Source organism: Melozone crissalis, unplaced genomic scaffold (genome assembly GCF_028551555.1).
Source record: "Melozone crissalis strain CALT ecotype California unplaced genomic scaffold, PUWL_Pcris_2 ptg000054l_1, whole genome shotgun sequence".
NCBI lineage: Eukaryota > Metazoa > Chordata > Aves > Passeriformes > Passerellidae > Melozone > Melozone crissalis.
Window position 1 is genome coordinate 89,783 of NW_026535832.1, and position 233,464 is coordinate 323,246.

The 233,464-nt window shown below is 57.0% G+C and overlaps 18 protein-coding genes across 21 annotated transcripts; 8 read left to right on the forward strand and 10 right to left on the reverse strand.

The window, feature by feature from the left end:
- Window positions 1-236: 236 nt before the first annotated feature.
- NRTN (neurturin) lies at window positions 237-11,023 on the reverse strand. The gene is made up of 3 exons (XM_054286639.1): window positions 11,013-11,023; window positions 1,943-2,196; window positions 237-685 (listed from the first exon to the last, which is right to left on the reverse strand). The coding sequence occupies exons 2-3, from the start codon at window positions 2,169-2,171 to the stop codon at window positions 237-239; spliced, it is 678 nt and encodes a 225-aa protein (XP_054142614.1). The 5' UTR covers window positions 2,172-2,196; window positions 11,013-11,023.
- A 39,212-nt stretch (window positions 11,024-50,235) lies between these two features.
- On the forward strand, window positions 50,236-57,134 carry DUS3L (dihydrouridine synthase 3 like). Its single transcript, XM_054286621.1, has 14 exons — window positions 50,236-50,280; window positions 50,555-50,837; window positions 51,333-51,801; window positions 52,066-52,148; window positions 52,510-52,551; window positions 52,625-52,777; window positions 52,868-52,984; window positions 53,276-53,341; window positions 53,428-53,538; window positions 54,448-54,544; window positions 55,930-56,005; window positions 56,317-56,505; window positions 56,588-56,716; window positions 56,980-57,134. Exons 1-14 carry the CDS (start codon window positions 50,237-50,239, stop codon window positions 57,050-57,052), a joined length of 1,932 nt encoding a protein of 643 aa, XP_054142596.1. The 5' UTR covers window position 50,236; the 3' UTR covers window positions 57,053-57,134.
- An 823-nt stretch (window positions 57,135-57,957) lies between these two features.
- Window positions 57,958-61,842, forward strand: MPV17L2 (MPV17 mitochondrial inner membrane protein like 2). The gene is made up of 6 exons (XM_054286643.1): window positions 57,958-58,018; window positions 58,557-58,725; window positions 59,244-59,414; window positions 60,710-60,786; window positions 60,884-61,012; window positions 61,774-61,842. Exons 2-6 carry the CDS (start codon window positions 58,569-58,571, stop codon window positions 61,828-61,830), a joined length of 591 nt encoding a protein of 196 aa, XP_054142618.1. The 5' UTR covers window positions 57,958-58,018; window positions 58,557-58,568; the 3' UTR covers window positions 61,831-61,842.
- Window positions 61,843-64,436: 2,594 nt separating this feature from the next.
- RAB3A (RAB3A, member RAS oncogene family) lies at window positions 64,437-67,695 on the reverse strand. Its single transcript, XM_054286583.1, has 5 exons — window positions 67,615-67,695; window positions 66,015-66,242; window positions 65,237-65,355; window positions 65,027-65,151; window positions 64,437-64,660 (listed from the first exon to the last, which is right to left on the reverse strand). The coding sequence occupies exons 2-5, from the start codon at window positions 66,240-66,242 to the stop codon at window positions 64,470-64,472; spliced, it is 663 nt and encodes a 220-aa protein (XP_054142558.1). The 5' UTR covers window positions 67,615-67,695; the 3' UTR covers window positions 64,437-64,469.
- Window positions 67,696-69,895: 2,200 nt separating this feature from the next.
- PDE4C (phosphodiesterase 4C) lies at window positions 69,896-75,710 on the reverse strand. Its single transcript, XM_054286559.1, has 15 exons — window positions 75,652-75,710; window positions 74,700-74,888; window positions 74,586-74,622; window positions 74,419-74,483; window positions 74,269-74,318; window positions 73,568-73,680; window positions 73,370-73,463; window positions 72,778-72,956; window positions 72,584-72,682; window positions 71,953-72,117; window positions 71,772-71,871; window positions 71,535-71,689; window positions 71,331-71,453; window positions 70,975-71,157; window positions 69,896-70,596 (listed from the first exon to the last, which is right to left on the reverse strand). The coding sequence occupies exons 1-15, from the start codon at window positions 75,696-75,698 to the stop codon at window positions 70,099-70,101; spliced, it is 2,097 nt and encodes a 698-aa protein (XP_054142534.1). The 5' UTR covers window positions 75,699-75,710; the 3' UTR covers window positions 69,896-70,098.
- An 8,838-nt stretch (window positions 75,711-84,548) lies between these two features.
- Window positions 84,549-85,630, reverse strand: JUND (JunD proto-oncogene, AP-1 transcription factor subunit). Its single transcript, XM_054286560.1, has one exon. The coding sequence runs from the start codon at window positions 85,540-85,542 to the stop codon at window positions 84,598-84,600; it is 945 nt and encodes a 314-aa protein (XP_054142535.1). The 5' UTR covers window positions 85,543-85,630; the 3' UTR covers window positions 84,549-84,597.
- A 4,459-nt stretch (window positions 85,631-90,089) lies between these two features.
- On the reverse strand, window positions 90,090-99,139 carry LSM4 (LSM4 homolog, U6 small nuclear RNA and mRNA degradation associated). The gene is made up of 5 exons (XM_054286642.1): window positions 99,064-99,139; window positions 98,823-98,864; window positions 98,618-98,716; window positions 94,084-94,267; window positions 90,090-90,857 (listed from the first exon to the last, which is right to left on the reverse strand). The coding sequence occupies exons 1-5, from the start codon at window positions 99,064-99,066 to the stop codon at window positions 90,769-90,771; spliced, it is 417 nt and encodes a 138-aa protein (XP_054142617.1). The 5' UTR covers window positions 99,067-99,139; the 3' UTR covers window positions 90,090-90,768.
- Window positions 99,140-99,259: 120 nt separating this feature from the next.
- Window positions 99,260-110,617, forward strand: PGPEP1 (pyroglutamyl-peptidase I). Of its 2 annotated transcripts, none has more exons than XM_054286631.1 (5): window positions 99,260-99,374; window positions 102,244-102,296; window positions 107,975-108,091; window positions 109,061-109,293; window positions 110,313-110,617. In XM_054286631.1, the coding sequence occupies exons 4-5, from the start codon at window positions 109,088-109,090 to the stop codon at window positions 110,503-110,505; spliced, it is 399 nt and encodes a 132-aa protein (XP_054142606.1). In that variant the 5' UTR covers window positions 99,260-99,374; window positions 102,244-102,296; window positions 107,975-108,091; window positions 109,061-109,087; the 3' UTR covers window positions 110,506-110,617. The 2 variants fall into 2 exon arrangements, with proteins under 2 accessions (XP_054142606.1, XP_054142605.1); XM_054286630.1 differs by lacking the exon at window positions 99,260-99,374 and adding an exon at window positions 99,657-99,713.
- A 12,271-nt stretch (window positions 110,618-122,888) lies between these two features.
- Window positions 122,889-124,645, forward strand: GDF15 (growth differentiation factor 15). Its single transcript, XM_054286585.1, has 2 exons — window positions 122,889-123,195; window positions 123,852-124,645. The coding sequence occupies exons 1-2, from the start codon at window positions 122,889-122,891 to the stop codon at window positions 124,643-124,645; spliced, it is 1,101 nt and encodes a 366-aa protein (XP_054142560.1).
- A 2,220-nt stretch (window positions 124,646-126,865) lies between these two features.
- Window positions 126,866-129,907, reverse strand: LRRC25 (leucine rich repeat containing 25). Its single transcript, XM_054286586.1, has 4 exons — window positions 129,889-129,907; window positions 128,394-128,525; window positions 127,494-128,334; window positions 126,866-126,986 (listed from the first exon to the last, which is right to left on the reverse strand). Exons 1-4 carry the CDS (start codon window positions 129,905-129,907, stop codon window positions 126,866-126,868), a joined length of 1,113 nt encoding a protein of 370 aa, XP_054142561.1.
- A 181-nt stretch (window positions 129,908-130,088) lies between these two features.
- Window positions 130,089-141,489, forward strand: SSBP4 (single stranded DNA binding protein 4). The gene is made up of 17 exons (XM_054286576.1): window positions 130,089-130,180; window positions 131,618-131,690; window positions 131,801-131,862; window positions 132,604-132,688; window positions 134,988-135,077; window positions 135,599-135,658; window positions 135,770-135,839; window positions 135,947-136,017; window positions 137,290-137,357; window positions 137,452-137,497; window positions 137,616-137,651; window positions 137,757-137,811; window positions 138,294-138,364; window positions 138,479-138,557; window positions 139,253-139,281; window positions 140,878-140,979; window positions 141,345-141,489. The coding sequence occupies exons 1-17, from the start codon at window positions 130,125-130,127 to the stop codon at window positions 141,372-141,374; spliced, it is 1,083 nt and encodes a 360-aa protein (XP_054142551.1). The 5' UTR covers window positions 130,089-130,124; the 3' UTR covers window positions 141,375-141,489.
- Window positions 141,490-144,289: 2,800 nt separating this feature from the next.
- Window positions 144,290-149,363, reverse strand: ISYNA1 (inositol-3-phosphate synthase 1; the record flags this gene model as incomplete). Its single annotated transcript, XM_054286587.1, has 11 exons — window positions 144,290-144,494; window positions 145,147-145,364; window positions 145,973-146,086; window positions 146,164-146,328; window positions 146,403-146,618; window positions 146,794-146,943; window positions 147,024-147,217; window positions 147,291-147,420; window positions 148,002-148,163; window positions 148,252-148,376; window positions 149,186-149,363. Coding segments are annotated over 11 exons (1,857 nt in total), but the record flags the coding sequence as incomplete, so codon positions are not given.
- Window positions 149,364-155,404: 6,041 nt separating this feature from the next.
- Window positions 155,405-208,720, reverse strand: ELL (elongation factor for RNA polymerase II). 2 transcript variants are annotated; one of them, XM_054286571.1, is made up of 12 exons: window positions 208,554-208,720; window positions 182,532-182,579; window positions 177,653-177,774; window positions 177,213-177,376; window positions 174,171-174,424; window positions 171,089-171,213; window positions 167,087-167,183; window positions 163,942-164,440; window positions 161,368-161,434; window positions 158,460-158,631; window positions 157,586-157,630; window positions 155,405-156,611 (listed from the first exon to the last, which is right to left on the reverse strand). In XM_054286571.1, exons 1-12 carry the CDS (start codon window positions 208,686-208,688, stop codon window positions 156,507-156,509), a joined length of 1,833 nt encoding a protein of 610 aa, XP_054142546.1. In that variant the 5' UTR covers window positions 208,689-208,720; the 3' UTR covers window positions 155,405-156,506. The 2 variants fall into 2 exon arrangements, with proteins under 2 accessions (XP_054142546.1, XP_054142545.1); XM_054286570.1 differs by having other exon boundaries at window positions 163,942-164,443.
- A 1,309-nt stretch (window positions 208,721-210,029) lies between these two features.
- On the reverse strand, window positions 210,030-216,341 carry FKBP8 (FKBP prolyl isomerase 8). Its single transcript, XM_054286575.1, has 8 exons — window positions 215,928-216,341; window positions 215,545-215,714; window positions 215,197-215,285; window positions 213,943-214,160; window positions 213,698-213,870; window positions 213,538-213,615; window positions 211,034-211,171; window positions 210,030-210,298 (listed from the first exon to the last, which is right to left on the reverse strand). The coding sequence occupies exons 1-8, from the start codon at window positions 216,190-216,192 to the stop codon at window positions 210,212-210,214; spliced, it is 1,218 nt and encodes a 405-aa protein (XP_054142550.1). The 5' UTR covers window positions 216,193-216,341; the 3' UTR covers window positions 210,030-210,211.
- Window positions 216,342-216,705: 364 nt separating this feature from the next.
- KXD1 (KxDL motif containing 1) lies at window positions 216,706-219,180 on the forward strand. The gene is made up of 5 exons (XM_054286579.1): window positions 216,706-216,903; window positions 217,180-217,280; window positions 217,363-217,515; window positions 217,866-217,912; window positions 218,814-219,180. Exons 2-5 carry the CDS (start codon window positions 217,186-217,188, stop codon window positions 219,044-219,046), a joined length of 528 nt encoding a protein of 175 aa, XP_054142554.1. The 5' UTR covers window positions 216,706-216,903; window positions 217,180-217,185; the 3' UTR covers window positions 219,047-219,180.
- An 868-nt stretch (window positions 219,181-220,048) lies between these two features.
- UBA52 (ubiquitin A-52 residue ribosomal protein fusion product 1) lies at window positions 220,049-221,218 on the forward strand. Of its 2 annotated transcripts, none has more exons than XM_054286581.1 (5): window positions 220,049-220,140; window positions 220,488-220,606; window positions 220,699-220,785; window positions 220,876-220,978; window positions 221,078-221,218. In XM_054286581.1, the coding sequence occupies exons 2-5, from the start codon at window positions 220,504-220,506 to the stop codon at window positions 221,169-221,171; spliced, it is 387 nt and encodes a 128-aa protein (XP_054142556.1). In that variant the 5' UTR covers window positions 220,049-220,140; window positions 220,488-220,503; the 3' UTR covers window positions 221,172-221,218. The 2 variants fall into 2 exon arrangements, with proteins under 2 accessions (XP_054142556.1, XP_054142557.1); XM_054286582.1 differs by having other exon boundaries at window positions 220,075-220,149.
- A 640-nt stretch (window positions 221,219-221,858) lies between these two features.
- Window positions 221,859-224,392, forward strand: REX1BD (required for excision 1-B domain containing). Its single transcript, XM_054286580.1, has 5 exons — window positions 221,859-221,869; window positions 222,660-222,742; window positions 223,162-223,366; window positions 223,447-223,535; window positions 223,884-224,392. Exons 1-5 carry the CDS (start codon window positions 221,867-221,869, stop codon window positions 223,954-223,956), a joined length of 453 nt encoding a protein of 150 aa, XP_054142555.1. The 5' UTR covers window positions 221,859-221,866; the 3' UTR covers window positions 223,957-224,392.
- Window positions 224,393-224,851: 459 nt separating this feature from the next.
- On the reverse strand, window positions 224,852-233,158 carry CRLF1 (cytokine receptor like factor 1). Its single transcript, XM_054286588.1, has 8 exons — window positions 233,077-233,158; window positions 228,190-228,468; window positions 226,766-226,895; window positions 226,306-226,475; window positions 225,947-226,104; window positions 225,708-225,876; window positions 225,284-225,473; window positions 224,852-225,167 (listed from the first exon to the last, which is right to left on the reverse strand). Exons 1-8 carry the CDS (start codon window positions 233,156-233,158, stop codon window positions 224,852-224,854), a joined length of 1,494 nt encoding a protein of 497 aa, XP_054142563.1.
- Between the last annotated feature and the right edge of the window lie 306 nt (window positions 233,159-233,464).

Here is a 233,464-nt window from a genome sequence, read left to right on the forward strand (position 1 = left end):
CACCTGTGACACGCAGTGCAGCCCATGGGCATGTCGCACACCCACTGTCACCTCAGCAGGCACCTCTGGGCCACCACAGAGGGGACAACAGCCTTGAGCCACCGCCATCTCTCCAGCCACCCTGCCACAGCGGCGGCCACGTCTCTAGTCCGGTGACGGTGACACCGAGGGACACGCCAGCGGCTCAGTCTCTCCTCCTCTGGCCGCCCCGGCCTCCATCGCAGCCGTCCCCCGTGTCACACGCAGCCGCACTCCTTGGCCGACAGCTCGTTGACGGTGTAGTAGCGGTTGTAGGCGTCCAGGAAGGAGACGTCGTCGTCGTAGGCCAGCGGCCTGCAGCAGGGCCGCGCGCGGATCTTCTCCTTCCGGATCTTTCTGCGGCTCCTCATGCTCTTGAGGGAGAGGTCGTAGCTGCGCACGGCGGCCTCGCAGGTGCCGCTGCAGTAGCGGAACAGCACGGTCTCGTCCGACTCGTAGCCCAGGCCCAGCTCGCTGACGCTGACCTCGAGCTCGCGCAGCTCGCAGGGTTTGTGGCGGGCGCGGGCGCGCTTGCGGCGGCCGCCGGCGCGGGGGAACAGTGGCAGCTCGTGCCCGCCCGAGTTCACGGCCTGGCGGTAGCGCTCCACCAGCGCCGACAGCAGCTGGCGCATCTCGCCCTCCGTGTAGCTCTCCAGCAAGGCGCTGTCTGCAGGAGGAGGGGACACGGTTAGAGGGTGGCCCTGTGGAGGGTGAGGGGGGTGAGGGTGGCCTGAGGGGGGAGATCCTCCATGGTGAGGATCTGGGGGTCATGGAGGGGCCTTGGGGTGGGTGGATAATGTCAGAATGGAGATTCCCTGGGGTGGGTGCATAACCTCAAAATGGAGATTCCCTCAGGATGGAGATTCCCTGGGGCGGGTGGATGACCTCAGGATGGAGATTGCCTGGGGTAGGTGGATAACCTCAGGATGGACGTGCCTTGGGGTGGGTGGATACCCCCCAGGATGGAGACTCCTTGGAGTTGGTAAATCCCTCCAGGAAAAAGGTTCCTTGGGGTTCGTGACTCCCAGGATTGAGATTCCCATGGTGTGTTAACATCCACCTGTATGGAGGCCACCTGAGATGGGATATCCTCCATGGCTCAGAACCTCAGGATCCTCCAGGATGGAGGTGCCTTAAGGTGGATGGATGATCCCCAGGATGGAAACTCCCTGAGGTGGGAGGACATCCCCAGAATGAAAATCCCCTGGAGTGGGTTCCCTAGGATGGAGGTCCCTTGGGGCAGGTGGATTTGGGGAGAAGCCCTATTTGCACTGTTCCACTGTGGTCTGGGACCCCCAAGAGCCCTTGAGACCCCAGGGCCAGCACCAACACACAAACTGTGCCCAGCACTGCTGGCAAAACCCCCATCCCTCTGTCCCAGCCCTAAATCCAGGGTTATTCCAGCTCAGCTCTGCAGGAGGCACAGGAAAGGCAGAGGAAAGCGTGATCTGACAGCTTGTCATCGATTTCCAGATTTCCACCCAAAAACAAAAGCAGTTCCTCTGGTTTGGAATCAAAACAAACACGTGGGGATTTCCAGCCCTCAGGGAGCGCCGAGGGGTGAGCAGGAGGAGCTGCTGCCGTGCCCTCATCTTCAGCTCCTGTTTGACATTTTCCATTTGTAAAAAATAGCACGGAACATTAAAAAAAATTACCAAAAAAAGGGAACCATTTGGAAGGGAATAAAAGCAGCTTCTTTTCTTTGCAGGAACTGAGCTGTTTGAGTTCCCCTCTGTGGAGAGCTGCTGTGCTCACACCACTTTGGTGCCCAGCGCCTCCTGCTCGCCCCAAATTCTTGTTTAAATGCTCCTAAAGGGGATGTTGGGATGCAGGAGAGGGCAGGGAGTGACCCCAGAGGGATTTGAGGGATCTGTGGGGCCGGGATGGGGGGACAGTGACCCCGGGCTGGAGGAGCAGAGCTTACACTGGGCCAGCAGAGAGCCGTGGCGTTGAAGCGCCCGTGGGGATCTCCGCAGCGAGGAGGAGGAGGAGGAGGAAGAAGAGGAGGAAGAGGAGGAATCCCGTGAGGAAGACGGCGAGGAAGGCAAGGGGCTGAGTTCCCGGCTTCCGCTGAACATGTCTCTACAAACTAAAATGGATAACATGGAACTGAGGAGCATCGATGCAATGGCTGCAAACTTCCATACCTTCATCTTAGAGCAAGTCAGAACATTGAAACTCTGCAAAACAGGCAAAACAAACATCCTTAATGTGTGCCCCCAGCCCCCAGAGCCCCTCACCTCCCTCCCTCCCTCACGTCAGGATGGGGGATCCTTCCCCTGGGACCCCCTTGGCTCCAGCTCCTCCCTTCCCAACACCAGCACGGTGCTGAGATGGGAAACTGAGGCACGAGGGGCCTGGGCTGGGAGAATGGCCATGGAAAAGGTGCCTTGGGGACAAGGTGGCAATGGGGACGAGGTGGTACCAATGGGGACGAGGTGGCACCAATGGGGATGGGGTGGCACCAGCGGGGATGAGGTGGCACCAATAGGGATGAAGTGGCACCAATAGGGATGAGGTGGCACCAATAGGGCCAAGGTGGCGCCAATGGGGACAATGGGGATGACACAACCTCCATCGCCAGGGGGGCTCAGCCCCCTTTGTCCTGCTGTGGGCCAGAGCAGGGCTGTGACACTCGATCCCCCCACCTGAGAAAGTGCCTCTGGCTTCTTGCAGCCCCATAAAACTTTAGGAGAGCGGTTCCAGCCTCGCTGCACGTCCCATAAAACAGCAGCCTCCCATTCCGGCAATCCTGGCCCCCACCCACTCGCCTGTGACCTTTCGAAAGACTCAAATCCCGGCTCCAAAGTGCAAAACAATAACAACAAAGTTATTCCAGGCTTTGCTGTTGGTTTCTTTTTGCTCTAAAAAGCCCCAGAGCAGCCCCGTCCAACCTGGCCTTGGACACTTCCAGGGATGACGGCGTTTCCACTTGTTTTTCCTGATAAATCAAAATCCAGCAGACGTTTTTTGCCCACAAAAAAGAGAGCATTTGGGTTTCTCTGGTGCCCCTCACTTTTCACACTCTCACTTTTCCCCATCCCTCTCGTTTTTCAACCCCACTCCCAGTTTTTCCAGCAGACTCTTGGGATTTGTTCCCAATATCTTAATGCCCACAGAGGGAGAAAAGTGAATTTATTATTTTTTTTTCCCTAAATCCTCCTTGCTGAAGGGTTGAAAGAAGGAGATGCCAAAACTTTCAGTGCTGATGCTTCAAAGCAGAGGACCCAAAAGACATTATATTCTAAGTGTGCCATAAATTTTCCGTCGATTCATGTTTCCGGGCATTGATTCATTATTTTCCAGAGCCCAGCCTCAAGAATGGATGGAGCCACGGTGTGGCCGAAGGATTTTTGGCAACACAAAGCGCTTGGAAAGACAGAGGCCTTGATGGGACATCAGAGAGAGCTTCCACCTGCCACACACTGTTTATTTGAGTGCCTTACATGGGAGCCAAGCTGCTTTGAAATCCCGGCTCCTCATGACTCATCCCGCAGGAATTAAACAATTTCCATGGGCAGCAGCTCCAGAGGCTGCTCCTCCAGCAGCAGCTCCGGCTCAACGCCTGGTCCTGCTCACAGGATGGGGCTGGGCTGTCCCGGAGACGATGAGGGTGGTGGAGAGACAGACTGTTCCCAAGACAGCCTCAGATCTTCCCCAAAATTGCCTCAGATTTTCCCCAAAAACTCCCCCAGACCATAGGAAAAACTCCCTCAGACTTTCCCCAAAATCTTCTTCAGATTGTCCCTAAAGTTCTTCAGATTTTACCCCAAAACTTCCTCAGACTGTCCCTAAAACTCCTCCAGATTTTCCCCAAAACTTCTTCAGATGTTACCCCAAAACTTCCTCAGATTGTCCTCAAAACTCCTCCAGATTTTCCCCAAAACTTCTTCTGATTTTCCCCAAAAAACTTCCTCATACTGTCCCTAAACTCCTTCAGATTTTCCCCCAAACTTCTTCAGATTTTACCCCAAGAACTTCCTCACATTGTCCCCAAAATTCCTTCTGATTTTCCCCAAAACTTCTTCAGCCCATTCCAAAATTGCATCAGACCTTCCCCAAAACTTACCACAATCTCCCAAAGTACTTTCTTGGGGGTTGAACTGTGAGGGCTGGAGCCTGCAGCGCCCCTGGATCAAACTGGTCTCAAAATGCCAAAACTGACCCCAAAACTGGAGCATTGAAAGGGGGAAAAGCCCCAAACCCTGATCTGGGGTGGACCTGTTGAATTTTCTTGCTCTTTTGACAGCAATTGGGTGCACAAAGGAGGGGAAATGTCCCTGTCCCCATCTCCAGCTCTGCTCTCAGCTCATCCCTGCTCCTCCTCCTCCTCCCCTGCAGCTCTCCCCAGTCCCCCCGAGCAGAGCCAGAGCGCAGTGTGGGACACATGGTTCTGCTTTGCCTCGGTGAAACCCAGCCCAGCAGCTCCAGAGCTCTGCCCCAGCTCCCCCCAGAGCCCCCCAAAGGGCCGACCACAAAGCAGGCACAGCCCCAGCCCTGGGATGCAGCCCTGCTGCTCTGGGGAAGGGCTGGGGGAGCCCAGGGAGGGAAATGGGGTGGGGGAGAGGGAAATGGGGAGGGGGAGAGGGAAATGGGGAGGGTGGAGAGGGAAATGGGGTGGGGGAGAGGGAAATGGAGGGGTGGAGAGGGAAATGGGAGGGTGGAGAGGAAAATGGGATGCTGGAGAGGGAAATGGGATGCTGGAGAGGAAAGGGAGATGGTGGAGAAGGAGGTGGGATGGTGGAGAGGAAAATGGGATGAGGGAGAGGAAAATGGGATGGAAGAGAGGGAGATGGGAGGGTGGAGAAGGAGGTGGGGTGGGGGAGAGGAAAATGGGGTGGAGGAGAGGGAAATAGGATGGGGGAGAGTGAAGTGGGATGGAGGAGAGGGAAATGGGACGGAGAAGAGTGAAGTGGGATGGTGCAGAGGAAAATGGAAGGGTGGATAGGGAGATGGGACAGAGGAGAGGGAGATAGGGTGGAGGAGAAGGAGATGGGATGGTGGATAAGGAGTGGGATGGTGCAGAAGGAGTGGGATGGTGCAGAAGGTGGGGTGGCGGATGGTGTGGGGCAGGAGCACCTCCAGCACTCCCAGAGCCCCAGGCTGAGCAGCCAAGCCCTCGTTCATTCCCACGCTGCCATGACATTTACGTTCGGGCTGAATTACGGCGGGTTTGGTTTACGTCTCTCCAAACAGCTGCAGAGCAACAAACCCACCCTCGACACGGTGGGAATAATAAGGAAGAGCCTCCCCTGCCGAGCCTGTGGGATGGGGATGGATGGGCCAGGGCACCCCGTGGTGCTGGGAGCGGTGCCGGGGTGGTGGCCACGCCAAGTCGTGGTTGGAGGAGGAAGCCTGGGGAGCTTCCACCCAACAGAGCAGCTCTTGCTGTGGCCACATCCACATTCCCACCATTCCGTGGAGTCACGGAGTCCCAGACTGGTCTGGGTTGTGTAAGGGACCTTAAAGCCCATCCAGTGGCACCCCTGCTATGGGTAGGGACACCTTCCACACCTTCCACACCTTCCTCACCTTCCTCACCTTCCTCACCTTCCTCACCTTCCTCACCTTCCACACTTTCCACTCTCCCAGGCTGTTCCAAGTCCCACCCAACCCAGTTTGTAATTTTCCCTCATTTTGGATTTGACAGAGCCAAACCAGCTCAAAGGAGGAGGCACCAGGACAAGGCAGGGATCTGGGGACACTGCCCCATCCATTTCCACATCCCAGACACCAAAGGGCATCACCTTTGCATGGGACCCCCAGAGCCCCCCATCCCAAATTCCCAAATCCCAACAGTTCCTGTTGGAACAGAACAAATCCTGCCAGAGAGGGGTCTGGAAGCTCTTCCAGGACGGAACGGAGCACAGAGGAGGAAAATCCCAAATCGTGCCAGGGCCAAGGGGCACCTTGAGCCATCCCTGCATGGCATCCTGTGCCCGAGCCCAGCCGGTTTGCACGGGGAGAAGCCAAATCCCCCGGGATGGAAATCCCGGCAGGAACACAGCTCTGATGGCCCCAAAACAGAGACCCCGCGGCCACGACCCCCCTGTGTCTCCCCACCCCCAGGAGCTGCCCCCAGACCCATTTTGGGGCTGGATTCGTGCAGGGAATCCCCGGGGCAGGGGTCTCACCGCGTCCCGCGGGGTCCCCGCTCCCTCCATCCGCGCCGGCGCTGGGAGCCGCCGGCCCGCGGGGATGGATCCATGCCCTGGGAAGCTGCGGAGCCGCCTTTGATTCCTTCCCCGGAGGTCTCGCGTGGGCTTTCATGTCATTAATTAGCGGGATCCGCAGAGCGGGGCCGAGCGCGGGGGTTTCCACCCCTGCCGGGACCAGTTCAGTCCCAGTTCAGCCCCAGTTCAGCCCCAGTTCAGCCCCAGTTCAGCCCAGGCTGGGCTCGGCCCGTCCCTGCAAGGGCAGATAATGATGCTGCACGCCCCGGCTTCCCGCGGCTCCCCCCCGTGCCGCCGCAGGCTGGGAATGCAGCTGCAATATAAATCAGCAGCGAATACAAGCGGGGTTTGATGCAGCGCAGCCCCTGCAGTGTCACCCAGCCCGGCCCGGGGACACCTGGGGGTGTCTGTGCAGGGCCCGGGGGGACACCTGGCCGGGATGTGCCCCCCGACACCGCCCAGCCCCGACACACATCATCAAACCCCGCACATTTCGGGGAGATTTCTTCGCTTTCCAGCTAAAATGCAGCCAAAGCGTTTAAAAGTCATTGTGGGGAGGGCACGGGTGGTGTGCTTCCAGTTTGTGCTCCCAGTTTGTGCTCCCAGTTTGTGTTCCCAGTTTGTGCTCCCAATTGGTGTTCCCAGTTTCTATTCCAGTTTGTGTTCCAGTTTGCGTTCCCATTTTGCGCTGCTCCCACTTTGCGCTCCCAGTTTGTGCTGCTCCCTGTTTGCGTTCCCAGTTTGCGCTCCCAGTTTGTGTTCCCGGCCCAGTGTTCCCATTTTGTGTTCCCAGTTTGTGCTGCTCCCAGCCCAGTGTTCCCAGTTTGTGCTCCCATTTTGCGCTCCCAGTTTGTGCTCCCATTTTGCGCTCCCAGTTTGTGTTCCCAGTTTGTGCTGCTCCCACGTTCCCAGTTTCTGTTCCAGTTTGTGCTCCCAGCCCAGTGTTCCCAATTTGTGTTCCCAGTTTGCGCTCCCAGTTTGCGCTCCCAGCCCAGTGTCCCCATTGACCCTTCGAGGTGTCGCAGCCCTGCCAAGGTCACCGCGGCTGCAGCAAAACCCAGACCCCTCCCTAAGCCGATTCCGTCAGGTCTAAGCAGCAGCAAGAGCCGCCCTTCTCGGGAAGAGGTGAGTAATTAGAGATTAATTACTGATAAAATCCTTCAGGGCATTGCCCGAGGGCTGCAGCCGGAGCAGAGCCTGGTTCCAGGTGAATAACACCGAAACCGAGCGGGGATGTCTGCAGGAAAACTCCCCGCAGACAGATCCCCGCTGCTGAAGGGTAGAGAAAATCAAATTACATCGCTTGAAATCCCACCAAAACCAGCATGGTTTATGTGGCCACGGAGGAAATCAGGGATAACACCGGCCAAGGACCCCCCAGCCGCTGCTGGGCGCCTTTGGGTGCTGCTGTGCCAATCTTTGCACGCCTGGTGCTGCTTCTCCAGCCCGAATTTCCCCTCTCGTGCCAAAACCTGGACTCTAAATGTCAATTATTTTTGGATGAGGAGCGACGCCCCCCCCCTCCCCGGAATTAATAAACCTCCCGATGCCAAAAAGGGGCGGTTTGTCAGAGGAAACTAATTACTGTGGCTTGTTTGAACAATCCCAGTGCCTCGGGAAAGAGGGTTAAAAGCTTAAATTTTGGCAGCGAGACGGAGCCCAGGCCCCAGATGTGCTTTGCTCTGGGCCCGTTTCGACACCGCTGGTATCTGAGAGCTGCCACGGCTGCGCTGGGGGCAAAAATCTCCTTTTTTTCCAGGAAAGGAAAAGCCCTCGGTGGGATCAGGGAGGGAGGAATAGGCCACAGGCAGGAGGGGTCACCTCCACAGCACAGCTTGGCTGGTTTGTAGGGTTTCCTCCATTGAGGATTCCCCAAATCCCTTGGAGGGTCATGGTGCCTCAGGGTGCCTCAGTTTCCCCCTTGGAAAAACACCTTGAAGGTGTTGATTCCTGATTTTCTCAGGGTTCTACCTAGGAAATATCCAGGTATTAATTCCTGATTTTCCAGAGGTTCCACCTGGGAAATATCGAGGTATTGATTCCTGATTTTCCCGGCGTTCCACCTGGTAAATATCCAGGTATTCATTCCTGATTTTCCTGGGGTTCCACCTAGGAAATATCCAGATATGAATTCCTGATTTTCCTGGAGTTCCAACAGGGAAATATCCAGGTATTGATTCCTGATTTTCCCAGGGTTCCAACAGGGAAATATCCAGGTATTAATTCCTGATTTTCCCGCGGTTTCACCTAGTAAATATCCAGGTATTAATTCCTGATTTTCTCAGGATTCCAACAGGGAAATATCCAGGTATTGATTCCTGATTTTCCCAGGGTCCCACCTCTGCCTTTTCCTCAGGTGCGCCGAGGCATTGTGCGTCACAATCCCTCCAGCTCCCACCTGAACAATTCCCATTCTCATCCCTGGGGAATCAGACCCAGCACTCCTGCGGGATGCAGGGCTGGGATGAGGGAGCGGCATCCCCTCGGGATCCGCATCCATCCCCCCGGGATCCGCATCCATCCCCTCGGGATCCGCATCCATCCCCTCGGGATCCGCATCCATCCCCCCGGGATCCGCATCCATCCCCTCGGGATCCGCATCCATCCCCTCGGGATCCGCACCCACAGCATCCCCAGCGGCCCCCCGAGCAGGCAGCCCCGGTGATGCCGATGCCCAGCCGGGATTTCCCCCCGTTCTCCCCTCTCTTCTCCCGCATTCCCGGCCGCACAGATTCCCCCCGGCTCCTCCCGGGGATTAGAGCGCTTTGCCGAGGGCACCGAGCCCCGAGCGGGGTTTGCAAATCCAATTTGCGCTAAAGCCTCGCGGCGAGGTTTGGCCCGGGATCCCGTCAGGATTTACTGTCCGACCCCGGCCAACACATTGAAGCACTTAGAGCTGCTGCAGAGGAGGAATTCCGGCCGGGCCGGCAGCGGCGGCGAGCTGGGAACGCAGATTGCAGCCAGGGGGAATGCAAAGCTGCGAGATGCTCGGGGGTGTTGCGAAAATTAACCCGCAAACACCAGAGGTTTATGTCCGAAAAGGAGACAGAGGAGTCCTTTCACTTTATTCTAATAAAGGGAGAGGCCATGGGGCATTCTGCTGGGGTGTCTCAAATTTTTGGAGGATGCAGCCTCCCTTTTTATCCCAATTTCTGCATTTCCCTTCTCTCTTCCCAATTTCTGAGGTACTTGTGAGGTTCAGACTTCCCAAAACACCTGATACAAGTAATTCCCCTCTAATGCATAACCCTACCTTTTCATTTTTAATTCTTACTGAATTTAGGGGGTTTTCCCCATTTCTGAGGTACTTGAGAGGCACAGACTCCCCAATACACCTGATACCAGAGATTCCCCTCTACTGTATAACCCTCCCTTTGTTTCTTCCATCTTTCAATGTCTAATTTCATTTACCAGCAAACCCCAAAGTTTACTTGTAAAAGCAAATATCTTTTTCCATTCATCAATCAGTGGAATCCTTCCCATTGTCTCTTTTATCTCCCAGCGCTGGTTTTATCTCACAGCTTGTCTGTAAAGACAAATCCACCATTCCTCCCAGGGGAAATGGGGCTGGAGGCGATGGGGAGAGATGGAGGGTCCCCAAAGGGCAGGAGGTTGGGTCAGGTGGATCTTGGCACGAGGAGATGGTGACAGCAGGGACAGGGACACGAGCCGGAGCTCTCCTGTCCCTGCAGGGAAAACCTGCTGGGATCCCTGAATTTTTAAGGTTTTCCAAGCTTTCTGATGTTTGCATTCTTGTAACAAACTTCCTCGCACACTTTATGTAAATAACTCATTGTTCTGCATTCTTTTATGGAGGAGGAGAAATTTGATGGGCTGTTGGTTTGCCCAGTGGCATTGCAGAGGTGGCACTGTCACCCTCCAACCCACTGTCGCTTTGGGAAATCCATAAATGTTGGAGTCAGCAAAAGAAAGGTCTCTTTTTTACCTTAGAAAGGGCTGTGAGTTCACATCGTGTTGTTTTGCGTCCTAAGGAAATCCCAAGGGATTTGGGATGCAGATGCATCTCGGTGCAGGAATGGGCAGGGAAAGGAGTGGGGTCAACATCTCCTGTGCCAAGGCCAATAGCGGCACTCAGGGACGAGAGGTTTTCCACTGGGAAGAGCCACACGGTTTCCTAAAAAGCAGAATTTCCCCTCTGCTCCCACCCTGGATATCGGTGTGGTAGGAGAGCTGTGGCCTCTCTGCCCTTCCCACCCCTCCTGGCCTCTCCCATGGCTCCAGATTGGGATCGTTGCTCCTGCTGCCATAAAAGCACCGATTACAACTGGAACACAGCCACCAAATCCTGCCCACACTGCCACGGGCAGCCAGGGGCGGGGCAGGTGACACAGACAGGGACAATCTGCACCTTTCCCTGCCCCTTTTCCTGACCCTTTCCCACCTTTGCCAGCGCACAGGCTGGTCAGAGCAACGAGAAATTCAGGAAGGTGCTGCTGGGAGGTGATGGCGCGGCCAAAGGACTCCAGCAAAACGTGGACTGGGGCAATTCCCTGTCCCTGCCCGTGGGAATGGGGCTGGCAGCTGCTCCTGCTGCTGCTCCCGTGCTGGTGGGCAGGGACAGAAAACTGAAGTTTCAGAAATTCAAAGATTGGCTGCCCAGAGCAGCTGGGGCTGCCCCATCCATGGAAGTGCCCAAGGGTTTGGAACAGCCTGGGAGAGTGGGATCCCTGCCCGAGGTCCTTTCCTGCCCAAACCATTCCATGACTCCATGTCCTGCTCCTGGAGACAGGAGGGGATCAGACCACCCTGTCCTCCCCATCCCTCCTCTGTCAGGGAGATCCCACCATGCTGAGCATGGACGCTTTGCCATGCTCAGAGTGTTCCCACCACCCAAATCCTGCCTGATCCTTCCAGCCTCTCCTTTCCCTCCCTAAACTCCTCCAGGACACCAAACAGGAGGGGTTTTGCCCCGGTTCAGGGTGATGCTGTCAGTGCCCAGCTCAGCTGAGCTCTGCTCCTCCCTCATCCTCCCCCAGCGCTGGCACCGTCCCTTCCCAGACCGCTCCGAGGAGCTGCTAAGCCTCAAAAATGTGCTTTTAATGAGCCAACACCACTTAATGAAGAGAGCAGCTGCCCTGTTAAAGCAGGGGCCAGCCCTTCCTCCGGGGAGGACGGCATGGGTGTTCCCAGCCGGGACATTCACATTGAAGGTGCTGTGGGTTCACACCCGAGGCTTGGGCTGGCCTTGGTGCCCCCTGTGCTGCACGAGGACGCGGCCTTGGGAAGGCAGCAGAGAGGGAAAAACCCAAGGAAAACCAGAAAAAGCCACCCCAGAACCTCTCTGGGAGCGTTCCCTGCCTGCGCCTCCCAGCACAGCTTGGGGAACACAATCACTGGGACGGAACCTGCAGGGATTTGGGGTTTTGGTTTGCAGACCCTGCTCTGCTCCAGGGCAGCAGGACTGGGGGGGTCTATCCTGTGCCACGGTGCCCTCAGCCTCCAGGTGCCACCAGCAAATCCCACAGCCCTGGCGGGAGTGACAACAGCAGCAGTAAACACACCCCGGGCTCCCAGGCAGCTCCTTGAGCCAAAACCAACATTTCTAAAGGCAAAAAGGCCCCCACAAGCCATGGGCTTGGGCAGTTCTGCATTGCTGCCATCACCAGCAAGGCCCAGACACGGCAACCATGGAGCAAAGTTGGTTTTCTCGCTGGGAAAGACCAGGGCTGGGTTTACAACCAGCTCCAAACCAGGCCAGGATTTAATTAAGGGACTCCCCAAAGGCTGGAGCCACAAAGGCAGGACCCTGCTCCTGAATCAGCCCCATCCTCAGGAGAGCTCCAGGATGGGTTCATCACCCTGCCCAAGCACCACTGCAACAAAAGCTGCTGAGACAGAGCAAAATGCAATAAAAGGAAAGCAAAATGCAGCTCTTGCTTTGGATTATTGCAGCTGGGGAGCGATGCCGCAGGAGCAGCTTCCCCTCCTGGGACACCCCCGACCCTCAGAGCTGCCCTGCCTCCCTCCCCTGCTCCTGGAGCTGCTCAAAGGGAGCCTCTGCTGCGGGAAATCAAATGAGATGTGGTTCCATGCAGATGGAAACAGCCCAGGGAGCAGCACTGATGTGAGTGGCATCGCCTGCGAGGCTCTGAGCGACGGCGGGAGGAGGAAACGCTTTTTGGAGAGCACCACGGTGGCAAAGGGATTGTTTCAATTTAGCTCTGGGATGCTGGGCTGCAAAGTGAGCCAGCTTTGGGTTTTGTGAGGGAGAGGAGATGGGGATGGAGCTGTTTGTGGTGTTGCCCTTCCCACGGCTCCGCTCCAACGCTGCAGCACGCCTGGCACAGCCAGGAGGGAGCTGCTCGTCCTCTTCCCCAAATTTCACAGGGAAATGTACTCCAGACTGGCCAAATCCCAGAGAAATCAGAGTTGGGTGGGATTCCTCCAGTCCAAGCCATTGATGGTGGGGCTGGAGTAGGTGGCTCACCTTGACCAGGAGACTGGGCCACCCCATGGTTGAGCTCTGGGGATGGCAAGGGATGCCAGTGAAACAAACCCACACCAGTGAAAAAATCCCACACCAGTACAAAAAACCTACACCAGTAAAATAATCCCACACCAGTGAAACAAACCCACAGCAGTGAAAAAATCCCACACCAGTAAAACTAACCCATACCAGTAAAATAAACCCACACCAGTGAAACAAACCCCACACTATAAAAAAAAAACCCCACATCAGTAAACAAACCCACACCAGTAAAAAAACCCCAGACCAGTAAAACTAACCCATACCAGTGAAAAAATCCCACACCAGTAAAACTAACCCACACCAGCAAAATAACCCCACCTCAGTAAAACTAACCCACACCAGTAAAACTAACCCATACCAGTAAAACTAACCCACACCAGTGAAACAAACTCACACCAGTAAAACAAGCCCACACCAGTAAAATAACCCCCACCCCAGTGAAACAAACCCCACACCAGTAAAGCCCTCACCAATCTGGTCCTACCTCACCTCCCGATGGGAACCCACCCAGGGTCTCCTCCCCTCCCCTCAGCATCTCCCTCTCCCTGCTGGGTGCCCTGAGCTGCCCCATGGGCAGGGTGGCATCGAGAGGCGGTGCCAGCTCTCTGTGCCCCCCAAAGGCACCCCTGGGAGGTCATGGCCTGGCTCAGCACGGCAGGGTGGCGAGAGAACAGGGCTCTGAATGGCACCCCCCATGTGCTGCATGGGGACAGCCAAGGTGACACCTGCTCTGGCCACACTGGGCTGTGTTTAGGGCTCATGGCCTCAAAAAGGGGATGTTCCCAACCTTACATCCATCTCTGCAGACCCCCAAAGGTGCAAACCAACCCCACAGCTCATCCTGGAGCCCCCACACCCCGCACAGCCCAAGGGCGCTGCAGGAGGGAGGTGCCCGAGCCCGATGTGACTCATGGCAGTGCCATGGGAGGGCACCCAGTGCCACCAGCGCCGGGCCCAGCACCCGGCACGGGCACCAGGGCTGCCCACCCCCGTCCCTGCGTGTCCCCCGGGCTGTGCCACAGCAAACCAGAGCAGCTCCTTTTATTTCCAGCCCGTCCACGAGGCCTGGAAGGCGCCGGGCTCTGCCCTTGCTGCGGCTCTGCCCGGTGCCCATCCTGCCGGGATGTGCCACAGCTCCCGTGCCCCTTCCTGCGGGCCAGAGCCGGCTCTCAACGCCCAGCCCTGCTTGAAAACCCGGGCTGCAGGGACAGGAGCGTCCAATCCTCCCCCAGCCCCGGAGCTGCAGGGACGGAGGCGCAGGACGAGCCCGGGACCGGCGGTGACACCGAGGGCGTTCACACCGGGGCACGGAGCAGAGCCGGGTGCAGCCCTGCAGCCTCCGCAGCGGGCGGATTTGGGTCGGAACCAAAGGGGAAAGGGCAAATCCGAGCGCTCACACACCCCAAAATTCGGCACAGAGCCGCCCCTTCCCTGCTCGGTGTCTCTGCCCTGCGCCTAAAGCCAGGAGCACCACGAGCACCAGAGGATGAATTCGGGATCCAGCGGGATCCTGCCTTTGGATCCGGGATCTCAGCACATCCAGGACTCCCACGGCGCCTGCAGCAGGCACCAGCCCCTTCTCCCGCCGGGATAAACCGTGCCCGTCACCCAGCGCGGATCGCGGATCGGCTCCCGGAGCGAGGATGGGATTTAAATCAGCGCTGGCTACAAGCTACCATATATGTGCAATAAAGACACCCGAGGTCTGCCTTGTTTTGTTAAAGCCTTCGGAGAGACGGCGGCGAGAGGGGGAAATTCCGTCCCTGGAGGATGGGGGGGATTCACCCCCAGCCCCAGCCGGGCTCCGGGCACGGTCAGCGCTGCGGCGCGGCCGGGCCGGGGGAAGGTGACGATGCCGGCTGGAGATCCTTCCGTTCCTTAAACTAATATTTAGACAGGACCCATCTCCTCCCTCCCGCGCTGCCGGAGCCGTCCCGCGCCGTGTTTGTGTTCCTGCGTGGCGGGACGGGCTCCAAGAATGCAGCAAAGTCCCGCGGCGGCCGCACAGCACAGGCGGCCCCGACCCCGGCGCGGCGCTCGGTGCCCCCGCTCCCCCATCCCCGGGGCAGCCCCGAGGCTCCGGTTCTGCCCCGTTCGGCCGCGGCAGCATCCGACCCGCGGGGGCTCGGCGAGGAATAAACAGCGGGGAAGCCCCGGGGTTGAGACCGGGGGAAGGAGGCTTCACCGGGACCCCCGGAGCCGCCCCGGTGCGGCGGGGCAGGAGCGTCCCTGGCCGGGCAGGTGCCCGGGGCCGGCGCTGCCGAGCCGGGGCCGCCCGCGGCGCTTACCTGGCCGCCGGTGCCGGTGCCGGTGCGCAGCGCTCAGCGGCCGCTCCGTGCCGGGCCCGGGGCACGCGTGGGGCCGGGGGTCGCCATGGACGAGCGGCGCGGGGCTGGCGCGGGGCTGGCGCGGGTCTGGCTCGGCTGGAGCGCGGCGGGGGGGCTCGGCCAGCGCCTCCTCCCGCGCCGGGGGGCGGGTTTGGAGCCGGCCGGTTCCCCCGCCCCGCCCGCTCCCGAGCCGGGCTGCGCTCGCTGCCGCCGCCGGTGCCGGTGTCCGACTCGCCCCGGTGCCTCCCGGTGCCTCCCGGTGCCGCTGCCGCCCGCGCCCCGCAGCCACACGAGTCCGCGGCTCCCCCGGAGGAGGCACCGGCTGCTTCTCGCAGCGGAGCCAACGGGGCCGCCCCGCCCCGCCCCGGTCCCTCCCGGTGCCGCCCCGGTCCCTCCCGGTGCCGGTCCCGCCCCGCCCGGGCTCCGCCAGGCGCGCCGACCCTGCCCCGGTGCTGCCAGCCCCGAGCCCCGGTTCTGCCCACGGCATCGCCCCGATTCGCCACCCTCACACCCCTCGGCGCTGCCGCTGCACCCGGTGCCCGCAGCGGGCAGGGACCGGACCGGGCCCGGTGCCCAAACCTCCCCTCGCTGCGGCACCGAACGCCCTCGGCCATGGGCGCATCCCTCCCTCGTTAATTGGGGGCATTTCGGAGCCGGTCTGGGCAGGGCACGGCGGGGCCGTCAGCAGCTTTCGGGCACAGTCACCGCTGGGTTTCCATCGGGGCTTTCCCCACCCAGGAGCGGGGCAGGATCGCGGCAGGATCGGGGCACGATCCCCGCTTGGCACGGGACAGGCTGGAGGTCGGTGCCAGCCGGGCCAGGCTGCTGAGTGCCTGGGAGACGAGCAGTGATTTTGTACTTTCTGTGTGAGCCCCAAATGGCCTGGTTGGGTTGATGAAATCATTTCCAGCCTAAGCTGGAAAAGCCCTCTCAGCTCATCAGGTCCAGCCGTTCCTCCACCCCTGTCCCCAGGGGCCTCTCCTGCACATCCCCGACATCCCTCCGTGGTGACTCCACCATGGACAACCCTTCCAGTGAGGAAATGGCCTTTGAGGCCCCTTCCCACCCAACCTCCCGAGCCAAACCGTTCCAGGATTCCATGAGAAGTGCTGAGGAGAGGCAGGAGACCAGGAGGTTCCTCGAGCTGCTGATCCTGCAGCATCTCCCGCGGTTTTGCCTCCTCTCCTCGCTCTCCCACCTGGAAATCAGGGATGTGAGCGCTGGAGAGACCCCAAAAAAGGCAAATCCAGCTGTGAGAGGGGCGCAGGTGCCCCTTGGAGTGCAGGGCCAGCCCTGCTCGGGCGCATTTCCAGAGGCTGCTCCTGGCACGGGGATGCTCAGGGAGCCAATGGCTGCAGGGAACAGAGGGATCAGAGTTTGGAGATGAGAGACTTAACGCTCCCTCGGTGCCTGGCTCCCTCCTTCTCCCATCTCCCCGCTGTTTGTTTTTGCAAGTATTAATACGCTGGGACTGTTTCCTTTAGCACATGTCGGGGCTGCAGGGGTTCAGCGAGGGCTCTGGGATCTGGGTGACCTTGGCCCATCGGGACACCTTCCCAGGAGAGCTCCAAGGAGCCACGGCTGCTCCAGGCCTGGCAGGAGCCAGAGACCCCCGGCCTGGGCTGCAGGGAGCTGCTGGTGGCATGGGCAGCTGTGGCTCTGCTCTCTGGCCTCACCTGGACGCGTCCAGCTGTTCTGGGACAGCACCGCAGGACCCCCATCCTGCTCCACACCCCTCGGGAGGCGGCGGCTGTCCTGCCAAAACCCCCAGTAGCCGCTAAACAAACAACTTAATGCAAAGCAGCCCCGGCGGAGAAGGAGCGAACGTGCCCAAGGAAGCGCCGGAGCCATTACGGAGCCTCAGCGGAGGCAGCACAGCCTGGTACAATTTGCGACTTTTGTTTTAATTAACGTTTTGCTAATGACGTGCGTAACACGGCTGGTGGTAGGCAGCTTCCATCCATCCATCCATCCATCCATCCATCCATCCATCCATCCATCCATCCATCCCCTGGGGTTCGCTCGGAGTGTCAGCCTGCCTGCTGCTCACGGTGGGATTGTCCTGGCTCCTGTGGGATCTGGGGAATATTCCACTATTCCATGATCCCCACACCTCACCCTGCTGTCTCTAACGGGGTTGGTACCCAAATCACACAATCCAGAGTGTAACTGGGAGCCTCTGGCCGGTGCAGGAGGTTTGGGAGCCTCTCCTGTTTGGCTTGGCTGCCTCTCCTTGACCAGCCGAGCCTCCCTTGATCCGCTGGGATTGAGAGCGTCTCCAGGCTGATCCTGGACATTCCCCTTGGCTCTCCCCGTGTTTGCTGCTCTCAGATGCTGTGCAGGGACATCTCGGGAAGGTTCCTCGTGTGGCATCGTGAAAAAGCCCCAAGGAACCCCAAGGAACCCCAAGGAACCCCAAGAATCCCTGAGTTCCCACATCCCTACGTGCTGCAGGATGGTGGCACCCAAGGCGAGGGGTTTGGACACAGGATCCAGAGGGGATGCTGTGAACCACTGGAATGGGTCCAGAGGGGATGTTGTGAACCACTGGAATGGAGTGGGAAATTGGAAGCAGGCAGAAAAGCCGTGGTACAGAATTGTCACACACCAAACCCACGAGGAACAAGTGCCTGTAAACACCGAGGGGGGAAATCTAAGCAATTAAGTCATTTGAAATGTCAAATAGCCCGTGGACCCCACATTTGGACATGACGGATGAACAAAAACACAGACATTAAAAATTCCTGAAAACTAACAAAGGAACTGTGATTAATTTCCCTCTGTTCCAGGGCAATCGCATTATGTACACACAAAGGAGTCATAAAAATTCCAGCATGACGGAACCAAATCCTTCCAGAGCTCCACAGATAAAACACAACCACGCTGGAGGGAGCTGGGGTGGCCCAGGGAAGGAGCTGGGGTGGCTCCCACACTTTTATCCCTTTGGATGAAAGGCCTTTCCCAAAGGATGCAGCCAAGAGGTGGCACCTGCTGAAAGTGCTGCTGGACACGGGACAAATCCTCCTTGGTGACAGCAGCAGGTCCCTGCAAGGAGCCACACTTTGGATGAGCTGGGCTTTGTGAAATCCCAAGGAATTTGGGGTGCAGATGCATCTCGGCGCAGGAACGGGCAGGGAAAGGAGTGGGGTCAAGATCTCCTGTGCCAAGGCCAATTTCAAACCCCTGTTGGGTCCCAAGTGCCGGAACTGAGCGTTTAGGAAAGAGAGAAAATGAAGGGATAAAGTCAAATCCTTGCAGCCCGAGAGGCAGGCGGCTTCCTTCAGTTGAGAGGGAGATATTCCAAACCAAAACCACAAAGCAAATATCATTAGAGGAGGCCGCAGCGCTGCTCGGTGACTTGTTCATCGGCTTTTTGTGGGATGTTTTTCATCAAATCCGGCTGTGGAGTCTGCAAAGTTAATTAAGGAGGGGGCTGAGCGGTGCCAGGGGCTGAGGGGGGTTTAGGGCTGTGAATGAGGAGAAAAATCCCCTTGGAGCAGCAGAACCCAAGCCCAGCTCTGCAGGGACAGGCAGCGAGCTGGGATGGGGTCCCAGCATCCCAACATCCATCCCAGCACGGCCGGGATCGCTGCATCCCGAGCAATCCGATCCCAAATTCATCCCTGCTGGAAATGCAGCTCACCATTCACTCCCAATCCCATCCCTGCTGGAAATGCAGCTCATCATTCACTCCCTGCCCTCTGCTCGGCAGCCCCGAGCCCTGACCCGGCCGTGGGGACTCATTCCCGCATCCTAATGGGCCGTGAGACGCCCGGGACACCCGGAGCCCTGGCCGGGAAAAGCTGGACAGTAAAAGAAAAATAAAATAAATATGTGGGGATTGCGGTGAAATGGTGCGAGATAGAGAAACAGCAAAGAGAGGCGTGAGACAGGGCAAGGCCTTGTGTCCCCAGGGCTGTGTTGTGTGTCCCCAAGCGGTCCCCGTGCCTCCAAGGGTCTGCCGTGTGTCACCAGGCCTTGCTATGTGTCTCCAGGCTGTCCCCATGTACCCCATGGCACTGCCACGTGTCCCCAAGGCATTGCCATCTGTCCCCATGACTCTGCCGTGTGTCCCCAGGGCATTGCTGTGTGTCCCCAGGCTGTCCCCATGTCCCCATGGCACTGCCATGTGTCCCCAGGGCTCTGCTCTGCGTCCCCAGGGCATTGCTGTGTGTCCCCAGGGCTCTGCCATGTGTCCCCAGGCTGTGCCCATGTCCCCATGTCTCTGCCATGTATCCCCAGGGCACTGCTGTGTGTCCCCAGGGCAATGCCATGTGTCCCCAGGCTGTCCCCGTGTCCCCAGGGCTCTGCCATGTGTCCCCAAGGCACTGCCATGTGTCCCCAGGGCAATGCCATGTGTCCCCAGGCTGTCCCCGTGTCCCCATGGCTCTGCCATGTGTCCCCAAGGCACTGTCATGTGTCCTCAGGACATTGCTGTGTGTCCCCAGGCTGTCCCCAAGGCTCTGCCGTGTGTCCCCAAGGCTCTGCCGTGTGTCCCCAAGGCTCTGCCATGTGTCCCCTCGCTGTCCCCGTGTCCCCGCTGACCTGGCAGGTGACAGCAGCAGCCCTGCCTCGCTCTGTCCCCGTTCCCAGCCCCGATTTCCCCGCCAGGACAGGCGTGCCGGGCCGGGCCGGGCCGGGCCAGAGCCATGGCAACCCTTACACACAGCGTCAACACAAACCAGCTCAGAATGACTCTCCTTGGAGGCTCTGGGCCATAAAAGAGGTTTTAACATATTTTCGGTGGATGCTGAAGAGGAGCTGAGGGGAGACCCTGCTCCAGCCCAGGGCAGAGATATCCGGGCCAGCACAAATCCATGGATGTCCCGTTCCTGCCCTTGAGCTGCCTCATCCCCTCAGCAGGACCTTGGATCCAGCCTGGGTAGGTGGCACAGGGACACCTCGGATTAATCCTATTTTTTGTTCGGCGTACCTCTTGAAAAAATAATTTTATTTTCAACCCAAATCCAGCAATATCCAAAAAACTTCTTCTCTCTCTCTCTTTTTTTTTTTTTCCTTTGATAATGGAAAAATTCAGCTCGGAGGCAGCTTCCAGAGCTGGATGGGAAATTCTCCTGTGAGGAACAATCCTCCACCTTCCTCGCAGCAAAGACAACCCTCCCGCCTCGCCTCTCAGCAGGGACTCAATTACACAGATGAGGCTGACCCAGCTGAAAGGAGAGCTTGACACAAAATTGGGAACCTGCCAAAAAAAAAAATCCCTAATTGAAAGTGGTTCCTGCAGTGGGGTCTGAGCACGGCGACCCCTCCTCTGTCACTGTGAGTTACGAGCACTCTCCATCCCATTTTTATGATTCCCTTTTCCTCCAGCCCTGGGCACGCTCTGGGATGCAGGAGAGCCGTGGCTCTGCCTTTCTCCAGACCCTTCTCTTTCCTTGGAGTCACTCTCTGGATTTTGAACAGATTAAAAGTTCAAGCTCCAATAAACCGAGTCCCCCAAAAGCAAAGTTTAGGCAGGGGAACAGATGGGATTTCCAGGATCGTGGTGTCCTGCACCTTCCCCGTGTGTCCCTGCCCTGATGGGATCTTTGGGAGGGTGGGGACACGGAGATTTTGGGGGTACAAAAGCCACGGGGGGCTCAGAGAGGTGAGGCAGGCACAGAAGTGCTGCCACATCTCATTTCTCCCTCTGTCGCCGAGCTCGGCCATCGGGCAGCCCCCAAAATGAAAACTGGGGGATTTTCACCAGGGCTCTGCTCCAGAACTGTCGCAGCCCCTGTGCAGCATCCTGCCCTCACTATTGGGCAGCTCCCAAAATGAAAATTGGGGAATTTTCCCCAGGGATGTGCCCCGGAGCTGCCACAGCCCCTGTGCCACATCCTGCCCTCACCATCACCAGTCCCCAAAATGAAAATCACGGGGATTTTGCCCAGGACCATGCTCTGGAGCTCTCACAGCCTCTGTGCCACATCCTGCCCTCCCCACTGCCATCCCCGAAAATGAAAATTGGGGGATTTTACCCAGGGCCATGCTCTGGAGCTGTCACAGCCCCTGCCCACTGCTGGGGCATCTCCTCAGCTCCTTTCACACTTCCCCGGGCGCTCAGGTCCCGCACCAGATGTTCCCCACCAGCAGCAGATCCGAGGACGTTTCACACCGGATTTCAGCAGCCGAATTTCCTTTATTTTCTGCGGCCAGCGATGCTGGTTCCTGGAGCAGGGTCTGGCTGGGGAAGGGGTGAGCGCTGCTGCTCCAGGAGTGGGATGCACGGGATGCAGAGCAGAGCCTGCCTTCCTCAGGCCTTTCCCAAAATAACTGCCTCTGTTATGGGCCTGTCTGACCCCCAGCACCCCAAACTCCTCCCGGTGCCCATCCTGGCAGGGCTGGGGTGCTCAGGGGGCGCCGGAGCTCTCTGGATTCCACAGCAATGTCCCAGCTGCACCTGGGCTCCTTTTGGGACCGGAGCAATCCTTGTTCTGCCTCCCCCAGGATCTGCTCTTCCAGCCTCATCCCCGTGCTGCAAGAGGGACAGGATGGATCTGAGACCCGCAGGCACATCCAGGGGGGAAGAATTTGATGGATCTGAGACCCACAGGCACACCCAGGGGAGCAGAATTTCAGGGAATATCCTGGGGATTGGTGCCATTGCTCCAGGCAAGCCCAGCCCAGGAGCTCTGCTCTCTCCTCCCTCTCCATCACATTCCAGGCAGGTAAAATCCCTCCAAAATCTGCGCTCTGAGCGGGGCTATCCCTCATTGTGGAGCCATCCCGTGGAGCTCCAGCTGAAGGTTTGCAGCTGGATCTGCCAGCCCAGCCCGGCTTCCGACGGCTGCCAGCGCCGGGAGAGCCGCTGGGGCCCCACTTCAAAGCTTCACAAAACTCTGCCACGGAAATGGGGATGCCTGGAGCTTCCAGATGCCCGGCAGGGCTGCAGATAAAACGTTTGGGTCGTTTGGCTGGCTGGGGGTGCGAGGGAAGCGTGGAAATGATGGGAACAGATGGGAGCATCAGGCCGCGCACGGGGGCAGGTTCTGCACCAAGGGGTGGGAAGGAGCTGGAGAGAAGGACCTGGAGCATCAGGACAGGGGAATGAGGGACATCTTCCACCGTCCCAGGGTGCTCCAAGCCCTTCCAACAGCTCCTTTCCCACATCCAATCCCAGCGGAGCCTCCTTTGGATGCTGCTGCCCTCGGGGGCACAGCAACGGGCAGCTCCCCTCCAACAGAAAGGCAAAACACAACGGAATCCCTCAAATCCCTCTCGGGAGCTCAGCCAAGGCCACCTGCCCGCAGGGCAGCGGCAGCAGGAGCTGTTATCTCTGTTATCTCCCTGCTGAATGCGCCTCTGTTCCCGGCGCTGCCTCCCCTGGGGCCGGCATTGCCAAACATTCCCTGGGCTGGCACTGCCAAACCTCAAACATTCCCTGGGCTGGCACTGAAAACATTCCCTGGGCTGGCACTGCCAACCCTCAAACATTCCCTGGGCTGGCACAGCCAAACATTCCCTGGGATGGCACCAGGAGCCAACCCCGGGATTTTGGAGAGGGTCAGCAGGACACTGGGAATGGGATGCACACACCAGGAATGGGGTGCACACATTGGGAATGGGGTGCAGCACATCAGGAATGGGGTGCACACTCTGGGAATGGGGTGCAGAACAGTGGGAATGGGGTACAGCACACTGGGAATGAGGTGCAGAACAATGGGAATGGGGTGCACACACTGGGAATGGGGTGCACACGCTGGGAATGGGGTGCACACACTGGGAATGGGGTGCAGAACACCGGGAATGGGGTGCACACACCAGGAATGGGGTGCAGCACATCAGGAATGGGGTGCACACACTGGGAATGCTGGGCAGGGACAGGTGAGCATCCCAAGGGTCACCTTTGGAGGGGATTCACCCTCTGGACACGACCATTTTAATCCTTTTAATTTGCATTAAAAAGGATCCTCCCCAACAGGGAAAGTGGGTTTTTTTTCCATATTTATACCTCAAAAAAAGAGGGATTTAAGATCCAGCCTTTTCTGCCCCGCTGTTCTGGCATCCACCTCCCTCTCCTGCCCGAGCCCTGCGCACCAACTCCCCAGCCAATAAATCCTCCTCCTCATTAAACATCGCGGGTCCCAATTAATTAAATGAGCACAACAACCACAGTCCCTTCAGCAATTAGAGAAGTGGCTGAGTAATTAGATGGAATGTTAATTCAATTTCCAGGAGGGGAGGGGGGGGGGGGGGAGAAGAAAAAGAAAGAAAGGGAAAGGAGAAGGAGCAAATGAGATTACGTTTGATGAGAGGGGAATCAAAAGTCACTTAATCACGGGGCAATTAAAGTTCTCCAAATGATACAGCTGGAGAACGAACTCTGGAAGGACGGGAGCGCACCGGTGTGTGCTGGGAATGATCCTCGGCCAGGTGAAGCAGCAGCTGAGCCCGTGTGTGGATGGATTTGTGCAGCACCCAGCCTGGCCTGGCCTGGCCTTTTCCCTTCCTTGGGAATGAGCAGAAGGATTTTGCCTCAGCAGCAGCAGCTCCATCCTGCCTGCACCTCCTGATAATGCTCTTATCAGCGTCCCTCAGCCCAGCAGGAGGGGCAGAGAGGGGAGCCCAGCAGCTCAGAGCCTGGCACAGCAGGGCACGGGGGGGGCACTCGGCAGTGCCAGGCCGGCAGCAGCACATCTGCACTCCCCTGCAGGGCTGTGTGCTCTCTGAGGGGTTGTTTTACACCCATTTCTGGTTTAAATGGGGCTTTCCAGGTGTCTGAGCACCAACAGGTACCAGGCTTCATGCAGGAAGCCCCCCTTAATGGGATGGCCTGAGCCCACCCAAGGGGTTGCTGTGAGATGAGGAAAATCCCCTTTGGGGCAGAAAACAGGGCCAGGGGGGAATTTCCATTTCATCCCAAATTCCTCCACTCTGGGGAGAATTTCCTCTTCATCCCCAATCCTTCCACATTGAAGGAAATTTCCTCTTCATCCCAAATCCCTCTACACTGGGAAGAATTTCCTTTTCATCCCCAATCTCTCCACACTGGGGAGAATTTCCATTTAATCCCCGATCCCTCCACATTGAAGGAAATTTCTTGTTCATTCCCAATCCCTCCACACTGGGAAGAATTTCCTCTTCATCCCCAATCCTTCCACACTGGCGGAATTTCCATTTCATCCCTGACCCCTCCACAGTGTGAGGAATTTCTTGTTCATCCCCAATCCCTCTACACTGGAAGGAATTTCCTCTTCATCCTCAATCCCTCCACAGTGTGAGGAATTTTCTCTTCATCCCAAATCCCTCCACACTGGGGAGAATTTTCATTTCATCCCAATCCCTCCTCACTGGGAGGAATTTCCATTTCATCCCTGACCCCTCTACATTGGAGGAAATTTCCATTTCTCCCCAGTCCCTCCACACTGGGAGGAATTTCTTCTTCATCCCTGACCCCTCCACATTGGAGGAAATTTCCATTTTTTCCCCAACCCCTCCACAGTGGGGAGAATTTCCTCTTCAGCCCCTGACCCCTCTTTCCTCTTCATCCCCAACCCCTTCACACTGGTCTGAATTTCCATTTCATCCCCAACCCCTCCACTCTGAGAGGACCCCCAGCCCCAAACCTGCCATCCCCCCCACAATCCGATGCCACCACTGGTTCCAGACCCCCCCAGCCCCTTCCCCTTCCCAGCCCAGGGCGGGACCCCCATTCCCAGCCCCTCTCCGTGCCCAGCAGTGGGTGCCAGGCTCCGGGGCACGGCGCATCCCGCTGGCCTTACCCCAGCCCGCAGATAAAGGCAGGTTTTGTTGGGATTAATTAGCGCTGGCGTGGCAGAGCTGCCGCCTGCCAAGGCCTGACAGGCAGCTTAATTAATCCTCTCCCCGCTGTCACTGCGGGGAGGAGCAGGAAAAGCCGCTGGGGAAGGGATGCAGGGAGGGCTCTGCTACCCCGGTGATGTTTTTCCCCTTTTCCCCCCTTTTCTGACATCAAATCTGCTCCGGAGCTGCAAAGCTTCAAAGGTGGGAATGAATTCATGGAGCTGCAGGACCCAACCCCTGCAGGGTCCTGGCAGGGGTTTGGGGAGGGTGAGATGAGGAGCTGGTGCCCCTGCAGCATTTGGGGGAGCAGCAGAAGCTTTGCCAGCGCCGCAAACCCGAATTCATTGCGGCTGAGGGGTGTGAAATGAAGCAGAGCAGGAGCCTGGTGCTAGCAAAAAAAAAAAAACCAAAAAAAACCCCCCGAAGAATTCCGCTCCCCACAACACAATTAAAATGGCTTTTAATTAGGATGTGCTGCCCTCTCAGCGATCCCGGAGAGGGGGGATAAAACATCCTGAATTCCCACCAAAGAGCTGGGTTGGAATGGCTTAAAGCTGGGAGGGGAGAGCACTGGGCTGTCCGTGGGGACAGTGAGGTGTTCCCAGGTGTTCCCAGGTGTTCCCAGCCGTTCCCAGGTGTTTCCAGCTGTTCCCAGGTGCTCCCAGGTGTTCCCAGCCGGGGCCAGGGCACGGGCAGGGCTGGCAGCTCCCGTGCCCTGCGTGCCAGAGGGGACAGGTGAGCAGGAAGGATTGCTGGCTCTGCAGGCTCGGGCTTGCTCAGGGAGAAAAGAGCAGCAGCAGAGCTGGGGCTGAGCCCGGAGAGGCCCAGGGGAGCACAGGAGGTCAGGGAAACAAAGCTGGGATGGAGGGAGGGAGGGAGGGAGAGAAACTGGGAATCAAATGGAGAACGGGCTGGGGTTTCAGCCTGGAAAGGAGCGAGGAGGAGGAGGAGGATGGAGCCCTTCCCACCCCTCCCAGCTCCACAAATCCCAGCCAGAGCCCTGTCCCTGCCCCTGCAGGTGTCCTGTCCCCACAGCCAGGTCCAGAATCCCCCTGGATTCGGGGGATTGCAGCAAGGCTGGCTCTGGAAAAGGGAGTTCCAGGCACTCCCAAAATCTGCCCGTGCTGGGTGCTGCCCGAATGTAAAGCTCAGCAATAAACCCAGGGATGAGGAACACGAGCAGACACGATGGCAGGGATGAGGAGGATTAATTAACGTGAGGTGGATGAGTGGATAAGCTGGGGATCTCCTGCGTGAGGCCTGGGTGGCCTCCGGGCTGGGCTGCTCCTGCCTGGGCAGGGCACAGGTCAGGGGGCACAGGGGGCACAGGTGAGGGGGCACAAGGGGCACAGGGGGCACAGGTGAGGGGGCACAGGTGAGGGGGCACAGGGGGCACAGGTGAGGGGGCACAGGTGAGGGGGCACAGGGGGGCACAGGTGAGGGGGCACAGGGGGCACAGGTGAGGGGGCACAGGGGGGCACAGGGGGCACAGGTGAGGGGGCACAGGGGGCACAGGGGGGCACAGGTGAGGGGGCACAGGGGGCACAGGGGGGCACAGGTGAGGGGGCACAGGTGAGGGGGCACAGGGGGCACAGGGCACAGGTGAGGGGGCACAGGGGGGCACAGGTGAGGGGGCACAGGGGGCACAGGGGGGCACAGGGCACAGGTGAGGGGGCACAGGGGGCACAGGTGAGGGGGCACAGGGGGCACAGGTGAGGGGGCACAGGGGGCACAGGGGGCACAGGTGAGGGGGCACAGGGGGGCACAGGGGGGCACAGGGCACAGGTGAGGGGCCAGGCTGGCCTGGATCCCTGCCCTGCACATCCAGCTGTGGGATCAGCCCCAGAGCACCAGGGAGGAGGAGATCCATGGGGTGAGGAGATCCATGGGAGCTCCGTAGGAACAATTAAATCAATTAAAATAATGAGGAGGTCAGGATGGAGCCCCAGGGAGGAGGTGAACCCTGGGATCAGGAGCTCCATGGGATGAGGAACTCCATGGGATGAAGAACTCCATGGGATGAGGATCTCCATGAGATGAGGAGCTCAGGGTGCAATCCCAAGGAGGAGGTGAACCATGGGATGAGGAACTCCATGGGAGCTCCGTGGGAGCAATTAATGAATTAAAATAATGATGGAACCCCAAGGAAGAGGTGAACCATGGGATGAGGAGCTCCATGTGAACAATTAATGAATCAAAATAATGAGGAGCACAAGGATGGAAGCCCAAGGAAGAGGTGAACCATGGGAGCAGGAGCTCCATGGATGAGGAGATCCAAACACCCCAAAAAACGACCAGATATTATTTTTTCCCACTGCAAACCTGCATACAATACCCATAAAGATCCCGACTCCCTTTTCCCAGTGTGTCCCAGGGTAAAATCCAACATTTCCCAAGGCTGTTCCTCAAATCCCACCCAAAAATCCCACCCCAAAAAAGGAGCAAAGCGGATTTTTTCCTACTGCAAATCTGTGCAGAATACCCACAGAGATCCCAACTCCCTTTTCCCAATGTATCCCGGGGTAAAATCCAACATTTCCCGAGCCTGTTCCCTAAATCACATCCCAAAATCACATCCCAAAAAACGACCAGAGATTCTTTTTTTCCTACTGCAAAGCTGTGCAGAATTCCCATAAAGATCCCAACTCCCTTTTCCCAATGTGTCCCGGGGTAAAATCCAACATTTCCCAGCCTGTCCCATGTCCGGGTTGCACAATGCCCGAGCGCCCCGGCCCCGCGTTGTTTATTTGCTTAGCAGCAATTAGAGAGGAGTAATTACAATCGGCACAAAGGATGTGCCGCGCTTGGGCGCCCCTGCTCCGCCAGCCACGGGCCAAGAAAAACCTCGGGAAAGGAGGGGAGAAATTGGGAGGGCAGAAATGCGACCTGAAACCGGGGGGTGGAAAACGGGAGAGAAAATACCAAAAAAATAGAGAGAAAACCCAAAAAATAAAAGAGAGAAAACCCAAAAATAAAAAAGAGAGAAAACCCAGAAAAAGGAGAGAAAACTCACCCCCCCCCAAAAAAAAGAGAGAGAAAACCCCCAAAAAAGAGAGAAAACCCAAAAAAAGGAGAAAAAAACCCAAAACAAAAAGGAGAGAAAACCCAAAATAAGAGAGAAAACCCCCCCAAAAAGAAAACAAAAAAAAGAGAGAAATCCCCCCCCCCAAAAAAAGAGAAAACACAAAAAAGGAGAGAAAAACTAAAAAAAAAAAAAAAAAAAAGGAGAGAAAAACCCAAAAAAAGGAGAGAAAACCCCTTAGAAAGAGAGAAAACCCAAAAAAAAAGAAAAAGAGAAACCCCCCCAAAAAAGGAGAGAAAACACCAAAAAAAAAATAAAACCCAAAAAAAAAAAAAAAAAAAAAAAAGAGACATAAAGAGAGAAACCGGCCGGGGCTGGGGATTCGGGAACGCTGCCGTGTTTACAGCCGATGCCAAGGAGACGAGACGGGCACACCGCGCCCGTTAATTGGCAATTAAGAGCGGGCAGCACCTGGGTTGGCACAGGCGGGAATTTCGCGATTTCTCCTTGCTGCCTCCAATCCGGACGTGTTGGTGCGGGACCGGGATGTGCCAAAAAACCAAAAATCCCAACCCTGCGTGCTGGGCAGGGTCAGGACTCGCTCTGGTTAAAATTCAGGTTAAAATTCGGCCCAGAGATACCAGAGCATCCCCAAATCCCCAAATTCCCGCAGCAGAGGCTTGGCCGCGCTCCCGAGAAATCAAAGCAAAGGCTCCAAGTATTAGGTTGGTTTTCTAAACAATTCCCCTCTGAGCTTTTAAATAAGACCCAGGTTTTGGAGTAAGAGCAGCTGAAGGGAGAAAAAAAAAAAAATCACTTTTAGTCCATAAAATAAGTGGGATGAAAATATTTACATTTTCTTGCGCGGTGTTTTCAAGGCTTGGTTTAAAAAAAAAGGGGAAAAAAGGTTTTCATTTGGGAAAGCAGCTTCTCTGCCATTTCAGGGGGGAGAAAATCAAAACAAAAATCCATTGACCCTATCCAAAATTCAGTAGGTGAAATGAGGCCAGGAGCTAAAATAAAATTTGTTTTAAAATCAGGAGCTGTGAGAAACATCTGGGGGGAAAAGCAGCTGTACCTGCTGGAGGTTTTTCACCGCACACCCTCATCCCAGGCAGTTCTTGCCTTTAAAATGAAAAACTAATCTGATTTTTCATCTTTCTTATTTTTGGCAGATCTACGAAAGTCAGGAGCACATGGATTAATTACTACTTGGGCTAAATAATAATAATGGTAATAATAATAGTAATAATAGTAATAGTAATAGAGATTAGTAATAATAGTAATAATAGTAATAATAATAATAATAGTAATAGTAATTAGAATAGAATAGAATTTAATAGAATTTAATATAATATAATTGAATATAAAATATAATAATTACATTAATATAATAATAATAATAATAATAATAATAATAATAATAATAATGGGGAAGACTAAACCTCTCTTTAATCCTCTCCCTTCTTCCTTTCCCTCAGCACTCTCAAATTAAGTGTTTCCTTATTTTATTGCAAATTCTTCCAGGGATCCTGGGCACAAACTGGGGGCTGGAAAAGCCCCCCCAGAGCAGCTCAGCTCCATCCTGTGCTGCCAAACCTTCCGTCACCCCTGCACCCCAGCATCTCCTGGGTTTTTCCCCTTTCGGCGATCAGGGTTTGCTGTTCCCAGGGTGTATTTTGGGCTGTAAATAGGACGGGGGAGGCAGGAAGAGCTGCTCTCCGGGGAGAGGATGTCTGTGAGTGCCTGCCGGCCTCAGGAGAACGCTTGTCTGGGCTTCCCGGCTGCTCGGGGTCTGTTCTGCATCCCCCGAGGTGCTGACAGGCTGCGGGACAGCGCTGAGCAAGGGGAGGGGGGGATTGGGGAGAATTGGGGAATCAGGGAATGGGATGGGATGCAGGGACCTTAAATCCCACCCAGGGCCACGGCAGATGGGCTTTAAGGTCCCTTCCGAGCCAAACCATGCTGGATTCTGGCATCCCATAACTCCTGGACTCCTCACTTTGGGGATTTCTGTGGCCCTACCTGCAGCAGCAGGGAGCCCTTCCTTTCCTGGGAATGGAATTCCTTTCCTGGGAATTTAATTCCTTTCCTGGGAATTTGATCCCTGGATCAGCCACTGTGACGGTGCTCACAAGCGTCTTAGGATGAGGGAAGAGATGAGGATCTGACTCCATGTTTCAGAAGGCTTGATTTATTATTTTATGATATATATTACATTAAAACTATACTAAAAGAGTAGAAGAAAAGGTTTTATCAGAAGGCTGGCTAAGAATAGAAAAAGAAGGAATGATAACAAAGGTTTGTGGCTCAGACTCTCTGTCCGAGCCAGCTGACTGTGATTGGCCATTAATTAGAAACAACCGCATGAGACCAATCCCAGATGCACCTGTTGCGTTCCACAGCAGCAGATAATCAATGTTACACTTTGTTCCTGAGGCCTCTCATCTTCTCAGGAGGAAAAATCCTACGGAAAGGATTTTTCATGAAAAGAAGTCTGAGACATGCCACAGCCATGCAGGGTTAATGAATTAAAATAACGGGATTTTAAATTAAAATCTGCCCGGCTCGGAGACAGCATCTCCATCCCATGCAGGGTTTAGGAATTAAAATGACAGGATTTTAAATTAAAATAACGGGATTTTAAGTTAAAATCTGCCCCGCTCAGAGGCAGCAGCTCCATGCCCAGGTGTGCACAGACCTGGGGTGCCACCCTGGGCTGTCCAGGCAGGGGGACACCCCAGGACATCCCCACCGCAGTGTCCCTCCCTCGCTGTCCCCTCCGGGGCTCGGATCCCTGCCTCGGGCCGGCAGCCAGGGCTCGTCTCCGTCTCCGGAGGATGCGTTTGCAGACAGTTTACAGAATCTGCCTTCCTGCTCTGAAATGGCTGCGCTGCTTTTGTTCCCCGTCACCTGCCAGGGAGCTGGGAGGGACCCGGTGTCCCCGTGTGACCCTGGGGGACCCAAACCTGTGATGGCGCTCACAGGGGTCTGAGGGTGAGAGAGGAGGATCTGACTCCATGTTTCAGAGGGCTTGATTTATTATTTTACGATATATGTTATATTAAAACTATACTAAAAGAATAGAAGAAAGGATTTCATCAGAAGGCTGGCTGAGAATAGAATAGGAAAGAATCATAACAAAGGTTTGTGGCTCAGACTCTCTGTCTGAGCCAGCTGTGATTGGCCATTAATTAGAAACAACCACATGAGACCAATCCCAGATGCACCTGTTGCATTCCACAGCAGCAGATAATCAATGTTTGCATTTTGTTCCTGAGGCCTCTCATCTTCTCAGGAGGAAAAATCCTAAGGAAAGGATTTTTTATAAATGATGTCTGTGACACAAACCCATGGGACCAAACCGCCCAAAGCCCTGGTTTGTGGTGGGGGACACACAAAGGAGACACAAACAGGGACAACAAACAGAGGGTCCCATCTGAGGCTGCTGTGACACCCTGGGATGGTGCCCAGGAACCACACTGTGCTCCATTTTAAACCCTAAAAACTCCTCTTTGGGCCAAGCTGTAGGGTCTGCTCTGACCCTTGGGCCTGTCTGCAGGCAGAGGGTGTAGTTCCATCAAAAGGGGATGGAACAGCAGCCACACCATTGTTTTCCAGTTGTTCAGTAACTGAGGGATCTCAAAGCTTGCTTTCATTTCAATCTCACTTATAATTTCCATATTCTCAAACTCTTTTGCAGACCATCACATTTATAAGGCTTTCCTGTTTCACCTTCCCCGGCGCTGGGACAGCACTGGTGGCTCTGTGACCGAGGGGACACCAACTGTGGGACCTCCCTCCTCACGCCCAGCAGCAGCTGAGCCACCAAGGGTTAAGCGGGGCCTAAACCCAAGGACAGAGCTTTGGGACAAAAGCCATGGAGGCCCTGGGATGGCAGGGACGTGTGGGAAGGGGCCTGAGCATCAAAGGAGGAGCCCAGGCCGCCCCCGGGCACGGAGCTGCATCCTGCCCCTTTGTTCTGCACGGGCACTGGGTGCCAGCCACCAGAGCCTGTGCTGTGCCCGCTTCCTCCCCTGGCACGCAGCGGGCACCCCGGGCCAATTGCGGCTGTGCAAACAGCGAGGGAGGAGGATTAATGGAGCTGAGAACAGGGAGGCAGCCCTTCTTGGGAATCTGGGGGTGCTGCAGGGCTCTGCTGGGGTCAGGGGGTGCAGCAGCCCCAGAGGTGCCTCAGCCTGGCTCCCTCTGATCGCGGCTGGTGATGAGAGTTTGGGGTTAAAGGGGTTTTCAGGCTGGCAAAGGAACTGGGACGTGGGGAAGCTTTTGGTTTGATTTATCCTGGGGAAGAGGGCACTGAGGGGAGAGCTCGTGGAAATCTGCAGTTCCTGGGGATGGGGAAAGGCAGCTCAGATCTGCTCCCTGACAGAGGGACAGCACCCAGGGAAGGTCTCATGGCAACCCACAACCTCCTGATGATGAGAAGGGAGAGACAGCTCCAATCTCTGCTCCCTGTGAGCGGGAACAGCACCCAGGGAAGATCTCATGGCAATCTGCAAATTCCTGACGATGGAAAGGGGAGAGGCGGCTCCAAACTCTGCTCCCCGTCACAGGACAGTGCCCAGGAAGGGCTGGAGCTGCTCTGGCAGGCTCAGCTCAGATCTCAGGAGAGGCTGTTCCCCTGAGGGTGCTGGGCACTGCCCAAGTTCCCCAGGGAATGGAAACATTGCATACTCTCATTTCTCCAGGACAATGCTGTGGGACAGGGTGGGTTCTTGGGGTGCAGGATTTGGATCCGTGATCCCTGTGGGTCCTTTCCAGCTCAGGGCATTTCTGTGCCCTCCCTGGTGCCACCCTGGCAGTGCTGCTGCCCTTCCCACCCACACAGAGCCCCGAGTGCTGCCCCAGCCCAGGTTCTGTGTCTGAGCCGCAGCTCCTGAGGGACACAAGGGGTTAAAAGCACCCCCTCCCTGCCCTGAGCCCTGTGCAGAAGGGAGCAGCCCTGCCAAGAGCTTATCTGAGGCTCTTTGTGAACAAAGTGAGCCCTGGAAGGTGCCGAGGCTCGGGGACAGGGACAGGGATGCCAGCCAAGCTCTGCCTCTGGCCAGAGGAGAAATTTCCATCTCAGAGAGGAGCCACCCCTCTGAGATAACCCTGCTGTTCCCCACGGCCTGCGGGCACCAGGGAGTTTTATTATTTGTATTCCCTGGGAGCTGTGGCTGCACAGATGGAAACCTTGGCTATAAAACCCTCCTGAGGCAGGTGTCCATCCCCCAGCCCTGCCTTTCTGCTGCACCTCCTAAACTGGGACAGAAAACAATAAAAACCCTTTTCCCCAGTGTTTAACCCTGCAGGGCACAGTGTACAGCTCCCAGAGAAACCAGGGATCACCAGACAGACACAGGGAGCTCTTCAGCCCTTAAAACCTCTGGAAAATAATACTGCAATAAGCTGTAGGTCTGCGATGGTGTTCACAGGGGTTTTCAGATGAGGGAAGAGATAAGAATCTGACTCTATGTTTCAGAAGGCTTGGTTTATTATTTTATTATATATATTATTTTATTATTTTATATATATATATTTATATATATAAATATATATATCATTAATTCAAGCCTTCAGAAGGCTTGATTTGTTATTTTGTTATATAAATTATTTTATTATTTATATATATTGTTTATATATAAATAATAAATATATAAATATTTATTTTATATTTATACACATTAAAACTATACTAAAAGAATAGGAGAAAAGGTTTCATCAGAAGGCTGGCTAAGAATAGAATAGAATAGCAAAGAATGATAACAAAGGTTTGCAGCTTGGCTCTCTGTCTGACCCAGCTGACTGTGATTGGCCATTAATTACAAACATCTAAGATGGGTTAATCAAAGATCTCCTTGTTGCATTCCACAGCAGCAGATAACCATTGTTTACATTTTTGTTCCTGAGGCCTCTCAGCTTCTCAGGAAGAAAAACCCCTAAGAAAAGGATTTTTCATAAAAGATATCTGTGACATGGGTCTGTCTAATGAAAATGTGGGAAAATCTCCGAGCAGCCAGGGTTTCACAGAGGCCCCAGCTCGAACTTTCTGCTCCCCAAATCCTCCTGAGATTGGGAATCCAGAGCGACTCCAGCCCAGCACTCTTTCCATCCCAAGGCCCAGCCAGGCCAGATAAAAATCAGCTGGGGCCCAGCACGGGCCCATCCACAGCTCTGTGTTTATTTTTAATAGGGTGGCTCAAAACTGAGCGGCTTCTGAGGGATACACGAGGTTGTGGGCCCCAGCAGTTCCTGGAAATTTAATCCCCAGACCCTTCTCTGGAGCTACTGTGCAGCAGCAGCTCCCTGAGCCCTCAGCCAGAGCCCTCTGTGTGCAGCTGGGACCCAGCCCCAGCATTTGCGGCCTCGGCAGCTGCAAAACCTCCTCATGAGGTTCCTGATCCAGCTGAAAGCAGAGCTGGGCTCTGCCAGCCCCAGCAGACGCCAAACAGCAAACCAAGGGCAGGACCAGGCCGCACGCTGGGGCTTCACCCACCAGAGCTGCTCTGGGCAGGATCAGGATCACCACAAAGCTTGTGGTGGTAACAAACCACTGAGGTTGGGCGTTGTTACCCAGCCAAAATTCCTGCTTTGTGGAATTCCAGGCTGGTTTGGGCTCCAAGGGACCTTAAAGTTCATCCAGTTCCTCCTGAGTCACGGGCAGGGACGGGTCCCACTGTCACAGGTGGCTCCAGCCTGGCCTTGGGCACTGCCAGGGAATTCCAGCTGCTCTGGGAATTCCATCCCAGCCCCTCCCCACCCTCCCAATTTTATTTTGAGTTTTAAAAAAATGTAATTAAATTGGTGTTTGTGAGTTGCTGCAGGCTGGGGATTCCATCCCAAAATCCCATCCATCCCTGCCCTCTAGCAGTGGGAGCCATTTCCTCTTGTCCAGTGTCCCTTTCGTTAGCTCTGCATTCCCTGACCAGCTCTTCTGCCTTTTCCCTTCTCCAGGAGCCACTGGGATCCAAAAAATCCAACAGAAACCACTGGGATCCAACAGACCCAACAGAAACCACTGGGATCCAACAGATCCAACAGAAACCACTGGGATCCAAGAGATCCAACAGAAACCACTGGGATCCAACAGAAACCACTGGGATCCAAGAGATCCAACAGAAACCACTGAGATCCAACAGAAACCACTGGGATCCAAGAGATCCAACAGAAACCACTGAGATCCAACAGAAACCACTGGGATCCAAGAGATCCAACAGAGCCGCTGGGATCCAACAGAAACCACTGAGATCCATCAGAAGTCACTGGGATCCCACAAACCCACACCTCAGCAGGTTCCTGGAGCCAGAGCAGCCCAGCCCTCACCTGAGCAGCCAGGTGAGCTGCAGACAGCCCCTCCTGCAGAACTCTGATTTCCCAGCAGGATCTTCCATCCGTTCCCCAGGAGCAGAGCAGATCTGCCTTGAATTTAAACGCAATTTAAATCGTCCCAGCCCCACAAACCACAGTTGGAACTCTGCAGTGACAGCCAGCCTGGTTTGGATGATGAATCCCCGAATGTTCCCCAGCCCAGAACATTCCCCAGGGCAGAGGGATCCATGAGAGGGAAGCTCTGGGGCTGTTTCTCATTTAGAGGCAGGCCTGGAAGGGGCTCCTCACTCTGATCCTTTCCCAGGGCAGCAGCTGAGATCCTCAGCAGGTGGAACCAGGCTGGAAGAGCCCTGGGAGATCATCAAGCCCAACCATTAAGTGCCAAATTCAGACTTTTTTAAACACTTCCAGAAATGGGGACTCCAAAGCTTTTCCCTGAAGGAATTTTCCCAATATGCAATCTATCTCTCCAGGGAAAATATAATAACCTCCTAATAACCCTCCTAATAACCCTCCCAAAATCCTCCTAATAACCCTCCCAAAATCCTCCTAATAACCCTCCTAAAATCCTCCTAATAGCCCCCCTAACAGATCAATGTTTTTCCCACTCCTGCCCATCAGCCAGGAGGAATCCTTCCCCAAATCTGGGGTGAAATGGAGGAATTGTGTTGGATTTTCAGGAAAAAGGCAACGGGAATGCACCAAGGGAAGCAGAGAGCTCAGAGACCCTGCAATTGCCAAACCCAACCAGCACCCAGGAAAACACCTCTGGGCTGGCTGGAAAACAGCTCTGATGGCTTTGTTACCCTCTGAATTACCTTTTGGATCAGATTATCCATTAAATAATTCCTCCTGCTGGGCTGGGGCTCTGCACAAAATGTGTTTTTCTCCCATGAACTGAAGCAAGAGCAAGGGGGAAATCTCTCAGTGGCTGGAGGTGTTCCTGAGGTGCTCAGAGCCTCATTTAGGGCGTTCTCATCATGATCCCTACTGGAAAATGGAATTTTGGAGCTTCCCAACAGGGACTGGGGCTGGGGGCTGTCACCCTGCAGCTCTCACAAGCGACATCGTTTTATTTCCTTTATTTCCAAACAGCTCTCACAAGTGACATCATTTGATTTCCTTTATTTCCAAAGCCACCCCCATCCCCACCCTGCAGCAGCTCACAAACACCAATTTAATTAAATTCTTTTTTTTTTTATTCAAAATATAAGTCAGAGCTCATATCTGGCACGAAATGCTCCAAAGAGAATGTGCAGATCCCAGCCCTGAGCAATGGAATAGGAGTTAATTTCCTTTTAGCCTCCACACACATGTTCATATGTACATAAAATGTAAATATACAGATGTAGTCACACATATTCCTATTCAGAGAGAGCACGAGAGCTTCCCCAAACCTGCTCAGGCTCCTTGGATGTCCAAAAGGCACCAGGACAGCAGGAATTCATGGGAAAAGAAAAAAAATCTCACTTCAGCAATATTAATTATTCATTTTAATTAATACATTATATTACTATAACAAATATTAATTATTTATTTTAATTAATATATTAAAATTAAAAAAAAAACTCACTTCAAGGAGCTCCAAAGGGAAGCCCCTGGTGTTTGCCAGCCCCTCTGGAGAGAAGGGGCGAGGACATCAATCCTCATCCCAATTAGTGCTGGGAACAACGTCCTAAGTGCATTTACTTCTGGTGGGGAGCAGCATCTCCCGAGTTAGGGGCTGTTTCCTCGGCCATAAATCTGTCAGCACCGCCCTCCCTGCGCTGGCTTTTCCTGAGCCCTGCTCCACAGGGCTCTCTGCAAGGCCAGACTCGGTTAATCCCAGCACAGTTTGGGTTTTCCCTTGCTGCAGGCAGGGCTGGGGCAGATTTCAGCCTCAAATCCCAGAAACCCCAAACACCCCAGAAACACCAGAAACACCAGAAATCCCACAAATTCCACAAATCCCAGAAATCCCAGAAACCCCAAACACCCCAGAAATCCCAGAAACACCAGAAACCCCAGAAATCCCAGAAACACCAAACACCCCAGAAACCCCAAACACCCCAGAAATCCCAGAAACCCCAGAAATCCCACAAATCCCAGAAACCCCAGAAACCCCAGAAATCCCCATTTCCAGCAGTCAGGAACACATTCTGTGCCTCATCTTCTTCCTCTGTAAGACACAACCATAACTCTGTCCCAGTTTGTGATGGAAAATCTCTTTAGCTGCCCCCATGAATTGTAATGCCAATCCCTAAACCTGCGCTCCAAAGTGCTCACACCTCCTCTTAGGGTCAGGAAAAAAACTCCAAAACCTCACCCCAAAATGCCAAGAACTTAGAAAAGAACCCCCTGGGAGAGGCAGTTTGTTATTTCCTCTTTGACTGGTTGGTTCTGCAGGCAGTGCAGCCATTTATGGCAGACCAGGGACAGGTGGGGCTTTTATCACCCCAAAATAATTGGGGTCAGCAGAGCTGCCACGGGAAACGCTGCCTCCATCACCTCTCCTGGCTGGCAGCAGTGAAAAAATGTGATTTACTGCAGCAGCAGAGGTTTGTGGCTAATCCTCTCTGTAATCCCTCACTCCAGGGAGCTGCAGGATCCATGGATGGGGAGCTGGCTCCACCTGAACCTCGGGAATTGCTCGAGAGCAGCAGGATCTGTGATATATGTTATACAGTTTGTGACAAAGGGAATAAAACCACATCTTGTGCACCCAGCCAGTGTCCTGAGGGCCACCAAACCCTCCTGGGGGCCACCAAACCCTGGCAGGGCCACCAAACCCTCCTGGGGATCATCCATCCCTACCGGGGCCACCAAACCCTGCCAATGCCACCAAGCTACGTGATAAAGAAAGGAGATTCAAACACCAGGAGGACACCATCTCCAGGGATGGATATTTCAGGGGATTTTTCCTCTGACAGGACCCCAGCAGGAGGTATTTGAGAGGTATCATCAGAAGTTCATGCCAGGAAGTTTTCACCTGACAAGATTTTAGGAATTATTCACTGGTTCCAAAAGATAAAACTAAGATAATATGCAAATATATGCTAAAGAAGGGCCCCCTTCCAGAGCACAAAGGACTGTATAAAATGACATTTTGGAGACCCACAGGGACTTTGGTGTAATAGAAGCCAAATCCTGAGTGTCCCCAACCCTGATTGCCTGGCTCAGAGTCGAATCGCTTGTGGCTTTTTCCAAATCAATACTTGGATAATTGAATAAATTCCCTTAATTATTGAATTGGAGTATTCATTTATAACAGATTGATCCTCCAGGGATGTGGATGAAGCTCCTGCAGGGTCCCAGCTGGGTTCTCTGAGGAAGGGTGGATGCAGAGCTGGGCTCAGCACCTCTGGCTTTCCTCCCTGCCAGATGTGGAAGGGAACCAGCCCAGCCACGCCGTGCCACGTCCCTGAGAAAAGCCAGGACGTCATAAAACCGAGAACTAATTGCCCCCAGATGGCTCATTAAGGCCACGAGAACATTCTTGCAGGGTCAGGAAAGCGCTTGTGGAAAGCACCAGGAGGTCAGGCTGCCAAACCTGCCCCGGGGCCACAGCCTGGTGACACCTGAGAAAATGGTGACATTCAGAAAATGGGCCCTGCAGGCAGGGGCAGCAGCTCTGGTTGCTCCCTAGAATTGATTCATTTTCATAGAAAATCACAGAATTTATCGATAGCTTGGCACATTCCTGCTGGCTTTTGCAGTGCTGGATTCCAGAGGTCCAAAAATCCCAGTATCATTCCAACAGCTTCAAATCTCTGCTGTCACCAAATCCAGGCCTGTGGCATTTTCTGGGTTCCCCAGATGGAGGAGGAATTGAGAATCTGACTCCATGTTCTTAGAAGGTTGATTTATTATTTTGTGATATTCTATTCTATTCTATTCTATTCTATTCTATTCTGGAATACTGCACTAAACTACACTAGAAATACAGAAAGGATACAGACAGAAGGCTAAAAGATATTAATGAAAAACTCATGATTCCTTCCAGAGTCCCAACACAGCCTGACCTGATTGGTCATTAAGTCAAAACAATTCACATGAAACCAATCAAACACTCACCTGCTGGCAAACAATCTCCAAAGCAGGAAAACACAGGAGAAGCAAATCAGAGAATTATTGTTTTATTTCCTCTGAGGCTTCGCAGCTTCCCAGGAGAGAAATCCTGGCAAAGGGGATTTTTCAGAAAATGGGACAGTGACACGGGCCTCTCAATATCCCTGACCCCATGATATTAGGCAGGTTCAGTCCCCCCAAATATTGCTGCTAAACCACCAGCTTCAAATCCCTGCTGTCCCCAAATTCAGGCCTCTCAATACCCCCACCCCATAATATTAGGAAGGTTTCAGTCCCCCCAAATATTCCTGCTAAACCAACAGCTTCAAATCCCTTTTATCCCCAGATCCAGCCCTCTCAATATCCCCACCCCACGATATTAGGCAGGTTTCAGTCCCCAAAATATTGCTCCAACCCAGAGGCTGCTGTCACCCCACAGTGACATCCCAGGGGACAACAGCCCCAGGTCCTGCCCGGCCACAGGAAACCTTGGAGCTGCTCCTGGAGCTGCTGCTCCATCTGCAACTCATCCAGAGCCAGAAGGGAGCAGGGAGATAAGGAGGCTCTGAGCTCTCATGGAAAACTCTGACAAGCAGAGCTATTTTCAGCTGGCCTGGCTCACTGCTCCTCTGGAGGACAGGAGAAGGGACAGAGCTGTCCCTGCAGTGGGCCCCGGGAATGTCCCCAGTGTGGAACAGGACCCTGAGCTGCAATGACCAGAGGGAAGGATTGAATTGGGAATTGAAGAGGGAAGGATTTCAAACGATGCCGTGTCCTGGGCTCCATGTGCAGAATAATTTCAGTGCAGATGCTCCGCCTGGGGAAGGGGAGGAGGAGGAGGACTGAGCCACGGGCAGGAAAAGTGCAGCAGTGAGGGGATTTCAGCTCAGGAAAGTGAAACTCTGGGTGCTCCTCTGCAGGGCCTGAGCTCACCCTGCCCACACTCTGTTCTCATCCAGGCCTGTGGGTCTGTCCCCACAGCGCCAGGGGACACAATCTGCTCTGTCTCAGCCCCGAGCTTCCCAAATCTCATCCCACATCCTCATCCTACTGATTTTCTGCTCACTCTTTCATCCCATTTGCCCCCCAACTCTTCCAGTCCCCACTGGTGTCACAAAACGCAGCTTGAAAATTCAGCTCAGCGAAAACAACCACGAGAAAATTCCACCAAAAGCCGGCCCCACCCTGGTCCAGGAGCTGCTGGAGGGGAACAGGGCTGGGATGCAGCCAGCCCTTGCTCCTCACCACGCCCCTGGCGAGATGGGAATCGGGGCATTTGTGCTGCTGGCCTATTTTGGGAAGAGCCGAAGGGAAGCCGTGCCCGAGGCTGATATGGAGAAAAGCTGCTGGCATTGACCTGGTGCCAGGGAGATAAAGGCCAGGAGGTGCCAGGCAGCACCTCCACAGCTCCCAGAGCAGGTGGGAACCCTCTGAGCCCACACCAGGAATAGCCAGGGCGCTGTGCAGGTGACAGGGGCATTCCTGAAGGGCTCGGGGCGCTCTGAGAGAGGCTGGCTCCAGAAAAAGGGATTTGGAGGGATGAGGAAGAGGAGGGTTTGTGGCTGAGGCACTGCAGTGTCTGGGAGCAGGATTGCTGGGGACAGGGACTGGGATTCGTCCTGGATGCTCTGGAAGCAGGGAAAGGGCACAGGGAGCCAAGGCGGCTCAGGAGGGAAATAAGAAAGAGAATAAGCAAAGGGCCCAAGGCTTTGTGAACTGTAAACACTGAGATGGAGGAGCTTTGTATTCAAAATAAGCAAAGGCAAATTAAAGGAGGGAATTAGGGGAAGGGAGAGACAGAAGTGAGGAGAGAGAGAGAACGAGCAGAGATCTGTGCCCAGCGCCAGGTGAAGAGAAAATTCTTCCGAGGTTTTTACTGGGAAGGGGAATGTAATATAATATAAATATGGATTTGTTCAGGCCCTTTTTTATCAGCCTTTCCAGCCTCTTAGCGTTTTGGGGAGGGTTGAGATGGGATTTGGAGAAATTATTATATTATATTATATTATATTATTATATTATATTATATTATATTATATTATATATCATATCATATAATATCATATGTATTATATAATGTATAATATATAATATATAATATGTTATATATAATATGTTATATATAATATGTTATACATTATACGTTATACGTTATACGTTATATATAATATATATAATATATTATATATATTATATATATTATATTTATAATATTATATATTATATATTATATATTATATATCATATATTATATCAGCCTTCTGAAACATAGAGTCAGGATTCTCATCTCTTCCCTCGTCGGGGTTGCCTGCAAATCCCACAGGGAGAAGTTTCCAGGCTGTTCACCCCGGCTCCCATCCCAAACACCATCTCCATGCTGAGCCCTCCGGCAGTGCCCAGCACATCCCACAGCTCCCAGCGCCCCTCAGAGCACCCAGAGGCTCCTCTGGAGGCACCAACAACCCTTGGGAAAGTTCCACCCAAGCCAGATATGGATCAGCACCAGGGCAAGGAGCTGCGTCAGGACCAGGACGAGCAGGGAGCCAAGTGTCAGATGCCTCCGCGTGTGCTTCGCTTTCACCCAGCCCAACAGGTTCCAGGAGGTCCTGACTCATTGCTGAGTGCCCGAGCTGCCATTCCTTCCCCGCAGGCTGGCCCACCCCACCTCTCATCCCCGCTGGGTGCATCCATCCCTGATGGATCTCCATTGATCCACCCCAGCTCCGCGGTTTCTGCCTCCCTTCATCGGGCCTGCACCTCTCCTAATCCCATCTCAGCCCCCCCAGAGCTCTGAGATAAGAGGCAGGCTGGAAAGGCTGATAAAAACGGGACTGAACAAATCCATTAATGCTGCTTCTGTGCCAGGAATTACAAATCCCAGCCCTCGGTAATTAGGGCTCTGCCAGCCACAGCCAAGGGAGGGAAAGTCAGGCTCGCTGAAATGTACCCTGAGAAAAACAAAAACAATACCTGGACAACCAGGATATTTTGGAGAATTTTCCAGGTGTGGCACTGAGGGGCTGTTTGGTGGCACAAAGCGCTCAAATCAACGCAAGCACAGCCTAAACCAGTATGACCAGTGGCTATCCTGCCCATTCCCTGTGTCCTGTCCCTCCATCCTTGTCCCCAATCCCTCTCCAGCTCTCCTGGAGCCCCTCCAGGCCCTGAGCTCTCCCTGGAGCCCAAATCTCTCATTTAAAACCCCAAACCAACCCAGGAAACCTCAAATCCCATTTAAAAAAAAATCAAATCCAGGACATTTTGTCAAGGTACTAAATCAGAGAGGGAGGAACAACGGGCCAGGATAACTGGGACACGTTTTGCTGGTGACCCCTGGAAAAAGCTTCACTCGTGTAAATGGAGATTAATGGACATTTCAAAATTGCCTTAGCTTAACCCCTCCCCTCCGTGTTTTCCTTGGGATGGGACCTAAGGGATGCATAAACAATGTAAAAACTAACAAATGCTAATAAAATAAATAAATCGAGACGCTCGTCCAACCAACACCCTCCCTGGAACAGATTCAGATTCTATTTCAACTGACATCTCCTAAAAAACAAAGCCTTCCTCAGGAAAAATAAACCCTGGCCACTTCAGAGAAAAACAGGGCAAGAAGGGCCCAGGATCTCCCATTTTCTGGGAGGCAGAGGCAGGAAACCAGGTCAGGAGCAGAGCCCCGAGCACAACATCACTCACTACCTGGTTTTCCCCAAAATCTGGGGGTTTTTCTGCTTTTTGAGCAGATTTTTTTTGGACTCCTGATGTTTTTGCTGGGATTTTCCAGCCCACCCTGCAGCCAGCCCCAGCCCTGGGTCCTTCTCCCTCCTGGAAGTGCTGACAAGGTGCTCAGTCTTCCCAAAGGCTCGTTAGGAAATGGCCCTAATTAAGTTTGATGGATGGGGACTGGGGATTATTCCTAATCTCCCTGCAGCAGCCAGGGCAGAGCAGAGGGGATATTTCACACAAGAATTCAGCTGCAAAGGCTGCGACTGCACAGAGCCAGAACCTGCTCCCAAGGTTTCAAATCCCCAGAATGAGGAGAGCAGGGTTTGGATCCCATGGATAGCCCCTCCCTGGAGTCAGCTTTGCTATAAAATGATTTGTTGGATTAAAATAATTTGGTTTGTAAAGGTACGTAACAAGCCACAATCAAAAAGCTGAGTTCAAAATTTAAAATCCAGTGAATGTTAAGGATTTTCCTCCTCAAAAAAATAAGATGAAGATTTGTTTTCCTGTATTTCCTTCTCTGATGTGGGAGGGAATATTCCACACAGGAGGTTATTTGAACATCCAACCCTTCCTTGAGCATTTTAGTCTTTGCATGTGGGCTGCAAAATAATGGAAGAAATCAACAGAGAAAACACATAAACCAGAAAAATCTCAATTCTCAGGCTGAGTTCAAGCTGAAATCAAACAATTTCTCCAAGGTTTCTGTACATGGATCTGCCTCGATGGGCTGGAGATGACCCAGCAGGAGAAATTTGGATTTTGGTGTCACAGCACAAGAGAGTGGCTGGGGAAATTCACAGGCAGACCCCAGGACACACCACGCTCAAGCAACACCTGGGAAAGAAATGTTCCTGACCTGGGAAAGGGGAAATAAACAATTAAAGCAATTAGGGTGAGCCAGATCGACCGGTTCTCTGCAAGCACAGAGGGTTGCATCAGTGCAGAGGGGAGAGTGAGGCAGTGGGGGCAGCTCTGGGGGGAACACAGGTAGAGAAATACAGATAAATACAGATAGATGGGGAAAATAAATACAGATAAATACAAAAAATAGAGATAAATACAGAAAACACAGATAGATAAATACAGATAAATACAGAAAACACAGATAGATGGGGAAAATATAGATACATGGGGAAAATACAGATAAATACAGAAAATACAGAAAACACAGATAGATGGGGAAAATATAGATACATGGGGAAAATACAGAAAAATACAGAAAAATACAGAAAATACAGAAAACACAGATAGATGGGGAAAACACAGATAGATAAATACAGATAAATACAGAAAACACAGTTAGGTGGGGAAAATACAGATAAATGGGGAAAATACAGATACAGAAAACACAGATAGATAAATACAGATAAATACGCAAAACACAGATACATGGGGAAAATAAATACAGATAAATACAGAAAATACAGAGAGATGGGGAAAATATAGATACATGGGGAAAATAGATAATTACAGAAAACACAGATAGATGGGGAAAATACAGATATGTGTGGAAACACAGATGGGGAAAATACAGATATGTGCAGAAAATGCAGATAGATGGGGAAAATATAGATAGATGCAGAAAATACAGATAGATGCAGAAAACACAGATATGTGCAGGAAATACAGATATGTGCAGGAAATACAGATAAATACAGAAAACAGATGGATGGGAAAACACAGATATATGCAGAAAATACAGGTATGTGCAGAAAACATAGATAGATACAGAAAACACAAATACATGGAGAAAATACAGATATATGCAGAAAACACAAATACAATACTAGAAAAAAATAGAGATAGAAGCTAAAAAGAATAGAGATAGAAGCTAAAAAGAAGAGAGATAGAAGCTAAAAAGTCTTGCTTGAGCAATTTACTAGAAAAAGAAGGAACAAATAAACTCATCACTTTTGTGAGGTGTTTTACTAGGAGCAAGGACCTCTTGCACCTGGATCAGTTTTTCTCTGTAAGAAGTTTTGTTATTTTGTTATTTTGCCTTTTATTAAACAATTGTTCCCAGCACTACCACAGAAGCCATCCTGCTGATTTTTTATGCCTCCAAAGTTTGTTATTTCGCCTTTTATTAAACCATTTTTGTTTCCATCACCGCCACAAAAGCCATCCTGCTGATTTTTTATGCCTCCAAAGGTAGCTGAGCTATCTTGGGTGTGTAAACAGATCTCCAAGAGCTCGTGAGACCTGGCTGGAGGTGCCCTATTTCACATATTTGACCCGGATTTCCCATATTTGACCCAGATTTCCCACCTGAAGCAGCAGGGATGGAGCAGTGCCCTGAGCCACCCCACGGGCTCACACCCCCCTCTCGTGGCAAACCCTCGGCTCCCAGAGCCCAGGGAAAGGATTTTCCAGAGCTGCTGCCAGGGGCTCTGCTGATGGAGCACGTGAATATTGAACCACTTGGATGGGACACATTAAACCACCTGGATGGGACACATTAAATCACCTGGATGGGACACAGATTAAACCACTTGGATTAAACCACTTGGATGGGACATTAAACCACCTGGATGGGACACATTAAATCACTTGGATGGGACACAGATTGAATCACCTGGATGGGACACATTAAATCACCTGGATGGGACACAGATTAAACCACTTGGATTAAACCACTTGGATGGGACACATTAAACCACCTGGATGGGACAGATTAAATCACCTGGATGGGACACATTAAATCACCTGGATGGGACACAGATTAAACCACTTGGATTAAACCACTTGGATGGGACACATTAAACCACCTGGATGGGACAGATTAAATCACCTGGATGGGACACAGATTGAACCACCTGGATGGGACACAGATTGAATCACCTGGATGGGACAGATTGAACCACCTGGATGGGACACATTAAATCACCTGGATGGGACACATAAAATCACTTGGATGGGACACAGATTGAATCACCTGGATGGGACACAGATTAAATGGGATGGAATTCCTGGCTGGGAGGGTGGGATGGGATTCCCAGCCCAGCTGTGGCTGCCCCTGCATCCCTGGCAGTGCCCAGGGCCAGGCTGGAGCCACCTGGGATGGTGGGAGGTGTCCCTGCCATGGCACCAAGGCCCCATCCACCTGTGAGACACCCCAGAAAACACCTGGCATGAGCAGGAACACAGGGCAGGGACAAATTATTCATCAATAGCAGGAAAAGTGCCCAAAATAGCAGTTTTGGAAGGCTCCAAAGCTACTTGAGAAGCCAGGCCAGATTTGACAAATAGCTGCAGCCAAAGTGGAGAAAATAATTAGAAAAACATTGAAACGTGTCATTTTTAGTTGCTGTTCTTATTTTTTTTTTTTTATTTAAACTGAAACGTTTTACTTCGGAAATGATGAAACATTTCAGTCCCAGCAGGATCTTGGAGCCTTTGTCCCAGCAGAACAGGAATGTTTATTCGGTTTGTCACCGACCGCCTGAGTTAAATGTCAGGAGGAAATTTCGCTGTTGCCTTCTCGCGTAAAAATAAAAATTCAAAACGCACACGGGATTTTATCTGGTGGCACACAAGGCATTAGGAAAGGAGAGATAAAGGGTTGAAGGCAAGCACCTTTCCTGTCCAGATCCTCAGCTCCCCTAATGCCCAACAGGCTGAGCCACCAGGGATTAGGGAAAGGGGACAGGGTGACCTCAGGTGACACAGAGCCAGCACAGAAGGTTCCTTGGGGATCCTCCCATGGAACTGCCCCAAACCAGCCCTGGGAACGGCAGGGCTGAGGGTGATGAAGGCTGAGAGGGACAAAGGCTGCTGAGAGATGCCCCCCAGAACGGAGAATTGGGACCTTCCCCTGCTGCCATGGCCATGGCACTGGGAACAGCCACATCCTGCTCCTCCATCAGCACTGCAGCCCCTGCCAGGAACCCGCCTGTCCCAGCTCTGGGGCCTTGGGCTGCCTCTAATTTTAGGGTGTGATGAAAAGGTCTGGGGTCTCCTCCAAGCTTTCCTAACAAAGGGCTGAGTGCCACAGCCAAGAGCCCCGGGATCCCACAGCACTCCCACGTGAGCCCAGATGGCCTGTGCCTTTCCCAGCTCCATCCATTTAACTTTCCCTGCTGCTCCCTGCCTTTCCCAGTTCCATCCCTTTCCCTGCTCTCTGCCTTTCCCAGCTCCCTGCTTTTGCCTACCCCCTGAATTTCCCTGCTTTTCCCTGCTCCATCCTTTCCCAGCTCCATCCCTTTCCCTTTCCCTGCTTTCTGCCTTTCCCAGCTCCCTGCCTTTCCCTGCCCTGTCCTTTTCTCTGCTCACTGCCTTTCCCTGCTGCTCCATCCCTTTCCCTGCCTTTCCCTGCTTTTCCCTTCTCTCTGCCTTTCCCTGCTCCCTGCTCCATCCCTTTCCCTGCCTTTCCCTGCTTTTCCCTTCTCCCTGCCTTTCCCTGCATTTTCCTGCCTTTCCCTGGTGCTCCATCCCTTTCCCAGCTCCCTGCATTTCCCTGCCCCATCCCTTTCCCTGCCCAAACCCCACAGCCACACCATCCCAAAGCCTCCTCACCATGGATAATTCTCCAGGAACGCTCCCAGTGATCCCATACCCACAGCAGGCCCCGAGCTCATCCCAAACCCTGCCCAGATATTGACCTTTAGCTCCTCCAAAGGCTAAGCCAGCTCTCCCAGCAGCCAGGAGGGACCTGCAGCAGGGAGAGTTTCCAAACTCCACGCACAAAGCCTGCAGTGGCCGTTCCCAGGCTTTGGAGGAGCGCAGCCCAGTTCCAGTGTCCCAGCACAGGTTTTCCTGGAGCAGACAGAGCTTGGTGTGAGGCACAGAGACCCTGATGGAGCTGCTGATTGCAGCAGGGAGGGAGCTGGGAGCTGGGACGTGAAACCAGAGAGGGGAAACATTTAAAGCTTTAATCTTGGAAACAGCTTCCTGATAGGAGATTTATGAGCACTGGGAATTGTCTCCTTTGCAGAGGGCTGGAAGCTGTGCTGCTGAAACCAGACCGGATAAAAGGGGAGACAACACAGCAGGAATGGATTTGGGCTGAGCTGAGGGCAGGACCCCGAGGTTCCCCCCAAACCCACACCTGGGGCAGGAGGGACCCGCAGAGCTTGTCACGGCACTCAGCACAGCTCCAGTGACACAAAGCTCTCTCCCCATGGCAGCCGCTCCTGGGGCTTTACACAGCCTCATTTTTGGCCAATTCCTGCCGTGGTAGCCAGACCCCAGGGCTTGACACATCCGACTTTTGTGTGGGAGCCTGTGGAAGGGGCAGGTTCATTAACACGTGTTTAACTTGGACCTTGGAGGAGCTGAACTTTTCCTGACTTAGCTCTCCCTGTATCTATATCCCACTTTCCTGTAATCAGCCTTTCCCTTTTTCCTGCCTTGGCCTTTCCCAGTGAGTTCCTGGGTATTGGTTTTCTCTGGAGCTGCTGGAGGATGTGGGAGTGACAGCTCTGGCCTTCCAAGCTCTGTATTCACCCCACACTTATCCAGCTCCTCCTTCCTTCCCCTGGCTCCTCTTCCAACCTCAGCATGACCTGAAGGGCTGAAAAGATGAAGGAGATAAGAGCCAGCACCTCTCCAAACCCAGCAGAGAGAGTCATGGAATGGTTTTGGTTGGAAGAGACTTCAAAGCTCTCCCATTCCCACCCCTGAATGGCCACGGACATCTCCACTAGGCCAGGTTGCTCCAAGCCCTGTCCAGCCTGGGAAAGGCTTTGTTGGGAAGCTCATCCAAGGCTCAGCCTCGTAAAGCTGCCAAGCCAGAGCCCTGAGCAGGGATCAGATGCTGAAGTGTGACCTCAGCCGGGTGCAGAGCTCTGACTTCGGGCTTATTGCCCCAAAAAAACAGCAGTGAAATCACTTCATTCATCCCCAGAGCCTCGTTTCCTTCCTCCCTTCCTTCCCCCGGCCAAGCTGAAGCTTAAAATAGTATTTTGCATTCCTCATATTTCACTCCAGCACTAATTAACACCCAATCAGCCCAAAGCTCTTCCCACAGCAGCCTGGCCCCACGGTGCAACCTGCCCACCCTTGGCAGCAGCAGGAGCACCTAGCGGGCCCCCAGCTCCTCCCAAAAGCCATTTCTGATGGAGCATCTGGAAAGAACCGAGCTGAAACAGGAAAACACCAGAATTCCAGCCCCACGTGCACTTTTTCCTCTGCCCCACGTGCGCACAGAACCCTGCAGCGCCCATCAACAATCCCAACCTCGTGGGAATCCCCCAACACAACAAGCAGAGGTTCCAGCAGCTCCTAAATTAGGACAAAACCCACAAATTAAGCTGACTCCACATCCAGCCTCACGGACAGTTTGAACACAGCTTAAAAAATCTTGGATTCAGCGCAAGGCGTGGGACAGGGAAGATGGAGCCCAGCTCTTGCTGCACTTGGATTTCACAGCCTTTTCTCAGCCCTCTCAGCAGCCCAGGCCAAGTGTGAGTCAAACGGGGCTGGAAAGGAAACGTCATCCAGGAGGGTCCAAATGCGTCACCCACATCAGAGGTGAGACATCAGCCCCCTCATGCAGCATCTTCCACACACGCCAGGCTCAGAGGGTCTCGGAGGGGCTGTGGAACAGGAGAAGTGTAAAAAGTGGCACAAACATGAGGAAGATGTGGCAGCTACAGCGGAGGGAGGAAAGGTCAGACACAGCACGCCTGACGCATTTGTTTGGTTTTCAGCCCAAACTTCCACCCACGGACCAAAGGCAAGGGCGGCTTGAACACTACAGGCAGCTCATGAGCAAGAGCTGGTTCATGCCTGTGCATTTACCTCTTAAAAATAACCCTAAAATGACAAAGCAAGTACCCCACATCCCTGTAGAGCTGCATCCTCTCCCCTGACAGCTGTGAGGAGGAGGGAGCAGAAGGTGGGACCACAAGGCATCCCCAAAACCAGGGAACTGTTGAAGGAAATACAAAGGGGCACTTTGTGTATCCGGCTGATGTGACGCTGTTCGGCTGTAAGTTTAACTCAGTGGTCTCAGGGGTCCGCCCAGCCATGCCCACCCTCAGGGGCCATTACAGGGCCAGGCCTGGGGCAGCACCTCTGACCCCCTCACACCCAGGCGCCCCTAAAGTGAAGCCTTAAGGAGCTGCCACAAGGGACAACACCTCTCTCCAAGGTACAAGGGCTGTACAACGGCCTTCTTTCCCTGCTTGGGCAACCCTGACACTCATGAGGGGGTTGTGGCAGTCCCCGAAGCGGCCTCGGAGGGCGTACAAACAGCTAAACACACACACCACAACCGACTGCGGCTTCCGCCGCTCTGAAGGGAGCGCGCCTCAGCCGGGCCCTTTTATACCGCGCGCGCCCGGCCACGTGGCCCCGCCCCGCCCTTGACGTCATCGCCGCGCGCGGCAGCATGGCAGCGGCTCTGGCGCCCGGCGTGGCGCCGGTTCGAGCCCGGTGAGTGCGGGACCGGGGCCTCGGCCCCTCCTGAACCCCCCGGGACGGGCTCCACCCCTCTGTAACCCCCCCAGAACGGGCTCGGTCCCTTCATAACCTTCTCTGGTATGTGTTCGGTCACTTCATGAACCCCCCGGTACATCACTGACCCCTCCATAAGCCCCCCACTACATTCCCGACCTCTCCACACCCCCCCAGTCCGTGCCCAGCCCCTCCTGCCCCGGTTCCCCCCCATACCACCCCCTCCTGACCCCCTTTCCCACGTTCCCCGCAGGTTCCTCACCTCCAAGGAGCAGTTCCACGCCTACCTGCGGGCAGGGGGCGAGGAGGAGGAGGAGGAAAAGGAGGAGAAGAAGGAAGAGGAGCAGGTCAGCGAACCCCCAGCCAAGAGGGTGAAGGCAGAGGAGCTCGGCCAGGATGGGGAGAGCCAAGGGAATGCTGGAGAGGAGGAGAAGGAGCGTCCAGAAAAGAAGAGAGCCCGGGGGCAGAACAAGAGCCGCCCCTGCATGAAACCCAACTGCTACGAGCAGAGCAGGCTGTGCCCCTCGGTGACACAGGTGGGACACACAGCCCTGCTCTGCCTGGCTTAGTGGGATTTGGGGACGGGATTAATCCCTGGGAGGGTGGGCAGGCCCTGACACAGGGTGCCCAGAGCAGCTGGGGCTGCCCCTGGATCCCTGGCAGTGCCCAGGGCCAGGCTGGAGAGGGCTTGGAGCAGCCTGGGATAGTGGGAGGTGTCCCTGTAGGTAGGACTGGATGGGATTTATGGTCCTTTCCAACCCAGACCAGGCTGGAATTGCATAAAAACCAGGTGGGAGGGGGTGACGTGGGATGAGCTGAGTGTAACTAGTGAGGTGTCACCTTCCTTGAAGTGTGTCCATCCCCTCCATTGTGTCCATCCCCTCAATTGTGTCCATCCCTCCACTGTGTCCCATGTCCATCCCTCCCCTTGGCACCATTCCCTCCCTGCCCGGGCAATCCCAGGTGAGGCTCAGAGCCCTCTGTGCCGTCCTGCCCCGTGCCCACCCTGCCCCGCTCCGTGCTGTCCCCAGGGCCGTGGCGGGCAGTGCCACTTTGGGCCGCGCTGCCGCTTCCTCCACGACGTGTCCCAGTACCTGGCGGCCAAACCCGCGGACCTGGGCCAGCGCTGCGTCCTCTTCGACACCTTCGGCCGCTGTCCCTACGGTGTCACCTGCCGCTTCGGCCAGGCCCACCTCGGGGACGGCCACCAGAACCTGGTCAACGCCTCCCTGGTGCAGCAGTGGGAGGGGAAGGTGCTGGTGAGGAACGGCCTCTCCAAGGAGCTGCAGCAGCAGCTGCGCAAGAGGAAGTTCAGCTTCCACAAGGCCGAGGAGTTTCTGCGTGGGCTGCGTGCTGGGAAGGGAGGCAAAGCCACGGGGAGCTCCACAGAGGTGTCCAACTGCACTGATCCCCAGGAGGGCCTGAGGGACAGCCCTGTGCTGCAGGAGCAGGGAGAGGATCCCAGACCTGAGGCCCTGCAGAGCTCCCGAGGGGCTGAGGGTGCTCCCAGACCTGAGGTTCTGCAGAACTCCAGAGAAGCTGAGGGTGCTGCCAAACCTGAGGTTCTGCAGAACTCCAGAGAAGCTGAGGGTGCTGCCAAACCTGAGGTTCTGCAGAGCTCCAGAGGAGCTGAAGATACCCCCAAACCTGAGGTTCTACAGAACTCCCAAGGAGCTGAGGATGCTGCCAGACCTGAGGCTCTGCAGAACTCCAGAGGAGCTGAGGATGCTCCCAAACCTGAGGTCGTGAGGAACTCCCAAGGAGCTGAAGGTGCTCCCTCCATCCCAACCCTGGGCCCGCTGACAGATGAGGACATCACGAAGCTGCGGCCGTGTGAGAAGAAGAAGGTGAGAGTCCCTTGTGTCCTGGTCCCGTGGTGGAGATTGTGCATGGAAAGAGGGAATAAAACCCCTTGGAGAGCCTTTAGCTGGGGGAGGCAGGCAGAGCATGGAAGGAATTCCTCCCTGTGAGGGTGGGGAGGGGCTGGGATGGAATTCCCAAAGCAGCTGTGGCTGCCTCATCCCTGGAAGTGTCCAAGGCCAGGCTGGACAGGGCTTGGAGCACCCTGGCATGGTGAAAGTTGTCAATGCCCATAGCCAGGGCATGGAATTGGATGACCCTTCAGGTCCTTTCCAAGCCAAACCATTCTGTGATTCCATAAAAACCGCTGCAGCTCTGCTGACCTGCTCCTCCATCCCTGTTTTCCAGCTGGATATCCAGGGCAAGCTGTACCTGGCTCCACTGACCACGGTAGGTTGGTGACTCGCTGGGGGCACGGTTGGAACGGAGCAGATCTCCTGACAGTCCCTGCTGTCCCTGGCAGTGTGGGAACCTCCCGTTCCGACGGATCTGCAAGCGTTTTGGGGCAGATGTCACCTGTGGGGAGATGGCTGTGTGCACCAACCTGCTCCAGGGCCAGTCCTCCGAGTGGGCTCTGCTCAAGCGCCACCACACCGAGGACATCTTCGGGGTGCAGGTGAGGCTTCCCCCCCACAGCCCACCCGGGGCTCCCTTCCCAGGGGAAAAGCTGCCTCTGGAACTCAGGGGAGCTCCTTCCCTCTGGCAGCTGGAGGGAGCCTTTCCAGACACCATGACCAAGTGTGCAGAGCTGCTGAACAGGACAATCGACGTGGATTTTGTTGACATCAACGTCGGCTGCCCCATCGACCTGGTCTACAAGAAGGTGAGAAGTTCTGTGGTGGGTTTTCCTTCCATGAGTCCTTGTCCTCAGCCTCTGCTGCCTGATTGCTCTTTCCAGTCTGATCCAGAGCTCCCAGTCCATTTATGATCTCATGAGAAGGGGAATAAACTGCTCAAGGAGCAGGGAATGGCTGTCTCTCCCTGGTGGGATTTGGGAGGGAAAAACACTCTGGAGAATTTTTGGTTGAAGAATCCACTTTCTCCAAACTCTGAGGTGCCCCAAGGACTCTCCACTGTGTGAGGAAGGTCCTGAGCTCCCTGTTTTGTCCCTCAGGGAGGAGGCTGTGCTCTCATGACTCGCTCCAACAAGTTCGAGCAGATCGTCCGCGGGATGAACTCGGTGAGTGGGAGCTCCTGGAGCTGAGCTGAGCTGAGCTGAGCTGGTGGAGCCCAGTCCAGCCTGGCCTCACCTTCCCACCTCTGCAGGTGCTGGATGTCCCCCTGACGGTGAAGATCCGCACTGGGGTGCAGGAGAAGGTCAACGTGGCCCACAAAATCATCCCCAGGATCCGCGAGTGGGGCGCGTCCATGGTCACGGTACGGGGACAGAGCTGTGGGGTGGTGCCTGGGGAGCTCTGCCTGGAGATGAGATTGGGGTGACCTTCCCCTGCCTTTTAGTGTCCTCTGCTAACAAAAGAGGGAAACTGAGGTGCAGAGAAAATTCCTCCCTGCTCCTGAGCCTTGGGTCCCTGAGCGTGGAATCCCAGAATGGTTTGGGAAGGGCCCATCCCTGGGTGTGTTTAACAAAGCCTGGGTGTGGCACTGGGCTCAGTTGAGGTGTTGGGGCTGGGTTGGACTCAATGACTTTAAGGTCTCTTCCAACCTGGTCATTCTGTGAATTCTGTAAATCCAGATGTGGATCCCAAGGGATTCCTTACCCAGCTCTGCTCTCAGCACCATCGATCCTGAGGCACATCCCAAGGTTGAACCCAAGGTGCCAGGGTTCAGTTGAGATATTGGGGCTGGGTTGGACTCGATGATCTTGAAGGTCTCTTCCAACCCAGTGATTCTGTAAATTCTGTAAATTCAGAGGTAGATCCCAAGGAATCCCTGACCCAGCTCTGCTCTCAGCGCCCATCGATGCCAAGGTCGATCCTGAGGTTGATCCCAAGGCTGATCCCAAGGTGCCAGGGTTCAGTTGAGCTGTTGGGGCTGGGATGGACTCACTGACCCTTAAGGTCTTTTCCAACCTGGTCATTCTGTGAATTCTGTAAATCCAGAGGTAGATCCCAAGAGATCCTTTACCCACCTCTGTTCTCAGCGCTCATCGATCTTGAGGCCCATCCCGAGGTTGATCTCGAGGTCAGTCCCGATGTTGATTCCATAAAAACCATTGCAGCTCTCCCAAAGTCCATCCCAAGGTCCATCCCAAGGCCCACCCCAGGGCTCCCTGCCCCATGGTGCTGTCCCTGTCCCTGCAGTGATGTCCCTGCTCTCTCCCCACAGCTGCACGGGCGCTCGCGGGAGCAGCGCTACACGCGCAGCGCGGACTGGGCTTACATCGCCGAGTGCGCCCGCCTGGCCAGCCCCATGCCTCTGTTCGGTACGTGGGGCACCCCTTGGCACCCCTTCCTTTTCAAATCCCCTCCAAATGGGGGAAAAGAGCGTGTTCCTGGGGGGTTCACGTCCTCTGAACCTGAGAGAAGCAGAGAAAAGAATGATCAAAACAATTCTTGTCTCATTCGCTGCTGCTGTGTTTGTGCCACAGCAGAATGAAATATGGAGATTGTTCACCCACAGTGATGGTGGTTTGGTTCCTTGGCCTGTCAGGAAATAGCCCCATATTATTCTGCACAGAGAAAAGCAAGGCACAGTTCTTCCCAAGAATATTTCTGAGGTTCGCATTCTCTGAACCTCAGAGAAAGGAAAACAAATTCTGATCATTTTCTGTGCCTGTGTTTGTGCCAAAGTAAAATGCAACGTGGAGATTGTTCACCCAAGGTGATGGTGGTTTGAGTGCTTGGCAGGTTCAGTTTAGATGTAATGTAATATAATGTAATATAGTATAGAATAATATAATACCATAAAATAATTAATTAGCCTTCTGATATCCATGGAGTCCTCATCATTTCTCCCCCTCATGGGGGTCACCTTGTTACAGTTATGTTTCCAAGGATGCTTAGCATGGGGAAAAGGTTGGAGCATCCCTGGTTTTGCATTTGCTGGGTCCCTTGTGGCAGGAAGGAATGAGGAATCTGACTCCATGTTCTCAGAAGGCTGATTTATTATTTCATGATACTATTTTATATTAAAGAATATATAGTAAAGAATTTATATACTTTATATATATATATACACTATATTCTTTATATACTAAAGAATACAGAAAGGATACTTACAGAAGGCTAAAAAGGTAATAATAAAAACTCTGACTCTCTCCAGAGCCCTGACACAGCCTGACCCTGACTGGCCAAAGAGTCAAAACAATTCACATGAAACCAATGAAACAATCACCTGTTAGATAAGCAATCTCCAACCACATTCCAAAACAGCAAAACACAGGAGAAGCAAATGGGATAATTAATTATTGTTTTCCTTTTTCTCTGAGGCTTCTCAGCTTCCCAGGAGAGGAATCCTGGCAAAAGGGATTTTTCAGAAAATGTGAACGCCACCCCTGGTGCCAGACGTGGTGCCAGAAGGAAGGGACACCAATCACTTGGCTTTTAAAGGGGTTTTCTTGGATTTTGTGGCACAAAATCCCTAAACCTCCAGGGAAACGGAAGGAGAACAGAGGGGAAAGCTCCTTTTTCCCTTGTAAGGGAACATCCATCAGAAACATCCCTGGGAACCCAAAGCAGGAGCCTCTTTGCACCATCTGGCCCTGGGACATTGTGTCCATGCTGAATTTCATCCCATGCCTGCATTAGCTCACTTTGACTTGTCCTCACGGATCTCTCTGACCTCTGGCTTCTCCTCCTCTCTGGGCAGGAAATGGGGATATTTTGTCCTATGAAGATGCAAACCGAGCCATGCAGATGGGAGTTTCTGGAATCATGATTGCAAGGCAAGTGCCTGTGTTTCCCTTCACTCCTGAGCTCTGGTGGTTCCAGAGGGGGAAAAAAAAAATAAAAAGAGGATTAAAAAAATCCCTAAACAAACCCAAAGCATGGAATTTCCTCTCAGTGAAGCCACCCTGAAAATTGGAGAAATCAGTTTGTATCAGTTGGAATGGAAAAGAAGATTTAAAGCAGAAATCAGTGCTGGGAAGTGTCTCAGATCTTCAGGAGCATCAGTGATGGGAATAACTATTTTATTTTATTTTATTTTATTTTATTTTATTTTATTTTATTTTATTTTATTTTTATTTGGCTGCAGAGGGGCACTGATCAAACCCTGGCTTTTCACTGAAATCAAGGAGCAGAGACACTGGGATATCTCCTCCAGGGAGAGGTTTGACATCCTCAAGGACTTCACCAACTTTGGCCTCGAGCACTGGGGCTCAGACACTCAGGGAGTGGAGAAAACCAGGAAATTCCTGCTGGAGTGGCTCTCCTTCCTGTGCAGGTGATGCTGCCCAGCCAGGGGGATCTTTAAACGATAATTAATTCATTAATGAACCCCCAGCACTCATTTCCTTTCATTCTAGGTACATCCCAGTTGGGTTACTGGAACATCTACCTCAGAAAATCAACGAGCGGCCTCCCTATTACCTGGGCAGGGACTACCTGGAGACCCTCATGGCCAGCCAGAACGTGGATGATTGGATCAAAATAAGGTCAGGAGGCATCAAATCTCATTCCAGTTGCTCAGAAGGGACATGGCAGAGCCCCTGTAGGGCCACAGGGTTGTTTGACAGCTGGGCGCTGAGCACTGAACCCTCCTTGGGTTTGGTTTTTTGTTGTTTTTCTTCCCTGGCAGTGCCCAAGGCCAGGCTTGGAGCAGCCTGGGACAGTGGGAGGTGTCCCTGCCATGGCAGGGGTGGCACTGGGTGGGCTTTGAGGTCTCTGGATTCATTCTGTGATTGATTCCTTCCCCCAGTGAGCTGCTCCTGGGCCCCGTCCCGCCCAGCTTCACCTTCCTGCCAAAGCACAAGGCCAATTCCTACAGATAGGGCTGGCCTGGCCCTGTCTCTCGGCGTCAGGAAGACTTTGGATGGGCTGTGAGAAGGAGCAGGGCTCCTGGCAGTTGGAATAAAGCTGATGTTTTTAGAAGCTGGTGAGTTTTTTGCCTTCCTGCGTGCCCCACACCAATCCTGGCAGACAAACTCCTGTTGGTGAGGGGATCTTTGCCTCCAGTTCACAGCCAGAGCTGTCCCAGCTGTCCCACATCGCTGGGAAAGAGCCCCAGTTCCCACCAGGATGTCCTTGGGAGTGACAAACTCCCAGGACGAGGAGCAGCAACGTCCCCCCAGCCCCTCTGCAAAACACAGGAGAAGCAAATGAGATGTGTCACTACCAAGGTGACACAGAGCTGGTGCTCAAACTCCACAGAGAAGCCTCTCAAAGAATTCTGAAGGCTCTGGGGACAGTCTGGAGGGTCCCAGCAGCATCCCAACACCTGGGGGTCCCCAATGGCACCAGCAGAGTGGGGAGAGCGACGGTCCCAGCACTGCTGACACCCAGCATGGCCACCTCCACAGGAAACCACAGCTCCCCAGCCACGCTGCTGCCCCCAAACCGAGGTGCCAGGGACAGGGCAGGGCTGGGGCACGGCGGAGATCCCCTGGACCATCCCCAGATCACCCCACCGCAACCCCTGGGCGAGCTGGTGCCTCGGTAGGCGTCATGGCGGCCTCCTTTGCCTCGGTAGCTGTCATGGCGGCCTCCTATGCCGCGGTAGCGGTCATGGCGGCCTCCTGTGCCTCGGTAGCTGTCATGGCGGCCTCCTGTGCCTCGGTAGCTGTCATGGCGGAGGCAGGAAGCGGGCGTCATTGTTGTCACGTGACCCTCTGCCGGTTCCGTGTGCGGGTGGCGGTAACGCCCGGTAGGGGCGGGGGGGGCGCGGGGGGGACCGGGAGGAGCCGCAGGCACCGGGAGCCGGGCGGGTGTCCGGGCAGGGGCGCTGGGCACCCAGTGGGGTAAGTGCAGGGTACGGAGATAGCGGGGGTGAGCGGGGGGCGGGCCGCGGGGCGGGATGGGGGGAACTGGGGGACAGTGGGGGACAGTGAGGCGATGGCTGAGGGGTCGGGGGGTGTGGAGCAGTGGCGGCACTGGGAGGGGGCGGCAGGGGCAACTGGGACACGCAGAGGAGAGAACTGGGGGGCACTGGGAGGAACTGGGAGGATACCCAGCCCTGAACTGGGGGCACAGGGGTACTGGGAAAACTGGGGCGGTACCAAGGCCCTTACTGAGATAACTGAGGGATACCCAGGCCCAAACTGGGAGAACTGGGGGGCAGTGGGAGGGTGCCCAGGCCCTTACTGGGGGGCACTGGGGCACTGGGAGGGTACCCAGCCTGAACCGGGAGAGCTGGGGGGCACGGGGTCAGCCAGCAGTGACTCTGGGGCCGTTCCCATTCCTGTGCCAAGACCGTGCCCAGGCTGTTCCCGTGCCCAGGCTGTGCCGTGCCCAGGCCGTGCCCAGGCTGTTCCTGTTCCCATTCCCGTGCCATTCCAGGCCGTGCCCAGGATGCTGCTGCGCTCGTGGCGCTCGCTGTTCTCGGGCCGCCTGCTGCTCCTCACCAACACCGTCAGCTGCGGGGGGCTCCTGGCAGCCGGGGACATCCTGCAGCAGGAGTGGCACCGCCGCAAGCACCCCCAGAGCCAGCTGCAGCTGGGGCGCACGGGTGAGAGCTGGGGGCAGATCCCACTGCCAGGGCAGGGATGGGCACTGGGAGGGGCTGGGATGGACTGTCAGGACAGGGATGGGCACTGGGAGGGGCTAGACAAGTCCCCTGCCCTCACAGCAAGGAATTCCTTCCCAAAATGCCCTCATGGACACTTCCAGGGCTGGGGGAAATCCATCCCCTTCCAGGGATGCAGGAGCTGGGAAATCCATCCCCACCCTCACAGGGAGGAATTCCTCCCCCAAATACTTTCATGGACATTTCCTTGACCTCCATCCCAAATCCCTGAACCTTTCCCTGATCTCCATCCCAAATCCCCTGAACCTTTCCCTGATTTCCATCCCAAACCCCTGAACCTTTCCCTGATTTCCATCCCAAACCCAGAACCTTTCCCTGATCTCCATCCCAAATCCCTGAACCTTTCCTGGGATCCATCCAGGGCTCCAGGGACAGCCATGACACCCACTCCCCCAGGGTGCCCTCGTTGCCCCCCAGCCGCGCTGTCCCTGTGGTTGCAGGCAGGATGTTCGTGGTGGGCTGCAGCCTGGGTCCCCTGATGCATTACTGGTACCTGTGGCTGGACCGGGCGCTGCCGGCGCGGGGCGTGCGCTGCCTGCGCACCGGCATCAAGAAGGTGCTCATCGACCAGCTGGTGGCATCGCCCACCATGGGAGCCTGGTACTTCATGGGTACGTGGGGGGCTCGGGGGGCGCCGGTCCGGGCCCCAAATCCCGGCCCTGCAGCTCCTGGGGGGGCTGAGGGGTTGGGGTTGGTGCTGCCAGGTGCTGGGCTGGGTTAGGGGGGAATTCGGAGCGAACCTCACGGCTGAATTGACAAAAGGCATCACTGCAGCTCTGGCAGGGCTGGGATGGGGCCATTCCCTGGGGAATTCAGTGCCCAGCACCCTCTGGGGGAAGAACCTTTCCTGATCCCCATCCCAAACCCTGAACCTTTCCTGATTCTCCATCCCAAACCCCAGAACATTCCCTGACCTCCATCCCACCCCTGGCACAGCCCCAGCCCTTCCCCTGACAGATCTGTGCCTTCCCTTTCACTTTCCTTTCCATTTCCCTCCCTGCTGCCCTCCCCACTCACACTGGGAGGGGTTTGGGGCATTTCCCTCCCCATTTCCCTCCCCATTTCCCTCCCCATTTCCCTCCCCAATTCCCTCCCCATTTCCTTCCCCATTTCCCACCCCATTTCCCACCCCAATTCCCTCCCCAATTCCCTCCCCAATTCCCTCCCCATTTCCCTCCCCATTTCTCACCCCATTTCCCTCCCCATTTCCCACCCCATTTCCCTCCCCATTTCCCTCCCCATTTCCCTCCCCATTTCCCACCCCAATTCCCTCCCCATTTCCCTCCCCATTTCCCTCCCCAGTTCCCTCCCCAATTCCCTCCCCATTTCCCTCCCCAATTCCCACCCCATTTCCCTCCCTAATTCCCTCCCCAGTTCCCTCCCCAATTCCCTCCCCATTTCCCTCCCCAATTCCCACCCCATTTCCCTCCCTAATTCCCTCCCCAATTCCCTCCCCAATTCCCTCCCCAATTCCCTCCCCATTTCCCACCCCATTTCCCTCCCTAATTCCCTCCCCAATTCCCTCCCCAATTCCCTCCCCATTTCCCTCCCCAATTCCCACCCCATTTCCCTCCCTAATTCCCTCCCCAATTCCCTCCCCAATTCCCTCCCCATTTCCCTCCCCAATTCCCACCCCATTTCCCTCCCTAATTCCCTCCCCAATTCCCTCCCCAATTCCCTCCCCATTTCCCTCCCCATTTCTCACCCCATTTCCCTCCCCATTTCCCACCCCATTTCCCTCCCCATTTCCCTCCCCATTTCCCTCCCCATTTCCCACCCCAATTCCCTCCCCAATTCCCTCCCCAATTCCCTCCCCATTTCCCACCCCAATTCCCTCCCCATTTCCCTCCCCATTTCCCTCCCCAGTTCCCTCCCCAATCCCCTCTGACCCCTCCTGTGCCCGCAGCCATCGGCACCCTGGAGGGCCAATCCCTGCAGGAGAGCTGGGACGAGCTGAAGGAGAAATTCTGGGAGATGTACAAGGTGATGCCCTCCCTGAGCCGCCCCCTGTGCTGCTGGGAGCCCAGGGCAGCCCCAAACTGCCCCTTGTCCCCCCTTGTCCCCCCCTGTCCCTCCCCAGGCTGACTGGAGCGTGTGGCCGGCGGCGCAGATCCTCAACTTCCTCTTCGTGCCACCCCCGTTCCGTGTGGCTTATGTCAACGTGGTGACCCTGGGCTGGGACACCTACCTGTCCTACCTCAAATACAGGGTGAGCCCTGCCCCTGAGCCCCTGCCAGCCCTGCGAGTTCTCACAATTCACAAAATTCACAAAAATTCGCAGAATGACCGTGTTGGAATACAGCCTAAAGTTCATTGAGTCCATCCCAGCCCCAACAGCTCAACCAAACCCTGGCACCCAGTGCCACACCGAGGGATGGTGACTGCACCACCTCCCTGATCCCCAGGACTTCCCAAAATTCCCCCAAATTCACAGAATTATCAGGTTGGAAGAGGCCCTAAAGGTCATTAAATCCAACCCAATCCCAACACCTCAACTGAGCCCTGGCACATCCAGGCTTTGTTAAACACACCCAGGGATGGTGACTCCACCACCCCCCCAGGAAAACCATTCCAGAACTTTCTCCCTCTTTCCATAAAAACGGTTTTCCCAATATCCAACCCTGAACCCAGCTCCAGGCTGTGCCCTCTGGTCCTGTCAGTTCTGCAGACAGAGCCCAGCCCCAGCTGAGCACGGGCACCTTTCAGGGGATGTGCAGAGTGATGGGGGCACCCCTGAGCCTCCTTTTCTCCAGGCTGAGCACGCCCAGCTCCCTCTCAGGGTTTGTGTTCCCTGTTCCCAGCCCCGTTTGCCCCCTCTGGATGCTCTCAGGCGTCTCAAAGTGCTTCCCAAGCTGAGGGGCACAGCCAGGACAGGATTCTCTCCCTGCTCTGGGCAGTGCCCAGCAGAGGGTCAGCATGGTTTATTTCCCTGCTCTGGGCAGTGCCCATCTCACCCTGGGTGTTTTGCAGCCCCGCAGCCCCGGGCAGGAGCCCCCACGGCAGAGCCCGAGCAGCGCCGGGGCCTAGAGAGGCTCGAGGCCGTTCAGAGCATCCTGCAGACGGACCCAGATGGACCCAGAGGGATTTCCGTGCATTCCTGGCCTTTGTGGAGCGCCCCAGCCGAGGGAGGGCATGGCCAGAGCCACCCCTCCTTGTGCCTGCTGCTGATTAACTCATCTGCTAATTACAGCCGTGGGCTGGGGCTGGAACAATCTCTTGCTGCAGGAGAAGCTGTAAAGTGATTTCTTGTGGGATTTGCCCGCAGAGCCGGGGTGAGGAGGAGCTGCTGCAGCCCCTGGGAAGGGCCTGGCTGGATTTGTTCCCTCTGCAGAGCAAAGCAGGCCCTTGCTGCTCCTCCAGCACCTCCCAGCCCCACCGAGTGGAAATGGGGAAGGAATTCTGCCCTGTGAGGGCTGGGATGGAATTGCCAGAGCAGCTGTGGCTGCCCCAGGGCGGGTGGGAGCAGCCTGGGATGGTGGAAGGGGTGTGAAGGGATGGGATTTCAGGTCATTCCAGCCCTGCCCCGCCGTGGCTGCTGCTCTGCTCTCCCTGCAGCTCCTCTCTCCTTCCCCTCGTGCTTTTCTCAAGGATGGAATCGCTGCACTCCCTCAGCTCCGGGGGCTGCAGCCACCTGGATGCTCTATAAATAGGGCTGGGGATGGGCTGTGATTGCACCCGCCGGCTCTGCAGAGGCTCAGGGGGGGCTGGAGCCGAATCCTGGCGGAGTTTGGGCCATCACACCCCTGTGCTCCCAGCCCTGGGCGAGCTGCACGCTCCCTGCGTATCCCAAGGACTGAATTATTGCCGGTGTCAATGAGAATTGCGTAAATGGGGGTTTTTAATTTGATTTTTAGAGCTGTGCCTTCATGCTCTGCCCTGCTCCCTGCTGTCACACACCCAGGGGGGATCAGCTCCTCCCTCAGCAGCAGCAGGAGCCATTTGGGGCACGATAATTTAAAAAAAAAAAAAATCTGATTAATTTTGCTCCTTTCTGGCAACTCAGGGACCCCGAGGAACTTCTGATCAGCATTGGTTTATTTCTTCACAACATTTCTTTTAATACAGTGATTTTTAGGAAATTGTACTCTTTTTTTTTTTTTTTTTTTTGACACTTTTGACATTTGTACAGTACAGTGTAACTCTTCCATAAGTAAACTTCACAAAAAAGAGGAGGGGGGGGAAAGGGGGAGGGAAGGAGATGGAATCATGATTGGGGGGGGGGGGGAAACAGAGGGAAATCTGTAAAATAAAGACACAGCGCTCCAGGAGAAATAAATAAAGGGCAGCTCTGTCATGGCTACGGGAATATCCACTTATTCACAGTCTCCACAGAAGCACAGAACTACAGGAACACGAGATCCCAAACCCCTGGAGCAAACCAGCCCTGCTCACCCCATAGACTCCCCAAACCGGGGCAGATTCACTCCAGTCGGCCCGGCCTCGCCGATGCATTGAATTCATTTTTTTTCATTTGAAATCTTATTATTTAAATAATAATAATAATAATAACAGTTCTGTCGTCGTTTGGTTGTGGGGGTGGGGGTGGTTTTTGTTTTTTAAAAGTGATATTCACAAGCAAGGTTTACCACACTGAGAGAAACCAAAAAAAAAAACCAAAAAAAAACCCAAAAAAAATCAGAATATATATATATATAATATATATAAATGCACCACCACGGCCACAGCACAGCAGGTCACGCGCACAGCGTCACTTCCTACGCCTATTTACAAGGAATTTCTGTATGTACAAGGAGGAAGACGGCGGGAGCATAAATTAGCATCTATTTATACAAATAAACAAGAGTCAGGAAATATCCATCCAGCTGCAGGGGCAGGGGAGCGGCCGCAAAGAGCCCCCTGCACCAGGAGCTCTGGGGGTAAAAGGGGTGGGATGGGTTGGGGAGGGGGATTTGGGGGTCCTGTCACAGCACCCACACGCTGGGAAGGGGGTCCCAGGGTAGGGGGATCCCCAGGACAGGGGTCCCAGGGCACAAAAAAGGGCAGGGGGTCCCAGGACAGGGGGGTCTCCAGGGCAAGAGGTGCCAGGACAGGGGTCCCAGAGCAGGAAAAAGGGCAGGGGGTTCTCCAGGAAAGAGGGTTCCAGATAAGGAAAAAGGGCAGGGGGTCCCAGGACAGGGGCATCTCTAGGGCAGGGGTCTCCAGGCCACGGGGTCCCAGGACAGGGGGTCCCAGAGCAGGGAAAAGGGCAGGGGGGACCAGGACAGGGTCCCAGGCCACGGGGGGGTCTCCAGGGCAATTGGGGTCTCCAGGAAAGGGGGTCCCAGAGAAGGACAAAGGGCAGGGGGGTCTCCAGGACAAGGGGTGCCAGGACAGGGTGGGTGGGTGGGTTTCACCAGGGCAAATGGGGCTGGGGGTGATGGTTCCTTGACAGTGATTAAAAGCAGAATGAGGAGGGGCAGGGGGGGGAAGTTTTCTACCAGCCCAGGCTTAAAAATAAATTAAGGGGTGGGGGGGGGGGGGCATAGCCTAATGAATTGGGGCGGGGGCTCCTAGAGGGGCCGCAGCCCTTTCGGAGGTATCAGCAGCAAAAGCCCCCTCGGGACCCCCAAGAGGAGGAGCTCGGGGGGGGGGCGGGTTTGGGGCGCACTGACCGGATTTTGGGGAGATTTTGGGGGGGTTTTGGGGGGTTTTGGGGGGGCTGGCCCCTAGCAGGCACAGTCCTGGTGCGGGGGGGCCTGCTGGTCCGTGAGCTGGGGGCCCTGCTTGGCGCCGGTGACCGCGGGGTCGGCCGTGTCCAGCGACTCGGACATCTTCTCGCAGATGATGTCCACCAGCCTCTCGAAGGTCTGCTTCACGTTGATGTTGTCCTTGGCGCTGGCCTCGAAAAACTCAAACCCTGCGGTGGTGGGGAAGGAGGGGGGGACGGTGTGGAAGGGGACAGAGGGACAAGGGACACGTCAAAGATCCACGTCAAAGATCCAGCCCTGCGTGGCTCCTCCTCCTCCTCATTCAATATTTAAAGGGTTTGCAACCTGCCCCCACCACCCCCAAAATCCCGTTTTTCCCACCCAAAGAACCCCCCAGATCCTGCCCCCAGCCCCTCACAGAGAGCTGAAGCTGTGCAGCGGCTCTGTGGTTTTTCACCAGGTGCCAAGTCACCGCCGGTACCACAGCAGAGCGATTACACGCAGGGAATTAAGCCCTTAATTAAATTAACTGTGGGCTGGCAGGCGTGGTGGGGGGCTCCCCCTGCCCAGCTCACCCAGGTGCTCGGCGAGCTGGCGCCCCTTCTCCGAGGACACCACGCGCTCGTCCTCCATGTCACACTTGTTCCCCACCAGCAGCACCTGCGCGTTGTCCCACGAGTAGGTCTTGATCTGGGTGGACCTTGGGGAGGGAGAGGGGGGTCAGAGGGGCGGGGAGGGGGTGGCTGGGGCAGTTTGGGGTGCCCAGAGCCCCCCAGGGTGCTCACCAGTCCTGCACGGCGTTGAAGGACTCCTCGTTGGTGATGTCGTACATGAGGATGAAGCCCATGGCCCCGCGGTAGTAGGCGGTGGTGATGGTGCGGTACCGCTCCTGCCCCGCCGTGTCCTGGGGGACAGGGGACGGCTGAATGTCACCCAGGGGTGCGGTGACACCCCCAAAGGGGCCTCCCCATGGGGGCAGGTCCGGCCCCTGCCTGGAACCGCCGTGGTGGGGCAGCTCCATACTGAACATCACCCAAATGAGCGTTATCTCATAGTGACCATCACCCAACCGAGCGTTGTCCCAGAGTGACCATCACCCCACAGTGACCATCACCCCACAGTGACCATCACCCAACTGAGCATTATCCCAGAGTGACCTTCACCCCATAGTGACCATCACCCCTACACCAAGAATCCATCACCCCACCCCTCACTGACCATCACCCCACAGTGACCATCACCCAACCGAGCATTATCCCAGAGTGACCATCACCCGATAGTGACCATCACCCAACCAGGGATTACCCCATAGTGACCATCACCCCACAGTGACCATCACCCAACCAAGGATTATCCCACAGTGACCATCACCCAACCAAGGATTATCCCACAGTGACCATCACCCCACAGTGACCATCACCCCCACACCAACAATCCATCACTCCCACCACACCACACTGACCACCACCCTCACCATCCATCTCCCCACACCACCATCGCCCCCTCCCCATCGCCCCAGCCCAGCCCAGGGGTCTGGGGGCACTGGGGGCTCTCAGTGCTCACCCAGATCTGCAGCTTGATGCGTTTGTCGTTCCTGTAGATGGTCTTGACCTTGAAGTCGATGCCCACGGTGCTGACGAAGGCGGGCGTGAAGGAGTCGTCGGCGTAGCGGAACAGGAAGGAGGTTTTGCCCACGCTGCTGTTGCCGATGATCAGGATCTTGAACATGTAATCGAAGTTCTGGTCCGAGGATTCCTTCTGCCCATAGCGGGAGTCAGTAGCCGACGCCATCTGCAGGGTGGGGAGAGGCCGTGACGGGGCTGGCCCTGCTCGGAGCCGGTTCCCGGCACGGATTTGGGGTATTTTGGCTCAGGATGGGCCGTGGTGCGGCCATGGATGGGTCACCCTGCCCTGAAGGGCTCGGAGAGGGAGAGGCCACCTCCTGTCACCTGCAGAGCAGGGAACTGCGGTGCGTCCATGGTAAATGTGGGGCACGTGGCCCACGGCGTTTGCCACGGCCACAGAGATTCACCACGGCTGCCAGGAATTGCTGTGGGTGCCAGGAATTGCCACAGCTCTCAAGAATTGCCACAGCTGCCGGGAATTGCCCCAAGAATTGCCGTGGCTCCCAGGCTTTGCCGTGGCTCTCAGGAATTGATGTGGCTGCCAGGCTTTGCCATGGTTCCCAGGAATTGCCACAGCTCCCAGGAATTGCCACGGCTCTCAGGAATTGCCACGGCTGCCAGGCTTTAACACGGCTCTCAGGAATTGCTGCGGCTCCCAGGATTTGCCGTGGCTGCCAGTATTTGCCGTGGCTCTCAGGATCTGCCTGGTGGCGTTGCGGGTGCGGCCGGGGCGCCGCAGCCTCTCCCGCATCTTCCCGGTGACAAAATGGCACCGGCGGCGGTGCCCGGTGCCCCCGCACGGCGCGGCCAGCGCGGCGACAGGGACCGGGGGGTGGCACGGGGAGCCGGGGGGTGACACACAGATGCCAGGCAAGGGGGCACAGAGGTGGGTGCGCACCCAGGGAGGAGCGGGGGGATGCGGGATGGAGCACAGGGATGCGGGATGGGGATCCAGGAATGGGGTGCTGGGCGCTGATGGGCATTTTGGGGGGCTGCTGGAGGGGGGATGGATAGGGGGGGCTCATGGGGGGTGCAGGGCGATGCAGGGAGGGGGTGCAGGGTGCTGATGGGGGTGTCAGGCTGCGGATGGGGGGATCAGGGTGTTGATTGGGGGGTTCAAGGTATTGATGGGGGGGTTCAGAGTGCTGCTCGGGGGGATTAGGGTGTTGATGGGGGTGTCAGGGTGTTGATTGGGGGGTTCAGGGTGTTCATGGGGGGGGTCAGGGTGCTGATTGGGGGGAGGTCAGAGTGCTGATGGGGAGGGGGTCACCTCCTGCTCCTCCCCGCAGGCCCGACCCCGCTGCACCCACTCGGTCCCCGCCGCACCGAGACCCCCCCCAGGCCCTGCGCAGCCCCCCCCGCGCCGCATCCATCATCATCATCATCCCCCCCCGCCTCCCGCCTCCCCCGCTGCAGCCGCCCCTCCCCTCCCGGTGCCGGGGGGCACACAGGGGGTCTCGGGGGGGTCCCGGTGGGGGTGTGCCCGTGGGGGGGTCCCGGTGGGGGTCCCGGTGCTGGGTGGGGGGGGGGGGTCTCACCTCTGCCGCGCTCGCGCCGCCGCCTCCTCCCCGCAGCGACTGCAGCAGATGCGGAGCCCGGGTGACGTCGGCTGAGGGGCGGGGCTCAGCTATGCAAATGAGCATGGACGTCACGGGCGCGCCCCTGAGGGAGGCGCTGATTGGCTCGGCGGCGCGCTTTGATGGACAGCGGGCGGACGGGGGGGAGGAGAACCCCCCTCCCGGCGCGGTGGTGGACGCCGCTCCCCCCTCCGGCACCGCGCAGTGGTGCGGTCCGGCCGCGCTCCGCTGGGCGCGGGATGAACCACCCCTGCGCCGGCGGGGGTGTAGCGCGAACCATTCCCGCTCAGAGGGGGGGACGAGTTTTGACAACCTCCCTGTCGCGACATGGCGCGCTATCGCGACGCCTTCCCTAGGCCTGCAGTGGCGCGCAGGCTGATCCTTGCCGTGCCAGGGCGGCTGGCGCTGAGGCGGGGCTGGTGCGCAGGTGGGCGGCCATGTCCTCCCTCGCCCTGCGGCTCCAGCGGGGATTAGGGCCGGCAGCATATGGCGGCCTGAGGGCAGCGGCGCCGCCCTGGCCCCGGAGCCTCCCGGGCCCTGCCCTGCCCTGCCCCGCCCGGGGGCTCCGTGCTCTCCGTGCCCGTGCAGCTCCTGGCCCCTGCCCAGGCTCATCCCACACCCACAGCCCCGGCAGGACCGAGCCGGACGCGGTGGGCACGGGTGGGCAGCGGGGATGTGGAGCACGGCCCTCAGAGACGGTGGGGTGGCACGGGATGGGGTGGGCGAGCAGGGATGGAACCATGGGATGGACCCATCGATGGGGATGGAACCAGCTGTAGGATGGATCCAGAATTAATTAGGGATGGATCCAGAATTAGGGATGGATCCAGAATTAGAGATGGAGCCAGGCTCAGGGATGGATCCACAACTAGGGACAGATTCAGGCTCAGGGCTGAATCCAGGCTGCCGTGCCCATTTTCCATCACCTTCTCCAGCCAACAGCCCCACTGCTCTCATGCTGCAGCCCCCCAGCCAGAAACAGGGATAAAAAGGGCTTTTCCCACCTGCCCCGCTCCAGATGTGTGCTGGATCTGGATTTGAGGCATTTGAGAGCACGGAGCCTCAGCCCGTCCCTACCTGCAGAGACAGGGGGGCATCCAGCACCCACAGCGATGGCACCGAGCCGCCACCACCCCTGCAGACCCGGCACTCCCAAAACCCCGGGGAAGGCTGGGCTGGTGAAAAACCATCAACAGCCGAGGTTCCATTGCTGCTGCCAGGGCAGGCAGGGGGCGAGGGCCCCACGTGCCAGGGCAGTGCCCCGGGTGGGGCCGCGTTTGCGGGGATAAATCACCGTGGGCAGCAATGCGGAAGAGCCGGGAGCGGCCTGCGCGCCGCGCCAAGCCGGCGATTAAATATTTACCTTAGCAGGTCGTGTTTGCCAGTGATGGATCGGCGTTTCCAGGGAGGAGCCGCCTTTTGTTCCAGCGCACAGCCGGGCCCTGCCCGGTGCCCGGCGGGAGACGGGGCCGCCAACCACGGCAGTCCCTGGGGACATTGCCCGCGGCTCCCGTGACACACAGAGGCTCAGGTTAAGGGTGGAACAAACCGGGTTTAATCTCTGGGAGGTGAAGGAAGAATCCCAAAGGACCCTGCCCCAGGCAGGATAACGGAGATGGGGGTAAGGGGTGGTGGCAGCACCCGCCAGGGTCCGAAATGTGAAGTACAAATGGCGTTTGGAGTGATGACAGAGCAGAAATGGAACTTTCCTCCCCCCAAAAAATGCATCTTTCCGCCCCGAAAATGTGTGTGAGCCTCGGGGAGGCTCGTAGTAAAAAGTGAGCTACAAAAGGCTTTAAAAAGTGAACTTATCCCCCAAATAAATAAACCACTGAGCCGTGCCCGTGCCATGCCTGGGGGTGCCTCGTGCTGGGGGGGTCACGGGCACACCCTCTGCCCACCTGGTGCCACCACGGGGCTGCCGTCCTGCCAGGGGACACCTGGAAAGTGCTGGAATGCTCCTTCCTGCAGCCCTGTGGGGTGTGATGGCCCCAGGGCTGGGCTGGGCACAGAGCACAGGCTGGGCTGCCCCACACCCTGTCTGGAGGGACAGGGACCTGTCCCAGGACAAGGCCAGCAGTGTCCCCATGCCCTGTTAAAGGGGACAGGGACCTGTCCCAGGACAAGGCCAGCAGTGTCCCCAGCCCTGTTAAAGGGGACAGGGACCTGTCCCAGGACAAGGCCAGCAGTGTCCCCTGCCCTGTCTGAAGGGACAGGGACCTGTCCCAGGACAAGGCCAGCAGTGTCCCCACGCTCTGTTAAAGGGGACAGGGACCTTTCCCATGGACAAGGCCAGCAGCATCCTCGTACCTGTCAGGACCTGCCCAGCTCCCAGACGGGGACACATCCTGGGTGCCCCCGAGTCCCTGCAGTGCCAGTGCTCCCCAGCGTCCCCAGCCCTGCTCAGGGCAGTGCCCAGTCCCACGTCGCCCGGGGCCGGTGCCGCTACGTGCCCAGGGACAGGAATGTGACATTGCCCTCCGTGTCCAGGCACAGCCCCTCGCTGCCCTCGGGCCCTGGCACGGAGCCCCCGCTGCCGCCGTCCTCGGGCAGCGTCCCCTGCAGCGCCCGCCGGTTGTCCACGTCCCCGGGGCCGGGGCACGGGCGCTTGGTGTCGGCAGCCTCCGAGTCATCCGTGCCCGGCGTCTTGGAGCCGCTGTTGTCCTCGTCCAGGGGGCTCTCGGCGCCCTCCAGCTCCGTGTCCGACTCACCCTCCTCCTCCTCCTCCTCCTCCTCCTCCAGCGTCAGCTCGAACTGGAACTTGTCGGTGGCGGCGGGGGACGCGGCGGGCGCCTCGGGAGGAGGAGAGGGGCTGCGCGGGATCATGCTCTGGTACCACTCGCGGTTGTCTTCCAGCGTGTCCAGCAGCTCCTGCGCGTCGGGGTGCACCAGGTCGGCCCAGGTCTCCCACAGCGGGTGGGCGATGAAGTCGATGAATCCCACCTGGGGGGAGGCACAGCTGAGCCCCCTGCCCGGGCCTGGCACCTGCCTTGTCCCCAGGTGTGTCCCCAGGTGTGTCCCCCTGTCCCCAGGTGTGTCCCCATGTCCCCAGGTGTGTCCCCAGGTGTCCCCAGGTGTGTCCCCCTGTCCCCAGGTGTGTTCCCATGTCCCCAGGTGTGTCCCCAGGTGTCCCCAGGTGTGTCCCCATGTCCCCAGGTGTCCCCAGGTGTGTCACCCTTTCCCCAGGTGTGTCCCCAGGTGTGTCCCCATATCCCCAGGTGTGTCCCCCTTTCCCCAGATGTGTCCCCAGGTGTCCCCAGGTGTGTCCCCATGTCCCCAGGTGTGTCCCCATGTCCCCAGGTGTCCCCAGGTGTGTCTCACCTGGGATTTCTCCACGGAGGCGGTGTGCTTGTCGCACATGGGGCTGATCTCCATGCCCTTCTCCCGCTCCCGGTCCCCCTGGTGGAAGAACTCCACCATGATGCGGTCGGTCCACTGCCGGTACAGCTCCAGAGGCTTCGTGGGGTTGCTGAGGTCGGCGCAGTGCACCATGTTCTGCAGGACCTGCGGGCGTGGACAGCGTGTCCTCTGTCCCCCAGGGCCACCCACACTGGGCCACGAACCCGCTTGGCCCCCTTGATGGGTTTGGGATGGTGGTGGCACCAAATGGGACATCCCTGCAGGCCAGAGGATGGGCACCTGCAGCGTTGGGAAGGATTGCCCAGGTGTGTCCCCACCTGGATCCGGTCGGAGTAGTTGTCCAGCAGCAGCACGCCCAGGCTGGTCACCTTCTTGGTCTCCACCATGGTCTTCAGATCCGCCAGCAGGTTCATGTGCTTGGACATGTCCGTGGCCAGCACCTGGGCAGGCAGAGGTGGGAAGGGGTCCCAGCCTGGTCCCCCAGCCCAGACCCCACCCTGGGCAGCTGCAGCCCCCCATACCATGTCGATGACCATTTTACGGAGCGTCTGCCTCTGCTTCCTGCTCAGGTTCTGGAAGATGTCGCAGTTCTCCTCCTGCAGGAGCTTGAAGCCCACGGCCAGGTGGTGATTCTCCAGCACTGAGGCGTCGTTGTACATCAGGGCCAGCTCCGAGTCTGTGAGACAGCACTGGTCACCACGGGGTCACTCCTGGGGTCCCCCAATATCCCCCAGGTCCATCCCTGAGCCCCCGCTCACTGGTGTTGATGAGGAACTGGTTGGAGACCCCGGGGTGGTCAACGTCATGGATGGCGCTGGCAAAGATGGCAGCCAGGATCTCCAGGTCCGTGAAGACAGCCTGGGAATGGTGGGAACGGCATTGGGGACACGTGCCAGCCCGGCCAGCACACCTGGGTGCCCTCAGGTGACCGGAAATCACCTCCAGGGCCGGTGTGGAGAGCAGGACGTGCGTGGACTGCGCCACGTCGGCGGCGTGCAGGCTGTTGTGGTAGGCCACGTCGGCGTGGTAGTGATCCTCCAGCGTCAGCATGTAGGTGATGAAGGTGTTGACGGGGATGCGGAAGGTCTTCATCAGGTCCCGCTCCTGCAGGGAGGCACAGGTGGCTCGTCCCCGTGCGGGCACGGGGACGGGGACACCGCGGTGTGTCGCAGACATTTTTCACAGAAATCCTTTCTTTCAAATTTCTGTAGCTTCTGGGAAGCAAGGACCCCCAGAAGAAGAATGTAAACAATTGTTATCAGCTGCTGTAGATGCAATAAGATGCACCTGTGATTAGTTCATGTTCCCATGTTTATAATTAAGGGCCAATCACAAGAGCAAGCTGGGGACAGAGTCCCTAGACACAACTTTGTTATAAATTCTTTCTTTCTTTTCTATTTCTTAGCTTAGCAGCTCTGCAACTTCTCTCTTTATTCTAATTAGTATAGTTATAATGTATTATATATCATATATCAATAAATCCAACCTTCTAATCAAAAAACAAGATTCTTATCTTTCTCTCACCCCCAGCGACCACCTCAAGATGCTGTAATAGCGGTGGGAGGCTCACCTGGAAGATGCTGTACATGATGACGGTCAGCGGGCGGTTCCCCGAGTACTCGGCCACTTTGAACACGTCCAGCCCCCACTTGTTGGTGTCCTCGAGCTCCTGGGCAGCAGAGGGACAGAGATCCATGGGGGGCTGCTGCTGGGGACCCCTCGTTCGGGGGGTCACCCCTGCCGGGGCTGTCCCCACGTCCCCACCTTGGCCAGCAGCGCCTCGTGCTCCGTGCGCACCCCGAAGCGCGGGATGCCGGCGGCCGCCAGGCTGGAGCTGTGCTTGAGCTTCCTGACGCCGCTGATCTGGGACATGGGCCGCTTCCTCCGCTCCTTCTCCTTGTCCTTGGCCAGCACCGAGGGGATCTCCACCTCGTGCTGCTTGTCTGCGGTGGCACGGGCAGGCCAAGTGTCACTGCCAGCACCTCCCCGGGTGACACCGAGGACAGGCACGGGTCACACTGTGACAACTGGGGGGCTGCAGCATTTTACTTCACCCCCACCCACAGGCCACACATCTACCAGGGGACCCCTGACCACTCCTTGTAGCCCCAACAGCCCCAGTGCACCAGTATGCACCAGTATGAGCCAGCACTCCCAGCCAGGACAACGCTGTGACATGTGAGGGACAAATCCCACTGGGACACCCAGAAAAACCCCCCTGGTCCCCCCATTCCATTCCTCCACAAGAAGCAAGTGGGACCCTCCGCTGGCATCATCCCCGTGGGCACCCCAGCTCTCTGGGACACAAAGCCCACCCTGCTGCCAGCAGGAGGTGACCCTGGGGCGGGTTCCTCACCCAGGAAGGTGCTGGAGATGTACTCGGACACCTGGTTCCCCGAGCGGCTGGTCTCCGACAGGTGCGACAGCTCCCGGTTCAGCATCCGCTTGAACTGCGGGAGGGTGGCAGGGTCAGGGGCGTGGGGGGCTGGCAGGACATCCCTGGGGGCTCTGGGGTCCCCATGCCCCCCAGGGTGACTGTGAGAAGGTCCCTCACCTTGTTGGAGGCCATCTCGCCGACCGAGTGCCTGGTCTGCAGCGTCTCCAGCTGGTCCAAGCACCAATCCAGCTCCTCCAGGGTCTCCCTCGAGAGCTTCTGGTGGGCATCTTCTGCTGGGGACACCCGCCAGCTTGGCAAGGGACCCGCCAGCAGCGCGGCCACCCGGCACGGGGGGGCTGGTGCCACCCCAAATCGGGGGACTGGCCAGGCTGGGGGTTCCCAGCACCCCCCAAACGGGGCACGGGGGGGCACAGGGGGTCGGGCATGGCTGGGCAGCGGGGCTCAGCCTGTCCCAGCACCCCCCAAACGGGGCACGGGGGGGCACAGGGGGTCGGGCGTGCCTGGGCAGCGGGGCTCAGCCCCGGCACCATGTCCCCGTGGCCCGGCAGCCCCGGCACGCGGCGTGCCACGCTGTCCCGTGGGGTGACAGCCAGCCCCGGGGGCAGCCGGGCTCCCGCGGGGCCCCGCTCACCGCCGGCCTTTTATTAATGGAAGGTTTGACGTCAACCGGAGCTTTTCCACCGCCGCGGAGGGCGGGAGGAGCTGCCGAAAACCAGACATGGATCCCAAAGGGCAAAGCCGCAGCTCTGCCTCGGCTTGGGGGAGGCGGCTGCGCCCCCAGGGCACGGCAGGACACAGCCTGGGGACACGGGGACACGTCCCAAACCCTCCCCGCCACCGTTTATCCCGGTACTCACCGGACAGGCTGGCCTTGCTCCCCGAGGGCAGGCTGCTGCTCGATCCCCGCCTGTCAAACACGGGGGGCTCAGCAGCTGCGACCCCCAGAGCGGGGTGGGCCGGGGTCCCCACTCGGTGCCATCCTCGCCCTCCCACCCCTGCCCGCTCACTTGATGCCAGCGCGCTCCTGCAGGTGGCTCAGGTTGCTGCGGACGGTGCGGAGGCTGGCCAGGACCTGGGGGGCGACAGGGGGCTGGGGTCGGGCTGCGACCCCCCCGGGACCCCCACCCCGCTGCTGGCCGCAGCCCTGTCCCCTCTGTGTCCCCCTGGCACCTACCTGGGCAAAGGGGGTGACGATCATGTCTTCTCCATGCCTGCGGGAGCACAGCGAGCGTGAGCCGGGGCAGGGCAGGGAAGGGGGTCCCGGGGATTTGGGCTGGGGGGCACTCACAGGTCGCTGGCGATGGACGAGTTGCGGGACATGGCTTTGGGGGACAGGTCGTAGTCGCTGTCGGAGCGGTACAGGAAGGACTCGCGGCGCTGGCCGTGCGAGAAGGAGCCCTGCAGGACCAGCCCCGCGCCCGGGCTGGCCTGGGGGTCCAGGGCGCCCCTCCCGGGGGGGCCATTCTCCAGGTCAAAGCTGTGGGGGGAGAGGGGACAGGGCTGGCACGGGCACCTCGGCCCCGGGGATGCCGCCGGGTTTGCGGGGCTCTCTGTGCCACCGTCCCGCTGTGTCCAGCTTGGTGACCCTGTGGTGACAGCGGTGCCCAGCCTGGCCCTGCTGGCACCTGCTGAGAACGGGCACAGCTCGGTGCACAGGGACGCTCTCAGCTGGCACTTGGGACACTGAGCAGCAGAGCCAGGCTGTCCCATGTCACCCGGCTGGGACAGCACCCACTGCCCTGAAGCTCCCGGCTCCAGGGACCCCAGGAAGGGCTGGCACCTGCCTGTCCCTGCCCTACCTGTCACCACGGCCCCGAGTGCTCCAGAGCCTCCATCAGCCCCGTGTGGAGGAGCCGTGTCCCATGGAGGGGACAATATCCCAGCCCCGGCACAGAGCCAGGGGACATCGAAGGACAGAAAGCGCCGCAGAAGCCAAGCCCCGGCCCCTGGGGACGCGCTGGCGGCAGCCCAGGGCACCCCAGCCGGAGTCACCTGGCAGCCGTGCGCGTCCGGGGGGCGCAGGGGACAGCCATGGTGACCCTGCAGTGTCCCCGAGCCGGCCCTGCCGCCTCACCCACCCTGCCGGCCGCGGGGTCATGGGAAAGGCTGCGCAGAGCAGGGACACAGCGAGGGCCACCCCGCGCCTGTCCCCTCCCGCACCGCCACCGCCGCCACCAAACCGCCCCAGAGCTCCGGGAAGCGCGGATGCCACCGCGTCCCCAGCGTGTCCCCGCACGTACCCGATGCAGGAGTGCCTCCGGGACGGGCACCGGCCGCCCGGCAGCATCGTCCCGCTCCGGCAGCCCCGGCAGCTGTGGCGCGGCCGTGCCCGGCGGCGGCGGTGGCAGTGCCAGCCGGCACCGCGTCATGCCATCCCGCAGCCCCTTGTTTTCGTGCCTCGGCCGCCCATCCCCGATGGTACCGGCCGCACAAAGCCGCATTGTCCCTCCGACGGCCCCGTGCCACCACCCTGACCCCGCTGCCACCGCGGGGGACACGGGCCCCTGCCGCGGGGTCGGTGCCCGATGAACCCCCCTGGTCTGGGCGTGAATGACCTCGGAGCGGTGTCCGTGCCGGGGGGGCCGCTATAAACAGCGGCTGTGGCTGCCGAGGAGGGATGTGCTGAGCCCCACGGCGCCCCAAAACCGAGCCCGCGGAGCTCCGAGGCGGCGGGGGCAGCGAGGAGCCGCGGTGGCGGCGTCCGTGCCTTGATTTGGGGGCAAAGTCCCCTCTGTCCCCTCCGGGGTCGCTGCCACCAGCGTGGCCGTGCTCAGCCCCCTCCCCCTGACCACGAGGGGACACCGCTGTCCCCTCCGCGTCCCCACAGCCCCGGGGACGAGCCGCAGCCTCGGGGGGAGCCTTGTCCCCTCACCCGGCGGCAGCACAGGCCGGTGCCACCCCTCCAGCGTCCCCCCTTACCAGAGGGGATGCGCCACGGTGAAGCGCCGCTGCAGGCGGATGCTCTGGTTCATCAGGAGCTTCCTGAAGAGCACGGGAGAATTGCGGGGGGACGTGGCCGGAGAGGCCCCCGGGGAGCGGGGCGCGGCGGGCAGCATGGCCCGGCTCAGCGACCCCCGCGCGGCCCCGGTGCGGAGCGGGAGGAGCGCGGCCGCCCCGGCCCCGGCGGCCCCGGGAAAGTTTCCATCCCCCTCCCGCCCCGCGCCTGGGAAATTAAACAACTGTCTGGCTCCGGCGGCCGCGCACGGAGCCGGGCCCCCCCCGGTGTGCCTGCGGGCCGGGCACGTGGCCCCTCGCTGGCCCGGTGCCACCGGCCACCCTGCCGGCCCCGGGGCGGCGGCTGCTCCCGAAAGGGCAGGGGGGCTCTGCCCGGGGACGCGGCAAAACGGCCCGAGAAGCGCCCGGGGAGCCACGGAGGGACACGGCTGAGCACGGAGCATCCCAGTGTGTGTGACACGGTGCCACCGAGGGACACGGCTGAGTCTGGAGCATCCCCAACACATGGTGTGGCTGTGCCACGGTGCCACCAAGGGACACAAGTGAGTCTGGAGCATCCCCAACACATGGTGTGGCTGTGAAATGGTGACACTGAGGACAGAAGTGACTCTGGAGCATCCCTGACGCACGGTGTGGCTGTGACACGGTGACACTGAGGGACATAATTGAGTCTGGAGCATCCCCAACACGCGGTGTGGCTGTGACACGGTGCCACCAAGGGACACAGGGACGTGGCTGAGCCCGAAGCATCCTGAACTCGCAGTGTGGCATTGCCACGGTGCCACCAAGGGACACAGCTGAGCTTGGAGCATCCCAGACGAGTGCTGTGGACGTGCCACGGTGCCACCGAGGGACCTGTGAGAGCCAAAGCCACCCCACACCGTGCCCCAGCCCCTCCCTGGTGCTGTCCCCTCCTGGAGCCACCCCCGAGCAGGGTGAGGTGCAGCTGGTGGCAGCGACACTGGGGGGGACCCGCTGGGAGGTGGCACCTGCCCAGCCCGATGCAGCAGGACGTGGCTCCCGGCTGTTCCTGATGGCCCCAAAAATACCCAGCAGGCGGCAGGGAGCCAGGAGGGACAGAAACAGAGCCCCCTGCCAGGGGGGACCCCAAAACCAACGGGAAAGGGGTCCTGGAGGGGCCACCTTGGCCTGTCCGTGGGGACATCAGGGCAGAGGGGTGTGGGACAGGGACACGAGGGGATGTGGGACACAGGGAAGAGCCCCCCGTGCTGGCTGGCAGCACAGCCAGTCCCCGTGCCCAGGACAGCCCGTCCTTATCGCAGTGTCGCTGTCCCCACGTGTCTGTGCCGGACAAGTGACACCAGAGCCGTGTCCCTCGGCCGTGCCAGCTCCTCGCTGTCCCCACAGGCCGGGCTGGGAGAGGCACGGGACAGGGGGAACGGCCCAAAAATAGCCCTGGAGCGGCACGGCCGGGCCCGAGGCACCGCGGGAGGGAGCGGGGTCACCTCGGGCAGGGCCAGGCCGGGCCGGGGGTGGCTCTGGCTGGGACACGGGCGGGGACAGGGATGGGTGATGGGGGTGACAGGGACAGACGGGGATCACAATGCACGTCCCGGGGCTGGCACGGCGGGGTCGGTGACAGAGCAGTTTGTCCCCAACCCACCGGGTGCTCTGCCCCGGTGCCGCTGTCCGGCCGCCGGTGCTGAACCCGGGAGCGTCCCCCGCCAGCCGTGCCCTGCCCGGTAACCCGCTCCCGGTGCCACCGGGGCATCGCCTCCCCGCTCCCCGCGCCGCCCTTACCGGGGGGGCTCGGACTCATCGCCGCTGCTGGGGCCGCTCTCCTCGATGGTGAACACCACCCGGGCAGCCTCGGGCTCGGGGGCTCGGGCCGCCTCCGCCAACCGGCAGCCCAGCGGCGGCAGCAGCGGGGTCCCGGAGAAACGCCGGCGCACGGCGCCCACCGCCGCTCCCGGGGCGGCCTCGGCGGGATCGCGGCAGCGCTGCCGGGAGACGGAGCGGCGGTGAGGGGCGCGGGGGGCGGCACCGGGATGGGGGGGGGGGGTGTCCCTGCTGATCCCGGCCCGGGGGTCTCGCCCGGGCAGCGCCCCCGCCCCCCCCGCCGGCACCGAGCGCCGGTAGCGCGCCGGCGCCCCCTGGCGGACACGGTGCGGCGCTGCAGGCGGGGGTACCGGGGGTAGCTGGGCCGGGGGCACCGGGAAAGGCACAGCCGGGGCACCGGGAAAGGCCCCGCCCGCAGCGCACCGAGACACCGGGACTCCCCCTCCTCATCCTCCTCCTCCCGCTCCCGCCGCCACCGGAGAGGACCCCCCTGAGTTCCCCCGGGACCCCGCCGGAAAAACCCCCGGAGCCGGCGCGCAATTACGCAGAGGTGAATAATAATTAACCGCCCATTAAGGGGATAATTAACTCCCGCTCAGCGCCGCCAGCCCGGTTATTGCTGCCCGGGGGGCCGGCGCTGGGACGCTCATACCGGGGACACCCCTCGCCCCCCGGGACACCCCTCGCCCCGCCGGTGGCCCCGGTGCCGCTCTCACCTCCGCGCCGAGGAAGGGCAGCGCTGTCCGGCTCCGTCTCATCGCCGTCCCTGCGGGGGCAGCTCCGGTGCCGCGGCCGGGAGGGGCTCAGCGGCGGGGACCCCCCTCCCGCGGCTGGGGACACCCCGGGGCCACCGCGGGGCCGGGACGCGCGGGCTCCTCCCCGCCGTGATTCGCGGCCACCGGGGCTCGGCCGGCCTCAGCCCCCACCTCGGGTTTCGGGAGCCCCCCGCCCCACTCCCGGGGCTCCCGTGGGCTGCGTGGGGACAGCGACAAGGATTTGAGGCCACGGGGGGCGACCCCCAGCCCGCAGCACCCGCCAAGTCACGAACCCACCGGTGGCACGTTAATGATCCAGCCCGGACACCCGCCGCCCACCGCCCCCGAGCACCGGGGCGCACCCGCACCGATCCCCCGGGATCCGCCAGCACCGGCAGCGGCCTCATCCCCACCCCCGGCCCCGCCGATGCCCGGCACGGGGGTCCCCGGCGGCCGCAGCCCCCCGTCCCCGCCCGCAGCCCCGTACCGGTGCCCGGTCCTCGCGGCGAGCGCGGCCCCGGCCGAGTGCAGCGGAGCAGAAGGAAAGCGACGTGCGTGCCTGGCCGCTCGCTCCCTCCCTCCCATCGCACCTCGCCGGGGGGGCTGCGCGGGCCCCGCACCCCCGGCGGCACCGCCGCATCCCGGGCAGCACCGCCGCACCCCCGGTACGCGCCCCCCGCCGCACCGGGAACACCCCGCGGCCGCCAGCCCGGCCCGGGGCACCCCGAGAGCGGCCGGGGCATCCCCCGGGACCGGGGGCTTTCCCGGGCGGGCTGCAGAGCACACGGCAGACGGGAAGGCAGAGGCGGGAGCGGCTCCTTTATTGAGCAGCGCGGGGGCTCAGCTGGGGGTGCGCACAAGGGACCCCTCGGTCACTTTGCTCTGGGGAAAAAGAGAAAGAGAGCGCGGTGAGCGCCGCACCCCGGGGCCGCCGCCCCCTCCCCAAATCCCCCCACGCACCATGGGCACCTCATCCAGCTGCTGGAACGGGGGCGTCCCGCGCCGCGCCCGCCGCACCAGCAGCGCGGCCGCCGCCGCCAGCAGCGCGCACACGGCCAGGGAGAGCACAGCGACCACGGCAGGGCTCAGCTCGGCGGGGTGCTGCTCTGTGGGGCGAGACGGGCACCCCGTTATTCCCCCTGGAACCCCGTTATTCCCCCTGGCACCCTATCATTCCCCTTGGCATCCCGTTATTCCCCCTAGCATCTAGTTGTTCCCCTTGGCATCCCGTTATTTCCCCCTGGCACCCCATTATTTCTCCTCCTGGCATCCCGTTATTCCCCCCTACCACTCCATTATTCCCCCTGGCACCCCGTTTTCCCTCCTGGCATTCCATTATTCACCCTGACATCCTGTTTTTCCCCCTGGCACCCCATTATTCCCCCCACTGACACTGATGCCCAGCCTCCAAGCACCACGGAGAAAGAGGCGGCTCAATTCTGGCTCCAGTCACCCGACTGCCACCACCCCACCCATCACAGAGCTGGCACAGCTCCTGTGTCCCCTCCTGACCCCCCTGGCACTGGGGAACAAAAGGGGAGCCCTCAACAACCCCCCCCCCCAAGGAGGGGGGAGCAGCCAGGGGGGCTCTGGGCTCACTGTGGCACCTGCACCCCTGAGTGCAGCCCCAGGTGGGGGATCCAGGGGGTCCATAGCCATTCCCAGGCCCCCCAGGCTGGCTCTCACCGGAGCTCCCAGGGGCTGCTGTCCCTCTGGAGCTGCTGGTGACGCTGCTGGTGACACTGCTGGTGACACTGCTGGTGACACCGCTGGTGCTCACGGGGGCTGTGGGGGGAGAGGCGGGCCCAGAGGGGCTGGGTGAGGAGGGGGCTGGGCTGGATGGACGCTCTGTGGGTCTGGACGCATTCGGGTGGGACGGAGTTGGTGCCGTGGTGGCGTTGGATGGAGATAATGGAGGTGTTGATCCCGAGACATTGAGTGGAGTTGTTGGTGTGGTGGTGCTGGATGGAGATGGTGGAGGTGTTGATCTCGAGGTGTTGGATGGAATTGGTGTGGTGGTGTTGGATGCAGATGATGCAGGTGTTGATCCCAAGGTAATAGATGGAGTTGTTGGTGGGGTGGTGCTGGATGGAGATGATGCTGATCTCGAGGTGTTGGATGGAGTTGGTGTGGTGGTGTTGGATGCAGATGATGGGGGTGTTGATTCTGAGATATTGCTTGGAGTTGTTGGTGTGGTGGTGCTGGATGCAGAAGATGATGGAGATGGTGCTGATCTCGAGGTGTTGGATGGAGTTGTTGGTGTGGTGGTGCTGGATGCAGATGATGGAGGTGTTGATCCCGAGGTACCGGATGGAGATGATGGAGATGGTTTTGATGCCAAGGTGCTGGATGGAGTTTTAGGTGTGGTGGTGCTGGATGGAGATGCTGAAGATGCTGTTGATCCCGAGGCACTGGGCAGGGTTGGTGCTCTGGTTTGGTTGGGTGGAGCTGCACGGGCTGCTCCCAAATCAGGCCCAGATGAACTCACGCTGTGAGTGCCGTGGCTGGTGGCTGCAGGGGACAGAGACGGTGGCACGGCTGTCCCTGAGCTGTTCTGAGACACTGTGGGGACAGGATCAGTGCCAGCCCCGGCTCCAGCCCTCGGGGGAGGAGGGAGATGCTGAGCAAGGACAAGGCAGGGCCTGGCAGGGCCTGGCAGGGCAGCAGCACCTGCCCCACCTCCGGCCTCACAGGGACCATTCCCAGCTGCTTTGGATCACACACAGAACTGGGATTGAGCCAGCACCGAACCCCAGAACCCAGAACCAGAGCGAGCCCCCCGAGCTGCGGTGGCACGGGCACAGCACTGCCGGGCACAGGCAGGGCAGCGGGGCAGTGCCAGGGCACGGGGACACGTGCTGCCCCAGTCCTGGTGGCACCCACCGGGCACCCTCAGGGCCAGGGACACCCTCAGGGCCAGGTGTGGCAGGGACTCTCCCGTGGCCACGTGGGACGGAGCAGGTTTGCCTGGCAGCGCTGGCAGTGCCCCTTATCTGTCCAAACCCTGTTTGCACAACAGGAGGAGCGAGTCCAGGCTGGCCCCGGAGGGCCAGCGGGCAGAAATGCCCCGTGGCAGGGCCAGCACCAGGGGCACAGCGTGCCTGGGGGTCCCCACGGCCGCCAGCCTCGCTGGGATGGGCTGCCACCATCTGCCACCCTGTGCCAGGATGGCACGGAGCCCGTGCGTGCCAGGATGGGTGAGCGAGGCCCCTCGGGGTGCAGGGAGGGTATGGGGGGCCCAGGCTGGGAACGGGGGGCCCACGGTGGCCCGGGATACCGGGGAGCCCTTTGCCCCGGGAGCGCCGACGCGGTGCCAGGGTACCCGTGCCAGGAGCAGCCGGTTTGGCAGCCCGCGGTCCGGGAGGGGCACGGTGCCCCGGTGTAGCCCCCCAGAGAGCCCAGCCCCAGAGGGGACACGGAACCCCCCAGTGCCCCACTGGAGACCGCTACACGTGGAGACCTCCCCGAACGTCCACGGAGCACCTGGATGCTTCTCCCCACACCTGGAACCGGGCGGGGAGAGGCCCCAGGCGCACCCACTGCCGGTACCGGGAAGCGCCCACCCCCCGGTGCCGCCTCTCCCCCGTGCCCTGGGACCCCGCGGACCCTCCCCGTGCCCGGTACCTGCGGCAGCGAGCAGGGCAGCGGCGCAGCAGAGCAGGCGGAGCGCGCCCCGGGCCATCCCGCCCGGTGCCGGCGCCGCCGCCTTTACCCGCCCCGGGGGAGGCGGGGCGCCCCCTGTCGGTACCGGGCGGCCCCGCAGCGCCGGGACCCCGCGGGCACCGGGAGAACCCCCCCACACTCCCCCCCCATCCCGGCCGCTTCCCCCCCCACCGCAGGACCGGGAAACGGCCCCGGTACCGGGAGCCAGCCCTGCTGCGATCGCCGCGGACACCGGGAAGCGGGCACAAAGGGATCGGGGCACGTGGGGACACCGGGATGTGAGGGTTGAGGACAAAGGGATGTGGGAAAGCGGCGGCATCGGGATACCGGAACGCCGAACCGTGGGAATGCGGGGACAAAAGGACCATCACGATGCGGGGACAATGGGACCGGGGACGTGAGGCTGCGGGGATTTGGGGACACGAGGATCTGGTGACACCGGGCCGGAGACAGGTGCTGCCCCGTCCGTCCTCGCTCCGGAGCGAGCGGCACATCCGGGGCGCAGCAGCTCAACCGCGCCGGGACGGCGCCGCTTCCGCGCGGCGGGGACGGGACGGGACGGCGCTTCCTCCGGGAAACCGCAGCCGGCTGGCACCGCGTCCCGGGAGCCACCCACGGCACGGCACAGCACGGCACCGAGCGTGGAGTCACCGGGGAGCCACCCACGGCACGGCCCGGTGCCGAACGATCCCCGGGAAGGCCCCCAGGGCACGGCACCGAGCGTGGGGTCCCCGGGGAGCCCCCAGAGCAGGGTACCCAGGCACCCCAGACTCTGGCACAGCGGCTCCCGGGGAGATCCCACTGCTGGAGCCGCCGCCAGCTGCGTCCCCGGGACACGGGCCCGGTGCCCCGGTGCGGCTCTCCCCGGGCTGGGGCCCCGCAGGTGGGGAAGGCCGGGGAGGAGCCTGAGCGGTGCCGGGAAGCCCGAGGCTGTTGCCGGAGTCTGGGAGGAGCAGGGCAGGCCCGGCCTCGCTGGGCGCATCGGGGTGACCCCCGGGGGCCCGGACAGGGGGTGCTGGTGAGCCCCCCAACACGGAGAGGGTCCGGCAGGGCAGAGCCACAGCCAGGACCCGCACTGGGGTCCCCTCGCCCACCTCCTCACACGTGGGGACCCTTCAGCCCCAGGGGAGCCCAAATACACCCCCATATCCCCCCCAAGAGAGCCCAAATAACCCCACACCCCCCGCAACACCCCAACCCTTCACCACCCCCTCCCCAGCTCCCCCTCCCCAATAACCACAGCCCCACGGACCCCCTCGCCCTCCACCCTCTCCGGTGACTCCCAGAGCCTCTCGGCCAGCCCTGAGGGGTCTTCACTCCCCATCGCCCCCCAGGACTCCCCGATCCCCCCGGGGCCGCTCCCCCCCAGCCCAAGATGGCACCGGCCGCGCCACTTCCTGGCCGCGCCGCCCCTTCCCGTCCCTTCCCGGGCGCAGCAAACAGCCACAGGCCAACTCTCCGTGTCGCGGGGCTTTACTGGGACCTCACTGGAATGTGTGGGGCGCGGAGGGGCCCGGGGGGGGCGGCCCGAGCCCCTCTCAGTCCGTGCGCGGCGAGGAACCCCCCCGGCCGCTCCCTCCTCCGCGGGCAGCGGGGCGTGCTCGGGGCCCGCCGTCCGGAGCCGGTCCCGGTTCTCTCCCCTCAGAGCCCTCGGTCCGTGTCCGGGGAGATGGAGGGCGATCATCGCTCTTCTTCCTCTTCTCGGGACCCCTCAGTCCGTGCCCGGGACCCCCCGGTCCGTACCCGGGGCAAGGCAGGCGCTTCCCCCGCTCCCCTCAGTCCGTGCCCGGGTTAAGGCGGGCGCTTCCCCCGCTCCTCTCGGTCCGTGCCCGGGACAGAGCGGACGCTTCCCCCGCTCCCCTCAGTCCGTTCCCGGGACCCCTCGGTCCGTTCCCGGGGCGGGATGAGCGCTTCCCCCGTTCCCCTCGGTCCATGGCCGGGGCAAGGCGAGCGCTCCCCCGGGTCCTCGCCCGGGACCCCTCGGTCCGTGCCCGGGCTGGGGCCCGCCCGGGGTCAGTAGGCCGGCACCTGGTGCTGGTGCTGGGGCAGGAGCTGGCAGCCGCTGTTGACGTGGCTGAGCACCTTCTGCTTGAGCTGGGCGACCTGCTCGCGGAGCAGGCTGGCGGTGGAGGCGAGCTCCGTGTTCTGGCTCTTGAGGCTCTTCACCTTCTCCTCCAGCCGGGAGATCCGCTCCAGCTTCCTCTTGCGGCACTTGGAGGCGGCGATGCGGTTCCTCAGCCGCTTCCGTTCCGCCTTGATGCGCTCCTGCGTGTCCATGTCGATGGGGGACAGCGGGGGGCTCTCCCCGAAGCTCGGCACCTCCGGCACGATCTGCGGCTCGTCCTTTAGCGGCGGCGGGGGCGGCGGCGGAGGCAGCCGCGGCGGCGGCGCCGCGAACGGGCCGGGGTCGGCGGCGTAGCTGACGGCCGGGTAGGTGCTGAGGTTGGCGTAGACCGGCGGCTCCGGGGCCATCCCGGCGGCGGGCAGCTCGCCCGCGCCGCCGCTTCCTCCCCCGCCGCCGCCGCCCGCGCCGCCGCCGCTCCCCGCCGCGCCGCCGCCCAGCTGGTTCTGCTTGTGCAAGTCCTCCAGCGCCTTGACGAAACCCTCGGCGAACTCCTGCTCCTCGGAGGCCGCCGCTTTGGGGTAGAGGAACTGGCCGCTGGTCGGGGTGGTGGTGACCAGCCCGTTGGACTGGATGATGAGCCGCTCCAGCTCCGGGGACGCCAGCTTGAGCAGCCCCAGCTCGGCCGAGCCCAGCAGCCCCGCCGCCTCGCCGCTGGCCGCGCCGGGGGCTTTCAGCGCCGCCGCCACCTGTTCCGGTAAGGCCATCCCGAGCGCGTCCTTCTTCATCATGCTGCCGCCGGGGAAAGGCAGGAGGAGCCCGTTGCTGCCGGAGGACGGAGCGAAGCCACTGCCGAGGCCGCTCAACACATCATCATGGTAGAAGGGTGTTTCCATCCTCCTCCCCCGCCCGGCTGCGGGGGAAACGGCGCCGGGGCGGGGGGAGGACCGGGGCGAGCGCGGGGCGGGGAGGGCGGGGGGAGGCGCCCGGTGCGCACCGGCCGCAGGCCCGCTCCTGCGCGCGCGCACACAGCTCTGCCGCCGCCGCACGCCCCGCGCCGCATTAAATAGGCGGCGCCGCCGTGGTGACCTCACCGCGTCGAGTTCCCATTGGCTGCAGATGACGTCCTCGCCCGCCCTAATTTGCATACGGGGCGTGGTCTCGTCCCCGCGGAGGCGGTGCCCCGCCCCGTGCCGGCCCCGCCCCGGCCCCGTCGCCGCGGCGACCGGCGGATAAACGGGACAACAGCGCGCGGGGCCCTGGGATGACGTCAGCGCGGGGGAGGGGTGGTCACGTGGCCCCGCGGCGCGCGCCCCGCCGGGGCTGATGGGCACAAAGGGAGGGGCGGGAACCGGGAACGGGACAGGGCACCGGGAACCGGGCCCTGGGAACCGAGCATGGGAACGGCACAGGGCACCGGGAACCGGGCACAGGAACGGCGCAGGGCACCGGGAACTGGGCACCGGAACCAGGCACCGGGAATAGGAATGGGAACCGGGCATGGGAATTGGCTACTGGGAACTGGGACCGGGCACAGGAACCTGCCACCTGGTACTGGGCTCCCGGTACCGGCACCGCAGCTGTCCCTGGCATGGGCACCGGGCACTGACTCAGGCACTGGTACCGGGCACTGGCACCGAGCCGGACCCCGGCTGTAAAAAAGGGGTATAACAAACAAATAAATAAATAATAAATAAACACGCCGGGTCAGGCACCGCCACGGGACCTCACGGGAACCCCGGGGGACAGCCCGGCCACCGCCCGTGGGGGTCAGCCCGGGACAGGCCGCTGGCACGGCAGGGTTTGTGTGGCTGCACCGTTCCCGCATGTCCCCACACCTCCCGTGGCACCGCCGTGCCCCGGTGGCACCGGGGGTTACCCGGGGAGCAGCCGTTCCCTCCGGTTCACCGGGGAGCGGGGGGGGGGGTTCCACTATCCCCGCACCGCGGGTCAGGCGGGGGCACAACGAGCCCGGAGCGGGCGGCACCGGAGAAGGAGTTAACGGCGGCGGCGGCGGACGTCACGGCCGGCCAAGCCCGCGGGCGGCTGAGGGGGCGGATCGGCGTCAGCGCTTGACGTCACCGGCGCGGGGGGAGGCAGCGCCGGTGGCCGCCGATAACCCCCCCCCCCCCACCGGGCAGGATGCGGCCCCCGCGCCGCCGGGAGCGCGGGCACGCGCGGGGCCCCGGGACAGCGGGGCGGGTGACGCCGAGCCCGCGCTAATTGCGGCCAGATGCCGCCCGGGCTGCGCTAACGACGGCGATAAATCAGCGGCGTCAGCGCCGCGGGCGTGGGGGGACTCGGGGGACACCGCGGGGCCCCGGTTCTGCCGGTGCCAGGAGCTCCCGCCCCGGTGTGTCCGTGCTGTGTGCTGCCCGCGGGGACGGTATGGCACGGCACCGCACGGCACGGCCCTGGCTGCAGGGGACACGGGGGACACCCAGGACAGGCCTGGGCACCGCTCGGGGCCGGCACACGCGGTGCTGGCACTGGGGAAACTGAGGCACAACTGAGAGAACAACTGCGATCTCCCTCCCCCCCGCCCAACAGCTGCTGTTAATTAAAGCCCGAATAAACGCGGTTTGTTAAATCTCAGCAGGGACAGAGCAGGGCGGACACGGCTCGGTGTGCCCCGCTGTCCCGAGCCGGTGGCGGTGCCAGGCCCGGTGTCCTCGCCGGTGAAGCCGCCGTTCCCCTTTCCGCCCCAAACCCGTCATTAGGGGCGCGGCCAGGCCGGACCGGCAGGTTCAGACTTTCCGTCTCGGCCAAACCCGGCGGGCGAGGGACAGGGAGCTCAAAACCCTCCCCTTGTCCCTGTCCCCAGGCTGGGGACACACCTCGGGCACCGCGGCACCCCGCGGAAAACGGGGCGAGCAGAACCGGCTTGGGCCGGCGGCGCTTTCACGGTTCCACCGGGGAACCGGCCGGCCCCGGGGCCTCCCGATGGCTGGAGATGGGAGCCACGAACCGGACACCGGCACAGCCCCGCCGGGGCAGCGGCACCCGGGGCTCGTCCGGCCGTGTCCCCCCTCTGCCACCACCGCTGCGTGTCCCCTGTCCCCAAAGCGAGAACCCGATGCCAGCGGCTTAATTTCCCTAATGAGCGTTTAATGAGGGGCGTGAATCAGTGACCCCTTCCGCCTCAGAGCCGCGGGGAGGGCCCGAGCTGGTGGCAGTGCCACCGTCCCCACAGGTGCCCAAAGCCGCTGTTCCCTCAGAGCCCTCGGTGTCCTGGCACCTGGATTTACCCCGGAGCAGGGTTTGGGGTGAGCCTGGAGCAAGGCCATGGCCACCAGAGCATCCTCAGAGCTCCTGCTGTCCCCACCAGGGCTCCAGCAGTGCCACCAGGAGCATTCCCTGTGTGCCACCAGCTCCAGGGCGCCAGGGGTGCCTGATCCTGCACACTGAGTGGTGCCCAGGGGCTCCCAGGGATGCCAAGCTGCCCCTGGGACAGGGAACAAGCAGGGTTTGCACCCCGGGATTGGCACAAACTCCCCCTGGAAAAGGGAACAAGCAGGGTTTGCACCCCGGGATTGGCACAAACTCCCCCTGGAAAAGGGAACAAGCAGGGTTTGCACCCCGGGATTGGCACGGCAGGCTCTGGAAAGGGGAACAAGCAGGGTTTGCCCCCCAGCACTGGCACGCCAGGCTCTGGGCACGCAGGGGAAGCTGCCTCTTAGTCATTGCCACAGGCAGGGACAGAGGAACCGAGCCGGGAAAACAAGAAGTCACAGCTGCCACCACCGCCTGTCCCCAAACCTGCCCTGTCCCCGAGGAACCCCCAGGGGCCTCCCACAACCAAAAACAAGAATTAAAAAAAAAAAAAAAGAAAAAAAAAAAGAAAAAAAAAAACAGAAAGAAAGAGAGAAAGAAAACAGATTTTAAAGGGAAAAAGGAGGAGGAGGAGGAGGGTTTGACGTGTATTTTTAGTTGCTTAGCACAGCCCTGAAGTATTTCGGCAGCCACTCCCTCCGCGTCGCTGGTGTGTAACTATTCCTGTGCTGCCTCCTCGCAGGGTCAGCAGCTCTGAGTCACCGTGGGGCACTCAGAGACACCAGCCCGGGGCTCCAGAGCCCCCGAAATACCCCGGGAAGGGTTTCCATTTCCAGGGCGGCCCTTGCTGGGCCTTTCCGTGGGGACGCGTTGGCCCTGCCAGGCTCTGCGCCCACCCACGCCCGCAGCCAGCCTCAGACTTTTCCTCCTCCTCCTCTCTGCTTGTTGCTTTTATCTCGCTCCTCCCTGGTTTGTTTCCTTTTTCTTTTTTAGTTTTGTTTTCTGCCACGGGGCAGTGGCAGCTCCCAGCGGTGGATTTTTGGGGCAGAAAAGCCCAAAGCGATCAATGCCCTTCCACAGGGCCATCTGCCACCCAGCTGCCCTTTGTGGGGGCACAAAAATATTGAAAAAGGAAAAAGGGGGAAGCAGGCAGGGCATGCTGCTAAAGCGGGGTAATTAAACAAACGCAGAACTTAACGAGCTCCATCACCTGACCCCAGAGCTTGGCCAGGAGATAAGGAGCGCTTGCAGGACTCTCCCCAAGCTGCAGTGAGGAGTTCTGGTGCCAGAAAAGCCCAGCAGGGCTGGAGCCATTTCCCTTTGCAGCAGGGAAGCCGCAGCACAGGGATCCAGAGGGAGGGAGCAGGTCGGGGAGGGAAAGTCTGACACAGCCTGGGCTTTGTGGAAATGCCACAGGAGCTTTCCAGCAGGGAGGACACATCGGCCCATCCCTGCAATTGGAGGAGTGCTGCTCACGGCCTCAGCAAGAACAGCTCCATGGCTGGTGCTGGAAATGGGATATTTGGGATTTATCCCCGATTCCAGGGCTCAGGGAAGGGCCCTGGAGCAGGCAGGGCCCAGCAGCATCACAGACACACACACAGAGAGAGAGGCTGGAGATTTATTCTCACTCACCACCGTGCCCAGTGCTACAAACATTAAAAAAATAACTCTATAAAAGCAAGTTCTTCGCTCCTTTCCAGTACGGCGGCGATGGCAGAGCCTCCAACACGAGAACCAGTTGTACAAACCCCAAACCTGCTCGAGACAAGTCACAATATCATCTTTTCCCCCCCAAAATTCAGCCGTTTCATCCATCCATCCATGGGGGAATTGAGGCTGATTCCTTTCCCCCCCTGGGATCAGCCAGGACGTTCTCAGGGTGTGTTTTGCTGATGGAAGACTGGAGCGACCTGCCCTGGGAATGCCCAGGAGTTTTCTGGGGCTGCAGGGAGGATAATTGAGGGCTGGGGGAGGAAGTGACAGGCACAGCCAGCCAGGTCAATCACCAGCCACCGATGGGAGAAATTGGGGTGGGAAACACTGGCAGAGCTCAGGACTCGGTGTCACAGCAGAGGGGAGAGAGTTTTCAAGAGTAAACCCATGGAAATCAACTCAAAAAAAAAAAATTTAAATCCTCCGTATTCAAAAAACAAATTTAAATCCCCCACGAGGAATAAGGGGTGCACCAGCCTCATGCAAAAAAAAAAAAAAAAACCAAACCAAAAACCACAGAAAAAAAACCCTGTTCATTTGAAGGAAACTTCCGATCTGAAGTCAAATTAGCAATGAACTAATTGGGAAATGCTCGTTTGTCACAAAGCTCTCCTGGGAACAAGCCTTGAAGGTTCATCCCTCCTCGGAGGCACTGGAGGAACAGAACTCACTGGCCAGGAGAAGAAAAGCAAAGCTTCAGAGTTTGTTGGTTTAAAAAACCCCAAACTTTTAGGACTATTCATATTCAGACACAACATCCTCAAGTTCAGTGTTTTTAAACCAAAACACAATCTGTTACAAACAAAACAACTTTCCCAAGTTTCAAGTATTTAAAAAAATAATAATCCAAGCGATCCAGAAAGTGTTTGCCTTCATACTGGTACCTCAGAACAGGGGAAATATTTTAAATCAAACCTGGCAAGGCTGAAAAATTCACTCCCAGGAGAAGGCAGGACCTCGCTCCTTAACCACGAACGAAATTTTTAAAAATATTTCCAATGATTTGCTGGTGACAAGGAGGGAAAACTCCTCGTGAAGAGGAGCACGATGCGGGCTCTGGTTCTGGCGGAGGGGTGGCACAGGGAGCGTTTGGGGACAGCCCTGAGGTGACAAAAGCCAGAGTGCCCCAGCCCTCACTGCTTGGCCGATTGCCTGCCCGGCTTCTTCTCCTGCTGGCCTCTTCCACTGCCTGGAATTCCTCTGCCACGGCCCCCAAACACACCTGTGGGGCACAAAGGGACAGCTATCAGCACCAGCAACGCCCCACAGCCACGTCTCACCCCAAAAACCTGCTTATTCTGGAGTCTCACAAGCAGAAATGTGACTTTCTGACTTCTCCTTTCGCAGCCCCCAGACCTTTATTTAGGAGGTGCACAAACTCATCCCCATCTCAGCGAGTTCAGCAGCACCTCCCTGGCGCGTCCATCTCGTGGTTAATGATGATCTCGTGGAAAATTGAGGTTTCTGCCCCAAAAATGGAACCGGGGAAGCAACAAATGTAAAATCCAGGTTGTGCAGTGTCCCCTGAGAGCTGTGAGGGCAACACAAGGGCTGGGCAGAGCAATCCTTGGTTCTGAGAGGGCACAGGGCAGCAGGGGCTGGTTTGGGGGTGCACTGAGATCTCAGCCCCAAAACCAGGAGCTGCTGAGCCCAGCCCTGAGGTTTATCCCCAAAACCCCATCCTGGGGAAAAAGGGATTGGATCCACCCTTTGCAGAGCCCAAAGGAGACCCAACCCAAGCACCAGAGCTGCTCCAGAGGAGGGGATGTGCCCAAAACTTAAATTATTGAATTATTCCCAAGCCTGCAGTGCTGGGGCTGCTCCTCCTGCACTCGTGAGCTTGGCAAGCCAGAAGCCAAAGGAGGAGGATGAGGAGTGTCAGAGACAATAATCCTTCCAGCTGTGAGCACAATCGCAGCTTCCCTCCTGCCCCGTGGCCTCACAACAAAACTGTCCTGCCTTCGTTTTTGGTTTTTTTAAATTTTTTTTTTCTTTTCCTTTCCCTCCTCCCTTCACGTCTCGGCAATGGGAGCCAAACCTTTGAGCTAATTAGCAAATGCTGGAGCTTCTCCTGGAAATATTCCATCAGCAAATTGGGGCTGCCCATGGAAACAGCAGCAGGAGCTGCACCTTGGAGCTCCACACCAGGTGGGCAGGGAAAACAGCGTGGTTTTGGTGATTATCACAAAAAAAAAATCATTAAAAAAACTGCTGTGCCAAGGCAGGGAAAACAGCGTGGTTTTGGTGTTTATCCCCCCCAAAAAATCCTAAAAAACTGCTGTGCCAAGGCAGGAAAAACAGCTTGGTTTTGGTGATTATCCCCCCCCAAAAAAAATCCTAAAAAAATTTCTGTGCCAAGGCAAAGGCAAGGAGGGGAACCTCTATAATAAATAAAATAAAATAAATATAAATATATAAACACATCTACACAAATATAAATATCGATGATACATACAAATATACTTATATTTATATTTATTTAATTTAATTATTTAATATTATATTTATATTTATATTTATATTTATATTTATATTTATATTTATATTTATATTTATGGAGTGCCCTGGGACCTAACCCCTGAAATGGAAATGGGAAGGGTTGTTTGGGTGACCTATTTCTCCCAAAGTGGCAACCTGCCCTTTATCAGCAACATGAATTATTCATCTTCCAAAGCAGCTCACATAGTTTTGTCTCTTTCTTATTTTTTTTTTTAATTTTGTTTTTAAATATAAATACATTAACAAATCAGGAAATCCAAAGCCCCATTTTAAAGGCAGAAGAAGATGATTTTTTTCCCCTCACTGCCACGAGCAGAGCCTGGTTTATTTTCACTGTTTTCACCCAGAACAGGGGTGTAAATAGCAGAACCTGGTTTATTTTCACTATTTTCACTATTTTCACTCAGAACAGGGGTGTAAATAGCAGAACCTGGTTTATTTTCACTATTTTCACCCAGAACAGGGGTGTAAATAGCAGAACCTGGTTTATTTTCACTATTTTCACTATTTTCACTCAGAACAGGGGTGAAAATAGCAGAAATTGGTTTATTTTCACTATTTTCACTATTTTCACTCAGAACAGGGGTGTAAATAGCAGAACCTGGTTTATTTTCACTATTTTCACCCAGATCGGGGTGTAAATAGCAGAACCTAGTTTATTTTCACTGTTTTCACCCAGACCAGGGCTGTAAATAGCAGAACCTGGTTTATTTTCACTATTTTCACCCAGACCAGGGCTGTAAATAGCAGAACCTGGTTTATTTTCACTGTTTTCACTCAGAACAGGGGTGTAAATAGCAGAACCTAGTTTATTTTCACTATTTTCACCCAGAACAGGGGTGTAAATGGCAGAGCCTGGTTGATTTTCACTATTTCCACCCCTTTTGTTTGCCCCTGGGCGTTGCTGAGCTGCATTTCTGCTGCTGCAGGAGGCAGGAGGAGCTGAAACAGCCAAGTTGAGACTGCCTGAAGCTCCTGCCCAGCCCAGAAGGAGGGAGGGAGGGAGGGAGGATTCCCTGGCACGAATCCTTGGCAGGGCTGCCTGCTCGACCGGATCCTCCTCCAGCTTCTCCCAGACACAGCCCTGCCTTTAACACAGAGCACCACGAGCTGCTCCTTGCACAAAAAGGGGAGATTTTAAAGGCAGGGATCCCATTGTCCCCTCTCTAAGATGGGGGAAAAAATAAAAAAAAAAAATCAGATTTTTACATCGTCCAGCTCCTCTAACTGCAAAAAGAAAAATCAGATTTTTACCTCATCCGACCCCCAAAAAATCAGATTTTTACCTCGTCCAGCTCCTCCCACGCCCCCCAAAAAAATCAGATTTTTACCTCATCCAGCTCCTCTAACCACAAAAAAAAAATCAGATTTTTACCTTGTCCAACCCCAAAAATAAAATCAGATTTTTACCTCATCCAACCCCAAAAAAATCAGATTTTTACCTCATCCAACCCCACAAATAAAATCAGATTTTTACCTCGTCCAGCTTCTCTAACCCCAAAAACAAAATCAGATTTTTTACCTTGTCCAAGCCCAAAAAAATCAGATTTTTACCTCGTCCAGCTCCTCCAACCCCCCAAAAAAAATCAGATTTTTACCTCATCCAACCCCAAAAATAAAATCAGATTTTTACCTTGTCCAGCTTCTCTAGCCCCAAAAACAAAATCAGATTTTTTACCTTGTCCAAGCCCAAAAAAATCAGATTTTTACCTCGTCCAGCTCCTCCAACCCCACAAAAAAATCAGATTTTTACCTCATCCAACCCCAAAAAAATCAGATTTTTACCTTGTCCAACCCAAAAAAATCAGATTTTTACCTCGTCCAACCCCCAAAAAATCAGATTTTTACCTTGTCCAAGCCCAAAAAAATCAGATTTTTCCCTCGTCCAACCCCAAAACAAAAATCAGATTTTTCCCTCATCCAACCCCAAAATAAAATCAGGTTTTTACCTCGCCCGGCTCCTCCGACCCCACGGCCCTTCTGCTGTTTCTGCTGCTGCATGCCCCCGCGGCCGCGGCCCTTGGACACCACCTCCTCCTTGACCATGTCGATGATCTCGTCGGGGATCCGCAGGTACTTGATGGTGCTGCCGCGGATGTAGCACTCGGGCATCCTCCAGAACTTGTCCCCGTCCTGGCGGGGAGAAACGGGAGGAAAAAATGCTGATTTTGGGGATTTTTTTGTTCTCAGTCTGTTGGGAACAACATGAGCAAAACCTGCTGCTTTTGGGTCATTTTTAGGGATTTTTAACTTTTCCCTGTCATTTTGGGGAGCGACACGAGCAAAATCTGCTGCTTTTGGGGATTTTTAACTTATTCCCAGCCTACCTGGGAGCAAAATGTGAGGCCACAAGCAAAACCTGTTGCTTTTGGGTCACTTTTAGGGATTTTGAGCATTTCTGCAGAGGGGGAGAGCTGCAGTAGTCTTTGCTGGGAGCGTTATCTGTAACCAGCAGTGAAAAATGGGGATTTAACTCCCCAGAACACAGAGCCCCACAAAGAACCGTGACTTCAATTTGATCCTCAAACACTCACAGAAAACGTCAGCAGAAGAGGCTGAGGGAACCAGGCCCTTCTTCCCTTCTCACACCAGAGGGGAATCGAAAGTGGGACCAGAGGCAGGAGTTAAAGTGGGGCTGAACAACCAATTCTGGTGTAAAAATGCAGCTGTGGCCAGGATTCCTGTCCAGCTGGGAGTCACCCCACTCCTTCCCTGCTCTGGGGTGTGGAGGGAGCAGAGAGGCAGCTCTGGAGCCAGCTGGCTGTGGGCTGAGAGCCTCCAGAGCAGCTGAGGGGAATGAGGAACTCACGCTTTGTATATTTATTAAAAATAAAAATAAAAATCTTCAAGCGTCCAGTTTTGGGGCAGCCACCCCTCTGTGCTGCTTTAAGGCAGTTTCAGGGTTTTCCTGGGATACTATGGGCTTCCCTAGGACTCAACCCAGTGGGTTATTATATATTTATTATATATATAAATAAATATATAAATATATATTTTTTTTTAGTAAAAATCTTCAGGTGCTCAGTTTTGGAGCAGCCACCTCCCTGTGTTATTTCAGGATACCATGGGCTCAACCCAGCAGGGTTTCAGCGAGTCATGGAATTAAGAAGTTGTTGAACAACAACTCAGGGCTGTAGGAATAAGAAGCCAGGGCTGAACAACAACTCGGGAACAAGAAGCCAGGGCTGAACAACAACTCAGGGCTGTAGGAACAAGAACCCAACAACTCGGGAATAAGAACCCAGAGCTGAACAACAACTTGGGAATAAGAAGCCAGGGCTGAACAACAACTTGGGAATAAGAAGCCAGAGCTGAACAACAACTCAGGGCTGTAGGAACAAGAAGCCAGGGCTGAACAACAACTCAGGGCTGTAAGAATAAAACCCAGGGCTGAACAACAACTCAGGGCTGTAGGAACAAGAAGCCAGGGCTGAACAACAACTCAGGGCTGTAAGAATAAAACCCAGGGCTGAACAACAACTCAGGGCTGTAGGAACAAGAAGCCAGGGCTGAACAACAACTCCCTGGCCATGATGTCAGAGGGAGGAGGGACTGGGCCGGCTCCAGCAGGGCCGGGCTGCAGCTGGGGTGGCTCCAGCCCAGCCCAGCCCTCCCCACGTGCAGCCTGCATGGTCCCAGGAGAGCAGGAGAGAGCAGCACGCCCCGCTCTGCTCCCCGGGGACGGGGGTAGCACGGTGGGGATGGATGGAGAGCAGAGATCTGCAAAGGGCCTGGGTGGGAGCTGCAGCCACAGCTCGGAGCAGGCCCCAGAGAGGGGGAGAGAGATAAAGAGAGTGGTAAAGAGAGAATGAGAGAGTAAAAGAGAGGATCAGAGGGGGAGGTTCCCGTTGCAATACAATAAATCTTCTTCTGATCATGGAATTTGAGGTTTATTGCAAAGGGCCTGGGTGCAGGGCCCTGCTGGGAGCTGCAGCCACAGCTCGGAGCAGGCCCGAGAGGAGAGAGAGGTAAAGAGAGAGAAGGCAAGAGCGTGGTAAAGAGATGAGAGAGTGAGGAAGAGTAAAGAGGGTAAAGAGGGAGTAAAAGAGGACAAGGTTCCTGTTACAATACAATAAATCTTCTTCTGGTCTTGGAATTTGGGGTTTATTGCAAAGGGCCTGGGTGCAGGGCCCTGCTGGGAGCTGCCAGGCACAGCTCAGAGCAGGGCTGAGAGGAGAGAGGGGGAGAGAGGATGAGAGGGTAAGAGAGTAAAAGGGGTAAGAGAGTGAAGTTCCTGTTCCAATACCATAAATCAGCTTCTGTGTTGAATATTCTGATTTTCACTAACCAATCTAGTCCAAGATAGAAATCCTATAGCATTTCCATACAGCCTATAAGAATCACTACATTACCATACTGTGTTATATTTTAAACCCTAAAAACTCCTCTTTGGGCCACTTCTGCCAGGCTGGCAGGGTCTGCTCGGACCCTTGGGCCTGTCTGCAAGCAGAGGGTGTTGTTCCATCAAAAGCAGGTTACCTTCATTGTTTTCCAGTTGTGCACTAACAGAGGGATCTCAAAGCTTGCTTTCATTTCCATCTCACTTATAATTTCCATATTCTCAAACTCTTTTGCCAGGCAATCACATCTATAAGGCTTTCCTGTTTCCCCTTCCCCAGCACAGCAGCTCCTCTCATCACCACCATTATTATCATTATTATTATTTGGGGCGGCTCTGCAGGCACGGGCAAGCCCAGGCCGAGATTCCCCGGCCAGAGGCAGAGCCGGCAAACCCCGCCCTGCCTGGGCTGTGCCCGGCTGCGGGAAGGGATGGAGCTCCCGGCCCCTTCCTCGTTCCGCCTGTCCCGGGTGAACAGCAGGCTCCCGCCTCGCTGTCCCGTGCCATCTAGCGGCCAGCGCCACCAGTGCCACCAGTGCCACCGGCAGATTCCGTCACCACCCGGGCTTTGGGGGCGTTTGGAGGCAGATGAGGCTGATCTCCCTGCGTGCTGATTGTGGAATCATGGAATGGTTTGGGTTGGGAATCAAAGATTGTCCCAGTTCCACACCTCCCACTGTCTCAGGTGGCTCCAAGCCCTGTCCAACCTGGCCTTGGACACTGGGTTGTGTCCAAGGGATGGGGACACAATCCCTTAGACTGTGGGATGGGGCAGCCACAGCTGCTGTGGTAATTTCATCCCAAACTTCACCACTTTCACGGGAGGAATCCTTCCCAAAATCCCACCCAAACCTGCCCTCCCCATGTGTCCAAGGGATGGGGACACAATCCCCTGGACTGTGGGACAGGACAGCCACAGCTGCTGTGGGAATTTCATCCCAAACTTCACCACTTTCACAGGAGGAATCCTTCCCAAAATCCCACCCAACCCTGTGTCCTGTCATTCCATCCCCTGTCCAAAGTTTCTCTCCATGTTTTTGTCAGCCCCTTCAGGCACTGGAAGGCCACACTGAGGTGACCCCAAAGCTTCTCCTCTCCCAATTCCCTTTTCCCACAGGACAGCTGCTCCAGCATCCCCACGTCCCTCTGGGTGATCCCTCCCAATCAAACCTGAGCTGCGGCTCTCCCCAGGCAGAGCACTGAGCCTTTGGAAGCACATTTCCAAGGAAAGGGAATCATCACCCGTGTCCTGACTTTACTGTCACCTCCTCCGAGTCCCCCTCCCGCTAAATTCAACAGCGGATCCTCGTCCCGCCGTGACCCAAAACCCAGCCACAAATTCCAAAATTCCAACGATTTTTGGGAGAACAAGGATCCCTGGCAGCCCCTCCCATGGGGATCTGGTATTCCAGGGCTGGGAAAGCACAACAGCAGCTGGGCTGCCACCATCTGTGCTGCCCACAGGGACCAGACCGGACACTTCTGATGGGGATCAAAGCCCAAAACACAGACCTCAATCTCCTGGAGCAACTCTGGCCGAGGGCAAAGGTGCCAGAGCTCCCAAAGGTCCCTTTAACCTCAGTGGGTGAAGTCAGCTGGATGTGGAGAGGGGAGAGAATCAAAAAGATTGATCTGGGAATAAAAGAATATTCCAAATATTCTTTTGGGAATAAAAGAAATTGGAGGGAATAAAAGAGATTGGAAGGAATAAAAGAGATTGAAGAGATTGGAGGGAATAAAAGAATTGTGGTGTTTGAGGCTGCCTGGGACAGGTAAAGGCTCTGGGTTTTGGGAAATCTGGATCAGCATTACAGCACGTGGCCCCCCACTCCTCACCCAGGGGAATGAGGGACCCCAGCCCCTCATGCTGTGATGTGCAGAGAGGGGACACACACACACAGGGCTGCTCCTTCATTATGGGCATTATCAATAATTAAATGAGCGTTATCAATAATGACATTAAATCTGCATTTCAGGCAGAGGTCACGCCTCTGTAGGATGGATGTGAGCTACAGCAGAGCCAGCCTGGCTGGGGACAGAGCTGGGGAACCTTTGGGGGCAGATCGGGGGTGCCAGTGCTGTCTGCTCCCGGTGCTCCCCGCGGACCCTGCCGTGCCCGGTACCGGTGCCGGTTCCAGCCTTACCCGCGATGTGCAGATCACCTCCCGCAGGTTGATGTTCATCCAGTTGTCGCAGCTCACCAGGTGCCCGTTGTACGTCTCCCCGTTCTTCAGCTCCACCAGCTGCGGGAGAACGGCGGTCACGGGGCGCCGGTAGCGGGCCGTGCCCGGTGCCACCCGCGCGGTACCGGAGAGGGGAGCGGGGCTGGGCCGCGCGGCCCGTACTCACCATGGGGTGGTTCTGCGCCGTCTTCAGCAAGGACAGGGGCAGCTGCGGGGGGAAGAGAGGAGAAAGGCCTCAGCACCGACCGGCAACCGGACACCGGCCGGGGCACCGACCCGAGCACCGAGCGGGGCACCGGGCACGCCATCCTGGGCGGCGGGGAAGAGATGATCCAGGCCCTTCCCTCCGATTCAGCCTCCTCCCGAGCCCGGTTCCCGGTTCCCCCCGTTCCCGGTGCCCCGCTCACCATCGTGCCGGACCGGGAGCCGCCGCCGCGCCGGGCGCTGCCGCTCAAACCGCCCCCGGCTCCGCGCGGGACCAATCAGAGAGCGGCGCGGTCCCGCCGCAGCCAATCAGAGCGCGGCGCGGTCCCGCCGCAGCCAATCAGAGCGCGGATCACGGCCCGGCCGCGCCGCGCCGCCCGGTCCGCGCCTTTGCGGCGGCACCGCCCGGGACTGGCCGCGCCGGGACGGGATGGGGCGCGCTCCGCACCGCCCGGTACCGCGAACGCGCTTCGTGCTGCCCCCCAGCCAGCCAGGGAACCCCGCGAGGCTCAGGGTGAGCGTTTTATTTAACCAAACCCCCCGAGTCCCGCCGCTGAGACGGGCGAGCGGGAGCCCCTCGGGCTGCGCCGCGCACGGACGGTGCCGGTGATCGGTAACGGGGGAAGGGCTCCAGGCCCGTCCCGCTGCGGGACTTCCGCCGCGGCGGCGGAAGCGGCGGGTCCGGGCGGCGCGGGGCGGGGCGGGCGGCGCGGGGCGGGGCCGCGCTCAGTGCGGGGCGGTGGCGGCGGGACGGGACGGACGGACGGACGGACGGACACACACACACACACGGGACGGGACGGACGGGACGGAGCCGCGATGGAGAAGCCGCGGCGGGCGGTGGTGGTGACGGGTACGGGGCGGTGAGACGGGAAATGCAGGGGGGATTGAAGGGGGACCCCGTCCCTGCCGGGGCACTTTGGGGGAGCCCTTCCCCAATTGAGGGGGGGCTGCAGGGAAAGGCAGGGCTAGGGGGGTTAAAGGGTCTGGGGGCGCAGCTGGGGGGCCCCTGCTCGGGGCTGAGGAGCAGCTTTGGGGATCCTTTTGCTGATGAAAGTGGCCGGGGGTAGGGGTGAGACCCCTCCCCGAATTGACGGGGGACTTGGAGGGGCCGCTTCTGTGTGATCGGGAATTTGAGGGAGAGCGGGAATTTTGGGGACCCCTTGGCTTGGAGGGGGCACTTGGGGGACCTCTTCCCTGAGATCATGGGGGATCCCCTCCCTAAGGTGAGAGGGGGGTCTGCTGTCCCATCACGGGGGGACTGAATGGGGAGCGGGGGCTGTTTTGGGGGGGCTGTTTTGGGGGGCTGTCCCCAGTGTGGGGCGATAAATAGGGCGCAGGGCAGAGTCTGGGGGGCTTTGGCTCAGGGGTGTCAGAGCTGGGGGGGTACAGCAGTGAGGGGCTTTCCTAGCGTTTATCCATCCAGCCGGCACTTGGATCCCCTTTTTCTATATGTGACCCCATCCCAAAGCTTTGCTATTCGCCAGAAGAAGGGAATCAATCCCCCCAAGGAGCAGGATTAATGGGGCGCAGGGAGGGGGGGATCCCGCTCTGAGCCCCCCACCCTGAGCCCCCCAAGGTGTGGGAGCTGCCCCCCACGGCAGCCCCGAGGCAATGAAGGGAAGAATGAGCGAGAGGCCCCGGCCGTGTCAGCCCCTCCCGGGGTACAAAGGCAGCCCGGGGTGATTTGTGGGTGAGGCCGCCCTGTGACAAATGGGGAACTGGCCCCAACTATTCAGGTCTCCCCCAGCAGCTGAAGCCGGGGCCGTGTGAACAGCGGGGCAGCCGTAAGCACGGGCAGAAAGTGCCTTTGGCAGGGAGCAGGTGGCGGATCCTGCCTTTCCCAGCCCCAAATCGGCGGTGACTAAACAGAAAACTTGCGTCAGGAGACGTTCTGCTGCTCCAGGCTCCTCCACGCTCCTTTTTTTCCCTTTTTTTTTTGGGTAAATTTCAAGGAAGTCTGGTTGCAAAAAGGCAGCGGTTGCCTCGTGATTTGATAACTCCGTGGATGTCAGGAGGAATTCCGTTCAGCACTGGGGATTGTGTCGTGTTCCCCGTGGGTTCCCAGCCCGGGTAGCCCGAGGATAAACGTTATTTGTGCACAATTTCTTTTTTAGAATCATTAAGGAGATAATCCCACGGCCATCCCTGCAGCTGGTTTAGTGCTAATGAGCCTTGCGGGGCTGGAAGCGCTGCCCACAAAGTTCCCTCTGTCCCCCAGAGCAGGGATAACCCCAGCTGTGTTTGTGCCACTCGGGTTTGGAATTCGGAGCCGGGGAATCCTGCCCTGTGCCTGGGCACCTGTGGAATTCCAGCCTTTTTATTGCTAAAACGCGGATTTAGTTTCTTTTGTGGGCTCGTCACGCTTTATTTGGGAATTCAGCTCCGGGGAGCCGTGTGGGACTTGCAGAAGCAGCTGGCAAGGCATTAATTTGCCTCCTTCCCCCTGTCAGGGTTTGTCTCACACCCCTGCAGTTCTGCTCGCAGGAAAACACCCCCAGCATTTCGGGTTTTGTGGGGAATATTTATTTTGGCGAGGCGGGCTGAAATCCACGGGCGTGGACGAGCCCACGCTTGGGAAATTCCTGCTGAGGTGCAGCCCGGGGAAGGGCAAACCCCACACTTGCATTAAGGTGTCAGCTGATATTTGTGGTCCCTCTCGGATCCTTTCAGGGGCCGGGCAGAATTTATGTCTCCTAATTGCAGCAGGCTCGGAGGGCAAGGCTGACATCTGAAATTAAAGCATATCGACGTTACGCCCAGATAAATTGCCCAACCTTTGTGTGCTTGCTCAGGGAAAAAAATAAATGATAAAAAGGTGTTATGGATTACCAGTTAACTCCAAAGTTATTCATTAGGAGTTTGGAGGTGCTGAGGGAAGGGGTTTTGGTGGCACCCTGGTAGCCTTTGCTGGGCTGTGGGTGTGCTGTCAACAGCTCTGTTTGTTTCCTTGGGAGGTGTAATTAATGCTAACGAAGATCTTGGAGAGGACCCTGAGCGGGGAAGGAACATTTGAGGCAGGCTTGTGGAAGCATCTGCTGTGGGCTGAAGCAATCAGGAATAGAAAATCCAATCATGATTCTAATTCTGTGCCATCGGGCAAGTTAGCTGGTGATAACCAATTTTTCTAACCTGGGCAGGAAGGAAAATTCTACTCCCCAAGAAAAAAAAAAAAACAAGTTTATTTTCAGGCAATTTATTGTTTTCTTTCACTGTACAAGGCTGGAGTTGAAATATTTCAGTGCAGGTGCCTTGTTTGATACTCAGGTGTAAAGAAATAAGGATTGAGAGGTAGAAGTGGAGTTTTTTGGTTTTTTTTTTCCAGGAAAGCTCAAACCTCTTTGCAACTTGAGTCAAATCTGTGAATTTTCCCTCTCTTGCAGGGTTTGGGCCCTTTGGGGAGCACGCTGTGAACGCCAGCTGGATTGCAGTTCAGGTAACCCCTGAATTTCCCCTCTTGGGAAGTGTCAAAATCGAGTACAAATCCCTACAAATTTGTGCTTTCAGCTCTTTTTATCACCTACAGCTTCTCCTGGAGCTCTCTGCAGATACCCAGATGGTCAGCTGGATAATGTTTGATTCCCTGCTCAGAAAACAACCCCCGAGCTGGTGGAGTTTAATGAGGTTGGGTTAATGTAGCTGAGGCAAGTCAGGGATTCCCAGCTTTGGGTGCTCTTTAAACGGGGCAGGGAGCTTGGAATCTTCCTGGAGGGTTCCAGACAAACAAACCAGCCAGCCCAGGGGAATCTGGGTGTTTTCCTCTCAGTTCTGGCTTGAGGCTGGTTCACCTTTAAACCAGGAAAATCAGTTTTATTCCACTTGTACCTGCCTGGGCACATCCCTAAAATCTGGGATATCCTGGGAGGGAAAAATCCAACAACTCCTGGCCGTGCACAGGACACCCCAAAATCCCACCCCGAGCGCAGGAGTTCACCTGGGTCAGGCTGGCATCCCACAAATGGGGCAAAAAGAGGGAATTGAGCTATTTTTTAAGGGTTTTTTTTGCTGTAAAAACACTTTTCACAGGGATGGTGCTGCCACATTATCCCAACACTTCCTCCTTTGTCACTTCTGGATGGGGTTTGTGGCAAAGCCCCTGGGAATTCCATGGTACCTTTTAGTGCAGTTGCCCAGGGAATTAAATCTGTTTTTCTCCCCACCACGTCCCTCTCCCCTTCAGAGCTCTGAGATTAATATCTTCTTCCAAATGCTTTTAAATTAAATCACAAACTCTAATCAATTACAGCCAATTCATGTCCAGCTGCCTGATGTGTTGGCTGGTGGGAGAAGACAAAACCTTTGCCTCCAAGAGCTTTTTTGGGAATGAATTTATTTAATTTTGGGCTCAATTTTAATTTATAATATTAAATATATTTATTTAATCTATTTATTAAATAAATATATTTAAATTTGGAGGAATATGTAGGTTGTGGATGGTGGGAAAAAAAAGCACAGGACGTTCCTGAAAATGAGAAGTGAGGCTCAGTGATTTGGTTTGTTCTTGCTGGTGCTTTTATTTTAGAGGAGGCAGACAAAAGGGTGTTTTTGGAGCAGGAGGAGTGGTGGGTGTTGAGATGTTGCTTGAAAAGAAAATAAACAAACCTAAAGAGAAACAGCTCTGGGCGCTGGTGGCTGCTCAGCTGTGTGGCTGATGGGTGAAGTCATCCTCTCTGTTTAAAATCCATTTTAGGGGCTTGGGGGATGGCAAAACTCAGAGTTCGGGGTGTTTGGGGTGGGTAAACTCAGATTTGGGGGTGTTTTGAGTGGATGGACTCAGAATTGGGGATGTTTTGAGTGGATTTGGGATGTTTTGGGTGGCTAAACTCATAATTGGGGATGTTTGGGGTAGACAAACTCAGAATTTGGGATGTTTTGAGTGGATAAACTCAGAATTTGGGATGTTTTGAGTGGATTTGGGATGTTTTGAGTGGCTAAATTGAGAATTGGGGATGTTTGGGGTGGATTGGGGAAGTTTTGAGTGTATTGGGGATATTTTGAGTGGATTTGGGATGTTTTGGGTGTCCAAACCCAGAGCTGGGGATGTTTGGGGTGGATTTGGGATGTTTTGGGTGGATTTGGGATGTTTTGGGTGTCCAAACCCAGAACTGGGGATGTTTTGAGTGGGTAAACCCCGAATTTGGGATGTTTTGAGTGGATTTGGGATGTTTTGGGTGTCCATACCCAGAACTGGGGATGTTTTGAGTGGGTAAGATCAGAATTTGGGATGTTTTGAGTGGATTTGGGATGTTTTGGGTGTATTTTGGATGTTTTGAGTGTGTTTGGGATGTTTTGGGTGTCCAAACCCAGAGCTGGGGATGTTTTGGGTGTATTTTGGATGTTTTGAGTGGATTTGGGATGTTTTGGGTGTCCATACCCAGAACTGGGGATGTTTTGAGTGGGTAAACCCCGAATTTGGGATGTTTTGAGTGGATTTGGGATGTTTTGAGTGTGTTTGGGATGTTTTGGGTGTCCAAACCCAGAGCTGGGGATGTTTTGGGTGTATTTTGGATGTTTTGAGTGTATTTGGGATGTTTTGAGTCCCCAAACCCAGAACTGGAGGATGTTTTGAGTGGATTTGGGATGTTTTGGGTGTCCGAACCCAGAACTGGGGATGTTTTGAGTGAGTTAGCTCAGAATTTGGGATGTTTTGAGTGTGTTTGGGATGTTTTGGGTGTCCAAACCCAGAGCTGGGGATGTTTTGAGTGTCCAGACCCAGACCCGGAGGATGTTTTGAGTACAAACCCGGCGGCTCCGTGTCGGGATTATTGTGAGTGAAAACATCAGCTGGGAGGCAGCGGGGAGGATTTGCCTCTCCTTGCCCCGGTCTCAGCCCCCAGAGGCCCAGACAAAAAGGAACAGCATGTCTTTGAGCCGGGCCGAGGTGGGCATTGTGCAACTTTCAGACGGGGACTCCATGGAGCGCGGGGGACACAAAGGCGTGTCTGAGTCCCCGAATCCCAGACGCTGTGATCTGCATTTTAATAGCGCAAAAATCAATTAAACAATCTTCCTAAATCCTTCCTAGCTCTGGGGCTCGGCTGGTTCTGGGTTATTACGTCTTTTATTGTGCTGCGTCCCGAGGATAAAATTCTCTCCTTTTTTTTTTTTGTTCTGTTTTCGCTGCTCCTGGTTTTATTTGGGTTCTCCCACAGAACACGGGCACGGTGTGAGTTTGCCCTGGAAGTGCACTGAATTTCTGTCTGGTTTTGCAAGCTGACTGATTTTTACACATGGCTACCTTAAACAGTGGCAGCAGCAACCTGATAATGCTGCTGAAATAAAAGTTTCGAAATTTCACCCAAAAAAAAACCCCAATGAAATGTTTGGGTTTTTACTCACGGGGGAGAGCTTTCCTATAAAACCAGCAGGAAGAAAAACTCCTTTCTGCCTTATTTTAAGACACACAGCAAAACCACTCTGTGTTAATTTGGGTTTGCTGTTTTGAGTTTTCATCATTTTAATTTTCAGTTCAGGATTTTTATTTTTTTTTCCCTCCGGTGCAACTTTTGCTGGGGGGGGACTTGCAAGAGGAAATCACTAAAATGAGGTTTTGTAATATGGTTTTCTGCCCTCCCTGCTGTGACTTAGGTGTGGACACAGGTGTGACCTGTGGGCTGTGAAGCTGCTGGGCTCCTTCATCCCCCCAAAGTGCTTCAGGCTGAGGAGGAGGAGGAGGAGCGGGGTCAGAGTGCATTTTGACATTAGGAAGGACAATTGCTGTCAGGGTGTCTAGACAGACCTGATAAGGATATTAGAGGCTCACAAAGAGCAGCATTGTGCAGGGGTCAGGGAATGGGTCACACATGTTCTGTGTGCTCTGGTTGTCAGGTGGACAGGGCTGGGGGGCAGAGCTTGTTCAGGGAGGGGGGGAAGGTCACAAACATCTTCATTATGGAGCGCTGGGCTTGGGTAAAGGAAAAGTTGGGGCTTGGTAAAGTTAAGGTTTCAGTGGCTGGAGGGTTCTGTTTTCATCCAGCAAAACTTGCCACCATCAAATCAATCCATCCTCAGGAGCGCTTTCCTTCTGAATCCCCACCATCAAATCCATGCCAGGAGCTCTTCTCATCCCAACCACCAAATCCATCCTCAGGAGCTGTTCCCAATCCCCACCATCAAATCCATCCCCAGAACTTTTTCCTTCTCCACCACCAAATCCATCCCCAGGAGCCTTTTCCTTCTGAATCCCCAGCATCAAATCCATCTCCACGAGATTTTCCTTCCCCACCAAAAAATCCATCTCCAGGAGCTGTTCCCAATCTCCACCACCAAATCCATCCCCAGGAGTTTTTCCCTTCCCCATCATCAAATCCATCCCCAGGAGCTTTTTCCTTCCCTATTCCCACCATGAAATCCATCTCCAGGAGCTGTTCCAAATCCCCACCATCAAATCCATCTCTAGGATCTTTTTCCTTCCCCACCATCAAATCCATCCCCAGGAGCTGTTCCCAATCCTCACCATCAAATCCAGCTCCAGGAGCCTTTTCCTTCTGAATCCCCAGCATCAAATCCATCCCCAGGAGCTGTTCTCAGTCCCCACCACCAAATCCATCCCCTGGAGCTCTTTCCTTCCCAATCCCCACCATCAAACCCATCCCTAGAAGCTGTTTCTTAATCCTTACCACCAAATCCATCCCCAGGACCTCTTTCCTTCTGAATCCCAACCACCAAACCCATCCCCAGGAGCTCTTTCCTTCTCCAACCCTTCATCTTCAGGAGCATCACTTCTCGTTATTATTAACACTCCTGAAAAGTGTTTGTTCTCCTCCTGAGGAGGCTGGCTGGTGGTTGAGCACTCTCATCTGTAAACTCCTTTATTGAGGCTCCAGGTAAGGTTTTGAAGGCAGATTTGTGCAGATTTGTGCATCCCTTCCGTCCAGCTGTGCTAATGAATGTCTGAGTGTGCCAGACGCTGATCAATACAGCCAGGCTTTAATATCAGCCTTGCCCTGGGAGCCAGAGCCTGTGATTTATCATCCTTGCTCATATCTGCTGCTCTCTCAAAGTGTCACTTTGGCCTTTCTGGCTGTTTTAGTTATCTTAAATCTTGTTACATCCCTGTGGTTTGGCTGTACAAGTGTGAAAGGTGTTTTTTCCCTCAGTAGAAAACCACTCATGCTGATGAAAACACAGAAAAACGATGGCAAGACACTGCTCATGTTTAAATGGGGGAGGCCTCAAACCTCAACTTGTCTTCTCCTTTCAAGTGCCTTTAATTTTTAATTTCTAACCTGGGGGAATACAAGGTTGGAGAGTGAAAACAGCTGATCTGCAAGGAGGAAAACAAAACCTGAGAATTGCTTCAAAGAGCAGCTCGTGGCTCTGGTAACCAAATTCAAACCTGGAGATAAATTCAGGAATATTTTGAAATGTCCTTTGATGGCTTTTACTGGAGAACCTGTGTGCAGGGGGAACTCCCAATTTTGGGATCCAACAGTGCTTTCCTGTCAGGAACACTGGGGAGAAAAAAAACAAACCCTTTCCTCTGTTTTTAAAGTCTTTGCAAGGTATTTAACTGCCACTTTGTGTTTTAAAAGGTTTGGAGGAAATTGGCTCTGTTTATTGCCAGGATATTTGGGATGTTTTCATGGCAGAGAGGGAGGAATCATTTACAGGGTTAGCTGAACCACCCCAGCCCCGAGAGCTCTTTATCTGGGAATAAATGTGAAATTCCTCTGCAGGCCAGCAGCCCTGGGTGATGGATGAAACCCTGCCAGTCCCACCTTCCCCACATTGTCATTTTTTTGGAAGGAGCAGGATTGTGACAGTCTCCCTCTATAAATATCAGAGCCAAGGCTTCCCTGGCAGCGTGGGTGCTGCTGGAGCTATTGTCAGTTAAATGTTGATTTCTGTGTCACACACACATCAGAGCCACACAAACGGTTCTGTGGGTGAAACTCTGCTTGCATGCAGGTGGGGAGATGCCTTTGTTGTTGCCATTATGGGTTTGGGGTTTTTTACATTGCTGCGAACTCGCTGCAGGTGCTGTTTATGAGCTCACACAACCTGGTGTAAACTGTGTGTTAGTCCCTCACTCTGCCATTGAACCCTCCAGGAGTAAATCCTCTGCTCATCCCGAGTCTGACCATCTTGGTTTTACTTTGCTGGTGCTTTCAGGAGCTGGAGAAGCTGGGGCTGAGGGATGATGTGGATCTGCACGTCTATGAGGTCCCTGTTGAGTACCAGACCGTGCAGAGACTCATTCCTGCCTTGTGGAAGAAGCACAGTCCCCAAGTGAGTGAGTAAAGAGAGGAGGAAAAACCACCCAGCCAAGGGTTGGAACGTGCACTGGGCACCATGGGAAGTCTCCTTTTTCATGAATTCCTTCAGCCTGGCAGTGTCTGGCTGGATTTTTTCCTCTTTTGTGCTGAGAAATTTGTAGGATTTTACAGCTGGGAGTGCTGCGGCTCCCAGGAGCAGTGGGTGTGAAGGGGCCACTGCAAGGCACAATTCCTCCCAAGAATATTTCTGGGTTTCACATTCTCTGAACCTCAGAGAAAGGAAAAACACATTTCTTATCATTTTCTGTGCCTGTGTTTTTGCCAAAGTAGAATGCAATGTGGAGATTGCTCACCCACAGTGATGGTGTTTGGTTCCTTGGCCTATCAGGCCCAGGTGTATAGCCCCACATTTCTCCTCACAGAAAAAAGCAAGGCACGATTCTTCTCATGAATATTTCTGGGTTCCACATTCTCTGAACCTCAGAGAAAGGAAAAACACAATTCTCATCATTTTCTGTGCCTGTGGTAGTGCCAAAGCAGAATGCAATATGGGGATGGTTTCCCCACAGTGATGGTGTTTGGTTCCTTGGCCTGGCAGGAAATAGCCCCACATTTCTGTTCACAGAGAAAAAGCACAATTCTTCCCAAGAATATTTCTGGGTTCCACATTCTCTGAACCTCAGAGAATGATCAAACCAATTCTTATCTCATTTTCTGTGCCTGTGTTTGGCTCCTTGGCCTGTCAGGGCCAAGTGTGTAGGCCCACATTCCTCTTCACGCAGAAAAGGCACAATTCTTCCCAAGAATATTTCTGAGTTCCACACTCTCTGAACCTCAGAGGACGATCAAAACAATTCTTACCACCCAGCACAGATTGGACTCGATGACCTTAGAGGTCTCTCCCACCCTCATTATTGTGTGGTTTTGTGATTCTGTGATGGGGATTTTGCACAGCCCAACCCCGTCCCTTGTCCCATGGCAGCTGGTGGTGCACGTGGGCGTGTCGGGCATGGCCACCACTGTCACCCTGGAGAAGTGTGGCCACAACGTGGGCTACAAGGGGCTGGACAACTGCCGCTTCTGCCCGGGCTCGCAGTGCTGCGTGGAGGGCGGCCCCGAGTGCATCGACTCCATCATCGACATGGACGCCGTCAGCAGCAGGGTCAGTGCCCTGGGCCTGGATGTCACTGTCACCATCTCCAAGGACGCTGGCAGGTACGGGGCGCTGGCGTCTTATCACTGTTGTGTCCTTATCACAAGGGTTTCACTCCTTCGTGGTGTTTTCTCGTGGGCAGCTCCTCAGAGCACTGAGTCTTGTTCGCAGAGCAGCCACTGGCCTCAGTTCCCTCCTCAACCAGTTATATATTTATATTTATACTACATATTTATATTTATAAAATATATTTATATTTATATTATATATTTAAATATATTTATCTATAAATATATAAAAATGTATATATTAAAATGTATGTATAAAATTCTATAAAAATTCCCGCCTCACAACCCCCTAAATCCCTATATATATATAAATATGTATAAAAATATATTTTTTCATATAAATCCCTAAATCCCTATATATATATAAAAAAATACATATTTTGTATATAATAATGTATATTTAAAATTTTATAAAAATTCCTGCCTCACATCCCCCTAAATCCCTATATATATATAAATATGTATAAAAATATATTTTTTCATATAAATCTCTAAATCCCTATATATATAAAAAATATATATTTTATATATAATAATGTATATATAAAATTCTATAAAAATTCCTGCCTCACATCCCCCTAAATCCCTATATATATATATAAAAAATAGATTAAAAAATATATTTTTATATAAATCCCTAAATCCCTCTCTCTATATATAAATATATATAAAAATAAATATATTATATATAATAATGTATATTTAAAATTTTATAAAAATTCCTGCCTCACATCCCCCTAAATCCCAGGGTGCCACCACGATGCTGAACGACGGGGCCCCTACAGCTCATTTTATCTGGTTTTATCCTTTTTATTTTGAAAAAAAAAAAAGAGTGATCTTCACATTTCTTGTCCTAAATTGAATTAAAACAATCCCAGACTCACAATTCCTGCCTCACATTTCCCTAAACCCCAGGATGCCACACGATGCTGAACGATGGGGACCTCACAGCTCATTTTATCTGGTTTTTTTCCCTATTTTTTCGCTGAATAACCCCTGGTTTTGTGTTGCAGGTACCTGTGTGACTTCACCTACTACACCTCCTTGTACCAGAGCCATGGGAGGTCAGCGTTTGTGCACGTGCCTCCTCTGGGGAAACCTTACTCTGCAGAACAGCTGGGCCGGGCCCTGCAGGCCATCATAGAGGAAATGCTGGATTTTTTGGAGCACTCTGAAGACAAAATCAATTGTCAGCATGAACACTGAGCAGCCTGGCCAGGAGCTCTCCGAGTATTGCACTTCCAAAAATTTTTCCCTGCTTTGATGAAGTATTTGGGGGAAAAAAAATAATCAAGCAACAGTTCCAGACCCAGAATTGGAGGCGTCAAAAAAAAAAAAAAACCACAGAAAAAAAAAAGGAAAATGGAAAATTCTACAAATTCTGCTTAGAAATTAACTTTTTTTTTTTGTTGTTGATTCTGTGAGCTCCAGCCTGAGCAACAAAGGATTCAGAATCTCTTCTTTAGGACACCTGCAGCTCCTGATTCCTGAGGGGTTTGTGCTGTTCCTCACCTGGGCCAGCTCACCCAACCCTCTTGTGGCTCATTCTTGACATGAAAGGTTTGAAAGGTTTGCTTCCAGTTGGTTTTGGGTTTGTTTCCCCCCTCTCCTCACCCAAACTCAAGGTGATGGTGTGGAAGCACAGCTGGAGCTGTGGGTTGGCTTGGGAAGCAGAGTTTGGTGGGCATGAGGAGCCTGGAATTGCTTGGCTGGAAAGGGAAATGATTTTGGGCACTGATTCCTCTCTCCACACCCTCCAGACACCTCAGGCTGCTTAGCTGCAGTAGAAGGGATGTGTTTGGGATGCTTTTGGAACCCAAATCCAGCTGGATTTTTTTTATTTTTAATTTTTGCAGCCTGATCTTACATCTTTCCAAATCTCTTTTTCTCTCTTGGCCACCTCCCTTCCTCAAGGGCCTCCTGTACCAAACACCTCGGTTCAAATGTGTCCAAAACCAATCACTGATGGATAAAGAGCTTTGCTGAGGGCCACTTTCCCCACGGGAGATCTTTATCCTGGTGCTCCATGCTGGTTTTCAGGTGAAGGTTCAGTAATTTATAATTTCCCCAGCTGCAAATTCCCCCCTCGTGCTCCAGGTTAGGAGAGCAAATTTTGACTGAGATCCCAGTTCCACCTGGGTTTGAGTGGGGGCATAAAAATGCAGATGGAAATCTTCAAAATCCCTGCAAAAAAATCAAAATTTCAGCTCTTCAAACCCAATCCCACTGCCTGGGAGGCAGAGGGGATTATTTGAAATTCAGGAATTCTGCTCAGAGTGAGGATTCCAGGCTCTTTCCTGGTGTCCCCTCCCAATGGGAGGGCTCAGAAGTGGTTCTGGCTGCTCCTGGGGGTTTCCCCAGGAATCCTCTTGGACCTCAGCAGGTGATGCTGGTCCTGTGGGGAGATTTGCTGCCAAATTTTGAGATTGCAGCAAGAAAAACCCAGCTGGATTTGGAGCAGGACCAGACACCGAACTGGGAGCTGAGGCCTCGTGGAGAGGCCGCGTGGACGGAGAGGTCTGCGATGCTTTTACAAATAGATAGAAATATGTATAAAACCAGCGTTTTAAAGGTTTTTAAACCCCGTGGTTTTGAATTTCTCTGGTGCTGACTGGCTCTGCTATTGTGACTCTCAGTGAGAGCTGCCCTGGGCTTGCCAGGAGAAGTCTGGTGACAAAACCCCTCCTTGGAACCCCCGGGATGGGGCAGAAACTCTGCAGTGAGGGCACCTGGGCAGGGGGATGTGTTTGGATGGACCCAGGGAAATTCCTCCTCTGTTCTCCAGCCAGGAATTTGCCTTCAAGGGAGATATTGTCATTGCCATCCACTCCGAGGTAGCACTTGTCAGATTTCGTGATTAGTAATTTATTTTATTTAATGTTTTGTTGAAATCTTCATGCTTTGACATAGTTTGTTTTTTTTTTAATTTTTATTTTTGTGATTAGTTGAGCTCCTTATCCCCATAGGATTTATTCCTTTGTTGGTGGGAAGTTTTTTTGTCCTGGATGTTTTTTAGCTGCTAAACTTGGGGAAGAGGAAATGTCCCAGGGGGTTTGGTGATGGAGGAATCCCCAGGAAAACAAACAAAAAACTGAATTAATTCACCTCTGATGTCGCTGTGGGTGAAATGGAGGTGGGAAATCAGCAGATTGGTGAGGCCACAGCGAAATTGCAAGGGTGGAACCTCAGGAGGGGCCCACAGAGGGGTCAGGGAGGGATCAGCATCTCCAGGCGAGGTGTTCCCTGTCCATCTGTCCGTCTGTCCGTCCCCGGTTCTGCACCCCTGGGTGGGTCTGGGGGTGCCCTGGATGTGTCTGGGGGTCCCCTATCAGTGCTGGGATTCCCCTGGCGGTGCTGGGGATGCCCTGGATGGGTCTGGGGGTGCCCTGGCAGTTCTGGGGATCCCCTCTGGCAGTTCTGAGGGTGCCCTGGATGGGTCTGGGGGTGCCCTGTGTGTGTCTGGGCGTCCCCTGGCAATGCTGAGGATGCTCTGGGGGTGCCCTGGATGGGTCTGGGGTCCCCCCTGGCGGGGCTGGGGATGCCCTGGGTGGGTCTGGGGGTGCCCTGGGGGTCTTCTGACAGTTCTGGGGTTCCCCTGGCAGTGCTGAGGGTGCTCTGCGGGTGCTCTGGATGGGTCTGGGGGTCCCCTGGCAATGTTGGGGTGCCCTGGGTGTGTCTGGGGGTGCCCTGGGTGTGTCTGGGGGTGCCCTGGATGGGTCTGGGGTCCCCCCTTGCAGTTCTGGGGGTCCCCTGTGTGGATCTGGGGTTCCCCTGGCAGTTCTGGGGTTCCCCTGGCAGTTCTGGGGTCCCCCTGGCAGCTCTGGGGTCCCCCCAGCAGTGCTGCTGCCCCAGGCTCCAGCGCAGGCAGCAGCAGCTCCGTGGGCAGAGCAGCTTCCCCACGTGGGTTTGCTCATCCCGGGGAGTTAAATCCTGCTCAGCACCCAAAAATATTCATAAAAATATTCATTTTTCTGGCTGCTCCCTGCTGTTCCAGGGGAAGATCCCTGTGCCTGCCGGGGCCCTGGGTGTGTCAGCATTAAAAATCCCATTTTTTGCGGAAGATTTTTGGGCGTTGCTTTTCCTCCTGATCTGTTTTTGGGAAGCTCCACGTGATCAGTTCCTTAGAAAATATAATTTATTTTATACTCCTTTTTTTAGGGGGATTTTTGGGAAGTTAGCCTGAGGTTGTGTTTATAAAAGGTGTCTTGGTGGTAGAGAAATTTCCTGTAGCTCAACTGGGGGAAAATGGCATTAAACTAATTTTATTTAATATGACCTAAATTAAATACTTTGGGGTTGGGGTTTTTTTATTGATTTTTATTTTTGTCCAATTCACAAAGCTTCTCCTATTTTCCTAAAACTGATCCCTCTTTTCTTTGGGAATAGGACATCAAACTGATGCAGAGCTTCAAAAATCTGATGTTTTACCAAATCCCATTTGCTTTCCACATCATCAGTTAACAGAATTTGCTAATTTGCACTGACTGGGAGTCCTGCTGCCAAGCCAGAAACTTTGTGCTGGTGAATAAAAGGGAGTTCAGGTGGAGCTCATTCCCCTGCCTGAAATGTGGGGAAAATGTCCAAAAAAATCTGAAATTTTGGGGTGCTGTGAGTGCAAAACCATCTGTGGGGATAAAGGTTCAGGGGGGAAATGGGGCTGAGGAGTTTTGGTGTGGAAGAGAGGATTTGGGGACGTTCTGCTGGATTTAGGGTCTGGTGCCATTTCTCTGCCTGCAGCAGGGTCTGCCCCGCGTGGTTGGGATGGCAAAATTCAATTGTTGCAGCCCCAAAATGCTGCAGGGGAGCTCCAGAGCCTCAGCAATGTCCCAGCTGGGGGATGCTGCTGTGGGAGGTGAATTTAAATTGGGAATTTGCTTTAAAACCCCAGGAAAAAGGAGCTTGGGAGGCTCTTGGCCTCAAGAATTCCTGGAGATGAAATAAAACTGGGAATCTGCTTTAAAATCCCAGGAAAAATGAGTTTGGGAGTCTCTTGGTCTCCAGGATTCCTGGAGATAAATTAAAATTTGGAAATTAAAATTAAAATTTGAAGTCTGGTTTAAAACCTCAGGAAAAATGAGCTTGGGAGGCTCTTGGCCTCAAGAATTCCTGAAGGTGAATTAAATTAGGAAATCTTATTTAAAATTCCAGGAAAAAGGAGCCTGGGAGGCTCTTGGCCTCAGGGATTCCTGGAGGTGAATTAAAATTTGGAAATTCAAATTAATATTGGAAATCTGATTTAAAATTCCAGGAAAAGGAGCTTGGGAGGCTCTTGGCCTCAAGAATTCCTGAAGGTGAATTAAAATTTGGAAATTAAAATTAAATTTGGGAATCTGCTTTGAAATCCCAGGAAAAGGAGTTTGGGATGCTCTTGGCCTCCAGATTCCCATGGCATTTGACCCTTGGGGATCCCTCCCAGCCTGAGGGGTTCTTTGGGGTGGTTAAAGGATTTTTTTGGGGTTTTTGGGGGTGGAAATTGGAATTCACCTTCCCCCGGAGCATCCCCCAAGCTGCCGAGCAGAGGGAGAGGAGGGAAGGGACGGAAAGGTGAGGAAGAGCGTTTGGGGCGAGGTTGTGGCAGAGGCGGCTGAACTCCCAGAGGTGTTCCAGTTATTCCCTGCAGGCTTGGAGATACCATTTAAAAATCCCTAAAAAAGTTGCTGTGCTTTGGGATAAATTTGGGATAAATTTGGGAGTTTTGGGGATGGCGATGGTCAGGGCAGGGAATCATTCCTTAGGGCAGGGAATGAGGGAATTGTCACCTCCATGGGATTGGTGCTGTGGGAAAATCCCCATTTGGGGCTGAGCTCACCTGTGGCCAGGTGTGGATGGAGCACCCAACCCCTCCCTGTGTGAATATTGACCCTCCCAGTGCCTCAGCAGCTGGAAATTTGGATTATTCCAGGTGCTCACGCTGCACAGCATCCCAGGGGTGCTGGTTTGGGTAAGGAAAGGTTTAAAAAACAATTTTAAATCCACAGAATTTATTCTGATGCTCAAATAAATGAGTTGGAGCTGGGTGGTCTTTGAGGTCCCTCCCAACCCAAACCATCCCTGGCTCCTCTGGCTCCTTGCCCTGCTGGGTGGAAATTTTAAGGAATGTTTTTTAGGAATTACAGGAGGAGGAGTTTCTTCAAACGCAAAATGGGAAAAGCCTGGGAAGGAGGGAATTGGGTGAATCCCACAGGAGCTGCAGCATTGATGATGATGATGATGATGATGATGATGATGATGGGCTGGCCATGGGGGGTTGAGGGTTAATTCCTTTTCATTCCTGGATTTCTCCCAAATTTCTCACCCCAGCCAAGGCTCAGACACGGAGCTGCTGCAGGGGGGAGCGGTGGTGCCCAAAATCTGGCTGAAAATCAGGATCTTTAGGCATAAAAAGTGTTTTCTCTATTTTTCTTTATTCTGATTTCCAGATTTCACCCCACAGTGCCGGCGAAGCCGTCAGCAATGAATTTGTACAGATCCTTTCCCAAAGTAACTCCCTCCCTCTCACCTCCTTTTACTTTAATACTTTATCCAATAATATTTTAACAACTTAATTTTATTTTAACGATAGGAGTTTCAGAGTTGCAAAGGCTCTTTCTAAATTTATTGACTTGGGGGAAAACCCCCCCACCCACTTGTTGGTACCATAAATACTCATCTTGATCTAGATGAATTTCTTATTTTTGCACCAGAATCCCTAATTCTTTTGCAGTATAAAGTGCACTTTTTCATAAAAAAATAATAATAATCTTGTATTCCTGTCTGATGAGTGTCTTATGTGCCGAAAGGGAAATTCTGCCAAAACTCCAGAGCTGTTCATTCCTCGAGGTGTTCACTGAAACCTGGGAACAAAACCAGATTATTTCTAAGGCAAAACAGGGAAGGAGATGCCTCCCCACGGATGGGAATTGATGGTGGGAAATGAAATTATCACTGCCCTTGCGGAAAACCCCGTGGGACTGCAGATCCCACCTCCGGGTCCTCGCCTGCACCAGCCTCTTCAATCACAAATGTTTACTCTGATGATCAGGGAGTGCCTTGTCCTGTGCTGGGCTCACGTGTGGGAGGCAGGAGGGGATGGATTTACCCGGTGTGGGGTGGGAAATTGGGGCTGGAAACCCCTGGATTGGTGAGAATCCCAATTTTTATCCCTGGGTGCTCCTCAGGGGCTGCGCTGAGTTCTGAGGTGGGCTCACACTCACTCACACGGGCAGCAAACAGAATTTGGGGTTCCATCCTCGCTTTTGGTTGGGTTAACCCAAATCCTGATTATTTTTTTCTTCCCTCCTCATTTTTGGGTGGGTTAACCCAAATCCTGAGGGTTTTGCTGTTCCATCCTCATTTTTGGTTGGGTTAACCCAATTCCTGAGGGTTTTGCTGTTCCATCCTCATTTTTGGTTGGGTTAACCCAATTCCTGAGGGTTTTACTGCTCCATCTTCATTTTTGGTTGAGTTAACCCAATTCCTGAGGGTTTTGCTGTTCCATCCTCATTTTTGGTTGGGTTAACCCAAAGCCTGATTATTTTGCTCTTCCGTCCTCACTTTGGGTTGAGTTAACCCAATTCCTGAGGGTTTTGCTGTTCCATCTTAACTTTTTGGTTAGGTTGACCCAAATCCTGATTATTTTACTGTTCCATCCTCATTTTTGGTTGGGTTGACCCAATTCCTGATTATTTTGCTCTTCCATTTTCATTTTTGGTTGGGTTAACCCAATTCCTGATGGTTTTATTGCTCCATTCTCATTTTTGGTTGGGTTAACCCAATTCCCGATGGTTTTGCTCATTTTTGGTTGGGTTAACCCAATTCCCAATGGTTTTACTCTTCCATCCTCATTTTCGGCTGGGTTAACCCAATTCCTGATGTTTTTGCTCACTTTTGGTTGGGCTAACCCAATTCCCAATGGTTTTGCTCATTTTCGGCTGGTTCAACCCAATTCCCGATGGTTTTGCTCATTTTTGGTTGGGCTAACCCAATTCCCAATGGTTTTGCTCACTTTCGGTTGGGCTAACCCAATTCCCGATGGTTTTGCTCATTTTCGGCTGGTTTAACCCAATTCCCAATGGTTTTGCTCACTTTTGGTTGGGCTAACCCAATTCCCGATGGTTTTGCTCATTTTCGGCTGGTTTAACCCAATTCCCGATGGTTTTGCCGTCTCCTTTAGGGGCGCGCTGTTCGCCCTGACCCTTTCCCAGCCCCGCGTGTCCCTCGTGAAGCCGCCCGGTGTCCGTGTGAGCGTCTCAGGTGTCCCCTCGTGCTCCTCAGGGCTCCTGGGGCGCCAGTCCCGGCCCTTTGGGGTCCCTGTCGTGTTCTTGCAGTGCCTTGTAAATCCCAACAGTGCCCCCGACCCCGAGGGGCTGCGGGGTCCCAGCTCGTACTGCCAGACTGGACTTTGTAATGAGGATTTGAGCCCCTGTTTCAAAGGAAATAAAAGAGTTTGACTCTGACTCTGTGCGTCCTCTCGTCTTTATTGGTTCTGAAGGTGGTGGTTGGTGCAAACCTATTGCCCTGCCCACCCTAAATGGTGTCCCCAGGTGTCACATCCACTCCTTTACCCTGAAATCCTGTCCCCAGGTGTCACATCCATTCCTTTACCCTGAAATCCTGTCCCCAGGTGCCACATCCACGTCTTTACCCATAAATGATGTCCCCAATTGTCACTTCCACACCTTTATCCCCTCCAGGGATGGGGACTCTGTGCTGGCAGCTTTAAGGATTCTCTCTCTCTGCTCAGCGTGCCTTTCCCTCCCTGCCTGCATCCAGGAGCTGCAGATGGATATCCTCTATATTCTCTGTATTCTCTATATCCTCTATATCCTCTATATTCACTATATTCTCTATAGGATATTCTCTATATTCTCCGTATTCTATTCTCTATATTATATTCTCTCTATTCCCTATATTCTCTGTATTCTCTGTATTGTCTACATTCTCTATATCCTCTATATTCACTATATTCTCTATAGGATATTCTCTATATTCTATTCTCTATATTCTCCACATTCTCCATATTCTCTGTATTTTCTTTTCTATATTTTCTATATTCTCTATATTTTCTGTATTCTCTATATTCTGTATGTTTTCTGTACTTTCTGTATTTTCAATATTCTCTGTGTTCTCTATATTCTCTATAGTCTCTGTATTCTCTTTTCTATATTTTCTATAGTCTCAATATTCTCTATAGTCTCTGTATTCTCTTTTCTATATTTTCTGTATTCTCTATATTTTCTATACTCTCTATATTCTATAATTCTTTATATTCTCTATATTTTCTGTATTCTCTATATCCTCTATATTTTCTGTATTTTCTATATTCTCTGTATTCTCTTTTCTGTATTTTCAATATTCTCTATATTCCATTTTTGGTGGTGGGACCAGAGGCATTTCCTGCCCTTCCCAGGCCCGAGGGGGTTGGGAATCCGAGTTAATCTTTGACCGTGGGTGCAGCCCAGGCAGGAATTTCTTTGTCCAAGTGGAGCAGAAGTCTCATTTTTGGGAGATGCCGTAAACTGGCGGCGGAGGGAGAGAGAAAAATGTGATTCCTGCTGTGGCGGGGCAAAAGCTGCTTTTTTTTTTTTTTTTTTTTTCTTGCTGAGCCATCGTGGTTGGCTTTGATTCGGAAACATCCAAAGGTCACCTCGGTGTCCGCTCTGCTGATGTGTCCTGACAGCAGCCAGCGCTGGGAAAACTGGGGCTGTGCCTTCCCAACCATCCCAGCTGGCAGCAGAGGGACAGCCCTGGACCCTGTCCCTGAATCCTGGCCCTGAATACTGCCCCTGAATCCTGTCCCTCTCCAGCCGTAATCCCATCCCTCTGTGCCCCTCTCCAGCCTGAATCCTGTCCCTGAATCCTGTCCCTCTCCAGCCGTAATCCCATCCCTCTGTGCCCCTCTCCAGCCTGAATCCTGTCCCTGAATCCTACCCCTCTCCAGCCGTAATCCCATCCCTCTGTGCCCCTCTCCACACCTGAATCCTGCCCCTCTGTGTCCCTCTCCAGCCCTAATCCCATCTCTCTGTGTCCCTCTGTGTCCCTCTGTGCCCCTCCAGCCCTGGACCCTGCCCCTGAATCCTGCCCCTGAATCCTGCCCCTCTCCAACCCTGAATCCTGCCCCTTTGTGCCCCTCTCCAGCCCTGGATCCTGTCCCTGAATCCTGCCCCTCTCCAACCCTGAATCCCATCCCTCTGTGCCCCTCTCCAGCCTGAATCCTGTCCCTGAATCCTGCCCCTGAATCCTGCCCCTCTGTGTCCCTCTCCAGCCCTAATCCCATCCCTCTGTGTCCCTCTGTGCCCCTCTCCAGCCCTAATCCCATCCCTCTGTGCCCCTCTGTGTCCCTCTCCAGCCCTAATCCCATCCCTCTGTGCCCCTCTGTGTCCCTCTCCAGCCCTAATCCCATCCCTCTGTGTCCCTCTGTGCCCCTCCAGCCCTGGATCCTGTCCCTGAATCCTGTCCCTGAATCCCATCCCTCTGTGCCCCTCTCCAGCCCTGAATTGAGGTGGGATGAAGCAAATCCCACCTGAGGTTTCCCACCCCAAATAATTCCTGGAGCTTCCTCCTTCCCTTGAACCCCACGAGCTGCTTGGAGCTCCACGTGCTGGAAGCAGCAGCCAGCCCTTTTTATCCTTTGGTTAAAAAAGCACCATGGGAATGCATAATCTGCCTTTTTCCCAGGGAATCTCCCCCCTGCAGCACCCACCTTGCTCAGCCTGAGTGGTTTTGGGGAGCACTGAGCTCCTGCAGGGTGTGGGAAGGACCTGATCCCGTTCTGTCGCTCCCAGGGGTGATGCCACCAAATCCCAGAGGTCTCTGGGCACTTTTTGGGGATCCTCTGCTCAACAGCTGTGAGGAACTGAGAGCCCTAAAACCTGGAAGGCAGCACTTCCCCTCTTGCTGCTTGTGGTAAGGAGTTCTGCAAAAAAAAACCCAAATTTTCTGCCAGCTCGGGCAGCTGAGGGGAATTTCTGCATTTTGGGGAGCTGCAGCCCTCTGGAGCCTCCTGCTCTGAGTCCTTACCAGGACCAGCATCTGGAGAAGGGAAAAACGTGATTTGTTTGGAATCACAGAATGGTTTTGTTGGAAGGGACCTTAAAGCTCATCCCTGCCATGGTCAGGGACATCTGTGCTGTCCCAGGGTGCTCCAAACCCCGTCCAAGCTGGCCTTGGGCACTCCCACACCTTTCCAGAGTGGAAATGGAGCTTCTCCTGGACTTCCCAGAGCTCCATCCTGCTCACCCTCAGCCCGTCCCTGCTGCTCTTTCCCTGGGAGCAGCAATCCCCTGCTCCAGATCCACGCCGGGAGAGCTTTGCTGAGGTGAGGGAACCTCATGGGATGCATTAAATGGGGAGGAACCTTCATGCTGAGGGGAAAAGGCCCCCGGGAACCTCCCAGCCCTGAGCGAGCCCAGGAAGAGTGAGGAAACGTGGGATGCAGAGGCTGCGCAATCTCCTCTCGCAGGCTGGTGAGGACACGCCGGGACATTTCATCATCCCTCGCTCAGGATCAAAATCTGCTCCCAAAATCCCTCTTTTATGGCCCTGTAAATCTCTGGCTTCCACTGCTGGCGCCTCTGGGGGAAAACATCCGGCTCCAGCAACCTTTGCTGCTCCGGGAGTGCGTCACTCCTGGATGTGGGGCTCGCAGAAAATCCATTGCAAAAGCAGAAATGAGGGATTTTGGGGTTTCTGACGGGTCTTGCTCAATGTCACCGGAGAGGTCGGGGCCTCTTCCTGCACCCAGACGCGCCAAGGGCTCCATTTTGGGTCTGGATCAGCACATTTGGCACCCTGGGCATGGCGGAGGGGCTGGTGTGGGCATGGAGATGTCCTGAGGGGAGGGAACGGTGTGTGGAGTGGTGGTTCTGCCCTTGTGCCATCCTGGGGTGATGTTTCTCTCCTTTCCCCCCTGGATTTGGGGGGCTGGAGGGCTGCAATCCCCCCGGCTGATGAAATCCCTGGGGCAGGAATCACAGCAGCCTCGGGGCTCAGGGAATTCCCTGTGGGAAGGTGCTCCAGGAGGGGAGCTCATCCCTGCCCAGCTGCTGGACGGTGATGGGTGATGGGACAAAACCCCGGAGACAAACCCGAGGTGTCCCTGTGAGCCACGGGTGGGGTTTCCTTCCAGGGTGGGAAGGGAAAAGCAGTGAAATGGGGAGGGGGCCTGGGGGGATTCCTGCTCCTCCTCCTCACCCATCCTGCTGCAAGGACGGATCCAGAGCAGGGCAATCCCCTCCACATGACCCTGGTCATCTGGACAGACTTCTCCTTTCCCGTGTTTTAGGGTGCAACTTCTTCCCCGTGTTTTAGGGTGAAATTTCTCCCATGTTTTAGGCTTTGCCTCAGGCAACCCCTTGAGAACCCGGGTGAGAAAAGCCGGGGCAGGGCTGGAGGGAGTCCGGCGGAGGAGCGGGGACAGACAGCCGTAAATCACGGGATTGGAGCGGGACAAACTGCCTAAATCACGGGATTGGAGCGGGACAAACTGCCCTAAATCACGGGATTGGAGCGGGACAAACTGCCTAAATCACGGGATTGGAGCGGGACAAACTGCCCTAAATCACGGGATTGGAGCGGGACAAACTGCCTAAATCACGGGATTGGCGCCCGTTCCTCTGGCGGGAGCACAGCCGGAGCCCGGGCGCTCGGACGGACCTCGGGACACCGGGAATGGCCTCGCCTGCCCCGGGGGCCCTGCCCGTTCCCTCCCGCCACCGGCAGCTCCTCATCCCTCCATCCGCTCACGCTTTCCTGCTCCGAGCATCCCTGAGGAGCAGCGGGGAGCGGGGCGGTGCCGTGCCGGCCCCCGGGGGTCGTTCCCAGCCTGGATTCCCGTGCCCAGCCCCGCTCTGGCACGGCTCGGCCCGGCACACGCGGCCCCGCTGGCTCCGTGCCACCGGCGTGCCCGGCTCCGTCCCGGCTGCCGCCCTTCGGGATGACGTAACCCCGGCCTCGGTTGCCTCAGAAGGATCCGGGCTCAACGGAGCCGTGCCCCGGCCTCACCTGGCCGGTGGGACGAGGTCCGGTCCGGTTCTCCCCCCGCTCCGCCCGCCCGCCCCATCCCCGCTCCGCCGGGATTTTGGGAAGGGGCGGATCGCGATAGCAGCGACCCGAGCCGCGGATCGCGATAACAGCCACCCGATAACAGGCCGGGAGAGGTGGCTGAGGGTGCGAGGATGGGAAACCCGTGCTCGGGATGCTCCCGCCCCGCTCCTCATCCCCTCTCCATCACCCCCGGGCCATTCCCCGAGCCGCGCCATCCCTGGGGAAAACCGCGGGTAGAAGGGAAATGTTTGGGTCTGAAAAGGAATATTCCAGTTTTTTTTTTTTCTTTATCTCCGCAGCTGCAAACCAGCTTAGACATCACCCGCTGCAGCTCTCTCGGAGCTGCTGTCGGAAATCCCAGCGGAGAGGAGAGGAGAAATTCCTGCTGGGAGTTCTCCCCGGCGTCACCCTCGGGGGAGGGCGGGCAAAGTTCGGCTCCTATAAAGTCAGGTCTGCTCCTCTTCATTCATTGCCCCGCCAGCCCCGCCGGCAGCAGCACGTCCGGCCCTTGCGGAGGAGCTGGGAATCCTGCCCCGGGTCCCTGCAGGATGCTGATGCGGGGAGCGATGCCGCGGATCGCCGCCCTCACCTGCCTGCAGCTCCTGCTGCTGCTGCGGGCCGCGCAGTGCCGGCCCCACGCGTGGGACCAGGACAGGCTGCAGCTGGAGGCCGTCAAAAAGGCGATCCTGGAGCGGCTGGGGATGGCGGCTCCCCCCGCCATCCGGCACCGGCCGGACCCGGAGAGCATCCAGAGAGCGCAGCGGCTCTACCGGCGGGCGGCGGCGGAGCTGGCGGGGAACCGGAGCCGGGAGGAAGAGGAGGAGGATGAAGGGGAGGAAGCCGTGCCCAGGCTGCACCGCCTGACCCCCACCTGTAAGTGGCCGCGGCTCGGTGTCACCCCCCGGCCCTCACGGCCCCCCACATGTCCCAGCGTGTCCCGGCCCCGGGAATGTCACCCCGCTGTCCCGGGACATGACCGGGCATGCAGCACCGAGCCGCGCTCCTTGTCCCGCTCCTTCCTTCGCCCTGGAACTGGGGAGGAGCCGCGCTGGAGCCGCTGTGCCTCAAACCACAAAAAATCACCGGGGTTGGGGATGGAAGGTTTGATCAGCCGGCTCGGGGCTCGGAGTGCGGCCGGAGGGGTTTGGGGGTGAGCGGGAGGGGGAAGTGGGGCGCCATCCCCCCGGTCGCCAGCTTCTGCCCCAGTTCGGGAGTTTGTCTGTGTCTGGGAGGGAGGATTTAAATAATTAAATAAGTTAATTGATATTAACATTTAAATTAATTTAAATAATTCCTCTCCTGCTGCTTGGGCTGGCTGGGGACAGTCGGGGGCTGGGTGGGTCCTGGGACGCCTTTTGTGGCACCGGGAGAGCTGAGACGCTCCAGCCAGGAATGGATGGGATGTCGGAATTTCCAGCACCCCTCAGGGTGTGGGTGATTCCCCGCAAGCAAAGGCCGGAGCTGATCGCAAGGCCGGGCTGATGAGGAATTCCTGTCTCTTACATCAGCTGTCACCTCTGTCCCCGCAGTGCTGCCCTGGCTGGACATCCCCGAGGGACACCGGGACTCTCCGGGCCCCCGGGACGCGCAGGGACAGCGGGAGCCCCTCGGTGCCCGCCGCTACCGCCTGCTGCTGTCCCGCACCGCGCATTTCCAGCGGCAGCTCCGCGTGGTGCGGGCGGAGCTGAAGCTCCTCCGGCAGCCGCTGTCCCCTCCCGGCGCCTCGGGGCCACCTCGGGTCACCATCTCCGCCCTGCCGGGGGCCGGGGGCTCCCCCCAGGTGCTGCAGAGCCAGGATCTGCAGGATTCCCTCATTCTGGACCTGACCGGAGCCGTCCGGCCCTGGCTGGCCGGGCCCGAGCCCTCGCTGCGCCTGCAGCTGGAGTTCAGCACCGACGTCTCGGCGGCGCTGGCCGCCTCCGAGGGGAACACGCTGGAGCTGGAGGTGCAAACCCTGGAGAAAGCGGCCCGGGCGGCCAGGAGAGCCCGGGGGCTGCAGGACGAGTGCGGCAAGGGCGACGGGAGGTGCTGCCTGAAGTCGCTCCGGGTCTCCTTCCAGGACATCGGCTGGGCCGACTGGGTGGTGGCCCCCAGCAGTTACCACATGCGCTTCTGCGAGGGCTCCTGCCCGCACAACTACAAACCGGCCAGCATGCACGCCCAGATCCAGTCCCGGGTGAGCTCCCTGTCCAAGGCGGCGCCTCCTCCCTGCTGCGTCCCCGCCGGCTACGACCCCATGGTGCTGATGCACCTGGACGGCCAGGGCAGGCTGGTGTCCACCCTCTTCGAGGACATGCTGGTCACCGGGTGCCACTGTGCCTGACAGCGGCAGCTCTGCCCGTCCCGGGGGGGCGCAGCCATCCTGGCAGCTGCAGCGTCTCAAAATCCGGGTCCTGGGGCACCCTGAGCTCAGCTCCAGCATCCCAAAATCCTCATCCTGTGGCACTGAATTACTCATCTCCAGCCCTGGATCCACTCAGCCATGGGGTCTCCAGCATCAGCATCCCAAAATCCACATCCTGAATTACTCATCTCCAGCCCTGGATCTGCTCAGCCATGGAGTCTCCAGCTCCAGCATCCCAAAACCCACATCCTGTGGCACCCTGAGCTCAGCTCCAGCATCCCCAAATCCAGATCCTGTGGCACCAAGTGACTCCAGACCAGCCCTGGATCCATCACTGAGCTCAGCCAAGGGGTCTCCAGCATCAACATCCCAAATCCAGGTCCTGTGGCACCAAGTGACTCCAACCAGCCCTGGATCCACTCAGCCATGGGCTCTCAAGTTCCAGCACCCCAAAATCCAGATCCTGTGGCACCAAGTGACTCCAGACCAGACCTGGCTCTGCTTCAGCCCTGGGGTCTCCAGCTCTGCCACCCAGCCCAGCCTCAGCATCTCCAGTTGTGACCTCTCTACCAAAATAACTGATTCCTCTGTCTCTTCTCCAATTTAAATCCATATTTTATTGAGCGGGTGGGTCCTTCCCACCCAAGAGACCCCGATGGGCTGGGGTGGGTCATGCCCAGGTGTCCATATCCCACTCCAAACCCTCTTTGCTCAGAGACTTATTTATGCAACCCAGTTATTTATTTCTAACTTATTGTATTTTATAGCCAAATACCCTTTTTAAGGGGGGGAAGATGGAGGGGCTTTTGTGATTTTCTATTTTATATATTTCTATAAAACCCAAAGGATGTAATAACAATGAATAAAGTGATTGTAACAGGGGTTGTGCTGCTCCTCCTGCACACCTGGGGGGCTCTGCCAGGACCCCCAGCTCCCCTGGGATCTGCCTCCACGTGGATCTGCTGGTAAATCCCCAGGGGTTTCCAGTGCCAGCGGGTGAGTAATGCCCGGGCACTGCTCCCAGAGACCTTTGGGCTGTTTGTGTCCTTGGGAAGGGCCCTGGGCCCTGCTCTGACCCCGGGGGTGACCATTGCCCCGTTCCCAGGTGCCTCCAAAGGGATGGGGGGAGCCCCCCCGGCAGCTCGGTGGCACCCACGGTGTCCCCAAGGCCTCCCCGTGGGGTGGCTCTGCTGTCACAGCTCCGTTCTGTCCCCTGTTCCAGCGTGATCTGGGGCTGGCCTGGGCTCAGCGGCTCCTGCTGGGGACCTTGGGGCAGGGGGAATGTGGGAGCTCTGGGATGAAGATTTTGGGGAGCAGGGCTGAGATGGCTTCTCTGGGGACAGAGAATGGAGACACCTGGCTCTGGGTCCCTTGGGACCCCCACTTTGGGGTAATGAGCTCCTAAGGGTCTGACCCCTTGGGACCCCCACTTTGGGGACACGAGCTCCCTTGGGACCCCCACTTTGGGGTAATGAGCTCCTAAGGGTCTGCCCCCTTGGGACCCCCACTTTGGGGACACGAGCTCCCTTGGGACCCCCACTTTGGGGACGCAGACTCTGGGACCCCCAGGCAAACCCCACGTCCTGCCCAGGGCTTCCCACAGACCACGAGCTATGCGGGTAATTAGAGATAATTAAACCATTTAATGGGGCACACTGAAGGCTCCCAGGGACTGTGGGGACACCCAGACGAGCCGTGGGGTCCCTGTGTCCCCATGGGTCTCACCAGGAGCATTAAAAAAGGAGCTTTTTCTTGTTGCCCAAAGCGGCAGATTTAGCAGGAGAGGATTGAGCAGGTGGCACCGGATGTCCCCAACCGCCAGCCCGGCCCCGGGCGAGCTCTCCCTGGCCCCGAAAGGGGAAGGGGAAGCCGAGGCCGCGGTCAGCGCCGCCGCTCCCGCCGGCCCCGGGCGCGCCCCGGCCCCGCCGCTCCGGTGCCGCTGCCGGCGGATGCGGCCGAGGCGTCCCCGCGGTCGGTGGCCGCGGCCCCGGGAGGAAATGTCAGCTCAGCCCCCACCCCCGCCCGAGAACCGGGGCGAAGGAGCGAGCCGGGGCTGCCAAAAAACCCGAAAACCCCGCAAAAGGCGCTGCCGCAGGACGTGCGTGGGAACCGCGGGTGGGGAACGTCCCTGTCCCCTCTGCGCCGGGGGAAAGGGACACAGAGGGGCCCCCCGGTGTCCCCCGGTGTCCCCCCAGCCCCTCACGGGTCAGGAGTGAGGTAGATGTCCTCGCTGGGGCCCAGGGTGTTGGCGTAGATGGGCTGGTCCCCGGGATCGGCCGCGCTCTCCAGGAAATAATCCTCGTGCAGCAGGACCTGGGGGCTGGGACAGGGAGTGGCACCGGGGGGACGGGGGGGACGGGGGGGAAGGGTGGAAATGATGGAAATGATGGACAGGATGGGATGGAACAGCATGGGGTGGCATGGGATGGGATGGGATGGGATGGGACGGGATGGGATGGGATGGGATGGGATGGGATGGGATGAGGATGTAAAGGGATGGATGGGATGTAAAGGGATGGATGGGATGTAAAGGGATGTAGAGGGATGGATGGGATGGATGGGATGGATGGGGTGTAAAGGGATGGATGGGATGAGGATGGATGGAAAGGGCTGGATGGGATGGATGGGATGGATGGGATGGATGGGATGGATGGGGTGTAAAGGGATGGATGGGATGAGGATGGATGGAAAGGGATGGATGGGATGGCAGGTGCAGCGCAGGATGAGGCCGGATAAGGCAGGACACCCCACCAGGGCGCGGCAGGGCAGGGAGGGGGTGGAACACTCCCGGAACGCCCATTCCCCGTTCCCGGTGCCGGAGCCTCACCTGTAGCGCGGCTCCTGCCACGCCCGCGCCGATCCCCGCCCGGCAGCCGGGGCCGTGCCGGGGCTCACGAAGACGTTCTCGTAGTCGGGCCCGTCGCTGGCATCGGCGCTCCCGGTGTCGCGGCTGATGTAGCGGGGCTGGCGGGCGCTCCCAGCGGGGTCCTGCTTCCCCCTTGCCCCGCCGCCCACCGCGGCCGCCGCTCTCCTCCGCCGGTACCGAAGCGCGGCCACCGCCGCCGCCACCAGCGCGGCCACCGCGGCCACCGGCCCGGCCACCAGCGCGGCCACCGGCCCCGCGCCCGGCCCGCACTCGCGGCCGTGGAACTCCGAGGCGTTGAAGGGATGCCCGTGCGGGGTGAGGCACCGGCAGAGGACGCCCCCGCGGGCACAGGGCGCCAGGACGGTGCCCAGCACGTCGCAGCGGCAGGACACGCTGAGCCAGCGCAGCGAGGGCTGGAAGGCGGCGGCGGGCACGGCGGGCAGCGGGTTCCCCTCCAGCCGCAGGCTCCGCAGCGCCGTGGCGTTGCTGAAGAAGCCGCGGGGCAGCTCCCGCAGCCGGTTCCCGGCCAGGTCCAGCTCCTCCAGCCGCGGGCCCAGGCGGGCCGAGGGGCTCAGGGCCTCGATGCCGTTGTGGCCCAGCAGCAGCCGCCGGTGCTCCCGGAACGGGCTCCAGTCCAGCTCGGCGCAGCCGCTGCTCCTGTTGGTCAGGTTCAGCTCCGGGGAAATGTCCAGCATCAAAGGGAAACAGGGGGACACCAGGAGGATGGGGGTCACGGGGAGCAGCAGCAGCAGCAGCAGCGGGGCCGCGGGGACCCCCATGGTCCTCGCGCCGCAGCGGGAGCCTGGTGGGAAACGGGAATCAGGACCCCCATTGGCACCGATCGCCCCTCCCGGCGCAAACCAGCGCAGCCCCGTCTGGCCCCCACCCCGGCGCCGCTGTGCAGCTCCTGGGGGTCCCAGCGCGACATTTCCTGCCCCCCTTCCCCCTCCCAGCCACCGCAGCCCCGCTCGCCTGCGCTCCGGCCGCTGCTGCCTGGTGTGGGGAAGAGGAACAGGCGGGTCCGGCTGTCCCGTGTCACCCTGCCAGGGCGTAGCCGGCCCCGGGGGGGTGGGGGGGTGGCAGCACCCCCACGTCAGCCCCCCCTGACCCCTGCCCGACCCCCGGCCCTTTCCTGGGGGGCTGAGCATCCCCCGGCGCTGGCTGAGTGTCCCGGAGACCCCGGTGACCCGAGGGGTGCGGGACACGCGTGTGGGCACTCAGACCCCACCCCGGCCTCACAGGGACTCCCCGAGTGTGAGGGGACCCCGGGGCCGGGTGGGAGCCGGGGGACTCCGTGGCTGTGTCCCCTGGCAGGGTGGGTGTCCCCATTCTGGTGTCCCCTCCCCGTGTCTGCAGCTCGGTGTCCCCAGTGCATCGTGCTCGTGTCCCCTCCCCATGTCCGAGCCCCCTCCGGTGTCCGTGTCCCTCCACGTCCACCCCCTGTGTCCATCCCTGTCCCTCCGTGTCCCCTCCGTGTCCCCCCGTGTCCCCCCGTGTCACACCGTGTCCGTGTCCGCCCCCTGGTGTCCGAGTCCCTCCGTGACTCCCTGCTCCCATTCCTGTCCGTCTGTCCCCGCGCCGTGTCCGTGTGTCCCCCTCGTGTCCGTGTCCCCGTATGCCCAACCCCTCGCATGTGTCCACCCCGTCGTGTCCACGTCCCCCGTGTCCCCTGTCACACCCGTGTCCCTCTGTGTCGCGTGTCTGTGGCCACCCCTCGTGTCCCTCCATGACCATCCTGTCTCCATCCCCTCGTGTCGCTGCCCCTTTAAGTCCACCCCATCGCCTCCGCGTCCACCGTGTCACATCCGTGTCCCTCTGTGTCCCCCGTGTCCCCCGGTGTCCCCCCTCCCATGTCCACTCCTTCGTGCCCGTGCCCACCCTTTCCTGTCCGTGTCCCTCCGTGCCCAGCTCCTCTCGTCCGTGTCCGCCCCGCCACATGTCCACCCCCTGTACCCGCCGTGTCCGCGCCCACCCCCTCGTGTCCCTGCGCGACCACCGTGCCCGCGTCCCCTCGTGTCACTGCCCCTTTAACTCACCCCTGGTGTCCCTGACCCCCCGTGTGCCCCCTCCCTGGATGCCCACGCCCCTCGTGTCCCTGACCCCCCGTGTGTCCCTGCCCCTCCATGCCCACCCCCTCTCGTGTGTCCCCCGTGTCCGTGCCCACTCCTCGCCCTCGCGTCCCCGCGTCCACCCAGCCACATCCTCGCCCCCCTGTACCCCCTGTGCCCACCCCGCGATGCCCGTGACCCTCCTCGCCCACTCCCCTCGCCCCCCGTGTCCGTGTGTCCGTGTGTCCGTGTGTCCCCCTCCCCGCTCCCTCCCCGCTCCCTCCCTCCCTCCTCGGCGCGGTCCCCACCGCCTCCCCCCGCCGCCATCGCCCCTTTAAGCGCGGCGCGCGGCGCGGGGGGGGTGGTGGCGGCGCTGCCGGAACAGCCGCGCGGGGGGGGCGCGGCGGTTTCAAGCTCCCCCTCGGGCGCGCGGCCGCAGCCGGCGGGGCCGGGCCGGGCCGGGCCGGGATGGCGGCGGGGGCGGCGGGGGCGGCGGGGGCCGCGCGGGGCCGGGCCCGGGGCCGCTGACAGCCGCCGCCGCGCCATGTACGCCAAGGGCAAGGGCTCCGGCGTGCCCTCGGACGGCCAGGCCCGCGAGAAGTGAGTGCGGCGCCGGGCGGCGGCGGGGGACGGCCGGGGCGCGGAAGTTTTTGCCGGGGCGGGCGCCGGGGGAGCGGGGACGGAGCGGGAAGGGACGGGGGGGGGAAGAGAGATCGGGAAAAGCGGGGGCAGATCGGGGGGCGGGCGGACCCCCCGGCCCCGCCCCGCCGGGGAGCACCGGCAGCCGCGGGGCAGCGGGAGCTGGCGGGGGTCAGCCGGGCACCGGGAGCCGGGATGAGCCCCCGCTCTGCGGCATCCCCCGGGGCACCGGGAGCCGGGATGGTCCCCCTGATCCGTAGCATCCCCCGGGGCACAGAGAGCCGGGGTGATCCCCCCGGTCCGTGCTATTCCCCGGGGCACCGGGAGCACGGATGATTCCCCCCGATCTATGCCATTCCCCGGGGCACCGGCAACCGGGATGATCCCCCCCGGTCCGTGGCTTCCCGGGGCACCGGGAGCCGGGATGATCCCCCTCGATCCGTGCCATCCCCCGGGGCACCGGGAGCTGCCATGTGCCGGGGTCCGTGGCATCCCCCGGGGCACCGGGAGTCGCGATCGCGCCGGGGCTAACGGGAGCCGGGATGTGCCCCCCGGGTATTGCCACATCTCGGGGCACCGGGAGCTGCGGGGGCACCGGGCTGATCTCCCCGGTCTGCGGCATCCCCGGGGGCACCGGCGGCCGGGATGCCCCTTCCCCGACCGTGCCACCCCCCGGGGCACCGGGAGCCGGGCTGATCCCCCCGCTCCGTGCCATCCGCCAGGGTACGGGAGCGCTCCGAGGCTGCCGTGAGCGGGGCTGTGCCCCCCGGTCTGTGCCATCCTCCGGGGCACCGGGAGCCGGGGCGATCCCCCCGGTCTGTGCCATCCCCCGGGGCACCGTGCCCCGCGATGGCACCGGCGCTGCCGGGAGCCGGGATGTGCCCGGTCCGCAGCATCCCTGAGGGCACCGGGAGCCCTCCCCGGCCGTGCCATCCCCGGGGGCAGCGGCACCGGAACGGCCCCGGGGCTGCCGATGCTCCGCGGCCGTTGCCGGCCCCGGTCCCCGCTCCGTGCCCGCCGCTCCCCGTGCCGGTCCCCGGGGCGCCGCTGGGGCCGGGGGCTGCTCCCACCGGGGCTGGGACCCCGCGGGTCCCGTTCCTGCTCCCGGGGCTCCGCGGGGACACCGGGCCCGAGCCGCATCCTGTGGGCTGTGCCTCCTGTCCTGGAGCCACCCCGGCGCTGTCACCGGCGGGAGTCACTCGGTGCCACCGGCGGGAGTCCCTCGGTGCCGCCGCTGGGGTCCCTCAGGGAGGTGACATCGAAGCTCCTTCATTAACCCGCACTAATTGAGGGTGGGGGGCTCCATCCCGGCTGTCCCTCGGGGTCCGTTGGGTGGCGGTGTCACCGAGGGGGTGGCAGGGCCCTGACCCTGTCCCTGTCCCCCTCCTGTCCCCCCAGGCTGGCGCTCTACGTCTACGAGTACCTGCTGCACGTGGGGGCCCAGAAATCCGCCCAGACCTTCTTGTCGGAGGTAAGGGGGGGGGGCAGCGCCCCCAGACTCCCCAGTCCCACCGGGGGGGGTCCTGGAGCCCCTCAATCCCTGCCTGGGGGTGCTGACCCCCCCCCGTGTCCCCCTCGCAGATCCGATGGGAGAAGAACATCACGCTGGGGGAGCCCCCCGGCTTCCTGCACTCCTGGTGGTGGTGAGTGGGGGTCTGGGGGGGTTGGGGAGGGGGGAACCCCCCCCCCATTCCCACGGCAGAGGGGCAGGGAGGGGGTCTGGGAGCTGCCCCCCCTCATTGTGCCACCACATCCCCTCGTACCCCATAAACACGAACCTGCCCCTCTGCTTTCCCCATCGGCGATTTGGGGGCCCCCCCTTTCCCTCCCATCGCGGCCCCCCCTGCCCGGCTCCTCCAGATGGATCCAATTTGGCACCGGGAGCGGGGCTGGGGGGGCTCCGGGCCCCGGGGCTGGACCCCCGCGCTGGGGGGGCCCCGCAGAGCCCCCCGAGGAGGGCGTGGGGATGGGGGGGCGTTAATTGTGGGGCGGGGGGCTCGGGGGTGGGCGGGGAGCGATCAGTCGGTGATTTGGGGGGGGGGGGTTCATTGGCACCCAGCCAGCACCCCCAAACCCGGGGGGACACGCAGGGCCCCCCGTGCTGGCCCGGCGCGGGGCGGGGGGCGCGGGCAGGGACCCCTCCCCACGGCGGGGTGCTGCCGTGCCTGATGTAAAGTCGCAGGAATTTGGGCTCCGGCCGTAGCGACCGTTTCCAGGGAAAACAGGCGGGGAAAGAGCGCCGGGAACCGGGAGGCCCCGGCCGAGGGACGGAGGGAGGGGGGCCCGGGCTGTGGGGATGGCGGGAGGGGTCGGGGTGTGAATTGGGGGGGGTCCTCACCCTCTGCCCCCCCACCCCACCCCATCGCACCCCGTTGTGTCCCCAGCGTGTTCTGGGATCTGTACTGCGCCGCCCCGGACCGCCGCGAGACCTGCGAGCATTCCAGCGAGGCCAAAGCCTTCCATGACTACGTGAGTGCCTCACGAGGGGGGGTCCGTGTGCCGCCGACCCCCCCCCACCGCCGGGACCGCCCCCCCCACCGGCGGGACCCCCCCGTGCCGGGCTCGTGCCCTGCCAGCCCCGATCGCTGCCTGACCTATTTCCCATTGCCCGTGCACAGGGTGCCCCTGAGGGGGGGTTAATCCCTGGGGGCCGGGCTCTGTGCCCCCCCCGGGGACCCCGGCGTGCCCTGGAGTGCCCATCCCCCTCTGCGACCCCCCCAGGGCACAGGGACCCCCCCCATTCCCCCACACCATGGGCACGGTGCCAGCCGGGCTGTCCCCTGTGCCCACCCGGGGTCCTGGGGGTGTCCCCTGTGCCCACCCGGGGTCCTGGGGGTCGCTGCGGGGCTGGGGCTCAGTGGGACCCCCCCACACTGGGATGCTGTGGGGTTCAGGGTGATGCAGGATCCAGAGCCCGTGGGATGCAGGATGATACAGGATCCGTGTCCCACAGGATTCTGTGGGGTGCAGGAGGATCCTGTGGGATGCTGTGGGATGCTCTGGGATGATGTAGGATACTTTGGGATGATGCAGGATGCTGTGGGATGATGTAGGAGGCCATGGGATGCTGTGGGATGCTGTGGGGTGCTGTGGGATGTTGTAGGATGCTCTGGGATGCTGTGGGATGTTGTAGGATGCTGTGGGATGTTGTAGGATGCTCTGGGATGTTGTAGGATGCTCTGGGATGCTGTGGGATGTTGTAGGATGCTCTGGGATGATGCAGGATGCTTTGGGATGATGTAGGATTCTGCTCCAGGGTGCTGTGGGATCCACAGCCCCACAGGATGCTGTGGGGTGCTGTGCCGTGTAGGATGCCCCCATGGGATGCAGGGTGCAGAGTGGGGTCCCTGTCCCTGGGGGGACACCCACGGTGCCATGGGGGGGCTCTGTGGGCTGCAGGACCCTCGGTGCCCCCTGCACTCGGGACCCTGCAGGGCCCACGTGGATCCCCTGACCCCCAGGAATCCCCTGACCCCCGTGGGTCCCATGGGGTCCCATTGGCTCCCGGGGGTTCCCGTGGGTTCCTGGGGGGTCCCAGGGAGTCCTGTGGGGTCCAATGGGTTCCCAGAGGCTCCCATGGGGCTCTATGGGTTCCCGTGGGGGTCTCGGGGGCTCCCCTGGGTTCCCGTGGGCCCCGTGGGGCCGCGCTGGCGCCGCGGGGGCTGCAGCAGGACCCAGGACCCCTCCCCATCCGCTCGCCGCCGCCCCCGTGGCTGCGCAGAGCCGGTTCCCGGTTTCCATGCCGGAATTAATGAGGCTGCTGCCGGCGCGGTGCCGGTGACGCCGGGGACACGGCGCGGGTCGGGCCGCGTTGCCATGGTGGCACTGATGGCACTGCAGCCTGCCAGGGCTGGGGGAGCCCCGGGGCCCCCCCGCACCCGCCGGGTGCCCCACGCAGCCGTGCCCCCACCCCAGGGCCCGGCTGGGCTGAGCTGGGGGTCCCAGCGTGGAGCTGGGGTCCCCTCACGTTCCCACCAGCCCCCCCCAGGCACGTCGGGACCCCCAGAGCATCCCCCATAGAGCTGGGGGGCCAGCCTGTGCTCAGCTGTCGGGGTGGGTATGGCAGCAGCTGCCCCCCAGCGGGGTCTGGGGTCCCCCCGAGGGTCAGCAGCCCCCAAACCCCCCCCCCACGTGTCCCCCCCACCCCAATTCCTCCCTGCTGACCTTGAGCCCGCAGGAGGAGCCGCAGCTCCCCCACCTGTTGCCATGGCAACCGTGCTGAGCATCACCAGCTGGGGGGGGCCGGGGGGTCCCTGCCATGGGGGGACAGCGCTGTCACCCCCGGGGGCTGCAGTGCCCCCAGCCCGGCCCTGCGGCTGTGTCCGGGGGTCCCCAGGAGGGGACACAGCCCTGGGACCCCCCAGAACCCCCCCCCGTAGGGCACAGACCCCAACTGGGGGCTCAGTGCCGCCAGCCCTGGGTGCCACCCGTGTGCCAGGTGTCACCATGGCCATCGCTGTCCCCGTGCCGTGCGTACTGCCACCCCTGCAAGCACCTCGGGCCCCCATCCCCGCCGGCCTTGGGGGGCTTGGGGCCCCCCGGGCAGCGGGGGCAGCGCGGGGTCCCCCCTTCCCCTCCCGGCTCCAAATTGGAACCATTTGTGGCGCCGGGGCCGGGCCGGAGGAGCGGAAAGCGCCGCATTCCTTCCCTTTACAGCTCCCCCCGGGCGGGCAGAGCGGGGCCCCGGGCTCGGGGCTGCACGGGGGGCCATGGGGACCCCCCGGCCCCGCTCTGAGCCGTCCGTCCGTCCGTCTGTCTGTGCCCGCAGAGCGCGGCGGCAGCGCCCAGCCCGGTGATGGGGAACCTGCCCCCCGGGGACGGCATGGCCGGGGGTCCCGTGCCCCCCGCATTCTTCCAGGTACCGCGTGTCCGTGTGTCCGTGTGTGTCCCGTGTGTCTGTGTGTGTCCGTGTGTCCGTGTGTGTCCTGTGTGTCTGTGTGGGTCCTGTGTGTGTCCTGTGTGTCCGTGTGTGTCCTGTGTGTCTGTGTGTGTCCTGCGTGTCCGTGTGTCCTGTGTGTCCATGTGTCCGTGTGTCCGCGTGTCCTGTATGCGTGTCCTGTTTGTGTGTCCTGTGTGTCCTGTGTGTGTTCGTGTGTCTGTGTGTCCTATGTGTCCATGTGTCCTGTGTGTGTCCGTGTGTCCATGTGTCCTGTGTGTCCTGTGTGTCCATGTGTCCTGTGTGTGTCCATGTGTCCTGTGTGTCCTGTGTGTCCGTGTGTCTGTGTGTCCTGTTTTGGGGGATGGGGGGATCACACCCCCACCATGGCACAGCCTCCCCCCCCGTGTCCCCACAGCCCCTCCCAGGGGTCACAGCCCCCCCACGACCCCCCCCAGTGTGACACCGACCCCCCCAAACCCCCCTTGCTCTCTCTCTTGCAGCCTTTCATGTCCCCCCGGTACCCCGGCGGCCCCCGGCCCCCGCTCCGGATGCCCAACCAGGTGAGGCGGTCACTGCCGGAGCCCCCTCCCCGAATAACGGGGGGCACCCAAATAACGGGGTGCAGCCCCTCCCCAGCCCCCTGACCCGCTGTCCCCCCTCTCTCCCTGCAGCCCCCCGTGGGTGTTCCCGGCTCGCAGCCGCTGCTGCCCAACGCCATGGACCCGGCTGCGCGGGCTCAGGGTGAGTCTGGGGTCCCCCGGGGTCCCTGAGCCCCCCCCCAGAGCCCAGAGCGGGGGTTCGGGGGGGCTCTGGGGGTCTCATGGCTCCCCCTCCCCCCCTCTGTGCAGGGCATCCCGGCATGGGGGGCCCGATGCAGCGCATGAACCCCCCCCGAGGCATGGCCGCCATGGGGCCGCAGGTACTGGGACAGCGGGGTGGGGGGTACTGGGATGGTGGGGTACTGGGATGGTGGGGTAATGGGGTACTGGGGTACTGGGATAGGGGGGTAATGGGGATACTGGGATAGGGGGGTAATGGGGATACTGGGATAGGGGGGTAATGGGGTACAGGGATGGTGGGATGGGGGGTAATGGGGTACTGGGATGGTGGGATAATGGGATATTGGGACAGTGGGGTACAGAGATACTGGGATAGAGGGAGACAGGGATGGGATAGTGGGGTACTGGGATGGGGGATACTGGGATGGTGGGGTACTGGGATGGGGGATACTGGGATGGTGGGGTAATGGGGTACTGGGGTACTGGGATAGGGGGGTAATGGGGATACTGGGATAGGGGGGTAATGGGGATACTGGGATAGGGGGGTAATGGGGTACAGGGATGGTGGGATGGGGGGTAATGGGGATACTGGGATGGTGGGATAATGGGATATTGGGACAGTGGGGTACAGAGATACTGGGATAGAGGGAGACAGGGATGGGATAGTGGGGTACTGGGATGATGAGATAGTGGGGTACTGGGATAGTGGGGGATACAGGGATGGGATAATGGGGTACTGGGATAGTGGGATAGTGGGCTACTGGCATGTTGGGATAATGGGAAAATGGATTAATGGGATACTGGGATAATGGGGTACTGGGATAATGGAATAATGGGGTACTGGGATGATGGGATGATGGGATACTGGGATAGTGGGATAATGGGAGAGTAGGTTAATGGGGTACTGGGATAATGAGGTACTGGGATGATGGGATATGGGGTTACTGGGATAATAGAATAATGGGATACGGGGATAATGGGATATGGGGATATTGGGGTACTGGGATGTGGGGATGTACTGGGGATGGTGTACTGGGATAATGGAATACTGGGATACTGGAGTACTGGGATAATGGCATAATGGGATACTGGGATATGGGGATGATGGGATGATGGGGTACTGGGGTACTGGGATAGGGCAGGGTCAGGGGTGCAGGGGTAGAAGTGGTTACAGGGACAGGGTGACGGGGATGGAGGTGGGTGAAGTGGGACAGGAATGGGGATACAGGGATGGGGTACAGGGATAACGGGACGGGAATGGGAATTCAGGGATGGGGACAGGGAATAGGGCTGTAGGGATGGGGATGGCTTTTGGGGAGCAGGGATGGAGGTCACAGTGGGGATGGGGACAGGGATGCACGATGGGGACAGTGCTGGGGTGTCCCAGCCCCGCTGACCCCCCCGTCCCACAGAGCTACGGCAGCGGGATGCGCCCCCCCCCCAGCTCTCTGGCCGGGCCTGGGATGCCCACCATGAACATGTAAGACCCCCGTGCCCCCCCCATAGCCCCCCCAGCGTGGGGGGAGCCCCGGGCCCGGCAGGACCCCCCCTCACTGTCCCCATTGCCTTCCCAGGGGTCCCGGAGGCCGCGGGCCCTGGCCCAACCCCAACGCCAACTCCGTAAGTTTGGGATTTCGGGGATTTTGGGGAGGGGGAGATACCTTGGGGGTGGGGGGGGTCCTATGGGGGTGCTGCCCCCGTGTCCCCCCTGTTCTGACTCCCCTTTGTCCCCCCCCAGATTGCCTACTCCTCCTCATCCCCTGGCAATTACGTGGTGAGTATTGGGGTGCAGTGCTGGGGACGGGGGGGGGCTGCAGTAACCCTGTGACCCCCCCCCAAACCCACCCCCCATTTTTCCTGTTTTCCTTTTCCCTTCCAGGGCCCTCCTGGGGGCGGTGGCCCCCCTGGTACCCCCATCCTGCCCAGCCCCGGAGGTGAGTGAGGGGATTTGGGGGCTGTGAGTGGGATTTGGGGGGTGTGATTGGGATTTTCGGGTATAAGTGGGATTTTTGGGGGTGTGGGTAGGATTGGGGGAGAATGAGGGGGATTTGGGGGAGTGAGTGGGGTTTGGGGGGGTATGATTGGAATTTGGGGGGTCGTGAATGGGATTTGGGGGTATAAGTGGGATTTTTGGGTATGTGAGCGGGATTTGGGGGGTATGAGTGGGATTTGGGGGCGTGATTGTGATTTGGGGGAGTGTGATTGGGATTTGGGGGCATAAGTGGGGTTTGGGAGAGTCTGGGTGGGATTTGGGAGAGTCTGAGTGGGATTTGGGGCTATAAGTGGGATTTTTGGGGCTGTGATTGTGATTGGGAGCTATAACTGGGATCTGGGGAATGTGACTGTGACTGGGGGCTACAAGTGGGATCTGGGGGTGCCACACTCACCCCCCCCCCACGTGTGCTGTCCCTCCCAGACTCCACCAACTCCAGCGAGAACATGTACACCATGATGAACCCCATGGGACCCGCGGGTAGCCGGCCCAACGTGAGCCACGGAGGGGACACGGGGCTGGGGACGGGGCTGGGGGTCCCTCGGGGGTCCCTCGGGGGTCCCTCGGGGTCCCCCAGCCTCCCTCAGCCCCCCCGTTTTCCCTTGCAGTTCCCCATGGGGCCCGGAGCCGAGGGGCCCCTGGGCGGGATGAGCGCCATGGAGCCGCACCACATGAACGGCTCCTTAGGTGGGTGACAGCCCTGGGGACAGCAGGGACAGCAGGGACCCCAGAGTCCCAAACCCGGGGGGACTGGGGCTCCTTCTGAGGCTGGGTGGGCTCCTGCAGCGGGAGGGGCACGCGGGTGGGAGGGGGAATGGGTTGAGGGGACACACGCACGGATTTGGGGACATGGACGCGGATTTGGGGACACAAACGGGGGTTTGGGGACGTGGACGCGGATTTGGGGACACAAACGGGGATTTGGGGACGTGGACACGGATTTGGGGACATGGACACGGATTTGGGGACACACACAAATTTGGAGTCACACACAGGGGTTTGTGGACACAGATTTGGGGACACAAACAGGGATTTGAGGACACACACAGAGATTTGGGGACGTGGACGCGGATTTGGGGACGGGCACAGATTTGGGGACACACACAGGGATTTGGGGATGTGCACAGAGATTTGGGGACATGGACGCAGATTTGGGGACACAAATGAGGATTTGGGGACACACACACATTGAGAGGACACACACAGGGATTTGGGGGCATGGACACAGATGGACTGAGGGACACACACGGTTTGGGAAGGACACGTGGATTATGGAGGATTGGGGGGACACAGTTTGGGCGACACACGTGGGTTGGGGACACACAAATTTGGGGGAACACATGGATTGGGGGCTCCCTAATGCCCCTCTGTCACCCTGGCAGGCTCCGGGGACATGGATGGGCTGCCAAAGGTGAGCTGGGGACCTGGGACCCCCACGGTGCTGGCACCCCCTTTATTGGGGTCCCCCCTGTTCTGGGAGCTCCGTTTGTTGGGGATCTCCAGTGTGCTGGGACCCCCCCATGCACTGGGACCCCTTTACTGGGAACCCCAGTAAATGCACTGGGAGCCCCCCACATCCATTGGGTTCCCATTTTTGGGGGCTCCCCCATATTCTGGGACCACCCCATTTACTGGGACCCCATTGATTGCCCCCTCCATGTACTGGGACCCCATTTATGGGGGTAAATGTGCTGGGGAGCCTGTGGCCCCTCATTTATTGGGACCCCGTTTATTTGGGCTCCCACATATACTGGGACCACCCCATTTTTTGGGACCCCATTTATTTGGGTCTCATTTATTGCCCCCCACAATTTACTGAAATCCCATTTTTTTGGGTTCCCCCCATGCTGGGACCCCCCCCATTTACTTTGACCCAATTTATTTCTCTCCCCCTCCATACGCTGGGACCACCCCATTTATTTGGGACCCCATTTATTTGGGTTCCTCCATTTACTGTGACCCCATTCATTTGGGACCCCATTTATTTGGGCTCCCCCATTTACTGAAACCCCATTTATTTGGGTCCCCCCATTTACTTGGACCCCATTTATTTGGGTTCTTCCATTATTTACTGTGACCCCATTTATTTGGGCTCCCCTGTTTACTGAAACCCCATTGATTTGGGTTCCCCATGTCCTGTGACCACCCCATTTATTTGGGACCCCATTTATTTGTGTTCCCCCATTATTTACTGTGACCCCATGTATTTGGGCTCCCCCATTATTTACTGTGACCCCATTTATTTGGGTTCCCCCATGTCCTGGGATCCCATTTATTTGGGACCCCATTTATTTGGGTTCTCCCATTATTTACTGTGACCCCATGTATTTGGGTTTCCCCATTTACTTGGACCCCATTTATTTGGGTTCCCCCATGTCCTGGGTTCCCATTGATTTGGGTTTTCCCATGTCCTGTGACCACCCCATTTATTTGGGACCCCATTTATTTGTGTTCCCCCATTATTTACTGTGACCCCATTTATTTGGGCTCCCCCATTACTTACTGTGACCCCATTTATTTGGGTTCCCCCATGTCCTGGGATCCCATTTATTTGTGACCCCATCTATTTGGGTTTCTCCATTATTTACTGTGACCCCATTTATTTGGGTTTCCCCACGTCCTGTGACCACCCCATTTATTTGGGACCCCATTTATTTGGGCTCCCCCGTTATTTACTGTGACCCCATTTATTTGGGTTTCCCCATTTACTTGGACCCCATTTATTTGGGTTCCCCCATGTCCTGGGTTCCCATTTATTTGGGTTTCCCCATGTCCTGTGACCACCCCATTTATTTGGGACCCCATTTATTTGGGCTCCCCCGTTATTTACTGTGACCCCATTCATTTGAGCTCCCCCATTTACTGTGACCCCATTTATTTGCCCCGCACAATTTACTGTGACCCCCTTTATCCCCCCCCACACTGTGACTCCCCCACCCCATTAATCCCCCCCACCCCCCCCATCCCCCCACCCGCACTAACTCTTGTCCCCCCTCCCTCCCTCCAGAGCTCCCCCAGTAACTTGGGGGCCCTGAGCAACCCCCCCGGGACCCCTCGCGACGACGCCGAGCTGAGCAGCAATTTCCTAAACCCCTTCCAAAGCGACAGCGTAAGGGACCCGGCGGGGACCCCCGCGCACCCCCGGGGGGGCAGGCGGCGAGGGCGGGGGGCGCGGGGGGGGCGCGGCGGCGGCGGCGGCCGGGGGCGGGGGGGGTCGGCGAGCAGAGCCCAGCACTGGCGACCCCCGCCCCGAATGGCGTCACCCCCGGCACCGGCGGCACCGGCGGCATCGGCGGCGGCGGCGGCGGCGGCGGCGGCGGGGGGGGCGCCCTGGCCGAGCGAGGTGTGAGGATGAGGATGATGAAGGAGGGCGGCGCCGGAGGGGGGTGTGTGCGCCCCCCCCCCCATCCCCAGAGCCGGGACCCCCGCCCCGGCGCCGCCGATAACGCTGTGGTGTCTCCGCTCTCTCTATAGTACTCGCCCAGCATGACAATGAGCGTGTGAGCCCCGCGCCGAGGCCGCCGACAGCCAGACCGCCCTCACCCGCCACCGAAAAACACACAAAAAAACCCAAATTAATTAATTAATTCATTAATTTTAACGATCGAATGATCAGATTCCCCCCTCCCCACACACACACCCCACGCCCGGCCCCGCCCCGTCACCCCCCCCCCCAATTCAGCGCCCCCCCTTCCTTCCCTCCTCCCGGTTCCGCCTCCTCCCCTTTTTTATTTTTTTTTTTTTTAATTTTTTGGTTTTTTTTTTTTTTTTTTTGTCCAAACGAACACTAAAAAGGAGCAGGAAAAAAAAAAGAAAATAATGATGATTAGAAATAAGTCACGGGACTTATTTGCTGCCCCCCCCCCACCTCCTCCTCCTCCTTTCCAGCACTGGGACCCCCCCCCAAACATTGGGGACCCCTCCCCTATTTTCCAGCACTGGGAGCCTCCATTTCCAGTCCTTCCCACCCCCCCAAAATGGGAGTGCTCCCAGCACTGGGGACCCCCCCCCCAAATTGCTAGGACCCCATTTATGGCCCCCCCAGCAATGGGAGCCCCCCCTTTGGGCAGGGACCCCATTTATGGCCCCCCTCAGCACTGGGGACCCCCCCCCACATTCCCAACCGCAGCCCCCCCCTCTCCAGGGCAGGGTCGGTGCTGAGGGGGGGGTCCAGCACTGGGGGAGGGGGGCTGAAGGGGCATTTTTGGGGTGTTTTGCCCCCCCACATGGGGAGGGGGATTTTTTGGGATTTTTTTTTTGTGGGGGGCTCCGTGGCATTGTGCCCCCCCTCCTCCTCTCCATGGCAGGTGGTGCCAGTCCCCCACCCCCCCTCCCAATTTGGGGTACCTGGGGGGGTTCCCTGGGCTGTGCCCCCCCTGGCTGGGAGGGTGTGACCCCCCCCCAGTTCTCCCAGTGCCCCCCCCGAGTCTGGAGGGGCAGAACCAGCCCGGCCCCCCCCCATGTGGGTGCAGACCCCCCCCCTCCCCCCAATAAATCCCAGGGGGAATGAGGGGGGGGGGGTCCAGGCCGTGCCCCCCTCATGGCGCAGCCCCCCCAGTGCCCCCCAGCCCCCCCAGTCTGTGTGCTCAGCCAGCACTGTGACCCCCGGCCCCCCCCGAGCACCAGACCGGGGACCCCCCCCGAGCCCCCCCCCATGGGACCACTTTTTTCATATGAAGGAATTTTTTTTTTTTTTTTTTTTTTTTGTGTGTGGTTTGGATTTTTCCTTTTTTTTTTTTTTTTTTTTTTTTTTGGTGTTTATTTTTATTTTTTCCTTTTATTTTTTTTTTCCTGATTTTTTTTCCTCTTTTATAACAGAAAGGACCTCAAAGCGCCCCCCCCTTACCCCCCCCTCGAGAGCCCCCCCAAAACGCCGCTGCACACCCGGACCTCCCTCCCCTGTACAGCCCCCCCCCAAATGGGGTGACCCCCCCCATAGGCGTAGTTCTGTTCTGTGTAGGGACCCCCCCTCATTTCTAAACCTCTAAATCCCCCCCCCCATTGCTTATCAAAACAAAATGGGAGAACACCCCAAAAAAAAAAAAAAAGACCAAAAAAAGAAAAAAAAGAAAAAATACAAAAAGCAAACAAAAAAAAACCCAAAAAAAGAGCCCTAAAATGACAAAAAAAAAAAAAAAATCCACGACCCCCCCCAACACCCCCCCACCCCGCATCAATAAATGTAATTTGATTTTTTTTCAGAAGGCGGCGATGGTTGGGTCTGGCTGGGGGTGGGGGGGACCCCAAAACCGGGTGAGGGGACCCTAAAACCACATGGAGAGGAACGAGGTGAGGGGGACCCCAAGCACCAAATAAAGGGACCCCAAAAACGGGTGAAGGAACTCCCAGAACCAAATAAAGGGAGCACAAATAAAGGGACCCCAAGAATGAAATAAAGGGACCCCAAATCCGGGTGAAGGAACGCCCAGAACCAAGCGACGGGACCCCAAAACCAGCTGAGGTTCTAAGGAACCACCAGGGGGACTCCAAATACCAGATGAGACCCCAAGAACCAAATGAGGGACCCCAAAAGCGGCTGAGATTCCAAGGAGGACTCCAAATACCTGATGAGACCCCAAAACCAAGTGAGGGACCCCAAAACCAGCTGAGGTTCCAAGGAACCAGTGGGGGGACACCAAAGACCAGATGAGACCCCAAAACCAAGTGAGAGACCCCAAAACCAGGTGAAGGAACTCACAGAACCAAGAGAGGGACCCCAAAACCAGATGAGACCCCCCAAGAACCAAATGAGGAACCCCAAAACCCAAGTGAAGAGACCCCAACACCAGGTGAGGTTCCAAGGACCAGATGAGGCCTCAAAACCAAGTGAAGAAACCCCAAAAACCAAGTGAGGGACACCAAAAGCAGCTGAGGTTCCAAGGAGGACCCCAAATACCACATGAGACCCCAAAGACCAGATGAGACCCCAAACCCAAGTGAAGAAACCCCAAGAACCAAGTGAGGGACACCAAAAGCAGCTGAGGTTCCAAGGAACAACCAGAGGGACCCCAAAGACCAGATGAGGCCCCAAAAACCAAATGAAGGCCCCCAAATCCAAGTGAAGGACCCCAAAAACCAAATGAAGGACCCCAAAACCCAAGTGAGGAGACCCCAAAACCGGGTGAGGTTCCAAGGACCAGATGAGACTCCAAAACCAAATGAAGGACCCCAAAAGCAGCTGAGGTTCCAAGGAGGGCCCCAAGAGCAGATGAGACCCCAAAACCAAATGAGGGACCCCAAACCCAAGTGAAGAGACCCCAAAACCGAACGGGGGTCGCGCTGTGCTCGGGTTTATTGGTGGGTACGAATTTCACAGTTTGGATTCTCCATCACTGATCGGGGGTGGGGGGGTGAGGTGAACCCGCCCCCCCAAACCCACCCCGCGCCCCCCACCCCCCTAAAAACCCCCGCGCTCGGGGTCAGTCGGCGCCGTCGATGTGCAGGGGGGCGCGGGGCGCCCGGGGGGCGCACGGGGGGTGCCCGTTGAGCTGGGCGGGCACCGGGGGGCTCTTCTTGGGCACCAGGGGGCACGCGGCCCCCCCGGGGCAGGCGCGCTTGGGGCTCGGCCGCTGCATCTTGTGCTCCAGCTGCATGTGGTTCTGGGGGGGCAGCCCCAGGCACGCCCTGTGGGCACACGGGGGTCAGGGGGGCACACATGGGCACGGGGGGGTGGCACGGGGCAGGGGAGGGGTGGGTGACACAGGAAAGTGGGTATGGGGGGATTGGGATGGGTGTTCTGGGCACTGGGGGGGTTTGGGATGGGTGTTCTGGGCACTGGGGTTGTGGGGTGGGTGTTCAGGGCACTGGGGTGATGGGCTTTGGGAACTGGGGGACACCGGAGTGTGGCACCTCCAGGTGTTGGGCACTGGGAGCAGCTGGAATGGGGCACCCACAGGCACTGGGAACCCCAAGGTTTGGTTACTGGGAGCCACTGGTGCTGGGCACTGGGATCCACTGGTTTTGGGCACCCCCTGGGGCATCAGGGACCCGCTGGGTGCCAGGGTCTGTGTGCTGGGGCACCAAATGGGGTCCCACCTGAGTTGGGACCTCTGGGCACTGGGACTGTCACCAGCACACACGGGGACCCACTGGTGCCACCGGGACCCACCCACAGCACCGGGCACCCCAGGCCTCGAGCTCCAGCACCCCCTGGATCTGGACACCCATGGTGGGCACTGGGACCCCCTGGCACCCCGGGTACCCCACCCTGGAACCCCTGCAAGGCTGTGGGCGCCCCTGCGGGCACGGGGTTGGTGGCACCGGGTGCCACGGGTACCTCAGGATGTTCTCGATGCAGCTGCGCTGGCGGAACAGAGCGTTGACCACGGGGGAGCCCTCGGGCACCAGCGGGGCCTTGCACAGGAAGGCCAGGATGGACAGGACGCTGTGGAAGCCCTGGAACTCGGGCTCGGCCTCCGTGCGGAAGGAGATGCGCTGGCACAGCTCCGTCAGGATGGCCAGGTCCAGGATGATGGGGCCGGCCAGCAGCGAGTCCTGCGGGCAGCCGGGGGTCAGCAGCCACCCTGGGACACCTGGGGACACCCTGGGGACACCCTGGGGACACCCTGGGGACAGCCTGGGGACACCCTGGGGACACCCTGGGACACCCCTGGGGCACCCCTGGGGACACCCCGGGACACCCTGGGACAGCCTGGGACACCCCGGGACACCCTGGGAATACCCTGGGGACACCCTGGGGACACCCTGGGACAGCCTGGGACACCCCGGGGACACCCTGGGACACCCTGGGGACACCCTGGGGACACCCTGGGACAGCCTGGGGACACCCTGGGGACACCCTGGGACACCCTGGGACACCCCGGGGACACCCTGGGACACCCTGGGGACACCCCGGGGACACCCTGGGACAGCCTGGGACACCCTGGGGACAGCCTGGGGACACCCTGGGACAGCCTGGGACACCCTGGGGACACCCCGGGGACACCCTGGGACAGCCTGGGACACCCTGGGGACAGCCTGGGGACACCCTGGGACAGCCTGGGACACCCCGGGACACCCTGGGGATACCCTGGGACAGCCTGGGACACCCTGGGGACAGCCTGGGGACAGCCTGGGACACCCCGGGGACACCCTGCACGAACCTCACAGGTGTTGTGGATGACGATGGTGTTGGTGCCGCCCATCATGATCTCGGACGTGTACTCATCCAGCGCCCGCTTGCTGTCCCCCACGTAGGGCACGTACTTGATCACCACCTGCCAAAGCCACGGCCCCGTCACCCCCGTCGTCACCCCCGTGTGTGTGTGACCCCCCCAGGCCCCTCCCCACTCACGCAGTGGTCAGGCTTGTCCTGGGGGCCGTAGAGGACGGGGTTGGCCCGCACCGTGTCGTCCACCACGTTGCTCTTGGAGATCTCCTTGGAGCGGAACTGCTGCGGCGCCGACAGGTTCTTGCCGTCGTTGTTGCCCAGGTGGTTGTAGCTCACGATGGACTTGGTCTGGGCAGGGGGCACGGCCGGGTCACCCCCCGCGCCCCGCGGGTGGGGACGGACCCCGCCGAGCCCCCACGCACCTTGAGGCCGGCGCCCACCAGGAAATCCACCAGCACCGACTTGAGCTTGGTCTGGCCCGACTTGAAATCGTCGCCGCCGATGAAGACGCGGCGCTGGGCGGCCAATTCCACGGCGCCGGGCACGAAGGTGTTCTGGGGGGAGCCGTTGATGTAGGCGCAGCCCTCCAGGATGCTGGCCACGGCGAACAGCGTGGACGGGGACACCTCCAGGCCTCGCTGCGGGGACACGGGCGGCTCAGCGGGGCTGGCCCCCTCCCGAGGGCGGCACCCTCCCAACGGTGTCACCCTCCCCAGAGTGTCACCCTCCCAACGGTGTCACCCTCCCCAGAGTGTCACCCTCCTGAGGGTGTCACTGTCCCCAGAATGTCACCGTCCCCGGCGGCCCCCTGACCTCGATGGCCCTCAGCAGGTTGTCGGCGGTGTCGTTGAGCCCCGGCACGATGTCACAGAACCTCTCCGTGTTGGCCGTCCACAGGACGATGACTTTGTCCACGCCGCTGCTCTCCTTGAAGTCTCGGATGTCCCTGCGGATCTGCTCCACCTGCGGCGGTGTTGGGGACAGGTCAGCTCGGTGCCACCTTCCCCGTGTCCCCTGTCCCCTCCCCGCCTGCCCGGCCGCACCTGCTGGGCCATGGGGCCTCTCAGGACGTTGTCGGCCCGCTCCTCCTGGTTGGCGGCGATGAACTCGGGGATGTAGATGGACGGACGGGGCTTCATCTTCTCCATGTGCGGCCACAGCTGCTCCTGCAGCGGCCACTCCAGCACCTCCGCCCGCCGCATGGCCTCGGCCAGGTTCAGCGAGGAGATGTCCCAGCCTGGGGGACAGGGGGTGACCCAGGCGCTCGGGGGGTCCCGCGCCGCCCGGGGGTCCCCCCGCACCCCACCTACCGTCGAAGACGATGTCGTTGGGGTGCACCATGGGCAGCAGGTCCCGGAAGGGCACGTACACGTCACCCGAGGGGCCCGTGCCCAGGCACACGGTGGAGGCTTGCAGCAGGGAGCCGTAGTAGTTGGCCGTCTGGGAGGGGATGGGCGGGGGTGAGGGGCTGGGCTGGGGGGGTCAGAGGGGTCCCTGCACCCCCAGAGTGAGGGGCTGGGGCTGCAGAGCCCCTCTGAGGGGCAGGGAGGGCATTGGGGGGCAGGACACCAGGGCGGCTGAGCTGGGTGTCCCCAGCCCGGTGGGGTGACCCCAGGTGCCAGGACATCACTGGGGTCCTTCTGGGGACACCCCGGGGATGCGGCCCTTGCGGGGTCACACTGAGGGCACCCACCTCGCTGGGGTCACACTGAGGGCACCCGTGCCACCGAGGTCACTCTGGGGACACCCCCTTAACTGGGGTCACACTGGGGACACATCTCTTGCAGGGACATTGCTGGGGACACCCACCTCACTGGGATCAGGCTGGGGACACCCACCTTGCTGGGGTAACTCTGGGGTGACACACCACTGGAGTGACACTGGGGACATCCCTCTCACTCAGGTCACACTGGGGACGCCCACCTCACTGGGATCAGGCTGGGGACATCCCCCCTTCTGGAGTGACACTGGGGACACCCTGAGGTCACACTGGGGACACCCCCCCTGCTGGGCACACCCACCTTGCGGCCGGTTTTGGTCATCCAGGAGAGCCCCAGCCTGTTGGCCAGCACGGCCGCCGTCACGGTGGTGCCGTTGTTGCCCCCCCAGCCCACCAGCATCACCCCCAGGCGCGGCACCTGCCGGCCCGTGCGGAACGTGAAGCGGGTGGAGCACGGCCGCACCTGGGGACAGAGGGGACACGGAGAGGGCGCAGCTGGGGGCGGCGGGGACGGCCCGAGCCCCCCCGAGCCCCCCGGAGCCCCTGCCCACCTTGGTGACGCCGTTCTCCTTGCAGACGTGCACCGTGCTGTAGGTGTACTTGGCCTCGATGAAGTCCTTGCCGTAGGTGACGTCGGGGCTGTCCACGAGGAATGGCTCTGCCATTGTTCCTGGAGCTGCAATGGCAGGAAATGGGTGTCAGCGGCCGGGCCACCCCCCGGGCCCTCCGCCCTGCCGGGACGTGGCTGTGCCGCCCGTGGGGACCTTGGCTCCGTGCCCTGCGTGCCGCTGGTTCGCGCACTGCGGCCCCGTCCCACCCGTGTCGGGGGCAGGGGGAGGTTTGGGGGGCACAGCCGCACCCCAGGAGCGCACAGAGGGCCCAGAGGGGGGCACGGTGCCGCTCAGGGCAGGCAGGGACTGTCCCCTGTCCCCTCTCTGGGGTGGCACAGCAGGACCAGGGATGCTCCCGGGGGACAGGGGTGTCCCTGCACGCCGCGGGGCTCTGGGGGTGCAGGGGACACAGTGGGGACAGCCCCGCACCCTGGGGTGGCGCACAGGGGGACCAGGGGTGTCCCCGCTCCTGAGGGTGACAGAGCGCGCAGGGGACGTGGGGACAGCGGCTGTCCCGGCTCCCAGGCATGCGGAGAATTTGGTGACAGGGGCGGTCCCTGCGCCCTGGGGTGACAGATGGGGCAGGGGACGTGGGGAGCAGCGCTGTTCCCACTGCCAGGGCTGTCCCCGGGGACATCGCGACCGGGACTGCCCGGGGGTGGCAGGGGGGACGCGGGGACAGAGGCTGTCCCTGCACCCCGGGGCGGCGCCGCGGGAACAAGGGCTGTCCCTCTCCCGGGGAAAGGGCGCTTGGGGACAGCGGTGTCCCACAGCCGGGGGTGGCACAGGGGGACACCGCGCCGAGGGCACGGCGGGACCCGGACCCGCAAACCCGAACGGCTCCGGGTCAGTCCCGCCCCCCGCGGGCACTCACCGGGCCGGGCCGCGCCGGGCGCGCAGGAGCCGGAGCCGGTGCCTGAGTCTGTATCGGTGCCGGTGCCCGGTGCTCGGTGCCAGTGGTCGTGCCCGGTGCCCGTCGTCCGGTGGCAGTACCCTGCGCCCGGTGCTCCGTGCCCAGCGCCGACAGCCGGTGTTCGGTGTTCAGTGCCCGATGTTCAGTGTCCGGTGTTCAGTGTTCGGTGCCCGATGCCCGGTGTCGGTGCCCGGTGTCCCGTGCCCGGTGCTGCCCCGCGGGGACGATGCGATCGCGCTGCGGCCGCCCCGGCTCCCGCCGCTTAATCGGCTCGGCGGCCCCGCCCCGGCCCCGCCCCCGCCCGGCCCCGCCCCCCGCACGTGCCCACCGGCACCGGCAGCCCCGGACCCCCCGGACCCCCCCGGTGCCCGGTCCCGGGGCACGTGCGGCGCTCCCCGGGCCCCGCCGGCCGCTCGTACCGGGGGCGGGGGGCGGGAGGTGCCGGCCGGGACGGGGAAGCGGCCGCTGACCCGGGAAGGGGAAGTGTCGCCGGGGCCGGTCCCGGGCCGAGACCGGGGGTCCCGCCGCCGCCTTCCGGCCATTGAGAGCCCCGGGCCGGCGGCTTCCTGCGCCCGGGACCCGCGGGCGCCTTCCCACGGCGCCGCTCCCACGGGGCTGCGAGCCCGGCACCGGCACCGGCAGCGGCACCGGCACCGGCAGCGGCACCGTGCTGCCGCTGTTATCCCGCTGCTGCCCCCGGTGTGGGCACCCCAAAAACCACGGCACCCCAGAGCCCCTGGCACGGACACCCCAGAGCCCCGGGCACGGGCACCCCAAAAGTCCCGGCTGGCCGGAGCCCCCGACCCGGACCCCGTTAGCCCCGGCGCCCCGAGCCCCGGCCGCCCCCAGCGCCCCGCCCGGCTCCCCGCGGGCGCTGCCGGGGGCACCGAGCCCGTGTGGGGCCGCGCCCGCACCCGGGGGAGCGCGGGGAGCGCCCGGGGCCGGGCAGGGAGCGGGGTCGTGGCCGCCCCCCCGCCGGCGGCCCCCGGGGTCCCGCTGCCTTTCAATGGCCCGCCCCGCTTCAAAGGGGCCCCGGAGCCGCAGCAACGCCCCGGCCCCCTCCCCACCCCGCTCCCCGCAGACACGGCGAGGACAGCTCTGCCCTCCTCCGCCACCCACCCCGCTCCTCGGGGCTCGCTGCCATCGCCACCCGGCCTCCGGCACGCAGCGGGACGGGACCCACCGGGACCGAGCCCGGAGGGCACCTGCGGCCGGGCGGCCGCGGGGAGAGGCGGCGGTGGAGGGCACGGCGGTGCCGGGGGGCCGCGTCCGGCCCCTTGGCCATGGAGGAACAATGATCCCTTGGTGCCGGGCTGGAGGACAAAACGAGCCCCGCGCTGGAATGCCAGTGCCTCAGCAAATTATTGAAACAAAAATAACATTTCTTTGTACAATAATCCTGGGGCGGGGAGGGTCCGGGCAGCGCTGCCAGGGGCCCAGAACTGGTATTTTTCCACTGCTTTCCTCTTTTTTTTTTTTCCCCTTATTTTTTCCCTTTTTTTTTTTTTTTTTTCGCCCCCCTCCCATAACTCCCACCATTGTTCCTTCCCCCACTCCCTTCCCACTCCTCCCACGCTCGGCACCGCATGAGCGGGGCTCCCTTGTTCCCGCTCGCCCAACGCGTCCATGGGCCGGGAGCCCGGGCCGGCCGCCCAGCGCCTTCGCTCCCCAGCTGCCGGGGCTGGCCGGGGGCCAGCGGAGCCGCAGCGGAGCCATAGCGACCGGCCCGGCCGCCGCAGCAATGGAGCCCACCCCCCGCTCCCCGCGGACCCCCCGCCCCAGCCCCGGGATGGGCTCCAGGCCCCGCAGCCCCCCCGGGGGCTCCCAAGTTCATTCTGAGCAGGTTCAGGGGCCGCTCCTGCCGCAGCCGGAGATGCTGCGGGCGCTGGATGGGCTCGGTTGGGGGGTCCTGCCTCTGCCCCCCCCCACAACAGGTCGAGGCCGACCCCGCCAAGGCCGGGTTTGTGCCTTGCGGCAGCCTCAGCGCTCCCTTGCCACGTTTTCCTTCCTCCACAGTTGGGTTTTTTCCCCTCGTGTAACACAATCCCGAGCCCTGGCCCTTCATTATATCCCTGCTGGCAGCTCCTCATCCTCCTCCCTCTCGCTGTGCCATCGCCCTGGCGGCGCTGCGTGCCCGAGGTCGGACCCGCGCCTGCGAGGGGGGAGCAGGGGCTGATTTCGGGGGTCGTGCGGGCGCTGGAGGTGCAGCAGCTGCGCTGGCAGAGGGACCAGCGCCACCGGACCGTGGCGAGGACAAATTATTCTAATGAGCTTCCTCCTGTAAACGAGCCACGAGCGCTGAAAGGTGCCCAGGGGAAAAAAACCCACGGGGGAAAAATCCACAGGGGAAAAAACCCATGGGGAAAATGAAAACCACAAGGGAAAAAACCCGCAGTGCTGTTTAGGGTTTCCAGCACCCCTAAAACCGGGCTAGGGCCTTCCCAGGGCTGCGCGACCCCAGGTTAGGGGCAGTTTGCGCACGATGAGATGCAAAGTGACTTTTCCCAAGCGTGGCCCGAGTTATCGGTGGGTTATCAGAGCCAGGCTCCTCCCGAGCGGGTTGTGCCGTGCGGGAGGGCGCGGGGATGCTCCCGGTGCGGCGGGGCCGGTGCCGCTCCCGGCGGGGCCGATAAGGAGGCGGCGGCGGCGGCGGGAGCCCGGCTGGCTCTGGCACGGCCAACGCAGCCAGTAAATTTCCACTGGGGCAGCTCCGAGTTAATGAGCTCAATGCGTGACCCCGGGCAGCGCCGGAGCTGCCAGCGGTCGGGAGGAATTCCCCAGGAAGGCTGGGAGGGGATGGAGACCCTTCCTGTGCGGGCAGAGCCGGCCCTGGAGCCGCTCAGAGCCCACGGAGGGTGAGGGGGCCCGGGGTGCAGAGCTTGGCTCAGAAAAGCCACATCTGAAACGAAAACCGGAGGATTTGGGGATTTGCTGAGCCTGCGCTCGGCTCTTGCTCCGCGGCCGAGTCCCACCGGTGTCTCCTCGTGTGGGCTGCAAGGACAAGAACACCTTTAACAAAATAAACCAAGACTCTGTAAAGCGTTATTTGACGCCTGGATGATTGTCGCCTTCTCCACAGTGTGTTGTTTTGGAGGGACAATCCCAAATCCAGCACTTAACCCAAGGGCACACGGTTTGGGCACAGGAGTGCAGGGCCAGCAGCACCTGCGGCCTCCAGCCCCGAGTTTGTGCTCCAGGAGGGAGGCAGCACCCGCACTGCGACTGTCCCAAAGCCGCTGCACCCCTGAGGAGTTTCATCCTTGCTTTCACTGTGCCTGCTCCATCCAGCCCCGGGGATGCCGCTGAGGGCAGGGCCAGAGCAAGGCACGGTGCCAGCGGGGCAGGGGACGCTCCTGGCACGGCCCAGGTGCCCTTTGCATCCCGGGCTTTTCTGGGGTGATTCGGCCAGGTGGGAGCTCCAGCAGGGTCCAGGCCAGGCTGTTCCCGGCTCCTGCTCCTGCAGCAGCCCGGGCTGAGCCTCGCTCCCTCCTGCAGCAGCCCCTCGGCGCGCCCCGAGCATCCCTGAGCTCCAGGGCCTCTCCAGGCTGCCCCAGCACCATCCAGAGCCTCCTCCGAGCAGCTTTTCCCCCAAATCCCCGAGGGCGCTGCAGTGGGAAGGCCCAGCCGGTGCCAGGGCTGCGGCCGAGCCCAGCTCAGCGTCCCGAGGAGCTGCCCCGCTCCGGGCTCCTCGGCCCTCTCCTCTTTCTTACCTACTCCCTGCTCTGACACTCGAGCCCGCTCGAGTGACCCGGTTCCTTCCCGTTTCCTGCTTCCAAGCTCCACGCCAGCCATTTATCACCTTTCCCTTTTTGAGTTTCCTTGCAGGGAGAAGCACTGAAAAGAAATCCACAACCTTATTGTCTGCTTGTTTTCCAATACAGTGAATTTATTATATGTTGCAAAATCAGCATTCAGCTTTTTTAGTGTACAAAAAAAGGACACTAGCTCTTAAGAAAAAAGATTAGGAAAGCTGAAGACTATGCTGCCTTGAAATTGTAACATTTTGGCAAAGTGAAAAGCTCTTTTGTAAACTCCAACTCCATGGCTCAATATAGTTTTTATCCACAGTACAATATTACAAAGTAAAACACAGTATCAATAAGTTAAGATCATACTTAAATCACCTAGAACTGGTTTCTATTAACCCAAAAAGCACAAAATTTTGCCTAAGCTTCGTCGTCTCTAAAAAGAAAAAAAAAAAAAAAAAAAGGAAAAAAAAGGCAGATTCGACTACAATTCTTTAACACAGTCCAAAAGAAAAGTGAAGCAGGAAGTTGGTAGATGCTAATTGGGTCTCACAGTTTGGATAATTAATTAAATATTTTCAGGGTTTTTTTTTTAATATTCAAATTTTTTTTAGAAGTTCCAGAATATACATGTAAATGTACACAATACATCTTTGTATACAACTCTGTTTGCAAAAATATCTTATAGCAGATGTATAAAGATTGAGATCCATCTCTAACCCCCCCTCCCCAAGCAACAACAACAACAAAAAAAACCCCCAAAACCCCTCATTTCAAAACGTGAAGGATCAGGAGAAGTGTTTCCATGGAAGAATTTACTCATCCTGGCTCTGTAGCTGCTGCCTCTTCTGCCGTGCCGAGTTCCGCCTCCTCCGCGGTGGGAACGAAGCCCCCCAGCCCCAGCCCGGGGCAAATTCCCGTTTTCCACCCCAAAACCGCGGCGTGGGGCGGGGCCGGCGGTGCTGGGCCGCGCAGTGCCAGTGCCAGAGCGGGGTCTGGGGGTTTGTGAGGATGGGGGACGTGCCTGGGGCTCCTCATCCCCTCCCAGACCCCCGGGGCTCCCCGGAACTCCCAACGGGGACCCCAGAGCTCCGGGATTCCCACCACAAACCCCTTCCCCACAACTCCCAACGGGGACCCCAGAGCTCCGGGATTCCCACCACAAACCCCTTCCCCACAATTCCCAACGGGGATCCCAGAGCTCCGGGATTCCCACCACAAACCCCTTCCCCACAATTCCCAACGGGGATCCCAGAGCTCCGGGATTCCCACCACAAACCCCTTCCCCACAATTCCCAACGGGGATCCCAGAGCTCCGGGATTCCCACCAGAAGCCCCTTCCCCACAACTCCCAACGGGGACCCCAGAGCTCCGGGATTCCCACCACAAACCCCTTCCCCACAATTCCCAACGGGGACCCCAGAGCTCCGGGATTCCCACCACAAACCCCTTCCCCACAACTCCCAACGGGGACCCCAGAGCTCCGGGATTCCCACCACAAACCCCTTCCCCACAACTCCCAACGGGGATCCCAGAGCTCCGGGATTCCCACCAGAAGCCCCTTCCCCACAATTCCCGGCGTCTCCAGGAGCACCCGAGGCAGGAGGAGCTGCCCCAGCGCTCCCTGAGCTCCAGCTCTGGTGTGGGGAGGGAGGGATGGGAGCAGAGCGTTCCCGACCCCCAGACTGCCAGCAGGAATGGCCTGGGGGGTCCTGGGGCGCTCCCCCTGTGCTCCTTCCCCTTCTCCAGGAGCAGGGGCATGGTGGCATTCCAAGGGCCACCACGTCCCTCCGGTGTCACCTCTCCCTTGGAGAAGGGGACGGCAAAGCCGTGCTGAGCGCTGGATGCACAGGGAGAGACCTCAGAATAAAGTGACAAAGCAAAAGCAGTGGCCCTGGCTGTGTGACAACAATGAAATTATAATTAATAATAATAATAATTATAATTAGCCCTGGCTGTGTGAAATTATAATATAATAATTAGTTAATTTTATCTCCTATTTTTAATACAGCAGATGGACCCACGTTTCGTTTGGGGCAAGGAAAAAAAACAAAAAAAACAAAAAAACCCCAAAACTTCAAAATAACTCCTTGTTGTAAGAAGCGTTTCCCTCCTTAACTCTGCCATTCCTCTCCTACAAAGGGTGAAAGGCTCCTCAGTGCCACCTCCAAGGGAAGGAGACTCCACAGGGAAGGAATCTTTACTTTGAGATAAACGGAAGCGGGAGAAGTCAAATCCCACAGGCTGGCAGGATTAGAAAGGGGAGAGGGGAGAGAAAGGAAGGAACAGCAGAGTTAAAGGACACCTTTGTGCTTTCTGGAGCGTTTCTCACACCCTGGCCATACTCTGAAACGTCCCCTTCAACCCAAAGTAAAGAATTCAATAAGAAAATCAGGAAGCAGGGCTGCAGGGAGAAGCTGGCTGAGCTGTGGAAGGGATCCGCGTGGGAAAGCAGCACCTTGCTGCTCTCACAAGGATTTGCTGCTGCCTTGCAGAGACACACGCACAGACACACAGAAAACACCCCAGGGGAAAGCAGAGCACCCCCCACCCCTCCTGCCAGGGGTCAGGGAATAAAGTCACTGCTCCGGGTGACTCCTGGGGCACTTGGAGTAACACTGCAGGGAAAGGGTCCCAAGCACTCGGCCTAAAAGGAAAAGGGAGGCACGGTTTTAGAAAAAAGATGCTTTTTTCTTTGATACAAAAATAGACCATAGTCTCATTAGCAGTTAATAAAATTGGCTGCCTTGGTAGAAAATTAGAAAAGTCAAAGCCAGACAGGTCTCCATCTTGCCAGCGCCGGTGGCTGGAGGTGAACTGGGCAGACTGGGCAGGAGGTTTGCACCCAAACGCACAAAGCAGAGAAAAAAAAGGGGGTTTGGGGGGTTGGTTTTTTCCTTTTTTTGGGATCCACCTCTGCCCTGGGCGAGGTGCTGAGCCCCAGGGGCCCCCCTGTGCTGCCACCACCCCTGCCCACCGCGAGGATGCCAATGACAAAGCAGGGCCAGACAAGCAGAGCTCAGGGAACGTGGTGTATTTCCGCGGAGCCGGGAGCGCACAGCTCTCATTCCAGACAGTCCTAGCAGCAATTCCAGTTCCTCACCATTTGTAGGACAATTTGTAACCCACGTGGAGCTGGGCAATTACAACTTCATGCCAAACTTTTAATCCATGAAAACTACAGATTCTTAACCTTTGGGAGCTTCGGTCACTTTAGGCAAGTTTTCCCTTAAGTGTCAAACGCTGGCTTCAAATAAGCAGAATTTTTTTTTCTTTTTTTTTTTTTTTTGTTTTGTTTGTTTGTTTTTTGTTATCCATTTGTTACATTCCAACATTCAGAGAGGCTTTAAAAACTCGGGAGGAGCGTGCTGGACGTGGACATGACAGATCTGGCATCTTAAAGTCATCCCCAAGTTCTTCAACCACGAGGAATTAATGCTCGTCTCTGAAAGGGATTTTGGGTGTACAAAAGGGAACGTAACGTCCAGGCTGACTGGATTTTGGTTTGCCCTACCCAGTCCAGGGGTGAGTGGCAGCTAAAACTGCTGCTGGTCATACTCTGCTATCAGTTTTTTGATGTGGGCCAGTTTGTTGTGGAGGTATTCGCAGCGGTTCTTCTCTTGGCTGTAGTTGGGGTTTGTCTGCAAGACAAAACAAAACAAAAATGGAAGTGCAGAGGTGGGAAAGGTTCTGGGCAAATCAAAGCTGAGCCTTGACAGCACAGAGCAGATCGTGGGATGGTTTGGGTTGGAGGGAATGCAAAGATTTCCTCATCCCATGGGCAGGGACACCCAAACCCATCCAACAGTTCCAGGGATCCAGGGGCAGCCACAGCTTCTCTGGGAACTCCATCCCATTCCCTCCCAGGGAAGAATTTCCTCCTCATATCCCACCTGAACCTCCCCTCTTTCAGCTTAAAACCATGGAAAGAGGCTTTTTTAGATCCCTCTTTAAAACAGCCCTGTTCTGACCCAACCCAGCCAAGAATAAATTCCCTTTTCAGCATTACCCAGCTCCAGCAGCCTCCTCACAGGAAGGAGCACACCTGAGTCAGGCTCAGCCTAGCTGGGCTTCCAACAATCCCCATGGGCCCTCTGCCCCCACCTCAGAGGCTGCGGGACAAAGATGAACTTCCAACATGCAGGGAATCTCTCCAAAGAGCTCCTAAATCCCTCAGGACAACAGGGCTCAGGACCATGTTCATTTATTTAAAAGAAAAAAAAAAACCTCAAATCCCTACTAGTGTGTGGATGCTTTGCATAAAACACTGAAATTTCATGTGCCCCGAACTCCAAACACGCAGAGCTGCAGAGGCTGCTCCCAGCTGGGATGCTGTGCGTGTGGAACACAAACTGTTCCTTCCCCGGAGAGATAAAGGCCCTGGGTGAGCACAGCCATTGTGCCAGGGCCACGGCTCAGCGATCCCGGCACCAGGGGCACTCCCAGCTCCCCCCAAACCCTTTCTGAGCTGCTCCAGGGACGGGCTGGGGCCGAACAAAGATCTGCTGCAATTGCCTCAGAGCCTGGGCTTGCTCTTGGCAAGGGCCCGTCTCTTTCAGTCACACCAGGGGCACCGCCCAAAAGCCGCCTGTGGCCGAGGACATTCCCCCCTTACCTTTTTAATTTTCCGATATTCCTGTAAAATTTGATCGTGGATGGTCTAAAAAATATAAAGAGAGAGAAAAAAAAAATAGAGCATTATTTTCGGTTCTGCAGTAGGTGTTCACTGATGGCTCAATGTACACAATTCCTCCAAATTCCAACCAAAATCTGCTCCCTGGGCAGATCCAAACCAGCTCTGACTCCATGGATATCCTGGAGCTGACACAGAAGGATGAAGCCTCGTTTCTCACCTGTGACAAGCACCTGGATTCCAGGGTAATTCACATTTCCAAAGCCACAATTGAGCTTTTTTTCCCCCCACCAAGATCTAAAAGCAATCCAGTGAGGAATTTTGCAAGGAGAAGGGCAGGAGGTTTGAGGGAGGAAGCTGTGCTTAGCACAATAGGTGCTCTGTAAAAATCTGTTTATTATCCTCCACGAGACTCACTCCTTCAAGCTAATGAATAGCTAAAACTCTTTAAAAATCACTCTGACAAGCCCAATAATGCTGCATTATTAAGATCAAAGATCGCAGAGGAACAGATGACCCCGTGCTAACTCCCCTTCCAGCCCTGATACGCTCCCATATGTGCAAATATGAGTTTTTCTGGCTGGGATACACTAATAGCTTCCAGCAGCTTTTGGCTAAGGACACCAATTGTCTCACTGAGGCCTTTCCTTGTCAACAAGTCCCATGATGTGGCTCCAGCCTGCAAAAGGAGCAGCACAGAGCCGGGTTAGGAGCGCTCCCCAAAGCTGTCGGCTGTGCGCGCGTTCCCCAGCAGCTCCGGGGCTGGAATCCGCACCCCGAGCCGGCCCAGGAGAGCAGGAGCGAAGCCCTGCAGCTCTGCCCCGTGCTCGGCGAGCTCCCTCAGCTCTCTGCCCACCTTGTACTCCTCGGAGCCCTGCAGAAGCTGCTTCAGCTTGGCGTCCAGCTGGGTGAACCGTCGGGTTATCCGCTCTATCCGGGCGTGCAAGTCCCGGTACTCGTTGTACTCCGCGTTGAAGTCGTTCTTGTAGCTCTGACGCTGCTCCGAGGAGGAAATGGCTGCGTATTTTCTGCAGGGGAAAAGGCTCTGCTCAGTGGCTTTGGGGGGGGGATTGGTCTGGGGGAGATTTGTTTTAGGGGAGGACTCTCTCTGGATTGCTGCGGTGCCGAGCAATCCAGAGAGATGGGGGGGATGAGCCTGGAAACAAAATTGCGGATAACTGAGGATCATAACATCATCTAAACGAGGTTTTGGGAAGGAATGGGTTTTGAGGTCAATGGGTTTTCAGGAGGGAATTGGTTTGGGGGTATTGGTTTAGGGGGGCATTGGTTTTAGGGGAGGATTGGTTCTAGGGGATTCTCTCTGGGTTGCTGTGGTGGGGATGAGCCTGGAAACAAAATCATGGCTAATTGAGGATCACAGGATCACCTAAATGGGGTTTTGGGAAGGAACGGGTTTTGAGGAGGGGATTGGTTTAGGGGGGAGATACTGGTTTTAGGGGGGGAATTGGTTTTAGGGGATTCTCTCTGGCTTGTTGCAGTGCTGAGCACAAGATGATGAGCCTGGAAACAAAATCATGGATAACTGAGGATCACAGGATCACCTCAATGGGGTTTTGGGAAGGAATGGACTTTGAGGTCAATGGGTTTTGAGGAGGGGATTGGTTTTAGGCGATTCTCTCTCAGTTGCTGCAGTGGGGATGAGCCTGGAAACAAAATCAGGATAACTGAGGATCACAGGATCACCTAAATGGGGTTTTGGGAAGGAATTCTTCACTGTGAGGGGTCTGGGATGGAATTCCCAGAGAAGCTGTGGTTGTCTCATCCCTGGAGCACCCTGGGATGGTGGCAGGGTGGCACTGGATGGGCTCCAGCTCATTCCAGCCCAAACCATTCTGGGGTTAAAGCTGGAAAAGCCCTCCAAGATCAAATCCCAGCACTGCCAGGGCCACCACTGAACCACGTCCCCAAACCCCTCCAGGGACGGCGATTCCCTGCCCCAGTGAGGAGATCCGCCCCAATATCCCATCCAAACCCCCCTGGTGCAGCTTGAGGCCGTTTCCTCTCATCCTGCCTTGCATTAAAGTAGCAAATTATGGAGGCAGCCAGCAGGGATTGTTGCCTTGACCTCCTGTAAAACAAACAATGTTTGCTCCCAAAACTCGCTATCTCTGCCAGATAGGGTGGAATGGGCAGGTACAGCCCAGCCTGGAGCAGTGGGGGTGGAGGAGGACACTCAGATAGTGCTGCTACAGCTTCCCTGACTCCTGCTGGCCCGCAGAACATGGAGTTCTGCATCTGTGCCAGGCATTGGAACAGCAGGAATATGATGCTTCCAGTGCTAAGAGTCTTTAAAGGAACACAAAAAGCATTGAGCCATCGTTGCAAAACGCTGGCAGGGCCATTATGTGGCAAGAGCATGACAAGAAACCACGGTGAGGAGCTTTATTCAGTATTTTTTTTTTCCACCAGCAACTCTATTTCCAGCACCCTCCTGAGACACTTGACGTGTCCTGAGCTCAGGTTGAACTGATGTGCCTTTGGGGGTCTTTTGGAAGTTATTTTGCTCAACAAAAAGCCATTAAAGCTGATTTTTACAGCTCTCTCTGAAGGCAGAACTCATCTTTTGGTAGGTGATGGCTCTAATTTGCCTCCCTGCTCTGGCTGCAGCAGGGCCTGTGTGGTGCCTGAACATGGAAAAGCTGATTTAGGCCTCAGATTAAGGGGAAACTTTCAGTGCTTTAACTTTTTATGTGCTCCAAACTTCTAGAACGGACTCTTTGCCAGGGTGGGATAAAGAACCATCCCCACAGGATAGAGAGAATCAAACAGCAGTGACAGCACTTATAATCTGAGGAGCTGGGCACAAAAACCAGTCAGATCACCCTGGGTGAGAGCACAGAGCTCAGAAACCTCTCCCAGTTTCTTTGGGGAGAGCCCAGGGAGCTGCAATGTGCCATTTTGGGAGGGATCAGCACGTGGGTGAGAGGAAAAAACCAGAACTTTTCCCCCAGCCACACGAATTCTTTGGAATAACCCTAAAAGTGTCACCTTGAAGGGGTTGTTTGTATGGCTGATCCAGCACAACCACAGCAGAAACCTTTATCTGCCCTGGAGCTTCCTCCTCCTCCTCCTCCTCCATCCCTTCCCTCCCAGCACTGCCAAACCAGCTCTGATGGGAACAACCCCAAGGCTGGGACGTGCACACAGAATTTTCCTCCCAGCTGTAAGTTTTCCCTCACCCCAAAGCTTTGTTTAGGACAGGTTTGGGTTTATGCAGGTTCTGGGTTTCCTTCACAGGGATTTTTGGGCTTTGGCTGTTTAATTAACCTCGGGGGGGTCTGATTAAAGAGTCAAGGAACAACTCAGATCCTAACCCAGGGGTTGGAGCCTCCCAGGAAAGAATATTTCACTGCTTTATGGAGATGATCTTGGCTCTGAAGAGGGCAAGAATGAACAAACCAGCCCAAATCCTGCCTTCCCCAGCAGATTATTCCAAGTTTCCAGCTGGAACGTGGAGATGTTTAATCCTCACAAACCCCTCTAAGGTATGAGACGTTTCTTGAAGTGCTTAAACAATTTATAGGAGATAACCTTGAACTCCTCAAGGAGGTAAAAACCAGCTTTGATATCAAGTTCAGTCTCAACTATTCATCTGCAGAGCTGGGTTCACTCCTTTCCTTACACCCACCTAACAAAGTTCTATCAAATAACACAAAAAGTCCAACAAAAATTCCCAGCACGTTGTGATTTCTTAGCTTGAAACATGACCCCAAAGCGATGAAGCAACTGATAAACATACTTACAATAAATAATCTGGCATGTCTGAAGTTGATGTTGGTACACTAGAATTATTGCATGTTCCATTTAAACCTGAAAAAATAAAGATCTGTTTATAAATGTTCTTAAACTTCAAAGCTCTTTGCAATTCAGCTTCAAACTCGTAAAACTTGCCTGAAACACAGAGTTTATGGAATTCTAAAGGATTTCTGTTTTGCTTGGAACTGACAGAGGCAGAGGAGCCACAACAAGGTGGCTCAAAGTTCAAGGCTCCTCCAGTATTTGTCTGTCAGCAAAACAACACCAACATCAGCCTGTGCACCGAGCAGGGAAAAAATCTGAGTTTAATTGGAGGGTAAACAGTGCCTGGAGTGGGATAACACTGAGAGCAGCACTGGGGAGGAGGAAAACACAGCCCCGAGCCCAGAGAGCTGAGCTGGGCAAGGGGAAACTTCTGTTCTGCTGCTTCCACACTGGAGGGATTGCTCTGGGCATCTCCAGGGTGAGATTCTGAATTAATATCCCAGAGCAGGGCACCACAGACAGGATTTTGGGGCAAAACCCAGGCATTAAAGAATGCTCAGAAACTGAAGGAAGAACAGAATAAACCTAAAGCAGACTCACCCTGCACATCCACCCAACAGTGCAGGATAAACGTGAGGGGGAAAGCAGCTGGATCCACCTTTGGAAAGGGACATTTCCCACAAATTGTGTGTGACATTCCAAACCCTCAGCACGCCCAGCTGCACCACCTGAGCCAGCAGTGCCCTGAATGTCCTCTGCATTTCCAGGGAAAAGCTCTCCTGAGCAGGATGGGAGAATGGCACAAAAAGACCCCAGGGTTTCTGAATCAATCCCAATCCCTGCTGCAGCTCCTCCTGCTTTTTTCTGGATTTCCAGGGAAAAGCTCTGCTGAGCAGGATGGGAGAATGGCACAAAAAAACCCCAGAGTTTCTGAATCCATCCCAATCCCAAATTCCTGCAGGGTTTGAGGATGGTGCAAGGGACACAGGAGGTTTATTCTGGCTGTGAGTGCCACCTACTGACTGAAAGGACCCCAAAGGTCCCTCCAGAGCCTCTGGAACAAAACTCCTGGGAGAAACTCCCACTTGTGGCAGGAGGTGTCCCTGGCCACGCAGGTGGTGGAAGCAGAGGAGCTTTAAGGCCATTCCAACCCAAACTTTTGGTGATTCTCTGCTTCCCTACAGCTCCAGGGGGAATGTGGGGAAGGACAGGACGAGGCTGGTGCTACCACAGAAGGAAAACATCCCAGCCCTGGCTGTCCAGGATCCAAGCAGGACTGACCACATCCTGTTTATGATTGCTCCCAGCCCAGCTCGTGTTTGTTACCTCAAAACAGCAGCAGGAACAAACCCCAGCTCCCAATAATTAACAAAAATCCAGGAATTATACAGCAAAGAGAAGCAGAAAAGGTGGTGGAGGAGGCTCAGCAATTTCCCATGGATTTGGGTATTTGTAAGACAAAAAGAGAGAATGTGTGAGTGCCTCTCCAGAACCACTCCAGAGGCGCATGGGGAAGAGACACAACGTGGAAGACACAAAATTCACAGAGAAAAACCTGGGATTGACACAAAAGTGGAAGAATTCTCAGTTCTGCAGTGCCACACACCCATCAGCCCACAGACTGTCCTTAGCTGAGCCACCAAAAGGAATTTTGTCACTGCTGTAAAGCCTGTGGGGATGGGAAGGGACCAGCTCAATCCCAACACCCTGAGAAGCTCCCCCTTTCCAGGAATCCAGCAAAGGAGTCTCCATTTTAAAATATTGTCCTTCTGGAGCCAAAACTGGAGGATTTTCATGTACCAGGGAGGAAGGGCAATGTAGAAAATAGTAACAGGGTGAAGGGAAATGCACAAAGGAATTTAACAGATATTCCCAGAGGCTGCAGGGGAAGTCCCAGGGCTCTGGGGAGCTGCAACAAACAGCAGAAAACATGGAAACAGCAGGAGAAGGAATGGACGGGATCAGCCAAGAAATATTCTCTGCTCTGACTTAGAGAGCATGGACCTGGCTTTGGAACAGTGGCCTGATGGAAAATGTTTTCACCCCACCTCAGTGGAGATTCACTGCTGTGTCAGCCCTTGGATAAATAAATCCCCAGCCCCAGTGGGATGTGAGGAAGCTTTCCCAGCCTGGAAGAGCTGGTTCTCCACTGCTCTTAACAGCATTTATCACCAGCTTTATCTATCATTTCTTTTGTAGCCAGTTTTAAAAGCTTTTGTGAGTAACTTTTCATTAAAAACCCAAACAACAGTCATCACAAGAGCCAACACAAGCGCTGCACTGCTCTTCCCACTGCTCCCAGCCTTTCATCCCCACAGATTATCCCAGCTTTTAATTTAACCAGGAGAAACATGACACGCTCTGAGGCAGCTCCAAACAGCAGGGGAGGTTAAACAGGAAAAACCTGACAGCCTGCGTGAGGAGAGGAAGCAGCTCTGGTGATCTGGAGGGAGGACAGCGCCGGCGTTTGGGTCCCCAGAGCAGCTGGGGTGGCCCGGGACGTGCCCATCGCTGCAGGGAACCCTGGCACCACACCCGGCCAACAGCAGAGCACCTCCGGGCCCCCGCTCACTCACCTGGCACCTGCTCCTGGGCAACACTAACTAAATCAGCGTTTTTTATTACTTCACAGTTCTGCCTCTCGTCTTTGCACTTCTCCTCGCTCTTCTTCTCCTTCCTGTCCTTCTCCTTGTCTTTGTGCTTTTTGGATTTTTTCTTGGATTTGACGTAGGAGCCGCAGTTGTGTTTGCTGCCCTGGGCGCAGTCTGTGGGCAGGGGGTGGCTCAGTCTCTCGGGGGGCTCCGTGCCGCCCTCACAGTCTCTGCCGTTGTGAGCGGGGTCGTTGCTGACGTCGGCGAGGGGGTCGTGGGGCCTGGGCAGCTCCAGGGCCGGCAGGGAGGAGCTGGAGCCCACGGGCTCGGGGGGCAGGGCCGGGGCAGGGGGGGCCAGGCTGTCCTTGCCGTTGGAGGAGTTCAGCTTCCCGTTCAGGGTGGGCTGGCTCCTGTGGGCCAGGTGGGAGATCCTGGGCTTTTTGTTGGCCAGGGGGTCGATGAACTCCACAGGTAAGGGTCGTTTCTGCTGGGGAGAGGGTGGGGAAAAAGGAGAATTAAATCGCGTTGAAGGTGCAGCAGTGGAGCTGGTGCTGCCACTAGGTGGTGGTGCAATACTGGGGAGAAGGGAATAACCCAGGAAAAGCAGCTGATCCATCCCAGCTGCTTCCCAGAGCCCACGGCTTGGTGGGACAGCCTAAAGAACCCCGGCAGCAATTCCTGACCTGCCCCATTATCCACACACAGCCCCAGATCACCCTCACTGCAGCTCCTTTCAAAGCCAGCCCTTTGGGACCCAAACCCTGCCCCATCCCACCCAGTCAGAGAGTGGAAATATCCCTGGAAGTGTCCAAAGCCAGGCTGGACAGGGCTTGGAGCACCCTGGGACACACTGCAAGGTGTCCCTGCCCATGGCAGGGATGGCACTGGATCATCCTTAAGCTCCCTTCCAACCCAAACAATTCTGGGATGAAAACATGTGTCCCGAGCACCCCAAAGTCCCAAAGTGAAGGAAAAACGTGTGCTCAGCCCTCTGGAGCAGGGAGGGATCAGCAGTTCTGCATTTCATGCCCAGCTCTGTGGCCAAGAGCTTCACCCCTTCCCCTCGTCAGGAGCGAGGCATTGCCCGGAAGGGGGGAGGAAGTGCCAAGCGCTCAGTTCTCAGAACCTGGGGCACAAGGGGACATCGAGGCAGCCACGTCACGGGGGCCAACGTGACCTGAGCAACCCTTTCTGAGCAAGGCCAGAGAGGGAGGGGGTTCCCAGCCGTGCCCAAGCTTGGAGGCAGCTGCTCCATGCAAGGAGCCATCCATCAGGCTGAGCCCAGCCCAGCCAGCCCTCACTGTGTGCCCACCTGGCAGCTCTGGGGCTGCACCAGCTCCGGGCCAAGGATTATTCCGTGCCCAGAGGAAAACAAGCGATAGCTCTGGCTATTTCTCTTGGATAATCCGTTATTTTCTTTCTGTCTCGGGCAGGATGGCGACGTGTTTGCGAATGGAAATGTTGTTCCACGGCTGAGGTGCAGCTGCATGGTGGCTGCCCCTAATTCCCTCTTTTTCACCTGGATTTCTCTCTCTCTCTTTGCTAACTCGGGGGTCTTGAGGACACTGCTCAGTGCCAGGAATTCTTTCCACCTGTCAGGGTAATTAAGGCAGAGCTGCTGGTTCTGCCACTGAGCTCAAAGGGGCAAGGACAGCACGTCTGACCGGCTTGGCAACATCACCTCCCCAGGAGGGGACACCTCCATCTGCAGGGCTCCCAACAGGTGACACAGCTCAAAAACCTGCCAGGTTTTACAACCTTTTCTCTAAAAACAACCAATGTCAGCCTCTCCAAACTCATCCCTCTGGTTAGGAGGGTTCTAAACATCCATTTTCTAGAATTACCAGACCGATCTCCTTCACCTTCATTCCACAGCTGAACCTTCCCAAAATATTCTGCATTCCAGCCCACCAAATCCCAATCCCCTGCTGGCACTGCACCCATTAGAAACCTTTTCTCTAAATAGAAACTACAGCCAGAGAGTACTAAAAAAGTGTCAGCTCACAGTGCTGTGGTTTGCTGTCTGACACGGCAGAATCATGCTGGAAACATTTCTATTCCACACTGGATAGGCTGGTGAAACGGGGACATTCTTAAATCCAACCCAACCAACCACCCAGAGTTTCAGCTGGGTCATTCTGAGAGATCAAAACTTCACCCTAAAGACCTCTGAATCTTTAAAATACAGACAGCCAGAGAAACAAGATGATTTTTCAACCTTAGAAAACAACACAAGAGCAGGATCTTTGTGAGCTAACTTGAAGGCGATCACTCTTCCTTCACCAGGAACATGCCCACAGCAGCGCAGGAGAGGATCTGCAATCAGCTACCTGGCAAACAAGTTACACAGTCCTTGTTCTCAACCGGAGAACTGCCTCCCTCTCAGTGCCAGAGAGCACATAACTTCTTTACCTGTTAATATTCTTTGCCACTAATCCTCGGTGCGTCTGTCCAGACAAGCAGGCATTACACATTCCATTGGCAGGAGAAGAACAAATACTCAACTTGTCTGGGCTGACCCACACGGGGAGAAGGGAAGGCAGAGCACTGGGAAGGCAGAACGTTTCACAATGCCTGTGCTGGGAGATCCTGGGAGAAGCGGGGACAAGGCACACGTCAAACGCGGCTCCTGTGTGGTTTACGGTCATGGAAAAAGCAGGCAAAATGTTCTTTTCACAGCTCCCTGCTCTGGCATCTCTGAGGCAGGAGCGGCCCAACCTGCCCCTGATCTGTCACAGCAATTAGGCTGCAAAAGGTCAAGGGTTTTAATAACTCAGCCGTGTTTGGGAGCTGCTTATTACAGCTTCGTTCCACTCAATTATTGGTAATGAGGAAAACACAAGCTCCTTCTCCCAGGAACTCCAGCAGGGATGGAGGCACTGCAAAAGGAATTCAGCCCTCAAAACTAAACCTGAGCCTCACTGTCAGAGATCCTCCCCACAGGCCCTGGCTGAGCCACGTCCAGAGGAGAAACAGATGCTGCGCAAAGCCCGAGTGAGACTCCAAGTTAATAAAAGAGAAATAAAACCCCGAGGCCCTCCTGACCCGGCAGCAGGTGATTACAGGGTGCAGACAGGCACAGCCAGACCCACCAGGAGCACCAGGGGCAGGCAGGAGGGGGATCACCCACCTGGGGGGGAGAGCTGGAGCTCAGCGTGTCCTTCGGGGGGCTCAGGGAAGGAGCTTCTCCCTGGAAAGCGCCGCTGTTCTGGGGCTGGCACAGCTTCCTGCAAAACACAACCGGGGCACACTGCTCACACTGCCAGGGCACACTGCTCACACTGCCAGGGCACACTGCACACACTGCCAGGACACACTGCTCACACACTGCTCACACTGCCAGGGCACACTGCTCACACTGCCAGGGCACACTGCTCACACACTGCTCACACACTGCACACCCTGCCAGGGCACACTGCTCACACACTGCTCACACTGCCAGGGCACACTGCACACCCTGCCAGGGCACACTGCTCACACACTGCTCACACTGCCAGGGCACACTGCACACACTGCCAGGACACACTGCTCACACACTGCTCACACTGCCAGGGCACACTGCTCACACACTGCACACCCTGCCAGGGCACACTGCACACCCTGCCAGGACACACTGCACACACACTGCACACCCTGCCAGGGCACACTGCTCACACTGCCAGGGCACACTGCTCACACACTGCCAGGGCACACTGCTCACACACTGCCAGGGCACACTGCACACCCTGCCAGGGCACACTGCTCACACTGCCAGGGCACACTGCTCACACTGCTCACACACTGCCAGGGCACACTGCACACACTGCCAGGGCACACTGCACACACACTGCACACCGTGCCAGGGCACACTGCTCACACTGCCAGGGCACACTGCTCACACACTGCTCACACACTGCTCACACTGCCAGGGCACACTGCTCACACACTGCACACCCTGCCAGGGCACACTGCACACCCTGCCAGGACACACTGCACACACTGCCAGGGCACACTGCTCACACACTGCTCACACACTGCTCACACTGCCAGGGCACACTGCTCACACACTGCTCACACTGCCAGGGCACACTGCTCACACACTGCTCACACACTGCTCACACTGCCAGGGCACACTGCTCACACACTGCTCACACTGCCAGGGCACACTGCTCACACACTGCTCACACACTGCACACCCTGCCAGGGCACACTGCTCACACTGCTCACACACTGCTCACACTGCCAGGGCACACTGCTCACACACTGCTCACACTGCCAGGGCACACTGCTCACACACTGCTCACACACTGCACACCCTGCCAGGGCACACTGCACACCTGGGCTCTGCTGCTGGGGCTCTAACTCTGCTGCAGGGGCCACAAAGGGGCTCCTCCAGCCCCTGGTCTCTGACAAAATCCGTGAGGAATGAGAAACTACAGTGGGAAAACATCAATGACAAATTCTCCTTCTTGCTTTCCCGTGACTTCTGTGGCTCCTCGGCAATGGAAGGGACACCTTGGACCTCTTTCTTTTCAATTCCCTGTTGAATTTGGAATTCCTTTTTCAACAATTTCACCTTTTTTTCTCTTCAACTGGTGACGTAAGAATTCAAACAAATTAATCCCAGCCTCAGAAACATAATTCACATGGAGGCCAGTGAAAGTGGCATTGAATTTGAAGGTGTAAAGGATACCAGATATTATTCCTGCTGATTGAAATACAGCTCAGGGAGACATTAATTAAACGAATTTCTGCTGAGTGTTTGCTTTCTGAGACAACCCAGAGAGCAAAGCTCACTGAAGAGGGGCTGAAACTCAAGCTCAGATGTTGAGGAATAAGCTCTCCCACTCATTAGCATCATTAAAACAACATTTTATGGCAACAGGAGCCCTTTCAGCAGCGAGCTCCTCCGGGTCCAGGAGAAGCAGCATTATAACAGGAACTGCTGAGGTATTATTGGTCCACCAGGATTTACATTTTGGGCTTCCCAATAATACTTTTAAGTTGCATCATGCAGAACAGAGCTACTCTGGGCTGCATTTGTGGTATTGGACAAATAAAACAAAAACCTTTTGTAGCAACAAAAAGCACAATTAGAATCACTTGGATTCCCCTCCAGGCTGGGTCTCTGCAGATCTCAGAGTATTTTCCCAGCCCACCAGCTTTGACCAACAATTTTGACACCAGACTGCCCCTCAATTAATCATTACAAAAAAAAAAAAATCCCACTCTTGCATCAAGTTGCAGCTGACAAACTGAAAAAAACCCCAGAATTCAGGGTTAAAGGTTTTAATAAAGTAGCTCTGCAATCAGTCAGGAGCTGTGGAGCCTGAATAACCCCACTTTTAAATTCTCCCAAGCAACTGGAATCAGCATTAAAGCTCACTCACACCCTTCAAACATTGGGAAGATTTATCTCAGAGATAACACCCAGCACTTGGCAAGATCTGGCTTTTAACCTGAGCTTGAACCTCGGGCTGTGCTGCAGCAATATTTGGACATCTGCAATGTCACCGCTGTCCGGGCTTTGTTTAATTTTATTTAAAACAACCTCAGCAGCCACAGAGCGGCTCAAGGAAAGGACCTGGGGACTGTGAGCATGGGGACACCGATACTGCCCAAACAACCCAGTCCAAGTGGCTTTTGGGGGCTGCTTGAGCAAGCCTGGCACACCTTCTAATGGTTAACTGTGGATTTAAGGAGTCAGGAAAGCACCGAGCTCAGCAGAGGAAGCATTTCAGGGAATGGTTTGGGATGGAAGGAGCTGAAAGCTCACCCAGCCCCAGGCTGGGACACCTCCCACAGCCCAGGGGTGGCACAGGGATGGAAAACATAAAAAATGAGAAAAAATGAGCTGGTTTAACCCTAGCTAGACCCAGCTTTAGCATGTGCAGATGTGTTAATGACTGCAGATGTGCTAATTAATGACTGCAGCTGCTGGGGCCACGGGCCCTGGCACCCAGGAGGAGCTGAACCTTTGGGTATCATGCAAACCCTGCTGCCTCCTGTGCCCTTTCTGCTTCCCTCCTGTCTCCAACCCAACATGTTTTTTTCCCATTTTGGAGCCTCATTACCTGCACTGCCTGAGCAGGGCTTTGTTTGTACAGTTGAATACATCCTTTCCAAGGTCTATTTTTAGACCCCAGCCCAAGTGAATGCCACAATTCTAGAAAAAGCAGTAAACACGGCTTTTCTACAGGGAGAAATTCACTTTGGGTATTTTAATTCTTTTTTGAAAGCCATAAAGATTGCATGGCAGTTGTATTTTTCCTTTTAATTATAATTTCCCATCAAGGCCATTTAAATGAGTTTTGATTTTCCTTGAGCACACCAAAGCACTTGGAGTGCAAGTTTTCTGTTGGTTTAAAAAGTCTCATCTCCGAGTCAATTGTGCTTTTAAATCATGGGAAGTGCTCAAACAGAGCATGCTGTGCTTCAGCTTAACCAAAAGTGCAATAAAATAGAGCACAAGTAAAAGCTCTGCCTGCATGACAAAATCTGAACCAAGGCACTGAAAAATATCAACACTGAGAGCAGAATTCTGTGTAAAACTGGGAGATTTCTTTCCTGCCAGCCAGAAGCTTCCAAGCTTGGAGGCTTCACCTAAGGAAAATATCTCTAGAGGGGGAAAAATGTCAGCAATAAGGATGAACTGAGTCAGTTAAGGGCTGTTCCAGGAGGGAACAAGGGAACAGAGATCACACTCCAAGCAGGAGGATTGTAAAGGGATTTATCCCCACAGAACAACCTCTTGCTTTCCCACACATCCACAAGTCCAACCCAGTCTCAGATTTAGGGATCAAACACTTCAGCCTGCACAGGAAGATGTGGAAAAAGGAAGGAGAGTTTCAAGGGAAAGCTGAGCTGGAGACATTTAATCACTTCATCTCCACTTTAGGCCAGCAGCATTAACTGCACCAGCTCTGCTCCCTGGCAGGTTTCCCCCAAGCTTTGCCTCTAATGATTTAAAGACATTCACATTTAAAGATGTGAAGAGTGGATCCACTTGGATATTCGACTTTAGCCACACCTACAGGACCCTGGGTGATGGACAATATAAAATGATGTCAAAATATCAACTTACAGACCTTGGTCACCCTGATTTACAGAACCTTCCCTGGATGATATCACAGAGCAGAAAATGGGTGATTACCTAACGAGGATCCTCTTCAACAACTGCTGATCTCCTTCTGAGTAGCCAGGCCAGTCCTTCTGCACCTCTTTGTATACACAATCCTTCAGTGTGAAAGTGCTGTCCTTGGCACTCAGATTTGCCACCTGCAACAGAAGGAATTTGGAAAACCATCATTAGGCTTTCATTTCCTCACTTCCTCCAGCAAACAAGAGCTAAGATGAAGGCAAAATCTGAGCAGACTTAGCAGCTGTTAGTAGTGTCAGAGAACAAGGAGAGACTTTAATATTTCATTTCCTTATTATTAAGATTATTTAATCAAAGTGTGCCTTTCCTTTCGCCTTGTCACTGCAATAATTCATAATGAGCTTCTAAAGCACATCCAGTTGAGTGGGAAATAAGTCATATCTAAAAGAGATTATTCAGCTTGGGGAGCCTGGAGCAGCACAACACCATTGATGGAAACACCTGGAAATAAAACCTTAATGGGAACAGGCAGTTCACTTATCACACCTGTCCCACAGCCAAAACGGGGCAGTTTATGGCCAAAGAGGAACTCTGGGGGCCATAACTTGGTTAACAATTGCCAGCAGATAATTTCTCACTAACGAGCCAACAGAACAGGCCACAGTGAGCTGCTTTCTCAGGGAGCTGTGAGAGAATGCCCTGGGACCACCTGGATTTTAGGGAGAACTTCTCCAGGGCAAGAACAGCACCTGGGATTTCCAGAGCACTGCAGGGAGCTCAGCACACTCAGAGTTTCCCCACGAACCCTGCGTGGTGCCCGCACACAGAGGAGAAGCTGCTGGAATGGGCACAGCTGGATTAGAATGGAAACAGCCTGGGAAAGAGTTATCCCACTTGGATCAGCCCTTCCACAGCCCGACCGAAAATTTAACTTCTTGCTGCTGGTACACGCCCGAAAATCCAGAGCTGGAGGAAAGCAAAGAGCCCCGGTGAGGCTTTCACAGGGAGTGAAAACTCGCTGGGTGATCCATGGAATGCTCTGGTCCCATCAGATTCCAAGGGCAGGGACACCTCCCATTATCCCAGATTGCTCCTTGGACACTCCCAGGGACGGGGCAGCTCCTCTGGGCAACCCCAGCTTGCAGAGCACGGCAGGTTTCGAATGGAAATATAAAAATAAAGCCTTCAATGTGCGTGTGGAGAGGGATGAGGAGGCCCAGGTGCCAAAGGCTCTGCCCACAGCCAGGCACAGCAGCAGCTGCAGCCCAAATTCCCTGCTGGAGCCCCTGGGCCCAGGGACTGCTACCCTTCAAAGCGGAAAGTGCTTTCATTCACTGCACGGGGATCTCGTGCATCTGTTTAGGGATTACTGCTCTCCATTCAGGACGTGGCTGTGCTCAGGGATTTCTATTATCCACACAGCAGGAAAATGCCTCAAAAACAAGCTAAGGAGTGGGAAGTCTTGAATGAACTGAAGATGCTGCTGGTTCCCCTGCTTTTGCTTTCCTACAACCTAATATAAAAATATTAAAAGTCTAGGCATTTCAGAGCAAAAGGCTGCACAACCACCACAGCTAACTCTCCTGATAAGCAAAAAATAGAAAGCCCAGTTATCAGTTTACATGACAAACACTTTGTTTTTCCTTTCAGTCCTGTCAGCTTTCCAAAATCCTGAGCCAAAATACAACAAGAATTTGAGCTGTGTTTTACATCGAGGTATCCCTGTAAACACACCCAGGAGACAAAAGCCAATCCAGGTTCTGCTGCACCAAAAAAAAAAAAAACAAACCCCCAAAACAACAACTGTCCCAGAATTTCTCTGTTTCCTGCCCGTTCCTGGAGCCTGGGAAGAACAACTTGGATTTTTCTGTGCACAGAGGCTGAGAGCTGCTACCTCCTTGTTTTGCTCGTGTGGGACTCTGCAAGCTCCACCCCAACCCTCCCAAAAATAGAAACCTTGCAAAATGAGGCAAAAAGGCCGCCAGGAACACGGAGTCCTGCGAGAGAGAGAGAGATGCAAGAGCACAATGAAACCCACACCTAGACAGATTTAGCTTTAACACAGGCTGTAATTTTTAGCTTATCTGTGTCTGCCCGTGGATGGGAGCCCTGGGAGGGCTGAGAGGGATTAACTTTACGAGCTGCACGTTCACGGCCAGCGCGGCCTGAGCGAGGCGGCCCCGCACGCGCCGGGGCTGGGGCACAGCATCCATCAGAGGCCAGCAGCACAGACAGAGCTCTCTGCTCTGGAACTCGGGGAGAGGACTGGAAAAGGGCTGCAAAAAAGCTGCTGGGAAATGAAGGGCTCTAGGATTAAAGTCTAAGGGAGGAACGGGTTGTGCCAGCTGTGACTCTGTTTTTAATACGACCTGCCCTGCGCCCTTGGGCAAAGCGAACTCCTGTCTCACTCTTTATAAAAGGAGTAAAAGAGAAAAAAATAAGGATTTTTTTTTTTTCCAGAATTGATTCCAATCCAGAAGGAGGCAGCTGCAGCATTTAAATAAATAGCCATGATGTGTTTAATAAAGCAATGAAGGTGTTTACTGTGAGGCCTAAAATGGCACCTTTAATGTGACTCAAAGTGCTAGGAACTGATTCAGCTTGGAGACAGCTTTCACACTTGACACACAAATAATCTGCTTGGCAAGGAGCTGCATGATCTTCACACCTGACCACTGGCACCTCCAAGCAGGAAGGGCTCTGAGGAGTACAAAACAACTGGGGACATCTTTTCCTTCGTATACAAAACTTACACCAATACAGAGCATGGCTCCTTCACATCCATGAGAATAAAATAGAGATTTAGAGGTTATAATCACATAATTTGTAGATCCTCTCTTAAGAGAATCCTCCCCATGACCAAGCAGAAGTGTCCCTCTGAAAGGGACTGATCTGGTGAGCCAAAACCATCCAGCCTGGCTGCACCCCTCTAACCTGAGGCGTAGCCAGGGGAGGCTCCTGCTATCTCTGCAGCAGCACTGGGAGCTCAGAGCTGTGTCCCCCACAGCCTTTAGAGTCACACTCAGCTGCAGCCTGCAGATAACAGCTCCCACTGCCACGGGAGGGAGGGGGGGCTCAGGAGACATTTTTATTTTTTTCCCTTTACCTAAATCGTTGCCTTCATCAGAGTACAAACCTGTTGCAGAAGGTTATCCAGCAAATCCTTGTCCTGCTGAGAAAGTCCATCCTTCTGCAATCTGAGAATAAGTTCAGGTTTCTTATAAGGCTTTAGTGCCAGTAAGTGCACAACCCTATCCTTGAAGGGTCTCTGGGAAATGGCACTATTGCCTCTCTTTATTGCACTGGCAAGGTTGACTGGCGTTGGGCGCTTCCTGGAGGGAACAGCATCGGAGGCTCCTGGTGCAGGCTTACGCACCTGAACCTTTTTGCCTAAAATGAGATGAGAACAGTGAAGTGCAGCAGTCGCCTCGCAAAGGCCAGGGGGCTGTCACCACCGCTCCAGAGTCCAGCACAGCCCTGGGAGTGGCACGAGGTGACAGGGAAGGACAAACACCACCAGCACACCCCCTGCGTCCCGACGCACGTCCCGTGAGCTTTACGGGTCACGACAGGCTTGGAACGAGTAAACAGCACCACCAAGCTCTGGAAACCTGAGCATTATTGGCCACCAGCTCACATAAAGCTCCCTTTGTTTGCCAGCTTTTCATTTATCCCAAGTGCACGAATCCCCCACGGTTAATCGAACTATTTCTGCCCTCCCTACGAGAGGAAAATTCTGCATTATTGTGCAGAAGAGTGGGAAATACGGAGTGGAAAGACCAGAACTGGTCAACGAGCGGCTCCCCGCTGCTGAGCTCAGCAAAAACGCTCCTCCAGCAGATGTTTCTGCTTTTAGAACAATAGGAACTTTATGGGGCTGGGTCACCTCCCTTCCCCCTCCAAACAGGCCCCATGAATGGGGCTGACACTGGGCCATCAGCCTATTCATGAGGGTGCTGATGGAATAACCCCTTCTCCACTGCACACAAGTGACAGCACAGAGCTGCCCCACGAGTGCATCTCAGCCCCATCCCCACTGTGGCTCCTGGCTGCTGACAGCACGACCCAACAATTCGTTTCTCCCATTCCTACTGACAAACAGACCCCTCACAGCATCTCTCAGCAGAGCCCAATCCAAGGATGGGGACTGTTTCAAACACAGGAGCAGGTTCCTGCTACCAAAGGCAGACCAAGCAAAGCTGAAAACAAAACGTGTGGGTTCCAAGGTCCAGAAACCTGGAGATCCAATCAATAATCACTTGGGCTGGAGAAAGTGACCTTCACTAGGACTTACTGCAAGTGTTTGGGAGGTTTGTTCCAGCAGGGCACTGCTCCATTGCTAGGAAGCAACGTTTGCAACTGAGTCATCTGAAGATACTGGGGATTGTCTGCACTGTTTGTTTTACCGAGCTGCACATTGCGTAACCCAGGCCCCATTTCCTGGCTTTTTATTCTACACCACAGAGCTGGGAGAGGAAGCACGACCCATCCTCAGCAGGGCTGAGGGGAGCTGAGAGGGGGAACGGCACCAATTCGCACGTTGGACATCCCACAACCCAGAGGTCAACTGGATTTTGTTTCCAGAAATGGGACAAGAGAAGATTCGTCAGCTTTCTAGAACTGCCTTAACTCTTGCCAGGTCATGAACAGTAAAAACATCACGTTGGGAGGTTTCCATTTAAAGGCTGCAGCCAAAATGTGCAGTGATAGGAAAAGAAAAAACCAAGCTAAGCCAGGACACAAAGGATTTTCAAATATTTGTACACGTGCGTGTCTGTGGCTGCATGCACACACATTTAGTGTGGCTGCAAGCACACCTCCCCTGCAGCTTTACCTGCAGCTCTCTATTTACATTTCTATTTATTCAAGTGTCAGCTCACATCTGTAAGTCCTGCTGCTCTCCCGTTTCAACATTTCCTATAAATTTTTCCACATCTGAGCTGCCTGGAAGGACTCCCCTGGCACTGGAGTGCTGAGCTCCGTGTTCTCCTGGAAATGTGAGAGGCAGCCCTGTCCCCCCAGCCCAGCCCGCAGCAATCAGCTGATGCTGCTGCTGGCACTCCAGATCCCACACCAGGACTGTCCTTCCAAGCCCTTCCTGGAGCAGAGCTCTCCTGCTCCAACACTGACGTCTCATCTGGGAGCACTGAGCTCTGCCCCTGCTGCCTCCACACAGCTCTGTCTCCATTTCGGGCCACTGAAAGGTTTTAGCCAAGAGTATTTTTAATTTTAAAAAAGTTTTGCTCCATCTTTCCAGGAAGCAAATTGCTTTGAGAATCTTCTCCCTCAGAAGCTTTAACTTGAGGCACTTACTGTAATGTTCTCAAAGAGGAGCTAAACAAAATAATCTTCTGGCCTACGGGAAATCAATGCATTTCCTTCCTGATTACTATCTCCTTTCTCAGCTCTGAGCACTTGGCTGCTGTGACAATGAGTCTGGGTCAGTTCTACATTTTGCAACTCAATCCTTCTCATCGCAGATCCCTCAGAGAAGAGACTGGCTGCAGATCACATGGGCTGCAGGAAAAGCAGCTGCCTCAGGAAAATAATGAAAATAGTGAAACTGCATTCTGGCTACTGTTTGTGCCCAGAGTCTGTGAGCTGAGCTTGAGCAGGGTCTCTGCAGGCTCCCTGTGTCATTTGCCATGGTTTGATTTCCTCTGCTCAGGCTTTCCTGCTGCTGTCTCAGTGAGAGGGGCTGTGCCAGGCTGCTTCAGTGCCTGTGTTTATACAGAGGGCACCGCTGCCTGTGCCCTCCCTGCCAGCTCCCGCGGGGCACAGCTGTGACACGGGGGTGGCGCTTTCAGCTGAGCTGGCCAGGAGCAGGGACACAGGGAGGGCTCAGCAGGGCCCATGTGACAGACGTGACCCAAGGCCAGAGCTCTGCACATGGACAACCCTCAGTGCTGCTGGCTGGGTGCCACCTTAAAACCACCCTGTGCCACCTTTGGGCTGCTCCAGCCTCATCCTGGACACCTCCAGGGCAGCCTCAGCTCCTTGGGGTGACGATGGAAGCGAGGACAACACGACACAAGGAGAGCAGCCCCCTGAATCACCCACAAAGAACTACCAGGAGCTTTTCAGGCTGCCACAACCGAGCCAACAACGTCAGGATTTGCCTCCAGAGCCTGCTGGGTCCCAGCTGGAGTGCAGAGCCCCAGGAGGAGTGGCTGCTTACCTACGTATCTCCCCCCAGGTTTAATGACTATGGCGCTCCGGCTGCGAGTCTCCTCCTCTGCCTGTGCCATGCTCTGCCTCGCCTTCTGGTAGGAATCATCGGTAGCACACACGGTGATTTTATCCTGTATGCTTCCCAGGCAATCCAAATGGATATTGCCATTGCTGCAAGAGAAATGCAATGCAAAAGGTACTCCTGGCACTGCACAGGGACACCAGGCTGGCACTGGGGGGTGTTAGCTGAATAACAGTGGGGGCACACAGGGGAGCTGAGAGGGAACCAGATGCTTCCCAAAAAAACCACATCAAAACAGATCAGAAAGGCTCTAAAAAGGAAGAACGTGCATTAAGCTTGGTTAGGGAAAAGGTTCTCCAGAAGAGAAGGTAAAAAAAAAATAAAACAAAACCCAAAAGAGGCTGGTTTTCCTTGGACACACTCACCTGGACACATACTGCTGGATGCAGTCAAAGCTCCCCTGGGGGCTGTCCTTGCCAATGTTGGAGAGATAAAAGGTGAAGGTCCTCACTTCTGCTGGTCGGTCGGGCCTCGGGATGGCGATGTGCTGCTCGGGACAGGAGGAGGAGGAGGAGGGACAGCATTGGTCACTGGGCTCACCCCAGGCTCAGGAGAGCTCGTTCCCCCGCAGCCAGGCTGCTCTGAGGCATTGTGCAACCAGGGCAAGGAAAAGGTGACTGAGGGAAAGAGCAGCTGAGGATGTTTGAGGCAGCTCTGCTCTCTCACAGCCACATCCAGAGCCCACGACCACCCTGCTCTAGGAACCCGACCCAATTCTATTGATTCTGCCTCAAAACAGGCTCGCTCCCCCTGTTTATATTCAATGTAAAACACTCGAGGCTCGTTTCTGTAGAATTACTGATCCAGCACTAAACATAGCACCAGCCAGGTCACTAGGTAGCATGCTTATTCTTTTTTAAGAAATTATAATTCCATAACAAGATTTCATGGCTCACAGTAGAGTGTGACGCTGCTGCTAAATTAAATATTTAATCAAGCATTAAGTGTGCTCCACAGACAACTCCACAGCCATCCTGCATTGTTTTCTTCACCCCCCTCCACCACAGCCATTCATTTTTCAAAAGGGAAAACTGTCTCCCCTCTGCATTCAAGATCCAGCATAAATGTCAGCATCTGAGCTCTACTATCCCATCAATATTTGATAATTAAGATGGCTCCCAGAAGCTGAGCCAGGAGGAACACCAGCCCCAGCCTATTTTAGGCCAGGCTTTACCACACGGGTTTATATTTATATTTACCCGGATTGCCACATGTACGCAGAACACGCACGCTCCCAGCAAGGCAGCCCGTGGCACCCACACATGACTGTGCTGGGCCAGGAGGGGTTTTGGGTGGTTTCCTGCAGCCCTCAGCCCTGGAAAACCCAGGGCTGTGTGTCCCTCTGCTGAACCACAGCACGTCCTCCAGCGCTCCCCCGCCCTCAAACAGAGCTCCCTTCTTCCAGAAACCAGCCCAGAAACCCAGACCTGTGCCTTGCTTGGTACAGCAGGACAAGTTATCCCCGGGCTGCAGGGCTGACAATACTGGGAGCAGATTTTTGGGTGCTGCTGGAGCCTCCCTGAGCAGCCCCATTATCTCCCCTGCCAAACGTGTGCCACAGCCCTTGAGCCCTTTTAATCTCTGCTGGCATCCTCTGCCCCCACCCAGGCAGGGGAGAAAATTCCCTTCTGCTTTACCAGAAGAGCCAGAAAGGCAGAGTGATGTAAGCAGCAGATTTGGGGGGATTTTACAGCTGGGAATTTGGTGGGAATGGGAAGGGAAGAAGAGGAAAACCCAACACGGGGGTGGAGCTGTGCTGCACCTGAGCCTGGAAAATAAAACCTGCAGGGTGTCACCAAATCACATCCCCACGCACCAAAGAACTTTCTCCTCGCTCCTGCTTCACCCACTGGAAAAAACAGCAGCTCCAAAAGCCCCAGGTTTGGATTTTTGTGGGGTTTTTGCAGCGTTTCCAGAGGCTGTAAAACGAGGCAGAGTCACTTTAGTACTGAAAAGTGTCTCGTGTGCGAGCCGGCCGTTATCTAGGAATTATTTTTAGCTGAAAACAGAAGGTTTCTCAAGCCACCAAATCAGCATGGTGACTGCTTTGAGGGAGCCCTAATTTTGGTGCTGGGTACTGCACCCGTAACCAGAGACACTTAAAAATAGCCTGGTACAGATGTAACTTCTGTTTTCCTCTTTCAAGTAACATTCATCTGTGGACAGCTCTGAACTGAGACTTCACCTCCCTCTGTTAACCCCAAAACTTCATCCCCAGCAGCAGGGGAAATGCTGCATGTTCCAATCACAAAGCAAAAGGTGTTTTTGCTGCCAACAGTCATTCTAAAAATGCTGCACGCACACACACACGTGGCTTTGGCACCTGAAGGGTATTTTCCTCCCTCAGTTCAATTCTGCCCCTGCTCTCACTACCCCACAAGCACCTGCAAATTTCAGCCAGCCTAATGATTCTGCATGTCTTTTCACCAAAATAGAAGCATTTTCAGTAATTCTAGCACACAATTTGTAATGCTGTGGTACTCCAGCTCTTAAATTCTAATTTACGTGCACACTGACACGAGCAGAATGCTCAAAACTCCATAAAAACTTATGAAACTATCCAAGAAAATCCACGAGGATAAAGTGACAGCCAGGTGCTGCTCCTGAGGAATATCATGGTCCCACTTTAGAGGAACACTCTGGTAAAGACAACCTGGTTATTACAGCTGAAATTCTGATTATTACACACAATAAAAGCCATTACAAGAGCAGCATCGCCACAGAGAAACGTCTCAAGGCAGAATCCCAAAAGTTTTTATCAGCTCCCGTGAGATTGGATCCAGAGCAGGGTCCAGGCAGGAGAGGTTTTGTCCCTTATCACTGGAACAGCTGTTTTATTTTTATATTTTATTTTTACAACCACTGACTTCCTCCTCTCTGCTGCACCTTGCCGACCCCGGGTTTCATTCCAACAATTCCCTTCCCTGGTTAATTAGTGCCTCAAACATGGAAGTTTCTTTTTCTGTGTGTTAGAAACTGAAAGTATCTTTGACAGCTTCTAGAGTGACACTGGAACAGGTGAAAACACATGGCCACAGTAATTTAAGGGCTTCTAGAGAATTAAATTCAAGAAGCAGCAGCTTGTTTAAATTCTTATTTTATGTCCTGCCTCCCTAAATCATCAAGTGAAGCTTTTCCCTCTTGAGAGAGGGATACTTGCACAGAAAATCCCCACTATTAAAACCTCACTGCTTTAAATCACACTGACACTATGCACAACCTTCCCACCCAAAAACTTTTTGGGATTCTCCACAGCTGCTTTTTTTTTGGGAAGCAAAATAGGAAGGCAGCGAAGTGGGGAACTGAGGAAGGAATATTATGGAAGACATAATTTATGGAAGAATTAAGGAATAATTTATGGAAGCAATAATTTAAAAAGTAAAATACGCTTTAACGTTTAAAAGTAAAATATGCTGTAATGGCATCCTCTGGATGTGAGAGCCTGGGAAATCCCTGGAATTATCTCTGCAGCCCAACTGATGGAGGATCCCTCGAAAGCATTCCAAGGCTCAGCTCCTTGAAGAGCAGGAGAATCCTGACAGGCAGAGTCCTACCCTCAAAAGCAGATGGTTCCCCAGCTGCCAGCTCCTTGTCATACCCAGGAAAAGGAATAATGAAGGGACAAAGAGCTCTTTCTGTGCTCCCAGGGAGCTGCAGCTCCCCCAGAGCTCTACCTTTGGCCTCTCCTCGTCGCTGCCACCGATTCAGCAGCGAGCAGGAGCAGGCAGAGGTGAGCCCCGAGCCCAGCCCAGCCCTGCTGGCTCCTCTGCTCCTGCAGGCAGTGACACTGCAGTGCCAGGCAGCTCTGCCACCAACGACCCACCCCGGGAGACCAGGGCTCAAACTGAATCGACTCTGCTATTTTTATATTTATAAATAATTGTATTTCTGTATTTTTAATTTCTAGGAGCAACTGCAGCATTTGAAAATATTTTTAATTAGCCCCAGAAATTAATATTTTGCTCATATCGGATCCATGTGGAACCCACCACCACCAAAGGCTCAGGGCAGAGGAGCATTTTAATCTGTTTTGATCCCTTTTGCTGCATTTCCTTCAAGGAAAACCATTCAGAGGAGGCATTTCCAGAACTTAAACAGCTCTACAGGAAAATTCAGGTGTGGATCCTGCTTCCAAAGGGAAAGGAAGGCATTCCCAGTGCTTTCAGCTGCCTCATTCCATGAGTAAGGCTCGTCAAATAAAGACACATCACCCACCCTCCATCCTCCTCCTCTCCTGACCGTGCCCAAGCTCAGGGGCAGATTTTGATCTCAACTTTCATGCTGAGCTTTCAGGGAAGTTTAAGTCTAAACAAAGTAAAAAACCTGGAAATTGCTCCTTTCTTTATTTCCCAGGACAAGGAGGTCTGTATTTTTCTTCTAAACTTACAATAACAATCATGTCTTTCCTGCCACATTTTCTATGGACTCTTAGTGAGAATAATATCACAAAGTAGGATGTGGGCAAGGACAATGTGCTGGGTTTAATGTCCACTCAGCCCAAGCCTTTCTGAAAGCTTTAATGTGCCAGTGCATAAAAAATACCCACAAGTTACAGCTGAATTCAGATTCTTGAAAAAAAATAATTAAAAAAATTTAAATTCCCCCTTCTTTATGCAGAGACCAAAGTTAAAGACAGGCTTTTTTAGCAATAAAAGGTACCTAAATGACATTTTTCAAGTTCACTGAAGGGCTGCTTTGCTTTACCAGAAACACCAGCACGTAAATCTCAGCGTTGTCAGCAACTGGCATGACAGACTGGTGCAAGGGGCTAAAAATATCCCAGAGCTCTGTCACTGGAACACAAGTTGGGGAAGTAAAACTCCTAAATCTAAAATAACTTCTGGTGCTCCCAGCACTGCAGTTACATTAAATAAACCCCCAGGAGGCTCAGGGCAGCCTCCAAGCTCTGCTGCTGGCAGGAACTGGGACCCCAAAATCCCTGCAGTGAGTTTAGCACGGGGTTTTCTTGGGGTGCAGGTGAGGGTCCTGTGGATTTCTGCTTCCTTTCCTTTTCCCTGTTTATTAATTCATTACCCAATCCATAAATCTGAATTTCCCATGGATTTAGCAAGGTTAGGAAACAAAGAGGAGGGAAAAGGTTTTTTAGAGAGACCCCATGAGCAAACCTTCCTGGAGCACACCTGGAGCTCCATCTCAGCAATTCCAGCATCATTCCTTGAGCTGGAACAGCCCAAACTCCTCAACCCCATGAAATGGAAAAGAACTTTCCAGGGACAAACTTACCCCTTGGCTTCCTTGAAACTGGATGACTGGCTTTGACGTCACAGCATCCTACAAAAACAAGCGGAAAACCAGAAATTACCTCAGAGAAATTCCCAACTCCGCCAAGTTTAGAATTCACCAAGCCACACTCGAGCTTGATTTTTCACCTGGATTTTTTACTTTCCTTATTGTTTTTTCAAGGGGAAAGGTCAGAGAAGTGTGTATTTCAAAGAAGAAAGCAGAAAAAAGCCCTGAAACAGTGATTTGTGCCAGGAAAAGGATAAGCTGAGGTCACCCTGAGCTCAGGAGCTGACACTTGGTTCCTCCAGACCCCTCCACCACATTCTGGGCACAGAGCAGCTCAGCTTTGGCGCTTATGTAAGTTTGGAGTTAAAAAATGGACACTTGAGGGGAAAATTTATTCCAGCTCTCGGCCCGAGAGGACGCAAAGCGAATTTTTTCCAGGAGAAAGCTGGCAACCCTCTGGAAAAGCAAACTGCAGCTCCGTTGCAAAACCCTCTTGTTCCTCTGCCTGTTTCAACAATCGGCCTCTTCCTCCAGGCTCAGCTGTTCACATTTAAAAACTGTATTCCTGTGACTCTAAAATGCTCCATTTCAGCCTCTTTGCTTTGCTGTCACTTTAGAGATCCCAAATACACCTCAGTCCCAGCTCTCACCTGAGGTTTTAATTGAAGTAAAAAGCACCAGAGCCAACCCAAGGCAGGCTGAGTTTGGATTTCCCCAATTCCAGCAGAATTGGGGCTGTGGATGTTTCCTTTCCTTTCCAAGACAGGAATTGTGCTCCATGGGGCTGGTGGGACCCCACTGTGAAGCTTTCCAAAGGGACAGAAGAATTTATAAAGAAGATGAAAGCATCATTTATGAGTGCAAATGCTGTCATGTGTATGGGAGACACATTTCCATGGGAAAACCAGCAGGAATTTGGGAAAAACAAGCCCAAAACGTGAGTTGGATTGTGCTGCTTGTGTCACCCAATTTCCAACGGATTAGAGAAATAAGATATTTAAATTTTAGCAGCAAGAGAGTTAAACAGCTTGAAATTCATGAAGTTAACCATCCCTCATAAAACTTTTCCAGCCCAGCAGTAAGGAATCTCAGGCACGACATCCACAAAAAAATGGATAAATTCACCAACAAAATAAAAACCCTTTTGGGCCAGATAAAGCCAACAAAAGTTGGATGGATAAAGCAACCCAAGACAGCGCCCATCCAACGGGATTGCCCAGCTCTGCATCACACCCAGGATCATTACAGCACATTTATGATGCTGAGGAAAGCAGGAACACGCTCGGAGCTGACAGCACTCCCTGCGTGCTGCATAAAGAATTTTATAGACCCAGAACAACCTTTAGAAAAGCACCAATAAATAACATCTTGGTACAAAGATCACTGGATTCCTCGAGTGCCACGACACTGCATTCCACAGCACACTGTTCATGGACAGCCTGGCCAGCTTTTTGTTCCCCCTGTCCAGAAATTCACAGCAACATACTTGAGCAAACAAGCATTTGAAACATGATAAAAATCTGGATTTAAGGAAAAAAAATAAAAATCAAACCAAGCCATGTGGTTCTTGTACAGCAAATTACAGATTTGGGAAGTTCTCTCTTCAGTCTGGAAAGTTGTTTAAAGGGAATAAAAAGGGGGTAAGGAGGATGGAAGTGGAATAAGGAGGCAGGAGCAGAAGTCCTCATGCACAAATCAGACATGGTTTAATTACAGAACTTCTAAATCCCACAACCTACAAATAAACTGCTCTGAAGTGAAGTGGGTAACATCAGCTTTGTGCAATTCAATGGCAAAGCTGAGATGTGTTCCCAAAATTCAGCATTTCTGCCTGTGCCTGTTTGGGATCCCTGCGGAGGAAAATCAGTGTGGGAACCCCCAGGCAGGCTCCAGAGGGGACCACAGATGGATCTGGATTTCCAGATGGGCTGGATGGAGGGGATCACAGATGGATCTGGATTTCCAGATGGATCAGATGGAGGGGATCACAGAGGGATCTGGATGGAGGGATCACAGATGGATCTGCATTTCCAGATGGAATGGATGGAGGGGATCACAGATGGATCTGAATTTCCAGATGGGCTGGATGGAGGGGACCACAGATGGATCTGCATTTCCAGATGGAATGGATGGAGGGATCACAGAGGGATTGGATGGAGGGATCACAGATGGATCTGAATTTCCAGATGGGTTGGATGGAGGGGATCACAGATGGATTGGATGGAGGGGATCACAGAGGGATCTGCATTTCCAGATGGGCTGGATGGAGGGATCACAGATGGATCTGCATTTCCAGATGGAATGGATGGAGGGACCACAGATGGATTGGATGGAGGGATCACAGATGGATTGGATGGAGGGGATCACAGAGGGATCTGCATTTCCAGATGGAATGGATGGAGAGGATCACAGAGAGATCTGGATTTCCAGATGGATCAGATGGAGGGGATCACAGAGGGATCTGGATGGAGGGATCACAGATGGATCTGCATTTCCAGATGGAATGGATGGAGGGATCACAGATGGATCTGCATTTCCAGATGGATTGGATGGAGGGGATCACAGAAGGATCTGCATTTCCAGATGGATCAGATGGAGGGGATCACAGAGGGATCTGGATGGACACTGCAAACCCCAGTTCCCTTTGGAGGCAGGGATGGATTTTTGGGATCTCAGCAGCACCATCCTGACCCTCCTGATGTCCAATTCCTCAGCTCCAGCTCCTCCAGGGGGTTCATGGAAGAGGAGAGCACACTGCACACCCTGAACTGATTAAGGATGTGACTCTGAGTACCTTTGTTAGCTGAAATTAAATCCCTGCATGGACACCTCCATTCAGAACAAAAAGAACAGATGAATGACGTGAAACCAAACTAAAACCACATTTCCATTTTTACCCTCATTTGGACGAACAGCCCCGATCATCAGGAGTTCCTGCTGCCCTTTCCAAAACCCCTGTGTCATTCTGTGAGGAGTCACCTCAGAGTCACCCAACTCCTGTTCCTCAGTGATGCCATGACTGCATTTCCTGTGTCAGTCCTACAAATGCCATTCCATCCCTCCTGAGGGGAACTCGGCCTTTGCAACTGAACCAAGGCACCAACCCAGCCCTGCGTGCAGCAAATCCTGGCAAATCAAGGGTGCTGGTGAAACCTCAGCTTTGTGCTCAAACAAGAGGAAAACCAGGCAGATTTGTCCAAGCAAAGGGGCACAACCTCACCCCCTTCCAATGAATTCCAGCTTTATCCCCCCAGGAAACTCTCTGGGTTTAAAAACAGCTGGTGAAAGATAAAAATGTAAGGAAGAAAAGCACAATTTGGGTGCTCTGCAGCAGGTTTTGTGCTGCTGCCAGGTACCAGATACTCATCCCTGCAGCTCATCCATGAGGGTGGAGGGAAGGAATGCAATTCCTGGGATCTTCCTGGGATCTCTGGGACCAGGAGCACAATTCCTGAGATCTGTGGGGCCAGAGAACGCAATTCCTGGGATCTGTGGGACCAGAGAACACAATTCCTGGGATCTGTGGGGCCAGAGAACACAATTCCTGGGATCTGTGGGGCCAGAGAACACAATTCCTGGGATCTGTGGGACCAGAGAACACAATTCCTGGGATCTGTGGGGCCAGAGAACACAATTCCTGGGATCTGTGGGACCAGAGAACACAATTCCTGGGATCTGTGGGGCCAGAGAACACAATTCCTGGGATCTGTGGGGCCAGAGAACACAATTCCTGGGATCTGTGGGGCCAGGAGCACAATTCCTGGGATCTCTGGGACCAGAGAACACAATTCCTGGGATCTGTGGGACCAGAGAACACAATTCCTGGGATCTGTGGGGCCAGGAGCACAATTCCTGGGATCTACCCAGACTGCAATGACCACTGCAGCCTCTGCACCTGAGTGCAAACAGACCCTCAGAAACGGCCTGGGTACACCCCGGCATCTACCCCATAAAATTCCATTTATTTCCCATCAGGAAAGAGAACTTCCTCCCATCCATGCCCATTCTCTGCTTTCCACAGCTCCTGCTGCATTCCCTGGGAATGAGGGAGAAATAAAGCCCTTGAAGCTCTGCTCTGGGATGCCAGCATGAACGAAACCCCACAGACCCAAGTGGCTTTTGTCAGCCCTCCACATGCCATGAGATAATTTCAAAAGTCATGAGATTAAACCAGAAAAACCCCAAAACTCATCCCAAAGCTCCCACAGGATCTTTGGCTTTTAGTATCACAGCATTCTGCTCATCCTTTAGTTTCCCCAGGCTAGAGGAGAGCAAGGAACCCTGAAGAGAGGCTCTGAAAGCTCACAGAGGTGGTGGCAATGCACAAACACTGCTCACACTTAAATATTCCAGGTGTGGAAGCTGAGGAAAAATAAGAGAGCATCAATAACATATGAAAGAATTGAATGTAAAATGAATGATTTTAATCAGGGCTGACTGAAGCTGGCACAAGGTTTTCAACACCTTTAGAGGGAAAGCTGGATGGGATGTTCCTACCCAGCATCAGAAATGACTCTGGAAACACTCAGGTCAAGGAGCCAGCTGGAAGCCTCTCTGTTCCTTGAGGGAAATACAGATAATTAAAGGAGACATCATTTTGGGAAGTTCTGTCGTGTATTTACTGGAATTTATACTGCAGGCTGCGTCCTATGGAAAATGTTTGCCTAAACTTGGTACTGATGTGCTTGTGTGTTTTGTTGGATGTTCAGAGCCACCAATGCCCAGAGTGCAACTGAAAATTTACCCTCATTTGTGTTGGAACAAGAGCACTATTTTCAGAATTTAAAGCTTCTTACAAACAGTTAAAATTAGCAGAAAGAATTCCAATAAATACAGAGAGAAACCATAAAATCCTGCTGAGCAGGGCTGGCATTAATGGGATGTTTCCAACCATCATGAGCAATTCCAGGTAAAACCAGCGCCCAGGTAAAGCTGCTGCACCTCAGCAAGCACTTACAGAAATGGGAACAACAAGAAATTGCTTCAAAAGCACAAATTTCAGACTCTGTGATGGCCCAGACTCCAGGTTCCCCTTTGATTCTTTGGTTATGACTGGTTTATGTCCCTTTAGCCCACACAGCAAGGTCCAAATATAGGCAGGGCTCCCTCCCCTGCTTGCCAGCACAGCTGGGCTAAAGGCGGGGTAAAACCACCCCAAATCCAGGGGGACCCTCAGCTCCAGCACACCTGCCAACAGCTCCTGCACACCACCCAGATCTCACTTTCCATCTACATTTCTGTTTTTATATTCCTGTTTTGCCCCCGAGAGCAAAGCGAAGCAGAGTGCAAAGGCAGAGCAGACCCAGCCCGGCGCAGGGGACAGCTGTGAGTCCCTGAGCTCATCAACAGCAAGAAACCCAAATCCCCGGGGCAAGGAGCCCCTGGAGCAGCCCCCAGCTCCCAGGGAGGCTGTGGGGGCTCTGCTGCAGCCAATCGGCCCAGGCTGGCCCAGGAGAGCCACTGAGGCTGCTCCCACTGTCCCCAGGCTGGTACTCACCTCCTCCCAGAAACTCAGCGGCCAAAAAGGCCTCCTGAATATTCCCTTTTTCATGTCCCATCTATTACTCGTGGAATTAAAGCACAGCCTCCCCTGCCACACAATTTCCATCTGCAATCTGGGGCCTCTCAAGGATCCCGTTTGAAGTTGAGCACGGACGGGACGGAGTCGGCTGCGAGTCCAAAATTACAGTTTTGCTATTCAAATCCAACATTCTCGTGGAGAGAGCCCTGGAAATTCCATGTGAATGCAGCAGTGTTTGAGGCTCCCCACTCAGGAGAGGAGCCAGGTGAGCTGTGGGGATGCTGCTGCAGGATTTGGGGTTCACCATGTCCTTGCAGGGATGCTGACAGGATCCTGCACACCCCAGGCAGTGCAACCCCCAAATTACCCCATGGGCACCTCTGCTCACTCCTCCTCTCCGAGATAATCCCATTGATCGCCCCCATGATCCAGTGCTCTCCCCAACATTTAAAAGAATTTATTTTGATAATCCCATTTATCACCCCCATGATCCAGTGCTCCCAAAGACCCCCCTCATTTTCCTCTCCCCAACATTTAAAAGAATTTATTTTGATAATCCCATTTATCACCTCAATGATCCAGTGCTCTCACAGACCTCCCTCATTTTCCTCTCCCCCTCATTTTCCTCCCCGCAACATTTAAAAGAATTTATTTTGATAATCCCATTTATCACCCCCATGATCCAGTGCTCTCACAGACCCCCCTCATTTTCCTCTCCCCCTCATTTTCCTCTCCCCAACATCTAAAAGAATTTATTTTGGGCAGAAGTGAACGCTCGAGCTTTTAACACAAATAATTATTAAAAAAGGTGCTTTTGATGAAGGTTTAAGGGCTGGACTCTCACCAATTACTCTGAACTGTAGTTTGTATTTATTATTTATCATTTGCCTAATAGGCATTAATGGACACATTATCACCATAATATTAAAGCACCTACAAATCCTGCCCAGAAGTACAAGCAGCAATAAAATGCTCAAAAGCTTTTATGTCAGCCAAAATGCTGGGCTGCGTGTTTGAAAGTTTTTAATTGCTAAACTGCAAAAGGCACACTGGCTTCTTTGGTTATAATTGCATCATTTAAAGTGGGCTGTACAGCACAAATGCTGCTTCCTCAGTAGTTTAATTTTCCAGGGTTAAAAATCCAGTGTGTTTCTCTAAGATTGAAAATAAAGGAGTTTAAAGTGTCAGCTCAAAAAAACCCTTAACTTGATCTGCTGAAATTTATGGTTATGTTAATGATTTTACCATTCCCAGCTCCTTAAACTTATAGAATTTAATTCATTCCCAGCTCCAAAGTTACAGAATTTCATTCACCATTCCCAGCTCCAGAGTTACAGAATTTCATTCACCATTCCCAGCTCCAGAGTTACAGAATTTCATTCACCATTCCCAGCTCCAGAGTTACAGAATTTCATTCACTATTCCCAACTCCAGAGTTACAAAATTTCACCATTCCCAGCTCCCCAGAGTTACAGAATTTCACCATTCCCAGCTCCAGAGTTACAGAATTTCATTCACCATTCCCAGCTCCAGAGTTACAGAATTTCACCATTCCCAGCTCCAGAGTTACAGAATTTCACCATTCCCAGCTCCCCAGAGTTACAGAATTTCACCATTCCCAGCTCCCCAGAGTTACAGAATTTCACCATTCCCAGCTCCAGAGTTACAGAATTTCACCATTCCCAGCTCCCCAGAGTTACAGAATTTCACCATTCCCAGCTCCTCAGAGTTACAGAATTTCACCATTCCCAGCTCCCCAGAGTTACAGAATTTCACCATTCCCAGCTCCAGAGTTACAGAATTTCATTCACCATTCCCAGCTCCAGAGTTACAGAATTTCACCATTCCCAGCTCCCCAGAGTTACAGAATTTCACCATTCCCAGCTCCTCAGAGTTACAAAATTTCACCATTCCCAGCTCCCCAGAGTTACAGAATTTCACCATTCCCAGCTCCTCAGAGCTACAGAATTTCACCATTCTAACAAAATTTCCAATGTTACCAGGAAGCATCAGAAGCAGGCTTTGACGCCACCACACACTGAGCACCTCAGCTATCATCCCACATGAAATGCAGGAAAACTCTACCTTTGTGCAAAGTTTAGAGAGTAAGACACATGATTAAGTCAAAACCTAAACTGTAGCCTAATGGAAACGCTTTGTCCTGCCCTGTACAGCAGAAAGCCAGGCCCTAAATGGACAATGGGCTGTATCAGCAAAGCAGAGAGCAATTAAACTCCACTGTCATCAGTATGTCACCCCACAGGCACGAGAGCTGAGCCAGCCGTGCAGCCCGTTCCCTCTCGCATGCCTGGAGCTCCTGATCTCAGCTAATCCAGGTTAAAAAGCTGCTCCTGAACAAAATGCAGGGCGTTTGCTGGGTCCCTGCTGCAGCACTCAGCTGGGACTCCACATGAACCGAGCTGCGCAGGGCTGAGGCAGCCCAGGCTGCAGCTCTGCAAGGGCCAGAGCTCCTTCTGGCAGGAATTAATGGAATTAGGGGAAGGAGATGGAATTGGGACACGTGAACCCATGGCTCCCCAAATACCCATCCCAAAATCTCAGCACAAGGGAACCCCATGGCTCCCCAAATACCCACCCCAAAATCTCAGCACAAGGGAACCCCATGGCTCCCCAAATACCTATCCCAAAAAATCTCAGGACAAGGGAACCCCATGGCTCCCCAAATACCCACCCCAAAATCTCAGGACAAGGGAACCCCATGGCTCCCCAAATACCCACCCCAAAATCTCAGGACAAGGGAACCCCATGGCTCCCCAAACATCCATCCCAAAATCTCAGCACAAGGGAACCCCATGGCTCCCCAAATACCCATCCCAAAACCTCAGGACAAGGGAACCCCATGGCTCCCCAAACATCCATCCCAAAATCTCAGCACAAGGGAACCCCATGGCTCCCCAAATACCCATCCCAAAATCTCAGCACAAGGGAACCCCATGGCTCCCCAAATACCCATCCCAAAAAATCTCAGGACAAGGGAACCCCATGGCTCTTTAAATACCCACCCCAAAATCTCAGGACAAGGGAACCCCATGGCTCCCCACATACCCATCCCAAAACCTCAGGACAAGGGAACCCCATGGCTCCCCAAACATCCATCCCAAAACCTCAGCACAAGGGAACCCCATGGCTCCCCACATACCCATCCCAAAATCTCAGTGATACACTGCAGCACATAGTGGTTTTTGCCAGATTCCCACTGGTTTTTCACAGAATAACAGAATGCTTTGGGTTGGCAGGGACCCTAAACCCCATCCAGATCCACCCCCAGCCATGGGCAGGGACGCTGTCGCTATCCTAAGTTGCTCAAGCCCAGCAAAACTTTTTTGTTTCAATTTGGTAACTCCAAGTAAAACTTTCCAGCGCTTCAAAGCCATCCTCTGCTTCCTAGCACATCATTAAGTGATGATTTTTCTGTATTTGCCAAAAAAAAAAAAGCTTTAAACTCCCAAAGAACAGACAGCTCTGACACAGTCTGATCCCCTGGTCATCCTCAGCAAACCTGGGAAAGGTGGATTGGGAAGGGAGCTCCAGCTCCCCACACGCCCCAAAGAGCCCTGGGACACCCACACTGCTCCTGAGCACCAAGGCAGGATGTTTGGCCAGCACAAGGTGCAGGTGTTTTCCACCAGGAAGGAGAGCTGGGCACAGAGGCAATTTAGGCAATGCCTTTCAGGAAGAAAATGAAAAGGAGGCTCAAATCCTTGGAGAAATAATTAAAGTATTGTGAATTGCTATCGAGTTTGCTCAGGCCACTGCGGAGCAGGAGACTTTGTCTGGCTGGAGCAGAGCCTGGCTCTGGCAAACAGAGCAGCCCCATCCCTGGGCTGAGCCTTCCCCAGGGCAGGAACCACCAAATGCCCTCCTGAAATTCCAAATTTCCATGCCCAAATGCCTTCCTGCAATCCCTGCAATCCCAAATGCCTTCCTGCAACCCCAAATTTCTATGCCCAAATGCCTTCCTGCAATCCCAAATTTCCATTCCCAAATGCCCTTCCTGCAATCCCTGCAATCCCAAATTTCTATGGCACTGCAGAACTGAGGAACTCTTTCCAGCACAGACAAGGAGAGGGGTTTGCTCTGCAATAAATACAAACACAGAGAGAGAGATGGCTGCAAGGAGGAAATGCTGTCTCCAAAGGAAATTGTTTATGCAGAGGCCACTGAAGAGTTAAATGCACCTGTCTGCAGGGACAGGCTGCCCTGCCAGGGCGTGGGGAGACACACTGCAAGAGGACAAGAAAATTCAGGTTCATTACAAGAGCTGCAGCATTTTTATTCCAGACACGGCTCCCTTGGGGATGGCCAGGCAGGCACTGCACCCATTGCTGCTTCCTGGACACCCAACCCCACTGCTGGATGGGAGCTGGGGGCTCCTGGCTGAAGGTGGAAAACAGGAAAACCACCCCAAAACATGAGGGGACTCGAAATGCAGCCCCAAAAATGAGAGGGCTTCAAATCCACCCCAAAACCAGAGGGGACTCCAAATGCAGCCCCAAAAACGAGAGGGCTTCAAATCCACCCAAAACCAGAGGGGACTCGAAATGCAGCCCCAAAAATGAGAGGGCTTCAAATTCACCCAAAACCAGAGGGGACTCGAAATGCAGCCCCAAAAATGAGAGGGCTTCCAACCCACCCTAAAAGCAGAGGGGACTCCAAATTCAGGCCCAAACCCACCACAAAAGGGGCTTCAAACCCACCCCATAAATGAGAGGGCTTCCAACCCACCCCAAAAACAAGAGGGCTTCCAACCCACCCCAAAAGCAGAGCGCTCTGAGGCCTGGGGGAAGGTGGGTGGCAAGAAAAAGGAAAATATCAAGGAGGGTTTGTGGCTCCCAATTAACTCAGCAGGCTGCAGATGCCAGGAGCAGGGGCAGGAGTGGCCTCCTGTGGGAATCCAGCTCGGGACACTCCGGGCACGTTTCCCAACGGGACAGCTCTCTCCTTTTTTTAACTTGGTGTTTTCCCTCCTTGCCTCTGCACTGAGCTAAGGCAGGCCTGCTCATTAAGGAGAGCAATAATCATAAAGTCTCATCAGCAGGCTGCCACAAGGGCTGTAATGATGATTATCTGCAGTTTAATCGTGACAAACTCCCACCAATCCCACTGTTAACAAGATGGGGCTGCTCAGGGAGGCTTTGTCAGAGGAGCAGGAGCCAACTCCCACGGCTTCCAAGGGCTCAGGGAGGAAAGGGTTTGGGAGGAAAAAAGCTCCTTCGCACCCCTGTGCAGCTCCCAGTGCCTAGAACTGATCAAAGCAGGCAGAATCAATTAAAAGCGGCAATAATGAAAGAATGACCAAGTCACAGAACACGGTGCCCGTTTTTGAGTGTAATAACCCAGGAGTTTCCTTCCTGCAAGTGAAAATCCTCCCAGTTTTGATACAATTGCTGCATCTCCCTGCAAAGGAAGTTTCATTTTGTGTGAGTGGATTTTCTGCATCCGCTGCTCCCTCCAAAGGGTGTTCCAGACCCTCCCTGGCACTGAGAACCAGCAGCCCTCAAAGCTATTTTAATTTCACTGCTCAGTGCTGCGTTTGCGAGTCAGAACTGTCCATTCAAACACCTTTACCTTTATTTCAGCCTTGTCCTGCTCTCCTCCAGGCAGAGGTTCAAGGATCCCTTTCCCTTTTCCACAAGCACACCAGCAATGAGCAGAATTCTGCTCTAACTCTTCTTTTTATCACCCTTTTTCCTGAAGGGATTTCTCTTCTCTAACTCCAACTAAAAGCAATAAAAAGGTAAAAGTGGGGAAGCATAAAACAAGTCGCAACAACATTTCCCAAAGCTCTCCTCCAAAGATAATGCTGTGCTGGCAAATTCAAATTGCAAAAAACAAAACAAAACAAAAAAATCAAGTCCAAACCTAGAAATAAGTCCTATTGTTTTATGACTTGCAACTAATTTGAGGCAGAGCTAAATGAACAAATCCCAATGCTCATCCCTTATTAAAGGCAGCAAATCTAGAGTAGGTTGTTTACACAGGAAAGAAGTGGCTGAAGTGAAATTAATTTTGAATTTAAGTCTGCTCACATGGCTCGCGTCTGCACTGCCTGGCTTTTACAGTTACAGTAAATTAAAGACGGGGTAGGAAAAAGGAAGGTAAATATTGGTATTTCTAAAGTGCAGGCAAAGGAAAGCAAACCCTTAGACTTGTTTTTCAAACACATGGATTTGCTTTGAAGCACTGTTTTCAACAAAAAAACATTATTGCAGAAGGAAGCTTCCTGTTCTGCCTCCCTATAGTGGAAATAGTAATAATATTAAATATGATATTAAAGATGATACTAAGTATGATACTAAATGATACTACATATGATATTAAATAGTATATAGAATATGATATTAAATATGATATTATGTGTGATGTTAAATTTGATATTAAATATGATATTAAATATTCCTCTAAGAGAAGTCCAGCAGTATCTGCAGCATCTGCACACATCTGCATTGCAAGGCAATTCAGAGAGCTCAGTTTGGCAAGAATCCCACTAAGACATCCATGCCCAAAATTCCCTGGGCAATCATCTCTTGCATGCAACACTGCTTGTTTTTGCAGGGTTTTATCGGAGTTATCAGATGATCCTGTTAAACTGGGAAAGGACAGAGGGGAAAACAACAACAAAACTGGCAAAGGAAACTGAATCATCCAAAATCCCCAACTCTGCTAAAGGCGACAGCAGTGCTGGTTTTCCCTGGAGGATTCACTCGTTATGAGCCAAGAATTCAGGGGGGTTAGAGGTTCTCAGATTAATGTTTTAAGAGTCATTCCTGTTGAACAAGACACCTTGAATGAAGCCTTCTGTGCTGTCTCTGGCAGCAGAGGGAACTTTGCTGGTTTCAGGGTGCTGGAGATGTGGCCACCTCTGCAACAGCCCCAAAATCCTTGTGGAAATTACACGAAAAACAAATTTCCATCACACAAACCACTTGGCTCGCTGCTGTCCCTCCTGGAGATGGCACTTTTCCCTGATTTGAGCCTTTCTGAAGCAATGCAGCAATGCAGTTTTGGGGCTCAGAGGATAAAATAATTAAAAGCTTTTTGAGGCCCAGCTGTATCAAATGTAGCTACTACCAGGATTTTGCTTTCTGCACTGCACAAAACACCCAAGTGCCAGGAGAAAAAGCTTCCCAAATTAAGGCAGAAAAGTGTGTCACCACAGCACATCTCAACTCCCCCTCATCCCCACCAGGGATAAATAAAGCTCCCAGAACTGACTGAGGCACCCAAGCTCCTCCATGCCAGGCTGAGGGACACACAAGTGATGGGAGAGACTCCAGAGCCACATTGAGGGCTGGGATTTGTTCCTTAAATAAAACATTTCAGCCCTGGAACAAACTGCACACCCACCTGTCAGACACAGGTAATGTTTCCTAGATGGAAAGAGCTGCATCAAACTGGTACCTGCAAAGCAGGGATCATCAAATCCTAGGAAAATCAGGGAATCACTGAATTCCCTGAGCTGGAAGGGATTCCCAACAAGGAATATCAAAGTGCAGCTCCTGGCCCTGCACTGACACCCCAACAATCCCACCCTGTGCAGAGATGGGGATCCCTGAAAACAACCACAGAGCAGCACGAGACACACGAAGAGAGAAAATTAAAAAGAGCTTCATAAACAACTTGGAAAAAACTTTTCAGAGACAACAGCTCAGGCACAATTTCAAAACCACAACCCTTAAGTTAGGCTGAAAAGTAAGGATTCATTTAAATCCCATTGATGCTGGAATGCCCAAGGATTCCAGCACTGGCTGGCTCCAAGTCCGCCTCAGAGAAAGGGAGAGGGATACTCTTGAATTACACCAGGTGGATCGCACTGAACACTGAGGCACCTCAGCTCAAGCACCATTCCAAGAATAGTTTTACAAAAAAGCTGAATGGGTCCAGTCAGCTACAACTCAGTTAAAAATAAATCTCTTAAATGCCTTCCAATATACCTGCATTGCTCTGTTCTTGGGCAACCTGTGGGTTTCAATTATTATTGTTGGTTTTAAGCTGTTTTTCTTTCACCAATCAGGTTAAAAAGCCACACAGGCACAAAGAGAAGCTGGCTAAGTACAGCTCCAAAATTGCCAGCAAATGTACACTTAAGAGAGAGCTGGTGGAAAAATCTGTCAGTTTGGCATCTGCAGCATTGTGTGTAACAAAAAAAGGTAATTCACCTTTTCAGCCCCAATCAAGGTAACGTGGCTGTTCCAGGCAGGATGTTATTGGGAGCAGTTTTACTGTGTCAGGCTGCTCACACAGCAAGCTGAGACACTTAATACGTGAAAATTAAAGCGAGAGATTAAACACAGCGACACTGGGTTACAACTTATAAAACAGGAACAGTGAAATATCAGAAGCTGACGGCTGTTTCTGACCTAGTTTTCACTGGAGAACAGTCAAAGAGCTGAAAAGGCTGAGGCGAGGCTGAAGGTGCTGAAATTCCAGTAGTGCTGGGGAACAGGATTAGAGGAAAAGCCTTCAGACATTCAAAGGGCTGAGGGAGGGAGCGTCACAGGGAGGTGCAAGCTTGGCTCCGGTGACATCCCGGGGAGCAGCAGGGACAGCAGGGCTCCAGCCAGCTGGGGATGAATCAGAGCGGCCCAGCACCTCCTCAAAGGGGCAGCAGGAGGCCGGGGTGAGGAGGAGAGAAAACCTCAAACCCGGGAGAGAATCCTTTTAAAAACATCGTGCCTGGATTTCAGGAGGTATTTTCGTTGCTTTTCTTCTGAGAACACAAATGTGCTGTCAAACACCTGGGCTCATTTGAATAACAAGAGGCAAAATTAAACCCCTTTATGCAAGAGAACTGCGAGTACCAGGAGAGATGTGCTGCGAGGAAAGCCAGCTGATCCCATCCCTGTAAGCTGTTCACATGTCTCCCTCTGTTCTGCAGCTCCAAATTTACTTCCACCAGGCAGCTCCACGCTGCTTTTAAGCCTCATTAAGGAGCACTGTGTTGCTGGGCTGACATGTCAGATTTTTAAATGACCTTTGGACCGACAACAGCGTTACCAAGCTGCTAAGAACAGGGGGACAAAAAAAAAAAACACAAACCAAACAAGTGGTTTTCCATGATTAGGAGAGGTACGCCGTGGCTGTTTGCGTTTATCCGAGCTCCAAAAAAACTCCCACCTGTCAGGAAAGCGAGCCATAAAAAAAAAAAAAAAGAGCAATTCTCTCTGAAGGGCAACTGTGACGGCATCAGCACTGCTGGCCATTCTTAACGTGGGACTTATCACACAAGGTAAACAGGAGTGACTATCAGTTAATGAACAACACAACCCCGAGGCTGAATTTTAAAGAGCGTGTTCTCCACTGCAATCTTTTAATGAAAATACAGCAGTTCAAACCCACCGAATTTGCTTACGAAAGTCTCATTTATTTTAGGACATATTAAGACACCAGGGCTGATTCACTTGCCTATGTGCTCATAAGGTGGCTTAAACGAGCTGCTGAAACATCAGAACGATTCTTATCTTCCACAGGGCTTTACTCCTTTTCTTGCAAGGGAAAAATATAGAAAGACAATTGAGAGATCAGATTGACGAACCCGTCCAACCGTCCCGGCCCAGATCTCGCCCCACACTGCTGAGCCCAGGAAAACAAGCCTGGGCCAGTCCTGTGCTCCCTGTGCCCAGCTACATCCCATTGACACTCGGAGGGAACAGTAATTACTACTCGGAGAAAGTCCTGCTGGAGATGATCTTCAGATGTTCCTCACAGTGCTGCTGGAGGAGGCTGAGATAAAGCAGAGCCAGAGGCTGGATCCTGAAGGAATCCCAGAGAAACCCCACCAGCAGCACCCCACGAGCCAGAGCAACCCCAAAAGCCAAACCAAGATGCTCAGACACTTGGATTGGATTCTTTTGGCCTCCAGGCAAACAGAGGTGCTCCAACGCCAGCCAGGACAGGGGGAACACAACCTGACAGACGCTCGGAATTCAGCAGGGGTGTCACCCAAATTCCTGCCATCTGCACAGGGGACAAAGCAACAAAGCACTCAAATATTCCAGGTTTTTCCTATCACTGAGGGAAGCTGCCCAAGAAAATCCAGCTGAGCGCACTGAGCAAGAGAACCTCTCTAGATCTCCTGCCACGATAGAACCTTGTGTTACATACCCTCTGCTAACAGCCTCCTCCAGCTTCCAGGGATGCTTTCTCCAGGAGAAAAGCGAAGGCAGCTGCCTGAAGAAGTTAAATTAGGTGCTGCCTTCGCTTCAGCGAGAAGCACAGAACCTGCACTGTTTCAGCTACCTCTGTATTTGCACTGCCAGGCTGGTCAGCAACAAACCTGCTCCAAAAATAAAGCCACAAACAGTAAAAGAAAGAACACACTCTTCTCAACTGGCAAAAATCTGCCTAAAAAATAAGTCAGATGTTTCTTTGCTCTCCGCAAGGACACCTGAGAAAGTTCAGGTTACAACGAATTCCAAAAATAAACATGAAAAATTTTCAGATAAGAAGAGGAAAAACATACCGGGGCTGCTGACCAAACAGGGAGCGACCACAGTGCCACGAAAAGCCTCCCCAGGCCTGAGCCCAACAGCCCTCAGAGAATTCAGACATTCAGACAGAATCTCTCTTGCCTGACAGAGGCAGCTCAGCCAATTCACACATGCAAAAGAAGTGGTGTGGCCACTGAGCCGGCACTTAATTGTCTGACCAGAATTTTTGGTCTAAATTTAACAATCCAGGCAAGTCATAGTTAGCTGGAACGTTTTGCTCTCTTAGCCCATCTGAGTTAGGGTAAATGTGTTTCTTCCTGCTGTCAGCGTCAGTAAATTTAGTCTTAATGACAAGTAAAAGGTCTTTAGATGCAGTTAAATGGCTTTAATTGTATGAGAGAGCTCAAACTTGCAGCCCGATGCAGGCAGCACCCACATTAGGTACAGCTCCAAATGCTTGCAGGAAGGTTGTGGAAACATGCCTGGAACTATAACATCAAACCTTCCAGGTAATAAATCTGTTTCTTCTCCCCCTTCACGTTAAGAAACCCCCAAGTGCTCTAGATTTTAATGCATTAAGAACAAAGTCCGCAATTCATGAGCAGAAAAATGTTTGCTGTTGGTTTTAATCACCACCACGTTCCACGTCAACCCCGGTGCCCGTTCCAAACACATCCAAGATATCCCATTCACGTCCCTAAAGGTTAAATATGTTTTACTTTATCCATTACTGCCTCCCTCTTCCCATTTCCACATTTGCAAAGATTAAACACGAAGCCGCTTCCTGAGCGGAGCTGGGCGTTTTGGGACTCTCCACCAGCTCCAGGACTCCAGGCTGGGAGAACAGGTTTGTGACAATGCTCCTGTGGAAAACACCCTTGATTTCTGGAATAAAACCAGGGATTGGCAGCTGTGACATGTGCAGGAACACGGGAGCTTTCAGACGCTTAGCCACCTCAGGGGCATTAGGGAATGAAGCCCTGAACGAGGCAGGGAGCATTTGGGATTTGCAGCAGGACGAGCAGCAGCAGCTTCCCACAAAACACTCAGACAACCAAAGGTTCTTTTCGGGGTGATTAAATGAGAGAAGGAAGCAGAGCTGGTGGCCAGGACCACCAGGCTGCCATCGAAACACAGCTGCCCTGCAAGGACACGGGGCGGCAACAGGAGCAAGGTCACAGCCACGGGTGTCACCGAAAGCACTTTTCAAAAGAAATTGGTCGCAGAGCTCCTACGCACTTCTTAAGGCACTATTTATGGGAGCAGAAGTTGTTCTTAATTCTGCGAGAAGCAGAAGCAGAGGTCACCATTGGGGCTCCGGCAGCTCTGAGGGCTCAACATCCCTGGCAGGGGGAACAGGTGCCGCCAGGCTTTTCAGAAATCTATTTTAACGCCGCAGGAACTCTGCTTTCGGAGCAAAGTCCTGCTCAGCGCTGCCTGCAGTCAGCAGGATCCGAAGGAGACGCAGACACCCTGCGACAGAGGCTCCGACCTTCCCGGCTCCGTCACTTCACAGCAGTTTCGCTCTGAATCACGAATTTCCGCCTCCGTTGGGGCCGGCTGCGGAGCCCCACAAGTCAGGCAGTTAAATTAATGAGCTGCTGTCACCCAAGCAGGGCGGCCGCACCGTCCCTGGGCGAGCGGCAGACGCGCAGGGAGCGCTTCAAAGGCTCTGAAAGCCTCCCTGGGAGCGAGGGCCGTCCCCACCCCAGCGCCCCGGCGCAAGGAGAGCCCAGCCAGGGCCGCCTCGCCGGCCCTATGAGGCTCCCAAGGCTCCGTTTCCGCTTGCCCGAGCCCAGGCAGGGTGGAAAATTCGCCGCCTCGCTACTCCGCCCATGCCGGGCTCCAGAAAGCGTGCACTGAACGCTGCATGGGGAAGGAATGGAAGAACTGACACTCAGCTCCCTGGAGGAGGTGAAGCCTCGGCTGTGGCAGCGCCCTGGGCACCTCAAACATCAGGGGAGCAGAGGGAACTGGGAACCACTGCTTTTATTCTCTGCATCCCCTGTGAAAAACTCTCATTTTTCTTGCTATTCAGCTGCACTTAAGCCTTTCACGTTTGATGGCAGCAAGCTTTACAGGTTAACAAGGAGTTGGGAACGTTATTTCCTTTCACCGATGTAGCCATAATACACTTTATTATATACCGGGAGCACAGAAAACAGCCTTGGCTCAGGGTTCCACACAGTTTTTGCACAAGTCAGTATTACTGTGAGCAATTCTGAAGCCAGTTCTACGTCCTGGTCACAGGGAGGTCTGTGTTATCAAGGTCTGGTGCCATTATCAACTTCTCTGAGCATCACAAACAGACCAACCCTCCTATTCACTAAACAAACACAGCCACATCCATCACCCTCAACATCCACCAGTGCTGGCAAAAAACGAAGCCCAGTGTACGCAGGCAATTAAAAAGCTGCTTAATTTTCAATAAATGCTCTCCTTCTGTGGATTATAAAGTTGTTTTTTACTTTTTTCATATCAAGCTCATCCCTTTTTCCACAGCACATTTCCCTCAGTGCAAGAAGCAGAGCAGCAGAGATTTATCTGCAGCCATCAGTGGTTTGTCCTCGCTCTCACCTGCTGCTCACCAAATGGCAGAGCCCAGCTCATCCACACACAGATTTTCTCAAAAGACACAAAAAAATGGTGGCAAAGGAGCTTATGAAACCAAGTTTTACCCATTCCCTTGTTGCCTTCTTTTCTGGGGACTGGGGAAGGCAGAAACACAGCCCGTTTGATTTTCTCATAGAAACCAGGAGCCAAAACCAACTGAAATCAGCGCCGGAGCTGGAAAGGTACAACAAAACTCACACAAACATAAAGTCTAGACACTGAAATGTGGAAATATGATTCAAATAACCACAACTGGCACATAACACACTGATTGCAGCCCATCGCAGAATGGGCCTCAGTGGGGAGGAATATAGAGGGAAGATTAAATTAGTTCTTCCACCTCAGTTGTAGAAAATATGGATCCTGTGGGCACAGTGATATGGATTGAGCCGGAGTTTCTTCCGTCCTGCTGGGATTTTTGTTAGGATTTTAAGTAACACACATCTGCTCTAGCTACGTAACAACAATCAGCTTAAACTTCATATAGAATCATAGAATCACAGAGTGGTTTGGGTTAGAGAAAAAAAAAAATCACTAAATCCAGCTAATTCCAGGAGCAGGGACACCTTCCACTATCCCAGGGTGCTCCAAGCTGGCCTGGGACACCTCCAGGGCTGGGGCAGCACCAGCTCCTCCAGACCTGCTCCTGTCTCCCCATCACTGATCCCACATGAACCTGCCCCATGGCTGCTCTTATCAAAGCATGGCTGAACTCATACATGCTCAAAACACAGAGCCAAGCAGCCAAGAGGATGTTTGTGCTGATGAAATCTAAATACTACAGAGATTGAGGCAATTGGTTGCTCTCAGGAAGTTTTGTGGTGCCTGCTGAGCTGCATCACGTGTGGACACCAACCTCAAGGACAAAGTCTGCGTCTACCATTAAAACCCAACAGCACAGAATGGAGCCCAAAAGGAGAAATATCTCAGCTTTCCCCAAAATCTGCACTGAAGTGATCTCTCCTGCATAAAAAGGAGAGCAGAGGGTTAACCCTGGACCAGAGCAGGGAAGACTCAGGTGGGTGGAGGGGGACAGCTCAGTCAAGCCCTGCTTGCCAGTGCTGACCTCTTTTTGAGCTTAACAAATGCTGGTTTCTTTAAATTAGAAAAAGGCACTAGTCCAATGTAAAGAAAGGAGAGACCAAGTGCACGGAGCTGTGTTTTCTCTAGACTGTAATGCAGAAAGGATTGGATTTTGGGAAGCCTGCTCTCCCAGTGCAGCAGGGACACACACAGCACTCAGCAAACTGAGGGGTTTAGCATGCTCTTTAATATCTAAATGCCTGGAAAAAAACCCCAAACCCACCAAAATCCCCAGTCAGAAGGCAATACCAGATTACCAGGGTGTGCAGAAGTAGCCTTCTGTACATGGGATGTTCCTAAGCAACACATGAGCTACTCCAGAAAACTCTTATCAGCAAATCCAACCTCCTTTCCTGGATAATTCATCTAGGTCAAGCTAAGGCACGTTGAACACCAGAGCCCAGTTTTGGTGATGCCTCCTCTGTATCCACCCTGGATGAAATATTAGCACAGTTCAGGTTATCAGCATGTCTTTTCACGAGCACCGAGTTCACTGCAGATAATGGCTCCTCCAGAAACAGCACTACCCTTAATTATTCAGAGGTAACTCTATCCCAACCTTCCTGATGTTGTGATGCTGGGTGAGCTTTCCCCTCCCTCCCAACTTCTCCTTTCCCAAAAACCCAAACAAATCTGGGATATTACAGCAAACGAGGGTGCCCAGCACAGGATCCCAGACACAGGGCATCCCTTCAAAGTCTACCTAACCCCGTGCAGCCACTCCATCCATTCAAACGCATTCTCCTGCGCATTAGCAGCAAAAGCACCAAGTCAGCCAAAATGTATTCTTCTCCCATGGATTAGCTGGCACAAATTAGCACGGGAGTGACGCATGCAGTCTGTCCCTTCCCATTTTTCAACGTGCACAAACACCAGGGATTTGGAGACGCTTCACGAGTTTCTGCTTACAAGTTATGGGCGGAGTTTAAATGGTCTGAAACGCGCAAATCGTCCGGGAGATAACGAGGCCATTTACCGAGGAGACCTCAAACGCTCCCTCCCTCCCTGGGCAGATAAAGGCGCTGCTGCTGCCCCAGCAGAGCCAGCACCAGCAAGGGAACTGTTTCCACAGCCACCAGCATGTGCCAAGCTGCACCAGCACAAACCCAGCCGAGCAGGGCAGAGCGCTTCGCAGGGCTCAGAAAAGCCCTGATGCTGGAGGATCACTCGGAGCTGACCAGCAGCCGGCACTCCAGGGTCCCTGGGAGACACACTGTTCTGAAGAGACCTCTATGCTTCAGATGGAAGTTAAAAAGATATTATAATAGCTTTTCTTTCTGCTGTTTAAGTGGAGTAAGAAATCAGAATATACTGAAAAAGAGAAAGGGTTTCATTTTGTAAGGAACACCATCACCACATCCAGCTGCCAACTGATGAAATATCCCCCTTGAATTAAAAAAAGAACAACCTAGCCCCATATAAATAACATAAAGGGTTAATCTTCTAGCTTGCTTCCCCCTGTATTGCCAGAGAGCAAAAATTATTAATTCAAATTCAACCTCTCCAATTAATGGTAGGGTGTGCTTTGCTGATAAAAAGCAGATCACGTTTGACTAAAAAAAAAAAAAAAAAAAGCAAGCCCCATCAGTCACAAGGATTCTGTCACAAACTTTCTATTTTCCTTTGGCACATCACCAATTAGACCTAGTTCTTCAGTCTGCTACCACCAGTATAAAAAAAAAGCATAATGGGTTTATAATTTGCCACCAAATCCCATAGCAACTGTACGTCACTTTAGATGTAAATTACAGACAATTCCTTCCAATGCCGTTTGAAAACTATAGAGATGAATCTATAATTTGAGCAGATCCAAATGCTATACGGCCGAGAGAAAAAGCTTCCCTAAATAATTGAAAGGAAACTGCCACGGGCCAAAACACTGCTCGTGCACAATGTTCAGTGTCTCTCTGTCCCCCTGCTCGCCACGGGAGGTGCCACATTCAGGTCAACGTGAGGAAGAACACCGAGCAGGGGCTGAGCAGCGCAGGGTGTTCTGCAGAGCCTGTCCCATTTCTGCTGATGAGCCGTACGTGTGCCACGAGCTTCCTCTCCAGGCTCCTGTGATTCACTCAGCCATGTCACCGACTCACGCTCCCGATGTCGTAAGAGCCTCAATTTTGACGGACTACGGCATCAGTGAATTAATAGGACAGGAAAAAACAGGTTACAGGCAAGGAGGAATGATGCAAAAAGCTCTGAGATAATTCGATGAATTTTGATTGGAAAGGCGGATTGTTCCTCTCCTCCTGACACCTGCGAGCAGCTTTCAATTCTCAAGTCAGCATGAATACGCATTACCCTAAAGACCCTGTAATGACAGCACAGCCTTCATTTTGTGTTTCGTGCTTTGAACACAGCAAGATGAAGGAATCTCCACAACCTGGCTCCAAAAGCCAGGGCTGGAAAGTTATTTCAATAAACAGCAGCTCCAAGGGGTCGGGTTAACCCTCATTTCCAGGGGATTGCTTCTCTCACGGTTTTAGGGCAGCATGGGGAAGATGATCTGGGGAGCCACATCTATCAGACCACAGTCCCAAAATTCAGCTGGGTGAGCACAGGGACAACGTGCTTTGGTTATCTCAGCTTAGTCCCCAATAAATATTTGTGCATCTGCCAAAGCTCACCAGCGAATCAACCGGTGGCTGCAGTTCAAAACGCTCTGGGGTAGCAGGGGCAGAGAGGGACAGCGGGAGCAGGACGTGCTGCCCAGCTCCAGCACCAAGGGATGCTGCAACCTTCTTCAGAGGGTTCTTTAAACCCTCCTGAAACCACCAGGAAGGCAGGACCAGGAGCAGAGCTCAGCCATTGTCAGGTCAACGCAAAATGACAGGGAAAGGTGTACAACCACATCGCGTTGCCTGTAACCAAAGAACCACCCCTCAACCACAGAGAGAGGTTTACAGAAATTCGTGGAAGTTGGGAAATTCCCAGGTAAGGGTTCCAGGAACAGCCCTAGCACTGTCTGTGTGCCATCAGCACCCTCAGTGCAAGGGAGGCAGAGCCACTGCCAAGGGACACTCGGGTCTGCCATGTGGCATCTGAATCAGGCAGGGAGATGGGACTTACCCAGGATGCTGCTAGAAAAACAGATGTGGAAAATACAGGATGAATGATAAATAAGGGAATTGGGTGAGGATGGTAAAATCTCCTCACCAAGGACAGGAATGACAGAGGAAAGCAAGGCACGGATGTGAGGAGTTCCCTTGTACCTTGACAGGGGCAGGAACAAAGCTGGGGCCACACAAGAAGTGACGGGAGAAGCCATGGAATCATCTAATCCCAGAAAGGTTTGGGTCAGAAAGACCTTGAAGACCACCCAGCTCCATCCCCTTGCCATGGGCAGGAACACTTTCCACCAGACCAGGCTGCTCCAAGCCCCATCCAAGCTGGCCTTGGCCATGCCCTGCCTTTTGGGGGGAGTGGCAATGCCTCACCAAGTGCACACCCCAAAAGGAAGGCAGCAAACTGCAGGCTGCTCTGGAATTACACTCCCCGGAGAACCCAGAGCTGTTTTAGGTGAGCACACCAGACTGGCTCCATCTCAGCAGTGGACAAACCAACTCGAGACACACTTCCCACTGCTCGGCCCTCTGAGCTCAGCAGCCAGAGCTCTCAGTTTCACAACTGTGGGGAAGCAGTTTCAGGGGCAGCAAGTTTCACAAGGAGCAGCTGGGTGAAATCTCACTGTGTCCCCTGTGAAGCCAGGGCTAATTCTCTTTTTAAGGCTCCTATTTCTTTCAGGTGAGCTACCAAAGAAACCCTTCCCAGGACCAGAAGGCAGCAGCCCTGTGAGCTGGAGCTCCTCATCCTCTGTCCCTGACACAGGAGCAGCTTGCTGGAACAGAAGAGTTGGGGATCGGTACCTCAGAATCACAGAATGGTTTGGGCTGGGAGGGACCTTACAGCTCAACCTGTCTTAAACCCTTCCATGAGCAGGGACACCTTCCACTAGACCAGGCTGCTCCAAACCCTCTCCAGAATTTGGATCCCTGACCATTTTCTTCCCTAGGACGCAGACAACTCAGCAGAAGCGCAAGAGCACAGCTCAGCAGAGGCCCAACAAGACAAATATCTGTTTCTCCACAGCCCTGCTGCCTGATCCACACATGGTGCAGCTCCACACCAAGCCTGCAACTGCTCTGGCACCAGGGACACTCCAAACACATGGCAGCTCGCCCGGCTGGGTGATCATTTTTGGATTATGTAATCCCAATACATTATTATTAGCCCAAGAACAAACTCGAGCAAGGCACCGAGGACATTTCCCTGCCCGCGCTGGCAGAGGGACAGAGCCCCGTCGCAGGCACGGCACGGACGCGCTCCCCCGGTGCCCCAAACAGGTCAGACTGCACACGCTGGGCTCCAGGTAACACAAAGAGCAGGATTGGATTCCAGGCCATTATCCGTATTACACAACGCCGCCATCGGTTCCACCGCGTTTCAGACCGAGCCCGGCGCGAGCAGCCCGAGCGAATTTTTTCCATGGAGCCGCTGCAGCCCCAAAGGAAAGCGGAGCTGGAGCTGGGCTGGACAAACAGAAGCTGCAAAGGTGTGCTGGGGGCGGCTCCGGGCAGGGCAGGGCCCGCAGCTTCCCAGGAAGCCCAGACCTTCCCCAAGCCGGGGAAACTGTTTATAGAACCCATGCAGAACGAGCATATGTGTTTAATAGCCCACTAATTGTTGCGTTATTCACTACACAAACAAGCAGCTCTTCTGCCCTTATCCCTTCCTGCCCAGTTAATCACCAGGAGCCTCTGACTATTTCTCTTTTGGGTGGCGGTGAAGGAAGCAAAGTTCATTAGTGGCCGTTGGCCACCAAACAATCCCGAGCCCAGACTTCATTTAGAAAATAAACACCACTATTCATGTGTGACACGGACTCGGAATAGCTTCCCAAAATATTTAACGCAGCTGCCTGTAGTCTTCCTACTCTCCCTCACCCAAAATAAAAGCCTTTCCCAATATATAGGAAAGAACTATTTGGATTATTTGTTCCATTTTCCAGAGAGAAAAAAAGCTAATAATTCAGTCTACCCAAGTCACTTATTCCTCCTGACTTCTCATAATGCTGATAAACACTCATTAAAATATAAGTTGATAAACCCTGGTACAGTCATTACCTTCGTCCTCATACAGAGATTGCCCAATTCAGTGATGTGATGTAACCAACACCCTAAATTAAAAATAGTGTTGTGACAACATATGGTTTATCCTACAGAAGCTGGCAGGCAGGACGCTCCTAATGACAAACGGGTTTAGGCTCCCAGCTTCCCCCAGCAAGGTGAGGAGACAGAAATGCTCGTCGCAGGATCGGAGGCGGAAAGAAAAAATACAATAAAAATAAAATTACACTAAAAAATGACAGTTTTGAACCCCTCTCCGGTCCATCCCAACACCAGCTGCCGAGCTTTTGCCATTATTCTCTATTTACATGACTAATAAGCTCTCTGGACGCATTTCAAGGAAACGGCACGGAAAAGACAATCTGGAAATTTCAAAATACAGTCTGAACGTGCCTCCCCCCGCTGCCGGGAGGGGAGCACCGACCGGCGGGGACGAACAACCGGGAGCACCGGGGAGGGGACAGCGATGGGGGGAGCCCCCAGCCCGGGATGGCAGCGCCGGGGACGGACCCGCCGCCCCCCCCGGCTTTGCAAACCCACGTCACGTTCACCGGGGAAACGGGAGGGGGGTTGGGGGCACCGACGTCCCTGGGCCCCTTCCCCAGGCACTCACGGGGACTGACGGCAGCTCCTCGTCACCTCCCGGGGGCACCGAGCGCCCACCCCCGCACCGGCACCGCGGGGCCCCTGTCACCCACCGGGGGTCCCCGCGCACCCACCGGGGCGGCGGCACACGGGGGTGCCCCCGGCGATCACCGGGGCGGGGAAGGGGAGGCACCGACAGCTCCCGGTGCCCCGCGGCACTCGGCGGAGGATCGCGACCCCTCCCCGGTCACTCACCGGGGGGCCCGGGGGGACCCCGCAAACAGCGCCGGGGATGAGGAACACACCGCGGTGCTCCGGGGCGTTACCGGGAGCGGCACCGCGGGGTCTCCCCGGTGTCCCGCAGGCACCTGGCACCGGGATCGCCCCCCCACCCCATTCCCCGTTCCCCGGTCACTCACGGACGGGGGGGGGGGCGGGAGCCTCCGCACGCCCTCAGCCCTCACCAGGGAGTCCCCCCGCCCCGGGCCACGCAGCCACGCCACGAGGGGCTCCCCCCTCTCACCTCCCCTCACATCCCCGCCGCTGCCGCCCGCAGGGCTCCGTCCGGGGGCCTCGTGGCGGCCGCCCGCTCGCCCTCGGCGGGGCCGTGCCCGCCGCCCCTCGCCCGCCAGCCCCGTACCTTACAGGCCTGGTAGCTCTCGAAGGCGCGCAGGGCGCTCTCCGTGAGCTTGACGTGGAAGACGGAGACGCGGGTGCCGCGGCCGAGGCGGCCGCAGGACAGCCCGTACCCGCGCTCCGCCTGCAGCGCCGCCATCTTGGGACCGTCTCCCCCTCCGCGCCTGGGCCGCCGGGGCCGCCCGCCGCCGCCACGCCCCTCCTTATGAATTATTCATGATGCGCCGCTCCGCCGGCCACGCCCACGCGGGGCGCCTGTTGCTGGGGCGAGGAGGTGGGCAGCGGGAGCGCCGATTGGCTGGGTGATGCCGGGCGCCGCGCCGGATTGGTCCGTGGGGAGGAGGAGGCGGGGATATGTAAATGAGGGCGCGGGGCATGCTGGGGAGGGTGGTCTGGCGCAGCCGGGGAGCGCTGCGGGAGCGTGGGGAGGGGGCGGCGGGAGCGGAACCCCCGGTGTGAACCCCCGGGAGTGAATGAACCCCCTGAGCCACCCCGGGGAACGAACCCTCCGGGTGGGAACGCCCTGCAACCCCTTGGCATCAATTACCCGGGTGTGAGCCCCAAGGCATGAACGCTCTGGGCCCCCAGGTGTGAGCCCCCCAGGTATGAACCTCTGGATCCCCAGGTGTGAAATCCCCAGGTGTGAGCCCCCCCAGTCATGAACCTCTGGATCCCCAGGTGTGAGCCCCCCAGGTGTGAACCTCTGGATCCCCAGGTGTGAGCCCCCCAGGCCTGAACCCTCCAGACCCCCTTGGGCATGAGCCCCCAGGGCATGACACTCCGTGGTGGGCACCCCCTGTACTCCCCCAGGTGTGAATCCCCCAGGAATGAACCCCCCAACCCCGCAGACCTCCCTGAGCCCCAGGTAGAGCCTGAAGGTTCCAGGGCTGATTTTGGGGTGCCAGGCTCCCCCCTGAGCATCGCCCCCCTGCAGATTCTCTGTGTCCCCATGTGCGGCAATAAACAGGCCGGAAAGTGAAGGAATTGTCCTTTATTTGGGAAGTTCACAGTCAGTTTGGGGTGCGAGGACAGTGCTACAACCCCCCCATGAGCAGAGCTGAGGCTGGGCAGGCGCTGGGGGGGCTGCAGGGCAGGGAGGGACCCCCGAGGGGCTCGGAGCCAGGGGAAGACAGCCTGGACAGGGGGTCTGCAGCGCTCCCTCCTCCATCCCTCCCACCGCGGGTTTCTTTGGCTTCCTTTGGACATTGCGCGCTCCAGGGATGTGCAGGGGAGGGCAGCGGGTGCCTCCGGGAGGGCCGAGCCCCTGGCAGCCCCCAGGAATCAGGGAATGTCGCTGCACTGCCCCCTGGGCACATCCACATCGCTGCCCACACCTTCCTCCTCCGTGCCACCCTGTCCTGGCAGCAGGGATGGGCACGGCCAGGCCGTACCGGGGAGAGACCCTCAGGGCTGGGGCTGAGCCCCTGACTGCCGGCAGGCCGCCCGGGGGTCCCTGCTCTGCCAGCACCCCCTGCCCACCCCGCGCCAGGAGGGGTGCGGGGAACGTCGGGAGAGAGATCCGGCGCCTCCGGCACAGAAAGCATCCGTGGGGCAGCGAGCCCGCGGGGAGGAAGGGCTGGCACAGCCCGGGGGCAGCCCCTCGGCACAGAGAGCCGGGCCCCGGCACCGCCCCTGTGCCCGGGGGCCGCCCCGGTGCCAGCCTCAGTTCCTGGCGGCGATGACCACGGACAGGGCCACGCCGCCCAGCGCGATGGCCGTGGCGCCAAAGAGCCACTTCCAGGGGATGGACTGCGGGGCAGAGCACGGGCAGGGACGTCAGGGGCCGTGCCCGTGGCGGGGACACGTGCCACCCTCCCCGCCGGACGGGGCATCCCAAAAAGGGACAGCGTGTGCCGCCAGCTGACGGCGCTGCCCGGCGGGAGCGGGAGCAAAGTCCGGGGCGTGCAGCTGGCACGGATGGCTGGGATCCACGGGCACGCGCTGCCAGGGCACAGGCTGTTATCTGTTATCTGGGAGGTGCCCTGGGCACGGCTCCCGCAGCGCGGGCCCTGCTGCCAGCGGGATCCTCACACTGCATGGGCTGGGTCCCTGCTGGGGACCTGGGGGACACTGACACAGCCCTGTGGGTCCCTTGGGGGACACTGACACAACCACTGTGGGTCCCATGGGGGGGCTGTGTCCCTGCTGGGGGACACTGACACACCCCTGTGGATCACCTGGGGGACACTGACACAGCCCTGTGGGTCACCTGGGGGACACTGACACAGCCCTGTGGGTGCCATGGAGGGCTGGGTCCCTGCTGGGGGACACTCACACAGCCCTGTGGGTCCCTTGGGGGACACTGACACAGCCCTGTGGGTCCCATGGGGGGCTGTGTCCCTCCTTGGGGACACTGACACAGCCCCTGTGGGTCCCTTGGGGCCCGTGTCCCACCTGGGGGACACTCACACAGCCCTGTGGGTCACCTGGGGGACACTGACACAGCCCTGTGGGTCCCCACCCCACCCCAGAGGCCTTCCTTACCCAGGGCAGTTTGTCTTTGCACTTGCTGGGGGTGCTGGCGGCGCTGGGGTTCCCCAGCATCTTCCTGTACATCTCGGTCTCCACGTTCCTCTGGTCCGCGTGCTTCTTCACCAGCTTGGAGAGCTCGGCGTGGATGGTCTGGGGAGGAGAGCGAGCTCTGCTCAGCCCTGCACCAGCCCTGCCCGCCAGGGAGGGGACCCACAGCACGTCCAGCACCCCTGGGATGTGCAGCTGGGGGGGGGACGAGGCCTCATCCTGCCCCACATCCCAGCTCCATGGGGACACTCTGTGGGGCCAGTGCCCCTCTGTCCTTTCTGGCTGCTCAAGCAGAGCCCAGGGCTGATGCCAGGCACCAGGGAAGGGATTTTATCCTTTAATCGAGACGGGAAAGTGTCTGCCTTGAGCACAGACGTGCACCAGCCCTCCCACTTTCTGTCTGGGAAAGCGGCCTTAAAGCTCAGCCTGGTGTCAAGTGGGATTGCAGCAGGACCCACAGCGTGCCCACACCTGCCCTGCCGGGGCAGGAAAAGGCTCTGAGCCCTGCGTGGGGCCCACGGGCTCCCCAAAAGCAGCAGGAAGCCCCGGGCGGGGCAGGGTGGCACAAGGACGCTGCGGTGGCCCTGGTGGCACGGCCACGCTGTGCCCTCTGCTGGGGGACGCGTGCCCACGGCACAGCTCTGCCAGCCGGGCAAAGCTGCCGCCGACACAAAACCTGGGTGTCTGGAGGACAGAGCCCCTGCTCGGAGCTCACCAGGGCTGTCGCAGCAGTGCCACAGGGGTCACGGGAGGGACGTGTGTGACAGCCTGGCGGAGGCAGGTGGGGCCCAGCACTGCTGGGTGTTTTCAGCACCGGCGGCCCCTGAGTCACCGGGGCTGCCCCTGGAGCCGGGCAGCAGCCGGGGAGGGCAGCAATTTGCTGTCCTTGTGGTTTCACTGGACACGTCACTGCCGGGCACTCGGATTTCCCAGCCCTCTCCAATTAAAGCTCCACCGGAGCTGCTGGGGATGGGAGCAGCCGCCCTGCCCAGGGACGTGCCAGGGGAATGTTCCCCGTGCTGCCCCCTCTGCACCCTGGCCTCGATGGCAAACAGAGGGTTTGGGGTCCTGCTCACCCTTCCCAGGGAGCTCAGAGCAGCCCCGAAGGTGCTGTGGGGCCACCAAGCACCTGCTTGTGCCACATCCCACCCGCGACCTTCAGGGACTGGATCGTGGCACAGACCCTGGTGAAACCCCCGTGTGAGAAATGGGCACAGCAGATCCAGACAAGGATTACAGCCCATCTGGAGAGCCAGGACCCCCAGGACGCCCCTGTGCAGGCAACACCTCCCCGTCTCCTGCCAGTCTCGCTCCTGCGGGGGTCATTTCCTGGCACTGCTTCTTGATTCCTCCCCAGGCTCCAGCCCTGCAGCTGATCATTAACTGACAGGAAATTCCTGACCCAGAGCTCGCCCTGCCCGGGCGCTGGACCGAGGGCTGGCTGCTCCCAGCCCCGGTGATTCACTCTGGGGCTGCCCAGCCAGTTTGTGGGGACCCAGCTGTGCCCCACTTCCCCCGGCCGCAGCACAAACTGCCCGAGCCGCCTGGGCCAGCCTGGACCCTCCCCACGGCAGGGAGATGGGCTGGCAGAGACTCCTGTCACCAGCAGGACCAAAGGTCACCAGGGAACCTCACGGCGTGGAGATAAGGCTGGAGAGCAGCCCAGCCACACTGCACGTGGGGCATCCTTCCCCAGGCTCTGGGGGCTGTTCCCCTCATTCCCCAGGCTCTGGGGGCTGTTCCCCTCATTCCCCAGGCTCTGGGGGCTGTTCCCACCCTTCCCCAGGCTCTGGGGGCTGTTCCCCTCATTCCCCAGGCTCTGGGGGCTGTTCCCCTCATTCCCCAGGCTCTGGGGGCTGTTCCCCTCATTCCCCAGGCTCTGGGGGCTATTCCCCTCATTCCCCAGGCTCTGGGGGCTGTTCCCACCCTTCCCCAGGCTCTGGGGGCTGTTCCCACCCTTCCCCAGGCTCTGGGGGCTGTTCCCCTCATTCCCCAGGCTCTGGGGGCTGTTCCCCTCATTCCCCAGGCTCTGGGGGCTGTTCCCACCCTTCCCCAGGCTCTGGGGGCTGTTCCCACCCTTCCCCAGGCTCTGGGGGCTGTTCCCCTCATTCCCCAGGCTCTGGGGGCTATTCCCACCCTTCCCCAGGCTCTGGGGGCTGTTCCCCTCATTCCCCAGGCTCTGGGGGCTGTTCCCCTCATTCCCCAGGCTCTGGGGGCTATTCCCCTCATTCCCCAGGCTCTGGGGGCTGTTCCCCTCATTCCCCAGGCTCTGGGGGCTATTCCCCTCATTCCCCAGGCTCTGGAGGTTATTCCCAGCCTCCCTTCATGGAGTTGGGGGCAGCTCTATGGAGTCTCAGCCTCTCAGGGGCAACACTGAGGTTTGTAGGGACAGGGACAAGGGAGAAGAAGCAGCACCCAGCAGACCCCCAGCCCAGGGGGAGCACGGGCAGCACACACCTCCAGCCTACCTTGTTGGAAGGCTCCAGCTTCAGGGCTGCCTTCAGGATGGGAATGGCCTCTCTGTACTCTCCCTGCTGAGCCAGCACCTGCAGGGTGACAGGGGACGGAGCAGGGTGAGGTCTGTCCTTCATCCCTCACCACACCACGGAGAAAGAGACCCCTCCTCACCTTCCCCTTCCTGAAGAGAGCCTTGATGTTCCCCGGCTGGTGCTCCAGCACCAGGTTACAGGACTTGAGAGCTGCCTTGAAGTGGTCCAGCTTGAGCTGCGAGGCCGCCAGGTTGTTGAGACACTTCACCTTCACGTCCAGCAGCTCGGCCTCCTCGTCCGGGCTGAAATCCACTGCACACCCGCCCGGGGCAGGTCACAGCAGGGCCACGGGCCCGGGGAGCCTCTCTGGGTGGGGACAGGTACCTTTGGAGCTGGAGCCCAGGATCCTGAGGGCGATGTCGTACGAGTTGACGGCCAGCACGTAGTCTGCCTGCTGGTAGAAGAAGTTGCCGCGCTCCCGCTTGCGGTTGGCCAGCCGGATCTTCTCCTTGCCGGTGAGCAGCTCCAGGTCTGGGGCGTCCCGAGCCGCCAGCAGCTCCACCTCCAGCGTGAGGGACGCGTTGGGGGGCACCTCGGGGCTCCTGCACAAAGCCATGGCACCGCTGTCACCCCCCGGCTGCTGCTCTGAGGGTTTGGCACCGCAAAATCCAGCTCAGGAATCCCTGATGTGGACATTTCCCCTCGAGATAGGACACCCTGCTCGTGGTCAGGAGCCAGGGCATCCCTCTGGCTGTCCTGAGCAGCCAAGGGGTCTCGGAGGGGTCTCTGAAACCCCCCTGCCAGGGGTTTCCATTGTCACCCCCCAGGTGCTGCTCTGAGGGTTTGGCACTGTGAAACCTCAGTTCAGAAATCCCTGATGTGGATATTTCCACTTGAGATAGGGCACGCTGCTCATGGCAAGATAGGTGTCAGGAGCCAGGACATCCCTCTGGCTGTCAGGGGGCTCAGAGACGCTGGCACAGAGCCCACGATGCCCCTGTGGGTTTGATTATGACCCGTGGAGCAAGTTACCAACCTTAGATGAAGATCTGCAAGCCACAAAAAATTAAGTGGAATGATAGTGAATTTATCACGGGGTGGAAAAGTAGATTTTGGGGTTTTTAAACTGGGGGTTCAGGGGGCAAGATGGAGGGAACTGGGTGTGTCCAGCCTTTCTCCTTCCTCTTCTTGGCCTCCATCTTCTGCTGTGATGGTGGCACTTTTGGATTGGTTTAGAGCAGAAGCTCACTGTCTAACATAGGTGATAGGTATTGGGAAGGAACTGTAAACATTGTACATGCAGTTTTTAGTATAGAAAGACAATGCTGCCCCAGGGGCAGGCAGAGTGCCTGGAACTGTCGTGCTGGAGGGACCTCGGCAGGACAGGAGAAAGAATTTTATAGATAAGATACAATAAACAACCTTGAGAGCAAGAAATGAAGAGCCCTGACTGCTTCTTCAAGCACCAGGCTGGGAAAAGAGACTTTCTAACACATTTTGGGGTCACTCTGAGCAGCTAGAGACCCCGACAAGGATGGACAGCTGGGGTGTCACCACCCGAGGAGGGGACATGAGCAGGGGACAGGTGTCCCAGCCCTGTGTGGGACCCCCTGCCCCACCTGGGGGGCTGCAGCTCACCTGCCCTGAGCTCCGTAGCAGTACTTGGCGTCTGACACGATCAGAGCCGTCTCGCCCATCTCCAGGAGCTGCACGCACAGGTCCAGAGCCTGCAGGGGACAACACGGCACCACCATGGCAGGGACTGTGGGGGTTCTCCAGTTCCAACCTCCTGCCACGGGCAGGAACATCCTCCACAAAACCAGACGGCTCCAAGTCACCTCTAACTCAGCCAACACCATGGGGAGGGAGCACGAGCAAGGCAGAGGGGCCGCTGTGATCCATAAACACGATGCCACCGATCCCAACCCTCCCTGCGACCCCTGAGGTGAGGTCCTGCTCGCAGGTGAGCCCCCAGCCCGTGCCCACCTGCAGGACATCGCAGTCCCCCAGCGTGAAGGTGAGGGCAGGCTGCTGCTCCACCACGGTGCCATCCTCCAGCGCGGCCTTCAGGCGGATTGTCACGTCCTGGCCCTTCTGGGGACGGCTCTCCACACCCTGGCCCGGCACCAGCGTCTTCTTCTTGAGCAACCCATTCCCTGGGCACGGAGAAACCGGGGGCACATCGGGACGGGGGGCACGGAGAAACCGGGGGCACATCGTGACCGGGGGCACATCGGGACCGGGGGCACACCGGGACCAATGGGGAAGGAAAGCCCGGCTGCCCCCACTGTTGTGCGGCCCCCGCAGCCCCGGGGAGGCCCGAGAGGCCCCGGCCCGGAGCCCCGGCACGGAGCGGCCCCAGCTCTCACCCAGAACATCGAGCCACTCCTCGGGCTCCCCGGCCGCGTCCCCCGCTCCCCGCACCGACGGGTGCGCGTCGTCCCGCGGCGGCGCCGTTGGCCGGCCCACGTCCTCCAGCGGGGGCAGCTCGCTCAGGTCATCCTCATCTTCCTCCCCTTCCTCCTCCAGCACCTCGAAATCCTCCGCCGTGTCCAGCTGGGCCGCGTCCGCCTCGGCGCCGGTGCCCGCCCGGCCCGGGGAGCCGCCGCTCGGTTCCTCCCCGCTGGACGCCATGGCGGCGGAGCGACCTGGAGCGGGGACAGAGGGCGAGGATCGGGGCTGCTCTTACCGGCACCGACCCGGAGAGCGGCGGGACCCTCCGGGAGCGGGGGATGCGCAGCGGGACAGCGGAGACCGGGGAGCGCCAGGGAGGGCTGGGGCCTGGCGGGGCAGAGGCTCGGCTCGGTGGGACGGGATGGGGATGGGGATGGGGTGGGGGACTCTGTCCGGTGGGATCGGGGTCGGGGTCGCGGCCCCGGCCCGGTACCGTGGGGGGGGGCGGCCCCGCCCGCCCCACGTGATCGATGCGCGCCCCCCGCCGCTCCCACCTGGCCCGCGGACGCGCCGGCGCAGGCCCCGCCCCCCACACCTATTGGTCCGTCCCCGCCCACCGCGCGACGCCATTGGGCGGAGAGCACGCTCGTCAGCCGCGCGCCCGCGGCGGCCCCGGCGCCTTAAAGGGGCCGCCAGCAGCGCGGCTGCCCTGGGGCTGCGGGCGGCGGGGCCGGGGGCTCGGCGCCGGTACCGGAGAGGCTCCGTGATGCCCGCAGGGGTCGCGACCCTCTCACCTGGCCGCTCTCCGGGACTTCCGGCTCGGCGCGGTGACGCGGCGGGGTCGCGCCCCACGTGACCGCACACCCGGAAGCGGCGCGGAGCGGCCGCCGGTGCCGCCCCCGGTGCCGCCGCCGCTCCCGTCATGTGAAGCGGCGGGACGGGATCCCGCAGGTGCGCGGGCACTGCTGGGGGGAGGCCCCGGGGACACCGCTGCAGGCCCGGGCCGTGACCCCGAGGGAACGCGGGGCTGGCGGCGGAACCGGGGGCGGCGGGCGGCCGGGGCACCCCCCCGTTACCGGCGTGTGGGGGGCACGGCGGCTGGGTACCGGGCACTGGGCGCACGGCAGGGCGGAGGGGGTCCCGGTATCACGGAGGGGAAGGGGAGGGTCTCCGTTACCGGCGCGGAGGGCTCCGGTGCCCCGGCTGAGCCGCCCCGCGGTCCCGCAGGTCACGATGGAGCCCTCGGCCTCGCAGGTGTTCTGCGGGAGGGTGCTGGGCATGGTCAACGCCGAGGACGTCAACGCCATCATCCTGGCCCAGAAAAACATGTGAGTCCCGGGGGGACAGCCGGTACCGGCACCGGGAGCCCGCCGGGATCGTTCCCGAGCTCCCGGTGCCTCCCCCGCGCAGGTTGGATCGCTTTGAGAAGACCAACGAGATGCTGCTCAACTTCAACAACCTGTCGAGCGTGCGCATGCAGCAGATGAGCGAGCGCTTCCTGCACCACACCCGGACCCTGGTGGAGATGAAGAAGGACCTGGACAGCATCTTCCGCAGAATCCGGTGGGGACCGGGCGGGAACGGGCCCGGGAGGGGGCCGGGAGGGGCGGGGGAGGGTTAGAGCGGGGCACAGTTGGAGTTTGGGCCGCTGTGGGAAGGAAAATCTGGTGGGGAAGGGATAAGATGTGGCCGAGTGGAGGTTGGAGCTTTGGGTTTCCACGACCCTGCTCTGGGGGAGGTCACAAACCACAAAGTGTGGGGTTCAGGAGCGCCCCGCGTGCTGGGGAGGGGGTGTGCTGGGGTTTGGGGTGGGAATGCTCAGCTTTGGGGTTGGTTGGCGCTGCCCAGGGGGCTGTGGGGCTGCCCCGGATCCCTGAGCTCCCCACGGACTGGCATTGCTCTGTCCTCCCCAGGACGCTCAAAGGGAAGCTGGCAAAGCAGTACCCGGAGGCTTTCAGCAGTGAGTGATTGCTGACCCACGGATCTACAGAGCCATGGCACGGTTTGGGCTGCAGGGACCTCACATCCCACCCAGTGCCACCCCTGCCATGGCAGGGACACCTCCCACCGCCCCAGGTGCTCCCAGCCCTGCCCAGCCTGGCTTGGGCACTGCCAGGGATCCAGGGGCAGCCACAGCTGCTCTGGGCACCCTGTGGGAGGAATTCCTGCTCATTCCTGCCCAATATCCCACCCATCCCTGCCCTCTGGCAGTGGGAAGCCATTCCCCTTGTCCTGGCACTCCACACTCAGTTTTCCTCCTGTGGGAAGCCTCTCTGTTCCTGAGGATCCCTCAGGGATCACAAGCCCTGTGCTGCCCTGTGGCTGCTTCCCCAAAAACCCAGCAAACTCCTCAAACCCATTAAATCCACTTGCAAGAGGGGCCTTGGGAACTGAGGAGCGGGGCTGGATCCCAGAGTGGGGGCTGGAACTTGGAAAAAATTCCAAACAACCCCCAGTTTACACCCTGTGGGGGTTTTTTAACCCCTACAAGCTGCAAGCTCAAGCAGGGAATCCCTCTCACCACAACCCTAACCTCTCCCTCCTCCCCCTCAGGCATCCACGAGTCTCCCATCCTGGAGAACTTGCAAGAAATTCCAACCCACCCCCAATTTACACCCTGGCAATTCACTGGGTTCTTTTGACCCCTGCTACAACCACACTTATGGAATCCCTCTCCCCACAACCCTAACCTCTCCCTCCTCTCCCTCAGACATCCACGAGTACCCCATTCTGGAGAAATTGCAAGAAATTCCAACCAACCCCCAATTTACACCCTGTAGGATTTTTTAACCCCTACAAGCTGTAAGCTCAAGCAGGGAATCCCTTTCCCCACACCCCCAACCTCTCCCTCCTCCCCCCAGACATCCACGAGTCGCCCATCCTGGAGGACGACGACGACTTCGACGCCGTCCCCAAGAGCACCACGACCACCATTGCTACCTCGGAGCAGAGCACGGAGTCCTGTGACAGCAGCCCCGGCCTCATCTCCCCCACCACCAGCCAGGAGTTTGAGGATTTGTCGCAGGGCCACTGCGAGGGCCCGGCCCTGAACGGACAGAGTCTCACAGACGAGGACACGGCCACCCTGGACTAGGCCGGGAGCCCCTGTGGAACTTTCTAGCCTGTATTTATAGCTGTGTGTCGCTCTTTTGGGGTTTTTTGGGGTTTTTTTTTTTTTTTCCTGTCTTGGGAAGAGGGAAGCCAAGGCTGGGAGAAGCTGAGGGAGGAGGAAGGGGCTGCCCTTCTTGCTGGAAGGTGTAAAGCCACCTTCAGGCTGGCTTCAGGGGGAATCAGTAAATCCTGGGTTGGAAATGCCTCTTGTCCTCCCTCCTTCCTGCGCTCAGGAGAGCCGCTACGCTTCACCCTCCATGTAGATTTTTCGGTGCAGAAAAGCCGTTTTTGGGGCACAGACGTTTGTGTTCTGTAAGAAATGTCATCTCTGAGGCTCTGTGTGCCCGCCAGCTCTGCCAGGGGTCTGTCCCTGCTGCTGATGGATTGTGCTGGCTGAGTTCTCACTGCTGGACGAGCCAGAGCCGTGTTTCCCTTTGCTTCTCACACTCAGCCCCTCATATGGAGCTGCTGGTGGCTCCACAGGCAGGTTCCCAGCAGCTGGAGCTCTCCAGATCTTTCTGTGGTGTGATGCAGGAACTGCTTGGCTTTGGGGTCCTGAAGGCCTGCGAAGGGATAGAGGAGAGTGGGGGACTGGAGGAATGGCTGCTGGGGCTGATCCTGGAGCTGTGCGACCAGCACGGGGATGGCTCTGGCACTCTGGGGCCGGTCTGGGGTCCATGGTGTCAGCGTGGCCCCAGTCCCGGCACTCTGGAGCCGGTTGTGGGTCCAGTCCTGTGGCCATGGGCTCAGGGTGGGACCGGTCCCAGGGGCAGCGTCGGGTTTGGGAGCCGGTCCCGGGGGCAGTATCGGGTTTGGGGGGCCGGTCCTGGGCCGTGTGATCGGGGTCGGTCTGGTCCCAGCTCCGTGCGGACGCTCCCGTGCCCTGTCCCGCGGTACCGGTGTCACCCCGGCAGCGACAGAACAGTGCCGGGACGGTGTCGGGGCGGTCCCGGGGCGGTGCCGGTGTCCCCGCCGGAAATGACGAAGCCGTCGCGGGGCGGTGCCGGTGTCCCCGCCGGCAGTGACGCAGCCGCGGTTCCGGCCCCGCCTCCCTTTCCCTCAGCAGCGAGGCCGCGGGTGCGCGCGGTGCGGGACCGGAGCGGGCCTGGGGCGGGGGCCCTGCATCCCGGGAGGGGGACTCGGGACCCGGGGAGCGGGGGCTGGAACCCCGGGAGGGGCCCTGGGTCCCCGGGGACGGGACTGGATCCCGGGGGAGGGCCCCGAGACCCGGGGTGGGGCCGGGTCCCTGGAGAGCGGGGCTGGATCCCGGGATGGCGGGGCTGGATCCCGAGGTGGGGGCTGGATCCCGGGAGGGTGCTCGGGAGCAGGGATTTGAGGGGCCGGGGAGCGGCGGGGCCCTGCCCGGTGGCGGCACACGGCCATAACGGGGCCGGCCCGGGGTGACGCGGCCGCCGCTGCCGCAGGTGAGAAGGTGCCAAGATGCAGATCTTCGTGAAAACCCTCACGGGCAAAACCATCACCCTCGAGGTGGAGCCCAATGACACCATCGAGAACGTGAAGGCCAAGATCCAGGACAAGGAAGGTACAGGCGGGGCCGGGAGCGGCGGGGCGGCCCCCGGGGCTCCCCCGGTGTCCCCACCGCGGTGATTGTGTGGTTGATTGTGTGTCCCGCAGGGATCCCCCCCGACCAGCAGCGCTTGATCTTCGCGGGGAAGCAGCTGGAGGATGGCCGCACCCTCGCAGACTACAACATCCAGAAAGGTGCTCCCCGGACCCCGGGGGTTTTGGAGGGCGTTTTTGGGGTGCCAGCTGCTCCTTTCCCCCCGGTGTGACACCGATATCTCCTCGCAGAGTCCACCCTGCACCTGGTGCTGCGCCTGCGAGGGGGAATCATCGAGCCCTCCCTGCGCCAGCTGGCCCAGAAGTACAACTGTGACAAGATGATCTGCCGCAAGTACGTCCCCGTGTCCCCTCCCCGTGTCCCCTCAGCCCCTTCCTGCAGCCCCCAGAGCCCTCCCCGGGGCCAGGGGCTCTGCTGACCTGTGCCCCCCAGGTGCTACGCCCGCCTGCACCCCCGCGCCGTCAACTGCCGCAAGAAGAAGTGCGGGCACACCAACAACCTGCGCCCCAAGAAGAAGGTCAAGTAGAGCCCCCAGCCCTGCCTGCGCTGGCCAATAAAGTATTGCAACGCTCAGCCCCGCGTTCTGGTGGTTTTTTTAGCCAAATTGTGGTTTTCAGGAAATGAGGGCTGTGCTGGAGCAGCATAGGGAGGTGGGGGACACAGAGGAATGGAGGTGGTGGTGCTGGTGGGCAGTGCCCACAGCAATGTGTGCTCAGACTGGGACCCCCTGCCCACCCACGGGACCCCCGGCCATGTGCACACAGCAGATGGACGCTGGGACCACGCACAAACCCCCCGTTAATGCACTGGGACCCCCAGCCATGGGGGTGACTGTCACCAGGACCCCCTGTGCGCCCCTGCTCATGCACTGGGAGTCCTCTGGTCACTTCTGGATGGACACCGGGCCCCCCTACCCCCTTGTTGGGACCCTCAGCCAGGTGTGGATGGGACCGGCTCCGTCCTGGGATCTCCCTGTTCGGTGGCAAACACACCGGGAGCCCCGGCCGCGTGTCCGGGGACCGGCACCGGGACCCTCTGTTCACGGAGCATCCCAGAGGCCCCGCTGCCTCCCTCTACCCACCCGGCCGTGTATTCACTGCACGGACCGGACCGGGGACCGGGGCTGGCGGCGCTGCCGCTCGGGGCCTGCAGGTGGCGGCGGAACCGCGCTCCGCCCCGCGGGCCCCGGGCCTGCGCCGTGCGGCCGGGCCGGGCCGGGCCATGGTGAGCGGGACGGGAGCGGGAGCGGGAGCGGCCCCGGGGGGCGGCAGGGGCGGCCCGGGACAGCGCGGGGTCACGGCGGGGTGGTGGATGGGGGGTCCCGGTGCCCGTGTGTGCTGCGAACCGGGGGGATCCCGGTGCCGCTCCGCGGGCACGTGGCCGGGGGGATCCCGGTGCCGGTCTGGGCTGTGTGAGCACGGCCGGGGGTCCCGGTGCCGGTCTGGGCTGTGTGAGCACGGCCGGGGGTCCCGGTGCAGCTCCGGGGCTGTGTGAGCACGGCCGGGGAGCTCCCGGTGCAGCTCCGGGGCTGTGTGAGCACGGCCGGGGGTCCCGGTGCCGGTCTGGGCTGTGTGAGCACGGCCGGGGGTCCCGGTGCAGCTCCAGGGCTGTGTGAGCACGGCCGGGGAGCTACCGGTGCAGCTCCGGGCGCTCACAGAGAGCGGTCCCGACGCACGCACGGGCAGGATGGGGGTCCCGGTGCCCTTCGGTATCGCGGGCACTGTCCGGGGGTCCCGGTGTCAGCGCGGTTCGTGCACGGGTGGCCTGGGGGCCCGATGGGTGGGCAGGGGGATGTGAGGGGTCCCGGTGCCGCCTGTGTTGTGTGCGCAGGGCCGGGGGCTCCCGGTGCCGGGCTCAGCTCCAGCCCCGCGGCCGGAACCCACCGGGGACCCCCAGAACCGGTGCTGGGCCAGGACGCGTTGCCCCGGCGCTGGGGTGATGCCCTGGGCGGTGCCGCCTCTGCCCGGTGCCGTTACCGGCTCACCGGGGCCACCGCGTCCCCTGTGTCCCGCAGACGGGCGAGGCCGTGCGGGAGCTGCTGCAGCGGCTGCGGGAGCTGCAGAGCGAGCGGGTCGAGACGTACCGGCTCTTCGAGGAGTGAGTACCGGCACCGGGGGCGGCACCCACCGGGGCGGGCGGGGCACCCCCAGCAGGGAACCGGATCCCCGTCCCGATTGTTTTGCATCCTGTTGGGACGGGGCCGTGGGGATGGCTGATGAGCTCCAGCTGGCAGCGGGGCTCTGCGCTGGACACCTGAATCCTATTTCAGCATCCAGCGCAGGATGGACTTCCTGGGATGCAGGGCTGAGAGTGTACAGGATGGAAAAACCCAAACCCCCGGCTTTCCCTCCCAAAAAAAGCAGTTTCCAGCCCTGTCCCGTGTGAGGGGCGAGGCCGCCCGCTCGTGCTGCCGAACCCAGCGGGACCAGGCAGGCAAACCCCGCGGGTGGTGGGCGGCAAAGGGGGCTCAGCTCCAGGATCGGCGACAGCGGCTTCCCCCCCTCACCTGTCCGCAGGGGCCACCGGGCGTACCTGGGCAGCGCCCCGCACTATGACTTCCCGCGGTACCGGCAGCTGGTGCACGAGGTCACGGTGGCGTTCAGCGGCATCTCCCGGGAGGTGCTGGCCATCGCCGGCCGCCTGCGGGACCAGCTGGGCCGCCCCGAGCTGGCGCAGCACCTGGCCCGGCTCCAGGACAGGGAGCAGGAGAAGCTGCAGCTGGTGGGTGCTGGGCTGGGCTGGGCTGGGGGGGGTCCCTGGGGCTGCCCTGGGGGGTCTCAGCTCCCATGGTGTCCCCACAGACGGCGCAGCTGCAGCTGGCCCGGCAGCAGGCGCAGGAGCAGCCCGAGGTGGACGCCCATCAGCAGGAGGTGCAGGAGCTCAAGCACAAGTAGGTGGTGGCCCCGCTGCTGTGCCCCCTCATTTTGGAGCCCAGAACCCCCCATGCCATCCCCTCCTGCCCCTGTTTGGGGATGGCACCCCCTCCCCAGCCCGCGGGGTGTGCTGAGCTGGAAGGGACACACACAGACCGTGGAGCCCAGGCCCAGAGCCCCTTGCCTGCCTCTCCCTGCGGCCCAGGGGGGCCCAGATGGTGCCGTCGGGGTCTGGCGGCGCTGCGTGGCCGCGTCCCCTCGGCCTCCCCAGGCTGAGTGTTTCATAAACAGCGCGGGGAAGGCGAGGCGGCCCACATAATACGCTCCATATGGGCTTTATTTATAGTTTCCATCCGCTCTCGTAGGCTAATTAAAACCATTGAGGCAATCAGCGAAATTCTCCAGGACCTTAAGTACGATTCGGAAGAAGTTGAGTGATGGGTGTCCCCGTGGGAACGGCTGCAGGGGCCGGCCTGCTGCAGCGGGGGCCCCGTTCGTCCCCCGCCCGCCCCCGGCGCACCTTGGCAAGGTGGGCATTGTCCTCTGGGCCCCTTCTCTGCAGCACAGGCTGGAGGGGTGCAGGAGCTCCCTCTAGGATGAGAGGGGTCCCCCCAAATCCTGAGTGCCCCTCAGCAGAGGGGTCCGGCCTGGGGCTGGTTCCCCTCCCCGGCTGTGCCAAAGGCAAAGCACAGCCCACAGTGCCAAGGGCTGCCGTGCCAGGCCTCCATCGAGCTGATCACTGCCCCTGCTGCCAGCTGGAGTCCCACGGGCAGCAGCCCCCCCAAACCACACCTTGGAGGCCGGCTGTGCCCCCAGCCCCACTGCAGCTCCGGTGCTCCACACGCGCTTTTTCTATGGTCACCCCAAATAAACCTGTCCCCACAGAGCTGGCCTGAGTGGTGTGATCCCTAGGGTTCGTGTAGGCCCCTCTGCCCCAGTGCCACCCCCTCCACCTTGTCCCGGTCCCCTGGGAGCCCTGGGATGGGGTGACAAAGGCCACGGGCCCCACTTGGCTGCCCGCTGCATCCCCGTCCCCGCGCAGCGCTGCCGCTCCGCTGACGCAGACCCCGCCGGGGTTTCAGAGGTTTATTGGCATTAAGCTTAAATCTGTTCCTAATTGACTGAAATGGAACCAAAATAAGGCTGGTTTGAATCAAAACCGGAGCAGGCACTGGGCAAACCCCAGCAGCCTCCAATCAGCCCGCGTGGCTCCCCGGGGACGGACCCCTCCGCGCGCTCGCACGTGGGACCCCGGCGAGAAAAAGGCCAAAATCGCTTCCCGGGGGGAGCTGCGGCGAGGGTGGGGTCCCCCGGGAAGCGCCCGGCGCCCCGTTCATGCCGGGGGCCGCTCGGGCCGGCGGAGCCGAGGCCCCGCGGTGCCTCCCCCGGCCGGGCAGGGCTGCGGGCTCCCCTCGCTGCCGCAGGGCCGCGGTGCCGCCGAGCCCCCGGGGCTGGGCCAGCCCGGCCCCCCGAGCTCTCCCCACCCCGCTCCCCAGGGCTGCGGGGCCGCGCTGCGCCCCGGCCGCCTCCCGGCGCCCCCGCGGCGGGGCCGGGGCGGGCGCGGGCGGTCCCGGGCGGGCGCCGGGCGCCCCGTGCCATCCTGGCGGCGCTCGGTCCCCCGCGGGCTACAGCTTATCGCCGGGAAGGACCTGCGGAGAGGAGCGGAGCCCCGCGTCGCCCCGGGGTCGGCGTCACCCCCCAGCATCCCTGGCGTGGGGGGTCACCCCGCGTCCCCACCCGGCCGGGGAGAAGAAGTGCGAAAGGCTCCTTACCTACCTGGTTGCGTGCTTTGTGCGATTTCTGCAGCCACACGCGCCACTGGTCGTAGAGCTTGATGCCGAGGTTGGAGCAGCCGTAGGCGTGTTTCTTCACCCAGCCGAAGAACTGCTTCAGCTCCCGCCGCAGCGTCGTGTTCTGCTCCCCGCCTTTGGGGTCGCAGCCCCCCGCCACTCGCTCTGCGGGGACGAGGGGGGCGGTGGCACACGGGAGGGACGCGCCTCGACCCCCCCGTGGCCACCGTGTCTTGAATGGGGAGAGGAACCCGAGCGGGTTCGGGCTCCCAGCTGGGAAAGCCGAGCTCCAATTCGGCTCCTTTGCAGGAGATCCGGGTGCGGGGCGTGGAGCGGGGCAGGGCCCCGCACATCCCCCGGGGCTCGGGGAGGCCCCGGCGCCACCGGGGCCGCACTCACCGCTGCGAGGCGTGGAGGCGGCCGTGGGGTTGCTCCAGTCGCTCCAGATGCCGGCTTTCTTGGAGCCGTAGATGCTGAAGGGGTTGCAGCGCACCTGGACGAAGTAGACGGTGCCGGGGCGCAGGCCGGCCAGGCGGCACGAGGTCTGGTTGCCCACATCATCCACCACCTGCGGAGGGACGAGATGGCAGCGCCCGCACCCGCGGCCGCCCGCGCCGTGCCCGGCCGTGCCCACGCACCTTCCACTCGGAGCTGTCCTCCACCCGGTATTGGATCTGGTACTTGGCTTGGAAGAGGAAATCCTTGAGCGCCGGCGGGGAGCTCCAGCGCACGCTCAGCTGGTCCTCCAGGTCGCCCACCCGGCTGACGTGCACGTCGGACGGAGGGTCCGTGGTGACTGCGGGGACACGGCAGGGCTGGCCCGGGGCACGGCGGGCAGCGCCGCGGGGCCGCGAGGGTTAAGGAGCCGCGGATGTGGGAGCGACTCGGAGCAAATGGCCTAATTCGATTAGGAGCAATTCTGCTCACATATCGCCCATTTCCTGCTGCCCCCCGCCCGGTCACCGGCACCGGCACGGCGGGGACACCCGCGGCTCACCCACGTCCAGGATGTCCAGCATGACCACGTCGGACACGGCCACCCCCAGGCGGTTGGAGGCCTCCACCCAGATCTCGTAGGGCGTGAAGAGGGCCAGGTCCTTGGGGATGTGGCAGGAGTAGGTGCCGGCCGTGTGGTACTCCTGGCAGGTGTTGTCCTGGCCGTACCACCTGCGGGCCGGTGATGGGTGAGGTGCTGGCACCGCTCCCCCATGCTCCCGTGGGTCGCTTTTTGGTTTTTCCACGCTGCCAGAATTAGGGGACTGACCCCGTGGTTCACTCAGCGACTCCCAACTCACCCAGGCCCACAACAGCTTCTCCTCACCCTCCCCAGCTCCAGAGGAAACTCATCCCAGCAAAGCAGGGGCCAGCCAGGAGGCATCGAGCTGCCCCTTCCCTGTTTCCCGTTAAATCCCACCCCAAAGTTTTTAACAACAACGGGGATGAAGGTGAGCACCCACCTGCGCTTGTACTTGAGGGTGTAGTTGGTGTGCAGGAAGGTCTCCCCTTCCGTCCCTGGCGCCCACTTGCAGGTCAGGTCCTTCATGTTTTTGGACCAGCAAGTGATGTTGACTGGTTTCTCTGGGGGTACTGGCAGAGACAAAAACCAAAGAACAAGAGGTTCCAGAGCTGTTTTTTTCCAGCCACGGAGACACAAGCCCCAAGTCCAAGCTGCGTTCCCAGCTGAGCCTCTGTATTCCCGGGAATGCGTAGCGACCCAAAAAACAAACCCGAGCTGCATTCCCCGTTCCGATTCCGTATTCCTGGGACAGAGCATCGGCCTTAAAATAGCCCGAGATAAAATCTTACGATTATTGGTTCGGACAAGCGCGTTTTAACCGAGGCTTTGCCGAAGCAGCCTCGGAGCTGCGCGCGGGTCAGGGCTCCACCAGAGCAGCTCCTGGCGCGCTTTGGTGAGAACCAGCACGCTGATTCCTCCCTGGGGATCCCCGGCTTCGTGGGGGAGGCACGTCCCAGTGCTGGCCAGACCCCCGTACAGAGCAGCTGGACCCTGGCACAGAGATGGACCCTGGCACAGGGTGGCAGGATCCCAGCACAGTGACCAGACTCTGGTACAGAGAGGCTAGACCCCAGCACAGAATGACCGAATCCTGGCACACAGTGACCAAACCCTGGCACAGAGTGACCAGACCCCAGTACAGAGTGACCAGACCCCAGTACAGTGACTACACTCCAACACAGTGCAGCCAGACCCCATCACAGAGTGACCAGACCCCAGTACAGAGTGACCAGACCCTGGCACAGTGACAACACCGCAGTACAGACTGACCAGACCCCAACACAGAGCAGCCAGACCCCAGCACAGTGACCACACCCCAGCACAGAGTGACCACACTCCAGCAAAGTAACCAGACCCCAGCACGGAGTGACCAGACCCCAGTACACAGTGACCTCACCCCAATTCAGAGTGACCAGACCCCAGTACACAGTGACCTCACCCCAATTCAGAGTGACCAGACCCCAGCACAGTGACCAGACCCCAGTATGGAGTGACCAGACCCCAGCACAGAGTGACCAGACCCCAATTCAGAGTGACCAGACCCCAGTATGGAGTGACCACACCCCAATTCAGAGTGACCAGACCCCAGCACAGAGTGACCAGACCCAATTCAGAGTGACCAGACCCCAATTCAGAGTGACCAGACCCCAGTATGGAGTGACCAGACCCCAGCACAGAGTGACCAGACCCCAATTCAGAGTGACCAGACCCCAGTATGGAGTGACCAGACCCCAGCACAGAGTGACCACACCCCAATTCAGAGTGACCAGACCCCAGCACAGAGTGACCACACCCCAATTCAGAGTGACCAGACCCCAGCACACATTGACCAGACCCCATCACGGCGCGGCAGCACCCACGTACATCCAACATAGAGGCAGGATCCGGCCAGGATGCCGCCGTCTCGGCTGTGGCACACCAGGTTGTCCCCCGACTGCTGCCTGGAGCCGTTGAGGCGCGCCAGGGCCACGCTGAGCGTGGAGGGGCCCAGCGCGGCGTAGGAGGCGGCCGGGAGGCGCCGCCCGTTCAGGGTCCAGAACAGATCCTCGGCCCGCAGCCGCGTGTCCGCGCTCACCGTGCACGTGGCCACCAGCGAGGAGCCGATGAGCAGCGTGGGGTCCTGCGGGGAGATCACGGCGGGGTCTGTGCCGGAGACAGAGCGGGGAAAGCGGTTACGGGGGGCTGGTGCTGAGCCGGACAGGTTAGAGCTGTTTAAATGTGTCTGTCTGCTTTGCGTTGATTTAAACGCCTTGATGTCTCCTCTGTGTTCATTTCTGAGTGCATTGCTTTGCTATTTTGCATCGATTTAAGTCATCGCGTCTATATCGATTTAAATCACCGTGTGTGTTTTGTGTTAATTTAAATACATTGTTTAGCTGTTTTACATCGATGTAAATCATCGCGAGCCTATACTGATTGGAATCACATATCTATTTTATATAGATTTAAATCATCACATATCTATTTTATATCAATTTAACACACTGGTTTCCATTTTACATCCATTTAAAGACACTGGTTTCTATTTTACATTGGTTTAAATGTGTTTCATATATATTCTTTACTTCTGCACATTTTATACCTAAAGACATTTTATATCTTTTATACTCCTTAAATACGTTTTGTATCTATTCTGTATCTCAATGCACACCTATTTTTTATCTATTTAAATGCGCTTTACACCTACTTTTATATCTACATACATTTTATATCTAAACACATTTAATATCTATTTTTATATCTGCATCTATTTCAGAACTTTAAAAATACTTTTCCTATCCACTTTTTATCTTTATTCTCCCCAGGGCTGGGGCGGGGCTGGCTTGCAGCTTCGGAAGTTTTTCCACGACAAAAGGATTTCAAAAAAAAAAGAAAATTCGAGGGGATTTTCCAGCACTGCCAAGCTCCGGCATTTCCCCCTGGATCGCCTCGCCCAGGAGTGAGAAGCGCTTCCCAAGAGCTCCCTCCTCATCCTCACCATGTGCTCCCCAATCCCACCGCTCTCCCCTCGACACCCCGAGGGTGCCCAGGCTGGGGGAGCCCCTCCATGGGTGGAAATTCCCATCCTGGGACCCCTCCCCAATCCCCTCAGCATCCCGGGGGTGCCACAGGCTGGGAGAGCCCCTCCACGAGGGAAAATTCCCATCCAAGGACCCTTCCCCAATCCCACTGCTCTCCCCTCGACATCCCGGGAGTGCCCAGGCTGGGGGAGCCCCTCCATGGGGGGAAATTCCCATCCTGGGCCCCCTCCCAAATCCCACCGCTCTCCCCTCGATATCCCGGGTGTGCCCGGGCTGGGGGAGCCCCTCCATGGGTGGAAATTCCATCCAAGGACCCCTCCCCAATCCCACTGTTCTCCCCTCGATATTCCGGGTGTGCCCGGGCTGGGGGAGCCCCTCCATGGGGGAAATTCCCATCCTGGGACCCCTCCCCAATCCCACTGTTCTCCCCTCGATATCCCGGGTGTGCCCAGGCTGGGGGAGCCCCTCCATGGGGGGAAATTCCCATCCTGGGACCCCTCCCCAATCCCACCGCTCTCCCCTCGATATTCCGGGGGTGCCCGGGCTGGGGGAGCCCCTCCATGGGGGCAAATTCCCGTCCCGGTTGACCCCGGCCCCCTCGGCCGCCCCGGCCCCGCCGCTCCGTGTCCGCCCGCCCGTATCGGCTCCATCCGCACGCGCCGGGCTGATGTTCCCAAATTACCTCCCGGAAAGTGCCGCGACCTCCGCGCCCCGGCGAGCCCCGGCCCCGATCGGCTTTCAGCGCCCGCCGCCCGCCCCGGCTCCCCCCGGGCGCTCCCGAATCCCCGCACGATCCCAGCCCCGCAATTAGCGCTCCCAAACCCTCCTCGCTCCGGGGAGGTTAATTAGGAACTGCCGCCGAGCAGTTGCTGCCGAGGGGGAGGAAGAAAATCCAGCGCCCCAAATATGCAGGGATTGGTGCCGGGCACCCGCAGCGCCCCCGGATCGGTACCGGGTACCCCGAACACCCGCGGGATGCTGCTGGGGACCCCGGGGTACCCCGATGGTGATGGATCCATCCCAGCCCCCGAACAAACCCTTCCCAAGGGCAGCCAGGCCTCTGGAAATCTCATCCCCCTCTGTGCCCACCCCGCTCCGAGCCCGGCTCTGCCGATAACACCCCCGGCGCTCCGAGCCCTGATTCTGCTCAATCTTAATCTAAACAGCCCCAGAAACTCGCACGAGCACCGTAAAACAGACACGCTTCCCATCCTCCGAGCAGGACCCTCTGGAGGGGCCAATTTTCTCTCTCTCTCTGTATTTTTTTTTTCCCCTGGATTTTGGGTTTTTTTTTCCCCTTCTCCAAGCAGGAGCCTCTGGAGGGGCCAATTATATACATATATATATTATATTTTTTTCCCGCTGGAATTGTTTTCCCCGCTCAGCACGGCCGCAGCGCCGAACATGTGTTTTAAAAGGGAAAAGTGTGAAGTTTTCCGATCGGAGAGGAAAGGGCCGGAGAGACGCAGGCAGGCTGTGGAATGTGCAAGTTGCAACGAAAATACCTGCTCGGGGGTTTTATGGCTTCTCTATTGCAAAAAAAAAATGCTGATCAGGTGCTAAGTAATGCTATAAAGTAAAACCACATTTCCAAGGTGTCGGGAACGTTTATGCTTTTCTTCCGAAGGGCCGGATTTCATTTTGGTTTTATATCGGAGTTTTAAGGGGTTGGCAAAGAAAAGGGGGGAGGGAAAAAAAAAAAAAAAGCTCCGATAAGTGTCAGAGATCACGCAGTTAAAAAAGATTTATTGAGCTGTGCAGGGGGTTAAAGGAAAATAGAAATAATTGCCCTGAAGAACAAAAGGGAATTTGGGAAGCTCTGAATTCCATAGGAAAAATAAAATTAAATATATATGTGTAGTTTGAGCTCTTCTAACACTCGAGCAGCGAGGTTTGCAGGCAGACTCGGCACCCAGAAATGCTTTATCCCTCTTTTCTACCCTGCTCTCCAGTGGTTTTTTCCCCTTTCTCATCCCCGCCTGGCATTTCTCGTGCCCATCCCTGGGCTCGAGGAGGGATTTATAAAAAGCCCAGGCATTCCAGCGCGGCCGAGCCGCACCGAGGGGAAACTTTCGCTCTCTAAAAGGAGATTTGGCTTCGCCTTCGCCAGCGCCGCCCGTCGAGGGGGCAGCGCTGCCCCGGACCCCCGTGGGGAGGGGAAATGGGGGTCGGGGGGCGAAAGGTGCGGGCTCAGCCCCACCGAGGGTCCGGCCGTGGCCTCGCGCGGCTCCCGGCGGGATCAGCCGCTCCGGGCACCGGGTGGGCACCGGGTGGGCACCGGGACCGGCCGCTCTCGCTACCGGAGGGGTTTCGGAGCGCTCCTCCTGCCCACCCCATCGCTCCAGCAGCTCCTGCCCCAGTGAGCGCCCTCAGGGCTCCCCGCGAAGGACGGGGCCGGGTCGGGGCTCGGTGCCGGTGGCCGGGGAGGGGACGCGGGAGCCGCCGGGCGGGCGAGCGGTGCCGTTTGCGGCGGGTCCCGTTGGCGCGTCGGAGCGGAGAACATCCATGGCCCTGAGAAATTCCCATCATAGGGAGGAAGCCGAACTTCCTTTCCTGCGGCAGGGAGCGGGGAGCGGGGAGCGGGGAGAGGGGAGAGGGGAGAGAGGACCAGGGAGCGGGGAGCGGGACCTCGCCCTCCCCGGGCTCCAGCGGGGGCAGCGGGGCGGCGGCCGGGACCGGGACCGGGACCGGGGCTCCGTCGGGTTTGGGGCTCCGTGGGGAAGGGGCGATCCCTCCCCGGCGTGTCCCCCCATGGCCAGGGGGACCCCGATCCCCGCGGGGCCGAGGCCGCTCCGCAGCCCAGCCCACAGGTGGCACCTCCCGGAGCTGCCACCGCCGGGAGGGGCCCCCAAATCGGGCATCACCGAGGGGCCCTCAGGGGGATTTTTTTTTGGGGGGGGGTCGTTGTTTTCCGTGGGGCGGGGAGGGAGATCCTCGTTGTTCTGGGTGGGAAAAGGGGATTCATTGTTCTCTGGGATGGGGGGCGGCTCTCCGGGGGAAGGGGGGGGCCCCGTTGTTCTCGGCAGGGGGAGGGGGGGTCTCAGAGGGTTTGGGGGGGCAGAGGGGGGCGGTGGCTCCCGGGGCTGCCAGGGGGTCGCGTGGGGAAGGGGTTCGCTATTGTTCTCCGGGCCGAGGCCGGGGGTTTCCATTGTCCTGGGTGGGGAACGGAGCCGCATTGTTCTGCGGGAGGGGGGCTGCACGGCGGGGAGGGGGACGGGGGGGACCGGCCCCCCCGGAGTCCCCGCTCTCCGTGGGGAGGGGGAGCACTCGCTGCTCCGGGGCAGGGGGGCTCTCCCCGCTGCTCTCGGGGATGGGGGGCAGCACTAAGAGGTTCCTCCATTGTTCTCTGCGGGGAAGGGGCGGGGGGGGTCGGGGATGGGGGATCCCGGCTGCCTGTCGGGAGGGGAGGGGGGGTCCCGGCTGCCCTCGGCGGGGGGGTCCCCGTCCTCCTCCTCCTCCTCCGGCGAAGCGCAGCCCCGAGGTGCGCCCGGGACCGCTCCGCATCCCGGGCCGGGGGGAACGCGGCGCACGGAGAGCAGCGGACAGCCCGGGGGGGCTCCGCATCCCGGCACCGCCGGGGGGAACGGGACACGCGGGAAGCGGCGCGGGAACCTCGGGGGGCTCCGCACGCCGGGGCCGGGGCCGGACGGGAGAGCCCCGGGGGGCCCCGACGGGACCCCCGCCCGCCCGCGCCCACCTTGCGGGAGCCGCCGGGGCCGCCGGTACTCACAGGAGAGCGGCTCGGCGCGGGGCAGGCGCGGCAGCAGCAGCAGCAGCAGCGGCAGCATCGCGAGCGGCGGCGGCGGCGGCATGGCCTGCTCCGGTGCCCGTCGGTGCCCGGGGCGGCGGAGCGCACCGGCACGTCCGGGGAAGTCCCGAGCAAGTCTGAGCAACCCCCGGTTACCAAAGCCCCAGCTGCCGCCCTGGCCCCGCCCCGGGACCGCCCCCGGGGGGGCAGAAAGCCACCGGCCCCGCCACCCCCCCCCGCCATCGTCCCGCTCCGGTACCGGCGCCGGGAGCGGCCCCCGCCCGGTGCCCGCCGCCGCCGCGGGATGCTGCGCCCCCCCCGCCCTGCCGGGGCCGCGTCCCGCTCCCCCGACCCCCCCGGTAGGTGAGTA

Excerpts from the sequence above, each read along its gene's own strand:
- NRTN (XM_054286639.1), bottom strand. The coding sequence starts at position 2,171 with ATGAAGGTATGGAAGTTTGCAGCCATTGCATCGATGCTCCTCAGTTCC. Across the intron at positions 686-1,942 it reads CGGCTCTCTGCTGGCCCAGT|ACAGCGCCTTGCTGGAGAGC; the intron begins GTAAGCTCTGCT and ends CTCCTCCTGCAG.
- DUS3L (XM_054286621.1), top strand. The coding sequence starts at position 50,237 with ATGGCAGCGGCTCTGGCGCCCGGCGTGGCGCCGGTTCGAGCCCG. Across the intron at positions 52,778-52,867 it reads AGGACATCTTCGGGGTGCAG|CTGGAGGGAGCCTTTCCAGA; the intron begins GTGAGGCTTCCC and ends TCCCTCTGGCAG. Across the intron at positions 56,506-56,587 it reads TGGCTCTCCTTCCTGTGCAG|GTACATCCCAGTTGGGTTAC; the intron begins GTGATGCTGCCC and ends CTTTCATTCTAG.
- MPV17L2 (XM_054286643.1), top strand. The coding sequence starts at position 58,569 with ATGCTGCTGCGCTCGTGGCGCTCGCTGTTCTCGGGCCGCCTGCTGCTC. Across the intron at positions 58,726-59,243 it reads GCTGCAGCTGGGGCGCACGG|GCAGGATGTTCGTGGTGGGC; the intron begins GTGAGAGCTGGG and ends CTGTGGTTGCAG. Across the intron at positions 60,787-60,883 it reads AATTCTGGGAGATGTACAAG|GCTGACTGGAGCGTGTGGCC; the intron begins GTGATGCCCTCC and ends GTCCCTCCCCAG.
- RAB3A (XM_054286583.1), bottom strand. The coding sequence starts at position 66,242 with ATGGCGTCGGCTACTGACTCCCGCTATGGGCAGAAGGAATCCTCGGAC. Across the intron at positions 65,152-65,236 it reads TTCAACGCCGTGCAGGACTG|GTCCACCCAGATCAAGACCT; the intron begins GTGAGCACCCTG and ends TCCCTCCCCAAG. Across the intron at positions 64,661-65,026 it reads CCAGCTCGCCGAGCACCTGG|GGTTTGAGTTTTTCGAGGCC; the intron begins GTGAGCTGGGCA and ends CCACCACCGCAG.
- PDE4C (XM_054286559.1), bottom strand. The coding sequence starts at position 75,698 with ATGCTGCCGGGCGGCCGGTGCCCGTCCCGGAGGCACTCCTGCATCGG. Across the intron at positions 71,454-71,534 it reads GTAAAATGGTCATCGACATG|GTGCTGGCCACGGACATGTC; the intron begins GTATGGGGGGCT and ends CTGCCTGCCCAG. Across the intron at positions 71,158-71,330 it reads ACTACTCCGACCGGATCCAG|GTCCTGCAGAACATGGTGCA; the intron begins GTGGGGACACAC and ends CCACGCCCGCAG.
- JUND (XM_054286560.1), bottom strand. The coding sequence starts at position 85,542 with ATGGAAACACCCTTCTACCATGATGATGTGTTGAGCGGCCTCGGCAGT.
- LSM4 (XM_054286642.1), bottom strand. Across the intron at positions 98,717-98,822 it reads CGGCGCAGAACCACCCCATG|CTGGTGGAGCTGAAGAACGG; the intron begins GTGAGTACGGGC and ends GTTCTCCCGCAG. Across the intron at positions 94,268-98,617 it reads AGGTGATCTGCACATCGCGG|GACGGGGACAAGTTCTGGAG; the intron begins GTAAGGCTGGAA and ends TCTCCCCGCCAG.
- PGPEP1 (XM_054286630.1), top strand. The coding sequence starts at position 99,680 with ATGGAGAAGCCGCGGCGGGCGGTGGTGGTGACGG. Across the intron at positions 99,714-102,243 it reads GCGGGCGGTGGTGGTGACGG|GGTTTGGGCCCTTTGGGGAG; the intron begins GTACGGGGCGGT and ends CCTCTCTTGCAG. Across the intron at positions 102,297-107,974 it reads CCAGCTGGATTGCAGTTCAG|GAGCTGGAGAAGCTGGGGCT; the intron begins GTAACCCCTGAA and ends TGGTGCTTTCAG.
- GDF15 (XM_054286585.1), top strand. The coding sequence starts at position 122,889 with ATGCCGCGGATCGCCGCCCTCACCTGCCTGCAGCTCCTGCTGCTGCTG. Across the intron at positions 123,196-123,851 it reads GCACCGCCTGACCCCCACCT|TGCTGCCCTGGCTGGACATC; the intron begins GTAAGTGGCCGC and ends CTGTCCCCGCAG.
- LRRC25 (XM_054286586.1), bottom strand. Across the intron at positions 128,335-128,393 it reads GGCCAGACGGGGCTGCGCTG|GCTCCCGCTGCGGCGCGAGG; the intron begins GTTTGCGCCGGG and ends GTTTCCCACCAG. Across the intron at positions 126,987-127,493 it reads TGGCAGGAGCCGCGCTACAG|CCCCCAGGTCCTGCTGCACG; the intron begins GTGAGGCTCCGG and ends TCCCTGTCCCAG.
- SSBP4 (XM_054286576.1), top strand. The coding sequence starts at position 130,125 with ATGTACGCCAAGGGCAAGGGCTCCGGCGTGCCCTCGGACGGCCAGGCC. Across the intron at positions 135,659-135,769 it reads CGCTCCGGATGCCCAACCAG|CCCCCCGTGGGTGTTCCCGG; the intron begins GTGAGGCGGTCA and ends CTCTCCCTGCAG. Across the intron at positions 139,282-140,877 it reads ACATGGATGGGCTGCCAAAG|AGCTCCCCCAGTAACTTGGG; the intron begins GTGAGCTGGGGA and ends CCCTCCCTCCAG.
- ELL (XM_054286570.1), bottom strand. The coding sequence starts at position 208,688 with ATGGCGGCGCTGCAGGCGGAGCGCGGGTACGGGCTGTCCTGCGGCCGC. Across the intron at positions 174,425-177,212 it reads ACCTGGGGGGAGATACGTAG|GCAAAAAGGTTCAGGTGCGT; the intron begins GTAAGCAGCCAC and ends ATCTCATTTTAG. Across the intron at positions 157,631-158,459 it reads AGGGCTCCGAGGAGTACAAG|ACCATCCACGATCAAATTTT; the intron begins GTGGGCAGAGAG and ends TATATTTTTTAG.
- FKBP8 (XM_054286575.1), bottom strand. The coding sequence starts at position 216,192 with ATGGCGTCCAGCGGGGAGGAACCGAGCGGCGGCTCCCCGGGCCGGGCG. Across the intron at positions 215,286-215,544 it reads GGGACTGCGATGTCCTGCAG|GCTCTGGACCTGTGCGTGCA; the intron begins GTGGGCACGGGC and ends TGTCCCCTGCAG. Across the intron at positions 211,172-213,537 it reads AGCTGGAGCCTTCCAACAAG|ACCATCCACGCCGAGCTCTC; the intron begins GTAGGCTGGAGG and ends TCTCCTCCCCAG.
- KXD1 (XM_054286579.1), top strand. The coding sequence starts at position 217,186 with ATGGAGCCCTCGGCCTCGCAGGTGTTCTGCGGGAGGGTGCTGGGCATG. Across the intron at positions 217,281-217,362 it reads ATCCTGGCCCAGAAAAACAT|GTTGGATCGCTTTGAGAAGA; the intron begins GTGAGTCCCGGG and ends TCCCCCGCGCAG. Across the intron at positions 217,516-217,865 it reads AGCATCTTCCGCAGAATCCG|GACGCTCAAAGGGAAGCTGG; the intron begins GTGGGGACCGGG and ends TGTCCTCCCCAG.
- UBA52 (XM_054286581.1), top strand. The coding sequence starts at position 220,504 with ATGCAGATCTTCGTGAAAACCCTCACGGGCAAAACCATCACCCTCGAG. Across the intron at positions 220,607-220,698 it reads CAAGATCCAGGACAAGGAAG|GGATCCCCCCCGACCAGCAG; the intron begins GTACAGGCGGGG and ends TGTGTCCCGCAG. Across the intron at positions 220,979-221,077 it reads GACAAGATGATCTGCCGCAA|GTGCTACGCCCGCCTGCACC; the intron begins GTACGTCCCCGT and ends TGTGCCCCCCAG.
- REX1BD (XM_054286580.1), top strand. Across the intron at positions 222,743-223,161 it reads ACGTACCGGCTCTTCGAGGA|GGGCCACCGGGCGTACCTGG; the intron begins GTGAGTACCGGC and ends ACCTGTCCGCAG. Across the intron at positions 223,536-223,883 it reads GTGCAGGAGCTCAAGCACAA|GCTAATTAAAACCATTGAGG; the intron begins GTAGGTGGTGGC and ends CCGCTCTCGTAG.
- CRLF1 (XM_054286588.1), bottom strand. The coding sequence starts at position 233,158 with ATGCCGCCGCCGCCGCCGCTCGCGATGCTGCCGCTGCTGCTGCTGCTG. Across the intron at positions 228,469-233,076 it reads CCGCGCCGAGCCGCTCTCCT|ACCCCGCCGTGATCTCCCCG; the intron begins GTGAGTACCGGC and ends TCTCCGGCACAG. Across the intron at positions 225,168-225,283 it reads CGCAACCAGGTAGGTAAGGA|GTCCTTCCCGGCGATAAGCT; the intron begins GCCTTTCGCACT and ends TCCTCTCCGCAG.